Source organism: Oncorhynchus clarkii, chromosome 5 (genome assembly GCF_045791955.1).
Source record: "Oncorhynchus clarkii lewisi isolate Uvic-CL-2024 chromosome 5, UVic_Ocla_1.0, whole genome shotgun sequence".
NCBI lineage: Eukaryota > Metazoa > Chordata > Actinopteri > Salmoniformes > Salmonidae > Oncorhynchus > Oncorhynchus clarkii.
This window is the reverse complement of record NC_092151.1, coordinates 2237454-2462441: the sequence shown is the minus strand read 5'-3', so window position 1 is coordinate 2462441 and position 224988 is coordinate 2237454. Positions and strand designations below refer to the sequence as shown.

The 224988-nt window shown below is 44.3% G+C and overlaps 3 protein-coding genes across 3 annotated transcripts; all 3 read right to left on the bottom strand.

Annotated features, from left to right (window-relative positions):
- Positions 1-21304: 21304 nt before the first annotated feature.
- LOC139409819 (solute carrier family 46 member 2-like) lies at positions 21305-37501 on the bottom strand. The gene is made up of 6 exons (XM_071155202.1): positions 37259-37501; positions 35254-35835; positions 34769-34940; positions 31949-32032; positions 23165-23321; positions 21305-21542 (listed from the first exon to the last, which is right to left on the bottom strand). Exons 1-6 carry the CDS (start codon positions 37499-37501, stop codon positions 21485-21487), a joined length of 1296 nt encoding a protein of 431 aa, XP_071011303.1. The 3' UTR covers positions 21305-21484.
- Positions 37502-50174: 12673 nt separating this feature from the next.
- LOC139408252 (A-kinase anchor protein 2-like) lies at positions 50175-159448 on the bottom strand. Its single transcript, XM_071151929.1, has 6 exons — positions 159315-159448; positions 143998-144798; positions 116985-117058; positions 63806-66644; positions 55814-56016; positions 50175-51842 (listed from the first exon to the last, which is right to left on the bottom strand). Exons 2-6 carry the CDS (start codon positions 144794-144796, stop codon positions 51735-51737), a joined length of 4023 nt encoding a protein of 1340 aa, XP_071008030.1. The 5' UTR covers positions 144797-144798; positions 159315-159448; the 3' UTR covers positions 50175-51734.
- Positions 149451-223404, bottom strand: LOC139409623 (PALM2-AKAP2 fusion protein-like). The gene is made up of 8 exons (XM_071155044.1): positions 223190-223404; positions 205319-205399; positions 197089-197219; positions 166401-166515; positions 161154-161172; positions 159315-159455; positions 158676-158854; positions 149451-149726 (listed from the first exon to the last, which is right to left on the bottom strand). Exons 1-8 carry the CDS (start codon positions 223232-223234, stop codon positions 149451-149453), a joined length of 987 nt encoding a protein of 328 aa, XP_071011145.1. The 5' UTR covers positions 223235-223404.
- Positions 223405-224988: the final 1584 nt, after the last annotated feature.

The window sequence follows — 224988 nt, the reverse complement described above, 5'->3', positions numbered from 1 at the left end:
CACTCTCTACCTCTCTCTCTCACTCTCTACCTCTCTCTCACACTCTCTCTCCCTCTACTCTCTCTCACTCTCTCTCCCTCTACTCTCTCTCTCTCTCTCTCACTCTCTCTCCCTCTGCTCTCTCTCTCGCTCACTAACTCTCAATCTCCCTCTACTCTCTCTAGTCTCTCTCTAGTCTCTCTCTACTCTCTCTCTACTCTCTCTACTCTCTCTACTCTCTCTCTACTCTCTCTCTACTCTCTACTCTCTCTCTACTCTCTCTCTCTCTCTCTCTCTCTCTCTCTCTACTCTCTCTCTACTGTCTCTCTCTCTCTCTACCCTCTCTCACTCCCCCTCTACTCTCTCTACTCTCTCTCTACTCTGTCTCTCTCTCTCTCTCTCTACTCTCTCTGTACTCTCTGTACTCTTTCTTCTCTCTCTACTCTCTCTCTCTCTCTCTCTCTCTCTACTCTCTCTCTCTACCCTCTCTCACTCCCCCTCTACTCTGACTACTCTCTCTCTACTCTGTCTGTCTGGAAGCCCTGTTCTGTACCTTGTTGCACACCAAAATAGCCTGGGTTGTATTCACTAGAAACCAAACAGAAGAAAACAGACTACCTGAACTTGTCCAAAAAGGAAACTCATTTTTGTTGCTGAACGCTTTCCGTGTGTTTAACGTTTTGCTACGTTGTGCACTAATGAACATGACCCTGATACCGTAGACAGGCTGTCCTATAGAAGCGTTCTGTCCCACCGACCAGCCAAAGGATTAGCGAATGTAGAGACCAAACTAATATTAGGGTGTCCAAAACACCCTTTGGGGATGAAGTTTCACTTTCTTATGTTTTATAATACATTTTACAGAGACAAATACGATTATTTATGTTCTGACTCGTTCAGTGGGGTTTTCTTTAACATATCCTTAACATTATATCAGAAAGTAGGATTTTTTTTGTAACCTAACATCTGATGATAACCACCTGGCTCTGTTGACGTTGCAGTGCACGTTTCTCCTAACAACTTTTGAGGATTTTACATTTTGTTGTCGTCGTCTTCAAAGTTGTTTCCGCGTGTGACACACAAAAAAAAACTGCCAAATTTGACACGAACTGAATTAAAATGTAAAAGGCTTGAAAATAAATAGCTCGGTATACGCTCAGTGCTCTGTACACATTTCACAGAGAAACGCTTGTTTTTTTTCGTGAGAAAGCTTTGAAAAAGAACAGGAATTTTTGAGTGAATATATCTCAAAATCGATATTTATTTTACATCTATATTGTTTTATGTCCTGTCGGAGTTGAGAAGAGAGATGAAGAGTTCAACGGGAAAGGAATCCTGACACTTTAGCTGATTATATTTTACAGATTGTTTTTCTACACAATTAACATATTATTACCGATTGGTCAAAAGATGCGTTTTTGATTGGACACCCTACAAATATGCACAGTGTTTCTTTTCTGTTAGAAGGTTGTAGTCTGTTGAGAACGGTTGGTTGCCAATTATCTTTTTGTAAACAACGCAGGTGTTTGATGGTCTTCGATGCCCAAAGCCCTTGAAGAGTCCAGCAGCATCTTCATCATGTTTTTTATCATGTTGTTGTTGAAGCACTAACAGAACCAGCCATGCAGGAGAGTAGAGCAGCAATCCTCTGGCCAAAGAGGAAACCTACCTAACATACTGTCTAACGTTTCCTGGTTGGTGGTCTGACTCCCACGCCTATTCAATAGGAACCAAACGTAAGCAAACAGGCTGCTCACACAGGATTTGATTCTGGGGTGCCAAGATTACACCACACCATACCAGACTCTTCCTCCTGTGCCCAATAGCCTGGGGATGAGGTCGAAGGTTAACTGGTATGAATCCATGTTAACGTGTCAAAGACCCCTCCTATCTAGTGTGCTACTGTTGACCAGGATTCTGGTAGTGCAATATATATAGGAAATAGGATGCAATTTGGGACGTAGACATGCAGTGGACTGCCTCCTCCCTCTTCCTTCCTCCCCTATCCACTGTTATGTAACACAGTGTGGTTGTTGACATGGATTTGAGGATATCTCTGTTCACTACTCAGCTATCTGCAGCTGGGACATTACACAAAACCGGTACGATTTTTAAAAACCAAAATGAATACTTATTTCTGAGCACCTCACGACATTAAGGACATATTGAACCTCTTAAGAAAACATATTTTTCCATCTCAGGCAAGAAAAGCCCTGTTATTGTCAGCCATTTTCTTCTGATATGGCCTTTTATGGACACTGTGAAAGTTGTCTGGATTATGATTATAACATACACTTGTAATAAAATTAATATTTCACATGTCAACAGGTCATCTTACTGAACAGGTCAATAGGTCATCTTACTGAACAGGTCAACAGGTCATCTTACTGAACAGGTCAACACAGGTCATCTTACTGAACAGGTCAACACAGGTCATCTTACTGAACAGGTCAACACAACACAGGTCATCTTACTGAACAGGTCAACACAACACAGGTCATTTTACTGAACAGGTCAACAGGTCATCTTACTGGACAGGTCAACAGGTCATCTTACTGAACAGGTCAACGGGTCATTTTCCTCAACAGGTAATTTTCCTCAACAGGTCATTTTCCTCAACAGGTCATTTTCCTCAACAGGTCCTCTAACTCAACAGGTCCTCTAACTCAACAGGTCATCTATCTCAACAGGTCATCTATCTCAACAGGTCATCTATCTCAACAGGTCATCTTCCTGAACAGGTCATCTTCCTGAACAGGTCCTCTATCTCAACAGGTCATCTATCTCAACAGGTCATCTTCCTGAACAGGTCATCTAACTCAACAGGTCATCTTCCTGAACAGGTCATCTTACTCCACAGGTCATCTTACTGAACAGGTCATCTTACTCAACAGGTCATCTTACTGAACAGGTCATCTTACTGAACTGGTCAACAGGTCATCTTACTGAACAGGTCAACGGGTCATCTTACTGAACAGGTCAACAGGTCATCTTACTGAACAGGTCAACAGGTCATTTTACTGAACAGGTCATCTTACTCAACAGGTCATCTTACTCAACAGGTCATCTTACTCAACAGGTCATCTTACTGAACTGGTCAACAGGTCATCTTACTGAACAGGTCAACGGGTCATCTTACTGAACAGGTCAACAGGTCATCTTACTGAACAGGTCAACAGGTCATTTTACTGAACAGGTCAACACAGGTCATCTTACTGAACAGGTCATCTTACTGAACAGGTCAACAGGTCATCTTACTGGACAGGTCAACAGGTCATCTTACTGAACAGGTCAACGGGTCATTTTCCTCAACAGGTCATCTATCTCAACAGGTCATCTATCTCAACAGGTCATCTTCCTGAACAGGTCATCTTCCTGAACAGGTCCTCTATCTCAACAGGACATCTATCTCAACAGGTCATCTTCCTGAACAGGTCATCTTCCTGAACAGGTCATCTAACTCAACAGGTCATCTTCCTGAACAGGTCATTTTACTCAACAGGTCATTTTACTCAACAGGTCATCTATCTCAACAACTGGTCATCTTCCTGAACAGGTCATCTTACTGAACAGGTCATCTTACTGAACAGGTCAACACAGGTCATCTTACTGAACAGGTCAACACAGGTCATCTTACTGAACAGGTCAACACAGGTCATCTTACTGAACAGGTCAACACAGGTCATCTTACTGAACAGGTCATCTTACTGGACAGGTCATCTTACTGGACAGGTCATCTTACTCAACAGGTCATCTTACTGGACAGGTCAACTTACTGAACAGGTCAACAGGTCATCTTACTGGACAGGTCAACAGGTCATCTTACTGGACAGGTCAACAGGTCATCTTACTGAACAGGTCAACACAGGTCATCTTACTGAACAGGTCATCTTCCTGAACAGGTCAACAGGTCATCTTACTGAACAGGTCAACGGGTCATCTTACTGAACAGGTCAACAGGTCAACTTACTGAACATGTCATCTTACTGAACAGGTCATCTTACTGAACAAGTCATTTTACTGAACAAGTCATCTTACTGAACAGGTCAACACAGGTCATCTTACTGAACAGGTCATCTTACTGAACAGGTCATCTTACTGAACAGGTCATCTTACTGAACAGGTCAACACAGGTCATCTTACTGAACAGGTCATCTTACTGAACAGGTCATCTTACTGAACAGGTCAACACAGGTCATCTTACTGAACAGGTCATCTTACTGAACAGGTCATCTTACTGAACAAGTCATCTTACTGAACAGGTCATCTTACTGAACAAGTCATCTTACTGAACAGGTCAACGGGTCATCTTACTGAACAGGTCATCTTACTGAACAGGTCAACAGGTCAACTTACTGAACATGTCATCTTACTGAACAGGTCATCTTACTGAACAGGTCATCTTACTGAACAGGTCATCTTACTGAACAGGTCATCTTACTGAACAAGTCATCTTACTGAACAGGTCAACTTACAGAACAGGTCATCTTACTGAACAGGTCAACAGGTCATCTTACTGAACAGGTCATCTTACTGAACAGGTCAACAGGTCATCTTACTGAACAGGTCATCTTACTGAACAGGTCATCTTACTGAACAGGTCATCTTACTGAACAAGTCATCTTACTGAACAGGTCAACTTACAGAACAGGTCATCTTACTGAACAGGTCAACAGGTCATCTTACTGAACAGGTCAATGATCAGTTAGATTGTATCTTGTCAGAAACACATTTTTCCAGAAGTTTACTACGGGTAGGTAACAGGCTGATTGATCGGCTATTTGAGCCAGTAAAGGGGGCTTTACTATTCTTGGGTAGTGGAATGACTTTAGCTTCCCTCCAGGCCTGAGGGCACACACTCTCTAGTAGGCTTAAATTGAAGATATGGCAAGTAGGAGTGGCAATATCATCCACTATTGTCCTCAGTAATGTACCATCCAAGTTGTCAGACCCCAGTGGCTTGTCATTGTTGATAGACAACCATAATTTGTTCCTCTTCTACACTCACTTAACAGAACTCGAAATTACAATGCTTGTCTTTCATAATTTGATCATTTATACTTGGATGTGTAGTGTCAGTGTTTGTTGCTGGCGTGTCATGCCTAAATTTGCTAATCTTGCAAATGGAAAAAAAATCATTAAAGTAGTTGGCAATATCAGTGGGCTTTGTGATGAATGAGCCATCTGATTCAACCTATGGATTTTTTCCCCCAGAATTTCACTTAAGGTACTCCAACGTTTTTCATAATGGCTGCATGCCTATTAGTAACTGGAATAAGCTATTTCATAAATGTGTCTAATGCAGCATCTGTTTGCTCCTCATTACTCACCACAGACCAACCAATATTAGTTACATCATCAACTGAGGAATCACTACAACACTTATTGAATGACCTCTTATACACTATATTAGGCCCAGCCTTTGGAACTTTGGTTTTCCGATGGATTTGGATACTGCTTTCAAGCTAAATATCAGCAGCGTTAGTAAAGATGTGATCAATGTTGATGATTTCATTCCTGTCAATCTATCAATCAAATGTATTTATAAATCCCTTTTTACATCAGCCGGTGTCCAGCCTAAAACCCCAAACAGCAAGCAATGCAGATGTAGAAGCACGAGGGCTTAAAACTCTAGAAAGGCATAAACCTAGGAAGAAACCTAGAGAGGAACTGGGCTCTGAGGGCTGGCCAGTCCTCTTCTGGCTGTGCCGGATATAATTTATAAAAGTACATGGCCAAGATGTTCAAACGTTCATAGATGACCAGCAGGGTCAAATAATAATAATCACAGTGGTTGTAGAGGGTGCAACACCTCAGGAGTAAATGTCAGTTGGCTTTTCATAGCTGAGCATTCAGCTTTAGAGACAGCAGGTGCGGTGGAGAGAGAGAGTCGGAAACAGCAGGTCCGGGACAAGGTAGCACGTCCGGTGAAAAGGTCAGGGTTCCATAGCCGATCATTCATATCTCTACCTCTCCTGCTGTCTCTAGAGAGTTGAAAACAGCAGGTCTGGGACAGGTAGCACGTCCGGTGAACAGGTCAGGGTTCCATAGCCGATCATTCATATCTCTACCTCTCCTGCTGTCTCTAGAGAGTTGAAAACAGCAGGTCTGGGACAGGTAGCACGTCCGGTGAACAGGTCAGGGTTCCACAGCCGATCATTCAGAGTATCTCTACCTCTCCTGCTGTCTCTAGAGAGTTGAAAACAGCAGGTCTGGGACAGGTAGCACGTCCGGTGAACAGGTCAGGGTTCCATAGCTGCAGGCAGAACAGTTGAAACTGGAGCAGCAGCACGACCCGGTGGACTGGGGACAGCAAGGAGTCATCAGGCCAGGTAGTCCTGAGGCATGTTCCTAGGTCTCGGGTCCCCCGGGACGAGATGGAGAGAGAGAATTAGAGGGAGCATACTTAAATTAACGCAGGACACTGGATGGGAGAAATACTCCAGATATAATAGGTAGGCCGTCATTGTAAATAAGAATTTGTTCTTAACTGACTTGCCTAGTTAAATAAATGTTACATTATATATATTTGTTATTGCCCCCGACACAAACTATTGCAGCATAAATAAATACTAGAGGTTGAGACAGGAGGGGTCAGGAGACGCTGTGGCCCCGTCAGACGATACCCCTAGACAGGGCCTGTTTGAAGCTACCCTGGTAGGTTGACTGTTAACCTGAACCAGGTTGTGATGGTGTGGGGTGTGTTTTCGTGATAAAAGTGGAGCAACGTTTGAATGCCACAAGTTATCTGAACATCACTGTCCTTCATGACAGCAGTGTATCCATCTGCAAATTACATTTTTTAGCAGGATAATCTCATCTGTGAGTTGAGGTGGAACAAGCTATTTGGAATAGAGATCTACTACCAGCCAACTTGACACAACTGTGGCAAGCATTGGAGTCAACATGGGCCAACATCCCTGTGGACACCTTACTCCTTGCTCCGACCAAATTGAGGCTTTTCTGAGGGCATAAGGGGGATGCAATTCAATATTAGGAAGGTGTTCCTAATGTTTTGTACACTCGGTGTATACTACAATGTAATTTCATTTTTATTTATTTTTTATGAAAAGAGTTCTGGCCAAATTAGGAGAGGATGTGAAGTTATTATTCATTGTTTGTTTGTTTGTTTATATTTCTGATCCAATGGTGGTTATTGGTGAGAGTAGAGATGGGCTCTATCCGAGGGATCGGGACGGGGAAGCTGGGAGGGCATGTGTGGTGCCTCCACTCATCTCACTTCGGTCTTTCAGTGGACCTACTCTCCACAAGTAGAGCCCCACCAGCCACTATACTTGAATTTAACTCACAAGCTACTTCAAACTGACCAGTATTTAAGTCGCGGTCTTTCTCCTATGTACAGTGACATATAATCCACAGACATTAGGAGAGGAGTAGGATCTTGAAGCCCTAAAAAAAAGGCACAGCGCCTCAAAGTACAAAGAAGTACTTGCTTAATGTTTTTTGTGTTCTCTTTAAATGTTTGCTCAGCCTACATGTTCATAGGTTTTATATATGTAATGTATGTAAGGTATACAATAACTATGTATTCATACTCTTCCATATCCATGGAATGTCCACCGTCCTCATATTCCTCTGGTTTCTCAATGACAGATGGAACAGTTAACTTTGATTCTATACATGTGAAGGCCAACGTAAATCTAATGTATTCCATGGCATGCGCACAGGCTTCATGATGTTGGGGGGAGGCACAAAGTTCTTGAATATTTAAAGATATTTTCAGCTGATGTGGTTTTCCTGCAAGAGCTACACTTCAAAAAAGGAGAAATGTAATATTTAAAGAGGAGCTTGGTTGGAGAGAGCCAATGCTGCCCCCTACTGTAGTAACAACAGAGGTCTATACTGCCCCCTACTGTAGTAACAACAGGTCTATACTGCCCCCTACTGTAGTAACAGCAGAGGTCTATGCTGCCACCTACTGTAGTAACAACAGAGGTCTATACTGCCCCCTACTGTAGTACCAGCAGAGGTCTATACTGCCCCCTACTGTAGTAACAGAGGTCTATACTGCCCCCTACTGTAGTACCAGCAGAGGTCTATACTGCCCCCTACTGTAGTACCAGCAGAGGTCTATACTGCCCCCTACTGTAGTACCAGCAGAGGTCTATACTGCCCCCTACTGTAGTACCAGCAGAGGTCTATACTGCCCCCTACTGTAGTACCAGCAGAGGTCTATACTGCCCCCTACTGTAGTACCAACAGAGGTCTATACTGCCCCCTACTGTAGTAACAGAGGTCTATGCTGCCACCTACTGTAGTAACAGAGGTCTATACTGCCCCCTACTGTAGTAACAACAGAGGTCTATACTGCCCCCTACTGTAGTAACAGCAGAGGTCTATACTGCCCCCTACTGTATTAACAGAGGTCTATACTGCCCCCTACTGTAGGACCAGAGGTCTATACTGCCCCCTACTGTAGTACCAGCAGAGGTCTATACTGCCCCCTACTGTAGTAACAGGTGTATACTGCCCCCTACTGTAGTAACAGGTCTATACTGCCCCCTACTGTAGTAACAGCAGAGGTCTATACTGCCCCCTACTGTAGTACCAGCAGAGGTCTATACTGCCCCCTACTGTAGTACCAGCAGAGGTCTATACTGCCCCCTACTGTAGTAACAGCAGAGGTCTATGCTGCCACCTACTGTAGTAACAACAGAGGTCTATACTGCCCCCTACTGTAGTAACAACAGAGGTCTATACTGCCCCCCACTGTAGTAACAACAGAGGTCTATGCTGCCACCTACTGTAGTAACAACAGAGGTCTATACTGCCCCCTACTGTAGTAACAACAGAGGTCTATACTGCCCCCTACTGTAGTACCAGAGGTCTATACTGCCCCATACTGTAGTACCAGAGGTCTATACTGCCCCATACTGTAGTACCAGAGGTCTATACTGCCCCCTACTGTAGTAACAACAGAGGTCTATACTGCCCCATACTGTAGTACCAGAGGTCTATACTGCCCCCTACTGTAGTAACAACAGAGGTCTATGCTGCCACCTACTGTAGTAACAACAGAGGTCTATACTGCCCCTACTGTAGTACCAGAGGTCTATACTGCCCCTACTGTAGTACCAGAGGTCTATACTGCCCCCTACTGTAGTACCAGAGGTCTATACTGCCCCATACTGTAGTACCAGAGGTCTATACTGCCCCCTACTGTAGTAACAACAGAGGTTTATGCTGCCACCTACTGTAGTAACAACAGAGGTCTATACTGCCCCCTACTGTAGTAACAACAGAGGTCTAAACTGCCCCCTACTGTAGTACCAGAGGTCTATACTGCCCCCTACTGTAGTAACAACAGAGGTCTATACTGTCCCCTACTGTAGTAACAACAGAGGTCTATACTGCCCCCTACTGTAGTACCAGAGGTCTATACTGCCCCCTACTGTAGTACCAGCAGAGGTCTATACTGCCCCCTACTGTAGTAACAACAGAGGTCTATACTGCCCCCTACTGTAGTAACAGCAGAGGTCTATACTGCCCCCTACTGTAGTAACAGCAGAGTCTATACTGCCCCCTACTGTAGTAACAGCAGAGGTCTATACTGCCCCCTACTGTAGTACCAGCAGAGGTCTATACTGCCCCCTACTGTAGTACCAGCAGAGGTCTATACTGCCCCCTACTGTAGTACCAGCAGAGGTCTATACTGCCCCCTACTGTAGTACCAGCAGAGGTCTATACTGCCCCCTACTGTAGTACCAGCAGAGGTCTATACTGCCCCCTACTGTAGTACCAGCAGAGGTCTATACTGCCCCCTACTGTAGTACCAACAGAGGTCTATACTGCCCCCTACTGTAGTAACAGAGGTCTATGCTGCCACCTACTGTAGTAACAGAGGTCTATACTGCCCCCTACTGTAGTAACAACAGAGGTCTATACTGCCCCCTACTGTAGTAACAGCAGAGGTCTATACTGCCCCCTACTGTAGTAACAGCAGAGGTCTATACTGCCCCCTACTGTATTAACAGAGGTCTATACTGCCCCCTACTGTAGGACCAGAGGTCTATACTGCCCCCTACTGTAGTACCAGCAGAGGTCTATACTGCCCCCTACTGTAGTAACAGGTCTATACTGCCCCCTACTGTAGTAACAGGTCTATACTGCCCCCTACTGTAGTAACAGCAGAGGTCTATACTGCCCCCTACTGTAGTACCAGCAGAGGTCTATACTGCCCCCTACTGTAGTACCAGCAGAGGTCTATACTGCCCCCTACTGTAGTAACAGCAGAGGTCTATGCTGCCACCTACTGTAGTAACAACAGAGGTCTATACTGCCCCCTACTGTAGTAACAACAGAGGTCTATACTGCCCCCTACTGTAGAAACAACAGAGGTCTATGCTGCCACCTACTGTAGTAACAACAGAGGTCTATACTGCCCCCTACTGTAGTAACAACAGAGGTCTATACTGCCCCCTACTGTAGTACCAGAGGTCTATACTGCCCCATACTGTAGTACCAGAGGTCTATACTGCCCCATACTGTAGTACCAGAGGTCTATACTGCCCCCTACTGTAGTAACAACAGAGGTCTATACTGCCCCATACTGTAGTACCAGAGGTCTATACTGCCCCCTACTGTAGTAACAACAGAGGTCTATGCTGCCACCTACTGTAGTAACAACAGAGGTCTATACTGCCCCCTACTGTAGTAACAACAGAGGTCTATACTGCCCCTACTGTAGTACCAGAGGTCTATACTGCCCCCTACTGTAGTACCAGAGGTCTATACTGCCCCATACTGTAGTACCAGAGGTCTATACTGCCCCCTACTGTAGTAACAACAGAGGTTTATGCTGCCACCTACTGTAGTAACAACAGAGGTCTATACTGCCCCCTACTGTAGTAACAACAGAGGTCTAAACTGCCCCCTACTGTAGTACCAGAGGTCTATACTGCCCCCTACTGTAGTAACAACAGAGGTCTATACTGCCCCCTACTGTAGTAACAACAGAGGTCTATACTGCCCCCTACTGTAGTACCAGAGGTCTATACTGCCCCCTACTGTAGTACCAGCAGAGGTCTATACTGCCCCCTACTGTAGTAACAACAGAGGTCTATACTGCCCCCTACTGTAGTAACAGCAGAGGTCTATACTGCCCCCTACTGTAGTAACAGCAGAGTCTATACTGCCCCCTACTGTAGTAACAGCAGAGGTCTATACTGCCCCTTACTGTAGTAACAGAGGTCTATACTGCCCCTTACTGTAGTAACAGAGGTCTATACTGCCCCCTACTGTAGTAACAGAGGTCTATACTGCCCCCTACTGTAGTACCAGCAGAGGTCTATACTGCCCCCTACTGTAGTAACAGGTCTATACTGCCCCCTACTGTAGTAACAGGTCTATACTGCCCCCTACTGTCGTACCAGCAGAGGTCTATACTGCCCCCTACTGTCGTACCAGCAGAGGTCTATACTGCCCCCTACTGTAGTACCAGCAGAGGTCTATACTGCCCCCTACTGTAGTAACAACAGAGGTCTATACTGCCCCCTACTGTAGAAACAACAGAGGTCTATGCTGCCACCTACTGTAGTAACAACAGAGGTCTATACTGCCCCCTACTGTAGTAACAACAGAGGTCTATACTGCCCCCTACTGTAGTACCAGAGGTCTATACTGCCCCATACTGTAGTACCAGAGGTCTATACTGCCCCATACTGTAGTACCAGAGGTCTATACTGCCCCCTACTGTAGTAACAACAGAGGTCTATACTGCCCCATACTGTAGTACCAGAGGTCTATACTGCCCCCTACTGTAGTAACAACAGAGGTCTATGCTGCCACCTACTGTAGTAACAACAGAGGTCTATACTGCCCCCTACTGTAGTAACAACAGAGGTCTATACTGCCCCTACTGTAGTACCAGAGGTCTATACTGCCCCCTACTGTAGTACCAGAGGTCTATACTGCCCCATACTGTAGTACCAGAGGTCTATACTGCCCCCTACTGTAGTAACAACAGAGGTTTATGCTGCCACCTACTGTAGTAACAACAGAGGTCTATACTGCCCCCTACTGTAGTAACAACAGAGGTCTAAACTGCCCCCTACTGTAGTACCAGAGGTCTATACTGCCCCCTACTGTAGTAACAACAGAGGTCTATACTGCCCCCTACTGTAGTAACAACAGAGGTCTATACTGCCCCCTACTGTAGTACCAGAGGTCTATACTGCCCCCTACTGTAGTACCAGCAGAGGTCTATACTGCCCCCTACTGTAGTAACAACAGAGGTCTATACTGCCCCCTACTGTAGTAACAGCAGAGGTCTATACTGCCCCCTACTGTAGTAACAGCAGAGTCTATACTGCCCCCTACTGTAGTAACAGCAGAGGTCTATACTGCCCCTTACTGTAGTAACAGAGGTCTATACTGCCCCTTACTGTAGTAACAGAGGTCTATACTGCCCCCTACTGTAGTAACAGAGGTCTATACTGCCCCCTACTGTAGTACCAGCAGAGGTCTATACTGCCCCCTACTGTAGTAACAGGTCTATACTGCCCCCTACTGTAGTAACAGGTCTATACTGCCCCCTACTGTCGTACCAGCAGAGGTCTATACTGCCCCCTACTGTCGTACCAGCAGAGGTCTATACTGCCCCCTACTGTAGTACCAGCAGAGGTCTATACTGCCCCCTACTGTAGTAACAGCAGAGGTCTATGCTGCCACCTACTGTAGTAACAACAGAGGTCTATACTGCCCCCTACTGTAGTAACAGCAGAGTCTATACTGCCCCCTACTGTAGTAACAGCAGAGGTCTATACTGCCCCCTACTGTAGTAACAGAGGTCTATACTTCCCCCTACTGTAGTACCAGAGGTCTATACTGCCCCCTACTGTAGTACCAGCAGAGGTCTATACTGCCCCCTACTGTAGTAACAGGTCTATACTGCCCCCTACTGTAGTAACAGGTCTATACTGCCCCCTACTGTAGTACCAGCAGAGGTCTATACTGCCCCCTACTGTAGTACCAGCAGAGGTCTATACTGCCCCCTACTGTAGTACCAGCAGAGGTCTATACTGCCCCCTACTGTAGTAACAGAGGTCTATACTGCCCCCTACTGTAGTAACAGAGGTCTATACTGCCCCCTACTGTAGTACCAGCAGAGGTCTATACTGCCCCCTACTGTAGTAACAGCAGAGGTCTATACTGCCCCCTACTGTAGTAACAGGTCTATACTGCCCCCTACTGTAGTACCAGGTCTATACTGCCCCCTACTGTAGTAACAGCAGAGGTCTATACTGCCCCCTACTGTAGTAACAGGTCTATACTGCTCCCTACTGTAGTAACAACAGAGGTCTATACTGCCCCCTACTGTAGTACCAGCAGAGGTCTATACTGCCCCCTACTGTAGTAACAGCAGAGGTGTAGGTATCCTGATACATAAGAATGCACCCTTTTCCCTTGTATCCCAGCATACAGACCAAGAAGGACGCTTGCTAATTTTGAATTGTACCTTACATGGGGAAAAATACACATTGATTTCATTGTATATCCCCCCAAGGGGCAAACTTGATGTTTTTAGATATAATTAATTTTAGATCAAACCCAGACAGGAAGTATTATTTTAGCAGTTGATCTAAATCGAGCATTCAGCAAGTTAGACAGATATAGCAATAAATAAGGGAAAGTCAAGGAAATTCCAAAGAGCCTGAAAATGTTCATCTCTACAAATATTTTACAGGACACCTGGAGATTATTATTCCCAACTTGTTTTCTCAAAGTATGTAAAGCTATTCAAGAATTGACTACATTTTTACTTCCAAACAATATACTGGGTTCTAAAATCCATATTATAGACTGGGTGGTTCGAGCCCTGAATGCTGATTGGCGTACAGCCGTGGTATATCAGACATTATAAACTGGGTGGTTCGAGCCCTGAATGCTGATTGGCTTACAGCCATGGTATATCAGACATTATAAACTGGGTGGTTCGAGCCCAGAATGCTGATTGGCTTCCAGCCATGGTATATCAGACCGTATACCATGAGTATGACAAAAGTATTTTTACTGCTATAATTACGTTAATAACCAGTTTATAATAGCAATAAGGCACCTCTGGCGGTTTGTGATATATGGCCAATATACCACGGTCACGGGCTGTGTCAGGCACTCCGCGTTGTGCCGTGCTTAAGAACAGCCCTTAGCCGTGGTATATTAGCCATATACACCACATCTCCTTTGGCCTTATTGCTTAAATATAGTGATATTGGATCATTCTCCTGTATCATGCTTAATTACACCATCAGAAAATACACTTAGTGAGAATATGGAGAACGAACAGAGCACATCTTCAGGACCCAAAATATATTAGAGATAATTTGTGGTTTAGTACGGTACCCTGCATCACTAATTCATTGCTCCAGACCACCACAAGGGGGAGTTAGAGCGCTGATTATGATTTTGGGTCCCAAGGCGCTACTGTGTCTCTAACTGACAATGAATGGATGACATAAACCAAATAGAAATTGATAATTGTGCACTTACTTACTAAAACTGTTGTTACACCAAGGTTTTTATTCTAAGAGAAACTTAGACTAAAATGAGGGTGTGGAAATGTTAGGATTATCTTGCTCTTACTGTAGTACTGTAGCCTACTCCCGACCGGTCATGTTGTACAGCGCCTGAGTGGCGCCGTTGTCTAAGACACTGCATCGCAGTGCAAACTGTATTGCTTCAGATATTGGTTTGATACCCGTTCCGACTGCGACCGGGAGACCCATGAGACAAGGGTTTTGGTTTCTCTCCCTCTAAAAAAATAAATACATCATTCAAAATAACAAAATGGCTTTATTTACAAATTAGTAAGAATGTGTTCAAGAAGGTTATTTGAAAACTAAATAATCTCCAAAATATCGTTATTTTTTAAACAAGCCATAGAAAGTTGGTTTCAATTTCAGTTTAATCCACCAGAAAATAAAATTGATATTTTTTAACAAACCACAGACATTTGGTTGCAGTTTAATCCACCAGAAAAGACAGAACAAATAATACAACAAATATTGTGGTTAAACTCAAATATACTAATTGATTAAATGCCCCTTATTCATATTAATATTAATATTAATTTAGAATCCTCCAATCCTCTAAATGTAATTATTGGCGGAGAGTCACGTCATTGTATTTTTTAGATATACTGTAGGCGACATGAGTCTCACAAGTTTTGTTAAAAGTGGTGAAGTTATTTTTAATGTGTACGCAGCATTTGTGGAGTCACTTTTAATTCTTTATTGATCTGCAGTTTCTATCATAGGCTACTGTAATCAATGGGGGCTCAGGGTCGTACCGTTCTGCTCATCTGATGAAGGTGCACATGGATCAGATTCAAACTTTGAAGACCGAGATCGAGTCGTTGAAGGCAGACCAGCAGAAAGAGAAACATTATCTGAGGTCAGAGATACGGGCGACAACTGATGCATTGGTCCAGCGCTATTGGCAAGAGAGTCAGGCGGAGAATGACGCGTTGAAGAGGGCGAGGAACGCGATGGAGTCACAATCCATGCCAGGCACACCTCTGAGCTCTGGAACTCCACCTCTGACAGACAGTCAACATACCTGATGGGTTCGTCAGGTCGTCAGTTCACCCTGACATTTCCATTCCTCTTCTGACAAAAGAACTTGACCAACTGCTCACCAGGCACAGCAAGGGACGTCCGGATCCGGCCGTCCGGACCGTTATGCTGTTCTGCTATTCCAAGGATGTGGCAGGGTAGCCTAGTGGTTAGAGCGTTGGACTAGTAACCGGAAGGTTGCAAGTTCTAACCCCCGAGCTGACAAGGTACAAATCTGTCGTTCTGCCCCTGAACAGGCAGTTAACCCACTGTTCCTAGGCCGTCATTGAAAATTGAGAATTTGTTCTTAACTGACTTGCCTAGTTAAAGGTAAAAAAAATTAAAATTAAAAAGTGTAACCGAAGAGAGATACCACGAGTGGACACAGAATACCAACTGGGATTGATCCCGAGGCAGATGTGTCTTACCAGTGAACCTCTGGGTGTTCATCATTAATACTGTCTCAGAAGTTTCTGTCCATGCAACCTTTAAAAAGCATTAAAGACAGAGTTAATGAGTACTTGAGGTCACTGAGAAAGTCTGGACATGTCCTGCTCTCCCTTATGTAAGGAATTAGGCACTTACCATGTTTATTATAGTATGTAATTTAGAATTATATAAAAGCCCCTTAGATATTCTTAGAGATCCTAATGGAAAATGCCCCTTAGATATTAATATACTGTAGAGTCCTCCAATCCTCTAAATATAATTATTGGCTTATTTTCACTGAATCTCCATTTGGGTATTGGTTAGACTACAATTAGGGTGTGGAAATGTTATGCTCTTAGTACTGCAGCCTACTCCAGACTGTCACGTTGTACAGCACCATATTTTCCGTTCCATCCTAACGGAAACCCTGTTTTTTTTTTTTTTTTCTTGGATAGAAATACCATAATATTAATCAAATTAATTAAAATTAAATACATTTCTTAAAATCAATCCCATATACTATGTTCTTACAAAAATGGTTTTAAATTCTCTAGTACAGCCAATATTGAAGGCTATCAAATGCTTCTCAAAGATGCCCTCTGGTGTTCAAACTAGCATTAATGCTAACAATGGCTGACAATGAAATATCATGCCATAGATTTTGGCGGCAGCCTGCAAGGTGTGCTGCAGTATGACACAACTTTTACAGGAAGAACCACTGTACAGGTTAAACTCAAATATTTGATGGCAAATAAATCCGGTCTCACAGCCCTCACAAAATGAATACACACCAAACCAGTTATAATTTTTAAAAGATAAGGATGCAAACACTTTAATTAGAAACAACGCTATTGACAACGTAAAAAAAATATAAAAGCTTCTATGAAAATCAATATAAATCAGAATTAAATTATCTGATAACTGATCCTACAGCCTTCTTAGACTCAACAACCCTGAAGCAATTATCAGCTGATATTTTTTTTTTTACTATCACAAAAGACGAAAATCACCCAAAAATAAATAATAGAGACTGTTAAAACATTCGCTCAGAGAAAAGAACTAGGGCTTTTCCCATATAATTGTTTATAATAAAAAAATATATAAAAACATGGACAACACTCAATTCAGTACTTCCAATATCCATGTATCAAACGGTTATTTCAGTCATATTAAAACCAGATTCCCCTGCAGATTAAAGATTCATTTTTATAAATTGGCAACAATAAAATAATAACAAAACTTATAAACAATAGAATGGCAAAAGTACTTGATACATATTAAGGGTTTATTAAAAAAGGCTTACAAACAAATACAATAACATGTTTTAGTATTATACAATATGCAAAAACATAACTGACTGTTGATGCTGAAAAGGCTTTTGACCGTCTTGTGTGGACTCTTATATTAAAAACTTTGGAAGCATTCATCTCTCCAGCTGAAATGATAAATTTCATACAAATATTATACAAAAATCATAAAGCTAAAATATACAAAACTAAGCCATTATCTGATTACATTTCTTTAGAAAGGGGCACAAGGCAGGGACGTCCCTTCTCCCCCCTCCTGTTTGCACTGGCAATTGAACCACATCCAGTAAGAATTAGACAGGATCCAAACGTAACAGGTACCAGTATTGTAAAACATGAATATAAACTAAACTTATCTGCTGACGATCTCCTGATATACCTGACTAATACTGAAAACTCAGTGCCCTTGTTAAAAACAAAATCCGTATTAAATCTCAGGATTTAAAATGAACGTGGAATTAATGTCAATAGGAAAAATCTACAGCAAACCTTTAGGTTTACTACAAAAAATATAAAATACTTAGAATGTTTAATAAGTGACAACAAACAACAAATATATATAAAGATAAAGTTATCTCCTTACTCAAAAAAATGAAAGCAGATCTAGGTAAATTTAATTACCTCCCCATAAATCTTACAGATAGAACAAACCTCTTTAGAATGGCATGGCTCCCAAAGGTTTCATATTGATTTACTGGGAGTACCAATTACCCCACTGAAGACATTCTTTACAAAAGTAAACCCAGCCATAACAGACTTCATATAAAACTCATAGAATAAATAGGAAAGTTTTACATGTCCCTGAATCTGAGGGGGGTTTTAACTTTCCAGACTTGGACTCGCCAGCCAACTCGCCACCCAAGACTTTTACTTGCGACATACACTGAGTATACAAAACATTAAGAACAACTGCTCTTTCCATGACATAGACTGACCATCTTAATCCAGGTGAAAGCTATAACCCCTTATTGATGTCACTTGTTAAATCCACTCCAATCAGTGTAGATTCAGGGGAGGAAACCGGTTAAAGAAGGATTTTTAATCCTTGACACAATTGAGACATGAGGTCTGATAGTGGCCAGTTTATATGATCTGACCTCAGGATAAGACCCAGATGCAGACAGTTCTAAGTAACAAAAGTTTATTACAAAAACAGGGGGCAGGCAAACGACAGGTCAAGGGCAGGCAGAGGTCAGTAATCCAGGGCAGTGTTACAAGGTACAGAACAGCGGTCAGGGCAGGCAGAGGTCAGTAATCCAGGGCAGTGTTACAAGGTACAGAACAGCGGTCAGGGCAGGCAGAGGTCAGTAATCAAGGGCAGTGTTACAAGGTACAGAACAGCGGTCAGGGCAGGCAGAGGTCAGTAATCCAGGGCAGTGTTACAAGGTACAGAACAGCGGTCAGGGCAGGCAGAGGTCAGTAATCCAGGGCAGTGTTACAAGGTACAGAACAGCGGTCAGGGCAGACAGAGGTCAGTAATCCAGGGCAGTGTTACAAGGTACAGAACAGCGGTCAGGGCAGGCAGAGGTCAGTAATCCAGGGCAGTGTTACAGGGTACAGAACAGCGGTCAGGGCAGGCAGAGGTCAGTAATCCAGGGCAGTGTTACAAGTTACAGAACAGCGGTCAGGGCAGGCAGAGGTCAGGAATCCAGGGCAGTGTTACAAGGTACAGAACAGTGGGCAGGGCAGGCAGAACGGTCAAAACCGGGAAAACTATAAAACAGGGACTAGAGAGAACAGGAGTATGGGAAGAACGCTGGCAGGCTTGACAAGACGAGATGAACTGGCAACAGACCAACAGAGAGAACAGGTATAAATACACTGGATAATGGGGGAAATGGGCGACACCTGGAGGGGGGTGGAGACAAGCACAATACAGGTGAAATAGATCAGGGTGTGACAGCTTGTCTTTAGAAACTATTGTACAATCAGCTTGTCTTGACAGTGCACAGAAGAAGTGTGTGTCTCAGTCGGTATAGCCTGGGGCTGGCACCGCCACTCATACGTAACTGAACGCTAACTGGCATACATTATGTGATGATTGGACCAGTCTATGATTATTCTATATTAAGGCCATGGGTAGTAGGCGGTGGATCAGTCTATGATTATTCTATATTAAGGCCATGGGTAGTAGGCAGTGGACCAGTCTATGATTATTCTATATTAAGGCCATGGGTAGTAGGCGGTGGATCAGTCTATGATTATTCTATATTAAGGCCATGGGTAGTAGGGCATTGGACCAGTCTATGATTATTCTATATTAAGGCCATGGGTAGGCAGTGGATCAGTCTATGATTATTCTATATTAACCTCTTTGATCTCTAGGGGCGCTATTTCATTTTTGGATAAAAAACGTTCCCGTTTTAAGCGCGATATTTTGTCACGAAAAGATGCTCGACTATGCATATTCTTGACAGTTTTTGAAAGAAAACACTCTGAAGTTTCAGAATCTGCAAAGATATTGTCTGTAAGTGCCCCAGAACTCATTCTACAGGCGAAACCAAGATGATGCATCAACCAGGAAATGAGCAGAATTTCTGAAGCTCTGTTTTCCATTGTCTCCTTATATGGCTGTGATTGCGCAAGGAATGAGCCTACACTTTCTGTCGTTCCCCCAAAGTGTTAGCAGCATTGTGACGTATTTGTAGGCATATCATTGGAAGATTGACCATAAGAGACTACATTTTCCAAGTGTCCGCCTGGTGTCCCTGCGTCGAAATTGGAGCGTAAAGCCAGGTGCAATTATTTTTCCATTTGAGAGCAAGGAGAAACCAGGCTTCCACGAAGGATATATCATTGAAGAGATATGTGGAAAAACACCTTGAGGATTGATTCTAAACCACGTTTGCCATGTTTCAGTCGATATTATGGAGTTAATTTGGAAAAAAGTTCGCGTTTTGAGGGCTGAATTTTCGTTTTTTTTTTTTTTTTTTTTTTTTTTTTTTTTGGTAGCCAAATGTGATGTACAAAACGGAGCTATTTCTAATACACAAAGAATCTTTTTGGAAAAACGGAGCATCTGCTATCTAACTGAGAGTCTCCTCATTGAAAACATCAGAAGTTCTTCAAAGGTAAGTTATTTTATTTGAAGGCTTTACTTGTTTTTGTGATAGTTGCCTGCTAAATGCTAACGCTAATGCTAACGCTAATGCTAACGCTAAATGCTACGCTAGCTAGCTACTGTTACACAAATGATTGTTTTCCTATGGTTGAAAAGCATATTTTGAAAATCTGAGATGACAGTGTTGTTAACAAAAGGCTAAGCTTGAGAGCTAGCATATTTATTTCATTTCATTTGCGATTTTCATGAATAGTTAACGTTGCGTTATGGTAATGAGCTTAGGTCTATAAATAGAATCCCGGATCCGGGTTTGGTAGTCGCAACAGGTTAAGGCCATGGGTAGTAGGTAGTGGATCAGTCTATGATTATTCTATATTAAGGCCATGGGTAGGCAGTGGATCAGTCTATGATTATTCTATATTAAGGCCATGGGTAGGCAGTGGACCAGTCTTTGATTATTCTATATTAAGGCCATGGGTAGTAGGCGGTGGATCAGTCTATGATTATTCTATATTAAGGCCATGGGTAGTAGGGCAGTGGACCAGTCTATGATTATTCTATATTAAGGCCATGGGTAGGCAGTGGATCAGTCTATGATTATTCTATATTAAGGCCATGGGTAGGCAGTGGACCAGTCTATGATTATTCTATATTAAGGCCATGGGTAGTAGGCGGTGGATCAGTCTATGATTATTCTATATTAAGGCCATGGGTAGTAGGTAGTGGACCAGTCTATGATTATTCTATATTAAGGCCATGGGTAGTAGGTAGTGGATCAGTCTATGATTATTCTATATTAAGGCCATGGGTAGTAGGCGGTGGATCAGTCTATGATTATTCTATATTAAGGCCATAGGTAGTAGGTAGTGGACCAGTCTATGATTATTCTATATTAAGGCCATGGGTAGTAGGTAGTGGATCAGTCTATGATTATTCTATATTAAGGCCATGGGTAGTCAACCTCTGGAGAATGTCAACACTCTTCTCATTAATACCCCGTCAGTTCATGTCCATTGGCTCAGTCTCAGGCTGGGATTCAATCAAAGGCTCGTTATAGTGCAGTTTCCCCAACATTCACAGTACCCCCCCAGTATTGTCTCATAGCCTGACGTGGTGACACGATGACCTCACCACCCTCAGTCCCCCAGGATCCTTTCATAACCGTCAGCACGGCCAGCTCTGCAGCCCACCACGCTGGAGGAGAAGAAAACACATGTTACAAAGGAAAAGTGGTTACACTTTACATTTACAGGGCCCTTATTACTGTGTCACCATTCAGTGTAACAACAACCTGTACTTACACTGTACTTAGGGGTATGATGTCCTCTGGACCTGAGTCAATAGAGCATGGCGCTTGTAATGCCAGGATAGTGGGTGGATTTCCCAGGACCACCCGTATGTAAAATGTTTCTACGCATGACTGTACGTTCCTTTGGATAAAAGTGTCTGCTAAATGGACTGATGATGTCATATCTTACCTGACAGGTATGGTGGCGAGGACTGATGATGTCATATCTTACCTGACCAGGTATGGTGGTGAGGACTGATGATGTCATATCTTACCTGACAGGTATGGGTGAGAGATTGAGGTGTATTTTTATTGCCTAGGTGTATTTTTATTGCCTAGGTGATAACCTTCTTCGTTACGCTTGGTACCTGTTGCAATTACAATGCCTCAGGAATTTGATTGTGAAATGTAGCCTACCTGATAACAAGGCTACGTTGTCTATCATACCGTTTAACTCTACTTATTAACCACCAATAGAGGCTATTTCACAACTCTCCGTGACACGTTGTGCTTCCGCACAAAATAATTACCTTTGTTAGCGCTTGTTATAAATTCTGATCCAGGCCTTATATATCGGTCTTATTGTTTCTGATGTGCCTGAAGGTTTGGGCTGTGATGGTAAGAGCTGATCCTAAATCACTTTGTAATGCGTGGAACCGAATATGAAACGTCGGCTCAACAAGTACAACATGGAATGTGGCACTCCACAAAAATATATACATTTATATACATCTTTTTATACATTTATATACATCTTTTTATACATTTATATACATCTTGTTTAGAGACTAACATTTTTATACTAACATTTTTTTATATTTTCTTTAGTTTTGCTATTTTTATTTAAGGTTAACAAATAGAAAGTGGGAAGTTTACTTCAGTTTTTGTGTTCTGGAAGCCAAGAAAACTAGCTACAGATTGTTACATCAGAAAATGTGAAGAGGACTGGCCACCCCTCAGAGCCTGGTTCCTCTCTAGGTTTCTAATCTCCACCCGGCACAGCCAGAAGAGGACTGGCCACCCCTCATAGCCTGGTTTCTTCCTAGGTTCTGGCCTTTCTAGCAAGTTTTTCCTAGCCACCGTGCTTCTACACCTGCATTGCTTGCTGTTTGGGGTTTTAGGCTGGATTTCTGTACAGCACTTTGAGATATCAGCTGATGTAAGAAGGGCTTTATAAATACATTTGATTTGATTTGAGGTATGGTGGCGAGGACTGATGATGTCATATCTTACCTGACCAGGTATAGTGGTGAGGACTGATGATGTCACATCTTACCTGACAGGTATGGTGGCGAGGACTGATGATGTCATATCTTACCTGACAGGTATGGTGGCGAGGACTGATGATGTCATTTCTTACCTGACAGGTATGGTGGTGAGGACTGATGATGTCATATCTTACCTGACAGGTATGGTGGTGAGGACTGATGATGTCATATCTTACCTGACAGGTATGGTGGCGAGGACTGATGATGTCATTTCTTACCTGACAGGTATGTTGGTGAGGACTGATGATGTCACATCTTACCTGACAGGTATGGTGGCGAGGACGGTGAAGATGCTAGACAGGGTGAAGACGAACCCGGGAAACCAGTCCAGCGTAGCCTGGTACACCTTGGTGTAGATGGGAGTGTAGGCCAGGCTGGCGATCTTAAAGGACAGCTGCAGTGAGATGAGGGTGATCCCTGTGAAGAGAAAAGACATGTCAGTTAGCATTGTCTGTCTGCTGCAGTTTCCTACCAGTGTCCGTAGAGGAAGCTGGTACACCACACACTGTAGGTCTGAGAGGAGCAGATGAAAGCATTATGTCAATGGGTGAAAGGCATTTACAAATTTTTTCTCTGCCAAATCAGTGTAGTGCTCCCTTTTTCAAATGATTAGGGATCTATTCAATCTCTATCGTGGAAACCTTACAGATTGCGTAACCTACATTTTAAGGTAATTCTGATTGAGCTGACATATGCAGCATTTACCTGTAAATGGAGTCTCCCGCTAATGCGGGCACATTGCCTTTAAATTCCAACCACTGTAACTCTACACAGAGCCCTTAAAGGAAGCAGAACTGGATACACTAGCTGGTCAGATAGTTCCAGTTGAGTAAAGTTGTTGGCAGAAAGTAAATCTATTCATGCTGTGGTGGTGGTGGTGGTGTGCAAAAGGTTGACTTGTCTGCTTGCTACGGTAGTTGTAACTTCCCCTTTTAACCTCGTCACAGTAGAACAGGGAAGAGAATCACCAGAGTGCCTGTTCTGGGTCAACCACATACTAACGTAACGAAAGCTTTGTTATAGTTATTTACTTAGCGACAACAAGGGTGCATCCCTAAAGGTCTCCTGTTCCCTACAGGAGTGAAGGGGTTCGTAGTGCACTATAAAGGTCTCCTGTTCCCTACAGGAGTGAAGGGGTTCGTAGTGCACTATAAAGGTCTCCTGCTCCCTACAGGAGTGAAGGGGTTCGTAGTGCACTATAAAGGTCTCCTGTTCCCTACAGGAGTGAAGGGGTTCGTAGTGCACTATAAAGGTCTCCTGCTCCCTACAGGAGTGAAGGGGTTCGTAGTGCACTATAAAGGTCTCCTGTTCCCTACAGGAGTGAAGGGGTTCGTAGTGCACTATAAAGGTCTCCTGTTCCCTACAGGAGTGAAGGGGTTCGTAGTGCACTATAAAGGTCTCCTGCTCCCTACAGGAGTGAAGGGGTTCGTAGTGCACTATAAAGGTCTCCTGTTCCCTACAGGAGTGAAGGGGTTCGTAGTGCACTATAAAGGTCTCCTGTTCCCTACAGGAGTGAAGGGGTTCGTAGTGCACTATAAAGGTCTCCTGCTCCCTACAGGAGTGAAGGGGTTCGTAGTGCACTATAAAGGTCTCCTGTTCCCTACAGGAGTGAAGGGGTTCGTAGTGCACTATAAAGGTCTCCTGCTCCCTACAGGAGTGAAGGGGTTCGTAGTGCACTATAAAGGTCTCCTGTTCCCTACAGGAGTGAAGGGGTTCGTAGTGCACTATAAAGGTCTCCTGTTCCCTACAGGAGTGAAGGGGTTCGTAGTGCACTATAAAGGTCTCCTGCTCCCTACAGGAGTGAAGGGGTTCGTAGTGCACTATAAAGGTCTCCTGTTCCCTACAGGAGTGAAGGGGTTCGTAGTGCACTATAAAGGTCTCCTGTTCCCTACAGGAGTGAAGGGGTTCGTAGTGCACTATAAAGGTCTCCTGCTCCCTACAGGAGTGAAGGGGTTCGTAGTGCACTATAAAGGTCTCCTGTTCCCTACAGGAGTGAAGGGGTTCGTAGTGCACTATAAAGGTCTCCTGCTCCCTACAGGAGTGAAGGGGTTCGTAGTGCACTATAAAGGTCTCCTGCTCCCTACAGGAGTGAAGGGGTTCGTAGTGCACTATAAAGGTCTCCTGCTCCCTACAGGAGTGAAGGGGTTCGTAGTGCACTATAAAGGTCTCCTGCTCCCTACAGGAGTGAAGGGGTTCGTAGTGCACTATAAAGGTCTCCTGTTCCCTACAGGATTAGGTTGCCATTTGCCAGAGCTTCCTGTTTGTTCCCTTATTCTGTGGCATGCAGGTTCACTTCCAGTTAAGGACTGTCAGGAAGGTAAAGGATATGATGTTGAGAGACACACTATCCATCCTGACCACACCTGACTGACAAGCTAATACTAACTATACCCAGGGACAGACTGGGAATGAAAAATGTCCCTGTACATTTTGACCAAAACCCACCCAGCGATACACCACCACCCACACAACCCACACCACACTTTATGTAAACAAGATTACTGAACAATATTTATAATAATAACGTAAATAAAATAGAACAAGGGGAACGTGTTGCTCTTAGGAGGAGGCTGGCTAGAAGGAGCCCATATTGGCACAATGTCACTGGCAGCAAGGTGGCAAGAATCTCTGGAACCATCTGACCAGTAAAATCAACAAGACAGGGATAAATTTGTTGGCGAAAAGACTGGTGTGTAGGCAAGTCATAGGATAAAATACAAATATTTTCAATTGGCAATTTCTGCAGTAACTCACTTCTCTCAGCAATGCCATCTATAAACCAGGTCACTGTCAAGGGCAATTAAAACATCTCGCTCAGTACCCATTAGCATAAATGCATCCAGGTGCTGTTGAGAGAGTGCGCTCCTGAGCCTACTCTTGATGAATTTCAGAGTAGAGAAGCTCCGCTCATTACCTGGGTTACTGACAGGGTAAGTAGGAACCTGTAAGCAAGGCCCAGGATGTGGTATGCGTCGGTCAATAGGTTGTACTGACTAAGAATATGGTAGCAACACACTGGACAGTCCTTGCCAGATGAACAGTTCTTGTTCACCATCTCTACCTCGTCTTCATTTCCCTCAGGTTCATTGATCCTCCATAGTCCTGGTTGTGTAGTCTTCACATCCTGTGCATAGCACCACACAAGCACTCGATTGGTGGACTTTGCAGAGAGCACGGCAGAGAAGCCTTTATACTGGCCTTGCATACTGGAGGCTCCATCAGTGGAATTACCAATGCACTTGCTGAAGCCTCTCATGGACAACGTTCGTTACATATCTGACTATGAGAGAGCATTTGATCTTGTGTTGTAATGTCCTGCATAGTGTCAATCTGGACTGTTTTGCAGAACTTCACTCAGTACCTGGACAAAGTAATGTCCAGTGGATGCCTTGCATTTCACCACAGCCACAAGCCTCTCATGGACGACATTCGTCACATATCTGACTATGACAGGGTATTGACCTTGTGTTGTAATGTAGCGTCAATCTGGACTGAAAACATACCAGCTTCCTGGATTTCACTTGATATGGTGGCCTGCATTGTGTGTTGGATGGTGGTAATGACGTTATCGATGGTGGTCTTTGATAAGAGTGATTAGAGAGCCCCTGCCCCTTCTTGACCAGGACTCAGTGTTTTGCTTTTCCCGATGCAGGTAGTGAGATACTCTTTCATACGGCAGGCTACCCTATAGGGCGGCAGGGTAGCCTAGTGCATTGGACTAGTAAGAGGAAGGTTGCAAGTTCAAATCCCCGAGCTGACAAGGTACAAATCTGTCGTTCTGCCCCTGAACAGGCAAACCCACTGTTCCTAGGCCATCATTGAAAATAAGAATTTGTTCTTAACTGACTTGCCTAGTTAAATAAAGGTTAAATAAAATTTAAAAAATACACAGTTTGTACTTTCCCAGCAGAATGATCATCTCTAAAAAGTTGCCATGGTCAATACTGCTGTCATCTAGCGTATAAGCTGCTTCAGAAAAAAAATTGTAGACCTCCACAAGTCTGCTTCATCCTTGGGAGCAATTTCCAAACGCCTGAAGGTACCACGTTCCTCTGCACAAACAATAGTACGCAAGTATAAACACCATGGGACCACGCAGCCTTCATACTGCTCAGGAAGGTGACGCCTAGAGATGAACGTACTTTGGTGAGAAAAGTGCAAATCAATCCCAGAACAACAGCAAAGAACCTTGTGAAGATGCTGGAGGAAACAGGTACAAAAGTATCTATATCCACAGTAAAACAAGTCCTATATCAACATAACCTGAAAGGCCGCTCAGCAAGGAAGAATTCACTGCTCCAAAACCGCCATAAAAAAAGCCAGACTACGGTTTACAACTGCACATGGGGACCCGATATAGCTAAATAGCCAGCTAGCCTAACCCAAACGTTGCTTACCTTCTCCCTATTGTCTTCTGTCTTACCGCTTCAGCTGCCAAACCTTGACTAACAGTTGAATTGGTATCGCTGGGCTCAACAATAGGTTGCTCTCTCTCCTCTCTGCCGCCTTCAGACTCACTAGTCTGAGATGATTGACTGGAAATGGCGCACCGGCCCCAATTGTCAAGCGGCCCACCGGGAGGACTCCCGGAGCTCCAGATGTCCAGTCCGTCATTGACCCTTTAGAGACACACAATCTCTCCTGACCACTGACTAGCTAACTACTAACATGACCCTAATATACCCTACTGATTTCACCCTAACATGACCCTAATATAACCTACTGATTTCACCATCATACCCTACTGATTTCACCCTAACATGACCTTAATATACCCTACTGATTTCACCATCATACCCTACTGATTTCACCCTAATATGACCTTAATATACCCTACTGATTTCACCCTAACATGACCTTAATATACCCTACTGATTTCACCCTAACATGACCCTAATATACCCTACTGATTTCACCATCATACCCTACTGATTTCACCCTAACATGACCTTAATATACCCTACTGATTTCACCCTAACATGACCTTAATATACCCTACTGATTTCACCCTAACATGACCTTAATATACCCTACTGATTTCACCCTAACATGACCCTAATATACCCTAATGATTTCACCCTAACATGACCTTAATATACCCTACTGATTTCACCCTAACATGACCCTAATATACCCTACTGATTTCACCATCATACCTTACTGATTTCACCCTAACATGACCCTAATATACCCTACTAATTTCACCCTAACATGACCCTAATATACCCTACTGATTTCACCCTAACATGACCCTAATATACCCTACTGATTTCACCCTAACATGACTCTAATATACCCTACTGATTTCACCCTAACATGACCTTAATATACCCTACTGATTTCACCCTAACATGACCCTAATATACCCTACTGATTTCACCCTAACATGACCTTAATATACCCTACTGATTTCACCCTAACATGACCTTAATATACCCTACTGATTTCACCCTAACATGACCTTAATATACCCTACTGATTTCACCCTAACATGACCTTAATATACCCTACTGATTTCACCCTAACATGACCTTAATATACCCTACTGATTTCACCCTAACATGACCTTAATATACCCTACTGATTTTACCCTAACATGACCTTAATATACCCTACTGATTTCACCCTAACATTACCTTAATATACCCAACTGATTGGTATAGACAGCGGTTTTAGAATTAGAGACGGGGGCTCTAGAACTGGAGACGGGGGCTCTAGAACTGGAGACGGGGGCTCTAGAACTGGAGACGGGGGCTCTAGAACTGGAGACGGGGGCTCTAGAACTGGAGACGGGGGCTCTAGAACTGGAGACGGGGGCTCTAGAACTGGAGACGGGGGCTCTAGAACTGGAGACGGGGGCTCTAGAACTAGAGACGGGGGCTCTAGAACTAGAGACGGAGGCTAATAGAACTAGAGACGGGGGCTATAGAACTAGAGACGGGGGCTATAGAACTAGAGACGGGGGCTCTAGAACTGGAGACGGGGTTATAGAACTAGAGACGGGGTTATAGAACTAGAGACGGGGTTATAGAACTAGAGACGGGGTTATAGAACTAGAGACGGGGTTATAGAACTAGAGCTGGGGTTATAGAACTTAGAGACGTGGTTCTAGAACTAGAGACGGGGGCTCTAGAACTAGAGACGGGGGCTCTAGAACTAGAGACGGGGGCTCTAGAACTAGAGACGGGGGCTACAGAACTAGAGACGGGGGCTACAGAACTAGAGATGGGGGCTACAGAACTAGAGACGGGGGTAATAGAACTAGAGACGGGGGCTACAGAACTAGAGACAGGGGCTACAGAACTAGAGACGGGGGCTACGGATCTAGAGACTACGGAACTAGGGGCTAGGGGCTACGGAACTGGAGACGGGGGCTACGGAACTAGAGACGGGGGCTACGGAACTAGAGACGGGGGCTACGGAACTAGAGACGGGGGCTACGGAACTAGAGACGGGGGCTACAGAACTAGAGACAGGGTTATAGAACTAGAGACGGGGGCTCTAGAACTAGAGACGGGGGCTCTAGAACTAGAGACGGGGGCTACAGAACTAGAGACGGGGGCTACAGAACTAGAGACGGGGGCTACAGAACTAGAGACGGGGGTAATAGAACTAGAGACAGGGGTAATAGAACTAGAGACGGGGGCTCTAGCACCAGAGACGGGGGCTCTAGCACCAGAGACGTGGGCTACGGAACCAGAGACGTGGGCTACGGAACCAGAGACGTGGGCTACGGAACCAGAGACGTGGGCTACGGAACCAGAGACGTGGATTACGGAACCAGAGACGGGGATTACGGAACTAGAGACGGGGGCTACGGAACTAGAGACGGGGGCTACGGAACTAGAGACGGGGGCTACGGAACTAGAGACGGGGGATACGGAACTAGAGACGGGGGCTACGGAACTAGAGACGGGGGCTACGGAACTAGAGACGGGGGCTACGGAACTAGAGACGGGGGCTACGGAACTAGAGACGGGGGCTACGGAACTAGAGACGGGGGCTACGGAACTAGAGACGGGGGCTACGGATCTAGAGACTACGGAACTAGGGGCTAGGGGCTACGGAACTGGAGACGGGGGCTACGGAACTGGAGACGGGGGCTACGGAACTAGAGACGGGGGCTACGGAACTAGAGACGGGGGCTACGGAACTAGAGACGGGGGCTACGGAACTAGAGACGGGGGCTACGGAACTGGAGACGGGGGCTACGGAACTGGAGACGGGGGCTACGGAACTGGAGACGGGGGCTACGGAACTGGAGACGGGGGCTACGGAACTGGAGACGGGGGCTACGGAACTAGAGACGGGGGCTACGGAACTAGAGACGGGGGCTACGGAACTAGAGACGGGGGCTACGGAACTGGAGACGGGGGCTACGGAACTGGAGACGGGGGCTACGGAACTGGAGACGGGGGCTACGGAACTAGAGACGGGGGATACGGAACTAGAGACGGGGGCTACGGAACTAGAGACGGGGTCAACGGAACTAGAGACGGGGGCTACGGATCTAGAGACGGCGGCTACGGATCTAGAGACGGGGGCTACGGAACTTGAGACGGGGGCTCTGGAACTGGAGACGGGGGCTCTGGAACTGGAGACGGGGGCTCTGGAACTGGAGACGGGGGCTCTGGAACTGGAGACGGGGGCTCTGGAACTGGAGACGGGGGCTCTGGAACTGGAGACGGGGGCTCTGGAACTGGAGACGGGGTCTCTAGAACTGGAGACGGGGGCTCTAGAACTAGAGACGGGGGCTAATAGAACTAGAGACGGGGGCTCTAGAACTAGAGACGGGGGCTAATAGAACTAGAGACGTGGGCTAATAGAACTAGAGACGTGGGCTAATAGAACTAGAGACGTGGGCTAATAGAACTAGAGACGGGGGCTATAGAACTAGAGACGGGGGCTATAGAACTAGAGACGGGGGCTATAGAACTAGAGACGGGGGCTATAGAACTAGAGACGGGATTATAGAACTAGAGACTGGGTTATAGAACTAGAGACGGGGGCTACAGAACTAGAGACGGGGGCTACAGAACTAGAGACGGTTGTAATAGAACTAGAGACGGGGCTCTAGAACTAGAGACAGGGGAAATAAGACCTAGAGACGTGGTTCTAGAACTAGAGACGTGGGCTCTAGAACTAGAGACGTGGGCTCTAGAACTAGAGACGGGGGCTACAGAACTAGAGACGGGGGCTACAGAACTAGAGACGGGGGTGATAGAACTAGAGACGAGGGATACAGAACTAGAGACGGGGTTATAGAACTAGAGACGAGGGCTCTAGAACTAGAGACGGGGGCTCTAGAACTAGAGACGGGGGCTCTAGAACTAGAGACGGGGGCTACAGAACTAGAGACGGGGGCTACAGAACTAGAGACGGGGGTAATAGAACTAGAGACGGGGTTATAGAACTAGAGACGTGGGCTACGGAACCAGAGACGTGGGCTACGGAACCAGAGACGTGGGCTACGGAACCAGAGACGTGGGCTACGGAACCAGAGACGTGGGCTACGGAACCAGAGACGTGGGCTACGGAACCAGAGACGTGGATTACGGAACCAGAGACGTGGATTACGGAACCAGAGACGGGGGCTACGGAACCAGAGACGGGGGCTACGGAACCAGAGACGGGGGCTACGGAACCAGAGACGGGGGCTACGGAACCAGAGACGGGGGCTACGGAACCAGAGACGGGGGCTACGGAACTAGAGACGGGGGCTACGGAACTAGAGACGGGGGTTATAGAACTAGAGACGGGGGTTATAGAACTAGAGACTGGGGCTATAGAACTAGAGACGGGGGTTATAGAACTAGAGACGGGGGTTATAGAACTAGAGACGGGGGTTATAGAACTAGAGACGGGGGTTATAGAACTAGAGACGGGGGTTATAGAACTAGAGACTGGGGCTACAGAACCAGAGACGGGGGCTACAGAACTAGAGACGGGGGCAATAGAACTAGAGACAATTTTATTATCTGTCAGCTGTCTATTGTATTATATTCTGTCAACTTGTATTATAGAACTTGTATTATAGAACTCACCATATGACGAGCCGTTGACCTGTTTAGACAATAGGGCACGGATGGTGGGCATGGGAATCAGGGCGAACAGTGTGAGAGCTCGTGCTGAAAGGAATAAGTATATGTTAGGCTGTGAATTAAAACAAAACACAACTGAAGAGTTAAGTGACAAGATCAGCTTTCTAATTCTGTCAGCTATCTATTATATTATATTCTGTCAGCTGTCTATTATATTATGTTACATTCTGTCAGCTATCTATTATATTATAATACATTCTGTCAGCTATCTATTATATTATGTTATATTCTGTCAGATGTCTATTATATTATAATACATTCTGTCAGCTGTCTATTATATTATAATACATTCTGTCAGCTGTCTATTATATTATACTATATTCTGTCAGCTGTCTATTATATTATAATACATTCTGTCAGCTATCTATTATATTATAATACATTCTGTCAGCTGTCTATTATATTATACTATATTCTGTCAGCTGTCTATTATATTATACTATATTCTGTCAGCTGTCTATTATATTATATTCTGTAAACTATCTATAACATTATATTCTGTCAGCTGTCATATTATATTCTGTCAGCTATCTATTATATTCTGTCGGCTATCTATTATATCATATTCTGTCAGCTATCTATTATATTCTGTCAGCTGTCTATTATATTATACTCTGTCAGCTGTCTATTATATTATAATACATTCTGTCAGATGTCTATTATATTATAATACATTCTGTCAGATGTCTATTATATTATAATACATTCTGTCAGCTGTCTATTATATTATAATACATTCTGTCAGCTATCTATTATATTATAATACATTCTGTCAGCTGTCTATTATATTATACTATATTCTGTCAGCTGTCTATTATATTATACTATATTCTGTCAGCTGTCTATTATATTATATTCTGTAAACTATCTATAACATTATATTCTGTCAGCTGTCATATTATATTCTGTCAGCTATCTATTATATTCTGTCGGCTATCTATTATATCATATTCTGTCAGCTATCTATTATATTCTGTCAGCTGTCTATTATATTATACTCTGTCAGCTGTCTATTATATTATAATACATTCTGTCAGATGTCTATTATATTATAATACATTCTGTCAGCTGTCTATTATATTATATTACATTCTGTCAGATGTCTATTATATTATAATACATTCTGTCAGCTGTCTATTATATTATACTATATTCTGTCAGCTGTCTATTATATTATAATACATTCTGTCAGCTATCTATTATATTATAATACATTCTGTCAGCTGTCTATTATATTATACTATATTCTGTCAGCTGTCTATTATATTATACTATATTCTGTCAGCTGTCTATTATATTATATTCTGTAAACTATCTATAACATTATATTCTGTCAGCTGTCATATTATATTCTGTCAGCTATCTATTATATTCTGTCGGCTATCTATTATATCATATTCTGTCAGCTATCTATTATATTCTGTCAGCTGTCTATTATATTATACTCTGTCAGCTATCTATTATATTATATTATATTCTGTCAGTTGTCTATTATATTATATTATATTCTGTCAGTTGTCTATTATATTATATTATATTCTGTCAGTTGTCTATTATATTATATTATATTCTGTCAGCTGTCTATTATATTATAATACATTCTATCAGCTATCTATTATATTATATTCTGTCAGCTATCTATTATATTATATTCTGTCAGCTGTCTATTATATTATACTCTGTCAGCTATCTATTATATTCTGTCAGCTGTCTATTATATTATATTATATTCTGTCAGCTGTCTATTATATTATATTATATTCTGTCAGCTGTCTATTATATTATAATACATTCTATCAGCTATCTATTATATTATATTCTGTCAGCTATCTATTATATTATATTCTGTCAGTTATCTATTATATTATACTCTGTCAGCTATCTATTATATTATATTCTGTCAGCTGTCTATTATATTATACTCTGTCAGCTATCTATTATATTCTGTCAGCTGTCTATTATATTATATTATATTCTGTCAGCTGTCTATTATATTATATTCTGTCAGCTATCTATTATATTCTGTCAGCTATCTATTATATTCTGTCAGCTATCTATTATATTATACTCTGTCAGCTATCTATTATATTATATTCTGTCAGCTATCTATTATATTATATTCTGTCAGCTGTCTATTATATTCTGTCAGCTATCTATTATATTCTGTCAGCTATCTATTATATTCTGTCAGCTGTCATTTTATATTATATTATATTGTGTCTGCTGTGGGATTTTGTAAGAAAGCAGTGAGTGAGTGTGTAAAGGGTGTAACCACATTTCTGTTGACTCAAGTCCCTAGGCGAGTCCCCCTTCTAGTTTCCAGTAATAATACATTTACAGTCCACAATTTGAAGGGGCTGAGAGAGACTTGACAGTGTGAAGATAAGATTAGTTTTTAAATAAATAAGGTGACGCTTCCTTTTAACACATCCTTGGCAGTGTTTCACTTCCTCATCTCTGTCAAGGTTTACAGGTTACGCAAATCATTGATGTCTCGCTCCTTCTCTCTCGGTGTCTCTGTCTCTATGTCTCTCTCTCCTTCTTTCTCTCTTTGTCTCTGTGTGTCTCTCTCTCTGTATCTCTCTTTTGCTGTGTCTCTCTCTCTCTCTCTCTCTATCTCTGTCTGTCTGTGTGTGTGTGTGTGTGTGTGTTTAACCTGGTTTTAACTGTAATAAAGAGGAGCCTTGTCGTTCACTGTGGACCCTGTGTTTTACATTGTAATATTGTCTGAAATCAAACCAGTCATGATGAACTTCCTCTTACCCAGATAGAACATGTACGTTGCCGTGACGAAGGCCATGAAGTAGATCCCGGCAGCGAAGGACACCATGCCGATGATGATGAGGGTGACGTCACTCACCCATCTGGACATTACCATGACACCCAGGAAGCTCGTCAGGAAGACCAGGAACCCGGCGGCGTTACCGTAACCTACCTGTTGATGTGTTTTGGTTTAACCAGAGCCCTCTATAACAATAGCTAATTGTCTCACAACTCTGCAATAGAGGGCTCTGGTTTGGAAATGTGTTTTAATGGATGTTTTAAAATGTTACCCTCTGGGACCAAATGCACTAGCCTGGATCTGTTGGCGCTATCTTTCCAACTCCTTCTTAAACATGTTTGGTATGACAGGGACAGAAGTGGCATGATGGCACAACAGACCAGCACTCAGGCTACAAATCCACACACACACACATATTTTAACCCCCCCCCCCCCCCCCCAAAAAATGTAATGCATTTCAACTCACCTGGGTGGCGTTCCAGTTCAGTGGCTCCTTCATCTCAAAGGTCACCAGTATCTCCATTCCTCCTCCCACCGCCACGTCATATAGAATCCCACCCGCAAAAAGAAGCAGAATGTTCAGAATATTCTTGGAATATTGCGTGTCGATACCGTTGGTCTCGTTGCGCTCTTGTGCGCTTGGCGAGACAGTTGGCATTAGAAAGATAAACATTGTGTAGACGAGACACACAAAGTAGAGGAAGACACTCAGGCTCACTAACACTGTCCCCTGTTTAAAGTCCACACTGTACAACTGGAAGAGGTGCCCAGACACCAAACTACCGATGAGTCCAGCTATGCCATAGACCAGCTCCATTTGCATCATGTGGAGAGAGCGGTCCTCCTCGGAGGAGGTGAGCGACACCAGGGCCATGACCCCGGCCCAGTAGGAGCAGAACCCGCCGCTGAGTCCGTGGACCACCACCCCGCCGAACATAGCCTGTATCGGGAGATCCATCACTATGACCAGGAGCAGGACCACTCTGGAGACCAGGTAACCCACCAGAGGGATCACGATGGGGATCTTCCGGTACCCCAGGTCACCTACCTTGGATGGATGAACAAATGAATGAATTAACAAATGAATAAGTGAAAGCATTTCTTCAGACGTATATAAAATACGTATAGTTGCTTCAGCAATTTAAGTAGGTTACAACAGTAGGGTATAAAGTAAAGACTGTCAAGGATTTCCAAACACAAAGTCTACACAGAAAATGTGTGGCTGTTTAAATCTCGGTGTTGAGGCAAAACGTGTTATATCTGAGTGTTGATTCTAGTGGGGTTAACACCAGTGTTATATCTGAGTGTTGATTCTAGCGGGGTTAACACCAGTGTTATATCTGAGTGTTGATTCTAGTGGGGTTAACACCAGTGTTATATCTGAGTGTTGATTCTAGTGGTGTTAACACCAGTGGTATATCTGAGTGTTGATTCTAGCGGGGTTAACACCAGTGGTATATCTGAGTGTTGATTCTAGATGGGTTATCACCAGTGGTATATCTGAGTGTTGATTCTAGTGGGGTTAACACCAGTGGTATATCTGAGTGTTGATTCTAGTGGGGTTAACACCAGTGGTATATCTGAGTGTTGATTCTAGTGGGGTTAACACCAGTGTTATATCTGAGTGTTGATTCTAGTGGGGTTAACACCAGTGGTATATCTGAGTGTTGATTCTAGTGGGGTTAACACCAGTGGTATATCTGAGTGTTGATTCTAGATGGGTTAACACCAGTGGTATATCTGAGTGTTGATTCTAGTGGGGTTAACACCAGTGGTATATCTGAGTGTTGATTCTAGTGGGGTTAACACCAGTGGTATATCTGAGTGTTGATTCTAGATGGGTTAACACCAGTGGTATATCTGAGTGTTGATTCTAGTGGGGTTAACACCAGTGGGATTGAAATTGAAACCACCTGCAGGGAATAAATTACGTTTGTTGTTACTCGACTGTGTTGAGTTCATTTCCGTTAATTCTTTGGGTGAAAAAGATATGGGAGGGGTCTGATCATATTGTCCAGCATACTTTGTTTCAGGTTGCTTTATAGAATTGTTTTTTTTTTTTAAATCTATGTTTCTGCACATTGATTGATTCATTGATATTACACTACAAAAAGATAAATAACAAATGTTTCTAAATTAATCAAATCTGTAAGACTTACTTCACCCGTTGAGATAGTTGTTCCAGTTTAGATGGTTTAGGCGGTCTCATTTATCAATCTTCCCTACCTTGGCAGTCATTCTAACTGCAGTTGCACGCATTTAAAAGTTCCAATTGTGTGCCATCTTAACTCTGGCTGGATTCCAATAGGAAATATATAACTCTTTGCAAGCCATCATAATGTGACTTGCTGATACGGCCTGTAAACCAGGAGTTTCAGACCCCTGTGATAGTGCAAAACTAGGCTGTCATTGTGTGGTATTGAAATTGAGCGAACAGTGTTAAAATTCCAATCGAGAAATTGCTGGCTTACCTTGGCTAAGATAATGGCGGGTAGGATCGGAACGAACTTGGACAGCATATTATATATCATGTAAAAGTTGGACATAGCTTTCTGCCGGCTGTCCTCGGTGGGGGTTGGATTAAGCGCATCAGTCGCAATGGCGCATTGCTCTTTTACCACCATCTGCAAGCCGGTGTCGAAAAACGCGCTCGCTATTTGGGCACATAGGACCACTGGCTCGATGCGTTTACGCAGTGTCCCCAATGGCAACATGATTAGTCCCGATAAAAATCAACAGGTGGTGAAACAACAAGACCCACCAGACTCGGTGTAACTATCTGACCCTGGCGCCAAACTTCACCAAGGACTGCCACCTGAGTCTGTTGAAATGTGCTAATCACGACCCTACCCATTCACCTCCTACAGTAGTTCCGTGTTTCAAACAGAGCCGCCGAGTAGGCTACGTACATGATGACAAAAGACTGGATAGGACTGGGACGACAGTTTAGGGAAGTTAGCTCAGGGACAATATTTATTCTGCACGAGTAACATTTCCACATGAATGAATACAATCTCTTTGGTTCAATGGTTTTGTCTTTACAACTATTTCGATGTCAGTACACCAATGTAGATCTGTATTCAATTTGTGGGGGGGGGGGGGGGGGGGGGGGGGGGGACAGCGTGAAGAGTGTGTCCCCTGCGCCACTGTGGGAACATAGCCTATATCAGCTCTATAAAGGCAATGTTTTATCCAGTGGCGATTTTATCATGTAAATCTTGATGGGGCAAGCTCCCCCATTTTTTTAGATGCTTGCCAGCAAAGCCACTACATAACACTGAACAATATATTAGTTGCTCTATAACGGTCAGTGGCGGTTCTAGCCAGTATTGCTCCCTCGGCGAACCAATCAGCCCCCCCCCCCCCCCCCCCCTCAAAAAGGCACCAATCTGCACTACTAACTGTCATTTTTTATTCAGACATTAGGAACAGCACAAATAAATAATTCAAACATTTAAAACTATATATACAAAAATAAGACCCATAAATATCAAAAAGTAACAAAGTCAAAGAGAAACAAATTGTAGTATATAAATACAAAACAAAAAAGAGAATTTAATTATTTCTCTTACCCTATTGCTAAGAAAAAATACATAAATAAAACAAAATGACACACATCCTATATCACACAAATAGAATAACACACTTATAAAGAAGATAACCTAATTATTGCACTTCAAACAAGAAACACACCAGACTAAATTACACAACTAATTGCATTACTAACTGCATTGGTACTGTGCAAAGTTAGAGGTGCGCTATTTGATAGATTCCCCCACTGCCCTTACCTCGGGCTTCCAGTGGGGAGACCTGAGGTCACTGCTCTCCTTACCTCTGGCTTCCAGTGAGGAGACCTGAGGTCACTGCTCTCCTTACCTCTGGCTTCCGTTGGGGAGACCTGAGGTCACTGCTCTCCTTACCTCTGGCTTCCAGTGAGGAGACCTGAGGTCACTGCTCTCCTTACCTCTGGCTTCCAGTGGGGAGACCTGAGGTCACTGCTCTCCTTACCTCTGGCTTCCGTTGGGGAGACCTGAGGTCACTGCTCTCCTTACCTCTGGCTTCCAGTGGGGAGACCTGAGGTCACTGCTCTCCTTACCTCTGGCTTCCAGTGGGGAGACCTGAGGTCACTGCTCTCCTTACCTCTGGCTTCTAGTGGGGAGACCTGAGGTCAACCTAACCCCCTCCCCCCATCTCGTACTTCTGAGTGTGAGATCTTCCCAGGCAGTAGCCTGCCTAGCTCACCAACTAGAATCAGGGCGCCCACTCCGACAAGGTTAATTGACCCACAGTCCCACACGGGGACATGATATAATTGACATGACGTGCAAATGAGCGATAGAAAACCGATCGCGCAAATGTCAACATTCTAATGTATTTATGTTATTAATATTATTATTTTGTGCAGGCGCTCCGTGCCACCCCCGGCAAGATGCCACCCAGGGCGACTGCCCATGTCGCCTGTACCTAAATCCGCCACTGATAACGATGACAAACGGTGCCCACAAACTGTTAAGGCCTACATAAAGCTGTCACAACAGCAGAGTCCCAACAGCTTACCACTGTTACACCTGGCTATCAGCAGAGCCTTGTCTGGAAGCAAAACAGTTCATTCAGCCTCATAGCTGATATGGCTGACTTGTTTATTAAACCAATATTGTTTCTACTGATAATTGAGATGTACGAACTATGGCATAAGGGGTCATGGCATCCCGACAGCATATGGAGACCTTCCATAAGGCTCTGTAGTAGCTCCTCATGTTCTTCAATGGTGACTCCCTGCAGGGAGACAGTGTTGTGGAGCTGGTCCGAGTCTGCTGGGTCTGTCATGGCCAGTTCCTACTATAACGACTCAGGGCGAGACCCAGATTCAGACACAGGAGGCAGATGGTTCGAGTCTCTGATATTTATTAAAATACAAGGGGCAGGAAAACAGGCAGGTTGAGTAGAGGCAGAAGTTCTTTAACCAGGTCAGAATTTAAAAGTTACAGGGGGGCAGGCAGGCTCGAGGTCAGGGCAGACAGAATGGTCGGGCAGGCTCGAGGTCAGGGTAGGCTTAATGGTCAGGCAGGCTCGAGGTCAGGGTAGGCTGAATGGTCGGGCAGGCTCGAGGTCAGGGCAGACAGAATGGTCGGGCAGGCTCGAGGTCAGGGCAGACAGAATGGTCGGGCAGGCTCGAGGTCAGGGTAGGCTGAATGGTCAGGCAGGCTCGAGGTCAGGGTAGGCTGAATGGTCGGGCAGGCTCGAGGTCAGGGCAGACAGAATGGTCGAGCAGGCTCGAGGTCAGGGCAGACAGAATGGTCGGGCAGGCTCGAGGTCAGGGTAGGCTGAATGGTCAGGCAGGCTCGAGGTCAGGGTAGGCTGAATGGTCAGGCAGGCTCGAGGTCAGGGTAGGCTGAATGGTCAGGCAGGCTCGAGGTCAGGGTAGGCTGAATGGTCAGGCAGGCTCGAGGTCATGGTAGGCTGAATGGTCAGGCAAGCTCGAGGTCAGGGTAGGCTGAATGGTCAGGCAGGCTCGAGGTCAGGGTAGGCTGAATGGTCAGGCAGGCTCGAGGTCATGGTAGGCTGAATGGTCAGGCAGGCTCGAGGTCAGGGTAGGCTGAATGGTCAGGCAGGCTCGAGGTCAGGGTAGGCTGAATGGTCAGGCAGGCTCGAGGTCAGGGTAGGCTGAATGGTCAGGGTAGGCTGAATGGTCAGGGTAGGCTGAATGGTCAGGCAGGCTAGAGGTCAGGGTAGGCTGAATGGTCAGGCAGGCTCGAGGTCATGGTAGGCTGAATGGTCAGGCAAGCTCGAGGTCAGGGTAGGCTGAATGGTCAGGCAGGCTCGAGGTCAGGGTAGGCTGAATGGTCAGGCAGGCTCGAGGTCATGGTAGGCTGAATGGTCAGGCAGGCTCGAGGTCAGGGTAGGCTGAATGGTCAGGCAGGCTCGAGGTCAGGGTAGGCTGAATGGTCAGGCAGGCTCGAGGTCAGGGTAGGCTGAATGGTCAGGGTAGGCTGAATGGTCAGGGTAGGCTGAATGGTCAGGCAGGCTCGAGGTCATGGTAGGCTGAATGGTCAGGCAAGCTCGAGGTCAGGGTAGGCTGATTGGTCAGGCAGGCTCGAGGTCAGGGTAGGCTGAATGGTCAGGCAGGCTCGAGGTCAGGGTAGGCTGAATGGTCGGGCAGGCTCGAGGTCAGGGCAGACAGAATGGTCGGGCAGGCTCGAGGTCAGGGTAGGCTAAATGGTCAGGCAGGCTCGAGGTCAGGGTAGGCTGAATGGTCAGGCAGGCTCGAGGTCAGGGTAGGCCGAATGGTCAGGCAGGCTCGAGGTCAGGGTAGGCTGAATGGTCAGGCAGGCTCGAGGTCATGGTAGGCTGAATGGTCAGGCAGGCTCGAGGTCACGGTAGGCTGAATGGTCAGGCAGGCTCGAGCTCAGGGTAGGCTGAATGGTCAGGCAGGCTCGAGGTCAGGGTAGGCTGAATGGTCAGGCAGGCTCGAGGTCAGGGTAGGCTGAATGGTCAGGCAGGCTCGAGGTCATGGTAGGCTGAATGGTCAGGCAGGCTCGAGGTCAGGGTAGGCTGAATGGTCAGGCAGGCTCGAGGTCAGGGTAGGCTGAATGGTCAGGCAGGCTCGAGGTCAGGGTAGGCTGAATGGTCAGGGTAGGCTGAATGGTCAGGCAGGCTCGAGGTCAGGGTAGGCTGAATGGTCGGGCAGGCTCGAGGTCAGGGCAGACAGAATGGTCGGGCAGGCTCGAGGTCAGGGTAGACAGAATGGTCGGGCAGGCTCGAGGTCAGGGTAGGCTGATTGGTCAGGCAGGCTCGAGGTCAGGGTAGGCTGAATGGTCAGGCAGGCTCGAGGTCAGGGTAGGCTGAATGGTTGGGCAGGCTCGAGGTCAGGGTAGGCTGAATGGTCGGGCAGGCTCGAGGTCAGGGCAGACAGAATGGTCGGGCAGGCTCGAGGTCAGGGTAGGCTAAATGGTCAGGCAGGCTCGAGGTCAGGGTAGGCTGAATGGTCAGGCAGGCTCGAGGTCAGGGTAGGCTGAATGGTCAGGCAGGCTCGAGGTCAGGGTAGGCTGAATGGTCAGGCAGGCTCGAGGTCAGGGTAGGCTGAATGGTCAGGGCAGGCTCGAGGTCAGGGTAGGCTGAATGGTCAGGCAGGCTCGAGGTCAGGGTAGGCTGAATGGTCAGGCAGGCTTGAGGTCAGGGTAGGCTGAATCGTCAGGCAGGCTCGAGGTCATGGTAGGCTGAATGGTCAGGCAGGCTCGAGGTCAGGGTAGGCTGAATGGTCAGGCAGGCTCGAGGTCAGGGTAGGCTGAATGGTCAGGCAGGCTCGAGGTCATGGTAGGCTGAATGGTCAGGCAGGCTCGAGGTCAGGGTAGGCTGAATGGTCAGGCAGGCTCGAGGTCAGGGTAGGCTGAATGGTCAGGGTAGGCTGAATGGTCAGGCAGGCTTGAGGTCAGGGTAGGCTGAATGGTCAGGCAGGCTCGAGGTCAGGGTAGGCTGAATGGTCAGGCAGGCTCGAGGTCAGGCAGGCTCGAGGTCAGGGTAGGCTGAATGGTCAGGCAGGCTCGAGGTCAGGGTAGGCTGAATGGCTGAGCTCTTCTTCATGACTGCTGCCGTGTAGTCTGGGTAAATGCGAATATTCTGGCCGTCGTAGGTGATGGCAGCCGCTCGTGATGCCTTACGGGGGACATCCTCTTACTCCTGGAAGTAGTGGAATTTGACTATGATGGGTCTGGGCATCTCCCCATTCTTTCGTGCGGACTGTAAGCTTCTGTGTGCACTATCAAGGGTGGTGTTGTAATCGAGGCCTAGGATTTCCTGTAGCAGTTTAGCTATGAACAGGGTAGGCCGCATTCCGCCTACGGCCTCGAGTCCCTCTTTCACACCAAAAATGCGAAAACAGATACACACAACGTAAAGGTTTATCAATTAGTTTTTTGGCGGGTTAATGTCAAAATTATTTATTACATTTAAAAAAAAGAAGACGATTGATGACAGGGGCTACAGGAGCTCATGTACCCCCCCCCCACCTTGTGGTGGCTGTGGGGGTGTCCAGTATGCCAGTGGTGGCTGTGGGGGTGTCCAGTATGCCAGTGGTGGCTGTGGGGGTGTCCAGTATGCCAGTGGTGGCTGTGGGGGTGTCCAGTATGCCAGTGGTGGCTGTGGGGGTGCCCAGTATGCCAGTGGTGGCTGTGGGGGTGTCCAGTATGCCAGTGGTTGCTGTGGGGGTGTCCAGTATGCCAGTGGTGGCTGTGGGGGTGTCCAGTATGCCAGTGGTGGCTGTGGGGGTGTCCAGTATGCCAGTGGTGGCTGTGGGGGTGTCCAGTACACCAGTGGTGTGTGTGTGTGATTGTGAGGTGAATCAGTGTGTGTGTGAGAGGTGAATAAGTGTGTGTGTGAGGTGAATCAGTGTGTGTGTGTGAGGTGAATCAGTGTGTGTGTGTGAGGTGAATCAGTGTGTGTGTGTGAGGTGAATCAGTGTGTGTGTGTGAGAGGTGAACCAGTGTGTGTGTGTGTGAGGTGAACCAGTGTGTGTGTGTGTGAGGTGAATCAGTGTGTGTGTATGCCAGTGGTTGCTGTGGGGGTGTCCAGTACACCAGTGGTGTGTGTGTGTTTGTGTGTGTGCGTGTGTGTGCGTGTGTGTGAGGTGAATCAGTGTGAGTGCGTGTGTGTGAGAGAGGTGAATCAGTGTGAGTGTTAACAGTGACAGTATTTTATTAGGTGATAAAAGACTGTAAAATGACCAACAGGGAAACTGATCTGCTGCATAATGAATCAAATAATAATAGAGAATTAGTCACAAAATTACAGATTTTCTTTTTAATGACAAAATAATTATATAGGCGTATAACTGTGAATAAAAGTAGCCTACTATATAAACCAATAGAAGCAGAATATGAACATACAAGGGGCGAACATACAAACATAGGTAGGGTTTTACACATGAATATGATTGCTTCTTTATCACATCAGCTATTCCCCCTCCCACTAGGGTCTACTCCACTGAAACCTATTCCCCCTCCCAGTAGGGTCTACTCGACTGTAACCTATTCCCCCTCCCACTAGGGTCTACTCCACTGTAACCTATTCCCCCTCCCACTAGGGTCTACTCCACTGTAACCTATTCCCCCTCCCACTAGGGTCTACTCCACTGTAACCTATTCCCCCTCCCAGTAGGGTCTACTCCACTGTAACCTATTCCCCCTCCCACTAGGGTCTACTCCACTGTAACCTATTCCCCCTCCCACTAGGGTCTACTCCACTGTAACCTATTCCCCCTCCCAGTAGGGTCTACTCCACTGTAACCTATTCCCCCTCCCACTAGGGTCTACTCCACTGAAACCTATTCCCCCTCCCAGTAGGGTCTACTCCACTGAAACCTATTCCCCCTCCCACTAGGGTCTACTCCACTGTAACCTATTCCCCCTCCCACTAGGGTCTACTCCACTGTAACCTATTCCCCCTCCCACTAGGGTCTACTCCACTGTAACCTATTCCCCCTCCCACTAGGGTCTACTCCACTGTAACCTATTCCCCCTCCCACTAGGGTCTACTCCACTGTAACCTATTCCCCCTCCCAGTAGGGTCTACTCCACTGTAACCTATTCCCCCTCCCACTAGGGTCTACTCCACTGTAACCTATTCCCCCTCCCAGTAGGGTCTACTCCACTGTAACCTATTCCCCCTCCCAGTAGGGTCTACTCCACTGTAACCTATTCCCCCTCCCAGTAGGGTCTACTCCACTGTAACCTATTCCCCCTCCCACTAGGGTCTACTCCACTGAAACCTATTCCCCCTCCCAGTAGGGTCTACTCCACTGTAACCTATTCCCCCTCCCACTAGGGTCTACTCCACTGAAACCTATTCCCCCTCCCACTAGGGTCTACTCCACTGTAACCTATTCCCCCTCCCACTAGGGTCTACTCCACTGTAACCTACAGAGCTTCAATCATGGAGCTCTCCACTTTGGATGGTGGTATATATGGTAAAAGAGTATAGCAAAGCCTTTTGCGGTTATAACTGTAAATAAAGCAATCTTAATCAACTCTCAGATATACCACTGGTGTTAACCCCACTAGAATCAACACTCAGATATACCACTGGTGTTAACCCCGCTAGAATCAACACTCAGATATACCACTGGTGTTAACCCCGCTAGAATCAACACTCAGATATACCACTGGTGTTAACCCCGCTAGAATCAACACTCAGATATACCACTGGTGTTAACCCCGCTAGAATCAACACTCAGATATACCACTGGTGTTAACCCCGCTAGAATCAACTCTCAGATATACCACTGGTGTTAACCCCGCTAGATTCAACACTCAGATATACCACTGGTGTTAACCCCACTAGAATAAACACTCAGATATTGCATTCATAACCCTTTATACCAAGAATTTAACACTTGCAAATGTGCTCTACATGGCATTTACATTATTACTGTATAGTGTGTTATCGCTGTTCTGCTACTTCCTCATTTGTTCCCAGACCCTTAAATGGTTTTGTATTCATGGCAAACTGCATTATCCCACCAAATATAAACTATCAACACAAATTTATTAATTCAAGAAATTACTACTTTCTTTTCAAGTTCCCGAGACCAAATTCAGCTTGATTTAATTATAGGATTTGTGTTGTTTTTGTATCATACGCCCAAGAAGCATTCTCATATTAAGAGACACCTGTACATGTTAAAGACATCTGGAAATAGCAGACACAATTTGGATTTCCAGTAATACATTTAGCCTTATGCTAATCAAATAGCATTGTGATGTGAAGCTAGAAAAGCAGACACTCCTGTTACTCACCTTGACTTGCATATTTATCTGTTGTGGATTTATCACGCTGAGGACCATCACACACACAGACACACATGGACACATAAACATACACAGCTTGTTTACATTACTGTACACGCCATTTTAATACAGGCCTCAGGAAAACTATTTTCCTTTAGTGTATTTTCCACTGCGCAAATAAAAAAAAGTCTCTCATCATAAAAAACGTCTCCCATACACATCAAAGCTACCAGGCGATAAAACAAACCTCTACTTTTGTGAGTTAAAATGATTATTTCAGATAGAAAAACCTTGTCTAGCTGTTCATCATGTCAAACTATCAACACTGTCTTTCAGTAATATCAGCGTGATTATGTACTGCACTATGCTCCACTTCCTCGTTCACAGGTCAATCTCAGTTCAACTTCCCTGACAATCTTAGGAAGTTCAAGTCATGCACTTTCCCTCTCCCCTCCTCCCTCTCTCTCACCCTTCTCTCGCCCTCTTCCCTCTTTCACTCTCCCCCAAGGCAAACAGAATACTGTCTATGTCATCACAGCAACATTGTCACTCAGTTAACACTGTTGCCACACACATTAGAATCAGAGAAACACACTCTCCCATGTGTCGTCAGACTTAAGCAGAAACATCCAATCAAAGCTTCTTTATCCCATGAAACACAATAGTGATATCCCATGAAACACAATAGTGATATCCCATGAAACACAATAGTGATATCCCATGAAACACAATGGTGATATCCCATGAAACACAATAGTGATATCCCATGAAACACAATAGTGATATCCCATGAAACACAATGGTGATATCCCATGAAACACAATAGTGATATCCCATGAAACACAATAGTGATATCCCATGAAACACAATGGTGATATCCCATGAAACACAATAGTGATATCCCATGAAACACAATAGTGATATCCCATGAAACACAATGGTGATATCCCATGAAACACAATGGTGATATCCCATGAAACACAATAGTGATAGCCCATGAAATACTTTTCAATGTAAAAAAAAATAATATTTTCTAGAACACAATAAGAAACACAAAAATAATATTATTGATTGTGGACACGTCCCAATTGACACCCTATTCCCTGTATAGTGCACTTCATTTGACCATGGCCTGAGCACAATCATTTGGAACACGGCCCCTGTGCTTTGTCAGGGAGATGAACGGACTTGGAGCATGCCTAGAGGGCCACGGTACATGGCCTACCTCCCTGAACAGTTCTCAGAACCTGGTTTGTGGGACGGTAGAGCTGGCAGGGCCCTCATTTAGGAGAACAACATCCACAGAGTAAAACAACATGTTCCTTTTGTTGTAGTAGTGTCTGTCGGTCAGTAACAGCATGGTTGTTATCCGGTCCGTTGTCTAATCATCTCTGGTTTCAGTGTTGTTCATTCAGTCCATTTAGAGAAGTTAATACTTCTATGTCTTGTTCTGAATTTGCTATGAAAGAACTGGACATACAGTAGAGCTTGACTTAAAACAGAGCTGAACATAGAGCTGGACATAGAACTGGACATACAGTAGAGCTTGACTTAAAACAGAGCTGAACATAGAGCTGAACATAGAGCTGAACATAGAGCTGGGCATAGAGCTGGACATACAGTAGAGCTTGACTTAAAACATAGAGCTGGACATACAGTAGAGCTTGACTTAAAACATAGAGCTGAACATAGAGCTGGACATACAGTAGAGCTTGACTTAAAACATAGAGCTGGACATAGAGCTGGATATACAGTAGAGCTTGACTTAAAACATAGAGCTGGACATAGAGCTGGATATACAGTAGAGCTTGACTTAAAACAGAGCTGGACATAGAGCTGGACATAGAGCTGAACATAGAGCTGAACATAGAGCTGGACATAGAGCTGGACATAGAGCTGAACATAGAGCTGAACATAGAGCTGGACATAGAGCTGAACATAGAGCTGGACATAGAGCTGGACATAGAGCTGGACATAGAGCTGAACATAGAGCTGAACATAGAGCTGAACATAGAGCTGGACATAGAGCTGGACATAGAGCTGGACATAGAGCTGGACATAGAGCTGGACATAGAGCTGAACATAGAGCTGGACATAGAGCTGGACATAGAGCTGGACATAGAGCTGGACATACAGTAGAGCTTGACTTAAAACAGAGCTGGACATAGAGCTGGACATAGAGCTGGACATAGAGCTGGACATAGAGCTGGACATAGAGCTGAACATAGAGCTGGACATAGAGCTGAACATAGAGCTGGACATAGAGCTGGACATAGAGCTGGACATAGAGCTGAACATAGAGCTGGACATAGAGCTGGACATAGAGCTGAACATAGAGCTGGACATAGAGCTGGACATAGAGCTGGACATAGAGCTGGACATAGAGCTGGACATAGAGCTGGATATACAGTAGAGCTTGACTTAAAACAGAGCTGGACATAGAGCTGGACATAGAGCTGAACATAGAGCTGGACATAGAGCTGGACATAGAGCTGAACATAGAGCTGAACATAGAGCTGGACATAGAGCTGGACATAGAGCTGGACATAGAGCTGAACATAGAGCTGGACATAGAGCTGGACATAGAGCTGGACATAGAGCTGGACATAGAGCTGAACATAGAGCTGGACATAGAGCTGGACATAGAGCTGGACATAGAGCTGGACATAGAGCTGGACATAGAGCTGGACATAGAGCTGAACATAGAGCTGGACATAGAGCTGGACATAGAGCTGGACATAGAGCTGGACATAGAGCTGGACATAGAGCTGAACATAGAGCTGGACATAGAGCTGGACATAGAGCTGGACATAGAGCTGGACATAGAGCTGGACATAGAGCTGGACATAGAGCTGGACATAGAGCTGGACATAGAGCTGAACATAGAGCTGGACATAGAGCTGAACATAGAGCTGAACATAGAGCTGGACATAGAGCTGGACATAGAGCTGGACATAGAGCTGAACATAGAGCTGGACATAGAGCTGGACATAGAGCTGGACATAGAGCTGGACATAGAGCTGGACATAGAGCTGAACAGAGAGCTGGACATAGAGCTGGACATAGAGCTGGACATAGAGCTGAACATAGAGCTGGACATAGAGCTGGACATAGAGCTGGACATAGAGCTGAACATAGAGCTGGACATAGAGCTGGACATAGAGCTGGACATAGAGCTGGACATAGAGCTGGACATAGAGCTGGACATAGAGCTGAACATAGAGCTGGACATAGAGCTGGACATAGAGCTGGACATAGAGCTGGACATAGAGCTGGACATAGAGCTGGACATAGAGCTGGACATAGAGCTGAACAGAGAGCTGGACATAGAGCTGGACATAGAGCTGGACATAGAGCTGAACATAGAGCTGGACATAGAGCTGGACATAGAGCTGGACATAGAGCTGAACATAGAGCTGGACATAGAGCTGGACATAGAGCTGGACATAGAGCTGGACATAGAGCTGGACATAGAGCTGAACATAGAGCTGGACATAGAGCTGGACATAGAGCTGGACATAGAGCTGGACATAGAGCTGGACATAGAGCTGGACATAGAGCTGGACATAGAGCTGGACAGAGCAATTGGATGTCTCCACGTTTAGAAAAATACTTAAATGTGTAATGAAAAATACGTATCCCTTTGATAGACATGACTTCTGGATAAAAATGTTCTATTTTTATCATGCAAAATATCTCTATTGACGTCAATAGATTGTGGTGCTTTGAAAGTGTGTAGTCCTTGATCCAATCTAGCAACTCCAATACATTGTTTTGTATCATAATGGTGTTATCTCCAAAAAGCATTAAAAAAATATATTTTTTAAACCCAACATAACTCTCACCATTCTTTCCCTTAGCTGGCAAGGTCAAGAGGCAAGGTCAAGAGGCAAGGTCAAGAGGCAAGGTCAAGAGGCAAGGTCAAGAGTTAAACAATTTGCAGAGATATTATTGCAATATTCCCCAGCACACCAGAAGCAAACATAAGAACATTTCTTCTAGAGAGATCAAATACACATCCATCCTATTTCATTGTGTAAAACTGCTTACATCAGAGAAGAGAGCAATTAAACAAGCAATGCCAATATAAATGATCAGAGGGTAAAATAAAAAATAAAAAAATATCTGACATTCGAAATACTATGACACACAGACAGTTTGGAAACCAGTAGAATGATTAATGCTTTGAACAGTGTTAGTCTAGAAATAAATCTCCCTCGACATGTATTGTGTCTCATCCATAGAATCAGAATGATGCCATAATGGGTGGCCATTTTGAGTGTCCCCATGGTAGTTCATTCTATTGTTGTAATGTCGTATTGTCGTGTTGTCTTATTGTCGTATTGTCGTAATGGGCGGCCATTTTGAGTGTCCCCATGGTAGTTCATTCTACAGTCGTATTGTCGTAATGGGCGGCCATTTTGAGTGTCCCCATGGTAGTTCATGCTATTGTCGTATTGTCGTAATGGGCGGCCATTTTGAGTGTCCCCATGGTAGTTCATTCTATTGTCGTATTGTACACTGCCTCAGAAAGTATTTACACACCTGGAGTTTTTCCACATTTTGTTGTGTAATAGACTGAATTTTTAAATGGATTAAATTGACATTTTGTATCACTGGCCTACATACAATAACCCATAATGTCAAAGTGGAATTCTGTTTGTAGAACATTTTTTTAATTAATAAAAAATAAAAAATGAAATGTCTTGAGTAAATATGTATTCAACCCCTTTGTTATGGTAAGCCTGAATATGCTCAGGAGTTATAAATGTGCTTAATTAACAAATTGTGTAATAAGTTCAGTGTTCAATAATAGTGGTTAACATGATTTCTTAATAACTACCCCATCTCTGTACTCCACACAAACAATTATCTGTAAGGACCCTTAACCAAGTAATGAATTTCAGGCACAGATTCAACCACAAAGACCAGGGAGGTGTTTCAATGCCTCACAAAGAAGGGCCCCTTCTGGTAGATCATAAAAAAAATAAAAAATAGCATTGTGAAGTTATTAATTAGACGTTGGATGGCATATCACCAAGTCACTAAAAAGACAAAGGCGTCCTTTCTAACGCAGTTGTTGGAGATGAAGGAAACTGCTCAGAGATTTCAACATGAGGCCAATGGTGACTCTAAAGCAGTTACAGAGTTTAATGTCTGTGATAGGATAAAACTGAGGATGGATCCAGAACATTGTAGTTACTCCACAATATTAACCTAAATGACAGAGTGAAAAGAAGGAAGCCTGTACAGAATAAAAAATATTAAAAACATGCATCCTGTTTGCAACAAGGCACTTAATTAAAACTGCCAAAAATGTGGCAAAGAAATTAACTTTCTGTCCTGAATTCAAAGCGTTATGTTTGGGGCAAATCCAACACAACACATCACTGAGTACCACTTCATATGTTCAAGCATGGTGGTGGCTGCATCATGTTATGGGTATGCTTGTCATCGGCAAGGACTAAGGAGTTTTTTGTACAAAAAAAACTGAAACGGCTATAAGCACAGGCAAAATCCTAGAGGAAAACCTGATTCATTTTGCTTTCCAGCAGACACTGGGAGACACTGGGAGAGCAATGATCAACTATCAACTTGGCAGAGCTTGAAGAATTAAAAAAATAATAATGGCCAAAGAGACCTACCCAGAAAAAGTCACAGCAGTAATCACCGCCAAATTTACTTCCACAAAGTATTGTCTCATGGGACAATAATTATGTAAATTAGATAATTCTGTATTTTATTTTCATTTTTGTTGTTGTAAATGTATTAAATATAAAAAAAACTGAAATATCTTATTTCCATAAGTATTCAGACCCTTTGCTATGAGACTCGAAATTGAGCTCTAATATTTCAGGATCACTTGGCGTATGACTCATCGTTAGTCCTTTACACACCTTTTATCTGGAAAAGTCCAAACATTCCAAAATGACCTGCCCGAACACACTGTTGTTGTCGTCACGGTTACTTGTCCGTCACTTGGCAACCAGCCATATCCCATGGGTCTCTCCGTTTCACTGTTGGCATGGCTTGCTGATGCTCCAGGTTGGTCCATCCAGTAGATCATGTGACAGGTCATGTGATCAGAATACTTTAGTAAAATAAATACTTGTAGTTGTGTTGCTGCTATGTCCCTCCTCCTTCCATCCCTGATAGTCACAGACTACTACTCCTCTTCCTCTTTTTCTTCTCCGTCCTCGTTAGTGTAAAGCCCCGCCTCCCACCTCAGCGCCATGTTGCTTTTCCTGCGGGTGACGCGGGTGGCCTCCAACACCTGGTAACCCAGACAACAAACAACAAGTCAGTCAACAGGGAGTAGAGACAGGACTTCAGGGCACTAGGCAGTACCTGGGGATAATTAATTAATTAATTTCCCTTAAATAAATAAATAAAGTTGATCTGAGTCTCTGGTATTACAGGATATTTTTTTGTAGTTTTACACGTCTTTTGTAATGACCGCCATAGAAGCCTAAAAACTGTAGCAGGGCGATTCCATGCTTGAAAATATTTTGGGTACCTCAGATTCAGTGGCGATCCGTGCCGTTTAAGATAAGGGAGGGTTATCTTTTTTCATGGCCTTATTTCTATTACAGCATGTTGGATGACTGTCATTCATATTCCATTCACTCACTTCAATGTAACATCAATAGGTTTAGGCTACTACATGATACTCACATTTTCCCTTATTTAAAAAATATATATATATATATTTTATTTATTTCACCTTTATTTAAATAACCAGGGAGGCAAGTTGAGAACAATTTCTCATTTACAACTGCGACCTGGCCAAGATAAAGCAAAGCAGTTCGACACAAACAACAACACAGAGTTACACATGGAATAAAACAAACAGTAGAAACAAGTCTATATATGATGTGAGCAAATGAGGTGAGATAAGGGAGGTAAAGGCAAAAAAAAAGGCCATGGTGGCAAAGTAAATACAATATAGCAAGTAAAACACTGGAATGGTAGATTTGCAGTGGAAGAATGTGCAAAGTAGAGATAGAAATAATGGGGTGCAAAGGAACACAATAAATAAATAAATACAGTAGGGAAAGAGGTAGTTGTTTGGGCTAAATTATAGATGGGCTGTGTACAGGTGCAGTAATCTGTGAGCTGCTCTGACAGTTGGTGCTTAAAGCAAGTGAGGGAGACAAGTGTTTCCAGTTTCAGAGATTTTTGAAGTCCTTTCCAGTCATTGGCAGCAGAGAACTGGAAGGAGAGGCGGCCAAAGGAAGAATTGGTTTTGGGGGTGACCAGAGAGATATATCTGCTGGAGCGCGTGCTACAGGTGGGTGCTGCTATGGTGACCAGCGAGCTGAGATAAGGGGGGACTTTACCTAACAGGGTCTTGAAGATGACCTGGAGCCAGTGGGTATACCCATCATGAGGTTGCTACAACCTAGCCTATGAATGAAAGTTTACATCGTAGGTGCACACAGGTCGAGAGAAGTTTGAGTCATCATGGTGACAGACATTGACACATTTAATACCACCTTGCACACTCTTGCCTGCATCTAGCTGATCTGGGGTGTAATCATTAGTCCAACAGTTGCAATCAAGAGTTTCTATTGGACAAATTCAGGTATTTATATCCTGGTTTAGTTCCGTTAAAGAAACGTTTTTAAACAGAATCCGCACAATGAATACACCCCTGATCACACGCAAACACAGTTCACTTTCATAGCAGCCACATTAATTTTTTATTTTATTTAACTAGGCAAGTCAGTTAAGAACAAATTCTTATTTTCAATGACAGCCTAGGAACAGTGGGTTTACTGCCTTGTTCAGGGGCAGAACAACAGATTTGTACCTTGTCAGCTCAGGGATTTGAACTTACAACCTTCCCGTTATTGGCCCAACTCTCTAACCACTAGTCTACCCTGCCGCCCCCAGCTCATTGCAGATGCGAGAAGGAATTATATCTCACCCTTTCCCTTTGCTTATGGACTTCAGTGCACAACACATCAGCTGTCTGTGACCAGGCAAAAAAAACTTTCCAAACCAAACCATGTCATGACTGCTAACTGCTACGCACAGCCTACATCGTTGTCACGTCATAGTCAACATGGCTACTAAGACTAATGCATTAGTAAACCTGCTACAATCATGCAGTACAGTGTAGAGTCAGCAAGCAGTTTAGCAGTTACACCGGCAGGCCCGGTGGCAATAAAATAATAAAACCAAAACCTTAGCTCGACTTGGAAGAGTTCCAGTGTTGGATAGTCATACCAAGCTAGCTAACATAGCATCCCTCTCTGTTGGATAGCCATACCAAGCTAGCTAACATAGCATCCCTCTCTGTTGGATAGCCATACCAAGCTAGCTAACATAGCATCCCTCTCTGTTGGATAGCCATACCAAGCTAGCTAACATAGCATCCCTCTCTGTTGGATAGCCATACCAAGCTAGCTAACATAGCATCCCTCTCTGTTGGATAGCCATACCAAGCTAGCTAACATAGCATCCCTCTCTGTTGGATAGCCATACCAAGCTAGCTAACATAGCATCCCTCTCTGTTGGATAGCCATACCAAGCTAGCTAACATAGCATCCCTCTCTGTTGGATAGCCATACCAAGCTAGCTAACATAGCATCCCTCTCTGTTGGATAGCCATACCAAGCTAGCTAACATAGCATCCCTCTCTGTTTGAGCCAAGTGTTTGAGAAGGCTGAACTTGCTAGCTGCATTCAACCCTAGCTAAGTAAGTGAGAGTAAAAAAATATATATACTACGAAATATAGCTTGCTCTCTCTCTCGTGTTCTCCTTAATTTTGGAAGAAATACATTTGTTCAGAACTGTTAGCTAGCTGTCCTCCGTCTACACCACGGTGCTACCCTAGAGAGTACTATTGAGGCTACTGTAGACCTTCATTGCAAAACTGTATAAATTATTTTGTGACGTGAATATATTTAGTTTTATCAAAAATATTTAAAGTTACACTACTTCTGTTTTTCTGAAATTCACTGAGGAGGATTTTTTATTTTATTTTTATTTTTTACTTTATTTAACCAGGAAGGCCAGTTGAGAACAAGTTCTCATTTACAACTGCGACCTGGCCAAGATAAAGCCCAAGCAGTACGACACAAACAACAACACCGAGTTACACATACTCACAAAGTGAGCATTGTAGTCATCTTGTAAGAGCAACAAACGATTGGACTCGTTTCTATCATTGGACAACTACAAATCTCTGGTATCAGCTGTTCTCCGTGACCTTTCTGTGCCTGAGATCTGTTGGCGGATTGGGTTGACTGACTGACAACTTTTTCCAACCTGTATTTTCTTTGTTCTTATTGTCATTTACACTGTTGGTTTATGTGTTGAGTTGTTGGGGAAAACTACTGTGAGTTCTGGTAACCTTTATTTATGTGTGGAACAGTGGCCTGTATTCTTGGTGCCAAAATAATGTATCTTTCATCTCTGTGTTTTCATAATTTTCCTTAAATTTGGAAGCTGAATCTCACCGGAGAAATAATCTGAGCGAGGGAAACAGTGCCTCTCTGTCTCAGTACGTGTAGCAGTTTGTGCTGTCTTGCCAATTCCTATGGTCATTGTCAGGACAAACTCTCCCAAAATATCTGGGACCTGGCTAGATAAAGGCTGCTAGAGTAGACTTATTGTAGGTTTAGCCTGGATACCAAACCTATTTGTGCTAACATTCCGTCTCACCAAACATTTGGCATATGGCGAGCAGTGGAATGATAGTACAACAAGGTCTGGTACCCAGGCTATGTAGGTCACTAAACCCAGGGAACGACAGTGCAGTAACAGCAGCTGAAGAGAACATGGATAGTACTGCTACTACTACTACTGCTGCTACTACTACTACTACTACTACTGCTACTACTGCTACTACTACTACCACTACTGCTGCTACTACTACTACTACTACTACTGCTACTACTGCTACTACTACTACTACTGCTGCTGCTACTACTGCTACTACTACTACTACTACTACTACGACTACTGCTGCTACTACTACTACTACTACTACTACTACTACTACTGCTGCTGCTACTACTGATACTACTACTGATACTACTACTACTACTACTGATACTACTACTACTGCTGCTGCTGCTACTACTACTACTACTGCTACTACTACTACTACTACTGCTACTACTACTACTACTACTACTACTGCTGCTGCTACTACTGCTACTACTACTACTACTACTACTGCTACTACTACTACTACTACTGCTACTACTACTGCTACTACTACTACTACTCACACTGTTGTCCTCTACTTTCTCCCGGCGCTTCACTTTGTGAGTCTCGTAGTCGTCCATCAGGGTCTGCATGAAGTTTTTGGGGCGCCCGCTGCCCCCAGAGTCGTCACTGCCCAGGTCCAAGAGGGGCGAGGAATTCTCAGACGAGGAGGGGGATGCAGAAGGATTCGCAGACGAGGAGGGGGATGCAGAAGGATTTATCTTACCTGCAGGTTATGCACACAGAATAAATGTCATATAAGGACATGACAATACAAATGATCTTGTCAATACAGACAATTTATCTACTGTATATGTCAATACAGACACTATCTACTGTTTATGTCAATACAGACACTATCTACTGTATATGTCAATACATACAGTATAATAGAATATCATCTTTTCATGTCTATCCTCTACATTGACTCTGTATCTAATCAATATTGAATGGGAAGACGGCGTCGTGTCTATTGAATGCAGTACTGGCTCATTAGCACAAGGGGGAAGTAATTCACCACGAAAACCACCACAGCGTTGTATTGCTGGAAGGCAGAGCAGTGGGAAACTGTTGCTAGACATGCTTAGAGAACTCAGCATGTTGCTTAGGGAACTCGGCATGTAGCTTAGAGAACTCGGCATGTAGCTTAGAGAACTCGGCATGTTGCTTAGAGAACTCGGCATGTAGCTTAGAGAACTCGGCATGTTGCTTAGAGAACTCGGCATGTTGCTTAGAGAACTCGGCATGTTGCTTAGAGAACTCGGCATGTTAAACCTAGAACTCGGCATGTTGAACCTAGAGAACTCGGCATGTTGCTTAGAGAACTCGGCATGTTGCTTAGAGAACTCGGCATGTTGAACCTAGAGAACTCGGCATGTTGAACCTAGAGAACTCGGCATGTTGCTTAGAGAACTCGGCATGTTGCTTAGAGAACTCGGCATGTTGAACCTAGAGAACTCGGCATGTTGAACCTAGAGAACTCGGCATGTTGCTTAGAGAACTCGGCATGTTGCTAGAGAACTCGGCATGTTGAACCTAGAGAACTCGGCATGTTGAACCTAGAGAACTCGGCATGTTGCTTAGAGAACTCGGCATGTTGCTTAAGGAACTCGGCATGTTGAACCTAGAGAACTCGGCATGTTGCTTAAGGAACTCGGCATGTTGCTTAGAGAACTCGGGCATGTAGCTTAGAGAACTCGGCATGTTGCTTAGAGAACTCGGCATGTTGAACCTAGAGAACTCGGCATGTTGCTTAGAGAACTCGGCATGTTGCTTAGAGAACTCGGCATGTTGCTTAAGGAACTCGGCATGTTGCTTAGAGAACTCGGCATGTTGCTTAGAGAACTCGACATGTTGCTTAGAGAAGCCCAAACCTTATCATAAAAACTACAGGACTCTGTTTAAACAGCCAATCAGGAGCTAAGAATGTCAGAGGCAGGGTTAGGGAGTCTGTCATTTCAAAGCATTCCCAAGTTGGATTTTATAACACAGCTCGTGTTTCCCATCAGCCATCAGAATGCTTTCAAAATGGAGGAGTACATAAACATATGCCAACTCTAGCCAGGAGCAGGCCCGATTACACGCAGGATCTAATAGTTTGGTTTTTCAACAAAACTTTAATACCAAAGGGAGAGAGAACTATCGATTACATTCACCACAATAGTTAATGTCCTCTGTTATAGTTGTGTTGACCACTATGTTATAGTTGTGTGTTGACCACTATGTTATAGTTGTGTTGACCACTATGTTATTGTTGTGTTGACCACTATGTTATAGTTGTGTTGACCACTATGTTATAGTTGTGTTGACCACTATGTTATAGTTGTGTTGACCACTATGTTATTGTCGTGTTGACCACTATGTTATAGTTGTGTTGACCACTGTGTTATTGTTGTGTTGACCACTATGTTATTGTAGTGTTGACCACTATGTTATTGTAGTGTTGACCACTATGTTATTGTTGTGTTGACCACTATGTTATTGTAGTGTTGACCACTATGTTATTGTAGTGTTGACCACTATGTTATTGTTGTGCTGACCACTATGTTATTGTTGTGTTGACCACTATGGTATTGTAGTGTTGACCACTATGTTATTGTAGTGTTGACCACTATGTTATTGTTGTGTTGACCACTATGTTATTGTTGTGTTGACCACTATGTTATTGTTGTGTTGACCACTATGTTATTGTTGTGTTGACCACTATGTTATTGTAGTGTTGACAACTGTTATTGTTGTGTTGACCACTATGTTATTGTTGTGTTGACCACTATGTTATTGTTGTGTTGACCACTATGTTATTGTTGTGTTGACCACTATGTTATTGTTGTGTTGACCACTATGTTATTGTTGTGTTGACCACTATGTTATTGTAGTGTTGACAACTGTTATTGTTGTGTTGACCACTATGTTATTGTTGTGTTGACCACTATGTTATTGTTGTGTTGACCACTATGTTATAGTTGTGTTGACCACTATGTTATTGTTGTGCTGACCACTATGTTATTGTTGTGCTGACCACTATGTTATTGTTGTGTTGACCACTATGTTATTGTAGTGTTGACCACTATAGTCCTATGTTATTGTAGTGTTGACCACCATGTTATTGTAGTGTTGACCACTGTGTTATAGTTGTGTTGACCACTATGTTATTGTAGTGTTGACCACTGTTATTGTTGTGTTGACCACTATGTTATTGTTGTGTTTACCACTATGTTATTGTTGTGTTGACCACTATGTTATAGTTGTGCTGACCACTATGTTATTGTTGTGCTGACCACTATAGTCCTATGTTATAGTTGTGTTGACCACTATGTTATTGTTGTGTTGACCACTATGTTATTGTTGTGTTGACCACTATGTTATTGTAGTGTTGACCACTATGTTATAGTTGTGCTGACCACTATAGTCCTATGTTATTGTTGTGTTGACCACTACAGTCCTATGTTATTGTTGTGCTGACCACTATAGTCCTATGTTAAAGTTGTGTTGACCACTATGTTATTGTTGTGTTGACCACTATGTTATTGTAGTGTTGACCACTATGTTATTGTTGTGCTGACCACTATGTTATTGTTGTGCTGACCACAATGTTATAGTTGTGCTGAACACTATGTTATTGTTGTGTTGACCACTATGTTATTGTAGTGTTGACCACTATAGTCCTATGTTATTGTAGTGTTGACCACTGTGTTATTGTAGTGTTGACCACTGTGTTATAGTTGTGTTGACCACTATGTTATAGTTGTGTTGACCACTATGTTATAGTTGTGTTGACCACTATGTTATAGTTGTGTTGACCACTATGGTCTTATGTTATTGTAGTGTTGACCACTATGTTATAGTTGTGTTGACCACTATGTTATTGTCGTGTTGACCGCTATGTTATAGTTGTGTTGACCACTATGTTATAGTTGTGTTGACCACTATGTTATAGTTGTGTTGACCACTATGTTATAGTTGTGTTGACCACTATGTTATTGTCGTGTTGACCATTATGATAAATTTGTATTGACCACTATGGTCTTATGTTATTGTAGTGTTGACCACTATGTTATTGTTGTGTTGACCACTATGTTATTGTTGTGTTGACCACTATAGTCCTATGGTATTGTAGTGTTGACCACTATGTTATTGTTGTGTTGACCACTATTTGTTATACCACTATAGTTGTGCTATGTTGTGCTGACCACTATAGTCCTATGTTATAGTTGTGTTGACCACTATGTTATTGTTGTGTTGACCACTATAGTCCTATGTTATTGTTGTGTTGACCACTATGTTATAGTTGTGTTGACCACTATGTTATAGTTGTGTTGACCACTATGTTATTGTTGTGCTGACCACTATGTTATAGTTGTGTTGACCACTATGTTATTGTTGTGCTGACGACTATGTTATTGTTGTGTTGACCACTATGTTATAGTTGTGTTGACCACTATGTTATTGTTGTGTTGACCACTGTGTTATAGTTGTGTTGACCACTATGTTATAGTTGTGTTGACCACTATGTTATAGTTGTGTTGACCACTATGGTCTTATGTTATTGTAGTGTTGACCACTATGTTATAGTTGTGTTGACCACTATGTTATTGTCGTGTTGACCGCTATGTTATAGTTGTGTTGACCACTATGTTATAGTTGTGTTGACCACTATGTTATAGTTGTGTTGACCACTATGTTATAGTTGTGTTGACCACTATGTTATAGTTGTGTTGACCACTATGTTATTGTCGTGTTGACCATTATGATAAATTTGTATTGACCACTATGGTCTTATGTTATTGTAGTGTTGACCACTATGTTATTGTTGTGTTGACCACTATGCTATTGTTGTGTTGACCACTATAGTCCTATGGTATTGTAGTGTTGACCACTATGTTATCGTAGTGTTGACCACTATGTTATTGTTGTGTTGACCACTATGTTATTGTTGTGTTGACCACTATAGTCCTATGTTATTGTTGTGTTGACCACTATGTTATTGTTGTGTTGACCACTATAGTCCTATGGTATTGTAGTGTTGACCACTATGTTATTGTAGTGTTGACCACTATGTTATTGTTGTGTTGACCACTATGTTATTGTTGTGTTGACCACTATAGTCCTATGGTATTGTTGTGTTGACCACCATGTTATTGTTGTGTTGACCACTATAGTCCTATGTTATTGTTGTGTTGACCACTATGTTATTGTTGTGTTGACCACTATAGTCCTATGTTATTGTTGTGTTGACCACTATGTTATTGTTGTTTTGACCACTATAGTCCTATGTTATTGTTGTGTTGACCACTATAGTCCTATGTTATTGTTGTGCTGACCACTATAGTCCTATGTTATAGTTGTGTTGACCACTATGTTATTGTTGTGTTGACCACTATGTTATTGTAGTGTTGACCACTATGTTATTGTTGTGCTGACCACTATGTTATAGTTGTGCTGAACACTATGTTATTGTTGTGTTGACCACTATGTTATTGTAGTGTTGACCACTATAGTCCTATGTTATTGTAGTGTTGACCACTGTGTTATTGTAGTGTTGACCACTGTGTTATAGTTGTGTTGACCACTATGTTATAGTTGTGTTGACCACTATGTTATTGTTGTGTTGACCACTGTGTTATAGTTGTGTTGACCACTATGTTATAGTTGTGTTGACCACTATGTTATAGTTGTGTTGACCACTATGGTCTTATGTTATTGTAGTGTTGACCACTATGTCATTGTCGTGTTGACCACTATGTTATAGTTGTGTTGACCACTATGTTATAGTTGTGTTGACCACTATGTTATAGTTGTGTTGACCACTATGTTATAGTTGTGTTGACCACTATGTTATTGTCGTGTTGACCATTATGATAAATTTGTATTGACCACTATGGTCTTATGTTATTGTAGTGTTGAACACTATGTTATTGTTGTGTTGACCACTATGTTATTGTTGTGTTGACCACTATAGTCCTATGTTATAGTTGTGTTGACCACTAGAGTCCTATGTTATTGTAGTGTTGACCACTATGTTATCGTAGTGTTGACCACTATGTTATTGTAGTGTTGACCACTATGTTATTGTTGTGTTGACCACTATAGTCCTATGCTATTGTTGTGTTGACCACTATGTTATTGTTGTGTTGACCACTATAGTCCTATGTTATTGTAGTGTTGACCACTATGTTATTGTAGTGTTGACCACTATGTTATTGTTGTGTTGACCACTATAGTCCTATGGTATTGTTGTGTTGACCACCATGTTATTGTTGTGTTGACCACTTTGTTATTGTTGTGTTGACCACTATAGTCCTATGTTATTGTTGTGTTGACCACTATGTTATTGTTGTGTTGACCACTATAGTCCTATGTTATTGTTGTGTTGACCACTATGTTATTGTTGTGTTGACCACTATTTTATTGTAGTGTTGACCACTTTGTTATTGTTGTGTTGACCACTATAGTCCTATGTTATTGTTGTGTTGACCACTATGTTATTGTTGTGTTGACCACTATGTTATAGTTGTGTTGACCACTATGTTATAGTTGTGTTGACCACTATGTTATTGTTGTGCTGACCACTATGTTATAGTTGTGTTGACCACTATGTTATAGTTGTGTTGACCACTGTGTTATTGTTGTGCTGACCACTATGTTATTGTTGTGTTGACCACTATGTTATTGTTGTGTTGACCACTATGTTATAGTTGTGTTGACCACTATGTTATAGTTGTGTTGACCACTATGTTATTGTTGTGTTGACCACTATGTTATTGTTGTGTTGACCACTATGTTATTGTTGTGTTGACCACTATGTTATTGTAGTGTTGACCACTATGGTATAGTTGTGTTGACCACTATGTTATTGTTGTGTTGACCACTATGTTATTGTAGTGTTGACCACTATTGTCCTATGTTATTGTTATCATGTTGTAGTAACCAGTCCATCTCTTTCTCTCTCTAATCATGTTGTAGTAACTGGTATTTTTTTCCGCAGTAATAGCTACTCTAAATTGGACAGTGCAGTTATAACAAGAATTTAAGCTTTCAGACGATATGTACTGACATTGTTTGATTCTCTAAAATCTGCGATCGTGAGACAAGGCGCTGCATGATTTACAACTGTCCCGTTAACGGGACGCCTATCCCAGAGCGGCTCCCCTAAAAAGCAACTTCTCCTGCCAACTCATCAACATGAGTCAGAAACATTTATTCTAGTGTCAAAATTAACTACAAAGTGTAAATAGAATCATTTTGGTCATAAAGTCAGTGTGGTCCAAAACTGCGATTTGTGAGATGTAGAAAATGTTATTTTGAAATGAAGGGTATCCTAATAGTTATTCACGTTGTGTCATCGGCAAACTTAAAAAACTTCTTCAGGATTGGTGCGGGACGGTTGAGCTAATGTAGGCTAATGCGATTAGCATGAGGTTATAAGTAACAAGAACATTTCCCAGGACATAGACAGGGTAGCCTAGTGGTTAGAGCGTTGGACTAGTAATCGTAAAGTTGCAAGTTCAAATCCCGAGCTGATAAGGTACAAATCTGTTGTTCTGCCCCTGAACAAGGCAGTTAACCCACTGTTCCTAGGTAGGCTGTCATTGAAAATAAGAATTTGTTCTTAACTGACTTGCCTAGTTAAATAAAAATATCTGATGTTGGCAGAAAGCTTAAATTCTTGTTAATCTAACTGCACTGTCCAATTTACAGTAGCTGTTACAATGAAAGAATACCATGCTACTGTTTGAAGAGAGAGCACATTTTTGAACATGAAAAGATATTAATAAACAAATTAGGCACGATTGGGTAGTCTTGATACAACATTTTGAACAGAAATACATTGTCTTAAACTTTTCACGTACACTGCTGCCATCTAGTGGCCAAAATCTAAATTGCACCTAGGCTGGAGTAATACATGATGGCCTTTCTCTTGCAAGATGATGCTACAATTTTTTTGTTTGTTTTTTTCTTTGTATTATCTTTTACCAGATCTATTCTCCTTCATTCCTTTCACATTTCCACAATCCTCAAAGTGTTTCCTTTCAAATGGTACCAAGAATATGCATGTCCTTGCTTCAGGGCCTGAACTACAGGCAGTTAGATTTGGGTATGTCATTTTAGGTGAAAATTGAATAAAAGGGTCCGATCCTTAAGTTTCTTTAATGATGGTGTTGGAGTCGTGCCTGGCCATGCAGTATTGAACGAACAGGGGGTACAGGAGGTGATGTAGTCATATATAATATGTAACAGCATAACAGAGCACATTAGATCAACTGGAATCACACTCACACTCGTGGCTGCACAAAAAGAGCTATGAGCAAACTACACCCCAAAATATGGAAACAGTCTGAAGACTTATACAAGGGGACAACTCACACACCAATCAAATGTCAATCAATCACTGATAAACAAGGACAGTTTCTTTCTTCTTACGGGTTGTTTCCAAAAACGGCACCCTGTTGTCTACATAGTACAATACTGATGAAAATAACAAGGTTTCAGACGCAGAAACAGTTATCACAGCTCACCTGGTGCCGTCTTGCTGGTGAGGCTGAGTTTGGTGGGTGGCAGGCTCCCAGAGAGGCTGAGTTTGGTGGGTGGCAGGCTCCCAGAGAGGCTGAGTTTGGCGGGCAGGCTGTTGGTCTTGTGCTTGTCCCTGGGGTTGATAGTCATCGTCTTGGGTCTGCCAGTCTGGTTGGCTCTGGGATCCGGTCCTGACCGCACCGATCCCAGTCTCTGCTTCTTCAGCTCTTTCTCTCTCTCTTGCGCCGCTCGGATCTCTTCCTCGATCATGGACAGAGTCCTCTGCTTCCGGGAGCGCAGCTTGAACGGCCCGGTGCTCTGCTCTGTCTCCTGGGCTCTGGTCGCTGCGGCTGTGCTGCGGAGCTCGGCCGCCTCGGAGTACTTAGAGAAGTAGCTGAACTGGTCCTTTTCACCCAGGGTCCGGGACAGCTCTGGAGCCTGATAGGGCTCTATGGGACGGGGAGGGATGAGGACAGGAGTGCGGACTGGGACCGGGTCTGGGTTTAGGGCCAGTGAGCGACTGAGTGCGGACTGGACAAGGATCTTAGGACCCCCGGAGGAAGATCTCTGTGGAAGGGGGGCGTAGGTAGGTCTCTCCATCTGGACATAGGTAGGTCTCTCTACCTGGACATAGGTAGGTCTCTCTACCTGGACATAGGTAGGTCTCTCTACCTGGGTTGGGAGGGGCTGGAGCTGGGGTGAAGGAGACTGATGTTGGGTTGGACTTGACTGGAACTGGGCTGGAGGTGACAGCGGCTGAGGTGATGGAGTTGACTGGTACTGGGGTGGAGCTGACTGGAGGGTCTGTAAGGGTGTTGGTGACTGCTGCAGTGGGCTTGGAGGTGAGTGGAGCTGGGGAGGTGGTGGAGAGTGGAGGTCTAGATGTGTGAGTGACTGATATTCTGTTGGTAGTGATGAAAGGTTCCCAGAAAATGGATGTAGAACGTCTGAGTGCCTCATCTGGAGGGGGGGGACCCTCTGCCACTCCTCACCCTGCTGAGACTGGTTCTGATTAATCAGGGCGTGCTGGATGATACTCTGCACCAGCATACCTGCATGGTACTCCAGCTCTTGCTCCGACAGACCCTGACTTCCCTCGTTCTGCTCCCCAGGGGACATGGTGGTGCCTCCCTCCATCTTTCCGTTGACGGGTGTAGTGGACTGTGGGGTGGAGGGGAAGGAGTACTCTCCCAGAGACGTCTCCCCCAGGTAGGAGGCCGACATGGTCTCATTTGACGCCCCGCTGTCGGATACGTTACTCATGCTGAAGTCTTTTGACAGGGAATCCAGCATAGAGTTATCCAGGGACCGCAGGGAAAGCTCGTCCAGCCCGGAGTCACATTCCTTGGGGTTGCAGGAGGACAGAGAGGTGCTGGGGCTGTGGAGGGAGGAGGAATGATGCTGGAGGGACAGAGGATCCTTCTCATCTTTTATGATGGTCATGACGGCCCTGGCGCAGGTAAAGTCTCCGTCTCTGTATCTGTTCTCCATCGAGGCCTCCCTGGGGCCACTATTACTGGGCTCTCCCTGTCCCAGCCCCAGACCCAGGACCCTCCCCACGGTAGAGGTGGGGGACTGGGACCCTTCTGGGCTGCAGTAGATCCTCTCTGTCCGGACTGTTGTGGTGGTTGTGTCGCTGTCCTCTAGTGGTGAGTCCTGGTAACTGCTGTAGCCCACAGTGACGTAATCGGAGGATCGCTCCACGTGGATCACGGTGTCTGGTGATCTGGAGAAGGGCTTGGCCGAGTTGGGAGCTGTGACCTGTGACCTCTCGGCTGCCTGCTGCCTTGCGTGTTCCATTTGGAGGAACTGCTTCCTGGCGGTAGAGAAGTCCATCTGCTCCACCAGGATGTCCTCCTTGGTGCTCTGGAAGAGCTCGGGCGTGTCGCGACCAGCCTCAGGGTCAGCATTAGGATCAAAGGTCATGGAGTACTGGGCGTACATCTGGGACATCCCACCAGTGAACTCTGACCTCCTCTGCTGCTTCCTCTCCTCGTACTTCCTGTGTGACTCTAGTTTGTCTGGCTCAAGCTCCTCCTCCAGACTCTTCTCCTGAGGAGGGTTCCACCACTTTGTCCCCATGTCTGGGTTCTTCTTTACCGCCTGGCCCCTGATCAGCTCCAACCTCTCCCTCTCCAGCTCTACCACCTCCTCCGAGGGACGCACCTTCTTCACGCGCACTTCCTTCTCACACGGGTCGAACAGCTTGGACGGCTTCTTCTCCTCCTGAAAGGCCCGCAGCTCGAAACGAGCTTCCTTCTTGATGGTGGTCATAGTGGGGGATATTGTCTCTCCTCCCTGCTTCCTGTAGTTCTCCTGCTTTCCTCCCATTGGCCCAGAGTGGCCGTTGGGCCTGGTGTTATTGGTATTGTTGGTGTAATTGACATCCTGGTGACCAATGAAGATAGTCTGCTTTCTCCCCTCTACTGTGACCTCATGGCATGTTGTGTCTGTGTTGGAGATGTTGACAGATGGTCCTGTCCCGTCGATGTTGACCTCCCTGGGGTGTTTCTCAGTGGTCGCCGTCCCGTTAGAGGGTGATGGCGTGGTATCAACCCCGGGGTCACAGCAGTTAGCTTCCAACACCTCATCTAGGTAGGCTATCTCATGAGCTACCTCAATGTCCAGGGGCTGGGGCTGGTGTTTGTTGCCCTGGCCGTTGAGCCCTTGGCTGGGGTAGCAGCTCTCAGGGTGGGCCTCCACCTCCATGGTGCTGGTGGTTGTACTGCTGTCTCCTCCAAGCGCTGAGATCACACTAACAGAGTTGAGGAAACCGACACTCTTTCTCTCCGTTCTGTCTCTCTTCAGATCACCACTGCCATCCTCTGATGCCTTGGAGGACTTCTGGAAGACAAAGAGTGTTAGATTATTATTGTTCTGTCTTGGCAATGAATGTACAGTGGATGTGTCCAAAATGGACCCCTATTCTCTTTATAGAGCTCTATTTTACTATTTTATTTCTTTATCAGATAGCATCTGGGGATTTCTGAAAGAATAAATATCAATTCCTTTTTATTCTGTCCGGGCGTGGCGTAGCATAGCAGTACTTAGCATCAGTTAATCAGGTTGTAGCATAGCAGTACTTAGCATCAGTTAACCAGGTTGTAGCATAGCAGTACTTAGCATCAGTTAACCAGGGCATAGCAGATAAGTATTTAGCATCAGTTAATCAGGGAGTAGCATAGCAGTATTTAGCATCAGTTAACCAGGTTGTAGCATAGCAGTATTTAGCATCAGTTAATCAGGGTGTAACATAGCAGTATTTAGCATCAGTTAATCAGGCCGTAGCATAGCAGTATTTAGCATCAGTTAATCAGGGCGTAGCATAGCAGTATTTAGCATCAGTTAACCAGGTTGTAGCATAGCAGTATTTAGCATCAGTTAATCAGGGCGTAACATAGCAGTATTTAGCATCAGTTAATCAGGCCGTAGCATAGCAGTATTTAGCATCAGTTAATCAGGGCGTAGCATAGTAGTATTTAGCATCTGTTAATCAGGGAGTAACATAGCAGTATTTAGCATCAGTTAATCAGGGAGTAACATAGCAGTATTTAGCATCAGTTAATCAGGGAGTAACATAGCAGTATTTAGCATCAGTTAATCAGGGCGTAGCATAGCAGTATTTAGCATCAGTTAATCAGGGCGTAGCATAGCAGTATTTAGCATCAGTTAACCAGGTTGTAGCATAGCAGTATTTAGCATCAGTTAATCAGGCCGTAGCATAGCAGTATTTAGCATCAGTTAATCAGGGCGTAGCATAGTAGTATTTAGCATCTGTTAATCAGGGAGTAACATAGCAGTATTTAGCATCAGTTAATCAGGGAGTAACATAGCAGTATTTAGCATCAGTTAATCAGGGAGTAACATAGCAGTATTTAGCATCAGTTAATCAGGGCGTAGCATAGCAGTATTTAGCATCAGTTAATCAGGGCGTAGCATAGCAGTATTTAGCATCAGTTAACCAGGTTGTAGCATAGCAGTATTTAGCATCAGTTAATCAGGGCGTAACATAGCAGTATTTAGCATCAGTTAATCAGGCCGTAGCATAGCAGTATTTAGCATCAGTTAATCAGGGCGTAGCATAGTAGTATTTAGCATCTGTTAATCAGGGAGTAACATAGCAGTATTTAGCATCAGTTAATCAGGGAGTAACATAGCAGTATTTAGCATCAGTTAATCAGGGAGTAACATAGCAGTATTTAGCATCAGTTAATCAGGGCGTAGCATAGCAGTATTTAGCATCAGTTAATCAGGGCGTAGCATAGCAGTATTTAGCATCAGTTCATCAGGCTGTAGCATAGCAGTATTTAGCATCAGTTAATCAGATTTTGGGGAAGAACATGAGAAACTAAACCACTTCTTCTATTTGAAACCAAACAGGAAGTACTGGGAATAATGAAGAGAATGAAATCCGATAACATTTAATTTTGTCAGAATGTTCATTTATATGATACAGTGCTCTATAAAAAAGGTTAAAATAAACTCTCCAAGAATATTTCAATAATTTGGTTTTAAATCAAACAAACTCATATATCATCCATTTGGCAAATGGCAAATAATAAACTCCACTGCTGGCATTAAAAACATGTCATGGAAAAATGCTGTGTTTGAAATATCTGGGTTTGAGGATAGATTCTGATCTTTTGGAAAGCATCTCACATTTAGCAGTGTCTCTGACGCAGGCGGCACTTTTTTATTTATTTTATTTTACCTTTATTTAACCAGGTAGGCCAGTTGAGAACACCTTTATTTAACCAGGTAGGCCAGTTGAGAACACCTTTATTTAACCAGGGAGGCCAGTTGAGAACACCTTTATTTAACCAGGTAGGCTAGTTGAGAACACCTTTATTTAACCAGGTAGGCTAGTTGAGAACACCTTTATTTAACCAGGTAGGCCAGTTGAGAACACCTTTATTTAACCAGGTAGGCCAGTTGAGAACACCTTTATTTAACCAGGTAGTCCAGTTGAGAACACATTATTTAACCAGGTAGGCTAGTTGAGAACACCTTTATTTAACCAGGTAGGCCAGTTGAGAACACCTTTATTTAACCAGGTAGTCCAGTTGAGAACACATTATTTAACCAGGTAGGCTAGTTGAGAACACCTTTATTTAACCAGGTAGGCCAGTTGAGAACACCTTTATTTAACCAGGTAGGCCAGTTGAGAACACCTTTATTTAACCAGGTAGGCCAGTTGAGAACACCTTTATTTAACCAGGTAGGCCAGTTGAGAACACCTTTATTTAACCAGGTAGTCCAGTTGAGAACACATTATTTAACCAGGTAGGCTAGTTGAGAACACCTTCATTTAACCAGGTAGGCTAGTTGAGAACACCTTTATTTAACCAGGTAGGCTAGTTGAGAACACCTTTATTTAACCAGGTAGGCTAGTTGAGAACACCTTTATTTAACCAGGGAGGCCAGTTGAGAACACCTTTATTTAACCAGGTAGGCCAGTTGAGAACACCTTTATTTAACCAGGTAGGCCAGTTGAGAACACCTTTATTTAACCAGGTAGGCCAGTTGAGAACACCTTTATTTAACCAGGTAGGCCAGTTGAGAACACCTTTATTTAACCAGGTAGGCTAGTTGAGAACACCTTTATTTAACCAGGTAGGCTAGTTGAGAACACCTTTATTTAACCAGGTAGGCTAGTTGAGAACACCTTTATTTAACCAGGTAGGCTAGTTGAGAACACCTTTATTTAACCAGGTAGGCTAGTTGAGAACACCTTTATTTAACCAGGTAGGCTAGTTGAGAACACCTTTATTTAACCAGGTAGGCCAGTTGAGAACAATTTCTCATTTACAACTGCGACCTGGCCAAGATAAAGCAAAGCAGTGCGACACAAACAACAACACAGAGTTACACATGGAGTAAACAAGTGTGCAGTCAATAACACAATAGAAAAAAAAGAATGTTTATATACAGTGTGTGCAAATGGCGTGAGGAGGTAAGGCAATAAATAGGCCATAGTAATTACAATTTAGCAAATTAACACTGGAGTGATAAATGAGCAGATGATGATGTGCAAGTAGAAATGCTGGTGTGCAAAATAGCAGAAAAACAAAAACACATATGGGGATGACTTCCCCTCTTCCCTCTCTACCTCCCTCTCTTCCCTCCCTCTCTACCTCCCTCTCTACCTCCCTCTCTACCTCCCTCTCTACCTCCCTCTCTTCCCTCCCTCTCTACCTCCCTCTCTACCTCCCTCTCTTCCCTCCCTCTCTACCTCCCTCTCTACCTCCCTCTCTACCTCCCTCTCTACCCTCCCTCTCTACCTCCCTCTCTACCTCCCTCTCTACCTCCCTCTTCCCTCCCCCTCTTCCCTCCCTCTCTTCCCTCCCTCTCTACCTCCCTCTCTTCCCTCCCTCTCTACCTCCCTCTCTACCTCCCTCTCTCCCCTCCCTCTCTACCTCCCTCTCTACCTCCCTCTCTACCTCCCTCTCTACCTCCCTCTCTTCCCTCCCTCTCTACCTCCCTCTCTTCCCTCCCTCTCTACCTCCCTCTCTACCTCCCTCTCTCCCCTCCCTCTCTACCTCCCTCTCTACCTCCCTCTCTACCTCCCTCTCTTCCCTCCCTCTCTACCTCCCTCTCTACCTCCCTCTCTACCTCCCTCTCTTCCCTCCCTCTCTACCTCCCTCTCTACCTCCCTCTCTACCTCCCTCTCTACCTCCCCCTCTTCCCTCCCTCTCTTCCCTCCCTCTCTACCTCCCTCTCTTCCCTCCCTCTCTACCTCCCTCTCTACCTCCCTCTCTCCCCTCCCTCTCTACCTCCCTCTCTACCTCCCTCTCTACCTCCCTCTCTTCCCTCCCTCTCTACCTCCCTCTCTTCCCTCCCTCTCTACCTCCCTCTCTCCCCTCCCTCTCTACCTCCCTCTCTACCTCCCTCTCTTCCCTCCCTCTCTACCTCCCTCTCTTCCCTCCCTCTCTACCTCCCTCTCTTCCCTCCCTCTCTACCTCCCTCTCTTCCCTCCCTCTCTACCTCCCTCTCTTCCCCCCCTCTCTACCTCCCTCTCTTCCCCCCCTCTCTACCTCCCTCTCTTCCCCCCCTCTCTACCTCCCTCTCTTCCCTCCCTCTCTACCTTCCCCTCTCCCCTCCCTCTCTACCTTCCCCTCTCCCCTCCCTCTCTACCTTCCCCTCTCCCCTCCCTCTCTACCTTCCCCTCTTCCCTCTGTCTCTACCTCCCTCTCTACCTCCCTCTCTACCTCCCTCTTCCCTCCCCCTCTTCCCTCCCTCTCTTCCCTCCCTCTCTACCTCCCTCTCTTCCCTCCCTCTCTACCTCCCTCTCTACCTCAGTCTCTCCCCTCCCTCTCTACCTCCCTCTCTACCTCCCTCTCTACCTCCCTCTCTTCCCTCCCTCTCTACCTCCCTCTCTTCCCTCCCTCTCTACCTCCCTCTCTACCTCCCTCTCTCCCCTCCCTCTCTACCTCCCTCTCTACCTCCCTCTCTACCTCCCTCTCTTCCCTCCCTCTCTACCTCCCTCTCTTCCCTCCCTCTCTACCTCCCTCTCTACCTCCCTCTCTCCCCTCCCTCTCTACCTCCCTCTCTACCTCCCTCTCTACCTCCCTCTCTTCCCTCCCTCTCTACCTCCCTCTCTTCCCTCCCTCTCTACCTCCCTCTCTTCCCTCCCTCTCTACCTCCCTCTCTTCCCTCCCTCTCTACCTCCCTCTCTTCCCTCCCTCTCTACCTCCCTCTCTTCCCCCCCTCTCTACCTCCCTCTCTTCCCCCCCTCTCTACCTCCCTCTCTTCCCCCCCTCTCTACCTCCCTCTCTTCCCTCCCTCTCTACCTTCCCCTCTCCCCTCCCTCTCTACCTTCCCCTCCCTCTCTACCTTCCCCTCTCCCCTCCCTCTCTACCTTCCCCTCTTCCCTCTGTCTCTACCTCCCTCTCATTCCTCGGTCTCTACCTCCCTTTCATCCCTCCCTCTCTACCTCTGCACCTGTACACAGCCCATCTGTAAGTAGCCCATCCAACTACCTCATCCCCATACTGTTATTTATTATGCTCCTTTGCACTCCAGTATCTCTACTTGCACATTCATCTTCTGCACATCTATCACTCCATTGTTTATTGCTCAATTGTAATTATTTCACCACTATGTCCTATTTATTGCCTTACCTCCCTTATCTTACCTAATTTGCACACAATGTATATAGACTTACTCTACTGTATTATTGACTGTATGTTTGATTATTCCATGTGTAACTCTGTGTTGTTGTTTGTGTCAAACTGCTTTGCCTTATCTTGGCCAGGTCACAGTTGTAAATGAGAACTTGTTCTCAACTAGCCTACCTGGTTAAATAAAGGTGATCTGGTCTACCTGGTTAAATAAAGGTGAACTGGTCTACCTGGTTAAATAAAGGTGAAATGCAGTATATTACAGCACATACAAATTACAAACACTTGTACAGATATCTAATATCCAAGCACAGTCAACTACTACAAGTTATTTGCAATAAGAGGCATTCCTGAGGAGGAAATGCTCCTAAAACGGAGAATAAAATAAATTTTTCACCAAAACAAAATTAGACAGATTAAAATTCAACAGTCTGGGGCTGAAAGGAAGACCCCTTTGTCTCTGTTGTGTGTGTGTGTGTCTCTCTCGTGTGTGTGTGTGTCTCTTGTGTGTGTGTGTGTGTGTGTGTCTCTCTCGTGTGTGTGTGTGTGCGTGTGTGTGTCCCTTCTCTGATGTTCTGTGACCCTGAATGCTACAGCAGCGTCTTCCTCTGGATGTCAACACAACTACACAGCTACAAAAGGGGTCCTAAAACACACACACACACACACACACACACACACACACAGCTCAAGGCCAAACTCTCTCACCCTGAGTTGATAATGACATTAACAGTCATGTGAAACTCGTCAGTCACACAGCACAGAAATCACCCACGTTAATGTAGCCTAGATACAGTAGATGGAACATCACCCACGTTAATGTAGCCTAGCTTCAGTAGATAGAACATCACCCACGTATGGGTGGGGGTGGGGGTAGAGGTCGAGGTGAAGGAAGACCAAGGAGAGTAATCTCTGATGAAATTCGGGTGGCTGTGGTGGACCATGTGGTCGACCATGTGCTCGACCATGGTTTGACCTTGAGAGAGAGGCTGGGCAGACCATGTGGTCAACCATGGTTTGACCTTGAGAGAGAGGCTGGGCAGACCATGGGGTCAACCATGGATTGACCTTGAGAGAGAGGCTGGGCAGACCATGTGGTCGACCATGGTTTGACCGTGAGAGAGAGGCTGGGCAGACCATGTGGTCAACCATGGTTTGACCTTGAGAGAGAGGCTGGGCAGACCATGTGGTCAACCATGGTTTGACCATGAGAGAGAGGCTGGGCAGACCATGTGGTCAACCATGGTTTGACCATGAGAGAGGCAGAGAGTGCAGCCCAATCTGAGCCGCTTCCCTCCATCATCCGGACGTTCCAAAATGAGAAGAGGTTTGTACTGCAGACATTGGACCTCTCTGCTACTTTTACTACTTGACAGTAGTACAACATAAAGCACAGTAAAGACTGTAGATTACAATACATACAGTAACATGCTGACCACACTGCTCGTGTCTCGTCGCTCGAGCCCTGAAAAATAAATGTACACATACAGTGGCATGAACCCCATTCTTGTTCAGTGTTTTACGTATCGTAGACTCGTCAACAGAGATGTTAGTATGTTACAGAGATGTTAGCATGTTACAGAGATTTCTGTAAGTCTTTAGCTGACACTCTAGGATTCTTCATAACCTCATTGAACATTCTGTGCTGTGCTGTTGCAGTCCTCTTTGCAGGACGGACACAAGTTTCTCCGTTTATATACAATTTGTCTTACCTTGGACTGAAGAACATCAAGGCTTTTAGAGATACTTTTGTAACCCTTTCCAGCTTTATGCAAGTCAACAATTATTAATCTTAGGTCTTCTGAGATTTATTTTGTTCGAGGCAAGGTTCACATCAGGCACTGCTTCTCGTGAATAGCAAACTCATGTTTTGTGATTGTTTTTTATAGGGCAAGGCAGCCCTCACCAACATCTCCAATCTTGTCTCATTGATTGGACTCCAGGTTAGCTGACTCCTGACTCCAATTAGCTTTTGGAGAAGTCATTAGCCAAGAGGTTCACATACTTTTTCCAACCTACACTGTGAATGTGTGACAAGAAAAATACTAATTTGTGTGTTATTACTTTAAGCAGACTGTGTTTGTCTATTGTTGTGACTAAGATGAAGATCAGATCAAATTTTATGACCAATTTATTCAGAAATCCAGGTAATTCCAAAGGGTTCACATAATTTTTCTTGCCACTGTACATTGTTATTCAATCATCTCATCAATACTGCTCACTTGTCAACAAGCATCTGCGTGGCCAGGAGCTAAAATAGAACTTGGTTCCATTTGTGATGCTCAACTCGCTGCATGTCCGGCCTCTCCAATCTCCTCATTGGTTTATAGGAGAATATACCCATGTCCAATCTCCTCATTGGTTTATAGGAGAATATACCCACGTCCCATCTCCTCATTGGTTTAAAGGAGCATATGCCCACGTCCCATCTCCTCATTGGTTTATAGGAGCATATACCCACGTCCCATCTCCTCATTGGTTTAAAGGAGCACGTACCCACGTGGGTGATAGAAAGGTCCACCCTCCAGTCCAGTTGATAAAGTACCTCCACGTCACATGGTTACAGTAACAAAACCTGCTGCAACACAAGCTTCTACATCTGCTCACACAACCTAGAGCCCCAAGCACTTCCACACTTCCAGCAACACACGTCCCTCCTCTCTCTCCCCTTCCCTCCTCTCTCTCCTCTTCCCTCCACTCTCTCCTCTTCCCTCTCCTCTCTCCCATTCCCTCTCCTCTCTCCCCTTCCCTTCCCTTCTCTCTCTCCCCTTCCCTCATCCCTTCCCTCCTCTCTCTCCCCTTCCCTCCTCTCTCTCCCCTTCCCTCCTCTCTCTCCCCTTCCCTCCACTCACCTCTTCCCTCCCCTCTCTCCCCTTCCCTCCTCTCTCTCCCCTTCCCTCTCTCCCCTTCCCTCCTCTCTCTCCCCTTCCCTCCACTCTCCTCTTCCCTCCCCTCTCTCCCCTTCCCTCCTCTCTCTCCCCTTCCCTCCTCTCTCTCCCCTTCCCTCCACTCTCCTCTTCCCTCCCCTCTCTCCCCTTCCCTCCTCTCTCTCCCCTTCCCTCATCTCTCTCCCCTCCCCTTGAAGTCAAACTAATAGTTTGATCTGAAGTATATCATGTCAACATCATGAAGAGGAGAGAAGGATGATTGTGGTTGTATGGGTCCTCTGACTGACTGGTGTTGGTCCTCTGTCTGACTGGTATTGACTGACTGACTGGTATTGGTCCTCTGTCTGACTGGTATTGGTCCTATGACTGACTGGTATTGGTCCTCTGTCTGACTGGTATTGGTCCTCTGAATGACTGGTATTGACTGACTGACTGGTATTGGTCCTCTGTCTGACTGGTATTGGTCCTCTGAATGACTGGTATTGACTGACTGAATGGTATTGGTCCTCTGTCTGACTGGTATTGGTCCTCTGTCTGACTGATATTGGTCCTCTCACTGACTGGTATTGGTCCTCTCACTGACTGGTATTACTATATTTAGTAGTATTACTCTACCACTGACTATATGAATATTCTACTAGTAGTATTACTCTACCACTATATTAATATTCTACCAGTAGTATTACTCTACCACTATATTAATATTCTACTAGAAGTATTACTCTACCACTATATTAATATTCTACTAGAAGTATTACTCTACCACTATATTAATATTCTACTAGTAGTATTACTCTACCACTATATTAACATTCTACTAGCAGTATTACTCTACCACTATATTAATATTCTACTAGAAGTATTACTCCACCACTATATTAATATTCTACTAGTAGTATTACTCTACCACTATATTAATATTCTACTAGTAGTATTACTCTACCACTATATTAATATTCTACTAGTAGTATTACTCTACCACTATATTAATATTCTACTAGAAGTATTACTCTACCACTATATTAATATTCTACTAGTAGTATTACTCTACCACTATATTAATATTCTACTAGTAGTATTACTCTACCACTATATTAATATTCTACTAGTAGTATTACTCTACCACTATATTAATATTCTACTAGAAGTATTACTCTTGCACTATATTAATATTCTACTAGAAGTATTACTCTACCACTATATTAATATTCTACCAGTAGTATTACTCTACCACTATATTAATATTCTACTAGTAGTATTACTCTACCACTATGACTATATTAATATTCTACTAGTAGTATTACTCTTGCACTATATTAATATTCTACTAGTAGTATTACTCTTGCACTATATTAATATTCTACTAGAAGTATTACTCTACCACTATATTAATATTCTACTAGAAGTATTACTCTACCACTATATTAATATTCTACTAGAAGTATTACTCCACTGCAGTACTTAAAACAAAAAAAACATTTATTTAACTAGGCAAGTCAATTTAAGAACTAATTATTATTTACAATGACGGCCTACCGGAGAACAGCGGGTTAACTGCCTTGTTCAGGGGCAGAAAGACAGATTTTTACTTAATTAGCTCTGGGATTTGATCTTACTGGCCCAACACACTAGGCTACCTGCCGCCCTCCTCTGCCTAATGATAGCTGTTGTCCTGTTTCCTCTCTGTCCTCGTGTGTAAAAGACCAGCCAGCTAGCTGCAGTACTTACCCTGCCTAATGATAGCTGTTGTCCTGTTTCCTCTCTGCCAGAGCCTTTTCCTTTCCTGTACAATAGCCCTCCTCTTTTTCCTCTCCTTTCACAATGCCTCTTCTCTCCCCGTCACATTCCTCTCCTGCCCCTGCCTCTCTCCAAGCTGTGATGTCATGAGCACGCAGGCAAAGAGGCGGAGGGTCTGGATTAACAAGGGAGTGTTCCTTCCCTCTCTTCCCTCTCCCCCTCCCTCTCCCCTCTCTTCCCCCTCTCCTCCCCCCTCCTCCCTCTCCTCCCTCTCCCCTCTCCTTCCCCCTCTTCCCTCTCCCCTCTCCTCCTCCCTCTCCCCTCTCCTCCTCCCTCTCCCCTCTCTTCCCCCTCTCCTCCCCCCTCTTCCCTCTCCCCTCTCTCCTCCCTCTCCTCCCTCCTCTCTTCCCCCTCTCCTCCCTCTTCCGTCTCTTCCCCCTCTCCTCCCTCTCCTCCCCCCTCTTCCCTCTCTCCCCTCTCCTCCCTCTCCCCTCTCTTCCCCCTCTCCCCTCTCCTCCCCCCTCTTCCCTCTCTCCCCTCTCCTCCCTCTCTTTTCCCTCTCTCCCCTCTCCCTCTCTTTTCCCTCTCTCCCCTCTTCTCCCTCCTCCTTACTCTCTCCCCGATCCTCCCTCCCTCCTCTTCCCTCTCTCCCCTCTCCTCCCCCTCTCCTCCATCTCCCCTCTCCTCCTTCTCTCCCCTCTCCAGAAGACAGAACCCCCTCCAGATAAAGATCCTCTCTGTATAGGAGAGCGAAACAGCCCTCCACACCCTAACCCCCCTCTCTGTGAGGGCCCTTAAACAGCCCTCCACACCCTAACCCCCCTCAAACAGCCCTCCACACCCTAACCCCGCCACACGCACAAAACATCCAGCCCTGTGGTCTCCCCTCCTCCCTGGAGCTTGTGAGCCAAACCCCCCCTCCCCTTCCTCCGTAGCAGGCTGGCCTGGGCACGCTGTCACAGCTTCGCTCTCCATGATGAGGAAAGGGGGGGAGGATACAGATTGGGCTGGGAGTGGGACAGTCATCTCAAAGGCATTTTCCCACTTTCCCTTTGACCACATTGACCACGTTGACCACATTGACCACGTTGACCACGTTGACCACGTTGACCACATTGACCACGTTGACCACGTTGACCACATTGACCACGTTGACCACGTTGACCACGTTGACCACGTTGACCACGTTGACCACATTGACCACGTTGACCACGTTGACCACGTTGACCACATTGGCCACATTGGCCACATTGGCCACATTGGCCACATTGACCACATTGGCCACATTGGCCACATTGACCACGTTGACCACGTTGACCACGTTGACCACGTTGGCCACGTTGACCACGTTGGTCACATTGGCCACATTGACCACATTGACCACGTTGACCACGTTGACCACGTTGACCACGTTGACCACGTTGACCACGTTGACCACATTGACCACATTGACCACGTTGACCACATTGACCACATTGACCACATTGCCTTCTGTTTAAGTAGAATGTTGTATATTGATGACTACTATGCTCCATGGTATCAGACAGGAAAGGTGTGTTTTGTTTATCAGTGTTGTGCTGGGTGATGAGATCAGCAGTAACCAATGCCTCCGTCTCCTGTCCGGTCCTCTCCTGGCTCAGATAAGGTGTCAGGTGACTAAGTGGGAGCTGGTGTGTGTGTTCACTTTCACTAATCTAAATTTCATACTGTTGACCATCCCCTGATTATACTGTGTTGACCATCCCCTGACCATCCCCTGATTATACTGTGTTGACTCTCCCCTGATTGTACTGTGTTGACTCTCCCCTGATTATACTGTGTTGACTCTCCCCTGATTGTACTGTGTTGACTCTCCCCTGATTATACTGTGTTGACCATCCCCTGATTATACTGTGTTGACCATCCCATGATTGTACTGTGTTGACCATCCCCTGATTGTACTGTGTTGACTCTCCCCTGATTATACTGTGTTGACCATCCCCTGATTATACTGTGTTGACCATCCCATGATTGTACTGTGTTGACTCTCCCCTGATTATACTGTGTTGACCATCCCCTGATTATACTGTGTTGACTCTCCCCTGATTGTACTGTGTTGACTATCCCCTGATTTATACTGTGTTGACCATCCCCTGATTATACTGTGTTGACTCTCCAGTGATTTATACTGTGTTGACCATCCCATGATTGTACTGTGTTGACCATCCCATGATTATACTGTGTTGACCATCCAATGATTGTACTGTGTTGACTCTCCCCTGATTATACTGTGTTGACCATCCCCTGATTGTACTGTGTTGACCATCCCATGATTATACTGTGTTGACCATCCCATGATTGTACTGTGTTGACTCTCCCCTGATTATACTGTGTTGACCATCCCATGATTGTACTGTGTTGACTCTCCCCTGATTGTACTGTGTTGACTCTCCCCTGATTATACTGTGTTGACCATCCCCTGATTATACTGTGTTGACCATCCCATTATTGTACTGTGTTGACTCTCCCCTGATTATACTGTGTTGACCATCCCCTGATTATACTGTGTTGACTCTCCACTGATTTATACTGTGTTGACCATCCCATGATTGTACTGTGTTGACCATCCCATGATTATACTGTGTTGACCATCCCCTGATTGTACTGTGTTGACTCTCCCCTGATTATACTGTGTTGACCATCCGCTGATTATACTTTTTTGACTCTCCCCTGATTGTACTGTGTTGACCATCCCATGATTATACTGTGTTGACCATCCCATGATTATACTGTGTTGACCATCCCCTGATTATACTGTGTTGACTCTCCCCTGATTGTACTGTGTTGACTATCCCCTGATTTATACTGTGTTGACCATCCCCTGATTATACTGTGTTGACTCTCCACTGATTTATACTGTGTTGACCATCCCATGATTGTACTGTGTTGACCATCCCCTGATTATACTGTGTTGACTCTCCACTGATTTATACTGTGTTGACCATCCCATGATTGTACTGTGTTGACTCTCCCATGATTATACCGGCTCCGACTCTTGACAGATGTAACAGGGCTGGCAAACTGTTACAGACTACAAAGGGAAGCACAGCCGAGAGCTGCCCAGTGCCACGAGCCTACCAGATGAGCTAAATATGCTCGCTTTGAGGCAAGTAACACTGAAACATGCATGAAAGCATCAGCTGTTCCGGATGACTGTGGGATCACGCTCTCCATAGCCGATGTGAGTAAGACCTTTAAACAGGTCAACATTCACAAGGCCACAGGGCCAGACGGAGTACCAGGACGTGTACTCCGAGCATGCGCTGACCAACTGGCAAGTGTCTTCACTGACATTTTCAACATGTCCCTGACCGAGTCTGCAATACCAACATGTTTCAAGCAGACCACTATAGTCCCTGTGCCCAAGAACACTAAAGTGACCTTCTTAAATGACTACTAACCCGTAACACTCACGTCTGCAGCCATGGAATGCTTTGAAAGGCTGGTCATGGCTCACGTCAACACCATTATCCCAGAAACCCTAGACCCACTCCAATTTGCATTCCGCTCCAACAGATCCACAGATGATGCAATCTCTATTGCACTCCACACTGCCCTTTCCCACCTGTACAGAAGGATTACCCATGTGAGAATGCGTTGAACACCATAGTGCCCTCAAAGCTAATCACTAAGCTAAGGACCCTGAGACTAAACACCTCCCTCTGAAACTGGATCCTGGACTTCCTGACAGGCCGTCCCCAGGGGGTAAGGGTAGGTAACAACACATTCGCCACGCTGATCCTCAACACAGGGGCCCCTCAGGGGTGCGTGCTCAGTCCCCTCCTGTACTCCCTGTTCACTCATGACTGCACGGCCAGGCACGAATCCAACACCATCATTAAGTATGCCAAAGGCACAACAGTGGTAGGCCTGATCACCAACAACGATGAGACGGCCTATAGGGAGGAGGTCAGAGATCTGGTAGTGTGGTGCCAGGACAACAACCTCTCCCTCAACATGATCAAGACAAAGGAGATGATTGTGGACTACAGGAAAAGTAGGACAGAGCACGTCCCCATTCTCATCCAGCTAGATCCCACAGTGGAAGGTATAGTAACCTCATGCTACTGCATGAGTCCAGCTAGATCCCACAGTGAAAGTAGGAATAGTAGCCTGTAAGCCACCTGGGGACAGGGTGCAGAGCTGTTGCCAGATAATTTAATGTTAATTTATCTCCCATAAATCCACCTCCAACTTCGTTTTAGAGAATTTGGTAGTACGTCCAACTGGGCTCACAATCGCAGACCACGTGTAACCATGGCAACCTAGGACCTCCACGTGTAACCATGGCAATATAGGACCTCCACGTGTAACCACGGCAACCTAGGACCTCCACGTGTAACCACAGCGACCCAGGACCTCCACGTGTAACCACGGCAACCTAGGACCTCCACGTGTAACCACGGCAACCTAGGACCTCCACGTGTAACCACGGCAACCCAGGATCTCCACATCCGGCTTCTTCACCTGCGGGATCATCTGAGGAGGGGAAGGGGTACTGAGGAGCGTTTCTGTCTGTATTAAAGCCCTTTTGTGGGTTAAAACTAATTCTGATTGGCTGGACCTGGCTCCTCAGGCCTATGCCCTCCCAGGCCCACCCATGGCTGAGGCCCTACCCAGTCATTTGAAATCCATGGATTAGGGCCCATTAATACGTACGGCCCATTAATACGGCTCTCCTCAGAGATGTGTTTTGTCTCCACTCCACCACCAACACAGTCTCTCCTCAGGGATGTGTTTTGTCCCCCACTCCACCACCAACACAGGAATCACACTTGGTCCTCAATACCAACAAGACCAAAGAGATGTGCATAGACTTCAGGAAGCGTACAACACCTACCTCTGCAACATCTATCAGAGGTCAGAACATAGAGATTGTAGGGGAATAGAGATATCTGGGTGTCCTCTTGGACAATAAGCTTCAGTGGAGTAAATGTACACACCTGATCTACAAAAGAGCCAACAGAGACTGTACTTTCTCAAAAAGCTGGGATATTTTATTTAATGTAAATTGTATTATACTGACTCAGTTTTACAAATCTTTCATTGAGAGTATTTTAACTTGTTGTATTGTTTGTTGGTTTGGCAATCTCACTGTCAGCCAGAGAAATATGCTGAGAAGGATTATCACCACAGCAAGCAAGGTACTTGGAGTCCAACAGACAGGCCTGGATGAGATCCTTAAGGTCAGGGCCCTCCCCAAGGTACTTGTAGTCAAACAGACAGGCCTGGATGAGATCTTTAAGGTCAGGGCCCTCCCCAAGGTACTTGGAGTCAAACAGACAGGCATGGATGAGATCTTTAAGGTCAGGGCCCTCCCCAAGGTACTTGGAGTCAAAAAGACAGGCCTGGATGAGATCTTTAAGGTCAGGGCCCTCCCCAAGGTACTTGGAGTCAAACAGACAGGCCTGGATGAGATCTTTAAGGTCAGGGCCCTCCCCAAGGTACTTGGAGTCAAACAGACAGGCCTGGATGAGATCTTTAAGGTCATGGCCCTCCCCAAGGTACTTGGAGTCAAACAGACAGGCCTGGATGAGATCTTTAAGGTCAGGGCCCTCCCCAATCTACTTGGAGTCAAACAGACAGGCCTGGATGATATCTTTAAGGTCAGGGCCCTCCCCAATCTACTTGGAGTTCAACAGACATGCCTGGAGGTGGTCAGCACCCTCCCCAAAGCTCACAAAATTATTTTAGACCCAAGCTACCCTCTGCACCCAGACTTTGAACTACTCCTCTCTGGGCGCAGGTATAGGGCACCCCTCGGCAGGAAAAACAGAACTAGACAATAATTTGTGCCAGGTGTGATATCCCTCCTAAATAGCTCGGGCTAATGTTCCTATCGACTCAGTAAAACCAGCAGGCTAATGTTCCTATCCACCCAGTAAGGCCAGCAGGCTAATGTTCCTATCGACTCAGTAAGACCAGCAGGGTAATGTTCCTATAGACCCAGTAAGACCAGCAGGCTAATGTTCCTATAGACTCAGTAAGACCAGCAGGCTAATGTTCCTATAGACCCAGTAAGACCAGCAGGCTAATGTTCCTATAGACTCAGTAAGACCAGCAGGCTAATGTTCCTATAGACCCAGTAAGACCAGCAGGCTAATGTTCCTATAGACTCAGTAAGACCAGCAGGCTAATGTTCCTATAGACCCAGTAAGACCAGCAGGCTAATGTTCCTATAGACTCAGTAAGACCAGCAGGCTAATGTTCCTATAGACTCAGTAAGACCAGCAGGCTAATGTTCCTATTGACTCAATAAGGCCAGCAGGTTCCTATCCACCCATTAGCCTGCTGGTTCCTAGCCACCCAGTAAGGCCAGCTGGTTCCTAGCCACCCAGTAAGGCCAGCAGGCTAATGTTCCTATAGACTCAGTAAGGCCAGCAGGTTCCTATCCACCCAGTAAGACCAGCAGGCTAATGTTCCTATAGACTCAGTAAGACCAGCAGGCTAATGTTCCTATAGACTCAGTAAGGCCAGCAGGTTCCTATCCACCCATTAGCCTGCTGGTTCCTAGCCACCCAGTAAGGCCAGCAGGCTAATGTTCCTATCGACTCAGTAAGGCCAGCAGGTTCCTATCCACCCAGTAAGGCCAGCAGGCTAATGTTCCTATAGACTCAGTAAGGCCAGCAGGTTCCTATCCACCCAGTAAGGCCAGCAGGCTAATGTTCCTATCGACTCAGTAAGGCCAGCAGGTTCCTATCCACCCAGTAAGACCAGCAGGCTAATGTTCCTATAGACTCAATAAGACCAGCAGGCTAATGTTCCTATTGACTCAGTAAGGCCAGCAGGCTAATGTTCCTATAAACTCAGTAAGACCAGCAGGCTAATGTTCCTATAGACTCAGTAAGACCAGCAGGCTAATGTTCCTATCCACCCAGTAAGACCAGCAGGCTAATGTTCCTATAGACTCAGTAAGACCAGCAGGCTAATGTTCCTATAGACCCAGTAAGACCAGCAGGCTAATGTTCCTATAGACTCAATAAGACCAGCAGGCTAATGTTCCTATCCACCCAGTAAGGCCAGCAGACTAATGTTCCTATAGACTCAGTAAGACCTGCAGGGTAATGTTCCTATCTACCCAGTAAGACCAGCAGGCTAATGTTCCTATTGACTCAATAAGGTCAGCAGGTTCCTATCCACCCATTAGCCTGCTGGTTCCTAGCCACCCAGTAAGGCCAGCTGGTTCCTAGCCACCCAGTAAGGCCAGCAGGCTAATGTTCCTATAGACTCAGTAAGGCCAGCAGGCTAATGTTCCTATAGACTCAGTAAGACCAGCAGGCTAATGTTCCTATAGACTCAGTAAGACCAGCAGGCTAATGTTCCTATTGACTCAATAAGGCCAGCAGGTTCCTATCCACCCATTAGCCTGCTGGTTCCTAGCCACCCAGTAAGGCCAACTGGTTCCTAGCCACCCAGTAAGGCCAGCAGGCTAATGTTCCTATTGACTCAGTAAGGCCAGCAGGTTCCTATCCACCCATTAGCCTGCTGGATCCTAGCCACCCAGTAAGGCCAGCTGGTTCCTAGCCACCCAGTAAGGCCAGCAGGCTAATGTTCCTATTGACTCAGTAAGGCCAGCTGGTTCCTAGCCACCCAGTAAGGGTATTTTTATTGGTATGTAACTGTTATGAAAGTTGTATTGTCAATTTGTTTTGTTATTTAAACGCCATTTTAAACGTGTCCATGACACTGCAACAACATGTCCCCATGGGGACAATAAGGTCAGTAAAGTTAATGGGATGAATCTGAACGTTCTGTCTAACTTCCGGTCTCTTGGTGTCATTTTGGACTCCAACCAGCTGTTCTGGTTAATGGGATGAATCTGAACGTTGTGTCTAACTTCAGGTCTCTTGGTGTCATTTTGGACTCCAACCAGCTGTTCTGGTTAATGGGATGAATCTGAACGTTGTGTCTAACTTCAGGTCTCTTGGTGTCATTTTGGACTCCAACCAGCTTTTCTGGTTAATGGGATGAATCTGAACGTTGTGTCTAACTTCCGGTCTCTTGGTGTCATTTTGGACTCCAACAAGCTGTTCTGGTAAATGGGATGAATCTGAACGTTGTGTCTAACTTCAGGTCTCTTGGTGTCATTTTGGACTCCAACCAGCTGTTCTGGTTAATGGGATGAATCTGAACGTTGTGTCTAACTTCCGGTCTCTTGGTGTCATTTTGGACTCCAACCAGCTGTTCTGGTTAATGGGATGAATCTGAACGTTGTGTCTAACTTCCGGTCTCTTGGTGTCATTTTGGACTCCAACCAGCCGTTCTGGTTAATGGGATGAATCTGAACGTTGTGTCTAACTTCCGGTATCTTGGTGTCAGTTTGGGCTCCAACTTGACGTTTAAGAAACATGTGAAGAAGGTGGTTAAACACGGTTAAGTTTGGATTATCCAACTTCAGGTTGATCAGACCTTTTCTTTGTCTGGAGGCCCTGCTGTGATCTCCCCACGTCTAAAATATTACCTCACATGCTGGTCACAAGCAGGAGCTGCTATTCTGAAACCAATTTAATTCACTCTACAAACACAAGATTTTTGATAACAAACCCAACAGTTACCACCATTGTCATGTCATTTACAAAAATAATTGATTTTTGTCTGGGTAACTTTAAGCAGTACGTATATGCAAGCCTTGTCTTTAAGATCCTGCATGGTCTTGCCCGTCCACCTCTATGCTGGCATATCATGCTGAAGGAAAGCACCTCCAGGATAACAAGGGCAGTAACTAGAGGGGAAAACGTCCCTTTTCAACACAGTAAAATGGGCCAATCAGTCTGCTCTGTTAGAGCTACGATATACAGGAATGCAACGCCATTGGACTAGAGAAACTGCACTGATTATTGTACTTTTAAATGTACATTCAAAACATGGCTCAAATCTATCCAAACCTGTACGCACGAGTTATCAGTGGTTCCTCATATGTCAGACGACAGTTGATGACAGCGTTGTTGTTTGAATGATATATTATCTGACGTAATGTATTTGATATGTTGTTTTAGTGTGTTTTTGTATAGTGGCTGTAGTAAAGGAACCTTACCCACCCAGGGACTACGGGTGCTAATTAGCTTTTGGCTACCCCCGGCACATAAACGTAAATGTTGCGTTATTGTAATATTGACGTTGATTAAGGTGCATATAAATAAATATAAATAAAATTAGATAAATACATCTACATCTAGTGCTCTACAACAGACCTCAACGGATCCAGGAGGCTTTAACATCTACAGTGGGGCAAAAAAGTATTTAGTCAGCCACCAATTGTGCAAGTTCTCCCACTTAAAAAGATGAGAGAGGCCTGTAATTTTCATCATAGGTACACTTCAACTATGACAGACAAAATGAGAAAAAAAATCCAGAAAATCACATTGTAGGATTTTTAATGAAAATATTTGCAAATTATGGTGGAAAATAAGTATTTGGTCACCTACAAACAAGCAAGATTTCTGGCTCTCACAGACCTGTAACTTCTTCTTTAAGAGGCTCCTCTGTCCTCCACTCGTTACCTGTATTAATAGTACCTGTTTGAACTTGTTATCATTATAAAAGACATCTGTCCACAACCTCAAACAGTCACACTCCAAACTCTACTATGGCAAAGACCAAAGAGCTGTCAAAGGACACCAGAAACCTAGTGAATGACCTGCAGAGAGCTGGGACCAAAGTAACAAAGCCTACCATCAGTAACACACTACTCCGCCAGGGACTCAAATCCTGCAGTGCCAGACGTGTCCCCCTGCTTAAGCCAGTACATGTCCAGGCCTGTCTGAAGTTTGCTAGAGAGCATTTGGATGATCCAGAAGAAGATTGGGAGAATGTCATATGGTCAGATTAAACCAAAATATAACTTTTTGGTAAAAACTCAACTCGTCGTGTTTGGAGGACAAAGAATGCTGAGTTGCATCCAAAGAACACCATACCTACTGTGAAGCATGGGGGTGGAAACATCATGCTTTGGGGCTGTTTTTCTGCAAAGGGACCAGGACGACTGATCCGTGTAAAGGAAAGAATGAATGGGGCCATGTATCGTGAGATTTTGATTGAAAACCTCTTTCCATCGGCAAGGGCATTGAAGATGAAACGTGACTGGGTCTTTCAGCATGACAATGATCCCAAACACACCGCCCGGGCAACGAAGGAGTGGCTTCGTAAGAAGCATTTCAAGGTCCTGGAGTGGCCTAGCCAGTCTCCAGATCTCAACCCCATAGAAAATCTTTGGAGGGAGTTGAAAGTCCGTGTTACCCAGCAACAGCCCCAAAACATCACTGCTCTAGAGGAGATCTGCATGGAGGAATGGGCCAAAATACCAGCAACAGTGTGTGAAAACCTTGTGAAGACTTACAGAAAACGTTTGACCTTTGTCATTGCCAACAAAGGGAATATAACAAAGTATTGAGATAAACTTTTGTTATTGACCAAATACTTATTTTCCACCATAATTTGCAAATAAATTCATAAAAAATCCTACAATGTGATTTCCTGGATTTTTTTCCCTCATTTTGTCTGTCATAGTTGAAGTGTACTTATGATGAAAATTACAGGCCTCTCTCATATTTTTAAGTGGGAGAACTTGCACAATTGGTGGCTGACTAAATACTTTTTTTGCCCCACTGTATGTGTCTGTTGTATAAAGTAGGTCTGACCTCAATGGATCCAGGAGACTTTACTGTCTATGTGTCTGTTGTATAAATTAGACCTCAACGGATCGATGTACGAACGCTTTTAACCTAGTCTGTCACCTGACAGTGTTCTCCATTTGGGACGGACCAGAGGCCTCTTTTTATTTTTTATCTCAGTCTAAAGAACGGTACTGTATGGAGATATTGTACCCTGTTAAGTTGACTATCTGGATAGTGCCGTCTGTCTGGCGATCCATAATACAGTCCAGAGTACAACAGGATAGAAGGTAGTATTTCTATAGATGCAAGCATTGATTGTGGTGTCTGGACAGGTCTCCTCTATGGTCAGTCTAATCACAGTGCCAGGGCTGGACAGGTCTCCTCTATGGTCAGTCTAATCACAGTGCCAGGGCTGGACAGGTCTCCTCTATGTTCAGTCTAATCACAGTGCCAGGTCTGGACAGGTCTCCTCTATGGTCAGTCTAATAACAGTACCAGGGCTGGATAGGTCTCCTCTATGGTCAGTCTAATCACAGTGGTTCCCTGCTGGTTCTCTCCAGACGTACCTAGGACTTATGACATCACGTAGGAGGTAGGACCAGAGTACTGATGCCCCAGTTAGGCTTGTGTAGCCTGTGGCATACTTTCTCTTTTGGTGTAGTCGTCAGCTGTAGCCCACCCCCCTCCACACACACTGGTCACCATTTCAGCAGAGCTGCTAAAGAACACTCATATCCCACTTCACACTGCATGCTGGGAGGCTGGCTAGAATGTTTAAAACTGTACTTGAACTTTCTTTTGGCAATTCCTTTCCCCTCTGTCTCTCTCTGGGTGGCTTTAACATCCTAACTATAGTGATTGGCTGGCTCTATCATCCTAACTGTAGTGATTGGCTGGCTTTAACATCCTAACTATAGTGATTGGCTGGCTTTAACGTCCCAAACTGTTGTAATTAGCTGGCTCTATCATCCTAACTGTAGTGATTGACTGGCTCTATCATCCTAACTATAGTGATTGGCTGGCTTTAACATCCCAAACTGTTGTAATTAGCTAGCTCTATCATCCTAACTGTAGTGATTGGCTGGCTATTACATCCTAACCGCTGATTGGCTGATTCTAACATGGCCACTTCCTGTCCTGGTGTTTCTCACTCTTGTGTTAAAGTGTTCCCTTGGTCTGGAACTCAAATGGCACCCTATTTTCTACATAGTGCACTACTTTTGACCGGTGCCCATTGGGTTTGCACTTTTGGGACTTTTCTATTAGTTCCAATACACCATGGCAAGCTCAATCAAACACAGTTTGATTTAAAATATTATTTGAACCCAGTCACACCCAACAGAGCAGGAGAGAAAGAGAGAGATGGGGAGAGAGATGGGGAGAGAGAGATGGGGAGAGAGAAATGGGGAGATGGGGAGAGAGAGAGGCGGGGAGAGATGGGTAGCGAGAGAGAGACGGGGAGAGAGAGACAGGGAGAGATAGAGAGAGAGACGGGGAGAGAGAGACGGGTAGAGAGAGAGACGGGTAGCGAGAGAGAGATGGGGAGAGAGAGAGGCGGGGAGAGATAGGTAGCGAGAGAGAGACGGGGAGAGAGAGACGGGGAGAGAGAGACGGGGAGAGAGAGAGAGAGAGAGACGGGTAGCGAGAGAGAGATGGGGAGAGAGAGACGGGTAGAGAGAGAGATGGTTAGCGAGAGAGAGACGGGGAGAGAGAGACGGGGAGAGAGAGAGAGGGACGGGGAGAGAGAGAGAGATGGGGAGAGAGAGACGGGGAGAGAGAGAGAGACGGGGAGAGAGAGACGGGGAGAGAGAGAGAGAGAGACGGGGAGAGAGAGAGACGGGTAGAGAGAGACGGGTAGAGAGAGAGACGGGTAGCGAGAGAGAGATGGGGAGAGAGAGAGAGACTGGTAGAGAGAGAGACGGGTAGCGAGAGAGAGATGGGAAGAGAGAGACGGGGAGAGAGAGACGGGTAGAGAGAGAGACGGGTAGCGAGAGAGAGACGGGTAGAGAGAGAGACGGGTAGAGAGAGAGACGGGTAGCGAGAGAGAGACCGGGGGAGAGAGAGACGGGTAGCGAGAGAGAGACGGGGAGAGAGAGAGAGACGGGGAGAGAGAGAGACGGGGAGAGAGAGAGACGGGGAGAGAGAGACGGTTAGCGAGAGAGAGACGGGGAGAGAGAGAGACGGGGAGAGAGAGACGGGGAGAGAGAGAGAGACGGGGAGAGAGAGAGAGACGGGGAGAGAGAGAGACGGGGAGAGAGAGACGGGTAGCGAGAGAGAGACGGGGAGAGAGAGAGAGAGATGGGGAGAGACGGGGAGCGAGAGAGAGACGGGGAGAGAGAGAGAGATGGGGAGAGACGGGGAGAGAAAGAAAGATGAGGAGAGAAATGGGGAGAAAGAGAGAGGAAGCTGCCTATTTGATTATCATCTCAGCAACAATACGAAGGGCCACGTCAGACAGGAAGTAGTTATTCACGTATCCAGGGGCCAACCCTCAACAAAAGGAAAACAAGAAACAAAGGATTGGAAAAAAAAGCTAACTCAGATACATCATTCATTGAATCAGATGGCTCATTCATCACAAAACCCACTGATATTGCCAACTACTTTAATGATTTTTTTCATAGGCAAGTTTAGCAACTTTTGGCATTACAGGCCAGCAACAAACACTGACACTACACATCCAAGTATATCTGAACAAATTATGGAAGACAAGCGTTGTAATTTTGAAGTTAGTGTGGAAGAGGTGAAAAAAGTATTGTCAAATAAGTACTATCAACAATGACAGGACAAAGAGGTCTGACAACTTGGATGGAAAGTTACTGTGGATGATAGCGGATGATATTGCCACTCCTATTTGCCATCTCTTCAGTCTAAGCCTACTAGATGTGCCCTCAGGCCTGGAGGGAAGCAAAAGGGAAGCAAAAGTCATTGCGGTACCTAAGAATAGTAAAGCCACCTTCACTGGCTCAAATAGCCAACCAATCAGTCTGTTACCAACCCTTAATAAACTTTTGGAAAAAATGGTGTTTGACCAGATACAATGCAATTTTCCTGTAAACAAATTGACAACAGAATTTCAGCATGCTTATAGGGAAGGACATTCAACAAGCACAGCACTTACACAAATGACTGATGATTTTCTGAGAGAAATGGATGATAAAATGATTGTGGGGACTGTTTTGTTAGACTTCAGTAAGGCTTTTGACATTATCAATCATAGTCTGCTGTTGGAAATACTTGTGTTATGGCTTTACACCCCCTGCTATAATGTGGTTAAACAGTTACCTGTCTAACAGAACACAGAGGGTGTTATTTAATAGAAGCCTCTACAACATAATCCAGTTAGAATCAGGAATTCCCCAGGGCAGCTGTCTAGGACCCTTACTGTTTTCAAACTTGACTAATGACATGAGTAAAGCCAGAGTGTCTATGTATGTGGATGACTCAACACTATACACGGCAGCTACTACAGCAACTGAAATGACATCAACACTTAACAAAGAACTGCAGTCAGTTTCAGAATGGGTGGCAAGGAATAAGTTAGTCCTAAATATTTCAACAAATAAAAGCATTGTATTTTTGGACAAATCATTCCCTAAACCTCAACTAAATCTTGTATTAAATAATGTGGAAATTGAGCAAGTTTATGTGACTAAACTGCTTGGAGTAACCCTGGATTATAAACTGTCATGGTCAAAACATATTTATACAACAGTAGCTAAGATGGGGAGAAGCGCTGACATTTTCTTAAGTCCCTCTTTGTAGTCCAGGTGCTCTACCTTCTTAACAGCAACAAGGCAGGTCCTACAAGGCCCTAGTTTTGTCGCACCTAGACTACAAAGAGGGACTTAAGAAAATGTAAATTGGCTCAAAACAGGGCCGCACGGCTGGCCCTTGGATGTACACAGAGAGCTAACATTAATCATATGTAGGTCAATCTCTCCTGGCTCAAATTGGAGGAGAGATCGACTTCTTCACAACTTGTATTTATGAGAACTATTGACGTGTTGAATGCACCAAGCTGTCTGTTTGAACTACTGGCACACCCATACATACCCCAGAAGACATGCCACCAGAGGTCTCTTCACAGTCCCAAAGTCCAGAACAGACTATGGCAGGCACACAGTACTACATAAAGCCATGACTACATGGAACTCTATTCCACATCAACTACCTGAGGCAAGTAGTAAAATTAGGGCAACAGAAACATACGCACACACGTACACATGGACTTTGCGTTGTAGATACAGTGCCTTGCGAAAGTATTCGGCCCCCTTGAACTTTGCGACCTTTTGCCACATTTCAGGCTTCAAACATAAAGATATAAAACTGTATTTTTTTGTGAAGAATCAACAACAAGTGGGACACAATCATGAAGTGGAATGACATTTATTGGATATTACAAATCAAAAACTGAAAAATTGGGCGTGCAAAATTATTCAGCCCCTTTACTTTCAGTGCAGCAAACTCTCTCCAGAAGTTCAGTGAGGATCTCTGAATGATCCAATGTTGACCTAAATGACTAATGATGATAAATACAATCCACCTGTGTGTAATCAAGTCTCCGTATAAATGCACCTGCACTGTGATAGTCTCAGAGGTCCGTTAAAAGCGCAGAGAGCATCATGAAGAACAAGGAACACACCAGGCAGGTCCGAGATACTGTTGTGAAGAAGTTTAAAGCCGGATTTAGATACAAAAAGATTTCCCAAGCTTTAAACATCCCAAGGAGCACTGTGCAAGCGATAATATTGAAATGGAAGGAGTATCAGACCACTGCAAATCTACCAAGACCTGGCCGTCCCTCTAAACTTTCAGCTCATACAAGGAGAAGACTGATCAGATATGCAGCCAAGAGGCCCATGATCATTCTGGATGAACTGCAGAGATCTACAGCTGAGGTGGGAGACTCTGTCCATAGGACAACAATCAGTCGTATATTGCACAAATCTGGCCTTTATGGAAGAGTGGCAAGAAGAAAGCCATTTCTTAAAGATATCCATAAAAAGTGTCGTTTAAAGTTTGCCACAAGCCACCTGGGAGACACACCAAACATGTGGAAGAAGGTGCTCTGGTCAGATGAAACCAAAATTGTACTTTTTGGCAACAATGCAAAACGTTATGTTTGGTGTAAAAGCAACACAGCTGAACACACCATCCCCACTGTCAAACATGGTGGTGGCAGCATCATGGTTTGGGCCTGCTTTTCTTCAGCAGGGACAGGGAAGATGGTTAAAATTGATGGGAAGATGGATGGAGCCAAATACAGGACCATTCTGGAAGAAAACCTGATGGAGTCTGCAAAAGACCTGAGACTGGGACGGAGATTTGTCTTCCAACAAGACAATGATACAAAACATAAAGCAAAATCTACAATGGAATGGTTCAAAAATAAACATATCCAGGTGTTAGAATGGCCAAGTCAAAGTCCAGACCTGAATCCAATTGAGAATCTGTGGAAAGAACTGAAAACTGCTGTTCACAAATGCTCTCCATCCAACCTCACTGAGCTCGAGCTGTTTTGCAAGGAGGAATGGGAAAACATTTCAGTCTCTCGATGTGCAAAACTGATAGAGACATACCCCAAGCGACTTACAGCTGTAATCGCAGCAAAAGGTGGCGCTACAAAGTATTAACTCAAGTGGGCTGAATAATTTTGCACGCCCAATTTTTCAGTTTTTGATTTGTTAAAAAGTTTGAAATATCCAATAAATGTCGTTCCACTTCATGATTGTGTCCCACTTGTTTTTGATTCTTCACAAAAAAATACAGTTTTATATCTTTGTGTTTGAAGCCTGAAATGTGGCAAAAGGTTGCAAAGTTCAAGGGGGCCGAATACTTTCGCAAGGCACTGTATGAGGTAGTAGAGTAGGGGTCTGAGGGAGCACACGTAGTGTGTTGTGAAATCGGTTGTGAATGTATTGTAATGTTTTTAAAGCTGTAAAATTGCCTTAATATTGCTGGAGCCCAGGAAGAGTAGCTGCTGCTTTAACAGGAATTAATGGGGATCCATAATAAACCCCAGGAAGAGTAGCTGCTGCTTTGGCAGGAACTAATGGGGATCCTTAATAAACCCCAGGAAGAGTAGCTGCTGCCTTGGCAGGAACTAATGAGGATCCATAATAAACCCCTGGAAGAGTAGCTGCTGCTTTGGCATGAACTAATGGGGATCCATAATAAACCCCAGGAAGAGTAGCTGCTGCCTTGGCAGGAACTAATGGGGATCCATAATAAACCCCAGGAAGAGTAGCTGCTGCCTTAGCAGGAACTAATGGGGATCCATAATAAACCCCAGGAAGAGTAGCTGCTGCCTTAGCAGGAACTAATGGGGATCCATAATAAATACAAATAGATAAACTAGATGATAATTTCAGTGCCGTTTGTATTTTCATGGGCCATCGAACTGCTTTGAGACAAGCGCGGGGACTCGTCTTGATAACTCAAATCTGACATTGATTGATTTTTCACTGAATCTCCGTTTTTGATATTGGTTAGGCTACAAATAGTCAGGGGAAAGGCTAGCTAAATAGGCTAATCTAGTAGCAGAAAGAGGATACAGTGGTTATCTGGGAGTTTAATATTCTAGCAGAGTGAGGACACCCGTCTTCAACAGAAACTAACAGTGAGGAGGACAGACCTTTGGAAATGAAAAGGACCTCAACTATCAGTTAGTATCAGATTATTTTTTGTCCAGTGGAAGTTAGTCTTGTGCTTTATGACAACCCTCTGAAAACAATGCATTTAATAACGTAATGAATTAATCAGCCAATCAATCAAATGTATTTATGAAGCCCTTTTTACATCAGCCGGTGTCACAAAGTGCTATACAGAAACCCAGCCTAAAACCACAACAGGAAGCAATGCAGGTATAGAGACATGTCAATTCTTAAACACTGACTGACCTACACTACAGCCTTCTACTGCTAATACACTGGCCTACAGCCTTCTACTACTAATACACTGACCTACAGCCTCCTACTACTAATACACTGACCTACAGCCTTCTACTGCTAATACACTGACCTACAGCCTTCTACTGCTAATACACTGCCCTACTGCCTTCTACTGCTAATACACTGACATACAGCCTTCTACTGCTAATACACTGACCTACAGCCTTCTACTACTAATACACTGACCTACAGCCTCCTACTACTAATACACTGACCTACAGCCTTCTACTGCTAATACACTGACCTACAGCCTTCTACTGCTAATACACTGCACTACTGCCTTCTACTGCTAATACACTGACATACAGCCTTCTACTGCTAATACACTGACCTACAGCCTTCTACTACTAACACACTGACCTACAGCCTCCTACTGCTAATACACTGACCTACAGCCTTCTACTGCTAATACACTGACCTACAGCCTTCTACTACTAATACACTGACCTACAGCCTTCTACTGCTAATACACTGACCTACAGCCTTCTACTACTAATATACTGACCTACAGTCTTCTACTACTAATACACTGACCTAAAGCCTTCTACTACTAATACACTGACCTACAGCCTTCTACTACTAACATACTGACCTACAGCCTTCTACTACTAATACACTGACCTACAGCCTTCTACTGGTAATACACTGACCTTCAGCCTTCTACTACTAATACACTGACCTGACCTTCAGCCTTCTACTGCTAATACACTGACCTACAGCCTTCTACTGCTACTTCACTGACCTACAGCCTTCTACTACTAATGTACTGACCTACAGCCTCCTACTGCTAATACACTGACCTACAGCCTTCTACTGCTAATAGACTGACCTACAGCCTTATCCTGCTAATACACTGACCTACAGCCTTCTACTGCTAATACACTGACCTTCAGCCTCCTACTGCTAATACACTGACCTACAGCCTTCTACTGCTCATACACTGACCTACAGCCTTCTACTGCTAATACACTGACCTACAGCCTTCTACTACTAATACACTGACCTACAGCCTTCTACTACTAATACACTGACCTACAGCCTCCTACTGCTAATACACTGACGTCACCTACAGCCTTCTACTACTAATACACTGACCTACAGCCTTCTACTACTAATACACTGACCTACAGCCTTCTACTGGTAATACAATGACCTACAACCTTCTACTGCTAATACACTGACCTTCAGCCTTCTACTACTAATACACTGACCTGACCTTCAGCCTTCTACTGCTAATACACTGACCTACAGCCTTCTACTGCTACTTCACTGACCTACAGCCTTCTACTACTAATATGCTGACCTACAGCCTCCTACTGCTAATACACTGACCTACAGCCTTCTACTGCTAATACACTGACCTACAGCCTTCTACTGCTAATACATTGACCTACAGCCTTCTACTGCTAATACACTGACCTACAACCTTCTACTGCTAATACACTGACCTTCAGCCTTCTACTACTAATACACTGACCTGACCTTCAGCCTTCTACTGCTAATACACTGACCTACAGCCTTTTACTACTAATATACTGACCTACAGCCTCCTACTGCTAATACACTGACCTACAGCCTTCTACTGCTAATACACTGACCTACAGCCTTCTACTGCTAATACACTGACCTACAGCCTTCTACTGCTAAGACACAGACCCACAGCCTTCTACTGCTAATACACTGACCTACAGCCTTCTACTGCTAATACACTGACCTACAGCCTTCTACTGCTAATACACTGACCTACAGCCTTCTACTGCTAATACACTGACCTACTGCCTTCTACTGCTAAGACACTGACCCACAGCCTTCTACTACAATACACTGACCTACAGCCTTCTACTACTAGTACACTGACCTACAGCCTTCTACTACAATACACTGACCTACAGCCTTCTACTACTAATACACTGACCTCACCTACAGCCTTCTACTACTAATACACTGGCCTAAAGCCTTCTACTACTAATACACTGACCTACAGCCTTCTACTGCTAATACACTGACCTACAGTCTTCTACTACTAATACACTGACCTAAAGCCTTCTACTACTAATACACTGACCTACAGCCTCCTACTGCCAATACACTGACCTACAGTCTTCTACTACTAATACACCGACCTACAGCTTTCTACTGCTAATACACTGACCTGACCTTCAGCCTTCTACTGCTAATACACTGACGTCACCTACAGCCTTCTACTACTAATACACTGACCTACAGCCTTCTACTGCTAATACACTGACCTTCAGCCTTCTACTACTAATACACTGACCTACAGCCTTCTACTGCTAATACACTGACCTACAGCCTTCTACTACTAATACACTGACCTACAGCTTCCTACTGCTAATACACTGACCTACAGCCTTCTACTACTAATACACTGACCTACAGCCTTCTACTACTAATACACTGACCTACAGCCTTCTACTGCTAATACACTGACCTACAGCCTTCTCCTACTAATACACCGACCTACAGCCTCCTACTGCTAATACACTGACGTCACCTACAGCCTTCTACTACTAATACACTGACCTACAGCCTTCTACTACTAATACACTGACCTACAGCTTCCTACTGCTAATACACTGACCTACAGCCTTCTACTACTAATACACTGACCTACAGCCTTCTACTACTAATACACTGACCTACAGCCTTCTACTGCTAATACACTGACCTACAGCCTTCTCCTACTAATACACCGACCTACAGCCTCCTACTGCTAATACACTGACGTCACCTACAGCCTTCTACTACTAATACACTGACCTACAGCCTTCTACTACTAATACAATGACCTACAGCCTTCTACTGGTAATACACTGACCTACAACCTTCTACTGCTAATACACTGACCTTCAGCCTTCTACTACTAATACACTGACCTGACCTTCAGCCTTCTACTACTAATATACTGACCTACAGCCTCCTACTGCTAATACACTGACCTACAGCCTTCTACTGCTAATACACTGACCTACAGCCTTCTACTGCTAATACACTGACCTACAGCCTTCTACTGCTAATACACTGACCTACAACCTTCTACTGCTAATACACTGACCTTCAGCCTTCTACTACTAATACACTGACCTGACCTTCAGCCTTCTACTGCTAATACACTGACCTACAGCCTTCTACTGCTAATTCACTGACCTACAGCCTTCTACTACTAATATACTGACCTACAGCCTCTTACTGCTAATACACTGACCTACAGCCTTCTACTGCTAATACACTGACCTACAGCCTTCTACTGCTAATACACTGACCTACAGCCTTCTACTGCTAAGACACTGACCCACAGCCTTCTACTGCTAATACACTGACCTACAGCCTTCTACTGCTAATACACTGACCTACAGCCTTCTACTGCTAATACACTGACCTACAGCCTTCTACAGCTAATACACTGACCTACAGCCTTCTACTGCCAATACACTGACCCACAGCCTTCTACTACAATACACTGACCTACAGCCTTCTACTACTAATACACTGATCTCACCTACAGCCTTCTACTACTAATACACTGACCTACAGCCTTCTACTACAATACACTGACCTACAGCCTTCTACTACTAATACACTGACCTCACCTACAGCCTTCTACTACTAATACACTGGCCTAAAGCCTTCTACTACTAATACACTGACCTACAGCCTTCTACTGCTAATACACTGACCTACAGTCTTCTACTACTAATACACTGACCTAAAGCCTTCTACTACTAATACACTGACCTACAGCCTCCTACTGCCAATACACTGACCTACAGTCTTCTACTACTAATACACCGACCTACAGCTTTCTACTGCTAATACACTGACCTGACCTTCAGCCTTCTACTGCTAATACACTGACGTCACCTACAGCCTTCTACTACTAATACACTGACCTACAGCCTTCTACTGCTAATACACTGACCTACAGCCTTCTACTACTAATACACTGACCTACAGCTTCCTACTGCTAATACACTGACCTACAGCCTTCTACTACTAATACACTGACCTACAGCCTTCTACTACTAATACACTGACCTACAGCCTTCTACTGCTAATACACTGACCTACAGCCTTCTCCTGCTAATACACCGACCTACAGCCTTCTACTACTAATAAACTGACCTACAGCCTTCTACTGCAATTACACTGACCTACAGCCTTCTACTGCTACTACCCTGACCTACAGCCTTCTACTACTAATACACTGACCTACAGCCTTCTACTACTAATACACTGACGCCACCTACAGCCTTCTACTGCTAATACACTGACCTACAGCCTTCTACTACTAATACACTGACCTACAGCCTTCTACTGCTAATACACTGACCTACAGCCTTCTACTGCTAATACACTGACCTACAGCCTTCTACTGCTAATACACTGACCTACAGCCTTCTACTGCTAATACACTGACCTACAGCCTTCTACTGCTAATACACTGACCTACAGCCTTCTACTGCTAAGACACTGACCCACAGCCTTCTACTACAATACACTGACCTACATCCTTCTACTACTAATACACTGACCTCACCTACAGCCTTCTACTACTAATACACTGACCTACAGCCTTCTACTACAATACACTGACCTACAGCCTTCTACTACTAATACACTGACCTCACCTACAGCCTCCTACTACTAATACACTGACCTACAGACTTCTACTGCTAATACACTGACCTACAGCTTTCTACTGCTAATACACTGACCTACAGCCTTCTACTACCAATACACTGACCTACAGCCTTCTACTACTAATACACTGACCTACAGCCTTCTACTACTAATACACTGACCTACAGCCTTCTACTACTAATACACTGACCTACGGCCTTCTACTGCTAATACACTGACCTACAGCCTTCTACTACTAATACACTGACCCACAGCCTTCTACTACTAATACACTAACCTACGGCCTTCTACTGCTAATACACTGATCTACAGCCTTCTACTACTAATACACTGACCTACGGCCTTCTACTGCTAATACACTGACCTACAGCCTTCTACTACTAATACACTGACCCACAGCCTTCTACTACAATACACTGACCTACATCCTTCTACTACTAATACACTGACCTCACCTACAGCCTTCTACTACTAATACACTGACCTACAGCCTTCTACTACAATACACTGACCTACAGCCTTCTACTACTAATACACTGACCTCACCTACAGCCTCCTACTACTAATACACTGACCTACAGACTTCTACTGCTAATACACTGACCTACAGCTTTCTACTGCTAATACACTGACCTACAGCCTTCTACTACCAATACACTGACCTACAGCCTTCTACTACTAATACACTGACCTACAGCCTTCTACTACTAATACACTGACCTACAGCCTTCTACTACTAATACACTGACCTACGGCCTTCTACTGCTAATACACTGACCTACAGCCTTCTACTACTAATACACTGACCCACAGCCTTCTACTACTAATACACTAACCTACGGCCTTCTACTGCTAATACACTGATCTACAGCCTTCTACTACTAATACACTTACCTACAGCTTCCTACTGCTAATACACTGACCTACAGCCTTCTACTACTAATACACTGACCTACAGCCTTCTACTACTAATACACTGACCTACAGCCTTCTACTGCTAATACACTGACCTACAGCCTTCTCCTACTAATACACCGACCTACAGCCTTCTACTACTAATAAACTGACCTACAGCCTTCTACTGCTAATACACTGACCTACAGCCTTCTACTGCTAATACACTGACCTACAGCCTTCTACTACTAATACACTGACCTACAGCCTTCTACTACTAATACACTGACGCCACCTACAGCCTTCTACTGCTAATACACTGACCTACAGCCTTCTACTGCTAATACACTGACCTACAGCCTTCTACTGCTAATACACTGACCTACAGCCTTCTACTACTAATACACTGACCACCAGCCTTCTACTGCTAATACACTGACCTTCAGCCTTCTATTACTAATACACTGAGGACAGCCCTACTGCCTACCTTGTAGGCTTTCCCAGTATTGAAGTCTTGGCCTGTCGGTCGACTAAAATGGAGATATCCCAGCGGCAGGTATCCTAGTGGTTTGAGCGTTGGGTCAGAAACTTTGAAGAATCTCAAATATAATATATATTTATACAATTAAATAAATAAAGACTATAAAATTCTCCACCTTCAGATGACTATGAGGGGGGATTTTAAAACTTCTCCAGGATCGGTGTCCCCCTCATGGGACGGTTGAGCTAACATAGGCTAATGCGATTAGCATGAGGTAACAAGAACATTTCCCAGGAGATAAACATATCTGATATTGGCAGAAGGCTTACATTCTTGTTAATCTAACTGCACTGTCCAATTTACAGTAGCTATTATGGTGAAATAATACCATGCTATTGTTTGAGGAGAGTGCACAGTTTTGAACATGAAAAGTTATTAATAAACAAATTAGGCACATTTGGGCAGTCTTGATTTTGAACAGAAATACAATGTTTCATTGGATCAGTCTAAAACTTTGCACATACATTGCTGCCATCTAGTGGCCAATATCTAAATTGCACCTGGGCTGGAGTAATACATGATGGCCTTTCTCTTGCATTTCAAAGATGATGGTACAAAATAATAAAAACAATACGCTTGTTTTTTTCTTTGTATTATCTTTTACCAGATCTATTGTGTTATATTCTCCTACATTCATTTCACAGTGTTTCCTTTCAAATGGTACCAAGAATATGCATATCCTTGCTTCAGGGCCTGAGCTACAGGCAGTTCGATTTGGGTATGTCATTTTAGGCGAAAATGGAAAAATAGGGTCCAATTCTTGCAATCTTTTTTGTCTTGTAGCTTAATCTTTCGATGTTTGCGGCTGCTGGTGAACCATGGTGTGCAGCATAAACAAAGTGACACTGGCCATTTATATGCCATTTCAGTTTCCTTTAGGAAAATTTGTCTCCAGACAAATTGAGCGTGAAGATTTAAATTTACTGGAAATTAGAGAAATTTACCGGACATCCGTATGTATTCAGATCCAACCTGGCACTGCCAGCGGCACCAGATCCAACCTGGCACTGCCAGCGGCACCAGATCCAACCTGGCACTGCCAGCGGTATCAGAACCAACCTGGCACTGCCAGAGGCATCAGAACCAACCTGGCACTGCCAGAGGCATCAGATCCAACCTGGCACTGCTAGCGGCACCAGATCCAACCTGGCACTGCCAGCGGCATCAGAACCAACCTGGCACTGCCAGAGACATCAGAACCAACCTTGCACTGCCAGAGGCATCAGATCCAACCTGGCACTGCTAGCGGCATCAGATCCAACCTGGCACTGCCAGAGGCATCAGAACCAACCTGGCACTGCCAGCGGCATCAGAACCAACCTGGCACTGCCAGAGACATCAGAACCAACCTTGCACTGCCAGAGGCATCAGATCCAACCTGGCACTGCTAGCGGCATCAGATCCAACCTGGCACTGCCGAAAAGCATTTTAAAAATCTGACTTGCTGGCTAGGTTCACAACGAGTGTAGCTTTAATTCAATACCCTGCTTGTGAATTTTGATCAAGGTTTGAGTTTTAACGAGTACATTTAGCATTTAGCGTAGCGCATTTGCATTTCCAGGTGCCTACTTGGGACATATGCGTCTCAAGTAGGAGCAAGAAGTTAATAAACAAATTAGGCACATTTGGGCAGTCTTGATTTTGAACAGAAATACAATGTTTCATTGGATCAGTCTAAAACTTTGCACATACATTGCTGCCATCTAGTGGCCAATATCTAAATTGCACCTGGGCTGGAGTAATACATGATGGCCTTTCTCTTGCATTTCAAAGATGATGGTACAAAATAATAAAAACAATACGCTTGTTTTTTTCTTTGTATTATCTTTTACCAGATCTATTGTGTTATATTCTCCTACATTCATTTCACAGTGTTTCCTTTCAAATGGTACCAAGAATATGCATATCCTTGCTTCAGGGCCTGAGCTACAGGCAGTTCGATTTGGGTATGTCATTTTAGGCGAAAATGGAAAAATAGGGTCCAATTCTTGCAATCTTTTTTGTCTTGTAGCTTAATCTTTCGATGTTTGCGGCTGCTGGTGAACCATGGTGTGCAGCATAAACAAAGTGACACTGGCCATTTATATGCCATTTCAGTTTCCTTTAGGAAAATTTGTCTCCAGACAAATTGAGCGTGAAGATTTAAATTTACTGGAAATTAGAGAAATTTACCGGACATCCGTATGTATTCAGATCCAACCTGGCACTGCCAGCGGCACCAGATCCAACCTGGCACTGCCAGCGGCACCAGATCCAACCTGGCACTGCCAGCGGTATCAGAACCAACCTGGCACTGCCAGAGGCATCAGAACCAACCTGGCACTGCCAGAGGCATCAGATCCAACCTGGCACTGCTAGCGGCACCAGATCCAACCTGGCACTGCCAGCGGCATCAGAACCAACCTGGCACTGCCAGAGACATCAGAACCAACCTTGCACTGCCAGAGGCATCAGATCCAACCTGGCACTGCTAGCGGCATCAGATCCAACCTGGCACTGCCAGAGGCATCAGAACCAACCTGGCACTGCCAGCGGCATCAGAACCAACCTGGCACTGCTAGCGGCATCAGAACCAACACAGCACTGCCAGCGGTATCAGAACCAACCTGGCACTGCCAGAGGCATCAGAATCAACCTGGCACTGCCAGAGGCATCAGATCCAACCTGGCACTGCTGGCGGCACCAGATCCAACGTGGCACTGCCAGTGGCATCAGAACCAACCTGGCACTGCCAGAGGCATCAGAACCAACCTGGCACTGCCAGAGGCATCAGATCCAACCTGGCACTGCCAGCGGCATCTGAACCAACCTGGCACTGCCAGCGGCATCAGATCCAACCTGGCACTGCGAGCGGCATCAGATCCAACCTGGCACTGCCAGAGGCATCAGAACCAACCTGGCACTGCCAGCGGCATCACATCCAACCTGGCACTGCCAGCGGTATCAGAACCAACCTGGCACTGCCAGAGGCATCAGAACCAACCTGGCACTGCTAGTGGCATCAGATCCAACCAGGCACTGCCAGAGGCATCAGAACCAACCTGGCACTGCCAGCGGCATCAGATCCAACCTGGCACTGCTAGCGGCATCAGATCCAACCTGGCACTGCCAGAGGCATCAGAACCAACCTGGCACTGCCAGCGGCATCAGATCCAACCTGGCACTGCCAGCAGTATCAGAACCAACCTGGCACTGCTAGCGACATCAGAACCAACCTGGCACTGCCAGTGGCATCAGATCCAACCTGGCACTGCCAGAGGCACCAAAACCAACCTGGCACTGCCAGCAGCACCAGATCCAAACTGGCACTGCCAGCGGCATTAGAACCAACCTGGCACCGCTAGCGGCATCAGAACCAACCTGGCACTGCCAGAGGCATCAATAAAAGAGAGATATTGACCAAATGAGACACATTTACGTGGCCTTAAAAACAGCCTATAATAAATAACAAAAACACCATTGCTTCTGTTTAGATTCTCTCTCTCTCTCTCTCTCTGCAGTTTGTCAGCTAGCGCCACTGACCTCTTTAGGACTTCTCTCTCTCTGCAGTCCGTCAGCTAGCTCCACTGACCTCTAGGACTTCTCTCTCTCTCTTTCTCACTCTGCAGTCCGTCAGCTAGCTCCACTGATCTCTTTAGGACTTCTCTCTCACTCTCTGTCTGCAGTCCGTCATCTAGCTCCACTGACCTCTAGGACTTCTCTCTCTCTCTCTGCAGTCCGTCAGCTAGCTCCACTGACCTCTTTAGGACTTCTCCCTCTCTCTCTGCAGTCCATCAGCTAGCTCCACTGACTTCTTTAGGACTTCTCTCTCTCTGCAGTCCATCAGCTAGCTCCACTGACTTCTTTAGGACTTCTCTCTCTCTGCAGTCCTTTAGCTAGCTCCACTGACCTCTTTAGGACTTCTCTCTCTCTCTCTGCAGTCCATCAGCTAGCTCCACTGACCTCTTTAGGACTTCTCTCTCTCTGCAGTCCTTTAGCTAGCTCCACTGACCTCTTTAGGACTTCTCTCTCTCTCTGCAGTCCATCAGCTAGCTCCACTGACCTCTTTAGGACTTCTCTCTCTCTCTGCAGTCCATCAGCTAGCTCCACTGACCTCTTTAGGACTTCTCTCTCTCTGCAGTCCGTCAGCTAGCTCCACTGACTTCTTTAGGACTTCTCTCTCTCTGCAGTCCGTCAGCTAGCTCCACTGACCTCTTTAGGACTTCTCTCTCTCTGCAGTCCGTCAGCTAGCTCCACTGACCTCTTTAGGACTTCTCTCTCTCTCTCTCTGCAGTCCATCAGCTAGCTCCACTGACCTCTTTAGGGTTCCTCTCTCTGCAGTCCGTCAGCTAGCTCCACTGACCTCTTTAGGGCTTCTCTCTCTGCAGTCCATCAGCTAGCTCCACTGGCCTCTTTAGGGCTTCTCTCTCTCTCTCTCTCTCTCTCTCTCTCTCTGCAGTCTGTCAGCTAGCTCCACTGACCTCTTTAGGGATTCTCTCTCTCTTTACCACAAATAGAACTCTTCGTAAAAATTAACAGGGTAATGTTTTAAATTATTTTACCTGTTCACTGCATGAGGCATCAAGCTTTATTAGTCTGGATTCCAAAAGTCCTGCGCCGTGCTGTTAGATGCCTAGGATAAAGGTAATGCTACGGTAGAAAACACCCGCGAGGTACACTTCTGTTGAGCTGTAGGAGGCTACTGATGATCCCAGTCTGCTGTCACCGGTGAGATGCAGTGGAACAGATTAAGCTCCCTCCCTCTCTCGCTCTATCGCTCTCTCTCTCTTTCGATCTCTCTCTCTACCTCTCTCTTTCTCCCTCTCTCTCTTTCGCTCTCTCTGCTTTACTTTTCTCTACCTCTCCCCTTTCTCTCTCTCTGATTTACTCTGCTCCACCTCCCCCTCTCTGTGCTGCCTATTTCTCTCTCTCACACACACTCAATTCAATGGGCTTTATTGGCATGGGAAACATATGTTAACATTGCCAAAGCAAGCCTCTCTCTCCCTCTCTCCTCTCTCCTCTCTCTCAGCACACCCATTGAATAATGCAAGCCTAATGTGGTGGTGGAGGTTTCTCTCCCTTTCTAGGGCAATCAGGGACTGATCACAGTAGCCACACATTGTCAACTCGAGTTACAGCCCTGTCGGCTCTATTCAGCTGTGCAACAATCTGACAACCATCCTGCTTTTGTTCCCCCTCCCAATAGGACCGGAGTGGAACACGGCCAGGCCCCTACGAGATCAATGGTACTGTGGTGGGATGTTTAAAATGAAGGCATTTTTCGGGAACAATAACAAAAACAGTGGTACCAACAACAGAGTACAGAGACTGTGCAAAACTAGCCTGACCAACTGGTCTGATGATGAGAGGAAACGGTTTAGGTAAAAGGGAGGAATCCCAAATATGTCTCCATGCAGCAGAAGAGGAAGAGGGGGAGGAAATGGAGAATGGGGAGGATGAGGGGGGAGGGTGAGGGGGAAGAGGAGAAGGCTGAGGGGGAGGGGAAGTGGATGAGGGGGAGGAGGGACCAGTGTAAATATCCATTAGTAGCATCTGGAGAACATATATACATATATAATACATATAATATAATCAGACTGATATAAACACATCCAGACAGAGCAGCATTATAGAGTCTTCAGGAGAGGTACAGAGAGGAAATGTGGTAACATCCCTGGTAACATGTTCCAGATGGAACTAGCGAGGACAATAACACTCACTGGACACAGATGTCACTGAGTCCCAAATTGCACCCTATTCCCTATCAACTGAACATTTGGGGTGCAGACTAGGATGTAAACAATAGAGAAGAGGGAACAGTAGAGAAACATTAGTCAATGAAAACACAGCATTTTTGCAGGGAAGATGAAGCACTTCTACTCCAATGCACATAGTTGGGTACAGTGATGGATAGATCGATATTTAGATAGATGGATAGATAGATAGATATACGGATAGATAAATAGATAAATAGATGGATAGATAAATAAATAGATGGATAGATAGATAGATATACGGATAGATAGATAGATAGATAGATAGATAGATAGATGGATAGATAGATTTTATTTTTTTTATTTTTTATTTCACCTTTATTTAACCAGGTAGGCTAGTTGAGAACAAGTTCTCATTTGCAACTGCGACCTGGCCAAGATAAGGCATAGCAGTGTGAACAGACAACACAGAGTTACACATGGAGTAAACAATTAACAAGTCAATAACACAGTAGAAAAAAGGGGAGTCTATATATACATTGTGTGCAAAAGATAGATAAATAGATAGATGGATGGATAGATAGATAAATAGCAGTAGTAGTACTGTAGACTACTTTACCACTTACCTCAGCCAAGAGTCTCCCAGAGCGTTCACAGTCAGCCCACTGACACCCCTATCAGATCACAACAAAATCACAGTCTACTTGAACAGAGCAATACTCAATCATGAGGCATCAAAGCCAAAGGAACTGAATAATATTAAGAAATGCTGTAGAAGGGAGGAATGTAGTGTGGAAAACTACCAAAAAACAATTAGGCAACAACAAATTCAATCCCTTTTAGACAACTTCCTGGACCAAACGTCCCACCGTAATAGTGAAAGTGTAAACTTGTCAAACTGTTAAGATTTTCTACTGCCATCTCAGCTTCCTTATCAAATCTAAAAATGTCTAACAGAAAACCGAATAAAATGGAACAACAATGACAAATTATTTGATGAAGAATGTAAAAACCTAAAAGAAATTGAGAAACCTGTCCAACCAAAAACATGAGTCTACGACTTCACTATGGTGAATCACTTAAACAATACAGAAATACACTACGGAAAAAGAAGGAACAGCACGTCAGAAATCAGCTCAATGTAATTGAAGAATCCAAAGACTCTAACCACACGGGGCGGCAGGTAGCCTAGTGGTTAAAGTATTGGGCCATGTGGAAGGACCACCAGAGGGCAGGCTGGGCTCATGGATAGTAGCCCAACCAGGCATGGGAGACAAGGTAACCAGAGGCAATTAAGCACAGCTGACGGTACTAATGACATACTCTCCTTCCCCTATAAGAGAGAGAATGGAACCAGCAGAGAGGGGGGGGGAACTATCTCTGGAAGATGGCCACCGAGAGAGAGGAGCTATCCAGGAAGAACCACTAAGACGGTGACAATCCCGTGACTTTTTGTTGTAGTTTAAAGATAAGCCTATTGTGTTCCTGTTTCATCTGGAGAAGAAGATGTATGTTTTTCCTTGGAAGATTTTCATTGATTATGTTGGAATGTTTGTGTTGACCAAATGCCCTCAATAGAGAACTGTGTTCAATCAAGAAAACCTACTCCTGACTCGTTTATTCCACCTTCCCGCTTTAGAGTGACGCCCAATTACTTGGTCCGCTCACATTGGTGGAGAATGCGGGCATTAGGTGGACGAGTGACACAAGGATAAGTGAGTAAATCAAGATTCTTCCAGTAGACCCGGAGGAACCATTCAAGAACGATGGATAACGCCCTACTACAACAATTGATCACGGCACAGCAGACAACCATAGAACTCCTGCAACAACAGCTGAGCCGACGAGAAGAACCTAGAGTTAAGCCAAGAGCGGCTGTTCACGCCATCTTACCTCGTCTCTCCAAGGAGGATGATATTGAGGCCTTTCTCATGACCTTCGAAAGGACGGCCACCTTGGAAGAGTGGCCGCCCACAGAATGGGCGAGCGCATTAGCCCCTCTTTTGACCGGGGTGGCTCAGGAAGCCTATTTTGACCTGGATTCCCGCGAAGCTGCGGACTATGGGCGACTAAAAACTGAAATCCTGTCCCGGTACCAGCTGACTGCCAGAGATAGGGCTGTACAGTTCCATCAATGGACCTATACAGCTGATCAACCCGTCCGTGCCCAGATCTTCGCATTAATACGACTGACGAAACAGTGGCTAGAACCTGGAAAGGGAGTAGGACATGTGATAGAGACTCTCGTAGTGGACAAGATATTGAGAGAATTACCCAGTGACTTAAAAAGGGTTGTGAGGCAAGCCAACCCGTTGTCAGCCGACGACATAGCCCAGGCGGTGGAAACATATCGGTCTACAGGGGAGTTGTTAAAAAGTGACAAGGAGGAACGGAAGGAGTCTTCCAATCCCGTACCACGACTCACCCCGGCGCGCCCGCCACCGAAACGTCCAAGCCCCCCCCGGAGGTGGGCGAAGTCAGCCACCACACAGCAGGGTCGGTGTTATAAATGTCAGTCTCCCAACCATTATGCCCCACAATGCCCTAGCAAGGATGAGCCCATGGTTACGGAGTCATCACTGCCTACCCCCACACATCCCGTTTTGAGGGGGCAGGATCAACACTGTTGGTTAGCAGAGATAGCCCCAGCCTCAGAGATTCCGGTGCGAGTCGAAGGACAAGATGTGGTAGCAATTCTCGACTCGGGAAGTATGGTTACGTTAGTAGAGGAGCGGATGGTGACCTCCGCAACACTGCTACCAGACAAAGTAGCCGTATCCTGTATCCATGGAGACACCCACTATTACCCCACTGTGAATCTGCCTATTCTCACTCCAAAAGGAAGGTGTACAGTCAGGGCAGGGAAAGTGCCCCAGCTGAAGGTGCCATTATTGATCGGGAGAGACTGTCCCCTATATAAGGAGCTTCGGCAGATGACGTTATGCACGGGAAGAAGGGGGACAGGAAAGAAGAGAAAATCCAAGCCCGAGATAGTAGTCCTACAAGGAGACGTAGCCGCGTCCTCGTCCTCTGCAGCAGAGGAAGAAATAGCGACCCAACGTTTACCACAGATATTCCAGGAAACCACCGATGAAGACACATGTGAAGGGTTATACACAACGCTGGAAGGAAGGAGCAACCAGGTGCTAAGGGATATATTTGAAGCTCCATCCGAGGAGGGAACCTGGAAGGGATTCTCCTCGGTCACCCCTAATGGGGATGTGGAACAACCTCCACATCCCTTGTCGTGGAAGATTCAGAATTTGTTGGTAACATTTGTCCTATGTTTTATATTCATCAAATGGGTGTAAGTTACTTCTCATCAGAATGGTATTTTTGTATAATGCTGTGGCGAGGTTGCAGGTATCTGTTCTATGTCAAAACTAAGTTGCATGGGCCACAGAGAGGGGAGAGGTCAAAGTGTCATCATGTGTAAACATATCTTTTACTCCCTACCTTTTTCTAGTGGGGAAAGGAGGGTGGCAGTGTCTGGAATCATTCTCATGCTCCCTTTTATCTTAACCTATAGCCTCACTCTCCTCTCCGTGAGCTTGTCCAGGTTTGGTTGTATTTAGAGTTGGTTGTATCTAAATGACAATTTGATATATGCCTGTTGATTTGGAGGATTGGTTTATGGTTCTGGGGTTTGAGTAAGGAGACAAAGCTGAAAGATGAATTATGTCTATGCTGTCTGACTATGTGTGTTCTTTGCTATTAAAGGATCTCAGTTGCATTGTAAGGGGGCTCTCAGAGAATTCATTGAGAGACACTGAATTTATCTGAGAGTCACAGGATTGTGATAGAGCTTATATAATTTTAAGATGGACTTTTATAACTAACTCTGACTTGTGTGTGTGGTTTGCTCCCATGATTTGGTAAATAGAGGAAATTTCCACGACACCCTCTACCGAGGTCGACCTGCCCCAGGAATTAAAGGGATAGTTCGGCACCTCGCAGCATAGAGACCCAGACCTAAGGGAGGCCATACAGGGATACAGTTCTACAGTTAGCCCATTCCCACGTCCTAGGAGGACACCTGGCACGAGACAAGACTATTGACAGAATCATGCAGAGATTCTATTGGCCCCGGGTCACCCGGGATGTGGCCAGGTATTGTAGGACGTGTGATCAATGTCAACGTACAGCCCCACGGCCACACCTACGTAACCCTTTGATTCCTCTCCCCATCATAGAGACTCCCTTTGAACGCATAGCTATGGACCTCGTAGGACCCCTCCCAAAATCCGCCAGAGGACACGAGTACATCCTAGTGGTTATAGATTACGCTACCAAGTTCCCGGAGGCCATACCCCTGCGTAACATGTCGTCAAAGGGAATTGCCAAGGAGTTATTCCTGATGTTCTCTCGTGTGGGCCTCCCCAAGACTATCTTAACCGATCAAGGAACCCCGTTCATGTTCCGGTTGATGAAGGACTTGTGTCGGTTATATCAGGTTCAACAGATACGTACAAGCATATTCCACCCTCAAACAGACGGGTTGTGTGAACGCTTGAACAAAACGATTAAAAGCATGTTGAGAACAGTGGTGTCCCGAGACGGGAAAAACTGGGACATGCTTCTCTCACACTTAATGTTTGCCCTGCGAGAAGTACCCCAGGCATCCACTGGATTCTCTCCGTTTGAATTGCTGTATGGCAGACCCTGTCGAGGAATCCTCGACTTAGCCAAGGAGACCTGGGAGACCCAACCATGCCCCTTTCGATCCACAATAGAACACGTTACCCTGATGAGAGACCGCCTGTCAGCAGTGTGGCCCATAGTCAAGGAGCATATGGAGAAAGCCCAAAGGACCCAAGGCCGGGCCTATGATAAGTCCGCGATGCCCCGTGAGTTCACCGTGGGAGAGAGAGTGATGGTGCTTGTGCCCACGGCCGAACATCGCTTGCTGGCGCAGTGGAGGTAATGAAAAGGGTCTCACCGGTCAATTACCTCATCAAGCAACCTGACAGGAGGAAGAAGGTCCAACTCTATCACATAAACCTGCTGAATACGTACCATGGACGAGAGGAGGAGGTGGCTTTGATGGCCCTGGAGGGCAAAGGAAAAGAGGAGGCTCTACCACAGGTGCACCGTGGCCAAACTCTCCTACCAGAGCAGTCAAGACAGCTAGACAAGCTGATTATGAACTTCGGTCGAATATTCTCTCCATTCCCAGGACAAACAGATGTCTTGTTCCACCATATCCACACTGAACCCGGCAAGAAGGTGCATATCCGCCCTTACAGGATTCCTGAGGCTCGCCGAGTCATCGCTAAGAAAGAGGTGAGGGAGATGTTGAGGACGGGCGTGATCGAGCCCTCGACGAGTGATTGGTCCAGTCCCATAGTCCTGGTCCCCAAATCCGATGGTAGTATGAGACTCTGCAACGACTTTAGAGGCGTGAATGCCATCTCTACATTCGATGCTTATCCCATGCCCCGCGTGGATGAACTCTTGGAGCGCTTAGGAAAGGCCAAGTTCATCACTACCCTGGATTTGACGAAGGGATATTGGCAAGTGCCGGTGGCTCCGGAGGATCGCCCAAAGACTGCCTTCGCCACCCCAGAGGGGCTTTTCCAGTATGTGAGGATGCCCTTCGGACTGCACGGTGCCGCTGCAACCTTCCAACGCCTCATGGATGCCATTCTACGGCCCCATCAAGAGTATGCAGCGGCGTACATAGACGGTGTGGTCATCCACAGCGAGGACTGGGATAGTCACCTCCTGCGATTACGAGCGGTGCTCTTGAGTTTGGAAGCCACAGGGTTGACAGCCAATCCAAATAAATGCTGCCTGGGCCTGTCCGAAGCAGAATACCTGGGGTACACCGTGGGGAATGGGAAAATACGCCCACAGGCAGAGAAGACCAGGGCAATTCGTGACTGGCCTCGACCCCGGACCAAGCGAGACGTTCGGGCCTTCTTAGGGATAACAGGATATTATCGCCGTTTTATCCCGGGATATGCAACCATTGCCAACCCCCTCACAAACCTCATCAGGAAAAACCTGCCAAACCAGGTAGAGTGGAAAGACGAGACGGAAGAGGCCTTTCAATTGCTAAAAGATGGCCTGTGTTCTGATCCCGTTCTACAGGCTCCGGACTTCTCACAAGAGTTCATTGTGCAGGTCGACGCCTCGGATACAGGGCTCGGGGCCATACTAGCTCAGGGTAAAGGTGAAGAAGAGAAGCCGATTCTCTTCATTAGTAGGAAGCTCAGCGATCGGGAACAGAGGTATGCGACCGTAGAGAAAGAGGCCTTAGCCATCAAGTGGGCCCTCGATTATCTCCGGTACTACCTACTGGGTCGGAGGTTTGCATTAGTTACTGACCATGCACCCCTCACGTGGATGGCTGGTAAGAGAAACAATAACAACAGAATAGCCAGATGGTTTTTGTCTTTACAACCGTTCTCTTTCCAGACGCGCTGTCCCGACGTGACCAAGACGGTGCATCTGGCGCCCGACCCTCCGGTTCGGTCCTGGGGGGGAAGGTATGTGGAAGGACCACCAGAGGGCAGGCTGGGCTCATGGATAGTAGCCCAACCAGGCATGGTAGACAAGGCAACCAGAGGCAATTAAGCACAGCTGACGGTACTAATGACATACTCTCCTTCCCCTATAAGAGAGAGAATGGAACCAGCAGAGAGGGGGGGAAACTATCTCTGGAAGATGGCCACCGAGAGAGAGGAGCTATCCAGGAAGAACCACTAAGACGGTGACAATCCCGTGACTTTTTGTTGTAGTTTAAAGATAATCCTATTATGTTCCTGTTTCATCTGGAGAAGAAGATGTATGTTTTTCCTTGGAAGATTTTCATTGATTATGTTGGAATGCTTGTGTTGACCAAATTCCCTCAATAGAGAACTGTGTTCAATCAAGAAAACCTACTCCTGACTCGTTTATTCTACCTTCCCGCTTTAGAGTGACGCCCAATTACTTGGTCCGCTCACAGCCAATAACCAAAAGGTTGATGAATCGAATCCCCAAGCTGACAAGGTAAAAATCTGTCATTCTGTCCCTGAACAAGGCAGGTAGGCTGTCATTGAAAATAAGAATTTGTTCTTATCAAATAAGAATTTGTTGACTTGCCAAGTTAAATAAATGTTAAATAAAAACAATTCTGGGAAAATTGGAAAAAACTAAACAAGCAACAAAACAAATAAATATCTATCAAAAATGGAGATGTATGTAAACCACTTCTCCAATCTTTCTGGTAAAGAACAAACAGCAAAAATATATACATGATGAAATATAAATCTTAGAATCAACTTTTACAGACCAGAAAGATCCGTTAAATTCTACAACCACCTAAAAGGAAGCGGTTCCCAAACCTTCCATAACAAATCCATCACCTACAGAGAGATGAACCTGGAGAAGAGTCCCCTAAGCAAGCTGGTCCTGGTTTCTCATGATTTGGTTGGGTCTAATTGTGTTGCTGTCCTGGGGCTCTGTTCACAAACACAAACAGACTCCACAGAGCCCCAAGACAGCAACACAATTAGACCCAACCAAATCATGAGAAATCAAAAAGATAATTAATAAAAAATGTATAAAATGGAGCTTTTTGGCCCTAAACAGAGAGTACACAGTGGCAGAATACCTGACCACTGTGACTGACCCAAACGTAAGGAAAGCTTTGACTATGTACAGACTCAGTGAGCATAGCCTTGCTATTGAGAAAGGCCGCTGTAGGCAGACCTGGCTCTCAAGAGAAGACAGGCTATGTGCTCACTGCCCACAAAATGAGGTGGAAACTGAGCTGCGCTTTCTAACCACCTGCCAAATGTATGACCATATTAGAGACACATACTTCCCTCAGATTATACAGATCCACAAAGAATTTGAAAACAAACCCGATTTTGATAAACTCCCATATCTACTGGGCGATAGACCACAGTGTGCCATCGCAGAAGCAATATTTGTGATCTGTTGCCACAAGAAAAGGGCAACCAGTGAAGAACAAACACCATTGTAAATACAACCCATATATCCAGGTCTGTGCCCAAACAGTTCGAGCTTCTACTTTTTTAAAATCAACCTTTCAAGAAATAAGTCTCTCAATGTTGCCACTTGTTATAGACCCCCCTCAGCCCCCAGCTGTGCCCTGGAGGCCATATGTAATTGCCCCCCATTTATCTTCAGAGTTCGTACTGTTACGTGACCTAAACTGGGATCCACTTAACAGTCCGGCGATACTACAATCTAAGCTAGAGGTCCTCAGTCTCAAACAAATTATCAAGGAACCTACCAGGTACAACCCTAAATCCATAAACATAGGCACCCTCATAGATATAATCCTGACCAACCTGCCCTCCAAATACACCTCTGCTGTCTTCAACCAGGATCTCAGCGATCAGGATCTCAGATAAAACACTTCTGCGAGCAGACTTTTCTAATCAACCTGGCCCGGGTATCCCTGAAGGATATTGACCTCATCCCGTCAGTAGAGGATGCCTGGTTGTTCTTTAAAAGTGCTTTCCTAACCATCTTAAATAAGCATTCCCCTTTCAAAAAATGTTGAACTAAGAACACTCCACTCCAGACTTGAATGCACTTGACCAGCACAAAAAATATTCTGTGGTGTACAGCACTAGCATCGAATAGTCCCCGTGGCTATGGCTGGCCATGCTTTCCACCTGGCTACCCCAACCCCAGCCAACAACTCTGCACCCCCCCGCAGCAACTGGCCCAAGCCCCCTCCCCCCCACTTCTCCTTCACCCAAATCCAGACTGCTGATGTTCTGAAAGAGCTGCAAAATCTGGATCCCTACAAATTAGCTGGGCTAGACAATCTAGCCGCCATTGTTGCAATCCCTATTACTAGTCTGTTCAACCTCTCTTTCGTACCCCTCTTCATAGGGGGAGACACTCTAGACCCAAACTGTTACAGACCTGTATCCATCCTGCCCTGCCTTTCTAAAGTCCAGGAAAGACAATGACAACCGCCGCCCTCGAAGCAGCGTTACCCATGCAGAGCAAGGGGAACAACTACTCCAAGTCTCAGAGCGAGTGACGTTTGAAACGCTATTAGCGCGCACCCCGCTAACTTGCTAGCCATTTCACATCACATCGTTACACCAGCCTAATCTCGGGAGTTGAAAGGCTTGAAGTCATAAACAGCAGAGCTGCTGGCAAAACGCACAAAAGTGCTGTTTGAATGAATGCTTCAGAGCCTGCTGGTGCCTACCATCGCTCAGTCAGACTGCTCTATCAAATCATAGACTTACGATCCTTAGGTCATTAATATGGTTGAATCCAGAAACTATCATCTCGAAAACAAAACGTTTGTTCTTTCAGTGAAATACGGAACTGTTCCATATTTTGGCATCCATCAGTCTAAATATTCCTGTTACATTGCACATCCTTCAATGTTATGTCATAATTACGTAAAATTCTGTCAAATTAGTTCGCAATGAGCCAGGCAGCCCAAACTGTTGCATATACCCTGACTCTGCATGCAATGAACGCAAGAGAAGGGACACAATTTCACCTGGTTAATATTGCCTGCTAACCTGGATTTATTTTAGCTAAATATGCAGGTTTAAAAATATATACTTCTGTGTATGGATTTTAAGAAAGGCATTGGTGTTTACGGTTAGGTACACGTTGGAGCAACGACAGTCCTTTTTCCCGAATGCACACTGCATCGATTATGTGCAACGCAGGACATGCTAGATAAACTAGTAATATCATCAACCATGTGTTGTTATATCTAGTGAATATGATTCATTAAGTTTAATGCTAGCTAGCAACTTACCTTGGCTTCTTACTGCATTCGTGTAACAGGCGGGCCCCTCGTGAGGCAGGTGGTTAGAGCGTTGGACCAGTTAACTGTAAGGTTGCAAGATTGGATCCCTTGAGCTGACAAGGTGAGAATCTGTCGTTCTGCCCCTGACCTGACTTGCCTAGTTAAATAAAGATTAAATAAAGGTGTAAACATTTTTTTTTATTTTTATGGCATAATCGGCATAATTAATCTGCCATTCCAATTAATCGGTCGACCTCTGACTTAGAATATGTGGACAACTACAAATACAACTACAAATACCTAAGTGTCTGGCTAGACTGTAAACTCTCCTTTCAGACTCATATTAAGCATCTCCAATCCAAAATTAAATCTAGAATCGACTTCCTATTTCGCAACAAAGCCTCCTTCACTCATGCTGCCAAACGTACCCTCGTAAAACTGACTATCCTACCGATCCTTGACTTCGGCGATCTCATTTACAAAATGGCCTCCAACACTCTACTCAGCAAACTGGATGCAGTCTATGACAGTGCCGTCCGTTTAGTCACCAAAGCCCCATATACTACCCACTTTTTTATTTTACTCACCAGTATCTCTACTTGCACATCCTCATCTGCACATTTATATCACTCCAGTGTTATTTACTAAATTGTAATTACTTCACTACCATGGCCTGTTTATTGCCTTACCTCCTTACTTCATTTTCCCACACTGTATATAGATTTTTCTATTGTGTTATTGACTGTACGTTTGTTTATCCCATGTTTCGTCGAACTGCTTTGCTTTATCTTGGCCAGGTCGCAGTTGTAAATGAGAACTTGTTCTCAACTGGCCTACCTGGTTAAATAAAGGTGTTCTCAACTGGCCTACCTGGTTAAATAAAGGTGTTCTCAACTAGCCTACCTGGTTAAATAAAGGTGTTCTCAACTGGCCTACCTGGTTAAATAAAGGTGTATAAAATAAAATAAAAAAAATATATTTTCCATTTTGTACTTTAACCATTTGCACATCGTTACAACACTGTATATATACATAATATGACATTTGTAATATCTGTATTCTTTTGAAACTTCTGTGAATGTAATGTTTACTGTTCATTTTTATTGTTTATTTCACTTTAGTTATTATCTACTTCACTTGCTTTGGCAATGTTAACATAAGTTTCCCATGCCAATAGTCTCTTGAACAGACAGACAGACAGACAGACAGACAGACAGACAGACAGACAGACAGACAGACAGGCATGCATGCATGCATGCATTCATTCATTCATTCATTCATTGAGGGACTCACCATAGCTGTGAGGGCTGGTTTAGACATGATTCCGTTTCCTGTAGCCATGGGGACTTGTGGAGTCCGCCCTTTAACTAGAGAAAGAACACCATAACACTGATGAGATCACCATCAGCATCACCATCATCACTATCATCATCACCATCATCATCACCATCATCAATTCAATCACCATTACCTTCATCATCATCATCATCATTACCATCATCCTCCTCCTCATCATCATCATCATCCCCATCATCATCATTACCATCATCATCATCATTACCACCATCACCACTACATTATTTACCATCATCATTCATTACCACCACCACCACTACATCATTACCACCACCACCACTACATTATTCACCATCATCATCATCATTATCATCATCATCATCATCACCACCACCACTACATTATTCACCATCATCATCATCATCACCATCATTACCTTCCTCATTACCACCATCACCACTGTACCTCCCTGCTGCTAAGACATCATATATACCACTGTACCTCCCTGCTGCTAAGACATCATATATACCACTGTACCTCCCTGCTGCTAAGACATCATATATAGTACTGTACCTCCCTGCTGCTAAGACATCATATATACCACTGTACCTCCCTGCTGCTAAGACATCATGTATAGTACTGTACCTCCCTGCTGCTAAGACATCATATATATAGTACTGTATCTCCCTGCTGCTAAGACATCATATATAGTACTGTACCTCCATGCTGCTAAGACATCATATATAGTACTGTATCTCCCTGCTGCTAAGACATCATATATAGTACTGTACCTCCCTGCTGCTAAGACATCATATATAGTACTGTATCTCCCTGCTGCTAAGACATCATATATAGTACTGTACCTCCCTGCTGCTAAGACATCATATATAGTAATGTATCTCCCTGCTGCTAAGACATCATATATAGCACTGTGTGTACTGTAGCTACCCATTTTGTACTGGCTATGCTTACTGAAGCCCCACAGGGATTCTCCCAGCTGAGGTTCGCATGGAAGATGCCATTCATCAAAATGTATTATTTAATGAATATTCATCAAAATTGATGACCACGAACAGGAGGCACTGCTGTAGTAGAGTATGTTTAATCTAATCTGTCCCTCCAGGGTTCTACCAGTGATTATCTCTGGCTTTATCTCAATAGGGTTGCGTGTGTTTGACTCTTCTTTGTTCATGCTACATGAGCCACCTAATTGAATTGGCCAGCCGTCACCTCTTGTTGCAGGGGCAGACCGGGACCAGAAATCGGCCCTGGTATTTCAAACACAACAGACAATTTTCTCCTTTCAGGCCCCAACATCGGCCTATTGTTTTCCTTGAGGTCCCCATTAACAGCCAGATTAAAAAGTTAGACATGTCCACTGGGCTAAAAATGGACCAGCCCATCTGGCATTCGCTCGGATGGCCAGTCCACCCTGCCGTGTTGTCTTCAGATAAATTAATTCTATGCTTTTCTCCCACAGAGGGCAGTAGCCTGACTGTATATCAAGGAGGGAGCTGTGAGGTGGAGGTGGTTAGGTGGGAGGCAGAGAGAGAGAGAGCGCCCAGGCTGCTTCTCAGCCCTATCTGCCCTGGTCAAAAGTAGTGCACTATATAGGAAATTCTACTTGGGATGCAGCCGTAGCGTCTTCCAGGAACAGCTTGATCTGTTACCATGACTCCTCCTGTCCTCCCCATGCTCCATATTGTCAGCATATTACTGTTCTCTCCAGCATGTCCTATGTGGTGTTTGTCATCAGAGAAACATTAATTATGGGGGTTGTCATCCCATCAGAGAAACATCAATTATGGGGTTTGTCATCCCATCAGAGAAACATTATTTATGGGGTTTGTCATCAGAGAAACATTATTTATGGGGTTTGTCATCAGAGAAACATTAATTATGGGGTTTGTCATCCCATCAGAGAAACGTTATTTATGGGGTTTGTCATCAGAGAAACATTAATTATGGGGTTTGTCATCCCATCAGAGAAACATTAATTATGGGGTTTGTCATCCCATCAGAGAAACATTATTTATGGGGTTTGTCATCCCATCAGAGAAACATTATTTATGGGGTTTGTCATCCCATCAGAGAAACATTATTTATGGGGTTTGTCATCAGAGAAACATTATTTATGGGGTTTGTCATCAGAGAAACATTAATTATGGGGTTTGTCATCAGAGAAACATTATTTATGGGGTTTGTCATCCCATCAGATAAACATTATTTATGGGGTTTGTCATCCCATCAGAGAAACATTATTTATGGGGTTTGTCATCAGAGAAACATTATTTATGGGGTTTGTCATCAGAGAAACATTATTTATGGGGTTTGTCATCCCATCAGAGAAACATTATTTATGGGGTTTGTCATCCCATCAGAGAAACATTATTTATGGGGTTTGTCATCCCATCAGAGAAACATTATTTATGGGGTTTGTCATCAGAGAAACATTATTTATGGGGCTTGTCATCCCATCAGAGAAACATTATTTATGGGGTTTGTTATCCCATCAGAGAAACATTATTTATGGGGTTTGTCATCAGAGAAACATTATTTATGGGGTTTATCATCAGAGGAACATTATTTATGGGGTTTGTCATCCCATCAGAGAAACATTATTTATGGGGTTTGTCATCAGAGAAACATTATTTATGGGGTTTGTTATCCCATCAGAGAAACATTATTTATGGGGTTTGTCATCAGAGAAACATTATTTATGGGGTTTGTCATCAGAGAAACATTATGTATGTGGTTTGTCATCCCATCAGAGAAACATTATTTATGGGGTTTGTCATCCCATCAGAGAAACATTATTTATGGGGTTTGTCATCCCATCAGAGAAACATTATTTATGGGGTTTGTGGGAAAATCTGCCTGTCCCCCGTTAGCTGATCACACTACATTGTGTGTTTTTTTTTAGTGGGAAAATCTGCCTGTCCCCAGTTAGCTGATCACACACACTACATTGTGTGTTTTTGTATGGTGCCGAAACACTGGTACTTTGCAGCGTGGGTTTGATTGAATATATTTTCAGTGACCTCCTTGCTCTTCCACCAACCTTGGGATTTTGGGGTCTAGAGACACATCTGGAGGGTGCAGTACGTCACATCACAGCACAGCGCTTACCCTAATCTGACCTGGGTGGGTCTAACTAACATTGTCAGTTACATTGGTTAGGATATCCTCTTCACGTAGAATATATGTAGGGGGTTAAAGGACCCGCCCCTTTTTTAAAAATGTTCACCTAAAATGACATTCCCAAATCTAACTGCCTGTAGCTCAGGCCCTGAATCAAGGAGATGCATATTCTTGGTACATTTTGAAAGGAAAACACTTTGAGGATTGTGGAAATGTGAAAGGAATGTAGGAGAAAATAACACATTAGATCTGGTAAAAGAAAATACAAAGAAAAAACAACCGTTAGTTTGTACCATCTTTGAAATGCAAGAGAAAGGCCGTAATGTATTATTCTAGCCCAGGCGCAATTTAGACTTTGGCCACTAGATGGGATCAGTGTATGGGCAAAGTGACTGATCCAATGAACTCTTACATATCTATTAAAAATGTTGTATCAACACTGCCCAAATGTGCCTAATTGGTTAATTCATACATTTTCAAGTTGAAAGTTGTGCACTCTACTCAAACAATAGCATGGTATTCTTTCACTGTAATAGCTACTCTAAATTGGACAGTGCAGTTAGACTAATAAGAATTTAAGCTTTCTGCCAATATCAGATATGTCTATGGCCTGGGAAATGTTCTTGTTACTTATAACCTCATGCTAATCGCATTAGCCTACGTTAACTCAACCGAGGGGGACACTGATCCTGGAGAAGTTTTCAAGTGAGCTGTTTTCATTATGTTGTGAATTGATTTAAAAACAAGATGGGTTTACCTTTCTCTGTGTGTATTGAGCTGGGTTTAGCTCTCTGTGTATTAAGCTGGGTTTAGCTCTCTGTGTATTGAGCTGGGTTTAGCTCTCTGTGTATTGAGCTGGGTTGACCTTTCTTAGAGTAAGCACAGCTCAACACAATGTGTATTGAGCTGTGTTGACCTCTGTGTGTATTGAGCTGTGTTGACCTCTGTGTGTACTGAGCTGTGTTGACCTCTGTGTGTACTGATCTGTGTTGACCTCTCTCTGTGTTGACCTCTGTGTGTACTGAGCTGTGTTGACCTCTCTTTGTGTTGAACTGTGTTGACCTCTGTGTGTACTGAGCTGTGTTGACCTCTCTGTGTACTGATCTGTGTTGACCTCTCTCTGTGTTGACCTCTATGTGTACTGAGCTGTGTTGATCTCTCTGTGTACTGAGCTGTGTTGACCTCTCTGTGTACTGAGCTGTGTTGACCTCTCTCTGTGTTGTCCTCTCTCTGTATTGACCTCTCTTTGTGTTGAGCTGTGCTGACCTCTCTCTGTGTTGTCCTCTCTCTGTATTGACCTCTCTTTGTGTTGATCTGTATTGACCTCTCTTTGTGTTGAGCTGTGCTGACCTCTCTCTGTGTTGTCCTCTCTCTGTATTGACCTCTCTTTGTGTTGAGCTGTGCTGACCTCTCTCTGTGTTGTCCTCTCTCTGTATTGACCTCTCTTTGTGTTGAGCTGTGTTGACCTCTCACTGTGTTGACCTCTCTTTGTGTTGAGCTGTGTTGAACTCTCTCTGTGTTGCCCTCTCTTTGTGTTGACCTCTCTTTGTGTTGAGCTGTGTTGCCCTCTCTTTGTGTTGACCTCTCTTTGTGTTGACCTCTCTCTGTATTGACCTCTCTCTGTATTGACCTCTCTCTGTGTTGACCTCTCTCTGTGTTGACCTCTCTTTGTGTTGAGCTGTGTTGAACTCTCTCTGTGTGGACCTCTCTCTGTGTTGACCTCTCTCTGTGTTGACCTCTCTCTGTGTGGACCTCTCTTTGTGTTGAGCTGTGTTGATCTCTCTTTTTGTTGAGCTGTGTTGACCTCTCTCTGTGTTGACCTCTCTCTGTGTTGACCTCTCTCTGTGTTGAGCTTGGTCATGAATGTCCGCTAAAACAGCCTTGGTAGTTGCATCAGTAGATGAAACAGGAAGTATATGAAACAGGAAGTGGTTGGGATGTTAGTTACAATAGTTGTGGTACTGGAAGGTTTCAGACTGTTGCTGCTTTCCAAATGGCACCCTATTAGAGCAGTGAAACTACTGACCTGGTCACTACATAGGGATTAAGATGCCATTTTGGATTTACACTGTTTATGGAGTTAGTTGTTATGGCTTGGTGATATAGTAGGGATGCATTGGACCCAGAAGGCAGAGAGTAGAGTAGTGGTAGAGTAGTGTAGTGGTAGAGTAGTGTGGTAGTAGTGTAGTGTAGTGGTACAGTAGTGTAGTGGTAAAGTAGTGTAGTGGTACAGTAGTGTAGTGGTTGAGTAGTGTAGTGGTAGAGTAGTGGTAGTGTAGTGGTAGAGTAGTGGTAGTGTAGTGGTAGAGTAGTGTAGTGGTATAGTAGTGTAGTGGTAGAGTAGCGTAGTGGTAGAGTAGCGTAGTGGTAGTGCAGTGGTAGAGTAGTGTAGTGGTAGAGTAGCGTAGTGGTAGTGCAGTGGTAGAGTAGTGTAGTGGTAGAGTAGCGTAGTGGTAGTGTAGTGGTATAGTAGTGTAGTGGTAGAGTAGCGTAGTGGTAGAGTAGCGTAGTGGTAGTGCAGTGGTAGAGTAGTGTAGTAGTAGAACAGTGTAGTGGTAGTGTAGTGGTAGAGTAGTGTGGTAGTAGTGTAGTGTAGTGGTACAGTAGTGTAGTAGTAGAGTAGTGTAGTGGTAGAGTAGCGTAGTGGTAGAGTAGTGGTACAGTAGTGTAGTAGTAGAGTAGTGTAGTGGTAGAGTAGTGTAGTGGTAGAGTAGTGTAGTAGTAGAACAGTGTAGTGTAGTAGTAGAGTAGTGTAGAGTAGTGGTAGAGCAGAGTAGTGGTAGAGTAGTTGTAGTGGTAGAGTAACGTAGTGGTAGAGTAGTGTAGTGGTAGTCTAGTGGTAGAGTAGCGTAGTGGTAGAGTAGCGTAGTGGTAGTGTAGTGGTAGAGTAGTGTAGTAGTAGAACAGTGTAGTGGTAGTCTAGTGGTAGAGTAGTGTAGTAGTAGAGTAGTGTAGTAGTTGAGTAGTGTAGTTGTAGCGTAGAGTAGTGTAGTGGGAGAGTATTGTGGTAGTAGTGTAGTGTAGTGGTAGAGTAGTGTAGTGGTTGAGTAGTGTAGTGCTAGAGTAGTGGTAGTGTAGTGGTTGACTAGTGGTAGTGTAGTGGTATAGTAGTGTAATCGTAGAGTAGTGTACTGGTAGAGTGGTCGTAGAGTGGTGTGTTAGTAGTGTAGTAGTAGAGTAGTGTAGTGGTAGAGTAATGTAGTGGGAGAGTAGTGTGATATTAGAGTAGTGTAGTAGTAGTGTAGTGTAGTAGTAGAGAAGTGTAGTGGTAGAGTAGTGTAGTGGTAGAGTAGTAGTAGAGTAGTGTAGTATTAGAGTAGTGGTGGAGTAGTGTAGTGGTAGAGTAGTGTAGTGTAGTGGTAGTGTAGTGTAGTGTTAGAGTAGTGGTAGAGTAGTTTAGTAGTAGTGTAGTAGTAGAGTAGTGTAGTGGTAGAGTAGATTAGTGCTAGAATAGTTTAGTGTTGTGGTAGAGTAGTGTAGTGGTAGAGTAGAGTAGTAGTAGAATAGTGTAGTGGTAAGGTGGTGTAGTAGTAGAGTAGTGTAGTGTAGTAGTAGAGTAGTGTAGTAGTAGAGTAGTGTAGTGGTAGAGTAGTGTAGTGGTCGAGTAGTGTAGTGGTAGAGTAGAGTAGTAGTAGAATAGTGTAATGGTAGAATAGTGTAGTGGTAGAGTAGTGTAGTAGTAGAGTAGTGTAGTAATAGATTATTGTAGTGTAGTAGTAGAGTAGTGTAGTGTAGTTGTAGAGTAGTGTACTGGTAGAGTAGTGTAGTAGTAGAGTAGTGTAGTCGTAGATTATTGTAGTGTAGTAGTAGAGTAGTGTAGTGTAGTTGTAGAGTAGTGTAGTGGTAGAGTATTGTAGTAGTAGAGTAGTGTAGTAGTAGAGTAGTGTAGTGTAGTGGTAGAGTAGTGTAGTGGTAGAGTAGATTAGTGCTAGAATAGTTTAGTGTTGTGGTAGAGTAGTGTAGTGGTAGAGTAGAGTAGTAGTAGAATAGTGTAGTGGTAAGGTGGTGTAGTAGTAGAGTAGTCTAGTGTAGTAGTAGAGTAGTGTAGTGGTAGAGTAGTGTAGTGGTAGAGTAGTGTAGTGGTAGAGTAGTGTAGTGGTAGAGTAGCGTAGTGGTAGAGTAGCGTAGTGGTAGTGTAGAGGTAGAGTAGTGTAGTAGTAGAACAGTGTAGTGGTAGTCTAGTGGTAGAGTAGTGTAGTAGTAGAGTAGTGTAGTAGTTGAGTAGTGTAGTTGTAGCGTAGAGTAGTGTAGTGGGAGAGTATTGTGGTAGTAGTGTAGTGTAGTGGTAGAGTAGTGTAGTGGTTGAGTAGTGTAGTGCTAGAGTAGTGGTAGTGTAGTGGTTGACTAGTGGTAGTGTAGTGGTATAGTAGTGTAATCGTAGAGTAGTGTACTGGTAGAGTGGTGTAGTCGTAGAGTGGTGTGTTAGTAGTGTAGTAGTAGAGTAGTGTAGTGGTAGAGTAATGTAGTGGGAGAGTAGTGTGATATTAGAGTAGTGTAGTAGTAGTGTAGTGTAGTAGTAGAGAAGTGTAGTGGTAGAGTAGTGTAGTATTAGAGTAGTGGTGGAGTAGTGTAGTGGTAGAGTAGTGTAGTGTAGTGGTAGTGTATTGTAGTGTTAGAGTAGTGGTAGAGTAGTTTAGTAGTAGTGTAGTAGTCGAGTAGTGTAGTGGTTTAGTAGAGTAGTGTAGTAGTAGAGTGGTGTAGTGGTAGAGTATTGTAGTAGTAGAGTAGTGTAGTGGTAGAGTAGATTAGTGCTAGAATAGTTTAGTGTTGTGGTAGAGTAGTGTAGTGGTAGAGTAGAGTAGTAGTAGAATAGTGTAGTGGTAGAGTAGTGTAATGGTAGAATAGTGTAGTGGTAAGGTGGTGTAGTAGTAGAGTAGTGTAGTAGTAGAGTAGTGTAGTAGTAGAGTAGTGTAGTGGTAGAGTAGTGTAGTGGTCGAGTAGTGTAGTGGTAGAGTAGAGTAGTAGTAGAATAGTGTAATGGTAGAGTAGTGTAGTAGTAGAGTAGTGTAGTCGTAGATTATTGTAGTGTAGTAGTAGAGTAGTGTAGTGTAGTTGTAGAGTAGTGTAGTGGTAGAGTATTGTAGTAGTAGAGTAGTGTAGTAGTAGAGTAGTGTAGTGTAGTGGTAGAGTAGTGTAGTGGTAGAGTAGATTAGTGCTAGAATAGTTTAGTGTTGTGGTAGAGTAGTGTAGTGGTAGAGTAGAGTAGTAGTAGAATAGTGTAGTGGTAAGGTGGTGTAGTAGTAGAGTAGTGTAGTGTAGTAGTAGAGTAGTGTAGTGGTAGAGTAGTGTAGTGGTAGAGTAGTGTAGTGGTAGAGTAGAGTAGTGGTAGAATAGTGTAATGGTAGAATAGTGTAGTGGTAGAGTAGTGTAGTAGTATAGTAGTGTAGTGTAGTAGTAGAGTATTGTAGTGTAGTAGTAGAGTAGTGTAGTGTAGTAGTAGAGTAGTGTGGTGGTAGAGTAGTGTAGTAGTAGAGTAGTGTAGTAGTAGAGTAGTGTAGTGTAGTGGTAGAGTATTGTAGTAGTAGAGTAGTGTAGTAGTAGAGTAGTGTAGTGGTAAGGTGGTGTAGTAGTAGAGTAGTGTAGTGTAGTGGTAGAGTAGTGTAGTGGTAGAGTAGATTAGTGCTAGAATAGTTTAGTGTTGTGGTAGAGTAGTGTAGTGGTAGAGTAGAGTAGTAGTAGAATAGTGTAGTGGTAAGGTAGTGTAGTAATAGAGTAGTGTAGTGTAGTAGTAGAGTAGTGTAGTAGTAGAGTAGTGTAGTGGTAGAGTAGTGTAGTGGTAGAGTAGTGTAGTGGTAGAGTAGTGTAGTGGTAGAGTAGTGTAGTGGTAGAGTAGTGTAGTAGTAGAGTAGTGTAGTGTAGTAGTAGAGTAGTTTAGTGTAGTGCTAGAATAGTTTAGTGTTGTGGTAGAGTAGTGTAGTGGTAGAGTAGAGTAGTAGTAGAATAGTGTAGTGGTAGAATAGTGTAGTGGTAGAGTAATGTAGTAGTAGAGTATTGTAGTGTAGTAGTAGAGTAGTGTAGTAGTAGAGTAGTGTAGTGGTAGAGTAGTGTAGTAGTAGAGTAGTGTAGTGTAGTAGTAGAGTATTGTAGTGTAGTAGTAGAGTAGTGTAGTGTAGTAATAGAGTAGTGTAGTGTAGTAGTAGAGTAGTGTAGTGGTAGAGTAGAGTAGTGCTAGAATAGTTTAGTGTCCTGATAATTGAAGAACAGTGTTTTAGAGAAAGAACCATAGCAAAGACACAGGAGGGTAGGCACACTGAACAACTGCTGTTTATTGGACTGGTTATTATACCGTACAGAGGGTAAAAATCACTGCTTCAGCAGGCCAGACCACCGACAGATTTGACTGGACTGAAGGGCATGAAGGAGGAACAGGTTGAATGAGAGACAGAGAGAAAATATGGTAAGCATAAATAACTGTAAAAAAAAAAATGGCACCTCAGCTTTCCAAAATTAAGTATTAGTTTGTTGTTTGGTTAGTTCTGAAACCTGGCACCTTATTCTGTCCATAATGCTCTCTGTTTGACCTGATCCCAGGGCCCTCAGCGTCACACCGATGGGTCTAAAGTAGTGCTCTGTTGGAATAGGGGGCCATTTGGGATGGGGGGCCATTTGGGATGCACACTGTCTGCTCAACGGCATTCGGTCAAGGCCCGGTACATCCTCACACACAAACTCACGGTTATTATCGTCAACTCAAAACACAGAGGGTTCTTCTACATGGCACCACATTCCCTATATAGTGCACTACTTTTTTACCAGTGTCCAGTCAAAACTGGTTCACTATGTAGGGAATAGGGAGACATTTTGGGACACAAGGCCCATATTTGCAGACGGGGACAGTGATATTTCTAGATTTTTTTTCACACAAAAACATCTTCACTAACAAATGCTCACTTCCCGAAGATGTGAAAAACATTCCTCGTTTATAGCTAGCTAGTGGTCTGAATTCATTCGATCATGGAGGTTTGTCGATTGGTGAGTACAGTGGTGGACTCTGTAAGACGAGAGAACAGGTGTGGCGGATTGTGCTTGGCTTAGAATGAAGGGATATTGTAGCGACCTTAAGCCAACACCTAGCAACTTCAGCAGGCGGTTCAGATCTCTTGGTGTAACGGAGAAGGCATTGGGTTGGCAGTTGTTGGACCAGGGTTGGAATCCGGTGGGGGGGGCGGCTGCCCCCTGAATTGACTTCCTTAATATTGTGTTATTATTCCATCGTCTCTGAGTTGAACTACTAAGGCCTTTTGAAACCAGACGCGTGCTGTCATCCTGAAGTAATCACACGTAGCATAAAAACCTAAATAATTATAAATCATTGTTTTATATACGTAGAAACTTCAACACACTCTAGGAAAAAAATTATCCAGGTTTGTTGTTATTAGAACGTGTTGGCTTTGACTAGAATACCCCTGTCTACTCTCTGATGTGGTGCATCTCGGGGACTGAATAAGAGGTGTGTGTCCCCCCCCCCCCAATGCCCTGTCTACTCTCTGTTGTGGTGCATCTTGGGCCTGAGGTGGAGGACAGGAGGGCCGGAGGGCCAGAGGACAGGAGGACTAGAGGACAGGAGGACTGGAGGACAGGAGGACAGGAGGACTAGAGGACAGGAGGACAGGAGGACAGGAGGGCTAGAGGACAGGAGGACTAGAGGACAGGAGGACTAGAGGACAGGAGGACAGGAGGGCTAGAGGACAGGAGGACTAGAGGACAGGAGGACAGGAGGGCTAGAGGACAGGAGGACTAGAGGACAGGAGGGCAGGAGGACAGGAGGACAGGAGGACTAGAGGACAGGAGGACTAGAGGACAGGAGGGCTAGAGGACAGGAGGGCTAGAGGACAGGAGGACTAGAGGACAGGAGGGCAGGAGGACAGAAGGACTAGAGGACAGGAGGGCTAGAGGGCAGGAGGACTAGAGGACAGGAGGACAGGAGGGCTAGAGGACAGGAAGACTAGAGGACAGGAGGACAAGAGGACAGGAGGGCTAGAGGACAGGAAGGCTAGAGGACAGGAGGACTAGAGGACAGGAGGACTAGAGGACAGGAGGGCTAGAGGACAGGAGGGCTGGAGGACAGGGGGGCTGGAGGACAGGAGGGCTAGAGGGCAGGAGGACTAGAGGACAGGAGGACTAGAGGACAGGAGGGCTAGAGGACAGGAAGACTAGAGGACAGGAGGACAAGAGGACAGGAGGGCTAGAGGACAGGAAGGCTAGAGGACAGGAGGACTAGAGGACAGGAGAACTAGAGGACAGGAGTGCTAGAGGACAGGAGGACTAGAGGACAAGAGGACTAGAGGACAGGAGGGCTGGAGGACAGGAGGGCTGGAGGACAGGAGGGCTAGAGGACTAGAGGACAGGAGGACAGAAGGACTAGAGGACAGGAGGGCTAGAGGACAGGATGGCAGGAGGACAGGAGGACAGGAGGACCAGAGGACTAGAGGACAGGAGGGTTAGAGGACAGGAGGGCTAGAAGACAGGAGGACAGGAGGATAGGAGGACTAGAGGACAGGAGGGTTAGAGGACAGGAGGCTAGAGGACAGGAGGACAGGAGGACTAGAGGACAGGAGGACAGGAGGACTAGAGGACAGGAGGACCGGAGGATTAGAGGACAGGAGGGATAGAGGACAGGAGGACTAGAGGACAGGAGGACTAGAGGACTAGATGACTAGAGGACAGGAGGACAGGAGGACTAGATGACTAGAGGACAGGAGGACAGGAGTTGGAATAGATCCCCATTATGTTTCTCTACAGATTGGAAAACATCCCCATTATGTTTCCCTCCAGATGTCACACCCTGATCAGTTTCACCTGTCCTTGTTATTGTCTCTCTTATTGTCGCTTGTTATCCCCGGTGTATTTATCCCTGTGTTTCCTGTCTCTCTGTGCCAGTGTATTTATCCCTGTGTTTCCTGTCTCTCTGTGCCAGTGTATTTATCCCTGTGTTTCCTGTCTCTCTGTACCAGTGTATTTATCCCTGTGTTTCCTGTCTCTCTGTGCCAGTGTATTTATCCCTGTGTTTCCTGTCTCTCTGTGCCAGTGTATTTATCCTTGTGTTTCCTGTCTCTCTGTGCCAGTGTATTTATCCCTGTGTTTCCTGTCTCTCTGGGCCTGTGTATTTATCCCTGTGTTTCCTGTCTCTCTGTACCAGTTTATTTATCCCTGTGTTTCCTGTCTCCCTGTACCAGTGTATTTATCCCTGTGTTTCCTGTCTCTCTGTACCAGTGTATTTAACCCTGTGTTTCCTGTCTCTCTTTACCAGTGTATTTATCCCTGTGTTTCCTGTCTCTCTGTGCCAGTGTATTTATCCCTGTGTTTCCTGTCTCTCTGTGCCAGTGTATTTATCCCTGTGTTTCCTGTCTCTCTGGGCCTGTGTATTTATCCCTGTCTTTCCTGTCTCTCTGTACCAGTGTATTTATCCCTGTGTTTCCTGTATCTCTGTACCAGTGTCTTTATCCCTGTGCTTCCTGTCTCTCTGTACCAGTTCCTCTTATATGTTCCAAGTCAACCAGCGTGTTTTTCCCATGCTCCTGCCTTTTCTATTCTCTTTTACCAGTCCTCCTTTACTAGTCCTCCTTTACTAGTCCTCTTTTACTAGATTTAATGGCTATTCACATCACAAATGAGAATATTTTGTGTTTAATTAATCTCTTATAATATGCCCACAAGGTTTCCACAACCTAATTAAATGTTCCGGAAACCTCTAAAGATCTCTGAAAGGATGTTCTGTAAACAGAATATTTTGTGCACACTGATACAAACATGATCATAATATGAGCGTGACTGGACATATGCCCACAATGTTCCCACAAAACCTAAATAACATTTCTGGGAACAGACAACGTTTTGTTCTGGGAATGTTGTTGAACCCTAAGGTGACTGTTTTTTCCACCCTAAAATAAACATTGTAGAATCACCCGGCTGTCATTAACTACTGTAACCACTCAATAGTCTGTCATTAACTACTTTATCCAACACATACAGTGCATTCCGAAAGTATTCAGACCCCTTGACTTTTTCCACATTTTGTTACGTTACAGCCTTATTCTAAACTTGATTAAATAGTTGTTTTCCCTCATCCATTGACAGTACAAACTTGGCACACCTTTATTTGTGGAGTTTCTCCCATTCTTCTCTGCAGATCCTCTCAAGCTCTGTTCGGTTGGATGGGGAGCATCGCTGCACAGATATCTTCAGCTCTCTCCAGAGATGTTCGATCGGATTTAAGTCCGGGCTCTGGCTGGGCCACTCAAGGACATTCAGAGACTTGTTCCAAAGCCACTCCTGCGTTGTCTTGGCTGTGTGCTTAGGGTCAGTGTCCTGTGGAAAGGTGAACCTTCGCCCCAATCTGAGGTCCTAAGCGCTCTGGAGCAGGTTCTCATCAAGGATATCTCTGTACTTTGCTCCGTTCATCTTTGCCTCGATCCTGACTAGTCTCCCAGTCCCTGTCACTGAAAACATCCCCACAGCATGATGCTGCCACCACCATGCTTCACCGTAAGGATGGTGCCAACTTACCTCCTGACGTGACGCTTGGCGTTCAGACCAAAGAGTTCAGTCTTGGTTTCATCAGACCAATCTTGTTTCTCATGGTCTGAGAGTCCTTTAGGTGCCTTTGACAAACTCCAAGTGAGCTGTCAAGTGCCTTTTACTGAGGAGTGGCTTCCTTCTGGCCACTCTACCATAATGGCCTGATTGGTGGAGTGCTGCAGAGATGGTTGTCCTTCTGGAAGTTTTCCCCATCTCCACAGAGGAACTCTGGAGTTCTGACCAAGGCCCTTCTCCCCAGATTGCTGAATTTGTCCGGGCAGCCAGCCCTAGGAAGAGTCTTGGCGGTTCCCAACTTCTTCTATTTAAGAATGATGGAGGCCACTGTGTTCTTGGGGACCTTCAATTTCTGCAGAAATGTTTTGGTATCGTTCCCCAGATCTTTTTCTCGACCCCAGTCCTGTCTCTGAAGCAGTGAATGGAGGCAGCAAACAATGTACCTCATTGGGATTTAAAACCTCATTGGGATTTTGTTTTGGACTAGCAAAAAGTTAATTATATTAATCAAGCATTGAACTGCATCCATCTATTCTGCCATCAATACCTCACTGTACGTCATGGGATTCTGATTCAAATATAAACTTTGTTTACTTATTTTCCACCATAATTTGCAAATAAATTCATTAAAAATCCTACAATGTGAGGTTCTGGATTTTTTTTCTCATTTTGTCTGTCATTGTTGAAGTGTACCTATGATGAAAATTACAGGCCTCTCTCATTTTTTTAAGTGGGAGAACTTGCACAATTGGTGGCTGACTAAATACTTTTTTGCCCCACTGTATATTTGTGGTGGGCTTGTGCAGAGCTAAGCCAGATCCCACAATTGTTAGCACCATGTTAACTAGAAATTGACCGAATGGTCGATTAATTAGGGCCGATTTCAAGTTTTCATAACAATCGGTTATCTGCCTTTTTGGACGCCGATTATGGCCGATTACATTCCATGAGGAGACTGCGTGGCTGTTAAGCGAGTGCAGCGGCAAAAGGACCTTGTGGCTGCAAGGAGCCAAGGTAAGGTGCTAGCTAGCATTAAACGTATCTTATAAAAAACAATCAATCTTAACATAATCACTAGTTAACCACACATGGTTGATGATATTACTAGGTTAACTAGCTTGTCCTGCGTTGCATATAATCAATGCGGTGCCTGTTGATTTACCATCGAATCAAAGCCGACTTCAACTTCGGAGCGGTTCCGTATTTCACTGAAAGAATAAACGTTTTGTTTTCTAAATGATAGTTTCCGGATTTGACCATATTCATGACCTAAGGCTCGTATTTCTGTGTGTTATTATAATTAAGTCTATGATTTGATAGAGCAGTCTGACTGAGTGGTGGTAGGCACCAGCAGGCTCATATTTCTGTGTGTTTATTATGATTAAGTCTATGATTTGATAGAGCAGTCTGACTGAGTGGTGGTAGGCACCAGCAGGCTCATAAGCATTCATTCAAACAGCACTCTACTGCGTTTGCCAGCAGCCCTTTGCAATGCTTCAAGCATTGCGCTGTTTATGACTTCAAGCCTATCAATTCCCGAGATGAGGCTGGCAATACTAAAGCACCTATTAGAACATCCAATAGTCAAAGGTATATGAAATACAAATGGTATAGAGAGAAATAGTCCTATAATAACTACAACCTAAAACTTCTTACCTGGGAATATTGAAGACTCATGTTAAAAGGAACCACCAGCTTTCATATGTTCTCATGTTCTGAGCAAGGAACTTAAACGTTAGCTTTCTTACATAGCACATATTGCACTTTCTACTTTCTTCTCCAACACTGTGTTTTTGCATTATTTAAACCAAATTGAACATGTTTCATTATTTATTTGAGACTAAATAGATTTTATTGATGTATTATATTGAGTTAAAATAAGTGTTCATTCAGTATTGTTGTAATTGTCAGATCATGTTTTCACTGTGTCAGACATGTGTCAGACATGTTCTCACTGTGTCAGACATGTTCTCACTGTGTCAGACAAGTTCTCACTGTGTTAGACATGTTCTCACTGTGTTAGACATGTTCTCACTGTGTCAGACATGTTCTCACTGTGTCAGACAAGTTCTCACTGTGTTAGACAAGTTCTCACTGTGTTAGACATGTTCTCACTGTGTTAGACATGTTCTCACTGTGTCAGACATGTTCTCACTGTGTCAGACAAGTTCTCACTGTGTTAGACAAGTTCTCACTGTGTTAGACATGTTCTCACTGTGTTAGACATGTTCTCACTGTGTTAGACATGTTCTCACTGTGTCAGACATGTTCTCACTGTGTCAGACATGTTCTCACTGTGTTAGTTAGACATGTCACTATTCTCACTGTTTTAGTTAGACATGTTCTCACTGTGTCAGACGTGTTCTCACTGTGTAACTGTGACAGACATGTTCTCACTGTGTTAGACATGTTCTCACTGTGTCAGACATGTTCTCACTGTGTTAGTTAGACATGTTCTCACTGTGTTAGGCATGTTCTCACTGTGTCAGACATGTTCTCACTGTGTCAGACATGTTCTCACTTTGTTAGTTAGACATGTTCTCACTGTGTTAGACATGTTCTCACTGTGTTAGACATGTTCTCACTGTGTTAGACATGTTCTCACTGTGTCAGACATGTTCTCACTGTGTTAGACATGTTCTCACTGTGTCAGACATGTTCTCACTGTGTCAGACATGTTCTCACTGTGTCAGACATGTTCTCACTGTGTTAGACATGTTCTCACTGTGTCACTGTGTCAGACGTGTTCTCACTGTGTCAGAAGTGTTCTCACTGTGTCACTGTGTCAGACATGTTCTCACTGTGTCAGACATGTTCTCACTGTGTCACTGTGTCAGACGTGTTCTCACTGTGTCAGAAATGTTCTCACTGTGTTAGACATGTTCTCACTGTGTTAGACATGCTCTCACTGTGTCAGACATGTTCTCACTGTGTCAGCCATGTTCTCACTGTGTTAGACATGTTCTCGCTGTGTCAGACATGTTCTCACTGTGTCAGACATGTTCTCACTGTGTTAGAAATGTTCTCACTGTGTCACTGTGTCAGACATGTTCTCACTGTGTCAGACATGTTCTCACTGTGTCACTGTGTTAGACATGTTCTCACTGTGTCAGACATGTTCTCACTGTGTTAGAAATGTTCTCACTGTGTTAGTTAGACATGTTCTCACTGTGTCACTGTGTCAGACATGTTCTCATTGTGTCAGGCATGTTCTCACTGTGTCACTGTGTTAGACATGTTCTCACTGTGTTAGTTAGACATGTTCTCACTGTGTCAGACATGTTCTCACTGTGTCAGACATGTTCTCAATTTGTTAGTTAGACATGTTCTCACTGTGTTAGTTAGACATGTTCTCACTGTGTTAGTCATGTTCTCACTGTGTTAGACATGTTAGCACTGTGTTAGACAAGTTCTCACTGTGTCAGACATGTTCTCACTGTGTTAGACATGTTCTCACTGTGTCAGACATGTTCTCACTGTTTTAGACATGTTCTCACTGTGTCAGACATGTTCTCACTGTGTTAGACATGTTCTCACTGTGTCAGACATGTTCTCACTGTGTCACTGTGTCAGACATGTTCTCACTGTGTTAGTTAGACATGTTCTCACTGTGTTAGTTAGACATGTTCTCACTGTGTTAGTTAGACATGTTCTCACTGTGTCAGACATGTTCTCACTGTGTCAGACATGTTCTCACTGTGTCAGACATGTTCTCACTGTGTTAAGCATGTTCTCACTGTGTCAGACATGTTCTCACTGTGTCACTGTGTCAGACATGTTCTCACTGTGTGAGTTAGACATGTTCTCACTGTGTAAGTTAGACATGTTCTCACTGTGTCAGACATGTTCTCACTGTGTTAGGCATGTTCTCACTGTGTCAGACATGTTCTCACTGTGTCAGACATGTTCTCACTTTGTTAGTTAGACATGTTCTCACTGTGTTAGACATGTTCTCACTGTGTTAGACATGTTCTCACTGTGTCAGACATGTTCTCACTGTGTTAGACATGTTCTCACTGTGTCAGACATGTTCTCACTGTGTCAGACATGTTCTCACTGTGTCAGACATGTTCTCACTGTGTTAGACATGTTCTCACTGTGTCACTGTGTCAGACGTGTTCTCACTGTGTCAGAAGTGTTCTCACTGTGTCAGACATGTTCTCACTGTGTCAGACATGTTCTCACTGTGTCACTGTGTCAGACGTGTTCTCACTGTGTCACTGTGTCAGAAATGTTCTCACTGTGTTAGACATGTTCTCACTGTGTTAGACATGCTCTCACTGTGTCAGACATGTTCTCACTGTGTCAGCCATGTTCTCACTGTGTTAGACATGTTCTCGCTGTGTCAGACATGTTCTCACTGTGTCAGACATGTTCTCACTGTGTTAGAAATGTTCTCACTGTGTCACTGTGTCAGACATGTTCTCACTGTGTCAGACATGTTCTCACTGTGTCACTGTGTTAGACATGTTCTCACTGTGTCAGACATGTTCTCACTGTGTTAGAAATGTTCTCACTGTGTTAGTTAGACATGTTCTCACTGTGTCACTGTGTCAGACATGTTCTCATTGTGTCAGGCATGTTCTCACTGTGTCACTGTGTTAGACATGTTCTCACTGTGTTAGTTAGACATGTTCTCACTGTGTCAGACATGTTCTCACTGTGTCAGACATGTTCTCAATTTGTTAGTTAGACATGTTCTCACTGTGTTAGTTAGACATGTTCTCACTGTGTCAGACATGTTCTCACTGTGTTAGTCATGTTCTCACTGTTTTAGACATGTTAGCACTGTGTTAGACAAGTTCTCACTGTGTCAGACATGTTCTCACTGTGTTAGACATGTTCTCACTGTGTCAGACATGTTCTCACTGTTTTAGACATGTTCTCACTGTGTCAGACATGTTCTCACTGTGTTAGACATGTTCTCACTGTGTCAGACATGTTCTCACTGTGTCACTGTGTCAGACATGTTCTCACTGTGTTAGTTAGACATGTTCTCACTGTGTTAGTTAGACATGTTCTCACTGTGTTAGTTAGACATGTTCTCACTGTGTCAGACATGTTCTCACTGTGTCAGACATGTTCTCACTGTGTCAGACATGTTCTCACTGTGTTAAGCATGTTCTCACTGTGTCAGACATGTTCTCACTGTGTCACTGTGTCAGACATGTTCTCACTGTGTGAGTTAGACATGTTCTCACTGTGTAAGTTAGACATGTTCTCACTGTGTCAGACATGTTCTCACTGTGTTAGACATGTTCTCACTGTGTCAGACATGTTCTCACTGTGTTAGTTAGACATGTTCTCACTGTGCCACTGTGTCAGACATGTTCTCACTGTGTTAGTTAGACATGTTCTCACTGTGTTAGTTTGACATGTTCTCACTGTCCCAGACATGTTCTCACTGTGTCAGACATGTTTTCACTGTGTTAGTTAGACATGTTCTCACTGTGTTAGACATGTTCTCACTGTGTCAGACATGTTCTCACTGTGTCAGACATGTTCTCACTGTGTTAGTTAGACAAGGTTCTCACTGTGTCACTGTGTCAGACATGTTCTCACTGTGTTAGACATGTTCTCACTGTGTTAGACATGTTCTCACTGTGTCACTGTGTTAGACATGTTCTCACTGTGTCACTGTGTTAGACATGTTCTCACTGTGTCACTGAGTTAGACATGTTCTCACTGTGACACTGTGTTAGACATGTTCTCACTGTGTCAGACATGTTCTCACTGTGTCAGACATGTTCTCACTGTGTCAGGCATGTTCTCACTGTGTCACTGTGTCAGACATGTTCTCACTGTGTCAGACATGTTCTCACTGTGTCACTGTGTCAGACATGTTCTCACTGTGTCAGACATGTTCTCACTGTGTCAGACATGTTCTCACTGTGTTAGTTAGACAAGGTTCTCACTGTGTCACTGTGTCAGACATGTTCTCACTGTGTTAGACATGTTCTCACTGTGTCACTGTGTTAGACATGTTCTCACTGTGTCACTGTGTTAGACATTGTCTCACTGTGTCACTGTGTTAGACATGTTCTCACTGTGTCACTGTGTTAGACATGTTCTCACTGTGTCAGATATGTTCTCACTGTGTCAGACATGTTCTCACTGTGTCAGACATGTTCTCACTGTGTCAGACATGTTCTCACTGTGTCACTGTGTCAGACATGTTCTCACTGTGTCAGACATGTTCTCACTGTGTCAGACATGTTCTCACTGTGTTAGACATGTTCTCACTGTGTCAGACATGTTCTGACTGTGTCAGACATGTTCTCACTGTGTTAGACATGTTCTCACTGTGTTAGACATGTTCTCACTGTGTCAGAGATGTTCTCACTGTGTTAGACATGTTCTCACTGTGTCAGACATGTGTCAGACATGTTCTCACTGTGTTAGACATGTTCTCACTGTGTCAGACATGTTCTCACTGTGTCAGACATGTGTCTGACATGATCTCACTGTGTTAGACATGTTCTCACTGTGTCAGACATGTTCTCACTGTGTCAGACATGTTCTCACTGTGTTAGACATGTTCTCACTGTGTTAGTTAGACACATTCTCACTGTTTTAGACATGTTCTCACTATGTCAGACATATTCTCACTGTGTCAGACATGTTCTCGCTGTGTCAGACATGACATGTTCTCACTGTGTTAGTTAGACATGTTCTCACTGTGTCACTGTGTCAGACATGTTCTCACTGTGGCAGACATGTGTCAGACATGTTCTCACTGTGTTAGACATGTTCTCACTGTGTCAGACATGTTCTCACTGTGTTAGACATGTTCTCACTGTGTCAGACATGTTCTCACTGTGTTAGACATGGTCTCACTGTGTCAGACATGGCCTCACTGTGTCAGACATGTTCTCACTGTGTTAGACATGTTCTCACTGTGTTAGTTAGACATGTTCTCACTGTGTCAGACATGACATGTTCTCACTGTGTTAGACATGTTCTCACTGTGTCAGACATGTTCTCACTGTGTCAGACATGTTCTCACTGTGTTAGACATGTTCTCACTGTGTCAGACATGTTCTGACTGTGTCAGACATGTTCTCACTGTGTTAGACATGTTCTCACTGTGTTAGACATGTTCTCACTGTGTCAGAGATGTTCTCACTGTGTTAGACATGTTCTCACTGTGTCAGACATGTTCTCACTGTGTCAGACATATGTCAGACATGTTCTCACTGTGTTAGACATGTTCTCACTGTGTCAGACATGTTCTCACTGTGTCAGACATGTGTCAGACATGTTCTCACTGTGTTAGACATGTTCTCACTGTGTCAGACATGTTCTCACTGTGTCAGACATGTGTCAGACATGTTCTCACTGTGTCAGACATGATCTCACTGTGTTAGACATGTTCTCACTGTGTCAGACATGTTCTCACTGTGTCAGACATGTTCTCACTGTGTTAGACATGTTCTCACTGTGTTAGTTAGACACATTCTCACTGTTTTAGACATGTTCTCACTATGTCAGACATATTCTCACTGTGTCAGACATGTTCTCGCTGTGTCAGACATGACATGTTCTCACTGTGTTAGTTAGACATGTTCTCACTGTGTCACTGTGTCAGACATGTTCTCACTGTGGCAGACATGTGTCAGACATGTTCTCACTGTGTTAGACATGTTCTCACTGTGTCAGACATGTTCTCACTGTGTTAGACATGTTCTCACTGTGTTAGACATGTTCTCACTGTGTCAGACATGTTCTCACTGTGTTAGACATGGTCTCACTGTGTCAGACATGTTCTCACTGTGTTAGACATGTTCTCACTGTGTTAGACATGTTCTCACTGTGTCAGACATGTTCTCACTGTGTCAAACATGTTCTCACTGTGTCACTGTGTCAGACATGTTCTCACTGTGTCAGACATGTTCTCACTGTGTCAGACATGTTCTCACTGTGTCAGACATGTTCTCACTGTGTCAGACATGTTCTCACTGTGTTAGACATGTTCTCACTGTGTCAGACATGTTCTCACTGTGTCAAACATGTTCTCACTGTGTCACTGTGTCAGACATGTTCTCACTGTGTCAGACATGTTCTCACTGTGTCAGACATGTTCTCACTGTGTCAGACATGTTCTCACTGTGTTAGACATGTTCTCACTGTGTCAGACATGTTCTCACTGTGTTAGACATGTTCTCACTGTGTCAGACATGTTCTCACTGTGTCACTGTGTCATACATGTTCTCACTGTGATATACATGTTCTCACTGTGTCAGACATGTTCTCACTGTGTTAGACATGTTCTCACTGTGTCAGACATGTTCTCACTGTGTCAGACATGTTCTCACTGTGTTAGACATGTTCTCACTGTGTTAGACATGTTCTTACTGTGTCAGACATGTTCTCACTGTGTTAGACATGTTCTCACTGTGTTAGACATGTTCTTTCTGTGTCAGACATGTTCTCACTGTGTTAGACATGGTCTCACTGTGTCAGACATGTTCTCACTGTGTCAGACATGTTCTCACTGTGTTAGACATGTTCTCACTGTGTTAGTTAGACATGTTCTCACTGTCTCAGACATGACATGTTCACACTGTGTTAGTTAGACATGTTCTCACTGTGTCAGACATGTTTTCACTGTGTTAGTTAGACATGTTCTCACTCTGTCAGACATGTTCTCACTGTGTTAGTTAGACATGTTCTCACTGTGTCACTGTGTCAGACATGTTCTCACTGTGTTAGTTAGACATGTTCTCACTGTGTCAGACATGTTCTCACTGTGTCAGACATGTTCTCACTGTGTCACTGTGTCAGACATGTTCTCACTGTGTCAGACATGTTCTCACTGTGTCAGACATGTTCTCACTGTGTCAGACATGTTATCACAGTGTTAGACATGTTCTCACTGTGTCAGACATTTTCTCACTGTGTCAGACATGTTCTCACTGTGTTAGACATGTTCTCACTGTGTCAGACATGTTCTCACTGTGTTAGACCTGTTCTCACTGTGTCAGACATGTTCTCACTGTGTCACTGTGTCATACATGTTCTCACTGTGTTAGACATGTTCTCACTGTGTCAGACATGTTCTCACTGTGTTAGACATGTTCTCACTGTATTAGACATGTTCTCACTGTGTTAGTTAGACATGTTCTCACTGTGTCAGACATGTTCTCACTGTGTTAGACATGTTCCCACTGTGTCAGACATGTTCTCACTGTGTCACTGTGTCATACATGTTCTCACTGTGTTAGACATGTTCTCACTGTGTCAGACATGTTCTCACTGTGTTAGACATGTTCTCACTGTATTAGACATGTTCTCACTGTGTTAGTTAGACATGTTCTCACTGTGTCAGACATGTTCTCACTGTGTTAGACATGTTCCCACTGTGTCAGACATGTTCTCACTGTGTCAGACATGTTCTCACTGTGTCAGACATGTTCTCACTGTCTTAGACATGTTCTCACTGTGTCATACATGTTCTCACTGTGTCAGACATGTTCTCACTGTGTCACTGTGTCAGACATGTTCTCACTGTGTCAGACATGTTCTCACTGTGTCAGACATGTTCTCACTGTCTTAGACATGTTCTCACTGTGTCAGACATGTTCTCACTGTGTCAGACATGTGTCAGACATGTTCTCACTGTGTTAGACATGTTCTCACTGTGTCAGACATGTTCTCACTGTGTCAGAAATGTTCTCACTATGTTAGACATGTTCTCACTCTGTCAGACATGTTCTCACTGTGTCAGACATGTTCTCACTGTGTCAGACATGTTCTCACTGTGTTAGACATGTTCTCACTGTGTCAGACATGTTCTCACTGTGTTAGTTAGACATGTTCTCACTGTGTTAGACATGTTCTCACTGTGTTAGACATGTTCTCACTTTGTCAGACATGTTCTCACTGTGTTAGAAATGTTCTCGCTGTGTCAGACATGACATGTTCTCACTGTGTTAGTTAGACATGTTCTCACTGTGTCACTGTGTCAGACATGTTCTCACTGTGTTAGTTAGACATGTGCTCACTGTGTCAGACATGTTCTCACTGTGTCACTGTGTCAGACATGTTCTCACTGTGTTAGAAATGTTCTCGCTGTGTCAGACATGTTCTCACTGTGTTAGACATGTTCTCACTGTGTCAGACATGTTCTCACTGTGTCAGACATGTTCTCACTGTGTCAGACATGTTCTCACTGTGTTAGACATGTTCTCACTGTGTTAGTTAGACATGTTCTCACTGTGTCAGACATGTTCTCACTGTGTTAGTTAGACATGTTCTCACTGTTTCAGACATGACATGTTCTCACTGTGTTAGTTAGACATGTTCTCACTGTGTTAGTTAGACATGTTCTCACTGTGTCAGACATGTTCTCACTTTGTCAGACATGTTCTCACTCTGTTAGTTAGACATGTTCTCACTGTGTCAGACATGTTTTCACTGTGTCAGACATGTTCTCACTGTGTCAGACATGTTCTCACTGTGTCAGACATGTTCTCACTATGTCAGACATGATATGTTCTCACTGTGTCAGACATGTTCTCACTATGTCAGACATGACATGTTCTCACTGTGTCAGACATGTTCTCACTGTGTTAGACATGTTCTCACTGTGTTAGTTAGACATGTTCTCACTGTGTTAGACATGTTCTCACTGTGTCAGACATGTTCTCACTGTGTCAGACATGTTCTCACTGCGTCAGACATGTTCTCACTGTGTTAGACATGTTCTCACTGTGTTAGTTAGACATGTTCTCACTGTGTCAGACATGTTCTCACTGTGTCAGACATGTTCTCACTATGTCAGACATGACATGTTCTCACTGTGTCTGAGACAGTATGGCTATGCAAATAGAGCTCCCTCCTATACTCTGATACGCTGGTAGAGTTCCCTCTATACTCTGATACCCTGGTAGAGTTCCCTCCTATACTCTGATACGCTGGTAGAGTTCCCTCTATACTCTGATACCCTGGTAGAGTTCCCTCCTATACTCTGGTAGTTCCCTCCTATACTCTGATACCCTGGTAGAGTTCCCTCCTATACTCTGGTAGTTCCCTCCTATACTCTGATACGCTGGTAGAGTTCCCTCTATACTCTGATACCCTGGTAGAGTTCCCTCCTATACTCTGATACGCTGGTAGAGTTCCCTCTATACTCTGATACCCTGGTAGAGTTCCCTCCTATACTCTGGTAGTTCCCTCCTATACTCTGATACTCTGGTAGAGTTCCTCCTACTCTCTGATACCCTGGTAGAGTTCCCTCCTATACTCTGGTAGTTCCCTCCTATACTCTGATACCCTGGTAGAGTTCCCTCCTATACTCTGGTAAGTTCCCTCCTATACTCTGTTACTCTGGTAGTTCCCTCCCATACTATGATACCGTGGTTGTTCCCTCCTATACTCTGATACTCTGGTAGTTCCCTCCCATACTATGATACCGTGGTTGTTCCCTCCTATACTCTGATACCCTGGTAGAGTTCCCTCCTATACTCTGATACGCTGGTAGAGTTCCCTCTATACTCTGATACCCTGGTAGAGTTCCCTCCTATACTCTGGTAGTTCCCTCCTATACTCTGATACTCTGGTAGAGTTCCTCCTACTCTCTGATACCCTGGTAGAGTTCCCTCCTATACTCTGGTAGTTCCCTCCTATACTCTGATACCCTGGTAGAGTTCCCTCCTATACTCTGGTAAGTTCCCTCCTATACTCTGTTACTCTGGTAGTTCCCTCCCATACTATGATACCGTGGTTGTTCCCTCCTATACTCTGATACTCTGGTAGTTCCCTCCCATACTATGATACCGTGGTTGTTCCCTCCTATACTCTGATACCCTGGTAGAGTTCCCTCCTGTAATCTATTACCCTGGTAGTTCCCTCCTATACTCTGATACCCTGGTAGTTCCCTCCTATACTCTGATACCCTAGTAGAGTTCCCTCCTATACTCTGATACCCTGGTAGAGTTCCCTCCTATACTCTGAAACCCTAGTAGAGTTCCCTCCTATACTCTGATATCCTTGTAGAGTTTCCTCCTATACTCTGATACCCTAGTAGAGTTCCCTCCTATACTCTGATACGCTGGCAGAGTTCCCTCCTATACTCTGAAACCCTGGTAAAGTTCCCTCCCATACTCTGATTGTTCCTTCGTATACTCTGATACCCTGGTAGAGTTCCCTCCTATACTCTGATACCCTGGTAGTTCCCTCCTTTACTCTGATACGCTGGCAGAGTTCCCTCCAATACTCTAATACCCTGGCAGTTCCCTCCTATACTCTGATACCCTGGTAGAGTTCCCTCCTATACTCTAATACCCTGGTAGTTCCCTCCTATACTCTGATACCCTAGAAGAGTTCCCTCCTATACTCTGATACCCTGGTAGAGTTCCCTCCTATACTCTAATACCCTGGTAGTTCCCTCCTATACTCTGATACCCTGGTAGAGTTCCCTCCTATACTCAGATACCCTGGTAGTTCCCTCCTATACTCTGGTACGCTGGCAGAGTTCCCTCCTATACTCTAATACCCTGGTAGTTCCCTCCTATACTCTGATACCCTGGTAGAGTTCCCTCCTATACTCTGATTGTTCCCTCCTGTACTCTGTCATGGTTCGGATGAGGAGCGTATGTACAGTGCCTATCGTTAATTATGATAACTGTTCATGTTTCTTACAGTACAGACAGAAGGTCATAAGTAATGCCCTTCTCAGGATATATCCCAAATGGCACCCTATTCCCTATATAGTGCCCTACTTTAGACCAGAGCCCTATTCCTTATATAGTGCACTACTTTAGACCAGAGCCCTATTCCCTATATAGTGCACTACGTTTTACACAAATCCTCACATAAAACATATTTGGTGTTGTATCAAGGTCAGGGCCTCTCTACCCTCAAGGCTCTGGTCAAAAGCACTGTGTTACATAGGGAACAAGGTGCAGTTTCCTCTAGGTGCAGCTCTAGGATCAGCTTCCCCTCATCCAATCCTGATCTTCATCTGTAGTCGTAAAAATCTAAAACTGACTCTTTATTCGGGGCAACTTTAACTTCCACCGTTGTCCTACTGAAGGGAGTGACAGAGTGCCTTTACTTTCCTGGGGGGGGGGGGGGGTCAAAGGTCAAAGTTAAAAAGAATGATGTCAATGCAGCCAAGTTCCAGGCGTCAGAGGGTAGGTTCTGTTAGTAGCCGTGAGGAGGAATAGGAGGAGGAGGAGGAGGGTTTAGGGAGGAGGGAGATCAGAGCCTTGATTAACCAATGAGCTCCTCTCTCCCTGCAGTCCCAAGAGTAACAGAGAGTTGTGGGTAGTTTAGTTAAAGTAATGAGGTCACATGATAGTACAGCAATGGCAGCGCTCTTTCTTCTCTATACCTGCTGGGGAGGGGAGTTCCTTGGTGGCCGTGGCAGAGCTCTCGTCCTTCCCCTCCGACGACAGTTCAGTGGTGTCACTGAGCGGCCGGGAGCCGGACACCAGGTCGGCGGCGTTGCCGTCCATGGTGGAGTAACCGTCTGTCACCGTTTTCTCCCGTAGCGACTTCTCATCGTCCTCATCGATCAGGACGATCTCAGCCTTGATGGTGCCGTCGAATCCCAGCAGCCTCTTGGTCTCATCCTGGTCGTCTACATTATGATTGCCCATGAAGATCATCGTGATCGGCTTCTCTGCCGTAGCCTGGGGAGTCTCCGTCACCTCACCCCCGTATATCACCTCCCGGCAGGGTGGAGGCTGGGTGGTGATAGGGGCGCTTGGAGCGTGGGGCTGGGGCATCTTGTGGGCCGTGGTGGCAGAGCTAGGGACAGCTGGGGGGGTAGTGTAGGGGGTGTAGTTGGTAGGGAGGTCAGCGGAGTGGTCAATGGACCTGGGGGAGGTTTTGGGGTCATCAGCGTCGGCGTGGTTGACAGTGACCTTAGCCTTGCCTCCCTGAGCACAGCCGGTGGTCGCCCCGACCCGCTTCATCAGCTCATCCACCTGTTGGGAGCTCCAGTGGTGAACCCCATTGTCCAGGGTAGAGGACCCCCCCGAGCGGACCTCGTAGACAACATTCCGGCCGTCGTCGAAAACCTTGACACCGCAGTCAGGCACTTCGTCAGGGCTGACTGCAGACGCTGACAGGATCCTGGTGTCCCCTGTCTTTCTGTCCTTCTCCACGTTGATCTCCATGGCGTACATCGCTGGATAAAAGACAGACAGACAGACGGACGGAGGAAGGGACGGAGGGAGGGAGGGGGAGAGAGAGAAAGAAGATATCATGTTACCATTATAGTACATCTCTGGGTGACAGACAGACAGACAGACAGACAGAATATCATGTGGTTTCAACTATAGTACAACTCTGGGTGATTATTTAAGACACTATTTGAAGACATAGAGTTTCAGATATTTTTGGAAGATGGGCAGGAAGCTTTCCCACAAGGACCTGAGGTGGCGGAACAGAGTGCTCTCGTTTGGGGTGTAGGGTTTGAGCCTGAAAGTAGGGAGGGGTAGCTCCTCTTGCTGCTCCGTGGGCAAGCACCATGGTCTTGGAGTGGATGCGAGCTTCGACTGGAAGCCAGTGGAATGTGCGGATGAGTGGGGTGATGTGGGAGGACTTGGTAAGGTTGAACACCAGGCGGGCTGCAGCATTTGATGGCGCAAGCGAGGGAGCCCTGCCAAGAGTGAGTTGCGGTAGTCCAGACGGGAGATGACAAGTGCCTGGATTAGGACCTGCTCTGCTTCCTGTATGAGGAAGGGTGGTTCTATGGATGTCTTAGAGCATGAACCTGCAGGATGTTTTGCAGAGAACGACAGGGCCACGCCAATGTTCTTTGATGTCTGAGATGGGGACACCATGGAGTTGTTCACCATGATGAAGAGGTCTTTGAGCAGGTAGGCCTTCCCCGGGAGAAAGAGCAGCTCCGTCTTATTGAGGTTGAGCTTCAGGTGGTGAACCGACATCCAAGCTGAGGTATCTGGCAGGCACGCAGAGATGCATGTCACTACCTGGGTGTCAGAAGGGGGGAAGGAGAAAAGTAGTTGAGTGTCATTCGCATAGCAATGATAGGAGAGACATTGAGAGGAAATCATGGAGCCAAGTGACGTGGTGTATAGAGAGAAGAGGAGAGGGCCTAGAACCGACACCAGTCGTGAGTGGTGCACTGATCCTCTCCACGTCACCTGGTAGGATCGGCCTGCCCGGTAGGATGCAATCCAAGAGCGTGCAGAGCCTGAGACGCCCAGCCCTGAGTGGGTGGAGAGGAGGATCTGATGGAACCTGAGACACCCAGCCCTGAGAGAGTGGAGAGGAGAATCTGATGGCGCCTGAGACGCCCAGCCCTGAGAGAGTGGAGAGGAGGATCTGATGGATCACGGTGTCGAAAGCAGCGTATAGATCTAGGAGGATGAGAACAGAGGAGAGAGAGTCAGCTTTGGCAGTGCAGAGAGCCTCTGTGACAAAGAGAAGAGCAGTCTCTGTTGAGTGACCCGTCTTGAAGTCTGACTGGTTAGGATCAAGAAGATCATTCTGAGAGAGATAGCGAGAGAGTTGATCAGACCCAGCACATTCAAGTGTATTGGAAAGAAAAGAATGAAGGGATACAGGACTATAGTTTTTGACGTTAGATGAGTCGAGTGCTGGTTTCTTGAGGAGGGGAGCGACTCGGCCATTTTGAAGTCAGAGGGGATGCAGCAAGTAGTCAGGGATGAGTTGATGAGGATGGAACACAGCCAGTAGTCAGGGATGAGTTGATAAGGATGGAACACAGCCACTGGTCAGGGATGAGTTGATAAGGATGGAACACAGCCAGTAGTCAGGGATGAGTTGATGAGGATGGAACACAGCCAGTAGTCAGGGATGAGTTGATAAGGATGGAACACAGCCAGTAGTCAGGGATGAGTTGATGAGGGAAGTGAGAAATGGCAGAAGGTCTCCAGAGTTGATCTGGAGAAAGGAAGAGGTGTTGGATTCGAGTGGGTTGTTGGGCGGCTGGACCTCACTAGTCAAAGGATTTCATCTGGAGAGAGATGGGGAGAAAGAGGTCAAGGCGTTAGATAATTCTGTGTGAGTGGGACCAGTGGACGCAATAGGCTGAGTGAATGAGACCAGTGGACTCAATAGGCTGAGTGAATGAGACCAGTGGACTCAATAGGCTGAGTGAATGAGACCAGTGGACTCAATAGGCTGAGTGAATGAGACCAGTGGACTCAATAGGCTGAGTGAATGAGTGGGACCAGGGGACTCAATAGGCTGAGTGAATGAGACCAGTGGACTCAATAGGCTGAGTGAATGAGTGGTACCAGTGGACTCAATAGGCTGAGTGAATGAGTGGGACCAGTGGACTCAATAGACTGAGTGAATGAGACCAGTGGACTCAATAGGCTGAGTGAATGAGACCAGTGGACTCAATAGGCTGAGTGAGTGAGACCAGTAGACTCAATAGGCTGAGTGAGTGAGACCAGTGGACTCAGTAGGCTGAGTGAGTGGGACCAGGGGACTCAATAGGCTGAGTGAATGAGTGGGACCAGTGGACTCAATAGGCTGATTGAATGAGTGGGACCAGTGGACTCAATAGGCTGAGTGAATGAGTGGGACCAATGTACTCAATAGGCTGAGTGAATGAGTGGGACCAGTGGACTCAATAGGCTGAGTGAATGAGTGGGACCAGGGGACTCAATAGGCTGAGTGAATGAGTGGGACCAGTGGACTCAATAGGCTGAGTGAATGAGGGGGACCAGTGGACTCAATGGGCTGAGTGAATGAGTGGGACCAGTGGACTCAATAGGCTGATTGAATGAGTGGGACCAGTGGACTCAATAGGCTGAGTGAATGAGTGGGACCAGTGGACTCAATAGGCTGAGTGAATGAGACCAGTGGACTCAATAGGCTGAGTGAATGAGACCAGTGGACTCAATAGGCTGAGTGAATGAGACCAGTGGACTCAATAGGCTGAGTGAATGAGACCAGTGGACTCAATAGGCTGAGTGAATGAGACCAGTGGACTCAATAGGCTGATTGAATGAGACCAGTGGACTCAATTGGCTGAGTGAATGAGTGGGACCAGTGGACTCAATAGGCTGAGTGAATGAGGAACAGATGTCGTCGACTTTCTTGTCAAAGTGGTTGACAAAGTCATCCACAGAGAGGGAGGAGGGGGGAGGAGGGAGGAGGGAGGGGGAGAAGGATTAAGGAAGGAGGAGAAGGCGGAAAAGAGTTTCCTAGGGTTAGAGGCAGAAGCTTGACATTTAGAGTGATAAAAGTGGCTTTAGCAGCGGACCCAGAGGAAGAGAAAGTAGAGAGGAGGGAGAGGAAGTGTGATATGTCCTCCAGATGTTTAGTTTTCCTCCATTTACACTCAGCTGCCCGCAGCCCTGTTCTGTCAGCTCGCAATGAGTCACTCAGCCACGGAGCAGGGGAGTAGGCAAACAGCCTCTAGTAAACATGAGGTCAACTGTATTGTCTGCCTTGTGAGTGGGAGGGGACTGGGAAAGGGTCAAAGTTGGAAAGAATTTAATAGAAGGCAGTCGTCGGGAGGTTGAAGTCGCCAAGTACGAACAGCGGTGAGCCATCGTCAGGACATTAGCTTATCAAGGTTTTAAGATCATTGATGAACTCTCTAAGGGTTACAGTGAGATTAGTAGGAGAACAGAGACCTGAAGGGGGTCACAGTGAGATTAGTAGGAGAACAGAGACCTGGAGGGGGTCACAGTGAGATTAGTAGGAGAACAGAGACCTGGGGGGGGGGGGGGGGGTTACAGTGAGATTAGTAGGAGAACAGAGACCTGGAGGGGGTCACAGTGAGATTAGTAGGAGAACAGAGACCTGGAGGGGGTCACAGTGAGATTAGTAGGAGAACAGAGACCTGGAAGGGGTTACAGTGAGATTAGTAGGTGAACAGAGACCTGGAGGGGGTTACAGTGAGATTAGTAGGAGAACAGAGACCTGGAGGGGGTTACAGTGAGATTAGTAGGAGAACAGAGACCTGGAGGGGGTTACAGTGAGATTAGTAGGAGAACAGAGACCTGGAGGGGGGCACAGTGAGATTAGTAGTTGAACAGAGAACTGGAGGAGTTTGTAGTGAGATTAGTAGGAGAACAAAGACCTGGAGGGGGTTACAGTGAGATTAGTAGGAGAACAGAGACCTGGAGGGGGTTACAGTGAGATTAGTAGGAGAACAGAGACCTGGAGGGGGTTACAGTGAGATTAGTAGGAGAACAGAGACCTGGAGGAGGGCACAGTGAGATTAGTAGTTGAACAGAGAACTGGAGGAGTTTGTAGTGAGATTAGTAGGAGAACAAAGACCTGGAGGGGGTTACAGTGAGATTAGTAGGAGAACAGAGACCTGGAGGAGTTTGTAGTGAGATTAGTAGGAGAACAAAGACCTGGAGGGGGTTACAGTGAGATTAGTAGGAGAACAAAGACCTGGAGGGGGTTACAGTGAGATTAGTAGGAGAACAGAGACCTGGGGGAGGTTTACAGTGAGATTGGTAGGAGAACAGAGACCTGGAGGGGGTCACAGTGAGATTAGTAGGAGAACAGAGACCTGGGGGGGGGGTTACATTCAGATTAGTAGGAGAGCAGAGACCTGGAGGGGGGTTACAGTGAGATTAGTAGGAGAACAGAGACCTGGAGGGGGGTTACAGTGAGATTAGTAGGAGAACAGAGACCTGGAGGAGGGTTACAGTGAGATTAGTAGGAGAACAGAGACCTGTGGGGGGGTTACAGTGAGATTAGTAGGAGAACGAGGTTGAGGTTAAGAGTATTGTCTGCCTTGTGAGTTGGAGGGGATTGGAAAAATAAATCAATCGAAGGCGATCTCGGGAGGTTGAAGTCACCAAGTACGAATAGCGGTTAGCCATCGTCAGGAAGTGAGTTTATCAAAGTGTCAAGCTCAGTGGATGAAGTCTCCAAGGTGTGGAGCTCATTGGATGAACTCTCCAAGGTGTGGAGCTCATTGGATGAACTCTCCAAGGTGTGGAGCTCATTGGATGAACTCTCCAAGGTGTGGAGCTCATTGGATGAACTCTCCAAGGTGTGGAGCTCATTGGATGAACTCTCCAAAGTGTGGAGCTCATTGGATGAACTCTCCAAGGTGTGGAGCTCATTGGATGATCTCTCCAAGGGCTTCTGGTGGGCGATATATGACAATAATGTTAAGCTTGAGTGGACAAGTGACAGCGATAGAATGGAATTGAAATGAGGAGATGGACAGGCAAGAGGAAAAAAACAGAAAATCTCCACTCAGGAAAAATGTGTATCAATGTGCCACCAGAGCGATGACCAGATGCTCTCGGATTATGATAGAAAAAGTATTCAGATGAAGAGAGAGCAGCTTGAGTAGCAGTATTTTCTGAGTTGATCCAAGCCTCCGTCAGGGCCAAAAAGTCAAGGAACTGAAGGGCAGCGTAGGATAGGATCAACTTGGAGTTCTTGACCTCAGATGGGCAGTTCCAAACTCTACCTTAGACGAAGGAATTCCACATTGGGTTGTGCGGGCAGGGTACGCTAAATCAGAAATAGCCAGTTGTTGGGGGGCGTCTGCCTACAGGGAGAGGAGCGAACAGGTAGAGAAACACACACATAGTGAGATCTGTAAATAACTAGGTAAGATACTCAAGTGAGAGAGTGATGGGAAGCTACTCTATTTCCTTCCAGAATAACTCAGCTGAATGGTATTAGTTTAACAACCAGACCACTGCTGAGAAAAACAGGAGAGACTGATGTACTAATACTATTGCTGATTGGCTTGAAGATGAACCCCCCCCCCCCCCCCCTTGATTACCTAAACAAGTCATAAATTGCCCTGACAATCCTGGTCGATGTGTCAACAAATGTCTTCAAGTTGTGAGCAGTCAGCAGTTCACACACCAAGTAGGTCACTGGGAAGACAGACAGCATTTAAAGTAGATGGCCCTAGTTAAACCTCTCATACCCGGAGATAACAGGAGTCCTCTAGCTCTAGAACCTGTTAGTCCTGTGATCAGAGCCCAGTCCCAGGACCCAGTCCCAGGACCCAGTCCCAGGGCAGCTCCAGTGTTAATATGTTGAACTGATCAGTGTTCTGAGTTTAAATGTATTTATATTTTTACAGGGACAGTGCACATGAATCAACGTTTCAGTAAATGTGATGGTTTTAGCCAGTCGGCAAATTTTGACCTGGAGTCCCTGGGCAAGTTTAACAATACAGACAGACCATGAGTAGTGAGCACATGCAGAGAAACATAGAACGAGGGACACAGAGCACGCAGACACGTAGAACAAGAGACACTTAGCACGCAGACAGAGAAACATAGAACAAGAGACACGTAGCACTTAGACAGAGAGACATATAGAACAAGAGACACGTAGAACAAGAGACACATAACACGCAGACAGAGACACATGGAACAAGAGACACGTAGCACGCAGACAGAACAACATAGAACAAGAGACACGTAGCACGCAGACAGAGACACATAGAACAAGAGACACGTAGCACGCAGACAGAGACACATAGAACATGAGACACGTAGCACGCAGACAGAACAACATAGAACAAGAGACACGTAGAACAAGAGACACGTAGCACGCAGACAGAGACGCAGAACAAGAGACACGTAGCACGCAGACAGAAACACATAGAACAAGAGACATGTAGCACGCAGACAGAGACACATAGGACAAGAGACACGTAGCACGCAGACAGAGACACATAGAACAAGAGACACGTAGCACGCAGACAGAACAACATAGAACAAGAGACACGTAGCACGCAGACAGAACAACATAGAACAAGAGACACGTAGCAAGCAGACAGAGACACATAGAACAAGAGACACGTAGCACGCAGACAGAACAACATAGAACAAGGAACACGTAGCACGCAGACAGAGACACATAGAACAAGAAACACGTAGCACGCAGACAGAGACACATAGAACAAGACACGTAGCACGCAGACAGAACAACATAGAACAAGAGACACGTAGCATGCAGACAGAGACACATAGAACAAGAGACACGTAGCATGCAGACAGAACAACATAGAACGAGGGACACGTAGCACGCAGACAGAGCAACATAGAACAAGAGACATGTAGCACGCAGACAGAGACACATAGAACAAGAGACACGTAGCATGCAGACAGAGACACATAGAACAAGAGACACGTAGCACGCAGACAGAGAGACATATAGAACAAGAGACACGTAGAACAAGAGACACATAACACGCAGACAGAGACACATAGAACAAGAGACACGTAGCACGCAGACAGAACAACATAGAACAAGAGACACGTAGCACGCAGACAGAGAGACATATAGAACAAGAGACACGTAGCACGCAGACAGAGAGACATATAGAACAAGAGACACGTAGAACAAGAGACACAACACGCAGACAGAGTCACATAGGACAAGAGACACGTAACACGCAGACATAGACTAATAGAACAAGAGACACGTAGCACGCAGACAGAACAACATAGAACAAGAGACACGTAGCACGCAGACAGAAACACATAGAACAAGAGACATGTAGCACGCAGACAGAGCAACATAGAACAAGAGACACGTAGCACGCAGACAGAGACACATAGAACGAGGGACACGTAGCACGCAGACAGAACAACATAGAACAAGAGACACGTAGCACCCAAACAGAGACAAATAGAACAAGAGACATGTAGCACGCAGACAGAGAAACATAGAACAAGGAACACGTAGCACGCAGACAGAGTAACATAGGACAAGAGACACGTAGAACAAGAGACACGTAGCACGCAGACAGAACAACATAGAACAAGAAACACGTAGCACGCAGACAGAGACACATAGAACAAGACACGTAGCACGCAGACAGAACAACATAGAACAAGAGACACGTAGCATGCAGACAGAGACACATAGAACAAGAGACACGTAGTACGCAGACAGAACAACATTGAACGAGGGACACGTAGCACGCAGACAGAGCAACATAGAACAAGAGACACGTAGCACGCAGACAGAGACACATAGAACAAGAGACACGTAGCACGCAGACAGAACAACATAGAAGAAGAGACACGTAGCATGCAGACAGAGACACATAGAACAAGAGACACGTAGCACGCAGACAGAGACACATAGAACATGAGACACGTAGAACGCAGACAGAACAACATAGAACAAGAGACACGTAGAACAAGAGACACGTAGCACGCAGACAGAGACACATAGAACATGAGACACGTAGCACGCAGACAGAACAACATAGAACAAGAGACACGTAGAACAAGAGACACGTAGCACGCAGACAGAGACGCAGAACAAGAGACACGTAGCACGCAGACAGAAACACATAGAACAAGAGACATGTAGCACGCAGACAGAGACACATAGAACAAGAGACACGTAGCACGCAGACAGAGACACATAGAACAAGAGACACGTAGCACGCAGACAGAGAGACATATAGAACAAGAGACACGTAAAACAAGAGACACATAACACGCAGACAGAGACACATAGAACAAGAGACACGTAGCACGCAGACAGAACAACATAGAACAAGAGACACGTAGCACGCAGACAGAACAACATAGAACAAGAGACACGTAGCAAGCAGACAGAGACACATAGAACAAGAGACACGTAGCACGCAGACAGAACAACATAGAACAAGGAACACGTAGCACGCAGACAGAGACACATAGAACAAGAAACACGTAGCACGCAGACAGAGACACATAGAACAAGACACGTAGCACGCAGACAGAACAACATAGAACAAGAGACACGTAGCATGCAGACAGAGACACATAGAACAAGAGACACGTAGCATGCAGACAGAACAACATAGAACGAGGGACACGTAGCACGCAGACAGAGCAACATAGAACAAGAGACATGTAGCACGCAGACAGAGACACATAGAACAAGAGACACGTAGCATGCAGACAGAGACACATAGAACAAGAGACACGTAGCACGCAGACAGAGAGACATATAGAACAAGAGACACGTAGAACAAGAGACACATAACACGCAGACAGAGACACATAGAACAAGAGACACGTAGCACGCAGACAGAACAACATAGAACAAGAGACACGTAGCACGCAGACAGAAAGACATATAGAACAAGAGACACGTAGCACGCAGACAGAGAGACATATAGAACAAGAGACACGTAGAACAAGAGACACATAACACGCAGACAGAGACACATAGGACAAGAGACACGTAACACGCAGACATAGACTAATAGAACAAGAGACACGTAGCACGCAGACAGAACAACATAGAACAAGAGACACGTAGCACGCAGACAGAAACACATAGAACAAGAGACATGTAGCACGCAGACAGAGAAACATAGAACAAGAGACACGTAGCACGCAGACAGAATAACATAGAACGAGGGACACGTAGCACGCAGACAGAACAACATAGAACAAGAGACACGTAGCACGCAGACAGAACAACATAGAAGAAGAGACACGTAGCATGCAGACAGAGACACATAGAACAAGAGACACGTAGCACGCAGACAGAGACACATAGAACATGAGACACGTAGAACGCAGACAGAACAACATAGAACAAGAGACACGTAGAACAAGAGACACGTAGCACGCAGACAGAGACACATAGAACATGAGACACGTAGCACGCAGACAGAACAACATAGAACAAGAGACATGTAGAACAAGAGACACGTAGCACGCAGACAGAGACGCAGAACAAGAGACACGTAGCACGCAGACAGAAACACATAGAACAAGAGACATGTAGCACGCAGACAGAGACACATAGAACAAGAGACACGTAGCACGCAGACAGAACAACATAGAACAAGAGACACGTAGAACAAGAGACACGTAGCACGCAGACAGAGACACATAGAACATGAGACACGTAGCACGCAGACAGAACAACATAGAACAAGAGACACGTAGAACAAGAGACACGTAGCACGCAGACAGAGACGCAGAACAAGAGACACGTAGCACGCAGACAGAAACACATAGAACAAGAGACATGTAGCACGCAGACAGAGACACATAGAACAAGAGACACGTAGCACGCAGACAGAGACACATAGAACAAGAGACATGTAGCACGCAGACAGAGAGACATATAGAACAAGAGACACGTAAAACAAGAGACACATAACACGCAGACAGAGACACATAGAACAAGAGACACGTAGCACGCAGACAGAACAACATAGAACAAGAGACACGTAGCACGCAGACAGAACAACATAGAACAAGAGACACGTAGCAAGCAGACAGAGACACATAGAACAAGAGACACGTAGCACGCAGACAGAACAACATAGAACAAGGAACACGTAGCACGCAGACAGAGACACATAGAACAAGAAACACGTAGCATGCAGACAGAACAACATAGAACGAGGGACACGTAGCACGCAGACAGAGCAACATAGAACAAGAGACATGTAGCACGCAGACAGAGACACATAGAACAAGAGACACGTAGCATGCAGACAGAGACACATAGAACAAGAGACACGTAGCACGCAGACAGAGAGACATATAGAACAAGAGACACGTAGAACAAGAGACACATAACACGCAGACAGAGACACATAGAACAAGAGACACGTAGCACGCAGACAGAACAACATAGAACAAGAGACACGTAGCACGCAGACAGAGAGACATATAGAACAAGAGACACGTAGCACGCAGACAGAGAGACATATAGAACAAGAGACACGTAGAACAAGAGACACATAACACGCAGACAGAGACACATAGGACAAGAGACACGTAACACGCAGACATAGACTAATAGAACAAGAGACACGTAGCACGCAGACAGAACAACATAGAACAAGAGACACGTAGCACGCAGACAGAAACACATAGAACAAGAGACATGTAGCACGCAGACAGAGCAACATAGAACAAGAGACACGTAGCACGCAGACAGAATAACATAGAACGAGGGACACGTAGCACGCAGACAGAACAACATAGAACAAGAGACACGTAGCACCCAAACAGAGACAAATAGAACAAGAGACATGTAGCACGCAGACAGAGAAACATAGAACAAGAGACACGTAGAACAAGAGACACGTAGTACGCAGACAGAGAAACATAGAACAAGAGACATGTAGCACGCAGACAGAGAAACATAGAACAAGGAACACGTAGCACGCAGACAGAGAAACATAGGACAAGAGACACGTAGAACAAGAGACACGTAGCACGCAGACAGAACAACATAGAACAAGAAACACGTAGCACGCAGACAGAGACACATAGAACAAGAGACACGTAGCATGCAGACAGAGACACATAGAACAAGAGACACGTAGTACGCAGACAGAACAACATTGAACGAGGGACACGTAGCACGCATACAGAGCAACATAGAACAAGAGACACGTAGCATGCAGACAGAGACACATAGAACAAGAGACACGTAGCACGCAGACAGAACAACATAGAACAAGAGACACGTAGCATGCAGACAGAGACACATAGAACAAGAGACACGTAGTACGCAGACAGAACAACATTGAACGAGGGACACGTAGCACGCATACAGAGAAACATAGAACAAGAGACACGTAGCACGCAGACAGAGACACATAGAACAAGAGACACGTAGCACGCAGACAGAACAACATAGAACGAGGGACACGTAGCACGCAGACAGAGCAACATAGAAGAAGAGACACGTAGCATGCAGACAGAGACACATAGAACAAGAGATACGTAGCACGCAGACAGAGACACATAGAACAAGACACGTAGCACGCAGACAGAACAACATAGAACAAGAGACACGTAGCACCCAGACAGAGACACGTAGCAGGCAGGCAGACAGAACAACATAGAACAAGAGACACGTAGCACCCAGACAGAGACACGTAGCAGGCAGATAGAGCAACATAGAACAAGAGACACGTAGCACGCAGACAGAGACACATAGAACGAGAGACAAATCAAATCAAATCAAATTTTATTTGTCACATACACATGGTTAGCAGATGTTAATGCGAGTGTAGCGAAATGCTTGTGCTTCTAGTTCCGACAATGCAGTAATAACAAGTAATCTAACTAACAATTCCAAAACTACTGTCTTGTACACAGTGTGAGGGGATAAAGAATATGTACATAAGGATATATGAATGAGTGATGGTACAGAGCAGCATAGGCAAGATACAGTAGATGGTATCGAGTGCAGTATATACATATGAGATGAGTATGTAAACAAAGTGGCATAGTTTAAAGTGGCTAGTGATACATGTATTACATAAGGATACAGTCGATGATATAGAGTACAGTATATACGTATGCATATGAGATGAATAATGTAGGGTATGTAAACAAAGTGACATAGTTTAAAGTGGCTAGTGATACATGTATTACATAAGGATACAGTCGATGATATAGAGTACAGTATATACGTATGCATATGAGATGAATCATGTAAGGAATATGTAGCACGCAGACAGAGCAATAGCACAAAAAAAACACAGTGTTTCCACACCTCACCAGCTACAGACAACAGGCAACATGGAAAGCGACAACACACAGCTAGGGATGATGTTCATTAGTCTGATTGACCTATAGCCATGTCTTTCTGTTTTTTGTGAAAGTGTGATCGGTGGTGCAGGTATGTGTGTCTGATGGCAGTGTATTCCAGACATGGGAAGCTCTCACAGAGAAAGCAGATTTACTAAAGGTGCTTTTCCTTAAGGGAACTAAACAGTCACCTCTCATGGCAGACCTTGTGGATCTGCTGCCATATGTTTGGGTTTTCTGTTTAACAGAAGTACTGAGTGGAGGGGGAGGAGCCTGGCCATTTAGGATCTTGAATACAAGACATGCGTCGGTGTATTGTACATGATTTCTGAGGATGTGACAATGATGATGGCTGTTGGGCTTCCTATCAAGCACTTTGAGAGCCTGTTTGTAGACAGACTGAATAGGTTTTAATGTTGTACAGCAAGCTTGGGCCAAACTAGTCAAGCAGTATGTTTAAGTGGGGGAGTATCATAGATTTGAAGTACAGTTTTGCTACCTCTGTAGTCAAACAATTTCGTATAAATCGGAAAATTAGCGAGGTTGAATTTGGTCATTTGAGTTGCCTTTTTCACCTGCTTTTTAAAAGACAGGTTAAAATCAGATACCACCTGCAGCATCTCCCCTGACACGTAGACATCTGTCTCAGTAGCATCTGATACCACCTGGAGCTTCTCCCCTGACACATAGACACATAGACATCTGGCTCAGTAACATCTGATACCACCTGGAGCATCTGCCCTGACACATAGACATCTGGCTCAGTAGCATCAGATACCACCTGGAGCTTCTCCCCTGACACATAGACATCTGGCTCAGTAGCATCAGATACCACCTGGAGCATCTGCCCTGACACACAGACATCTGGCTCAGTAACATCAAATACCACCTGGAGCTTCTCCCCTGACACATAGACATCTGGCTCAGTAACATCAGATACCAGCTGGAGCTTCTCCCCTGACACATAAACATCTGGCTAAGTAGCATCAGATACCACCACCTGGAGCTTCTCCCCTGACACATAAACATCTGGCTCAGTAACATCAGATACCACCTGGAGCTTCTCCCCTGACACACAGACATCTGGCTCAGTAACATCAGATACCACCTGCAGCATCTGCCCTGACACATAGACATCTGGCTCAGTAGCATCTGATACCACCTGGAGCTTCTCTCCTGACACATATACATCTGGCTCAGTAGCATCTGATACCACCTGGAGCTTCTCCCCTGACACATAGACATCTGGCTCAGTAGCATCAGATACCACCTGGAGCTTCTCCCCTGACACATAGACATCTGGCACAGTAGCATCAGATACCACCTGTAGCTTCTCCCCTGACACATAGACATCTGGCTCAGTAACATCAGATACCACCTGGAGCTTCTCCCCTGACACATAGACATCTGGCTCAGTAACATCAGATACCAGCTGGAGCTTCTCCCCTGACACATAGACATCTGGCTAAGTAGCATCAGATACCACCACCTGGAGCTTCTCCCCTGACACATAGACATCTGGCTCAGTAACATCAGATACCACCTGGAACTTCTCCCCTGACACATAGACATCTGGCTCAGTAACATCTGATACCACCTGGAGCTTCTCTCCTGACACATATACATCTGGCTCAGTAGCATCTGATACCACCTGGAGCTTCTCTCCTGACACATAGACATCTGTCTCAGTAACATCTGATACCACCTGGAGCTTCTCCCCTGACACACAGACACATAGACACATAGACATCTGGCTCAGTAACATCTGATACCACCTGGAGCTTCTCCCCTGACACACAGACATCTGGCTAAGTAGCATCAGATACCACCTGGAGCTTCTCCCCTGACACACAGACATCTGGCTCAGTAGCATCAGATACCACCTGGAGCTTCTCCCCTGACACATAGACATCTGGCTCAGTAACATCAGATACCACCTGCAGCATCAGTTGTCAACTTTGTGAAGGAGATGCAGACAGTTTTTTCACATTGAGATTCAAACATGAATCACTGAGCCACTTTGTACCTTCATATTGGTGAGTCTGTGGGTTGCCACATTGTACCTCCCTCACTCTCTGTTAGCTAGCTACTACCCGCTACCCCTCCCTGGTCCTAGTACTGTCCTCCCTTGGCTCCGGTCCAAACCTCACAACTCCTTCCTCCCCCACCCAGCACCTACCAGGTTTCTTTGGCTGCTCCCCAGAGGCAGGTGCTGTTGAGGAAGTGGCCTGATGAAGAGAAGTGGTGGAGGAGTCTCTGATGTCTGGCTGCTGCTCGGGGAGCTGGTCGGGGAGCTGGGGTGAGGCGTTACTCACAGCATCTGGTTGGGGCGGAGATTAGGAGAGGAAGTCAGACTGGACCCTCCCACCCTAGCACACACTCAATCTCTCTCTCTTTGTATCTGTCCCTTTCTTGCTCTCTCCCCCCTCTCTCTCCCTCTCTCTCTCTGTATTCCTCTCTCCTTCCCCCTCTATCTCTCTTCCCCCTCTCTCCCTCTCCCTTCCCTCTATCTCTCTTCCCCTCTCTTCCCTCTCAGTATCTCTCTCTCCCCCCTCTGTATCTCTCTCTCTCTCTCTCTCTGTATCTCTCTCTCTATTCCCCCTCCCCCTGTATCTCTCTCTCTGTATCTCTCTCTCTATGTCCCCCCCCCTCTGTATCTCTCTCTCTCTCTCTGTATCTCTCTCTCTCTCTCTCTCTTCCCCTCTCCCCCCTCTGTATCTCTCTCTCTGTATTCCTCTCTTCCTCCCCCTCACATGTATCTCTCTTCCCCTCCCCTCTCTCTCTTTGTAACTCTTTCTCTTCATTCCCCCAGCCCAGTGCTACGTTCAGCAGAATGTGTAGAGTGGTGTATTAGAGGGGATCAAAGCGGCCCTGGGTTGGGGGGATTCCCTGTGAATAGGTGGATCAGGGTGAACAAAGTACAGGGCTACTGTCTTATGTTGGAGCACTCAATAGTACCGCTGAGGCAGGTGGGAAACGATCCAAGGGGCAAATGTGGCAGAGAGAGAGAGAGAGAGAGAGAGACAGAGACCGAGAGTAGAGATCGTAGGGAGAGAGCAGAGAGAGACACAGAGAGAGTAGAGAGATAGTAGAATGAGAGTAGAGAGAGAGTAGAGAGAGAGAGTAGAGAGAGAGTAGAGAGAGAGAGAGTAGAGAGAGAGAGTAGAGAGAGAGTAGAGAGTGAGAGTAGAGAGTGAGAGTAGAGAGAGAGTAGAGAGAGAGTATATATAGAGAGAGAGTAGAGAGAGAGAGTAGAGAGAGAGTAGAGAGAGAGAAGGGATTGAGAGTAGAGAGTAGAGAGAGAGAGTAGAGAGAGACAGACAGAGAGTAGAGAGAGAGCAGAGAGAGAGAGCAGAGAGAGACACAGAGAGAGGAGAGCAGAGAGAGAGGGGGGGAGAGAGAGAGCAGAGAGAGAGAGCAATATGCAGGGCACTGTTTTACAAAGCCCTGTAACAAGCGAGGGGGGGAGAGAGAGAGAGCAGAGAGAGAGAGCAATATGCAGGGCACTGTTTTACAAAGCCCTGTAACAGCGAGGGGGGAGTGTTTAAAAAAACATTTATTTTATTTTATTTCTTTAACTTAACTAGGCAAGTAACGTTATCAGCCAGTAGGACTGTGTGTGTGTGTGTGTGTGTGTGTGTGTGTGTGTGTGTGTGTGTGTGTGTGTGTGTGTGTGTGTGTAGAGGGACTGTGTGTGTAGTGTGAAGTGTGTGTAGAGGGACTGTGTGTGTGGTGTGTGTGGTGTGTAGTGTGTGGTGTGGTGTGTAGTGTGTGTGTGTGTAGAAGGTATATCAGTGGCATGGAGCTGTTGATCATGAACCTATTTGAATAGCCATGGTAACCATCCAACACCACACTGTTTTGAGTATTAAATGAGTGTTTTGAGTGTTTTGAGTGTTAAATGAGTGTTAAATGTGTTAATGCTTCATTGTGCTTACCTCTGGAATCAACACAACTAACATCAATAAATCAACCTGATCAATAATGATCAACAGTATGTAAATAATAGATCACTCACCATTCTCATTCTGGAGACTCTGGAGAGAAAAGAGACATGAAGAGACATGATGAGACATAATGAGACATAAAGAGACATGGTGAGACATGATGAGACATGATGAGACATGGTGAGACATGAAGAGACATAATGAGACATAATGAGACATGAAGAGACATGATGAGACATGATGAGACATGATGAGACATGGTGAGACATGATGAGACATGATGAGACATAAAGAGACATGGTGAGACATGAAGAGACATGATGAGACATGAAGAGACATGATGAGACATGATGAGACATAAAGAGACATGGTGAGACATGAAGAGACATGATGAGACATGAAGAGACATGATGAGACATGATGAGACATGATGAGACATAAAGAGACATGGTGAGACATGAAGAGACATAATGAGACATGAAGAGACATGATGAGACATGAAGAGACATGATGAGACATGAAGAGACATGATGAGACATGATGAGACATAAAGAGACATGGTGAGACATGAAGAGACATAATGAGACATGAAGAGACATGATGAGACATGATGAGACATAAAGAGACATGGTGAGACATGAAGAGACATAATGAGACATGAAGAGACATGATGAGACATGAAGAGACATGATGAGACATGATGAGACATAAAGAGACATGGTGAGACATGAAGAGACATGAAGAGACATGATGAGACATGATGAGACATAAAGAGACATGGTGAGACATGAAGAGACATAATGAGACATGAAGAGACATGATGAGACATGACGAGACATGATGAGACATAAAGAGACATGATGAGACATGATGAGACATGATGAGACATAAAGAGACATGGTGAGACATGAAGAGACATAATGAGACATAATGAGACATGAAGAGACATGATGAGACATGATGAGACATAAAGAGACATGGTGAGACATGAAGAGAAATAATGAGACATGAAGAGACATGATGAGACATGAAGAGACATGATGAGACATGATGAGACATAAAGAGACATGGTGAGACATGAAGAGACATAATGAGACATGAAGAGACATGATGAGACATGATGAGACATGATGAGACATGGTGAGACATGATGAGACATGATGAGACATAAAGAGACATGGTGAGACATGAAGAGACATGATGAGACATGAAGAGACATGATGAGACATGATGAGACATGATGAGACATAAAGAGACATGGTGAGACATGATGTGACATAAAGAGACATGGTGAGACATGAAGAGACATGAAGAGACATAATGAGACATGAAGAGACATGATGAGACATGATGAGACATGAAGAGACATGATGAGACATGATGAGACATAAAGAGACATGGTGAGACATGAAGAGACATAATGAGACATGAAGAGACATGATGAGACACGATGAGACATGATGAGACATGGTGAGACATGATGAGACATGATGAGACATAAAGAGACATGGTGAGACATGAAGAGACATGATGAGACATGAAGAGACATGATGAGACATGATGAGACATGATGAGACATAAAGAGACATGGTGAGACATGAAGAGACATAATGAGACATGAAGAGACATGATGAGACATGAAGAGACATGATGAGACATGAAGAGACATGATGAGACATGATGAGACATAAAGAGACATGGTGAGACATAAAGAGACATGGTGAGACATGAAGAGACATAATGAGACATGAAGAGACATGATGAGACATGAAGAGACATGATGAGACATGATGAGACATGATGAGACATAAAGAGACATGGTGAGACATGAAGAGACATGATGAGACATGAAGAGACATGATGAGACATGATGAGACATGATGAGACATAAAGAGACATGGTGAGACATGAAGAGACATAATGAGACATGAAGAGACATGATGAGACATGAAGAGACATGATGAGACATGAAGAGACATGATGAGACATGATGAGACATAAAGAGACATGGTGAGACATGAAGAGACATAATGAGACATGAAGAGACATGATGAGACATGATGAGACATGATGAGACATAAAGAGACATGGTGAGACATGAAGAGACATAATGAGACATGAAGAGACATGATGAGACATGAAGAGACATGATGAGACATGATGAGACATAAAGAGACATGGTGAGACATGAAGAGACATAATGAGACATGAAGAGACATGATGAGACATGACGAGACATGATGAGACATAAAGAGACATGATGAGACATGATGAGACATGATGAGACATAAAGAGACATGGTGAGACATGAAGAGACATAATGAGACATGAAGAGACATGATGAGACATGATGAGACATAAAGAGACATGGTGAGACATGAAGAGACATAATGAGACATGAAGAGACATGATGAGACATGACGAGACATGATGAGACATAAAGAGACATGATGAGACATGATGAGACATGATGAGACATAAAGAGACATGGTGAGACATGAAGAGACATAATGAGACATGAAGAGACATGATGAGACATGATGAGACATAAAGAGACATGGTGAGACATGAAGAGAAATAATGAGACATGAAGAGACATGATGAGACATGAAGAGACATGATGAGACATGATGAGACATAAAGAGACATGGTGAGACATGAAGAGACATGAAGAGACATGATGAGACATGATGAGACATGGTGAGACATGGTGAGACATGATGAGACATAATGAGACATGAAGAGACATGATGAGACATGATGAGACATAAAGAGACATGGTGAGACATGAAGAGAAATAATGAGACATGAAGAGACATGATGAGACATGAAGAGACATGATGAGACATGATGAGACATAAAGAGACATGGTGAGACATGAAGAGACATAATGAGACATGAAGAGACATGATGAGACATGATGAGACATGATGAGACATGGTGAGACATGATGAGACATGATGAGACATAAAGAGACATGGTGAGACATGAAGAGACATGATGAGACATGAAGAGACATGATGAGACATGATGAGACATGATGAGACATAAAGAGACATGGTGAGACATGAAGAGACATGATGAGACATGAAGAGACATGATGAGACATGATGAGACATGATGAGACATAAAGAGACATGGTGAGACATGAAGAGACATAATGAGACATGAAGAGACATGATGAGACATGAAGAGACATGATGAGACATGAAGAGACATGATGAGACATGATGAGACATAAAGAGACATGGTGAGACATGAAGAGACATGAAGAGACATAATGAGACATGAAGAGACATGATGAGACATGATGAGACATGAAGAGACATGATGAGACATGATGAGACATAAAGAGACATGGTGAGACATGAAGAGACATAATGAGACATGAAGAGACATGATGAGACACGATGAGACATGATGAGACATGGTGAGACATGATGAGACATGATGAGACATAAAGAGACATGGTGAGACATGAAGAGACATGATGAGACATGATGAGACATGATGAGACATGATGAGACATAAAGAGACATGGTGAGACATGAAGAGACATGATGAGACATGAAGAGACATGATGAGACATGATGAGACATGATGAGACATAAAGAGACATGGTGAGACATGAAGAGACATAATGAGACATGAAGAGACATGATGAGACATGAAGAGACATGATGAGACATGAAGAGACATGATGAGACATGATGAGACATAAAGAGACATGGTGAGACATGAAGAGACATAATGAGACATGAAGAGACATGATGAGACATGATGAGACATGATGAGACATAAAGAGACATGGTGAGACATGAAGAGACATAATGAGACATGAAGAGACATGATGAGACATGAAGAGACATGATGAGACATGATGAGACATAAAGAGACATGGTGAGACATGAAGAGACATAATGAGACATGAAGAGACATGATGAGACATGACGAGACATGATGAGACATAAAGAGACATGATGAGACATGATGAGACATGATGAGACATAAAGAGACATGGTGAGACATGAAGAGACATAATGAGACATGAAGAGACATGATGAGACATGATGAGACATAAAGAGACATGGTGAGACATGAAGAGACATAATGAGACATGAAGAGACATGATGAGACATGACGAGACATGATGAGACATAAAGAGACATGATGAGACATGATGAGACATGATGAGACATAAAGAGACATGGTGAGACATGAAGAGACATAATGAGACATGAAGAGACATGATGAGACATGATGAGACATAAAGAGACATGGTGAGACATGAAGAGAAATAATGAGACATGAAGAGACATGATGAGACATGAAGAGACATGATGAGACATGATGAGACATAAAGAGACATGGTGAGACATGAAGAGACATGAAGAGACATGATGAGACATGATGAGACATGGTGAGACATGGTGAGACATGAAGAGACATAATGAGACATGAAGAGACATGATGAGACATGAAGAGACATGATGAGACATGAAGAGACATGATGAGACATGGTGAGACATGAAGAGACATAATGAGACATGAAGAGACATGATGAGACATGAAGAGACATGATGAGACATGATGAGACATGATGAGACATGAAGAGACATGAAGAGACATGATGAGACATGATGAGACATAAAGAGACATGATGAGACATGATGAGACATGATGATACATGATGCGATAAGACAAACACTTCTAAATGATTTGACAATCAGTCAATCAACTGGAAAAGCACTTTACAATCAGTCAATCAATTGGAAAAGCACTTTACAATCAGTCAATCAATTGGAAAAGCACTTTACAATCAGTCAATCAATTGGAAAAGCACTTTACAATCAGTCAATCAATTGGAAAAGCATCAATAGCTTTACTGATTGTAAAGTGCTTGACTGATTGTAAAGTGCTTGACTGATTGTATTGACAGTGCATTGAAGCTGAAATCTTAATAGAAAAACTCCCACATGTGAAGTATGACTTTATTGAGCTCATCTATTGGCAACTGGTCATTGAACTTACCATTACCATTATATTGGTTTGATACGAGATGTATTTTCATATACAATTTTATCAACTAATACAAAACTAGAACATGAGCTAGGGTTCTACAGGTCTGCAGTTCGATGATAGAGCAGTCTGTGGAGTGTTCATGCAGTCACAGTTGGCTGAAACTATTAAATGTGTGTCCTAAACGGTACCCTAATCCCTAGGCTTCTGGTCCAAAAAGTGCACTATATAGGGAATAAGGTGCCATTTTGGACTTAAAGTGATATGTTGTGTCGGTAAATAGATGAACGTTCTCTTACTTTCTGTAGGTCTTCTATGGACCTCTCTGTCTTCCTCAGTCTCTCCCTGAGGGTCTGCTCTTTAGCTGAGATCTGACACTCCTCGCTCTCCAAAAGACCAATCTCTGACTCCAACCTAGAACGACAGAACAGGAAGAACAACACCTCTGTTAATACAGATCTATAATATAGAATGCCAGAACAGGAAGAACAACACCTCTGTTAATACAGATCTATAATATAGAAAGACAGAACAGGAAGAACATCACCTCTGTTAATACAGATCTATAATATAGAATGACAGAACAGGAAGAACATCACCTCTGTTAATACAGATATATAATATAGAATGACAGAACAGGAAGAACATCACCTCTGTTGATACAGATCTATAATATAGAATGACAGAACAGGAAGAACATCACCTCTGTTAATACAGATCTATAATATAGAACGACAGAACAGGAAGAACATCACCTATGTTAATACAGATCTATAATATAGAACGACAGAACAGGAAGAACAACATGCCCTGAGTCCTGTAGAACACATCTCACTGCCCTGAGTCTTGTAGAAAAAATCTACCTGCCCTGAATCCTGTAGAACACATCTCACTGCCCTGAGTCCTGTAGAACACATCTCACTGCCTTGAGTCCTGTAGAACACATCTACCTGCCCTGAGTTCTGTAGAACAAATCTCACTGCCCTGAGTTCTGTAGAACACATCTCACTGCCCTGAGTCCTGTAGAACACATCTCACTGCCCTGAGTTCTGTAGAACAAATCTGTGTGTGTGTGTGTGTGTGTGTGTGTGTGTGTGTGTGTGTGTGTGTGTGTGTGTGTGCATAACTGAGACAGCTCAGATCGACATGCAGGGTGTATATTTTGTGTATATAATGTGTATACATGCAGGGTGTATATAATGTGTATATAATGTGTATATAATGTGTAAATAATGTGTATACATGCAGGGTGTATATAATGTGTATATAATGTGTATATAATGTGTATACATGCAGGGTGTATATAATGTGTATATAATGTGTATACATGCAGGGTGAATATAATGTGTATATAATGTGTATACATGCAGGGTGTATATAATGTGTATATAATGTGTATACATTCAGGGTGTATATAATGTGTATATAATGTGTATACATGCAGGGTGTATATAATGTGTATATAATGTGTATACATGCAGGGTGAATATAATGTGTATATAATGTGTATATAATGTGTATACATTCAGGGTGTATATAATGTGTATATAATGTGTATATAATGTGTATACATGCAGGGTGAATATAATGTGTATATAATGTGTATATAATGTGTATACATGCAGGGTGTATATAATGTGTATATAATGTGTATATAATGTGTATACATGCAGGGTGTATATAATGTGTATATAATGTGTATACATGCAGGGTGAATATAATGTGTATATAATGTGTATATAATGTGTATACATGCAGGGTGAATATAATGTGTATATAATGTGTATACATGCAGGGTGAATATAATGTGTATATAATGTGTATACATGCAGGATGTATATAATGTGTATATAATGTGTATATAATGTGTATACATGCAGGGTGAATATAATGTGTATATAATGTGTATACATGCAGGGTGAATATAATGTGTATATAATGTGTATACATGCAGGGTGTATATAATGTGTATACATGCAGGGTGAATATAATGTGTATATAATGTGTATATAATGTGTATACATGCAGGGTGAATATAATGTGTATATAATGTGTATACATGCAGGGTGAATATAATGTGTATATAATGTGTATATAATGTGTATACATGCAGGGTGAATATAATGTGTATATAATGTGTATACATGCAGGGTGAATATAATGTGTATATAATGTGTATACATGCAGGGTGTATATAATGTGTATACATGCAGGGTGAATATAATGTGTATATAATGTGTATATAATGTGTATATAATGTGTATACATGCAGGGTGAATATAATGTGTATATAATGTGTATATAATGTGTATATAATGTGTATACATGCAGGGTGAATATAATGTGTATATAATGTGTATATAATGTGTATACATGCAGGGTGAATATAATGTGTATATAATGTGTATACATGCAGGGTGAATATAATGTGTATATAATGTGTATACATGCAGGGTGAATATAATGTGTATATAATGTGTATACATGCAGGGTGTATATAATGTGTATACATGCAGGGTGTATATAATGTGTATACATGCAGGGTGAATATAATGTGTATATAATGTGCATACATGCAGGGTGTATATAATGTGTATACATGCAGGGTGTATATAATGTGTATATAATGTGTATATAATGTGTATACATGCAGGGTGAATATAATGTGTATATAATGTGTATACATGCAGGGTGAATATAATGTGTATATAATGTGTATACATGCAGGGTGTATATAATGTGTATACATGCAGGGTGTATATAATGTGTATATAATGTGTATATAATGTGTATACATGCAGGGTGTATATAATGTGTATACATGCAGGGTGTATATAATGTGTATATAATGTGTATATAATGTGTATACATGCAGGGTGTATATAATGTGTATATAATGTGTATATAATGTGTATATAATGTGTATACATGCAGGGTGTATATAATGTGTATATAATGTGTATATAATGTGTATACATGCAGGGTGTATATAATGTGTATATAATGTGTATACATGCAGGGTGTATATAATGTGTATATAATGTGTATATCATGTGTATATAATGTGTATATAATGTGTATATAATGTGTATACATGCAGGGTGTACATACTATGCAGGTGATTGATTGTATCTGTCATGTTCAAAACTCTTGTTCAAGTTCATGGTCTTAATTTTAGGTGCTCCTGTAACTGTACAGAACCTTGAATATAATTAATCTGAACTGAGCAGGAACATCCTTGTAGCATGCAACACACACACACACACACACACACACACACACACACACACACACACACACACACACACACACACACACACACACACACACACACACACACACACACACACACACACACACACACACACACACACACACACACATTCCAGATTTCCCTGAGGGCCTGGATCTGGGTAATTCTTAATGCTGACAGCCAATCAGGAAGCAGCGTTCGGAGGAATCCGCTCTGCCTCCTCCCTGGCCATTTCCTGCCATTGTTTAGTCCTGGAGGTTTTAGAACACCTCGGAGGTTCCATGGTCAGCCATAACAAAGACAAGGATGCTTCCCACGACATCAAAACTTATTCCACACTAAGCCGTGAATACTGGAGAATAGACTATTGTCTCAACTACTTGACATCGATTGGCTTGTTGATATCTAGTCTGAATGGGAGGTTGTTGTGGGTTGTAGGCCGTGAACTTTCTCTACAGTGCTGTATCGTGAGGTAGTGGCCAGGGTTAATACAGTATCTGCCCTGTGGGACAAGGTCAAAAGTAGTGCACTGTATAGGGAATAACCATATAGGACATAACCCATATCAGATGTCTTGTCTGTCATTACCCCTGTATCTCTGTCTGTCATTACCCCTGTCTCTCTGTCTGTCATTACACCTGTATCTCTGTCTGTCATTACACCTGTCTCTCTGTCTGTCATTACCCCTGTCTCCATGTCTGTCATTACCCCTGTCTCTCTGTCTGTCATTACCCCTGTCTCTCTGTCTGTCATTACCCCTGTCTCTCTGTCTGTCATTACACCTGTCTCGCTGTCTGTCATTACCCCTGTCTCTCTGTCTGTCATTACCCCTGTCTCTCTGTCTGTCATTACCCCTGTCTCTCTGTCTGTCATTACACCTGTCTCTCTGTCTGTCATTACCCCTGTCTTTCTGTCTGTCATTAAACCTGTCTCTCTGTCTTGTCTGTCATTACACCTGTCTCTCTGTCTGTCATTACCCCTGTCTCTCTGTCTGTCATTACCCCTGTCTCTCTGTCTGTCATTACCCCTGTATCTCTGTCTGTCATTACACCTGTCTCTCTGTCTGTCATTACCCCTGTCTCCATGTCTGTCATTACCCCTGTCTCTCTGTCTGTCATTACCCCTGTCTCTCTGTCTGTCATTACCCCTGTCTCTCTGTCTGTCATTACACCTGTCTCGCTGTCTGTCATTACCCCTGTCTCTCTGTCTGTCATTACACCTGTCTCTCTGTTTGTTATTACCCCTGTCTATCTGTCTTGTCTGTCATTACACCTGTCTCTCTGTCTGTCATTAGACCTGTCTCTCTGTCTTCTCTGTCATTACCCCTGTCTCCCTGTCTTGTCTGTCATTACCCCTGTCTCTCTGTCTTCTCTGTCATTACCCCTGTCTCTCTGCCTGTCATTACACCTGTCTCTCTGTCTGTCATTGCACCTGTCTCTCTGTCTGTCATTACACCTGTCTCTCTGTCTTGTCTGTCATTACCCCTGTCTCTCTGTCTGTCATTACCCCTGTCTCTATGTCTGTCATTACCCCTGTCTCTCTGTCTGTCATTACCCCTGTCTCTATGTCTGTCATTACCCCTGTCTCTATGTCTGTCATTACAACTGTCTCTCTGTCTGTCATTACCCCTGTCTCTCTGTCTGTCATTACAACTGTCTCTCTGTCTGTCATTACCCCTGTCTCTCTGTCTGTCATTACACCTGTCTCTCTGTCTGTCATTAAACCTGTCTCTCTGTCTGTCATTACACCTGTCTCTCTGTCTGTCATTAAACCTGTCTCTCTGTCTTGTCTGTCATTACCCCTGTCTCGCTGTCTGTCATTACCCCTGTCTCTCTGTCTGTCATTACCCCTGTCTCTCTGTCTGTCATTACACCTGTCTCTCTGTCTGTCATTAAACCTGTCTCTCTGTCTGTCATTGCACCTGTCTCCCTGTCTGTCATTACACCTGTCTCTCTGTCTTGTCTGTCATTACCCCTGTCTCTCTGTCTTGTCTGTCATTACACCTTTCTCTCTGTCTGTCATTACACCTGTCTCTCTGTTTGTCATTACCCCTGTCTATCTGTCTTGTCTGTCATTACACCTGTGTGTCTGTCTGTCATTACCCCTGTCTCTCTGCCTGTCATTACCCCTGTCTCTCTGTCTGTCATTACCCCTGTCTATCTGTCTTGTCTGTCATTACACCTGTGTCTCTGTCTGTCAATACACCTGTCTCTCTGTCTGTCATTACCCCTGTCTCTCTGTCTTGTCTGTCATTATACCTGTCTCTCTGTCTTGTCTGTCATTACACCTACATATGAGTGTCAAAAACCTCAAAACCTACCACAAAAGGCAAAACATTCCATCATGTTATATAACATTTTCTGAATTTGACCATAATAAATTATCATTGTAATTGAGCACACATTGATGTCAGACGTGCACCTATCCCCAATGCTCTGTTTCTGATGACTGGGGTGAATGCAGGAGCAGATTTCAGGTCACCCTCCCGTTGACTGTTGACTGGGGTGAATGCAGGATCAGATTTCAGGAGCAGGATACCCTCCTGTTGACTGTTGACTGGGGTGAATGCAGGAGCAGATTTCAGGAGCAGGACACCCTCCCGTTAACTAATTACTGGGGTGAATGCAGGAGCAGATTTCAGGTCACCCTCCCGTTGACTGTTGACTGGGGTGAATGCAGGAGCAGATTTCAGGAGCAGGACACCCTCCTGTTGACTGTTGACTGGGGTGAATGCAGGAGCAGATTTCAGGATCAGGACACCCTCCCGTTGACTGTTGACTGGGGTGAATGCAGGAGCAGATTTCAGGAGCAGGACACCCTCCTGTTGACTGTTGACTGGGGTGAATGCAGGAGCAGATTTCAGGAGCAGGACACCCTCCCGTTGATTGATGGCTGACATAAGGGCATTTACTTTAAGTGATAGGCCTATCTGGCTTATATCATTATGATAGTCATAATGCTCCTTGACATAAAGGGTGCGTTCGTAAATTCACTCTAGATTGTCAGAGTGCGCTCTGGCAGTTCATAAATTCAGAACGTTCTTTGATTGTCAGTTAGTGAATCCAGAGCGTTTTGCTCTCGGAGCATTCAGAGCCACACTGGACACTCTGGCCGAGGAGTCGAGTTGATCCGAGGGTTCTGACCTCACAACGGCAGTGTCACATCTACTCCCGCTTCTCCTCCGCCGTTCTGACCTCACAACGGCAGTGTCACATCTTCTCCCGCTTCTCCTCTCCGGCGTTCTGAGCTCACAACGGCAGTGTCACATCTACTCCCGCTTCTCCTCCGGCGTTCTGAGCTCACAACGGCAGTGTCACATCTTCTCCCGCTTCTCCTCCGGCGTTCGACGTCGCCTGTATACTCATCACCGGTCCTGGGATCCATCATTATGCCCACCTCTTCAGAATAACGTACAAAGTACCGGTTCGTTCCATCCCCTGGATGCTGCTTCAGTCCGGACGGTGAGCGTGTACTCAGCAGCCATCTGGTCCCTTGCCGTAATTGGAGTAAGCGCTCACTAAAGATTTGGCATGGTCCCTCAGATCCTCAAAAAGTTTTACAGCTGCACCATTGAAAGCATCTTGACAGGCTGCGTTATCACTTGGTATGGCAACTGCTTGGCATGTAAAGTACTTCTCCAGGACTGAGTAGTCAACTGAGCTGGTTTAAGAGAGCTTCAAAGTGTCCACCGCACCTCGGGACTACTTAGTTTGGTCCTTTATGAGAGTGGACCTCTTTCTGAGGAGGCGCTCCCATCCAGAGCAACCCACAGCTAGTGCGTTCATCTCAAGATAGCCAGGCTTGACAACCACATATCACAGTCGTATCCCAACCACGTATCACATCCATAATACAATGGAGAAGAAAAAAATATCTGTTTTTATTGCTAGTTTGAGTTGCCTGGGTTACCAGAGAGTTCCATGTAGTCATGTTACCTGGGTTACCAGAGAGTTCCATGTAGTCATGGCTCCATTTAATACTGACTTTACAACTGACTAGGTATCCCCCTTTCCCTTTACAGCTGACTAGATATCTCCCTTTCCCATTACAACTGACTAGATATCCCCCTTTCCCTTTACAACTGACTAGATATCCCCCTTTCACTGTACAACTGACTAGGTATCCCCCTTTCCCTTTACAACTGACTAGATATCCCCCTTTCCAACTGATTAGAAATCCCCCTTTCCCTTTACATCTGACTAGATATTCCAGGTGTAACAAAACGAGGGTCTGTAGGCCATTTGTGGTTGACTGAGATATGTTTCTGTCACTGTTTCTGTCCCACTCTGTTATCATGGACAGCCCTCTTCCCATGTCAGTAACCAATGAGACTATATATTTTAACAATGTCAGCTCTCTATCTAGGGTTTCACCCAGTGTTTTAGTCTCTTCAGCTGGAAGGCTCCACCATGGATGTCATTATCTCTGGTCCAGGGTGTTAGTTCAGCTCCACCATGGATGCTTGTCATTATCTCTGGTCCAGGGCGTTAGTGCTCTTCTACCATGGATATCATTATCTCTGGTCCAGGGTGTTAGTTCAGCTCCACCATGGATGCTTGTCATTATCTCTGGTCCAGGGTGTTAGTTCAGCTCCACCATGGATGCTTGTCATTATCTCTGGTCCAGGGTGTTAGTTCAGCTCCACCATGGATGTCATTATCTCTGGTCCAGGGCGTTAGTGCTCCTCTACCATGGATGCTTGTCATTATCTCTGGTCCAGGGTGTTAGTTCAGCTCCACCATGGATGCTTGTCATTATCTCTGGTCCAGGGTGTTAGTTCAGCTCTACCATGGATGTCATTATCTCTGGTCCAGGGTGTTAGTTCAGCTCCACCATGGATGTCATTATCTCTGGTCCGTGGCGTTAGTTCAGCTCCACCATGGATGTCATTATCTCTGGTCCAGGGTGTTAGTTCAGCTCCACCATGGATGCTTGTCATTATCTCTGGTCCAGGGTGTTAGTTCAGCTCCACCATGGATGCTTGTCATTATCTCTGGTCCAGGGTGTTAGTTCAGCTCCACCATGGATGCTTGTCATTATCTCTGGTCCGTGGCGTTAGTTCAGCTCCACCATGGATGTCATTATCTCTGGTCCAGGGTGTTAGTTCAGCTCCACCATGGATGCTTGTCATTATCTCTGGTCCAGGGTGTTAGTTCAGCTCCACCATGGATGCTTGTCATTATCTCTGGTCCAGGGTGTTAGTTCAGCTCCACCATGGATGCTTGTCATTACCTCTGGTCCAGGGTGTCACCCAGCCTCATCTGCTTCAGCCTGTCCCTATTCACATCCAGTCCAAGAGGAAATGCTTTACAATAGATGCTTCCGTTCCTTATGCTTCTTAGCTCAACACTGAATGTATCTGCAGTAAATTTGTGAATGATGGTAAAAAGTGAAAGAGACAGAGACAGAGACAGTGACAGAGACAGAGACAGTGACAGAAAGAGAAACGAAAACAGAAAGACAGTGACAATAACAGAAATATAGACAGAGACAGACACAAAGACAGAGACAGAGGAGACAGAAACACTGATAGAGACAGAGACAGACACAAAGACAGAGACAGAGGAGACAGAAACACTGATAGAGACAGAGACAAAGACAGAGGAGACAGAAACACTGATAGAGACAGAAACAGAGACAGACAGAAACAGAGACAGAAACAGAGAAAGAAACAGAGAAAGACACAAAGACAGAGACAGAGGAGACATAAACACTGATAGAGACAGAGACAGAAACAGAGACAGAAACAGAGACAGAGACAGAAACAGAGACAGAGACAGAGACAGAAACACTGATAGAGACAGAGACAGAAACAGAGACAGAAACAGAGACAGAAACAGAGACAGAGACAGAGACAGAAACACTGATAGAGACAGAGACAGAAACAGAGACAGAAACAGAGACAGAGCCAGAAACAGAGACAGACAGAAACAGAGACAGAGACAGAGACAGAAACACTGATAGAGACAGAGACAGAAACAGAGACAGAAACAGAGACAGAAACAGAGACAGAAAAAGAGACAGAAACACTGATAGAGACAGAGACAGAAACAGAGACAGAAACAGAGACAGAACACTGACAGAGACAGAAACAGAGACTGAAACAGAGACAGAAACAGAGACAGAGACAGAGACAGAAACACTGATAGAGACAGAGACAGAAACAGAGACAGAAACAGAGACAGAGACAGAGACAGAAACACTGATAGAGACAGAGACAGAAACAGAGACAGAAACAGAGACAGAGACAGAAACAGAGACAGACAGAAACAGAGACAGAGACAGAAAAAGAGACAGAAACACTGATAGAGACAGAGACAGAAACAGAGACAGAAACAGAGACAGAACACTGACAGAGACAGAAACAGAGACTGAAACAGAGACAGAAACAGAGACAGAGACAGAGACAGAAACAGAGACAGAACACTGACAGAGACAGAAACAGAGACAGAAACAGAGACAGAAACAGAGACAGAACACTGACAGAGACAGAAACAGAGAAAGAAACAGAGAAAGACACAAAGACAGAAACACTGATAGAGACAGAAACAGAGACAGAAACAGAGACAGAACACTGACAGAGACAGAAACAGAGACAGAAACAGTGACAGAAACAGAGACAGAACAAAGACAGAATCAGTGACAGAGACAGAAACATTGACAGCAACAGAGACAGAATCATGGACAGTGACAGAGACAGAATCATGGACAGTGACAGAGACAGAGACAGAAACATTGACAGCAACTGAGACAGAAACATTGACAGCAACAGAGACAGAAACATTGACAGCAACAGAGACAGAATCATGGACAGTGACAGAGACAGAAACATTGACAGCAACAGAGACAGAATCATGGACAGTGACAGAGACAGAATCATGGACAGTGACAGAGACAGAAAAAGAGACAGAATAATGGACAGTGACAGAGACAGAAACAGAGACAGAACACTGACAGAGACAGAAACATTGACAGCAACAGAGACAGAATCATGGACAGTGACAGAGACAGAAACAGAGACAGAACACTGACAGAGACAGAAACATGGACAGTGACAGAGACAGAAAAAGAGACAGTGACAGAGACAGAAAAAGAGACAGAATCATGGACAGTGGCAGTGACAGAGACAGAAAAAGAGACAGAATCATGGACAGTGACAGAGACAGAATCATGGACAGTGACAGAGACAGAAACAGAGAGAGAACACTGACAGAGACAGAAACATTGACGGCAACAGAGACAGAATCATGGACAGTGACAGTGACAGAGACAGAAAAAGAGACAGAATCATGGACAGTGACAGTGACAGTAACAGAGACAGAAAAAGAGACAGAATCATGGACAGCAACAGATACAGAATCATGGACAGTGACAGAGACAGAGACAGAGACAGAGACAGAAACAGAGACAGTGACAGAGACAGAAAAAGAGACAGAATCAGAAAATGTATGTAAAACCAGTGTATAACATTTTCCCCGTCTCATATTCACATTCTCTAGTGATGCAACTGATAACTACTGCTATTCAGAAGCACACCAATGACTAGTCACGCCACAAAACAGTCAGATGGAGAGAGGGCCACAAATCCTTAGCCTGATTAGAAAGGTCTGCAGAGGGAAACCACCTCAATCAGCAGTGTCACTTTGTGTATTTAGTGTGCTTTTAACTGCAACAGTGTGAGGATACAGCTAGAACACTGAGAGGATAGAGCTAGAACACAGAGAAGATAGAGCTACAACACAGAGAGGATAGAGCTAGAACACTGAGGAAACATCTAGAACACTCAGGATATAGCTAGAACACTGAGGATACAGATAGAACACTGTGGAAACAGCTACAACACTGAGGATACAGCTAGAACACTGTGGATACAGCTAGAACACTGAGGATATAGCTGGAACACTGAGGATACAGCTAGAACACTGAGGATACAGCTAGAACACTGAGGATATAGCTAGAACACTCAGGAAACAGCTGGAACACTGAGGATACTTCTAGAACACTGAGGATACAGCTAGAATACTGAGGATACATCTAGAACACTGAGGATACAGCTAGAACACTCAGGATAAAGCTATAACACTCAGGAAACAGCTGGAACACTGAGGATACTTCTAGAACACTGAGGATATAGCTAGAATACTGAGGATACATCTGGAACACTGAGGATACATCTGGAACACTGAGGATACAGCTAGAACACTGAGGATACAGCTAGAACACTGAGGATACAGCTAGAACACTGAGGATAAATCTAGAACACTGAGGATAAATCTAGAACACTGAGGATAAATCTAGAACACTGAGGATACAGCTAGAACACCTAGGATAAATCTAGAACACCGAGGATACAGCTAGAACACCGAGGATATAGCTAGAACACCGAGGATACAGCTAGAACACCGAGGATACAGCTAGAACACCGAGGATATAGCTAGAACACAGAGAATATAGCTAGAACACTGAGGATATAGCTATAACACTGAGGATACAGCTAGAACACTGTGGATACAGCTAGAACACTGAGGATACAGCTAGAACACTGAGGATACAGCTAGAACACTGAGGATACAGCTAGAACACTGAGAATAAGGCTAGAACACTGAGAATACAGCTAGAACACTGAGAATACAGCTAGAACACCGAGGATATAGCTAGAACACCAAGGCTATAGCTAGAACACCGAGGATACAGCTAGAACACCGAGGATACATATTGAACACTCAGGATATAGCTAGCACACTGAGGATATAGCTAGACCACTGAGGATATAGCTAGACCACTGAGGATACAGCTAGAACACTGAGGATATAGCTAGAACACTGAGGATACATCTTGAACACTCAGGATATAGCTAGAACACTGAGGATATAGCTAGAACACTTGAGAATTATTCTAGAAGAATGAGGACACAGCTAGAACACTGAGGATATAGCTAGAACACTGATAATACAGCTAGAAGAATGAGGATACAGCTAGAACACTAAGGATACATCTAGAACACTGAGGATATAGCTAGAACACTGAGGATATAGCAAGAACACTGAAGATATAGCTAGAACACTGAGGATACATCAAGAACACTGAGGATACATCTAGAACACTGAGGAAATAGCTAGAACACTGAGGATACAGCTAGAACACTGAGGATACAGCTGGAACACTGAGGATACAGCTAGAACACTGAGGATACAGCTAGAACACTGAGGATATAGCTAGAATACTGAGGATACATCTAGAACACTGAGAATACAGCTGGAACACTGAGGATACAGCTAGAACAATTAGGATACAGCTGGAACACTGAGGATACAGCTAGAACACTGAGGATACAGCTAGAACACTGAGGATATAGCTAGAACACAGAGGATACATCTTGAACACTCAGGATATAGCTAGAACACTGAGGATATAGCTAGAACACTGAGGATATAGCTAGAAGAATGAGGATACAGCTAGAACACTGAGGATATAGCTAGAAAACTGAGGATACAGCTAGAACACTAAGGATACATCTAGAACACTGAGGATACAGCTAGAACACTGAGGATATAGCTAGAACACTGAGGATACAGCTAGAACACTGAGGATATAGCTAGAACACTGAGGATACATCTAGAACACTGAGGATACAGCTAGAACACTGAGGATAAAGCTAGAATACTGAGGATACAGCTAGATCACTGAGGATATAGCTGGAATACTGAGGATACAGCTAGAACACTGAGGATACAGCTAGAACACTGAGGATACAGCTAGAACACTGAGGATACAGCTGGAACACTGAGGATACATCTAGAACACTGAGGATACAGCTGGAACACTGAGGATATAGCTAGAACACTGAGGATATAGCTAGAACACTGAGGATATAGCTAGACCACTGAGGATATAGCTAGACCACTGAGGATATAGCTAGACCACTGAGGATATAGCTAGAACACTGAGGATACAGCTAGAACACTGAGGATACAGCTAGAACACTGAGGATATAGCTAGACCACTGAGGATACAGCTAGAACACAGAGGATATAGCTAGAACACTGAGGATACATCTTGAACACTCAGGATATAGCTAGAACACTGAGGATATAGCTAGAACACTTGAGGATTATGCTAGAAGAATGAGGACACAGCTAGAACACTGAGGATATAGCTAGGACACTGATAATACAGCTAGAAGAATGAGGATACAGCTAGAACACTAAGGATACATCTAGAACACTGAGGATATAGCTAGAACACTGAGGATATAGCAAGAACACTGAAGATACATCAAGAACACTGAGGATACATCAACAACACTGAGGATACATCTAGAACACTGAGGATACAGCTGGAACACTCAGGATACAGCTAGAACACTGAGGATACAGCTGGAACACTGAGGATACAGCTAGAACACTGAGGATACAGCTAGAACACTGAGGATATAGCTAGAATACTGAGGATACATCTAGAACACTGAGGATACAGCTGGAACACTGAGGATACAGCTAGAACACTGAGGATACAGCTGGAACACTGAGGATACAGCTGGAACACTGAGGATACAGCTAGAACACTGATGATATAGCTGGAACACTGAGGATACAGCTAGAACACTGAGGATACAGCTAGAACACTGAGGATATAGCTAGAATACTGAGGATACATCTAGAACACTGAGGATACAGCTGGAACACTGAGGATACAGCTAGAACAATTAGGATACAGCTGGAACACTGAGGATACAGCTAGAACACTGAGGATACAGCTAGAACACTGAGGATATAGCTAGAACACAGAGGATACATCTTGAACACTCAGGATATAGCTAGAACACTGAGGATATAGCTAGAACACTGAGGATATAGCTAGAAGAATGAGGATACAGCTAGAACACTGAGGATATAGCTAGAACACTGAGGATATAGCTAGAAGAATGAGGATACAGCTAGAACACTGAGGATATAGCTAGAAAACTGAGGATACAGCTAGAACACTAAGGATACATCTAGAACACTGAGGATACAGCTAGAACACTGAGGATATAGCTAGAACACTGAGGATACAGCTAGAACACTGAGGATATAGCTAGAACACTGAGGATACATCTAGAACACTGAGGATACAGCTAGAACACTGAGGATAAAGCTAGAATACTGAGGATACAGCTAGATCACTGAGGATATAGCTAGAACACTGAGGATACATCTAGAACACTGAGGATACAGCTAGAACACTGAGGATAAAGCTAGAATACTGAGGATACAGCTAGATCACTGAGGATATAGCTGGAATACTGAGGATACAGCTAGAACACTGAGGATACAGCTAGAACACTGAGGATACAGCTAGAAAACTGAGGATACAGCTGGAACACTGAGGATACATCTAGAACACTGAGGATACAGCTGGAACACTGAGGATATAGCTAGAACACTGAGGATATAGCTAGAACACTGAGGATATAGCTAGACCACTGAGGATATAGCTAGACCACTGAGGATATAGCTAGACCACTGAGGATATAGCTAGAACACTGAGGATACAGCTAGAACACTGAGGATACAGCTAGAACACTGAGGATATAGCTAGACCACTGAGGATACAGCTAGAACACAGAGGATATAGCTAGAACACTGAGGATACATCTTGAACACTCAGGATATAGCTAGAACACTGAGGATATAGCTAGAACACTTGAGGATTATGCTAGAAGAATGAGGACACAGCTAGAACACTGAGGATATAGCTAGGACACTGATAATACAGCTAGAAGAATGAGGATACAGCTAGAACACTAAGGATACATCTAGAACACTGAGGATATAGCTAGAACACTGAGGATATAGCAAGAACACTGAAGATACATCAAGAACACTGAGGATACATCAACAACACTGAGGATACATCTAGAACACTGAGGATACAGCTGGAACACTCAGGATACAGCTAGAACACTGAGGATACAGCTGGAACACTGAGGATACAGCTAGAACACTGAGGATACAGCTAGAACACTGAGGATATAGCTAGAATACTGAGGATACATCTAGAACACTGAGGATACAGCTGGAACACTGAGGATACAGCTAGAACACTGAGGATATAGCTAGACCACTGAGGATACAGCTAGAACACAGAGGATATAGCTAGAACACTGAGGATACATCTTGAACACTCAGGATATAGCTAGAACACTGAGGATATAGCTAGAACACTTGAGGATTATGCTAGAAGAATGAGGACACAGCTAGAACACTGAGGATATAGCTAGGACACTGATAATACAGCTAGAAGAATGAGGATACAGCTAGAACACTAAGGATACATCTAGAACACTGAGGATATAGCTAGAACACTGAGGATATAGCAAGAACACTGAAGATACATCAAGAACACTGAGGATACATCAACAACACTGAGGATACATCTAGAACACTGAGGATACAGCTGGAACACTCAGGATACAGCTAGAACACTGAGGATACAGCTGGAACACTGAGGATACAGCTAGAACACTGAGGATACAGCTAGAACACTGAGGATATAGCTAGAATACTGAGGATACATCTAGAACACTGAGGATACAGCTGGAACACTGAGGATACAGCTAGAACACTGAGGATACAGCTAGAACACTGATGATATAGCTGGAACACTGAGGATACAGCTAGAACACTGAGGATACAGCTAGAACACTGAGGATATAGCTAGAATACTGAGGATACATCTAGAACACTGAGGATACAGCTGGAACACTGAGGATACAGCTAGAACAATTAGGATACAGCTGGAACACTGAGGATACAGCTAGAACACTGAGGATACAGCTAGAACACTGAGGATATAGCTAGAACACAGAGGATACATCTTGAACACTCAGGATATAGCTAGAACACTGAGGATATAGCTAGAACACTGAGGATATAGCTAGAAGAATGAGGATACAGCTAGAACACTGAGGATATAGCTAGAACACTGAGGATATAGCTAGAAGAATGAGGATACAGCTAGAACACTGAGGATATAGCTAGAAAACTGAGGATACAGCTAGAACACTAAGGATACATCTAGAACACTGAGGATATAGCTAGAACACTGAGGATACATCTAGAACACTGAGGATACAGCTAGAACACTGAGGATAAAGCTAGAATACTGAGGATACAGCTAGATCACTGAGGATATAGCTGGAATACTGAGGATACAGCTAGAACACTGAGGATACAGCTAGAACACTGAGGATACAGCTAGAACACTGAGGATACAGCTGGAACACTGAGGATACATCTAGAACACTGAGGATACAGCTGGAACACTCAGGATATAGCTAGTACACTGAGGATATAGCTAGACCACTGAGGATATAGCTAGACCACTGAGGATACAGCTAGAACACTGAGGATATAGCTAGAACACTGAGGATACATCTTGAACACTCAGGATATAGCTAGAACACTGAGGATATAGCTAGAACACTTGAGGATTATGCTAGAAAAATGAGGACACAGCTAGAACACTGAGGATATAGCTAGGACACTGATAATACAGCTAGAAGAATGAGGATACAGCTAGAACACTAAGGATACATCTAGAACACTGAGGATATAGCTAGAACACTGAGGATATAGCAAGAACACTGAAGATACATCAAGAACACTGAGGATACATCAACAACACTGAGGATACATCTAGAACACTGAGGATACAGCTGGAACACTCAGGATACAGCTAGAACACTGAGGATACAGCTGGAACACTGAGGATACAGCTAGAACACTGAGGATATAGCTAGAATACTGAGGATACATCTAGAACACTGAGGATACAGCTGGAACACTGAGGATACAGCTAGAACACTGAGGATACAGCTGGAACACAGAGGATACAGCTAGAACACTGAGGATACAGCTAGAACACTGATGATATAGCTAGAACACAGATGATACATCTTGAACACTCAGGATATAGCTAGAACACTGAGGATATAGCTAGACCACTGAGGATATAGCTAGAAGAATGAGGATACAGCTAGAAGACTGAGGATATAGATAGAAAACTGAGGATACAGCTAGATCACTGAGGATATAGCTGGAATACTGAGGATACAGCTAGAACACTGAGGATACAGCTAGAACACTGACGATACAGCTAGAACACTGGGGATACAGCTAGAACACTGAGGATACAGCTGGAACACTGAGGATACATCTAGAACACTCAGGATACAGCTAGAACACTGAGGATATAGCTAGAATACTGAGGATACATCTAGAACACTGAGGATACAGCTGGAACACTGAGGATACAGCTAGAACACTGAGGATACAGCTGGAACACTGAGGATACAGCTAGAACACTGAGGATACAGCTAGAACACTGAGGATATAGCTAGAACACAGATGATACATCTTGAACACTCAGGATATAGCTAGAACACTGAGGATATAGCTAGAACACTGAGGATATAGCTAGAAGAATGAGGATACAGCTAGAACACTGAGGATATAGCTAGAAAACTGAGGATACAGCTAGAACACTAAGGATACATCTAGAACACTGATGATATAGCTAGAATACCGAGGATACATCAGGAACCCTGAGGATACAGCTGGAACACTGAGGATACAGCTAGAACACTGTGGATACAGCTAGAACACTGAGGATATAGCTAGAACACTGAGGACACATCTAGAACACTGAGGATACAGCTAGAACACTGAGGATAAAGCTAGAATACTGAGGATACAGCTAGATCACTGAGGATATAGCTGGAATACTGAGGATACAGCTAGAACACTGAGGATACAGCTAGAACACTGAGGATACAGCTAGAACACTGAGGATACAGCTGGAACACTGAGGATACATCTAGAACACTGAGGATATCGGTAGAATACTGAGGATACATCTAGAACACTGAGGATACAGCTGGAACACTCAGGATATAGCTAGTACACTGAGGATATAGCTAGACCACTGAGGATATAGCTAGACCACTGATGATACAGCTGGAATACTGAGGATACAGCTAGAACACTGAGGATATAGATAGAACACTGAGGATACGTCTTGAACACTCATGATATAGCTAGAACACTGAGGATATAGCTAGAACACTGAGGATATAGCTAGAAGAATGAGGATACAGCTAGAACACTGAGGATATAGCTAGAACACTGAGGATACATCTTGAACACTCAGGATATAGCTAGAACACTGAGGATATAGCTAGAACACTTGAGGATTATGCTAGAAGAATGAGGACACAGCTCGAACACTGAGGATATAGCTAGAAAACTGAGGATATATCTAGAACACTGAGGATACATATTGAACACTCAGGATATAGCTAGTACACTGAGGATATAGCTAGACCACTGAGGATATAGCTAGACCACTGAAGATATAGCTAGAACACTGAGGATACATCTAGAACACTGAGGATACATATTGAACACTCAGGATATAGCTAGTACACTGAGGATATAGCAAGAACACTGAGGATATAGCTAGAAGAATGAGGATACATCTAGAACACTAAGGATACATCTAGAACACTGATGATATAGCTAGAATACTGAGGATACATCTAGAACACTGAGGATACAGCTAGAACACTGAGGATACAGCTAGAACACTATATGATATAGCTAGAACACTGATGATACAGCTAGAACACTGAGGATACAGCTAGAACACTGAGGATACAGCTGGAACACTGAGGATACATCTAGAACAGTGAGGATATCGCTAGAATACTGAGGAAACATCTAGAACACTGAGGATACAGCTGGACCACTGAGGATACAGCTAGAACACTGAGGATACAGCTAGAACACTGAGGATACAGCTAGAACACTGAGGATACAGCTAGAACACTGAGGATATAGCTAGAACACTGAGGATATAGCTAGAACACTGAGGATATAGCTAGAACACTGAGGATACAGCTAGAACACTGAGGATATAGCTAGAACACTGAGGATATAGCTAGAACACTGAGGATATAGCTAGACCACTGAGGATATAGCTAGACCACTGAGGATATAGCTAGACCACTGAGGATATAGCTAGAACACTGAGGATACAGCTAGAACACTGAGGATACAGCTAGAACACTGAGGATACAGCTAGAACACTGACGATATAGCTAGAACACTGAGGATACATCTAGAACACTGAGGATACATCTAGAACACTGAGGATATAGCTAGAACACTGAGGATATAGCTAGATCACTGAGGATATAGCTGGAATACTGAGGATACAGCTAGAACACTGAGGATACATCTAGAACACTGAGGATACATATTGAACACTCAGGATATAGCTAGTACACTGAGCATACATCTAGAACACTGAGGATACATATTGAACACTCAGGATATAGCTAGTACACTGAGGATATAGCAAGAACAATGAGGATATAGCTAGAAGAATGAGGATACAGCTAGAACACTAAGGATACATCTAGAACACTGATGATATAGCTAGAATACTGAGGATACATCTAGAACACTGAGGATACAGCTAGAACACTGAGGATACAGCTAGAACACTGAGGATACAGCTAGAACACTATATGATATAGCAAGAACACTGATGATACAGCTAGAACACTGAGGATACAGCTAGAAAACTGAGGATACAGCTGGAACACTGAGGATACATCTAGAACAGTGAGGATATCGCTAGAATACTGAGGAAACATCTAGAACACTGAGGATACAGCTGGACCACTGAGGATACAGCTAGAACACTGAGGATACAGCTAGAACACTGAAGATATAGCTAGAACACTTAGGATATAGCTAGAACACTGAGGATATAGCTAGACCACTGAGTATATAGCTAGACCACTGAGGATATAGCTAGACCACTGAGGATATAGCTAGAACACTGAGGATACAGCTAGAACACTGAGGATACAGCTAGAACACTGAGGATACAGCTAGAACACTGACGATATAGCTAGAACACTGAGGATACATCTAGAACACTGAGGATACATCTAGAACACTGAGGATATAGCTAGAACACTGAGGATACAGCTAGAACACTGAGGATATAGCTAGACCACTGAGGATACAGCTAGAACGCTGAGGATACAGCTAGAACGCTGAGGATACAGCTAGAACACTGAGGATACAGCTAGAACACTGAGGATACACCTAGAACACTGAGGATACAACTAGAACACTGAGGATACAGCTAGAACACTGATGATACAGCTGGAATACTGAGGATACAGCTAGAACACTGAGGATATAGATAGAACACTGAGGATACGTCTTGAACACTCATGATATAGCTAGAACACTGAGGATATAGCTAGAACACTGAGGATATAGCTAGAAGAATGAGGATACAGCTAGAACACTAAGGATACAGCTAGAACACTGAGGATACATCTAGAACACTGAGGATACAGCTGGAACACTGAGGATACAGCTAGAACACTGAGGATACAGCTAGAACACTGAGGATACAGCTGGAACACTGAGGATACATCTAGAACACTGAGGATATAGCTGGAACACTGAGGATACAGCTGGAACACTGAGGATACATCTAGAACACTGAGGATATAGCTGGAACACTGAGGATACATCTAGAACACTGAGGATACATCTGGAACACTGAGGATACATCTAGAACACTGAGGATATAGCTGGAACACTGAGGATACATCTAGAACACTGAGGATATCGCTAGAATACTGAGGATACGTCTGGGAACACTGAAGATACAGCTGGAACACTGAAGATATCGCTAGAATACTGAGGATACGTCTGGGAACACTCAGGATATAGCTAGTACACTGAGGATATAGCTAGAACACTGAGGATATAGCTAGAAGAATGAGGATACAGCTAGAACACTAAGGATACAACTAGAACACTGAGGATATCGCTAGAATACTGAGGATACGTCTGGGAACACTCAGGATATAGCTAGTACACTGAGGATATAGCTAGAACACTGAGGATATAGCTAGAAGAATGAGGATACAGCTCGAACACTAAGGATACAGCTAGAACACTGAGGATATAGCTAGAACACTTAGGATATAGCTAGAACACTGAGGATATAGCAAGAACACTGAAGATATAGCTAGAACACTTAGGATACATCAAGAACACTGAGGATACATCTGGAACTCTGAGGATACAGCTAGAACACTGAGGATACAGCTAGAACACTGAGGATACAGCTAGAACACTGAGGATATAGCTAAAACACTGAGGATATAGCTAGAACACTGAGGATACAGCTAGAACACTGAGGATATAGCTAGAACACTGAGGATATAGCTAGAACACTGAGGATATAGCTAGAACACTGAGGATATAGCTAGACCACTGAGGATACAGCTAGAACACTGAGGATATAGATAGAACACTGAGGATACATCTTGAACACTCATGATATAGCTAGAACACTGAGGATATAGCTAGAACACTGAGGATATATATCTAGAATAATGAGGATACAGCTAGAACACTAAGGATACAGCTAGAACACTGAGGATACATCTAGAACACTGAGGATACAGCTGGAACACTGAGGATACAGCTAGAACAATGAGGATACAGCTAGAACACTGAGGATACAGCTGGAACACTGAGGATACATCTAGAACACTGAGGATATCGCTAGAATACTGAGGATACGTCTGGGAACACTGAAGATACAGCTGGAACACTGAAGATATCGCTAGAATACTGAGGATATGTCTGGGAACACTCAGGATATAGCTAGTACACTGAGGATATAGCTAGAACACTGAGGATATAGCTAGAAGAATGAGGATACAGCTAGAACACTAAGGATACAACTAGAACACTGAGGATATCGCTAGAATACTGAGGATACGTCTGGGAACACTCAGGATATAGCTAGTACACTGAGGATATAGCTAGAACACTGAGGATATAGCTAGAAGAATGAGGATACAGCTAGAACACTAAGGATACAACTCGAACACTGAGGATATAGCAAGAACACTGAAGATATAGCTAGAACACTTAGGATACATCAAGAACACTGAGGATACATCTGGAACTCTGAGGATATAGCTAGAACACTGAGGATACAGCTGGAACACTGAGGATACAGCTAGACCACTGAGGATACAGCTAGAACACTGAGGATACAGCTAGAACACTGAAGATATAGCTAGAACACTTAGGATACATCAAGAACACTGAGGATATAGCTAGTACACTGAGAATACAGCTAGAACACTGAGGATATAGCTAGAACACTGAGGATATAGCTAGAACACTGAGGATATAGCTAGAACACTGAGGATATAGCTAGACCACTGATGATACAGCTAGACCACTGAGGATATAGCTAGACCACTGAGGATATAGCTAGAACACTGAGGATACATCTAGAACACTGAGGATATAGCTAGAACACTGAGGATATAGCTAGAACACTGAGGATATAGCTATAACACTGAAGATACAGCTAGAACACTGAGGATATAGCTATAACACTGAGGATACATCTAGAACACTGAGGATACATCTAGAACACTGAGGATACATCTAGAACACTGAGGATACAGCTGGAACACTGAGGATACATCTAGGACACTGAGGATACATCTAGAACACTGAGGATATAGATAGAACACTGATGATACATCTAGAACACTGAGGATACATCTAGAACACTGAGGATACAGCTGGAACACTGAGGATACATCTAGAACACTGAGGATACATCTAGAACACTGAGGATATAGCTGGAACAAAATTGGTTTCATCAAACCAGAGAATCTTGTTAATCAAGGTTCGAGAGTCCTTTGTGTTTCTTGAGGCAAACTCCAAGCGTGCTGTCATATGCCTTTTACTGAGGAGTGGCTTCTGTCTTTCCACTCTACCATAAAGACCTGATTGGTAGAGTGCTGTAGAGATGGTTGTCCTTCTGGAAGGTTCTCCCATCTCCACAGATGAACTCTGGAGCTCTTTCAAAGTGAACATTAGGTTCTAGGTCACTTTCCTTATTTAGTCCCTTCTCCCCCAATTGCTCATTTTGGCCAGGCTGCCAGCTACAGGAAGAGTCTAGGTGGTTCCAACCATCCATTTAAGAATGACAGAGGCCAATGTGTTTTTGGGGACCTTCAATGCTGCAGAAATGTGTTGGTACTCTTCCCCAGATCTGTGCCTCAACACAATCCTGTCTCGGAGCGTTATTGACAATTAATTTGACCTCATTGCTTGGTTTTTGCTCTGACATGCAATGTCAACTGTGGAACTTTATATAGACAGGTGTGTGCCTTTCCAAATCATGTCCAATCAATTGAATTTATCACAGGTGGACTCCAATCAAGTTGTAGAAACATCTCAAGGACGATCAATGGAAACATGATGCACCTGAGCTCAATTTCAATTCTCATAGCTAAGTGTCTGAATACATAAATAAGGTATTTCAGTTTTTTACTTTTAATACATTTACCAAAATGTCTAAATAGCTTGACACTATGGGGTATTGTGATGTCATTATGGGGTATTGTGATGTCATTATGGGGTATTGTGATGTCATTATGGGGTATTGTGTAAATTAATGAGGAAAACATTAATTGAATCCATTTTAGAATAAGGCTGTAATGTAACAAAACAGTGATTAAAGACAAGGGGTCTGAATACTTTCTGAATGCACTGTATTGTAGTTCCCAAATATAACTCCACCAGTCCTGTTTATGATATCATTTACAAAGTCATTACCATTTTGTCTTCTTCTAAAATAGTGTTTTTGTTGTTGCAATTAGTATATTTAAGTTTTATCATAAAATGTGTTGTATTATTTGTTCTGTCTTTTCGGGTGGATTAAATTGAAATAGCAACCAGCTTTCTATGGGTTCTTTTAAATATAGCGATATTTGGGAGATTATTTCTTTTTCAAATAACCGAAAGGGAGAGTTTGTAATCTGAATACAGTGAGAGGTTGTAATCTGAATACAGTGAGAGGTTGTAATCTGAATACAGTGAGAGGTTGTAATCTGAATACAGTGAGAGGTTGTAATCTGAATACAGGGAGAGGTTGTAATCTGAATACAGTGAGAGGTTGTAATCTGAATACAGTGAGAGGTTGTAATCTGAATACAGTGAGAGGTTGTAATCTGAATACAGTGAGAGGTTGTAATCTGAATACAGGGAGAGGTTGTAATCTGAATAAAGGGAGAGGTTGTAATCTGAATACAGTGAGAGGTTGTAATCTGAATACAGTGAGAGGTTGTAATCTGAATACAGTGAGAGGTTGTAATCTGAATACAGTGAGAGGTTGTAATCTGAATAAAGGGAGAGGTTGTAATCTGAATACAGTGAGAGGTTGTAATCTGAATAAAGGGAGAGGTTGTAATCTGAATAAAGGAGAGGTTGTAATCTGAATACAGTGAGAGGTTGTAATCTGAATAAAGGAGAGGTTGTAATCTGAATACAGTGAGAGGTTGTAATCTGAATCAAGGGAGAGGTTGTAATCTGAATAAAGGAGAGGTTGTAATCTGAATACAGTGAGAGGTTGTAATCTGAATACATTGAGAAGTTGTAACCTGAATACAGTGAGAGGTTGTAATCTGAATACATTGAGAGGTTGTAACCTGAATACAGTGAGAGGTTGTAATCTGAATAAAGGGAGAGGTTGTAATCTGAATAAAGGGAGAGTTTGTAATCTGAATACAGGGAGAGGTTGTAATCTGAATAAATTGAGAGGTTGTAATCTGAATAAAGGAGAGGTTGTAATCTGAATACAGTGAGAGGTTGTAATCTGAATAAATTGAGAGGTTGTAATCTGAATACAGTGAGAGGTTGTTATCTGAATACAGTGAGAGGTTGTAATCTGAATAAAGGGAGAGGTTGTAATCTGAATACAGTGAGAGGTTGTAATCTGAATACATTGAGAGGTTGTAACCTGAATAAAGGGAGAGGTTGTAATCTGAATACAGTGAGAGGTTGTAATCTGAATAAAGGAGAGGTTGTAATCTGAATAAAGGGATATGTTGTAATCTGAGTAAAGGGAGAGGTTGTAATCTGAATATAGTGAGAGGTTGTAATCTGAATACAGGGAGAGGTTGTAATCTGAATACAGGGAGAGGTTGCAATCTGAATACAGTGAGAGGTTGTAATCTGAATACAGTCAGAGGTTGTAATCTGAATAAAGGGAGAGTTTGTAATCTGAATACATTGAGAGGTTGTAACCTGAATAAAGGGAGAGGTTGTAATCTGAATACAGTGAGAGGTTGTAATCTGAGTAAAGGGAGAGGTTGTAATCTGAATAAAGGGAGATGTTGTAATCTGAATAAAGGGAGATGTTGTAATCTGAGTAAAGGGAGAGGTTGTAATCTGAATATAGTGAGAGGTTGTAATCTGAATACAGGGAGAGGTTGTAATCTGAATACAGGGAGAGGTTGTAATCTGAATAAAGGGAGAGGTTGTAATCTGAATATAGTGAGAGGTTGTAATCTGAATAAAGGGAGAGGTTGTAATCTGAATAAAGGGAGAGGTTGTAATCTGAATAAAGGGAAAGGTTGTAATCTGAATAAAGGGAGAGGTTGTAATCTGAATACAGGGAGAGGTTGTAATCTGAATACAGTGAGAGGTTGTAATCTGAATACAGGGAGAGGTTGTAATCTGAATATAGTGAGAGGTTGTAATCTGAATAAAGGGAGATGTTGTAATCTGAGTAAAGGGAGAGGTTGTAATCTGAATAAAGGGAGAGGTTGTAATCTGAATACAGTGAAAGGTTGTAATCTGAATACAGTGAGAGGTTGTATTCTGAATAAATTGAGAGGTTGTAATCTGAATAAAGGGAGAGGTTGTAATCTGAATAAAGGGACAGGTTGTAATCTGAATAAAGGGAGAGGTTGTAATCTGAATACAGTGAGAGGTTGTAATCTGAATAAAGGAGAGGTTGTAATCTGAATACAGGAAGAGGTTGTAATCTGAATACAGGGAGAGGTTGTAATCTGAATAAAGTAGAGGTTGTAATCGGAATACAGTGAGAGGTTGTAATCTGAATAAAGGGAGAGGTTGTAATCTGAATAAAGGGAGAGGTTGTAATCTGAATACAGTGAGAGGTTGTAATCTGAATACAGTGAGAGGTTGTAATCTGAATAAAGGGAGAGGTTGTAATCTGAATATTGTGAGAGGTTGTAATCTGAATAAAGGGAGAGGTTGTAATCTGAATACAGAGAGAGGTTGTAATCTGAATATAGTGAGAGGTTGTAATCTGAATAAAGGAGAGGTTGTAATCTGAATACAGTGAGAGGTTGTAATCTGAATAAAGGGAGAGGTTGTAATCTGAATAAAGGGAGAGGTTGTAATCTGAATAAAGGGAGAGGTTGTAATCTAAATACAGGGAGAGGTTGTAATCTGAATATAGTGAGAGGTTGTAATCTGAATAAAGGGAGAGGTTGTAATCTGAATACAGGGAGAGGTTGTAATCTGAATAAAGGAGAGGTTGTAATCTGAATACAGTGAGAGGTTGTAATCTGAATAAAGGGAGAGGTTGCAATCTGAATAAAGGGAGAGGTTGTAATCTGAATAAAGGGAGGGGTTGTAATCTGAATACAGGGAGAAGTTGTAATCTGAATAAAGGGAGAGGTTGTAATCTGAATAAAGGGACAGGTTGTAATCTGAATAAAGGGAGAGGTTGTAATCTGAATACAGGGAGAGGTTGTAATCTGAATAAAGGGAGAGGTTGTAATCTGAATACAGGGAGAGGTTGTAATCTGAATACAGGGAGAGGTTGTAATCTGAATAAAGGGAGAGGTTGTAATCTGAATACAGGGAGAGGTTGTAATCTGAATACAGGGAGATGTTGTAATCTGAATACAGGGAGAGGTTGTAATCTGGATACAGGGAGAGGTTGTAATCTGAACACAGGGAGAGGTTGTAATCTGAATACAGGGAGAGGTTGTAATCTGAATACAGGGAGGGGTTGTAATCTGAATACAGGGAGAGGTTGTAATCTGAATAAAGGGAGAGGTTGTAATCTGAATACAGGGAGAGGTTGTAATCTGAATAAAGGGAGAGGTTGTAATCTGAATAAAGGGAGAGGTTGTAATCTGAATAAAGGGAGAGGTTGTAATCTGAATACAGGGAGAGGTTGTAATCTGAATAAAGGGAGAGGTTGTAATCTGAATACAGGGAGAGGTTGTAATCTGAATACAGGGAGGGGTTGTAATCTGAATACAGGGAGAGGTTGTAATCTGAATAAAGGGAGAGGTTGTAATCTGAATACAGGGAGAGGTTGTAATCTGAATACAGGGAGGGGTTGTAATCTGAATACAGGGAGAGGTTGTAATCTGAATAAAGGGAAAAAGGCAAATTCTTGAACATGGGGTGAGACAGTCTTACTGATCTGATAGAGAACCAGCTTGGATTTAAATATAATGTTTGTATGACCGAAGCCTTTAGTGAGAATGCTTTAATATTTAATCATTTCTGCCCTCTGAATTCATTATATAAATAGGCCGGTTTAATTTAGTCTGTCTTGCCGTTCAAAATAAAGTGGAATCTTTTTTGCTCATAAAATGTTAAAAACAAGTCGTTAGGTGAAGGAAGGCCATAAGCAAATAGGTAACCTGGAACCTGACCAAAGAGTTAATCAGGGGGATTTTTTCCACAAATAGTCAGGTATTTTCACAAATAGTCAGGTATTTTCACAAATAGTCAGGTATTTTCCTTTCCATGGTAGCAAGATCTTGTCTATTTTTGGTAACTTTCTATTAAAATGTATTGTAGTGAGATCTATCTTTCTTTCGGGAAAGTGTGTACACACACACACACACACACACACACACACACACCCACACATCCACAATTTGCTCACACAGACATAACATTTAAATTGACTCTACAAACACAATTATTATTATTACTCTGTTTATCATATATCCTGTTGCCTAGTCACCTTCCCCCTATACATATCTACCTCCATCACTCTAGTATCCCTGTCCCCTTGCCCCTATACATATCTACCTCCCTGTCCCCTTCCCCCTATACATATCTACCTCCATCACTCCAGTATCCCTGTCCCCTTAGCCCTATACATATATACCTCCATCACTCCAGTATCCCTGTACATTGTTAATATGGTGCTGGAACTGATCCTGTATATTGTATGCTTATGTTGTGGTCCACACATCTCTACCTTCCTCACATCTCTCCCTTCCACACATCTCTACCTTCCACACATCTCTACCTTCCAGACATCTCTATCTTCCACACATCTCTACCATCCTCACATCTCTACCTTCCACACATCTCTACCATCCTCACATCTCTATCTTCCACACATCTCTACCATCCTCACATCTCTCCCTTCCACACATCTCTACCTTCCAGACATCTCTACCTTCCACACATCTCTCCCTTCCACACATCTCTACCTTCCAGACATCTCTATCTTCCACACATCTCTACCATCCTCACATCTCTCCCTTCCTCACATCTCTACTTTCCAGACATCTCTCCCTTCCACACATCTCTACTTTCCACACATCTCTCCCTTCCACACATCTATACGTTCCACACACCTCTACCTTCCTCTAATCATTCCCTTCCACACATCTCTACCTTCCACACATCTCTACCTTCCTCACATCTCTCCCTTACACACATCTCCACCTTCCACACATCTCTACCCTCCTCACATCTCTCCCTTCCGCACATCTCTACCTTCCACACATCTCTACCTTCCTCATATCTCTCCCTTCCACACATCTCTACCTTCCACACATCTCTACCTTCCTCTAATCATTCCCTTCCACACATCTCTACCTTCCAGACATCTGTACCTTCCTCACATCTCTCGCGTCCACACATCTCTACCTTCCACACATCTCTACCTTCCTCACATTTCTCCCTTCCACACATCTCTTCCTTCCACACATCTCTACCTTCCTCACATCTCTACATTCCTCACATCTCTCCCTTCCACACATCTCTCTTCCACACATCTATACCTTCCTCACATCTCTACATTCCTCACATCTCTCGCTTCCACACATCTCTACCCTCCACACATCTCTACCTTCCTCACATCTCTCCATTCCACACATCTCTACTTTCCACACATCTCTCCCTTCCACACATCTCTACCTTCCTCCAATCTCTCCCTTCCACACATTGTCCAGGTCCCAGATCCTAGATCTGTCTTCCCATTGTCCTGGTCCCAGATCTGTCTTCCCATTGTCCTGGTCCCAGATCTTTCTTTCCATTGTTCTGGTCCTAGATCTGTCTCCCTATTGTCCTGGTCCCAGATCTGTCTTCCCATTGTCCTTGTCCCAGATCTGTCTTCCCATTGTCCAGGTCCCAGATCTGTCTTCCCATTGTCCAAGTCCCAGATCTGTCTTCCCATTGTCCTGGTCCCAGATCTGTCTCCCTATTGTCCTGGTCCCAGATCTGTTTTCCCATTGTCCTGGTCCCAGATCTGTCTTCCCATTGTCCTGGTCCCAGATCTGTCTTCCCATTGTCCAGGTCCCAGATCTGTCTCCCTATTTTCCTGGTCCCAGATCTGTTTCCCATTGTCCTGGTCCCAGATCTGTCTTCCCATTGTCCAGGTCCCAGATCTGTTTTCCCATTGGCCTGGTCCCAGTTCTGTCTTCCCATTGTCCGTATGGCTAGAGGCTATCTCCTCTCATACTGCTGGATCACAGTAGGACATCTTAATGCAACGGAATAAGAAAACAAGCCTGTTTGCTTCCGTTTCATTCCCAGTGAACACGACCCTGACGTGGGTTTATGAAAGGGCTCTGATCGCTGGTAAGAAAAAACTGACCTCAGATATCCATTTGTTTTGAAGTTGGAAGAAGAAACTGACTGATGAGCTGAACAGACCAACAGAGACCACACACACACACACACACGCACACGCACACACACGCACACACACACGCACACACACACGCACACACACACGCACACACACACACACACACACACACACAATGAGAGAGCACGAGAGAGGAAGAGAGAGAGAGACCATCAGGTCCTTGAAGATTTGTAAATTAGAAGCTAAATTCAAATCAAATCAAATTTATTTATATAGCCCTTCTTACATCAGCTGATATATCAAAGTGCTCTACAGAAACCCAGCCTAAAACCCCAAACAGCAAGCAATGCAGGTGTAGAAGCACGGTGGCTAGTAAAAACTCCCTTGCAAGGCAGGGACCTAGGAAGAAACCTAGAGAGGAACCAGGCTCTGAGGGGTGGCCAGTCCTCTTCTTGCTGTGCTGGAAACACTGCTCAGTATCAGAACGGATGTTTCTGTGTTCAGATACATCTACATGACAGCTAGAATAGAGGACTACAGGATATTACATATGATCTAAACTTCTCCAAAAACAGAACAAAATCAACACTGCATGTATGAGTGCAACTGTCAATAGTGTCCAGCAACAGTTAGTTCCTGTGTATGTGTGTACCTGTGAATAGTGTCCCCCTGTCGGTTCCTGTGTATGTGTGCACCTGTGAACAGTGTCCCCCTGTCAGTTCCTGTGTATGTATGTACCTGTGAATAGTGTCCCCCTGTCAGTTCCTGTGTATGTGTGTACCTGTGAATAGTATCCCCCTGCCAGTTCCTGTGTATGTGTGCACCTTTGAATAGTGTCCCCCTGTCAGTTCCTGTGTATGTGTGTACCTGTGAATAGTGTCCCCCTGTCAGTTCCTGTGTATGTGTGTACCTGTGAATAGTGTCCCCCAGTCAGTTTGCTCCTTTGTGTGTACCTGTGAATAGAGTCCTCCAGTCTCTTCCCCTGCTCTTCGTCTTTCTCCAGCTGTTGTCTTCGTCCATCGTCTTCGTCGTTAGTTCCAGGGGTCGTGCCTTGTAGGAGCCAGCGCTCTCTCATGGCTTTAGACTAAAGGTGAGAGACAAGAGGGAGAATATATTAAAAGCATATAACATAATAATAATAACAAAGAATTCTCATGGTTTAAGACTGGACACAAGAGACAGGTGAGGAGAATCATTCAGAGGATCCATTCGACCAAACTGTGTTATAAAGCAGTCTCCATTAAAGAAGTCAAGACACTAAAAGGCTCAAATATCCCATCTAGTAGGTCCACTAAAGATCTAACCAATTAGAGTTGGCATCCAGGGTCTGGGGTTGAGAGACATGGGAGAGAGGAGAGGAGGGGAGAATGGGGAGGGGAGTTGAGAGACTTGGGAGAGAGGAGAGAAGGGGAGAATGGGGAGGGGAGTTGAGAGACTTGGGAGAGAGGAGAGAAGGGGAGAATGGGGAGGGGAGTTGAGAGACTTGGGAGAGAGGAGAGAAGGGAGAATGGGGAGGGGAGTTGAGAGACTTGGGAGAGAGGAGAGAAGGGGAGAATGGGGAGGGGAGTTGAGAGACTTGGGAGAGATGAGAGAAGGGGAGAATGGGGAGGGGAGTTGAGAGACTTGGGAGAGAGGAGAGAAGGGGAGAATGGGGAGGGGAGTTGAGAGACTTGGGAGAGAGGAGAGAAGGGGAGAATGGGGAGGGGAGTTGAGAGACTTGGGAGAGAGGAGAGAAGGGGAGAATGGGGAGGGGAGTTGAGAGACTTGGGAGAGAGGAGAGAAGGGGAGAATGGGGAGGGGAGTTGAGAGACTTGGGAGAGAGGAGAGAAGGGGAGAATGGGGAGGGGGGTTGAGAGACTTGGGAGAGAGGAGAGAAGGGGATAATGGATAGGGGGGTTGAGAGACTTGGGAGAGAGGAGAGAATGGGAGAATGGGGAGGGGAGTTGAGAGACTTGGGAGAGAGGAGAGAAGGGGAGAATGGGGAGGGGAGTTGAGAGACTTGGGAGAGAGGAGAGAAGGGGAGAATGGGGAGGGGGGTTGAGAGACTTGCGAGAGAGGAGAGAAGGGGAGAATGGGGAGGGGAGTTGAGAGACTTGGGAGAGAGGAGAGAAGGGGATAATGGGGAGGGGGGTTGAGAGACTTGGGAGAGAGGAGAGAAGGGGAGAATGGGGAGGGGAGTTGAGTGACTTGGGAGAGAGGAGAGAAGGGGAGAATGGGGAGGGGAGTTGAGAGACTTGGGAGAGAGGAGAGAAGGGGAGAATGGGGAGGGGAGTTGAGAGACTTGGGAGAGAGGAGAGAAGGGGAGAATGGGGAGGGGAGTTGAGAGACTTGGGAGAGAGGAGAGAAAGGGAGAATGGGGAGGGGAGTTGAGAGACTGTTTTAAGACCTCCAAAAGCACTTGTTTGACCATTGCTTCCTTTCCCACAAAGCTCCCACAGAGCACGACAGTAAAGATGGAAACTATTTCACAAGCTGGTGTGAGTCATACATACATACATACATACATACATTCTGGGACTCTACAGATTGAGAGGAAAGGGTTACCAGTGTATTCACCATGGACACACAGAGACACGCAGAGACATGCGGAGACACCCGGAGACGCACAGAGACACACAGAGACACACAGAGACACACAGAGACACACAGAGAGACACACAGAGACACACAGAGACACACAGAGACACACAGAGACACACAGAGAGACACAGAGAGACACACAGAGAGACACACAGAGACACACAGAGACACACAGAGAGACACACAGAGACACACAGAGTACAACCCTAAATCCGTAAACATGGGCAGCCTCATAGACATTATCCTGACCAACTTGCTCTCCAAATACACCTCCACTGTTTTCAATCAGGATCTCAGCGATCACTGCCTCATTGCCTGTATCCGCTATGGGCCCGCGGTCAAACGACCACACTTCATCACTGTCAAACGCTCCCTAAAACACTTCTGCGAGCAGGCATTTCTAATCGACCTGGACCGAGTATCCTGGAAGGATATTGATCTCATCCCGTCAGTAGAGGATGCCTGGTCATTCTTTAAAAGTAATTCCGTCACCATCCTAGATAAGCATGCTCCATTCAAAAAATGCAGAACCAAGAACAGATATAGGCCTTGGTTCACTCCAGACCTGACTGCCCTCGACCAGCACAAAAACATCCTGTGGCGGACTGCATTAGCATCGAATAGCCCCCGTGATATGTAACTTTTCGGGGAAGTAAGGAACCAAAACACAGTCAGTTTCTAAAAGCCTTTGCTTTCCTAACAGAAATCATCATCTCTAACTCCAAAAAGGTCTGGGACACTAAAGTCCATGGAGAATAAGAGCACCTCCTCCCAGCTGCCCACTGCACTGAGGCTAGGAAACACTGTCACCACCGATAAATCCACGATAATCAAGAATTTCAATAAGCATTTCTCAATGGCTGGCTATGCTTTCCTCCTGGCTACCCCAACCCCGGTCAACAGCTCTGCACACCCCACAGCTACTTGCCCAAGCCTCCCCAGCTTCTCCTTCACCCAAATCCAGATAGCAGATGTTCTGAAAGAGCTGCAAAACCTGGACCAGTACAAATCAGCTGGGCTAGACAATCTGGACCCTCTTTTTCTAAAAATATCCGCCGCCATTGTTGCAACCCATATTACCAGCCTGTTCAACCTCTCTTTCGTATCGTACGAGATCCCTTAAGATTGGAAAGCTGCCGCAGTCATCCCCCTCTTCAAAGGGGGTGACACCCTAGACACAAACTGTTACAGACCTATATCCATCCTGCCCTGCCTATCTAAAGTCTTCAAAAGCCAAGTTAATCAACAGATCACTGACCATTTCGAATCCAACCGTACCTTCTCCGCTGTGCAATCTGGCTTCCTAGCCGGTCACGGGTGCACCTCAGCCACGCCCAAGGTACTAAACGATAACATAACCTCCATCAATAAAAGACAGTACTGTGCAGCCGTCTTCATCGACCTGGCCAAGGCTTTCGACTCTGTCAATCACGTATTCTTATCGGCAGACTAGCCTTGGTTTCTCTAATGACTGCCTCGCCTGGTTCACCAACTACTTTGCAGACAGAGTTTAGTGTGTCAAATCGGAGGACCTGTTGTCCGGACCTCTGGCAGTCTCTATGGGGGTTCCACAAGGTTCAATTCTCGGGCCAACTCTTTTCTCTGTATATATAAATGATGTCGCTCTTGCTCCGGGCCATTTCCGGATTCACCTCTACGCAGACGACACCATTCTGTATACTTCAGCCCTTCCTTGGACACTAACTAATCTCCAAATGAGCTTCAATGCCATACAACACTCCTTCCGTGGCCTTCAAATGCTCTTAAACGCTAGTAAAACTAAATTCATGCTTTTCAACTGTTTGTTGCCCGCACCTGCCCGCCCGACTAGCATCATCACCCTGGACGGTTCTGACCTAGATTATGTGGACAACTATAAATACCGAGGTGTCTGGCTAGACTGTAAACTCTCCTTCCAGACTCATATCAAACATCTCCAATCCAAAATCAAATCTAGAGCCGGCTTTCTATTTCGCAAAACAAAGCCTCCTTCACTCACGCCGCAAAACTTACCCTAGTAAAACTGACTATCCTACCGATCCTCGACTTCGGCGATGTCATCTACAAAATAGCTTCCAATACTCTACTCAGCAAACTGGATGCAGTCTTATCACAGTGCCATCCGTTTTGTCACCAAAGCCCCATATACCACCCACCACTGCGACCTGAATGCTCTAGTTTGCTGGCCCTCGCTACATATTCGTCACCAGACCCACTGGCTCCAGGTCATCTATAAGTCTATGCTAGGTAAAGCTCTGCCTTATCTCAGCTCACTAGTCACCATAGCAACACCCACCCGTAGCACTCGTTTCAGCAGGTATATCTCACTGGTCATCCCCAAAGCCAACACCTCATTTGGCCGCCTTTCCTTATCTCCCTCACCATCTTTAAACATCAACTATTTGAGCAGCTAACTGATCGCTGCAGCTGTACATAGTCCATCTGTAAATAGCCCTCCCAATCTACCTACCTCATCCCCATACTGTTTTTATTTTATTTACTTTTCTGCTCTTTTGCACACCAGTATCTCTACTTGAACATCATCATATGATCATGTATCACTCCAGTGTTTATCTGCTAAATTGTAATTAGTCGCTCCTATGGCCTATTTATTGCCTACCTCCTCGTGCCTTTTGCACACACTGTATATAGACTTTCTTTTTTCTACTGTTTCACTGACTTGTTTATTGTGTTACTCCATGTGTAACTCTGAGTTGTTGTTTGTGTCGAACTGCTTTGCTTTATCTTGGCCAGGTCGCAGTTGTAAATGAGAACTCAACTGGCCTACCTGGTTAAATAAAAAAACAAAACAAAAACCTCTGTGACCATCAGTGAGATTAGTGGGGGGAGGGGGGACATTATGAGCCCAGATTGACTGATTGCCCCCATCACATATTAATGTGTTTGCTTGTTGACTGTTTGGCATCAACCTGATTTCTGGTCTACAGATGGAGACAAATGGATCAAATCACTCACTCACTTAATTTAATTAATTACATAAACTCATTGAAGTCCAAATAAGAGCGAGGTTGAGAGGAGCTAAGCAGGCTGGTTTATCCCCGGAGAAACTCTTCTTTGTGTAAATCTCTCTCTCTGTGTTTATTCTGTCTCGCCCACAGAGCTGATGTTGTTATAGTCAAGGGTTTATCACACTGTCTACATCTCAGAGGGTTTGTCAACAGACAAACATTTTCTCTGGAGAACAGAGGGAACAAAGACTCTCTTCAAGTGCAGCTGAATTTGATTATGTGAGAAGTAATTGCCATGAAATGTTGGGCACTTTTGCAAAAGGGTAATTTACGATCTCCTGCACAGCAACCAACCACTGGGCATCTGATAAAACAAGCTCAGTCCCAAATGGCAACCTATTCTCTATAGTGCACTATTGTTGACCAGGGCCCTCAGGGCTCTGGCTGAAAGTAACGAACTATCGACACTAGTAAATAGGGAACCATTTGGGACTCATTCACAGTCAGCTCTAAATGTGTGAAGTGTTAAAATGACTGGAACGAGAGAAACTCCTCTGGGTTCTGACTGGCCCTCTATCTGTGGGAAATCTGTGTTCTGACTGCCTCTGTATCTGTGGGAAATCTGTGTTCTGACTGCCTCTCTATCTGTGGGAAATCTGTGTTCTGACTGCCTCTCTATCTGTGGGATATCTGTGGTCTGACTGCCTCTATCTGTGGGAAATCTGTGTTCTGACTGCCTCTCTATCTGTGGGAAATCTGTGGTCTGAATGCCTCTATCTGTGGGAAATCTGTGTTCTGACTGCCTCTATCTGTGGGAAATCTGTGGTCTGACTGCCTCTCTGTCTGTGGGAACTCTGTGTTCTGACTGCCTCTCTATCTGTGGGAAATCTGTGGTCTGACTGCCTCTCTATTTGTGGGAAATATGTGGTCTGACTGCCTCTATCTGTGGGAAATCTGCATTCTGACTGCCTCTATCTGTGGGAAATCTGTGTTCTGACTGCCTCTCTATCTGTGGGAAATCTGTGGTCTGAATGCCTCTATCTGTGGGAAATCTGTGTTCTGACTGCCTCTATCTGTGGGAAATCTGTGGTCTGACTGCCTCTCTGTCTGTGGGAACTCTGTGTTCTGACTGCCTCTCTATCTGTGGGAAATCTGTGGTCTGACTGCCCCTCTATCTGTGGGAAATCTGTGATCTGACTGCCCCTCTATCTGTGGGAAATCTATGGTCTGACTGCCCCTCTATCTGTGGGAAATCTGTGGTCTGACTGCCCCTCTATCTGTGCAAAATCTGTGGTCTGACTGCCCCTCTATCTGTGCGAAATCTGTGGTCTGAATGCCCCTCTATCTGTGAGAAATCTGTGGTCTGACTGCCTCTATCTGTGGGAAATCTATGCGCTCTGACTGCCTCTCTATCTGTGGGAAATCTGCGCTCTGACTGCCTCTTCTTGTGGGAAATCAGTGTTCTGACTGCCCCTCTATCTGTTGGAAATCTGTGTTCTGACTGCCCCTCTATCTGTGGGAAATCTGTGTTCTGACTGCCTCTATCTGTGGGAAATCTCTGTTCTGACTGCCTCTATCTATGGGAAAGCTGCGTTTTGACTGCCCCTCTATCTGTGGGAAATCTTTGTTCTGACTGCCTCTATCTGTTGGAAATCTGTGTTCTGACTGCCCCTCTATCTGTGGGAAATCTGCGTTCTGACTGCCTCTATCAATGGGAAAGCTGCGTTCTGACTGCCCCTCTATCTGTGGGAAATCTATGTTCTGACTGCCTCTTTATCTGTGGGAAATCTGTGTTCTGACTGCCTCTCTATCTGTGGGAAATCTGTGTTCTGGTCAAATGCCATACAGGGCCTTCAGAAGCTATTCACACCTCTTGCCTTTTTCCACATTTTGTTGTTACAGAATAAATTTAGATGTTTTGTCACTGGCCTACACACAATACTCCATAATGGGGCAGGTATCCTAGTGGGGCAGCAGGTAGCCTAGTGGTTAGAGCAGTGGACTAGTCACCGAAAGGTTGCAAGATTGAATCCCCAAGGTGAAAATCTGTTGTTCTGCCCCTGAACAACGCAGTTATCCCACTGTTCCTAGGCCGTCATTGTAAATAATAATGTGTTCTTAACTGACTTTCCTGGTTAAATAAAATAATACCTCATAATGTCAAAGTGGAATTATGTTTTTAGACATTTTTACAAATTAATTAAAAATATCTGTAGTCAATAAGTATTCAACCCTTTAGTTATGGCAAGCCTAAATTTGCTTAACAAGTCACATAATAAGTTGCATGGACTCACCCTGTGTGAAATAATAGTGTTTAACATGATTTTTTAACGACTACTTAATTTCTGTACATACAATCATCTATAAGATTCCTCAGTCAATCAGTGAATTTTAATCAGAAATTCAACCACAAAGACCAATGCCTCGTTAAGAAGGGCACCTATTGGTAGATGGGTAAACATAAAATTATGACATTGAATATCTCTTCAAGCATGGTGAAGTTATTATTTAGGCTTTGGATGGTCTATCAATACACCCAGTCACTACAAAGATACAGGCGTCCTTCCTAACTCAGTTGCCGGAGAGGAAGGAAACCGCTCAATAGTAATTTTAAAACAGTTACAGTTTTGAATGGCTGTGATAGGAGAATACTGATAAAATGAAAGAAGGAACATAATAAATATTTTCCAAAACATGCATCCTGTTTGCAATAAGGCATGAAAGTAAAAATACAAAAAATGCAGCAAATAAATTAACTTCATGTCCTGAACACATGTTTGGGGCATATCCAACACAACACATCACTGAGTACCACTCTCCATATTTTCAAGCATGGTGGTAGCTACATCATGTTATGGGTATGCTTGTCATCGGCAAGGATTAGGGAGTTTGTTAGGATAAAATAAACAACATTTCCAACAGACATTTTCAGCAGGAAAATAATCTTAAACACCAGAGTTGCTTACAATGAATGTTCTTGGTCTAGTTACAGTTTGGGCTCAAAAATCAATGGCAAGACTTGAAAACAGATGTCCAGCACTGATAAACAACCAACTTCACAGAGCTTGAAGCATTTTAAAAAGAATAATGTGCAAATATTTTACAATCCAGGTGTGGAAAGCTCTTAGAGCTTAGAGGTCCTCTTACCCACAAAGACTCACAGCTGTAATCACTGCCAAAGGCGATTCTAACATGTATTGACTAAGGGGTGTGAATAATTATGTAAATGTAATGTTTATGTATTTCATTTTCAATAAATTTGCAAATATTTCTAAAAACATGTTCTCACTTTATCATCATGGGGTTTGTAGTTGAGAAAAACTATTAAATCAATATTGAATTCAGGTTGTAAGAATGTGAAATAAGTCCAGGGTAAGAAAACTTTCAGAAGGCTCAGTAAATGTCAGCATGCTTGAAGTCCGGCCTGGTTGTAGTTTGCTGAGAACAAGCAGTACAGTTCTATTGGCTAATCCTGGTCCATTGTTAGATTTCTCTCATAATAGCAGAACATACAGTAGGTGACATATATGTTTTACACGTATGCGCACATTGACCTCATAGTCATTGTATCATTTGAAATCCAAAGTGCTGGAGTACAGAGTCAAAACAACAAAAACGTAGTCACTGAGTTTACCTTGAGATGTTGAAGCTGCAGCACCAGATCGTCCAGCTGTCTCCTTTTGTCCTCTATTTCTGACTGTCTTTTCCTTTTCTCCTGTAAAACAACACAACACTTGATGACCAAAAGATCCTGGTTAAATCCCTATGTAGTGTTCTGACTTCCAGGCACCACAGGGTTGTGGTCAAAAGTTAAAGTTTCAACTTTTACTAGTCGTATGTACAGGATGCACATGGTATACAGCGTTCAACAAAGGGTGTGTGTTGTAGAGGGTGTGTGTGTGTTGTAGAGGGTGTGTGTGTGTTGTAGAGGGTGTGTGTGTGTTGTAGAGGGTGTGTGTGTGTTGTAGAGGGTGTGTGTGTGTTGTAGAGGGTGTGTGTGTGTTGTAGAGGGTGTGTGTGTGTGTGTGTGTTGTAGAGGGTGTGTGTGTGTTGTAGAGGGTGTGTGTGTGTTGTAGAGGGTGTGTGTGTGTGTTGTAGAGGGTGTGTGTGTGCGTGTTGTAGAGGGTGTGTGTGTGTGTGTGTTGTAGAGTGTGGTCGTGGAGAGAGAATTAAGCATCAGATGAAGGGTAATTCTAACCTCAATCAGAACAGAGACAAGATGGAGGACAGCCATGGTATGTTACTTCACTAGATGGATTCTCTGACTAATAGTTCTGGTCCAGAAAAACAGTGCTGTAGACTTGACACCCGGTTCCCTTAGAGCACAGACTGTATGATGTCAGGGTCTGTGAATGTGCATTTCTCAGCATTAGAGGATTCCATGTGATTCCAGTTGTCAGAACTAAATGTCTGTTTAGCTCATGTATTGTAGCGATTGTGAATGGACATGTGTTCAGCCCCCCCGCCTGATTGTCAGATGTTCCTTATAATGTTGGGTATGGAGAGATAGTGTGTGTATGCTTGTGTGTGTGTGAGAGAGAGTTGAAGGACAGCTCCTAGACAGCTCCTAGACAGCTCCTAGACAACTCATAGACAGCTCCTAGACAACTCTTAGACAACTCCTAGACAGCACCTAGACAGCTCATAGACAACTCATAGACAGCGCCGAGACAACTCCTAGACAACTCCTAGACAGCTCCTAGACAGCTCCTAGACAGCTCATAGACAACTCCTAGACAGCTGCTAGATAGCTCCTAGACAACTCCTAGACAGCTCCTAGACAACTCTCCTCTGGAAGGTACCATATTGAGGTCTCTTACCCACACACTGCACCACACACACACACACACACACACACACACACTAACACACGCAAACACAGATTTTGATGATGAAGTGACACAGCTAGTACAGACAGCCCTCAACATCTTCCGTGTGTGTAGAGCTGCCTGGACTCTTATTGTGTGTGTGTGTGTGTGTGTGTGTGTGTGTGTGTGTGTGTGTGTGTGTGTGTGTGTGTGTGTGTGTGTGTGTGTGTGTGTGTGTGTGTGTTGTGTTGTGTGTGGTGTGTGTGTGTGTATGTGTGTGTGTATGTGTGTGTGTGTATGTGTGTTTGTGTGGACACCAGCAGCCCTGTGGATCTTCCAAACTCCTCTTGCTCTCTGGCTAGTGATTCAAAGTGTTGAATTATACTTCCTGTCCTGACTAACCCCTCCCCCACAGTTTCCTGTCCTGACTAACCCCTCCCCCACAGTTAGATGTCCTGACTAACCCCTCCCCCACAGCTCAATGTCCTGACTAACCCCTCCCCCACAGTTCAATGTCCTGAATAACCCCTCCCCACAGTTCAATGTCCTGACTAACCCCTCCCCCACAGTTCAATGTCCTGACTAACCCCTCCCCCACAGTTCAATGTCCTGAATAACCCCTCCCCACAGTTCAATGTCCTGACTAACCCCTCCCCACAGTTCAATGTCCTGACTAACCCCTCCCCCACAGTTCAATGCCCTGACAAACCCCTCCCCACAGTTCAATGTCCTGACTAACCCCTCCCCCACAGTTCAATGTCCTGACTAACCCCTCCCCACAGTTCAATGTCCTGACTAACCCATCCCCACAGTTCGATGTCCTGACTAACCCCTCCCCACAGTTCAATGTCCTGACTAACCCCTCCCCACAGTTCAATGTCCTGACTAACCCCTCCCCACAGTTCAATGTCCTGACTAACCCCTCTCCACAGTTCAATGTCCTGACTAACCCCTCCCCACAGTTCAATGTCCTGACTAACCCCTCCCCACAGTATTAAACACACGGTACTAACCACACGGTGTTAACCACACGGACCTCTATACGGACCTCTTTGCAACAAGGACCTCTTTACAACAGACCTCTTTACAACAGACCTCTTTATACAACAGACCTCTTTACAACAGGACCTCTTTACAACAGACCTCTTTAAAACAGACTTCTTTACAACAGGACCTCTTTACAACAGGACCTCTTTACAACATACCTCTTTTCAACAGACCTCTTTTCAACAGACCTCTTTACAACCGGACCTCTTTACAACATAACCTCTTTACAACATACCTCTTTACAACAGAACCTGTTTACAACAGAACCTCTTTACAACAGGACCTCTTTACAACAGGACCTCTTTACAACAGAACCTCTTTACAACAGATCTCTTTACAACAGGACCTCTTTACAACAGACCTCTTTACAACATAACATCTTTACAACAGGACCTCTTTACAACAGGACCTCTTTACAACATAACCTCTTTACAACATACCTCTTTACAACATACCTCTTTACAACATAACCTCTTTACAACAGACCTCTTTACAACAGGACCTCTTTACAACAGGACCTCTTTACAACAGAACCTCTTTACAACAGACCTCTTTACAACAGGACCTCTTTACAACAGGACCTCTTTACAACAGGACCTCTTTACAACAGAACCTCTTTACAATTGGACCTCTTTACAACAGGACCACTTTACAACAGGACCTCTTTAAAACAGGACCTATTTTCAACAGACCTCTTTACAACAGACCTCTTTACAACAGACCTTTTTACAACAGGACCTCTTTACAACAGACCTCTTTACAACAGGACCTCTTTATAACAGACTTCCTTTCAACAGACCTCTTTACAACAGAACCTCTTTACAACAAACCTCTTTACAACAGAACCTCTTTACAACAGAACCTCTTTACAACAGAACCTCTTTACAACAGAAACTCTTTACAACAGGACCTCTTTACAACAGGACCTCTTTACAACAGGACCTCTTTACAATAGGACCTCTTTACAACAGGACCTCTTTACAACAGGACCTCTTTACAACAGGACCTCTTTACAACAGGACCTCTTTACAACAGAACCTCTTTACAACAGAACCTCTTTACAACAGGACCTCTTTACAACAGACCTCTTTACAACATAACCTCTTTACAACAGACCTCTTTACAACAGACCTCTTTACAAAAGGACCTCTTTACAACAGACCTCTTTACAAAAGGACCTCTTTACAACAGGACCTCTTTACAACAGGGCTTCATTGTTTGGGTCTCTGTTTCTTGGTCTCAACACAGATCACAGCCCTGATCTCTCACTCTAATTAACTCATTGCATTTAGCTGCTGCCCCAGTGGGTCCACTACACTACTTCTCATCAACCTCTGCTAACCACACCACTCGGCCCTGCTGCCCTGGGACACATGATCACATGATCTAGCCCAGGGAGGGCCACTCTGATGGGGGTGGGGGCTACAAAATATCGGAACTCATGAGGAACTCATGCAATACTACACATGTTGCCACAGGGTGGAGAGAAATGCAGTTTTTTAAATATAATATCTGAGTGAGAGTGATAAATAAAATCAATGGGGGGCCCCTAGTAATTGGACCGTGATTACTACAGGTTTAGATAGCTGGCCATCTCACCAATCTAAAACATCTTAGCTGACATGGCTAATTGAGCATCTTTCAGCGTCTGACACAACAAGAGGAAAACTGCTGATGCAGAACCACATTTCTGAATAGCACCTTGTGTTTTCTACTATTCTAACTCTGAACCGTAAGTAGAGGCCCCGACTGAGCCCCCCCCCCATAATTTTTTTCATTATTTTTTATCTGCGGTCCTACAAAGGGCAACAGTAAAACATGTCAGAAGCTACTAGTACCAGGATGTAGAATGGGACAATAACCTAACAACTTCAACGACTAATTTCTCTGAACTATGGGGGGAAAAACATCACCAAATTCACTAAGAATGCATTACAAGCATTTCACTACACTCGCAATAACATCTGCTAACCATGTGTATGTGACCAATAACATTTGATTTGATTTGAAGAAACTAGTGGTCAGAACCTAGTAGTCATAGGTTGTAGGATGGGACATTAACCTACAGCTTCAACGACGAATTTCTCTGAACCCCCCCAGAAAACATCACCAAATTCACAGAGAATATATTGCATAGAATGAAGAAACAGTAATCCGAGGCGCAGCTCCATACTACTGGTCAGACATAGAGAACTGATACTGTATGTAGGGTGTGGGGGGTCTGGGGGGTCCGGGGGGTGTGGGGGGTCTGGGGGGTCCGGGGAGTGTGGGGGGGTCTGTGGGGTCTGGGGGGTGTGGGGGTCTGTGGGGTCTGGGGGGTGTGGGGGTCTGTGGGGTCCGGGGGGTGTGGGGGGTCAGGGGGGTATGGGGGGTCCGGGGAGTGTGGGGGGTCCGGGGGGTGTGGGGGGTCCGGGGGGTGTATAACTCATTGTTAGACAAAACGTTTTCCAAGTCGGATGTTAGGTACTATAGATATTGAATTAAAAAAACAACACAATACTGTAAATAAAGTAATAGCACAGTATTTATTCCATTGTATACTTTTGTATTTTTTTCATATTGGCCAGTCACTAATTGGATGCATAATTGGATGCATTAGTTAAAACTTCTTAAGGCTGAAATCCCGTTAACGGGATCGATATGACAACAGCCAGTGAAAGTGCAGGGCGCCAAATTCAAAACAACAGAAATCTCATAATTAAAATTCCTCAAACATACAAGTACACATCAATTTACAGAAAAACTCATAATAAATGTTGATGAAAATACAAGTGCAATAACCTGAGAACGGCACTCAAAAAACAAATAGAGATATCCGCCATGTTGGAGTCAACAGAAATCAGAAATAACATTATAAATATTCCCTTACCTTTGATGATCTTCATCAGAATGCACTCCCAGGAATCCTAGTTCCACAATAAATGTTTGATTTGTTCGATAAAGTTCATAATTTATGTCCAAATAGCTTCTTTTGTTAGGGCGTTTAGTACACAAATCCAAACGCGCGTGCAGGACCAGCCGAACGTCGGACGAAAAAGTTCAAAAAGTTATATCACAGTTCGTAGAAACTGAGTATAGAATCAATCTTTAGGATGTTTTTATCATAAATCTTCAATAACGTTCCAACCGGAGAATTCTTACGTCTATTAGCAACTGGGACTGAGGAGCAGGCAATTTACTCTGGGCACCTATTTCATCCAAGCTACTCAATACTGCCCCCAGCCATAAGAAGTAAATGGTTTCCTGTACGACTGTACTGCTGCTATCTGAGTCATGAGAAGGGAGCAGGTATTTTCCTAGAGTCATTATTGAATTGGTTTGGGTTAAGTCGGTTGGAGCGCTTGAGTACCCTGTGTTTTAGTGCTCAGCTCTAAACCTCAGTCAGAAGCAAACCTGGGTTCAAACACTACTTCAAATATTTCAAATAGTTTCAGCATGTACTTTAGCCTGCCTGAAGTTCCAGGTGGGCGGGGCTCACACGTTTTGGAAGTTTCCTATTGGTTTCATTGCAACATACAACCTCAATGAAGCTAATGTAAAGTATTACCAATGATGTCCAATAGTATGTGAACCCAGGTTTGCATTGCAGTGCTATGGAAGTCTCTAGAGCTGTTACAGGCTGGATGATCGGCCAGCTGCACTCTGCGGCTTTATCACATGGTCCAATCAGCAGAGAGCTCCTTTCCCTCTATACCTCTAATTAACTGGCCTGAGGGGGAGGAGGGTGGATGTGTGTGTGTGCATATGCGTGTGTGTTGAGACCAGGGCAGCCATGCAGTCAGGCCTCGCTCCTCTCAAATCGAATCAAATCTTATTGGTCACATACACGTGTTTAGCAGATGTTATTGCTGGTGTAGCGAAATGCTTGTGCTTCTGGTTCCAACAGTGCAGTATCTAACAAGTAATATCTAACAATTTCAGAACAATAGACACAATACACAAAAATCTAAAGTAAAGGAATGGAATTTAGAATGTAAATACGGGCTCAGTGGTCTACGGCATCGCAGTGCCAGCTGTGCCACTAGAGAACCTGGTTCGAGTCCAGGCTCAGTCACAGCCGGCCACGACCGGGAGACCCATGGGGCGGCGCACAATTGGCCCAGCGTCGTCTGGCATAGGGAAGGGTTGTTCTTGTCCCGTCGCGCTCTAGCGACTCCTGTGGCGGGCTGGGCGCAATGCACGCTGACACGGTCATGTTGACACTAATGACTTCAAAATCCCCTCCTCCCCCTCTTCTGATCCCTTCCTATCCCCACCTCAGAACACCCTCTTCAGAATCCTTTCTTCGGACCTCTTCAGACCTACCACTACCCCATTCAGACCCCTTCTTCAGACCTCCTCCTACCCCCCTTCAGAACCCCCTCACCAGACCCCTTCCTGTCCCCCCTTCAGGCCCCCTCTTCGGACCCCTCCTACCCCCTCTTCACCCCCTCCTTCCCCAATCTGTCATACCCTCTCCTACCCCCCCATCCCCATTCCTTCTTCAACAGAGCCCCTGTTAGTGTTGTGGACTGGGGTAGGAGCTACACGCGGTATGGCTATGGGACAAGCGTTATGGGACAGGGGCTAATTTTAGCAGCAGCTGTCACTCTTGGCCTTCTCTACTCACACATAGTTTAGTTTGAGGGGTGTGGCCGTAGAGCATGTTGAAACTCTGGTCAGGTGGGCTAACCCTAACCCTACCCTGCCCCTAACCCTACCCTACCCTACCCCTACCCCTAACCCTAACCCTAACCCTACCCTACCCTACCCTACCCCTAACCCTAACCCTACCCCTACCCCTAACCCTACCCTACCCTACCGCTACCCCTAACCCTAACCCTACCCCTACCCCTAACCATAACCCTAACCCTACCCTAACCCTACCCTCCTGTAAACTTTCTAACTTGCGCCTTTGAAAACTTTTGAATTTCCTCTAAGATCTTAGAGCAAAGATGGGAAATATATAATGTTACAACTGTCACGCCCTGACCTTAGGAATCCTTTTAATTCTCTATTTGGTTAGGTCAGGGTGTGACTAGCGTGGGCAATCTATGTTTTCTATTTCTTTGTTGGCCTGGTATGGTTCCCAATCAGAGGCAAACCTGGGTCTATCGTTGTCTCTGATTGGAGATCATATTTAGGCAGCCTTTTCCCCACCTGTTGTTTGTGGGATCTTGTTTTTGTGTAGCTGCCTGTGAGCAGCGCAGAACATCACGGTTCGTTCTCTTCGTTTTGTTTTTGGTGAGTTTCATATTTATTAAACATGTGGAACTCTAAGTACGCTGCTCCTTGGCCCATTCATTCAGACGATCGTGACAACAACAAGGAAAGCTTGTTGAAGAAGAAAGAAACACTCCTGGCCATATTCACCTCGCAAGGCATTACAGAGTAACTGGTCTCCAGTAGTCAAATCTAATCAAACTGTATTTATACAGCACATTTCAGACATGGAATGCAACACAATGTGCTTCACAGGAAAAAACGAATGAAAACATGGAAAATAACTAAAGGCTGGGGGCATAATAACTAAAAGCTGTCTCTCCTTGTCTCTTGGTCACACTCAGGTTCTTTGGCAGGCTATTCCAGAGGCTAGGCGCATAGTAATTAAAGGCTGTCGCTCCATGCCTCTTGGTCCCCCTCAGGTTCTCTGGCAGCTATTCCAGAGGCTGAGGGCATTGTAATTAAAGGCTGTCTCTCCATGCCTCTTGGTCCCCCTCAGGCTCTCTGGCAGCTATTCCAGAGGCTGAGGGCATAATAACTAAAGGCTGTCTCTCCATGCCTCTTGGTCCGAGGCTTTGGGATAGTTATAAGGCCAGTGCCAAAGGACCTGAGGAACATACTGGGTACATAACTTAAAAGCATGTCTGTATTTGGGCATTCTGTATGTTTTGCTGTTGACACACGGCTTTCTTGGGTAGACCAGACAGGAGAGCATTACAGTAGTCAAGCCTGCTTGTAATAAAATCATGGATGAGAGTCTCTCCATATCAGTCTGAGTAAAAATGTTTGTCTCGAAATGGAGTTCAGAATCTAAAATCACAACTAGATTTTTTGACCAGGTGTTTTGTCTTTATTTCCTGTGGATTCAAATGTGCGGCCAGATTCTCTCTCTGTGCTTTGGCTCCAACAATAATTACCTTGGCCTTGTCAAGATTTAGCTGGAGGAAGTTGAGCCATCCCAGAGTATCTAGTATCTAGTAACCCTAACCCTAATGGACTAGGAGTAACTAGAATCACACAGTAGTGGACCAGGACTAGGAGACTAGGATAGACTAGGACTAGGGGACTAGGATAGACTAGGACTAGGGGACTAGGATAGACAAGGACTATTAGACTAGGATAGACTAGGATTATTAGACTAGGACTAGGATAGACTAGGACTAGGGGACTAGGATAGACTAGGACTACGAGACTAGGATAGACTAGGACTAGGGGACTAGGATAGACAAGGACTAGGAGACTAGGATAGACTAGGATTAGGAGACTAGAATAGACTAGGAGACTAGGATGGACTAGGAGACTAGGAAAGACTAGTAGACTAGAATAGACTAGGAGACTAGGATAGACTAGGACTGACATCCTGACCCACTCAAGCATGTGGTTAAATGTCACTGATAGTTGGTGTGGACCTGAGAGCCACACACACACACACACACACACACACACACACACACACACACACACACACACACACACACACACACACACACACACACACACACGCACACACGCACACACACACACATTCTGTGTGAGCAATCGATACCTGCCCTAGTTACATGACTATTGTCGGCATCTCAAACATTCACCTATGTGGAGAACGTTAGCATTAGCAGCTAATAGTCCACATGACTATTAAAATGTGTCTGTAACTGATTTACATTGTTAACACACTGAGTTGAATGTGTCTGTAACTGATTTACAGTGTTAAAACACTGAGTTGAATGTGTCTGTAACTGATTTATTTAATTAGTTAAATGGTTCAAGCCAACCCACTCTCTGTTGATGTAAACTTTAATGCATCTTTTTTTTTCATTTTCTCCCCAATTTCGACCAATTGGTAGTTACAGTCTTGTCCCAACGCTAAGACCTTCCAGCTGGTTGGTTGGTTCCTAACGCTAAGACCTTCCAGCTGGTCCCAGTCTGCTGTTATATCAGCTGGTTGGTTCCTAATGCTAAGACCTTCCAGCTGGTCCCAGTCTGTTAAATCAGCTGGTTGGTTCCTAGCGCTAAGACCTTCCAGCTGGTCCCAGTCTGCTGTTATATCAGCTGGTTGGTTCCTAATGCTAAGACCTTCCAGCTGGTCCCAGTCTGCTGTTATATCAGCTGTTTGGATCCTAACGCTAAGACCTTCCAGCTGGTCCCAATCTGTTATATCAGCTGTTTGGATCCTAACGCTAAGACCTCCAAGCTGGTCCCAGTCTGCTGTTATATCAGCTGGTTGGTTCCTAACGCTAAGACCTTCAAGCTGGTCCCAGTCTGTTATATAAGCTGGTTGGTTCCTAAAGCTTAGACCTTCCAGCTGGTCCCAGTCTGCTGTTATATCCGCTGGTTGGATCCTAACGCTAAGACCTTCCTACTGGTCCCAGTCTGCTGTTATATCAGCTGGTTGGATCCTAACGCTAAGACCTTCCAGCTGGTCCCAGTCTGCTGTTATATCAGCTGGTTGGATCCTAACGCTAAGACCTTCCTACTGGTCCCAGTCTGCCGTTATATCAGCTGGTTGGATCCTAAAGCTTAGACCTTCCAGCTGGTCCCAGTCTGCTGTTATATCCGCTGGTTGGATCCTAACGCTAAGACCTTCCTACTGGTCCCAGTCTGCCGTTATATCAGCTGGTTGGATCCTAACGCTAAGACCTTCCAGCTGGTCCCAGTCTGCTGTTATATCAGCTGGTTGGATCCTAACGCTAAGACCTTCCTACTGGTCCCAGTCTGCCGTTATATCAGCTGGTTGGATCCTAACGCTAAGACCTTCCAGCTGGTCCCAGTCTGTTATATAAGCTGGTTGGTTCCTAACGCTAAGACCTTCCAGCTGGTCCCAGTCTGCTGTTATATCAGCTGGTTGGATCCTAACGCTAAGACCTTCCAGCTGGTCCCAGTCTGCTGTTATATAAGCTGGTTGGTTCCTAACGCTAAGACCTTCCAGCTGGTCCCAGGCTGCTGTTATATCAGTCTGTTATGTGTGTGTGTGTGTGTGTGTGTGTGTGTGTGTGTGTGTGTGTGTGTGTGTGTGTGTGTGTGTGTGAGGGGGGGGAATACATTCTGACTTCCCTTCTGATATTGTATCAGCTCACCACCCAGGGCTTTTACTTGCAACATAGTTAATACCACTTAAGAGGAACAATGGGAACATATTGAAGACACACATGCTCATCCCCAGAATATGTTGTCTATTTTGAAAGAATAAAGCTGAGAACATTAACAACTATATAGTTAACTACAATATGGAGGAAAATGAAACCAATATCGCTCCCTACAAACACAACCCTATGGAACGATCCTTGGATATATTGTCACAATTCACTGATACGTTGACCCACATGGAATACTAAAGGCATAGAAACCGTAAATGACTTGTTAACAGGAAATACATATATTTTTTTGTGGATTGACTAATGTAGATATTTTCAAATTCGTATAACTTCAAAGTTCAATATCACAACATTTTGATTTTAAGTATTTTGGATATCAGGACAATCTTGAGGGAATTCTATGAGTCAGAACATTTAATTTTGGTAACTCTTTACGATAAGGTTCCATAGCTAGGAAACGTTAGCCAGCTAGCTAGTCAAACATGTGGTTTCCATATGTTTGATACCGATCCATTTATTCCATTCCATCCATTACAATGAACCTGTCCTATTATAGCTCCTCCCACCAGCCTTCTCTGACTTACACTGAACAAAAATATAAACTCAACAAGCAACAATTTCAAAGATTTTACTTAAGTTACATGTAAAACTCTGAAAATGTAAATAAATTCATTAGGCCCTAATCTATGTATTTCACATGACTGGGAATACAGATATGCATCTGCTGATCACAGATATATTAAAAAAGGGTGTGGATCAGAAAACCAGTCAGTAGTTAGTGTGACCACCATTTTCCTCATGCAGCATGACACATCTCCTTTACATGATCAGGCTGTTGATTGTGGCCTGTTGTTCTACTCCTCTTCAATTGCTGTGCGAAATTGCTGGATATTAGCGGGAACTGGAACATTTTTGTACATGTCGATCTTGAGCATCCCAAAAACAGAAGGTAAGATCTCTGAAATATCAAGAACCTCAAGGCTAGTGGGCAGTATTCGGAAGTTCGGATGACTGATGTGCCCAAAGTAAACGGCCTGTTATTCAGGCCCAGAAGCCAGGATATGCATATAATTGGTAGTATAGAATAAAAAAAATCACTCTGAAGTTTCTAAAACTGTTAAAATAATGTCTGTGAGTATAACAGAACTGATATGGCAGGTGAAAACCCGAGGACAATCCACCTGGATTTTTGTTGTTGTTGAGGTTAACACTTGTCTATGGGATTTTCAAAATAAATCCTCCCAGATTGCAGTTCCTATGGCTTCCACTAGATGTCAACAGTCTTTAAAAAGGGTTTCAGGCTTGTTTTTTGAAAAATTAACTAGAATTTGTAGTTTTTCAAGGTGGCTCTAATTTTGACTGTAGTCTTGTGGCGCGCGTGGATAAGGGCGGGCACTTCGTTATTTATCTTCGGTAATGAACATACTATTCTCCGTCTTAAATTTGATCATTTATTTACATATTAGGGTACCTGAGGATTGATTAGAAACGTTGTTTGACTTGTTTGGATGAAGTTTATTGGTAACTTTTGCGTTTGCTTTATCTGCATGTTGAACGACTGGAACGGGTGGATCACTGAATCAAACGCGCCAACTAAACTGACTTTTTTTAGGATCTAAAGAAGGACTTTATCGAACAAACCAACCATTTGTTGTGTTGCTGGGACCGTTGGGATTGCAAACAGAGGAAGATCTTCAAGTTAATTATTTTATAGCTAATTCTGACTTTTGTGACGCCTCTGCTGGTTTGGAAAATGTTTTTAATGCTTTTGTATGCTGTCCTCAGATAATCGCATTGGTGTGCATTCGCCGTAAAGCCTTTTTGAAATCTGACAAAGCAGCTGGATTAACAAGAAGTTAAGCTTTTAAATGAAGTATGACACTTGTATTTTCATGAATGTTTAATATTACTATTTTTGTATTTTGAATTTCGCGCTCTGTAATTTCACCGGAAGTTGTCAAGATGGGGCGCTAGCATCCGACCTAGCCTTTAGAAGAAAACAACAAACCAAGGGTGCATACGTAAATTCACTCTGCCCCTTTTCATGACGATACCAGCAGCCACTTGAGTAAGTGAGAGATAGCCAGCTACCGCCTAAGCTAGGCAAGACCACAACACAAACAAATAGCTACAAGTAGTGAGTGTAGTTACAAATGGACTGTACTAAATAAATTAAATGTCTTACCTGTGATGAAATGTTTTCCACACACATGTAGCCTACTGGGACACCTCGTCCCCACAACGCCCTACTAATCAACGTTTACCAATACCTTTGCAGTGAGGTGAGCAAAACATTCCAGAAATGTAAACAACTGTGAGTTTACCCAAACTGGAGATGGTGGATCCATCCCATGACAGGGATCTGGAATCTTCTATTGACCAACACTACTATTCCAACAGCAACATGGATTGCGGGGATGCCTTAACTCAGGCTGACCATAAAAACCCGGCAAGCACTTGGTCTCTGCCAAAAGATGTAGGAACTCATCCAGTGACATTAATTTAAATAACTCCACCGGCAATGACTTCAACAATGCTTCCAAAGTAAGTGATCTGATCTCCATAAATCAAAAGCTGGTTATTTTAGATGAAATGAGAAAGAACCAAGATGATCTGAATATCACCCTCGCACTTCAATAATACAACTTGAGGGCAAAGAGAATACAAGGCTAGAGGGCAAACCAGAAAACAAAGTAGACTATGTATCCATGACAACAGAGCACTTAAAGAGATAAACAGACACGCAGTATGCAGGATAACGTAATATAATCTGGCATAGAAGAGGTCGAATCTAGAATGAGGGAAAGGGGAATAGGGGAAAGGGGGATATCTAGTCAGTTGTAAAGGGAAAGGGGAAAGGGGGATATCTAGTCAGTTGGAAAGGGAAAGGGGGATATCTAGTCAGTTGGAAAGGGAAAGGGGATATCTAGTCAGTTGTAAAGGGAAAGGGGGATATCTAGTCAGTTGGAAAGGAAAAGGGGGATATCTAGTCAGTTGTAAAGGGAAAGGGGGATATCTAGTCAGTTGTAAAGGGAAAGGGGGATATCTAGTCAGTTGGAAAGGGGGATACCTAGTCAGTTGGAAAGGGAAAGGGGGATATCTAGTCAGTTGGAAAGGGAAAGGGGGATATCTAGTCAGTTGGAAAGGGAAAGGGGGATATCTAGTCAGTTGTAAAGGGAAAGGGGGATATCTAGTCAGTTGTAAAGGGAAAGGGGGATACCTAGTCAGTTGTAAAGGGAAAGGGGGATACCTAGTCAGTTGGAAAGGGGGACACCTAGTCAGTTGGAAAGGGGGATACCTAGTCAGTTGGAAAGGGGGATACCTAGTCAGTTGGAAAGGGGGATACCTAGTCAGTTGGAAAGGGAAAGGGGGATATCTAGTCAGTTGTAAAGGGAAAGGGGGATATCTAGTCAGTTGTAAAGGGAAAGGGGGATATCTAGTCAGTTGGAAAGGGAAAGGGGGATACCTAGTCAGTTGTAAAGGGAAAGGGGGATACCTAGTCAGTTGGAAAGGGGGACACCTAGTCAGTTGGAAAGGGGGATACCTAGTCAGTTGGAAAGGGGGATACCTAGTCAGTTGGAAAGGGAAAGGGGGATACCTAGTCAGTTGGAAAGGGGGATACCTAGTCAGTTGGAAAGGGAAAGGGGGATACCTAGTCAGTTGGAAAGGGGGATACCTAGTCAGTTGGAAAGGGAAAGGGGGATACCTAGTCAGTTGTAAAGGGGGATATCTAGTCAGTTGGAAAGGGAAAGGGGGATATCTAGTCAGTTGGAAAGGGAAAGGGGGATATCTAGTCAGTTGGAAAGGGAAAGGGGGAGACCTAGTCAGTTGGAAAGAGAAAGGGGGACACCTAGTCAGTTGGAAAGGGAAAGGGGGATATCTAGTCAGTTGGAAAGGGAAAGGGGGATACCTAGTCAGTTGGAAAGGGGGATACCTAGTCAGTTGGAAAGGGGGATATCTAGTCAGTTGCAAAGGGAAAGGGGGATACCTAGTCAGTTGTAAAGGAAAGGGGGATACCTAGTCAGTTGTAAATGGGGATACCTAGTCAGTTGGAAAGGGGGATACCTAGTCAGTTGTAAAGGGAAAGGGGGATACATAGTCAGTTGGAAAGGGGGATACCTAGTCAGTTGGAAAGGGGGATACCTAGTCAGTTGTAAAGGGAAAGGGGGATACCTAGTCAGTTGGAAAGGGAAAGGGGGATACCTAGTCAGTTGTACAACTGAATGCCTTCAACTGAAATGTGCCTTCTGCATTTAAACCAACCCATCTGAATCAGAGAGGTGCGGGGGACTGCCTTAATCGAGATCCACGTCTTTGGTGCCCCGGTGAACAGTGGGTTAACTGCCTTGCTCAAGGGGCAGAACGACAAATGTTTACCTTGTCAGCTAGGGGATTTGAAACAGCAACATTTTGGCCTGAGGCATCTGTGCACGAGTTCATACACAACATGATCAAAGGTATCTGCTCGTCAAACACCTCATTCTAAAATCATGGGCATTCATCTCGAGTTGGTCCCTCCTTTGCTGCTATAACAGACTCCATTCCTCTGGGAATTCTTTCCACTAGATGTTGTAACATTGCTGCTGGGAATTTCTTCCATTCAGCCACAAGAGCATTAGTGACGTCGGCCACTGATGTTGGGCGATTAGGCCTGGCTCTCAGTCGGTGTTCCAATTCATCCTAAAGGTGTTCGATGGAGTTGAAGTCAGGGCTCTGTGAAGGCCATTTCTGTATGGATAAACCATTTCTGTATGGACCTCACTTTGTGTATAGGGGCTTTGTCATGCTGAAACAGGAAATGGCCAAACTGTTGCCACACAGTTGGATGCACAGAATCGTCTAACAGTGTTTCTTAAACTTTTTCAGCCTGGGACCCAAATTAGACATTCTGTGTTTTCCTGGGCCCAAGCTTATGAAAACATGCAACTATACGTAAATATTTCATTACCCTTATGCCTAAAACAAATGCAATATAGACAGAAACAAATAACAATTAAATGTACAATTAAATGAAATACTCATATAAATTGCTATTCGTGTTCATTTCCCCCCATTAAAATCACTCTTACGTATCTGTCTAGGTTGGAACTGTTGCTGTTAAAAGACAATAAATGATTTTCATTCTGAACTGGAATGAGTCTATTCTGGGCTCCGTTTTAACCAGTGCAACCCTGAGGTCATGCTAAGCATGGAGTCTGTTTCTGTACTTGTTTTTTACGTATGCCAGAGTTGAGAACCCTGACTCACATGGGTATGTGGTGCCAAACTGGATCAGAACATCTACTGCTTTCTCAGTCAGGCAGGAGACCGCTTCCTGCTGCAGATGAACAACCCAGAGTGTTTGCCTCAAAAAGCATCTTGCTTCAATCAATTTATTCCAGTTCAGAATAAAAAAAGATTTGTATTTGTATTATGCTAATAATTTTGCACGCCCAATTTTTCAGTTTTTGATTTGTTAAAAAAGTTTGAAATATCCAATAAATGTCGTTCCACTTCATGATAGTGTCCCACTTGTTGTTGATTCTTCACAAAAAAATACAGTTTTATATCTTTATGTTTGAAGCCTGAAATGTGGCAAAAGGTCGCAAAGTTCAAGGGGGCCGAATACTTTCGCAAGGCACTGTATCTTTTTGTTTTCTCATGATTTGGTTGGGTCTAATTGTGCTGCTGTCCTGGGGCTCTGTGGGGTGTGTTTGTGTTTGTGAACAGAGCCCCAGGACCAGCTTGCTTAGGGGACACTTCTCTAGGTTCATCTCTCTGTAGGTGATGGCTTTGTTATGGAAGGTTTGGGGATCGCTTCCTTTTAGGTGGTTGTAGAATTTAACGGTTATTTTCTGGATTTTGATAATTAGTGGGTATCGGCCTAATTCTGCTCTGCATGCATTATTTGGTGTTTTACGTTGTACACGGATGATATTTTTGCAGAATTCTGCATGCAGTCTCAATTTGGTGTTTGTCCCGTTTTGTGAATTCTTGGTTGGTGAGCGGACCCCAGACCTCACAACCATAAAGGGCAACGGGCTCTATGACTGATTCAAGTATTTTTAGCCAGATCATAATTGGTATGTTGAATTTTATGTTCCTTTTGATGGCATAGAATGCCCTTCTTGCCTCGTCTCTCAGATGGTTCACAGCTTTGTGGAAGTGACCTGTGGCGCTGGAAGTTACCTATCTCTCTATCTATGCCAGGGGAGCTAACCCTTAGAGCCAGATGAGAAACGGCTTGACTCTTTATAGGTAATAGTGTGCCATTTGCGACAATCCCTGTAGCATGATTACCATTAAAGACTCTATACTTACCCTTTTACAGAAACCCTCCTCTTCTCAGTCATTTGACATTCACTTCAAACCTGGGTTCAAATGCGATTTGAAATCAATTCTAATATTGTATCTCTGCTTGATTGAGCTTGTTGGACCCATAGAATATTCAAAAAAACTGCAAACCCCACCCCACTGCAGGTAGGTTGGACAAAGGATTTAAAGTATTTAAAATAGTACTTCAACCCAGGTGTGACACTATTAAAAAGGCTCGGAGATGTGCTAACAGACATTACGTGTAAAATGTTGAATGGGAGTAAGGTTTCCTTTATAATAAACAACCCTCTTAGCACTGCGCTCCATGTCAACGTATCTTGGGCTGTACAGTGTTTGTCGGAGTCAAGTATATATATCGGAATGACAGGGACGTAACAACACGGCCAATAGTATTTCCATCTGTCGCTTGCTGCTCCTCCCTGTTTCTCCGTGTGCGTGTGTGTTTCTGTGTGTGTGTGTGTGTGTGTGTGTGTGTGTGTGTGTGTGTGTGTTTTGTCCATCTCAGAGTCTCTCGTACAACTGATTCTCTGCACTCCAACTACAGCTCAGAGCAGAGAGCTACTGACGCTTTTCATCCCTCTTAATGACCGCTAAACTGTGAACCGGTCAACAAACTGAACATAACAGTCGTAGCTGTAGAGGTAGCTATAATAACCAACAGCCAATCACTATCCACCAATTTTTTTGTTGTTGTTGTTGTTGTTGACATTTTCCTTTAACACCAACTGTCCACCACACATTTTCCTCCCTCAACAACACAAAGATACATGAGTTTAACACTGAACAATACGAACCACATCAGCAGAGAGAAAGATAAAGATTTTACATGGTTTATGTCTTGTCTATTTCACTTGTTTTAGCAATGATAATATGTTTCTCATGCCAATAAAGCCTATTGAATTGAGAGAGAGGGAGAGAGAGAGAGAGAGAGAGACAGAAACAGAGGTAGACAGAGAGAGAGAGAGAGAGAGAGAGAGAGAGAGAGAGAGAAACAGAGGTAGACAGAGAGAGAGATTTAGAGGAATTGGTTTTGGGACTTACTGCAAGGGCTTGGAGCCTCTCCTTGTGAAGTTCAGCCTCAGCCATCCTGTAACGCACAGGAGAGAGAGGTCAGTGACAGCCTAGCAGGGGGAGAGAGGTTGGCTGACTGCCTGCGTCTGGGTCTGTGTCCAGGTGGAGGGACAGAGTGCCAAGCTGGTCCTGTATGGGTCCTGTAGTTGCTGTTATCCAGTCAAAGTGAGAGCTTTCTCATTCACTGGCCATGTGCCTGTACTGATCCTGCTGCCTGGCGCTCGCATTCTACCTCCCTCCCTCCTCCTCCTCCTCCTCCCCCTCCCTCTCTCCCTCCCTCCCTGGTCATGTATGTAGTGCAGCAGAACCAGCTGAGTAATGGAGAGATTGACATTTTTCAGCCTGACGTCTGAAGGTTCAGCTTGGCTGCTATAGTCTCTGGCTCTGTGCAGGGACAGGAGAGAGGATACCTGGGATCCACAGCAGGGAGACAGACATGCAGGAAGTGGGGATACCGGAGGACCATTTATCAGTTCAGAGTGACAGCCTACACCTGAGAACCAAGACCGAGAGAGAGAGAGAGCAGGTGAGAGAGAGAGAGAGAGAGAGAAAGGGCAGAGAGAGAGAGACACCGAGAGCTTGGGCTCCTGAGTTCTCCTGAAATAAAGTAGAATTAGAGTTGGATAAAAAAGGACTTATACAAGATAATAACCTCAACATCAAAACCTTAAATCCAAATCACAATTCCAGACCTAAAACCCTGATTTTGGACAAAGTGACCTGAAAAGACTATTACTACCAACTTCTATCAAACCAAAACCTGCAGAAGAAACACAGAGGAAACCTGGCATGGCACAGTGCTATATTAACCAGACCATCCCCTGGCATGGCACAGTGCTATACTAACCAGACCATCCCCTGGCATGGCACAGTGCTATGTTAACCAGACAATCCCCTGGCACAGTGCTATATTAACCAGACCATCCCCTGGCACAGTGCTATATTAACCAGACCATCCCTGGCACAGTGCTATATTAACCAGACCATCCCCTGGCACAGTGCTATATTAACCAGACCATCCCCTGGCATTGCACAGTGCTATATTAACACAGACCATCCCCTGGCACAGTGCTATATTAACACAGACCATCCCCTGGCACAGTGCTATATTAACCAGACCATCCCCTGGCACAGTGCTATATTAACCAGACCATCCCTGGCACAGTGCTATATTAACCAGACCATCCCCTGGCACAGTGCTATATTAACCAGACCATCCCCTGGCATTGCACAGTGCTATATTAACACAGACCATCCCCTGGCACAGTGCTATATTAACACAGACCATCCCCTGGCACAGTGCTATATTAACCAGACCATCCCCTGGCACAGTGCTATATTAACCAGACCATCCCCTGGCACAGTGCTATATTAACGAGACCATCCCCTGGCACAGTGCTATATTAACCAGACCATCCCCTGGCATAGTGCTATATTAACCAGACCATCCACCAGACCATCCCCTGGCATGGCACAGTGCTATATTAATCAGATCATCCCCTGACATTGCACAGTGCTATATTAACCAGACCATCCCCTGGCATGGCACAGTGCTATATTAACCAGACCATCCCCTGGTACAGTGCTATATTAACCAGACCATCCCCTGGCACAGTGCTATATTAACCAGACCATCCCCTGGCACAGTGCTATATTAACACAGACCATCCCCTGGCACAGTGCTATATCAACCAGACCATCCCCTGGCATGGCACAGTGCTATATTAACCAGACCATCCCCTGGCATTGCACAGTGCTATATTAACCAG

What these genes read in the sequence shown, in the direction of transcription:
- LOC139409819 (XM_071155202.1), bottom strand. Translation starts at nt 37,501, where the DNA reads ATGTTGCCATTGGGGACACTGCGTAAACGCATCGAGCCAGTGGTCCTA. An exon ending in TGAACTGGAACGCCACCCAG is followed by an intron (nt 34,941 to 35,253) that starts GTGAGTTGAAAT and finishes ACACATCAACAG; the next exon opens with GTAGGTTACGGTAACGCCGC. An exon ending in GGTCAACGGCTCGTCATATG is followed by an intron (nt 23,322 to 31,948) that starts GTGAGTTCTATA and finishes TTCTCTTCACAG; the next exon opens with GGATCACCCTCATCTCACTG.
- LOC139408252 (XM_071151929.1), bottom strand. Translation starts at nt 144,796, where the DNA reads ATGTACGCCATGGAGATCAACGTGGAGAAGGACAGAAAGACAGGGGAC. An exon ending in CACCAGCAAGACGGCACCAG is followed by an intron (nt 56,017 to 63,805) that starts GTGAGCTGTGAT and finishes CATAACCTGCAG; the next exon opens with GTAAGATAAATCCTTCTGCA. An exon ending in AGAAAGTAGAGGACAACAGT is followed by an intron (nt 51,843 to 55,813) that starts GTGAGTAGTAGT and finishes CTGGGTTACCAG; the next exon opens with GTGTTGGAGGCCACCCGCGT.
- LOC139409623 (XM_071155044.1), bottom strand. Translation starts at nt 223,234, where the DNA reads ATGGCTGAGGCTGAACTTCACAAGGAGAGGCTCCAAGCCCTTGCA. An exon ending in CTGGAGGACTCTATTCACAG is followed by an intron (nt 166,516 to 197,088) that starts GTACACACAAAG and finishes CTGTCGTTCTAG; the next exon opens with GTTGGAGTCAGAGATTGGTC. An exon ending in GGAGCAGCCAAAGAAACCTG is followed by an intron (nt 158,855 to 159,314) that starts GTAGGTGCTGGG and finishes TCTGTGTGTCAG; the next exon opens with GGGAGAAGCTCCAGGTGGTA.